Source organism: Rutidosis leptorrhynchoides, chromosome 1 (genome assembly GCF_046630445.1).
Source record: "Rutidosis leptorrhynchoides isolate AG116_Rl617_1_P2 chromosome 1, CSIRO_AGI_Rlap_v1, whole genome shotgun sequence".
In the NCBI taxonomy this organism is placed as follows: Eukaryota; Viridiplantae; Streptophyta; class Magnoliopsida; order Asterales; family Asteraceae; genus Rutidosis; species Rutidosis leptorrhynchoides.
In genome coordinates this window covers 149,127,087-149,415,444 of record NC_092333.1, presented here as the reverse complement: position 1 = coordinate 149,415,444, position 288,358 = coordinate 149,127,087, and the positions used below count along the sequence as shown (strand labels likewise).

General features: G+C 33.3%; 1 protein-coding gene and 1 non-coding gene across 2 annotated transcripts; both read right to left on the bottom strand.

Annotated features, from left to right (window-relative positions):
- Window positions 1-262,591: 262,591 nt before the first annotated feature.
- Window positions 262,592-262,698, bottom strand: LOC139886739 (small nucleolar RNA R71). Its single transcript, XR_011772608.1, has one exon. It is a non-coding gene; the product is annotated as a small nucleolar RNA R71 (small nucleolar RNA).
- Window positions 262,699-273,536: 10,838 nt separating this feature from the next.
- Window positions 273,537-274,013, bottom strand: LOC139890153 (uncharacterized). The gene has a single exon (XM_071873050.1). It carries the CDS (start codon window positions 274,011-274,013, stop codon window positions 273,537-273,539), a length of 477 nt encoding a protein of 158 aa, XP_071729151.1.
- Between the last annotated feature and the right edge of the window lie 14,345 nt (window positions 274,014-288,358).

Sequence of the window (288,358 nt, the reverse complement as noted above, 5' to 3'; positions counted from 1 at the left end):
AGTATTTAACCGTCACCAAATCGTTAAGGTGAGTGGAATAAGTATACATGTACGTATATGATGTGTTTACTTGTAGAAATGGATATGTGTTGTCCGAGTTAGTGATATATACGTTGTACACTAACAGTTTTATGAATGGATATATGTTGTCCAAATTAGTGGTATATGTGTTGTACACTAACGATTTATGCTTGGATATGCGTTTTCCAATTTAGTGTTATATGTGTTGTACACTAACAATTTTATAAACGAATATGTGTTGTCCAAGGGTTAGTGATATATGTGTTGTACACTAACGGTTGTTACGAACACCGATGGGAAATTTGAGTACCATTCCTTTTACGATTGGTTAACCATGGTTGTATGAATTGTGTATTAGCATATTTAATTATGAACTATATCCTATTGGTATTGCTAGCTCATTGTGAATTGCAGTTAATGGTATATGCATAATTTTTGCATGGTTGTTTGAATTGCTAGCTTGTGTACGGTATTGAGTAAGTGATGCAAGTAAGTAGATTATATATAATAATTGCATTCACTAAGCGTTAGCTTACCCTCTCATTGTTTACCTTTTTATGGGCACAGGTGTGGACAAGGGTAAGGGCATTGATTTGGAGTAGAGATCCCGCTTGTTGTTAGGGGACGCTTTTTGGAAGTATTATCTTTTGGAGTTTGACCGAGACTTGGGTAGTTTAACCCCAAACACCATGCTCGTAGGGTCGTTTGGCATTTAAACTTTTTGTGGTCGAAACTCATGATTTGTATGAAACACGTATTTGGGCATTGTGGGCCCCGCATTGTAAAACTCATTTTTATATTTGATTCGTGTTAGTTTTACATATATAAACATGTTGTGAAAAGCGTTTGGTCTAATTATGTCGGGAAGTGCGAGATCTTTTTACGTGTAAATATCAGTCCGGACAGAACCTGGATGGAGTTGTGTGCGCCGCGCACTACAAGGGTAGTGCGCCGCGCACTCCCCTGTACATCAATTTTTAATTTTTTTTTGGGACTGTTTTCGGTCGGTTATTGGTTGGGTTGTTACAAGTGGTATCAGAGCATGGTCTAAGGGATTTAGGCGACTTGAGATAGGTGCCTAGACTTAGACTTAATTATGTATGCACTTTGTGCGGGACTTGTAGGAGATGGGTCGGGCCGGGAGTTGATTAGTGCTTAGGTTTATGTGAACTAACCTTGCGCTAATTGTTTTGTGTTGTGTTAGCAATCATCAAGCGAGATAGACGTTGTACTAGCAAGTTAATGCGACGTGCTCGTGTAAAAATGATTAGCTACCATTGTTACGAGTTCAAATCGTGTCCAACAAGTGATGTACGACGATTGTTGAGCAAGATGGGGTAGTGTGGTGTATATGTATATACATATGTGTTAAATCCTTTCGTTTCGTTGTATAAATCTTTTCCGTCTTATAGAATGAAGATGAGAAATGGACACGACACCAATGATGGAAGTACGAGTGAGGACGTTGAGTTCACGGCCAAAGTTGAGGCCATATTTAAACGTCAAAAAGCGGAGTTTCTCGAAGATGTTAAAAAGATGTTCCTAGACACGATTGACGAGCAACTAGTCAATGTGGTAAAGGAGCAAGTTAAGGCCGTTCTTCAAGAGGATAATGTGGGGAGACGAGACTTCTTCTATAAGAATTTCAAGGACTCTCAACCTCCCACCTTCGATGGTGAACGGGACCCACTTAAGAGAGCCCGTTGGATCTCCGATATGGAGGGGGCTTTTCGTACGTGTGAATGCCCTCTTGATAAAAAGACGAGATATGGTTGTAGCATGTTAAGAGGTGATGCTAAATTGTGTTGTAGCATGGAGTTCACATGGGATGAATTCAAGTTGGAGTTTTTCGATGAATACCGAACTTCGACCGATCTTACTAGGCTTAAGGACGAGCTACGTTCCTTGAGGCAAGGGTCTATGGATTTGAACATTCTCAAATTCGTGTTTTTGTCCAAGACCCAATTTTGCCCAGAGTATGTCGGGAATGATAAAATGTTGAAAGAAGATTTCTATCGAATCTTGAATGATAACTATCAAGAGAAAATTAGTGTGAACGTGGTGAAGAGCTTTGATGAATTGTTCAATATGGCAAAGGGTTTTGAAGCGCTTGTGTTGAGAAAGAGTAGTTTTACTTTTGGTAAGAGGAAGTTCGAGAATTCGAGTCAATCGAGCTTTTTGATAATGCTAAAAACGAACATATATTTCATAGCATTATTCCTCAAGAAAGACAAGCTTTTAGTTGCAATTGTTCTATTTAAAAAGGATATTCGTTTAAATAATAAAAGGTAAAGACAAAAGACAGATTCGACGAATTGAAGACGCAAACGACCAAAAAGCTCAAAAGTACAAAATACAATCAAAGAGGTTCCAATTATTGATAAGAAACGTCTCGAAATTACAAGAGTACAAGATTCAAAACGCAAAGTACAAGATATTAAATTGTACGCAAGGATGTTCGAAAATCCGGAACCGGGACATGAGTCAACTCTCAACGCTCGACGCAACGAACTAAAAATTACAAGTCAACTATGCACATAAATATAATATAATATTTAAATAATTCTTATAATTATTTAATATATTATATTTATTTATAAAACCGTCGGTAAACAAAGAGCCAAGCTTGTGTGAGCTGTAAAAGCAAACTCCGCGACTCGCGGAGTTTGAAGGCCAAAAGGGCCGCGAGTCGCGGAGGCCCAAAGTTTGAAACTCCCTATAAAGCCAACCGAATTCTGATCATTTTTCATCCATCATATATCATTCTCTCTATCTATATACGTAAAATATATATATATAATTTATATTTTAATTTTAATTTTAATTTTAATCCTAATAATAAGGGTATGTTAGCGAATGTTGTAAGGGTGTAAGTCGAAATTCTGTCCGTGTAACGCTACGCTATTTTTAATCATTGTAAGTTATGTTCAACCTTTTTAATTTAATGTCTCGTAGCTAAGTTATTATTATGCTTATTTAATCCGAAGTAATCATGATGTTGGGCTAATTACTAAAATTGGGTAATTGGGCTTTGTACCATAATTGGGGTTTGGACAAAAGAACGACACTTGTGGAAATTAGACTATGGGCTATTAATGGGCTTTATATTTGTTTAACTAAATGACAGTTTGTTAATGTTAATATAAAAATTTACAATTGGGCGTCCCTATAAATTACCATATACACTCGATCGGACACGATGGGCGGGGTATTTATATGTACGAATAATCGTTCATTTAACCGGACACGGGAATGGATTAATAGCCACTAGAATAATTAAAATAGGGGTGAAATTATGTACAAGGACACTTGGTATAATTGATAACAAAATATTAAAACCTTGGGTTACACTCAGTCGACATCCTGGTGTAATTATTAAACAAAGTATTAAAATCTTGTTACAGTTTAAGTCCCCAATTAGTTGGAATATTTAACTTCGGGTATAAGGATAATTTGATGAGGATACTCGCACTTTATATTTATGACTGATGGACTGTTATGAACAAAAACCAGACAGACATATTAAATAATCCAGGACAAAGGACAATTAACCCATGGGCATAAAACTAAAATCAACACGTCAACAATCATGATTACAGAAGTTTAAATAAGCATAATTCTTTTATTTCATATTTAATTTCCTTTATTTTATATTTAATTGCACTTCTAATTATCGCATTTTTATTGTTATTGTATTTAATTGCACTTTTAATTATCGTACTTTTTAATTATCGCAAGTTTATTTTATCGCACTTTTATTATTCGCAATTTCATTATCGTTATTTACTTTACGCTTTAAATTAAGTCTTGTATTTTTTTATTATTTTACATTTGGTTTTAACTGCGACTAAAGTTTTAAAATCGACAAACCGGTCATTAAACGGTAAAAACCCCCCTTTATAATAATAATATTACTTATATATTTGTATTTTTATAAAAGTAAACTAATATAGCGTTAAGCTTTGTTTAAAAAGATTCCCTGTGGAACGAACCGGACTTACTAAAAACTACACTACTGTACGATTAGGTACACTGCCTATAACTGTTGTAGCAAGGTTTAAGTATATCCATTCTCTAAATAAATAAATATCTTGTGTAAAATTGTATCGTATTTAATAGTATTTCCTGATAAAATATAAGCTATTTTATATACTACTCTGCTAAAACATCAAGTATTTTTAGCGCCGCTGCCGGGGATCTCTTAAAAGCCGAAAGCGCAACGCTAAATATTTAAAAAAAAAAAAAAAGATTTTTAGTTTACTTTTATTAAAATTCGTTTTTATAAAAATACGTTTTTAATTATTCAAAAATATAAAAAGAAAAACAAAAATATAAGTATTTTTAAGATTTTGTTAAATATTTAAGTTTTATAAAGTTTCTTTATTTTTATATAAGTTTTATTTAAGTATTCTGTTTTTATTTAAAACATACATAAAAAAAAAACGTCAAGTTTTAAACTGTTCCAGAGTTGAAAACTGGAACCCCGCGACTCGCGGGGTTTGCAGCTTCGATAACCGCGACTCGCGGAGTAACTCTGACACCGACAGAAACCCTAACTGCAATTAATTACGGGTAATTAATTATTATTATTATTATTTAACCCTAATTATTATTATTATTATTATTAGTTTTATTTTAAGTTTTACTTTTTATTTAATTTGTTTTATTTAGTTAAATTAGTTTAATTAAATTATAAAATTAATAGTTTTAATAAATAAATAATATAAAAATAATATTTTTATAAAAATTGTACTTTTTACAACTTTTTGTATATTTTTATATTTTGTTTTTTTTAATCGTTTTAGCGTAAAAATTGTATTTTTAGCTCATATTTAGTTTTAAACTTAGTTTTTGCCATAGTTATTTTTACTTCTAGATTTTTAGGCCTTGCCGTAGAATTCCTTAAGTGCTTTTTCTTTAGACTAAGATTTAGGTGCTTTAGAGTTTTGCGACGCCTTTTTAAGTTTTAGTTTCTTTTTAAGTTATTTCCATTTGGGATATAGTTTTACTTGTAAGCTTTAATATTTTTAAACGCCTTTTACCTATGTATCAATTATCATTCCAATTAGTAATCTCAATTTGCGATTATAATTTTAAGTTAGTTGTAGTAATAAGGTTAGGTTAGTCAAGTGTTTTTAAGTTTTATAAGTTTCTTTTATTTTTCCGTCACCTTTTATTTTTCAACCATTTTTCTTTTTCGACCATTTTCCGACACGCTCTTTTTCTTTCTTATTTCTCGCTATTCTAGTTTTAGGACATAGATTTTTATTCTACTTCTTATCTAAATTTCTTAAAATTACGAAAATTTATTTTAAGTGGTTAAATTAATAGACATCAAAATTTTCTGGTTCGTAGTAATAGTTGGATTTGTACGTGGACCGGGTTATTGGAGCCAAACAGTCCTCAATTATATTGAGACCAAACGAATCCTGCCCCTCTGCTGCATCTTTTGGCTATTCGAAACGTGGGCAAAATCAGAAAAAGTCTATTGATTGGATAACTTATTATTATTTTTCTTTCCTTTTTAAAACTAATAGGATATTCAGTGAATGCACCGAGCAAGACGTTCACCACCTTTTGTACGTTCACCACCTGTAACTAGATCAAGACATTTAGCAAATATTACTGCCGTTGATTTTTCTTTAGAATCATCATCCAGTCGACCAAGTACTCCAGTTCAAATTTCCGATAATCCATTTTTTGAACCCGACCTCACAATTAAGAATCCGGAGAATATTCAGGAACGATTCGTAGATCCTGAACCACTAAACTTTCCTCCGGAACCACCAATCATTCAAACAGAGATTGTTGAGGAACGAACCATTAAATCAGAATCCTCTAGTGATTCCGATTCAATAAATTCAATTATGGAGAATCTGGAACCTTTAAGTATGGAAGACCGAATGAGAGCTAAACGCACTGGCCAAGGTCACGCAATTACTCATCCAGACATTAATGCGCCAGATTATGAAATCAAAGGACAAATTCTACACATGGTGACTAATCAATGCCAATTTAGTGGTGCGCCGAAGGAAGATCCAAATGAACATCTACGTACCTTTAATAGGATCTGCACACTATTTAAAATCCGAGAAGTGGAGGATGAACAGATATATCTCATGTTATTTCCCTGGACTTTAAAGGGAGAAGCCAAAGATTGGTTGGAATCGTTACCTGAAGGGGCAATTGATACATGGGACGTTTTAGTTGAAAAATTTCTTAAACAATTCTTTCCTGCATCTAAAGCCGTAAGACTTCAAGCAGAAATTGTTACGTTCACACAGAAGCCAAATGAAACTCTATATGAGGCGTGGACAAGATATGGAAATTTGTTAAGAGGATGTTCGCAACATGGTTTAGACACCTGTCAAATAGTACAAATATTCTACCAAGGATGCGACATCACTACAAGGAAAGACATAGATATAGCAGCTGGTGGTTCTATTATGAAGAAAACCGAAACTGATGCTTACAAAATTATTAATAACACTGCTTCCCACTCACATGAGTGGCACCAAGAAAAAGATATCGTTAGATCATCTAAAGCAGCTAGAGCCGATTCTAGCCATGACTTAGATTCCATTTCTGCAAAGATAGATGCTGTGGAGAGACGAATGGAAAAGATGATTAAAGATATTCACTCAATACGAATTAGTTATGAGCAGTGTGGAGGACCACATTTGACAAAAGATTGTCTCAGTATTGAATTAACAATGGAACAAAGAGAGAATATTTCATACATAAACCAAAGGCCTGGAAATAATTATCAGAAAAATTATCAACCGCCAAGACCAATTTACAATCAAAACCAGAATTATAACAGAAATATTCCATACAACAACCAACAAGGTCCTAGCAATCAACAAGTATCCAATAATACTTACAATCAGCAAAGACCTAATTTTCAAAACAAACCACCACAACAAACCGATGATAAAAAGCCGAATTTAGAAGATATGATGACGAAGCTAGTTGAAACTCAAACGCAGTTTTTCATATCTCAAAAACAAACCAATGAACAAAATGCTCAAGCATTTAGAAATCAACAAGCTTCTATTCAAAATCTGGAACAAGAAGTAAGTAACCTAGCAAGGTTAATAGGTGAAAGAAAACAGGGAAGTCTACCTAGTGATACAAATGCTAACCCCCGGAATGAAAAATCTAAAGCCATTACCACAAGAAGTGGTACAACACTTAAACCACCTGAAATACCTGTAACTTCTGATGAAGCTATTCCTACTCCACAAGAACCACAACCTAATCAAGATAAGAAAAAACAACCGGTAGTTGAAAAGGTTAATGAAGATAACACAGTTAAGGCTAAACCTTATGTTAAACCATACCAACCACCACTTCCTTACCCTAGTAAAATGAAGAAAGAGAAACTTGAAGCCGAGCAATCCAAATTCTTGGATATGTTTAAACAGATAAATGTAAATCTTCCTTTCATTGATGTGATTTCAGGAATGCCTAGATATGCTAAATTCTTGAAAGATCTAATCTCAAATAGAAAGAAAATGGAAGAACTCTCGGCTGTTACCATGAATGCTAATTGTTCAGCAGTGCTGTTGAATAAGATACCAGAAAAATTATCTGATCCAGGAAGTTTCATAATTTCATGTTTTCTGGGTAGTCTTAGTTCAATAGAAGCCTTAGCAGACTTAGGTACTAGTATAAATCTAATGCCATATTCACTATACGCTAAACTAGACATTGGAGAATTGAAACCAACCAGAATAAGCATACAACTAGCCGATAGATCAATAAAATATCCTAGAGGGATAATGGAGAACATGCTAGTTAAAGTTGGTACTTTAGTATTTCCAGTAGATTTTGTTGTTTTGGACATGGAAGAAGATTCTCAAGTTCCTCTCATATTAGGAAGACCATTCTTAAACACGGCTAAAGCAATGATAGACGTGTTCGGTAAGAAATTGACCCTAAGTATAGAGGACGAGAGTGTTACCTTTTCAGTTGATAGAGCAATGCAACAACCACAATCTGCAGATGATACATGTTATTATATTCAAACTATAGATGCACATGCAGAATTATTAGAAGAATTTCCAGAATTACAAGGAACAGGAGAATGTTCTTTAGGAGAAGGTAATGAACCAATTGATGAAGCTGAAATGTTAGCTACACTTATAGCTAATGGATATGAACCAACAACAGAAGAAATTCAAATGCTAAAAGAAGAAGACAGATATCGATACAAATCATCGATAGAAGAACCTCCGAAATTAGAGTTAAAGCCACTTCCAAACCATTTGGAATACGCTTATTTACATGGTGAATCTGAATTACCTGTAATAATATCGTCTTCTCTTACTGAAAATGAGAAATCACAACTCATTTCTGTGTTGAAAGCTCATAAACCAGCCATTGCATGGAAGATTCATGATATTAAAGGAATAAGTCCTTCGTATTGCACACATAAAATCCTTATGGAAGAAGGTCATAAAACGTATGTGCAACGCCAACGAAGACTAAATCCTAATATGCAAGATGTAGTTAAGAAAGAGATTATTAAACTGCTAGACGCATGTCTAATTTATCCAATCTCTGATAGTCCATGGGTAAGCCCAGTTCAATGCGTACCTAAGAAGGGTGGCATGACTGTCATTACAAATGAGAAAAATGAGCTTATTCCTACTAGGACTGTAACAGGATGGCGTGTATGTATTGATTATAGAAAATTAAATGACGCCACCAGAAAAGATCACTTTCCCTTACCTTTCATAGATCAAATGTTGGAAAGATTAGCCGAAAATAGTTACTATTGTTTTCTAGATGGATTTTCTGGATATTTTCAAATTCCAATAGCACCCGAAGATCAAGAGAAAACCACATTCACGTGCCCTTATGGTACTTTTGCTTACAAACACATGCCATTTGGACTTTGCAACGCCCCTGCAACCTTTCAAAGGTGTATGATGGCGATTTTTCACGACATGATAGAAGAATGCATGGAAGTTTTCATGGATGACTTTTCAGTCTTCGGTGATACATTTGAAACATGTCTAGCTAATCTTGAACGAATGCTTATTAGATGCGAACAATCAAATCTAGTACTTAATTGGGAGAAATGCCATTTCATGGTTAAAGAAGGCATCGTTCTTGGTCATAAAATTTCAAAAGAAGGAATTGAAGTGGATAGAGCTAAAGTAGATGTAATTGCTAAACTTCCGCATCCCACCAATGTTAGAGGAGTTAGGAGTTTTCTAGGGCATGCCGGTTTTTACCGACGTTTCATAAAAGATTTTTCAAAAATTGCCACTCCTATGAATAAACTCCTAGAAAAAGATGCTCCATTCATCTTTTCAGATGAATGTATCAAATCTTTTAATATTCTTAAAGAGAAACTCACTAATGCGCCGATCATGATAACACCAAATTGGAATCTACCATTTGAACTAATGTGCGATGCAAGTGATTTTGCAATGGGAGCCGTTTTAGGACAAACGATTGAAAAACGATTTCAACCTATATATTATGCTAGTAAGACGTTACAAGAAGCACAAACGAACTATATAAATACTGAAAAAGAGCTCCTTGCTATTGTCTTTGCTTTTGACAAATTTCGATCATATCTCGTTCTAGCAAAAACGGTGGTCTATACCGACCATTCTGCTCTTAGATACCTATTTTCAAAACAAGATGCTAAACCAAGATTAATCCGTTGAATCTTACTCTTACAAGAGTTTGATATTGAAATCCGAGATAAAAGAGGAGCAGAAAATCTCGCCGCTGATCATCTTTCTCGTCTTGAAAATCCCGAATTAGAAGTTCTAAATGAATCGGCTATACAAGACAACTTTCCTGATGAATATCTATTGAAGATAGATTATAATGAAATTCCATGGTTTGCAGACTATGCAAACTACTTAGTTTGTGGATTCCTTGAAAAAGGATTATCGTACCAAAGACGAAAGAAATTCTTCAGTGATATAAAACACTATTTTTGGGAAGATCCACATCTGTTTAAAAGTTGTCCCGATGGAATAATACGCCGATGTGTATTTGGAGATGAAGCTATAAAATATTAAACCATTGTCACACAGGACCAACTGGAGGGCATTATGGGCCTCAACTAACAGCAAGAAAAGTTTATGATGCTGGATTCTATTGGCCTACAATTTATAAAGACGCACACCTTCTTTGCAAATCCTGTGATGCTTGTCAAAGGGCCGGAAAAATAAGTCAACGTGATGAAATGCCACAAAATGTCATCCAAGTATGTGAAGTATTTGACATTTGGGGTATTGACTTTATGGGTCCATTTCCAAAATCTCATAATAATCTATATATACTCGTAGCCATTGATTATGTATCTAAATGGGCGGAAGCACAAGCTCTCCCAACTAACGATGCACGAGTTGTAGTCAACTTTTTAAAACGTCTTTTTGCAAGGTTTGGAACACCGAAAGCTTTAATAAGTGATCGGGGTACTCATTTCTGTAATAATCAACTTGAGAAAGTTCTTAAAAGATATGGAGTAACTCATAAAATCTCCACCGCATATCATCCACAAACAAGTGGACAAGTTGAAAATACAAACCGAGCTTTAAAACGTATTCTAGAGAAAACCGTAGGATCAAATCCGAAGGAATGGTCCATTAAATTGGAGGATGCACTCTGGGCTTTTAGAACAGCCTACAAAACTCCAATTGGAACCACACCTTTTAGACTTGTTTATAGAAAAGAATGTCATCTTCCAGTAGAAATTGAACACAAAGCATTTTGGGCTTTGAAGACATGTAATCTTGATTTACATGAAGCCGGACGTCTACGATTAAGTCAACTAAACGAATTAGAAGAATTAAGACATGAAGCATACGAAAATTCGTTAATCTATAAAGAAAGAACGAAGAAATGGCATGATAAAAGAATCAGAAGTTGAAAAGAATTTAAAGAAGGAGACAGAGTTCTTCTTTTCAATTCACGATTCAATCTATTTCCTGGAAAATTGAAATCAAGATGGTCTGGACCATTCATAGTCAAAAGAGTTTTCCCATACGGAACGATAGAATTAATAAATTCAAATGGGATTGAATTTAAAGTTAATGGTCACAGAGTTAAACACTACATAGATAGTCCGATGGAAGTCGACAACGAAGTTAATCATAATTTCGACACCACAGCTAACTAAGTGTGGGGAGAATCAAGTCTTTAAAGGATAATATGTATTTTTGTTAGAGTTAGATTATCTGTTTTCGTGTAGTTCTCGAAAATGGAACCCGAATGGTCTTTCCCTAGCAGACCCTAAAGAACTAGTCTTCTCCCCCCATTCTGAATTTTTATTTTTTTTAGGTTTTTACAAAATGAAGACTGCCGGTGAACTAAACCATGGTCTAATGCTACACGCTTTGATCACTAAACGTAATAATGACACACTACCAAGTGAAATAGTATCAGTAATCAGAGAAAGAATGGACGGAGTTAGAAAAGTATCCAGATGCGAAGATAATAAGTTACAATTTGGTAAAGGAAAATCAAAATCCGCAGCGAAAAGAAGAGCACAACACCTAGAAAGATGTCACAAATGCGGAAAATGGTCACATGGAGGTAAATGTTCAAATAATCAAACCTATTCAAATACCGAATTTGTTACTTTATTCAGAGACGGACCGTTCATATGTTTAGAAGAAAAGACACTGAATGCTCGAGGTTACGCCTATGTAGCTATGGAAAACCAATTAAACCGACTATCTTATGAATGGGATAGATCGTATAACTAAGAAATCTATTTCACAGGTATGTTTGTACAGTTTTTATTTTATTTTTTTTATTATTTTTAACCTTTTGATAATAAACGCTAATTTGTTCGCTATAAAGTATTAAATTGGTATTGAATAAAATTAGGTTTGGCGACCGAAATTATTGATATCATTCAAAAATTTATTACATCACTGCGAAATTTAACGTTTATTCTTAAGGTATAAATATCTTTAATCAATCAACCCAAAATATTTCAAAAATTCGTCATGAGTTAAATTAGGTTTTGGAACCAAAATTACTTTACCGAAAAGAGGGGCGTATATTTTTGATAATATTTGATTGATTAAAGTGGGATAAAAAGCCAAAAAGATTTTTAATTTTATTTTTACCATGTTTTTAAAATTAATATATAAATCTTAAATTAATATTGTAAACTTTGTAAAATCAATATATTTAAAATTATAAATATTTGAAAAATTAATATAAGTCTGGTATGAATTTATAATATAAATTTTTAAATTAAGTTTGGTGTGAATTTTTAATATTAATTTTGAATTTTATATTTAAATTGTGTGAATTTAAAAACAAAAATTTACTTTATCTCATTAAGTTAAAAATATGATTTTTAAAATTCGTCGTAAGTTGAAGACTAGGTCTTTGAACCGAAATTGCTTTACCCGAGGGAGGGACGAGAACTTTTATTATCATTATTTTTAATCTTATTGAATTAAAGTATGCCAAAAACATTAAAAAACCCAAAAATCTTAGCTTTTAAAACAATCGCTACAAAAAGACAAATTTTAAAATTTTATCGAAGGACGGACTAGGACATCGATCCGAAACGACCTCGTCCTAAATAACAAGGGAAACAAAATTTTAAAATTAATTACTTAATTGTTTTAATTAGTATAAGATGTTGAAAAAAAAAAAAAAAAACTCCGCTACTCGCGGAGTTTGAAGGGGAAATCTCCACGACTCGCGGAGGGACCAAAACCCAGAAAAAAAATAAAACGTAAAAAACAGATCAGTTCACTCCCCACACCAAATACTGCGAAGAACACAGCGAAAAAACTCGAAAATACACGCAAAAACACCCCCAAAATCACAATTTTTATCCGTTAATCATCAAATCTTTTACTAAAATCATGTTGAGAAGGATGCTATCAAGGAATTACTCAAGAAAAACGGTAAATTTCTACACCTAAACACCATTTAATCCGAAAATTAGTGTTCTTGAGCAATTTTTTCCCCAATTTGATTTTGATGCTTTTTAGTGTAATTATGCTTAAATTGTTTATGTATTATGCTTGTATAACCTAGATTGATGCTATTTAACATGATTAGAAGATTTAAACTTCAAATTTTGAGTAATCTAGGGTTTGTGTTCTTGAGCAAATTTGGGGCTTTTTGATATAAACAGGTTATGACCGATTTTTGTCATGAATTGTTGCTAAATTAAGTAGTGTAACATGTCTAGGTAGTTAAATGATCCAAACTTTGAGCCTAAACATGATTTTGAGAATTAAAGTGGACTTTTTCAAGTCTAAAATTCATGAACTTGATTTTTGAGAGATAATGCCATTTGAAACTTGTTTAATTGCTAGTAATGATTATTTTGACATGTTATTTGAGTTGAATGCTTATGAACTTGGCGAACATTTTCGTATATGCTTATTTGAAAAAGTGTAGATTTGATAAAAATGTGAAAATGAGCTTAAGTTTGATATAAATTGATCATGTCATTGTAATTATTTTGATTGATGATTTTGCTGACACTAATGCATATTTGGATGCACAAAAATTGTGTTTGATGTATTTTGCAGACTGAAAGGGGTGAATCTTCATCCCAAGCTCGCAATGCTCCTGCTGAGAATGCGGAACAACAGGAGGTGGATAATTACTACAAGCAGGATATACCTCATCCAGTCATGACATTTTCTGATATGCACTTGGAAGATTTGCACCCGAACCTGAGATTTGACAGACTTTGGATAGATTATCCAAAATACCAAAGGGGTTGTCATACTCTTCATTCTAAAGTTGTTGAGGTACCTAGGGTCATAGAATGGGGACCCTTAGAAGCTGTAGAATTGACCGGCCCAATTAGGGAATTACTTGCACAGAGGTATGGTAATTCTACTTTTAACGACTGGGTACGTTTATTCACCATGCGTAGACCTGTATATAAAGTATGGTGTGAAGAATTGTTGTGTAGTATAGAGTTGAATGATCGGGTAGCTAGTTTAACCGATCGATCTTTTATTAGATTTTTGTTAGGAGGTTCGATGTGCCACATGTCTTTACTAGACATGGCTCAGGCTTTACGTATATATACGCCTGAGGAGTTAGCATCTGCCGATTGTAGAGGGTTGATACTAAATGGTAGAAAGATAGATGAAAATTTTGATACACACGATGTATGGAGTCAAATGACAAGTCATCACCGATTCAAAGGGGGAAATTACTCTTATTTGGATATAGATAGAGCTGAATTAAGAGTGATTCATAGGTTTTTAGCTAATTCGATTACATAAAGAGGTAAGAACAAGGAAAAGGTAAATGAACAGGATTTGTTTTACCATATGTGTATTCGAGACCCACAAAGCGCTGTAAGTATACCTTATTGTGTGAGTTATTATTTATCAGCTATGGTTAGGGGGATGAGACCGCATAGCATAATAGGAGGTGGTATTTTTATTACTTTGATTGCTGAATATCTCGGTGTGGATATAAGTCGGGGGGGGGGGGGATTATTAGTCGAAGAACCAGAACCCCGTGATACTATAGGTTTAAATGTATACCATGGTGCGAAAGTTTTGAAGAGGCGAAATAACACCGCAGTACAATACCATGGTAGACATCCACAGGTTGAGAGAAACCAACAGCAAGGTAATGTAGGAGGGGGAAATGAGATGCAAGAAATGCAAAGGTTTATAGCTGCACAGGAGTACGAAAATGCTAGACAGAGAGCATTTGAAGATTGGCAAGTTCATCAAAACCAAATCATAGCTTATTGCCAACATATAGGTAGAAACTATATTCCTACTCCGAAACCCATATTCCCTCCCTGGTCTATAGAGATGCAACCACCGTATCCTACGTATAACCCTGCCGAAGCATTCTATAGCACCTATGGTTATGCTTGGAACCCCTATTGGTATCAGTATCATCCCTAGTCTACTTAGTTTTATTTATTTTGTAATTTGTAATGTTGATACGTGTAATACTTATGTTAATATTGTAATAGTTTTTATAATTTTCTAACTTTTATTCTTAGATTTTAATAATTTTTGAATGTGGGGTAATATACCAAACTTCAAAAATATGTATATATGTTTGCAGTTTATCTTATGTACACAACAGGGTAAAACAACGCATTTTCAAAGACTGGCATTAAGTTCAGCAAAAGCAACTAATTTTGACGACAAGATGCAAAATATATGTGAAATAACAACGAGACGGAATGAACAAATGATGTGCACCATTTATCATTCAGCAAACAAACGCCAATATATTTGGAAACTTTGGTAAAAATTTAATCATTTTCACACAAATCACCCTCAATAATTTAAACTGTTACTGATTTCTTGCAAATGAGGGCATTGCAAGATCTTAAGTGTGGGAAGGGGTTAAATTCTTTCGGATTTTAAAATTTTTACTTTATACACTTGGTTACCATTAGAAATACTAGTAAAGTAGTAGTTGTATTAGAATCTAGTGCTCTCTGATAATAAAGAACAGCCCTAGTCTTATATACTGACTACCCAATTCTAGTAAAATTTTTCAAAATTTTCAATTAAATGAACTCAAAATCATGTTTATACATATTTATGACCAATAAAACTAGGTTTTAACACCGAAATTAGTGTAACCTCGGAAAGGACATAAATTGAGAAACAAACCAAAATGTTAAAATTCATTTAAAATGAAATAGAGGACGATAAAAAGGAAAATAAAAGCCAAGTGTGGGAAAATTTACCAAGTTATCTTAAACATATGTCACATATATCTGTAACAAATAACTGAAAATACTTTTGCTTTGGACTAAACTAAACTGTTTTACCCGATGAAAGAAAAGAAGAGATGGATCTACACGATGAATCAATTCCATCATTAAAAGGAAGTAAAGTCTTCTGAAAAAGACACGCGCTTCTTGATTTAGGTCAAGAAGTTGTCGTCCAGACCAGCTGTAGGTTGACGAAAAATCTAGAAAAGTCATCACTAAAATCAGCAGGAAATCCACGGACCTCAGCATAAAACAGGGTCGCCAAGTGGTCAGATTTATCCTAACCATGAGAAGGATTTATCTCGTACAATGGGGGGGCACCATGCAAATTAGATTGATAAGACTAATGAATCAGATCCCCAGAAAGGATAATCTCCTTAAAAGATCAAAAATCACCTTTTAAGCCTGATATTACTCAATCCTTGAGATTGACCTTAAAGATTGAGAATTACAAACTCATGGAATTCAATGATATCTAAACTCGAGCTTGAACGAGAAAATATTTTGATCAAAATTACAAACCGATTTGTTTTCTAAAAACCCTATTTTCAATGCGTTCATTACCATTGAACGTAAAATCCTAGGAATTCACCTGGAATCATTAGGTCACCTGAATTAAATCGGGTGTCAACCGTAAGAACGGTGGTTGCATAGTGGTCAAAGACATGACCTTGTGCCAGACCAAAAAATTATAAGGGTGAGCTTTACTATTGCTCCTACAAAGGATAGTAATTGTTTTCGACACGTTATAGACCATAATTAAAAGCATGTCAGGGGACATTGCCTTAACAGTTGCTTGTTCAACGCTTTCCTTTACAACCGGACGGTAGTTTACTGAAAGGTAATATACGGGACAAGTAAACTGGACATGTTGCTTTCCAAATACAAGGTTAGCAAGTGGGTGACACAAAACCATAAGTTTTGAGCTAAAATTTTCAAATCTGAAACCCACCAAACCCACAAAAATATTTTGCAAACACCGGTAAAGGGTTATTCCGGAAAACTTATCTAGGGTAAAAACTAGATTTAATTTTCAAAAAAATCAAATGTTTTCATAAAGATCCAATTTCCTTAATGGATCTAAATTTTTATAGTCATGTGGGACTGTAAACCATATCGTTACTACCATTGTTTATACCACCGTATAGAAATCACTGATGTACAAAGTATGAAGAATAAAGAAGTGATTCTAGTATTTCAAGACGATATTGCTTGAGGACAAGCAACGCTCAAGTGTGGGAATATTTGATAATGCTAAAAACGAACATATATTTCATAGCATTATTCCTCAAGAAAGACAAGCTTTTAGTTGCAATTGTTCTATTTAAAAAGGATATTCGTTAAAATAATAAAAGGTAAAGACAAAAGACAGATTCGACAAATTGAAGACGCAAACGACCAAAAAGCTCAAAAGTACAAAATACAATCAAAGAGGTTCCAATTATTGATAAGAAACGTCTCGAAATTACAAGAGTACAAGATTCAAAATGCAAAGTACAAGATATTAAATTGTACGCAAGGACGTTCAAAAATCCGGAACCGAGACATGAGTCAACTCTCAACGCTCGACGCAACGAACTAAAAATTACAAGTCAACTATGCACATAAATATAATATAATATTTAAATAATTCTTATAATTATTTAATATATTATATTTATTTATAAAACCGTCGGTAAACAAAGAGCCAAGCTTGTGTGAGCTGTAAAAGCAAACTCCGCGACTCGCGGAGTTTGAAGGCCAAAAGGGCCGCGAGTCGCGGAGGCCCAAAGTTTGAAACTCCCTATAAAGCCAACCGAATTCTGATCATTTTTCATCCATCATATATCATTCTCTCTATCTAAATACGTAAAATATATATATATATATATATATATATATATATATATATATATATATATAATTTATATTTTAATTTTAATTTTAATCCTAATAATAAGGGTATGTTAGCGAATGTTGTAAGGGTGTAAGTCAAAATTCTGTCCGTGTAACGCTACGCTATTTTTAATCATTGTAAGTTATGTTCAACCTTTTTAATTTAATGTCTCGTAGCTAAGTTATTATTATGCTTATTTAATCCGAAGTAATCATGATGTTGGGCTAATTACTAAAATTGGGTAATTGGGCTTTGTACCATAATTGGGGTTTGGACAAAAGAACGACACTTGTGGAAATTAGACTATGGGCTATTAATGGGCTTTATATTTGTTTAACTAAATGATAGTTTGTTAATGTTAATATAAAGATTTACAATTGGGCGTCCCTATAAATTACCATATACACTCGATCGGACACGATGGGCGGGGTATTTATATGTACGAATAATCGTTCATTTAACCGGACACGGGAATGGATTAATAGCCACTAGAATAATTAAAACAGGGGTGAAATTATGTACAAGGACACTTGGTATAATTGATAACAAAATATTAAAACCTTGGGTTACACTCAGTCGACATCCTGGTGTAATTATTAAACAAAGTATTAAAATCTTGTTACAGTTTAAGTCCCCAATTAGTTGGAATATTTAACTTCGGGTATAAGGATAATTTGACGAGGATACTCGCACTTTATATTTATGACTGATGGACTGTTATGGACAAAAACCAGACGGACATATTAAATAATCCAGGACAAAGGACAATTAACCCATGGGCATAAAACTAAAATCAACACGTCAACCATCATGATTACGGAAGTTTAAATAAGCATAATTCTTTTATTTCATATTTAATGTCCTTTATTTTATATTTAATTGCACTTCTAATTATCGCATTTTTATTGTTATTGTATTTAATTGCACTTTTAATTATCGTACTTTTTAATTATCTCAAGTTTATTTTATCGCACTTTTATTATTCGCAATTTCATTATCGTTATTTACTTTACGCTTTAAATTAAGTCTCGTATTTATTTATTATTTTACATTTGGTTTTAACTGCGACTAAAGTTTTAAAATCGACAAACCGGTCATTAAACTGTAAAAACCCCCCTTTATAATAATAATATTACTTATATATTTGTATTTTTATAAAAGTAAACTAATATAGCGTTAAGCTTTGTTTAAAAAGATTCCCTGTGGAACGAACCGGACTTACTAAAAACTACACTACTGTACGATTAGGTACACTGCCTATAAGGGTTGTAGCAAGGTTTAAGTATATCCATTCTCTAAATAAATAAATATCTTGTGTAAAATTGTATCGTATTTAATAGTATTTCCTGATAAAATATAAGCTATTTTATATACTACTTTGCTAAAACATCACTTTTCCAACAAAAAGAACAAGAAGGGCTCCAAAAGTGTTAATAGTGTGAAGAAAAGTGGCTCCGGTAAGTGTTAATAGTGTGAAGAAAGGTGGCTCCGGTGGTCATGTACCCACTTTTCCACACCCAAATTTACTTGTTTCAATTGTGGTAAAGAAGGGCACAAGAGGCCCGAGTGTCCCGAGTTGCACAATGATAATGTTAAGCGGTTAGAAAAGGCGGCGGGTACGGCTAGGGGTCAAAATTATTTGATGACCAATGATGAAGCCAAACAATCGAACGAAGTTGTCTCAGGTACTTTCATGGTTAATGCTAATTCGGCAAGGATACTTTTTGATAGTGGTGCTAACATGTCGTTTGTGTCTCCTAAATTTGTACCTAAACTTAATAGACCGCTAGCTAAGTTAAGTCGTCCGGTAGAAGTTGAAATAGCGGACAACAAGGCAGTGCTAGTGGTTGACGTGTGTAAAAATTGATATATTGTATTTGGTGCCGAAAGTTTTAAAATCGATCTCATTTCGATGACTTTGGGTGATTTTGATATTGTCGTTGGTATGGATTGGCTCGATCGTCATAGAGCCGATATTGCATGCCATGATAAGTTTATTCGAGTAAAAACCCCAAGTGGGGGAGAGTTAATTATTCATGGTGATAAACGAAGAAGACTTATGCCGATATGTTCCTTTGCACGGGCACGTCGTTTTCTTGTTAGTGGTGGCATGGCTTTTCTTGCCCATGTTGTTGATACTCGAGATGAGCCACCATCCATTCGTGAAATTCCGGTGGTAAATGAGTTTGAAGACGTTTTTTCGGATGAGTTACTGGGTGTTCCGGTGGAAAGACAAGTTGAATTTCTCATTGAGTTAGTTCCGGGGGCTACTCCCATTGCTAAAACTCCTTATCGTTTAGCACCAACGGAAATGCAAGAGTTGTTAAATCAAACCCAAGAGTTGCTTGAAAAGGGTTTCATTCGACCGTGTGCTTCGCCATGGGGCGCTCCGATTTTATTCGTGAAGAAGAAGGATGGTAGTATGCGGATGTGCATCGATTATCGGGAGTTGAACAAAGTGACGATCAAGAATCGTTATCCTTTGCCTAGGATTGACGATTTGTTTGACCAACTCCAAGGTGCAACGTATTTCTCTAAAATCGACCTACGGTCCGGCTATCACCAAATGTGGGTCTGTGAGGAAGATATCGAGAAAATGGCCTTTCGAACACGTTATGGGCATTTTGAATTCGTAGTTATGCCTTTTGGTCTTACGAATGCACCAGCGTCATTCATGGATCTTATGAACCGAGTGTGCCAACCTATGTTGGACAAGTCGGTAATTGTGTTCATTGACGACATACTTGTCTATTCGAAGAGTATGAAGGAACATGAACATCATTTGCGAAGTGTGTTAAAGACGTTACAAAAGGAGAAGTTATATGCTAAGTTCTCCAAATGTGAATTTTGGCTAAGGGAGGTTCAATTCCTTGGCCACATTGTGAACAAAGACGGTATTCAAGTAGATCCAGGGAAGATAGAGACGATGAAGAGTTGGAGACAACCGACAACGCCTACGGAGGTCCGAAGTTTTCTCGGATTGGCCGGTTATTATCATCGGTTTATCTAAGACTTTTCTAAGATTGCTTCTTCGTTGACGAAATTGACGAGGAAGAACGCGAGATTTAATTGGGAGAACGAGCAAGAGATTGCTTTTCAATTGTTAAAAGAGAAGTTGTGTCAAGCTCCGGTGTTGGTAATGCTGGAGGGGGTGGAGGACATGACGGTTTATTATGATGCTTCGCTAAATTGGCTCGGGTGTGTTCTTATACAAAGGGGTAAAGTCATTGCTTACGCCTCTCGTCAATTAAAGGAACACAAAACGAGATATCCGACTCATGATCTTGAGTTGGCGGTGGTTGTGCATGCATTGAAAATGTTGCGCCATCACTTGTATGGTGTCAAGAGTACAATTTATTCGGATCATAAGAGTTTGAAACATCTCTTTAATCAACGAGACTTGAATTATCGTCAACGTAGGTGGATGAATGTGGTGAAAGATTATGATTGTGAAATACTTTATCATCCGGGCAAGGCGAATGTGGTCGCGGATGCGTTAAGTCGAAAGAGTCATCACCCGGCGTTACGATTGGGATTGTTACGTATGATTATTACTAACGATTTTCTTGAACAGCTTGGTGTGATTCAAATAGAGGCTTACGTTCACAACAAGCATGCGGAACGAATTGTGGGACAATCGGAGTTTATTACTATGGGCTCGAGTGGTTTGTTGTCTTTTCAAGAAAGAGTGTGGGTGCCTAAGATGGGTGATTACCGACAAGTGCTACTTGATGAAGCACATAAGTCCAAGTATTCCATTCATCCGGGCGCGATGAAAATGTATCTTGATTTAAAGAAAGATTATTGGTGACCGGGCATGAAACATGATGTTGTAAAGTATGTTGAGCAATGCGTCACGTGTTTGCAAGTTAAAGCCGAGCACCAAAATCCGTATGGTAAGTTACAACCGTTAGAAATCCCGAAATGGAAATGGGAGCACATTACCATGGATTTCATCACAAAGTTACCTAAAACGGCGAGAACACAATTTGATTCGATTTGGGTTATAGTAGATCGATTGACGAAAAGTGCTTTGTTTCTCCCCATTCGGGAAGCGATATCGTCGAAGACCTTGGCTAAGTTATTTATCAAGGAAGTCATCTCTCGACACGGTGTTCCTATATCTATTATTTCGGATCGAGATACCCATTTTACATCTCAGTTTTGGGAAAAGTTTCATGAAGATATGGGTACGCAATTGAAATTGAGAACGGCGTATCATCCTCAAACGGACGGTCAAACCGAACGTACAAATCAAACTCTAGAGGATATGTTACGGGCGTGTATTATTGATTTTGGTGGTAGTTGGGATGAGCACTTGACTTTGGTGGAATTCTCGTATAATAATAGTTATCATACTAGTATCGGGATGCCACCTTATGAGATGATTTATGGACGAAGGTGTCGAACTCCAATTTGTTGGGGTGAAGTGGGTCAAAAGGAAATCGGGAGTACCGATTTGGTTTTAGAAAAGAATAACAAGATCGATATAATTCGAGATCATTTGAAAAAGGCACAAGATAGACAAAAGTCGTATGCTGACAAGCGTAGACGAATGATTGAGTTCCAAGAGGGCGACAAAGTGATGCTTAAAGTTTCGCCATGGAAAGGTATTATTCGGTTTCAAAAACGGGGAAAGTTAGCTCCTCGGTTTATTGGGCCATTTAAGGTTTTAGCTCATGTTGGTGAAGTCGCGTATCGTTTGGAATTACCCGAAGAGCTTGCGGGGATCCATAATACATTTCATGTTTCCCATCTCCGTAAGTGTCTTGCGGATGATTCATCATGGGTGCCTTTGGATGAAATCGAGCTAAACAATAAGTTAGAGTACATTGAGGAGCCGATTGCCATACTCGATGAGAAGGTCAAAATGTTGAGACATAAAGTGGTTAGGACTTTTAAAGTTCAATGGCGTCATAGTAAGGGTTCCGAGTTTACTTGGGAGCCCGAAGAATTCGTGTTGGTTTATCTTCCCTCTTGTCATGCGATTGGATCACGAGGACGCGCTCCGATTCGAGTGGGGGAGAGTTGTAAGACTCTAATCTTCATTGTACAGCAGAGTAAATAGAGTACATAAAGTGTGGGAATGATTGTGCAGTTAAACAGAAGTCAGAGAGTGATCTGAGCTTAGTGCGTGCCGCGCACATAAAAGGGAGCGCGCCGCGCACCCTTTACTTTAGCCGGGTTCAGCCCTCTTTAATCAGATATTTTGATGGGCATTTTGGTAATTGCACTTGTGGATGAATTAAAGGTAGTTTAGTTAGTTTGTGGAGTATCATTCACTCCATTTTCAACAACCTTATCTTCTTCACTTTAATTTAGAGAGAGATTGTGATTTCTTAAGTGAGAGAGCTTAAATCCAAGAGGAAGGAGCTTGTTTCGGGATAAAGTTCAAGCATTAAAGTTGTTCATCTCATCTCTAGCTTCATTTTGGTTGTAGTGGTATGCTCTAACTTTAATTTCCTTACTTTGATTTTGTGTAAGGGTTCGGGTTTGAGTAAATGATGAACATAAAACCCATATTTAGTGATTTTGGGTGTTCTTGGGTAAAATGGAGTCATGAAGGTTAAATGGTAATTAACCTAGGGTTTCAAAGTATTAAATGATGTTTATGAACCCTAATTGGTTAGTTAATTGCTAACACACTTAGTTAATTAGTAAATGGGTGTTAGTTGGGATAATGGATGACCTGAAATGGGTGTATCAACTTTAAATTAGTCAAAGGTTTGAATATTGACCTAGTTGGGAATTATGGGTATGAAATACCCTAATTATGTCTTAGTAAGTGTTGTTGGACCTTAATCACTAGCTTCTAAGTGATTGATGATGGTCTTGACCCTTAAGGGGCGGTTTTGGTGAAAATGGGGTATTTAATGCATTTAAGTCATTAAATGCACATGAGTGAATTGTTGGCATTTAATCCAACTAGTTTTTGTGTTAATTAAGTACTTATTGCATTAGGTACCTTGCTTTGAAGCTTACGGAAGTATTTAACCGTCACCAAATCATTAAGGTGAGTGGAATAAGTATACATGTACGTATATGATGTGTTTACTTGTAGAAATGGATATGTGTTGTCCGAGTTAGTGATATATGCGTTGTACACTAACGGTTTTATGAATGGATATATGTTGTCCAAATTAGTGGTATATGTGTTGTACACTAACGATTTATGCTTGGATATGCGTTGTCCAATTTAGTGTTATATGTGTTGTACACTAACGATTTTATAAACGGATATGTGTTGTCCAAGGGTTAGTGATATATGTGTTGTACACTAACGGTTGTTACGAACACCGATGGGAAATTTGAGTACCATTCCTTTTACGATTGGTTAACCATGGTTGTATGAATTGTGTATTAGCATATTTAATTATGAACTATATGCTATTGGTATTGCTAGCTCATTGTGAATTGCGGTTAATGGTATATGCATAATTTTTGCATGGTTGTTGAATTGCTAGCTTGTGTACGGTATTGAGTAAGTGATGCAAGTAAGTAGATTATATATGTATATGTATAATTATTGCATTCACTAAGCGTTAGCTTACCCTCTCGCTGTTTACCTTTTTATAGGCACAGATGTGGACAAGGGTAAGGGCATTGTTTTGGAGTAGAGATCCCGCTTGTTGTTAGGGGATGCTTTTGGAAGTAATATCTTTTGGAGTTTGACCGAGACTTAGGTAGTTTAACCCCAAACACCATGCTCGTAGGGTCGTTTGGCATTTAAACTTTTTGTGGTCGAAACTCATGATTTGTATGAAACACGTATTTTGGGCATTGTGGGCCCCGCGTTGTAAAACTCATTTTTATGTTTGATTCGTGTTAGTTTTACATATATAAACATGTTGTGAAAAGCGTTTGGTCTAATTATGTCGGGAAGTGCGAGATCTTTTTACGTGTAAAAATCAGTCCAGACAGAACCTGGATGGAGTTGTGCGCGCCGCGCACTACAAGGGGAGCGCTCCGCGCACTCCCCTGTACAGCAGTTTTTAATTTTTTTTTTGGGACTGTTTTCGGTCGGTTATTGGTTGGGTTGTTACAAAAAGTCACATATATGCAAGTTGATTATGGTTCAAAAGAAATTGACGATGAAGTTAATCACGATTTTGACACCACAGCTACCTAAGTGTGGGGAGATTCAAATGTTCTAAGAAAAAAATGTTGTCTTGAGTTAGTTGTTTTGTTCTCGTGTAGTTCCGAGAATGGAATACGATTGGTCTTTTCCACTAGCAGACACTAAAGAACTAGTTTTCTCCCCCCATTCTGAATTTTTTTTTTGTAGGTTTTGTATAAAATTAATATGCATTTTAAATTTAAGTTTTGTGTGAATTTAAAAACAAAATTTACTTTATTTCTTTAAGTTTAAAAAATGATTTCTAAAATTCGTCGTGAGTTAAAGACTAGGTCATGGAACCGAAATTGTTTTACCGAGGGCAGGGCGAAAAATTTTATTATCATTATTTTAAGAATTTACCAAGTTCTTTAAAACATATATCACATATTTGTACAAGATTATTGCAGGTACTTTTGTTTTGGACTAAACTAAGCAGTTTTAACCGGTTTACTGTAATATATTTGAAAGAAAGATGGATATACATGGTGAATCAATTCCATCATTAAAAGGAAGTAAAGTCTTCCGAAAAAGACACGCGCTTCTTGATTTAGGTCAGGACGTTGTCGTCCAGACTAGCTGTAGGTTGATGAAAAATCTAGAAAAGTAATCTCTAAAATCAGCAGGAAATCCTCGTACCTCAGCATCAAACAGGGTCGCCATGTGGTCAGACTTATCCTAACCATGAGAGGATCTGTCTCGTAAAATGGGGAGGGCGCCATGCAAATTAGCTTGATAAGACTAATGAATCAGACCCCCAGAAAGGATAATCTCCTTAAAGATCAAAAATCAGCTTTTAAGCCTGATATTACTCAATCCTTGAGATTGACCTTAAAGATTGAGAATTACAAACTCATAGAATTCGATGATATCTAAACTCGAGCTTGACCGATAAAATATTTTGATCAAAAATAAAAACGATTTGTTTTCTGAAAACCTATTTTCAATGCGTTCATTACCATTGAACGTAAAATCCTGAGAATTCATCCGAAATTCATTAAGTCACTTGAACCAAATCGGGTGTCAACCGTAAGAACGGTGGTTGCATAGCATGGTCGAAGACAAGACCTTGTGCCAAACCGAAAAATTATAGGGTGATCTTTACTATTTCTCCTACAAAGGATAGTAATTGCATTCGACACGTTGTGGACCATGAACATCTGCATGTCATTAGACATTGCCTTAACAGTTGCTTGTTCATCGCTTTCCTTTACAACCGAACGGTAGTTTACCTAAAGGTAATATACGGAGCAAGTATACTGGATGTGTGCTTTCCTAATACAAGGTTAGCAAGTGGGTGACACAAAACCGCAAGTTTTGAGCTAAAATTTTAAAATATAAAACCCATGCAACCCACAAAAACATTTTGCAAACACCGGTGAAGGGTTATTCCGGAAAACTTGTCTAGGGTAAAATCTAGCTTGAATTTTCAAAAGATCAAAAGTTTTCATAAAGATCCAATTTTCTTAAGGATCTAAATTTTCATAGTCATATGGGACTGTAAACCACATCGTTACTATCATTGTTCATAACGCTCAAGTGTGGGGATATTTGATAGTGCTCCAAATGAACATATATTTAGGCGCAATATCATTCCAATATGTAAAGCTTTTAGTTACTATTGTTCTATTTTTATGTAATAATTGTTTAAATAAATAAGTGCGAAGACAAAAGAAGAAATTGTCGATTTGAAGACGCAAATGACCAAAAAGCTCAAATGTACAAGGTACAATCCAAGTGGTTCCATTTATTGATAAGAAACGTCTAAAAATTACAAGAGTACAAGTCACGGAACGCAAAGTACGAGATATCTACGCGTACGAAAGGACGTTCAAAAATCCGGAACCGAGACATGAACCGAGCATCAATGCACGAGTCAACGGATCTAAAATTACAAGTCAACATTGCACAAGGATATAATATAATATATATATAATTATATAAAATTATATATGTTATATATATTAAATTATTCGAGCAGCCCACGTTTAAATCAAGAGAGAGTGCTGGCCAGCCTGTCCATGCAATCGCATGGGAATAACAAAGGAATGCCATGCGATCGCATGGCTTCCAAAATCAGGACACATCTATAAAAGGCCAACGAATTCAGACGAATGATTACACCTTTACACTCTTCTTTCTTTCTATCTTTCTTTCTGTAAACTATATTTATATTTATTATTTATAATATTAAGTTTAAGTTAAGATTAATAATAATTGGGTTATTGTAAGAAATGTTTTACGGGTTTTAAAGTCGGAACTCTGTCCATGTAACGCTACGCGATTAATAATCACTGTAAGCTATGTTCTTCCTTTTTAAATTAATGTCTCGTAACTAAGTTATTATTATGCTTATTTAAGCCAAAGTAATAGTGATGTTAGACTAAATATTAAAGACGGGGTTATTGGATTTTGTACCATAATTAGGGTTTGGACAAAAGACCGACACTTGTGAACACTGGACTATTGACTATTAATAGGTGGGGGGTATTGTCTAATTGAATGACAACTCATTGGAACCTGTCGAACCTATCTTCAAATTAGTTAATCTAATAATTATTAAAATGATTACGAATGTCCTATTTAGTGACGTTTATATGACATCGTTTACAATCATTTAATTAATTAATCAATTGGATTGGATAATTGATTATTCATTTTAGCCAAGTGGATAAATTAATATATCATGAACTAATTAAAACAGGGGTGGATTACATACAAGGGTAATTGGTGTAATTGTTAACAAAGTATTAAAACCTTGGATTACACGCAGTCGATAACCTGGTGTAATTATTAACAAAGTATTAAAACCTTGTTACAGTTTAAATCCCTAATTAGTTGGAATATTTGACTTCGGGAATAAGGTTAATTTGACAAGCATTTTATAATTATGACCGATGGACTATTATGGACAAAAACCAAATAGGTATCAAATAATCCCGGACAAAGGACAATTAACCCATGGTAATAAATTAAAATCAAAACGTCAAACATCATGATTACGGAAGTTTAAATAAGCATAATATTTTTATTTCATATTTCATCGTACTTTTATTTACTGTCATTTTAATTATTGCAATTTATTTTATTGTCATTTATCTTTACGCAAAAATATAAAAATTGACAAACCGGTCATTAAATGGTAAACCCCCCTTTTATAATAATATTACTACTTATATATATTTGTATAAATGTAGTTGTTAAAAATATAGTGTAAGCAATAAGTGGATCCCTGTGGAACGAACCGTACTTACTAAAAACTATACTACTCTACGATTAGGTACACTGCCTATAAGTGTTGTAGCAAGGTTTAGGTATATCCATTCTATAAAATTAAATTAAAACTTGTGTAATTTGTATCGTATTTCGTATTAAAAATAATAGTATTTCGTATACCACCTCGCACATATCAGATACTGCCATCGCAGTTTCTTTCATCGGTAATGAACAAGTGTTGCTAATAGATGAACTCAACTTAGTTTCAAGAACTTAACTCAAATTTTTCATCACGCGCTCAAGATTTTGTATCAACACTTGTTGACTCATCAAAATTTCTTCATTAGTTCTTATTTGAGATTCCATGAATTCACTCGTCATACCCTCTTCACTAAATTTCCTTACCCCCTCTTTCTCTTTTACATCCGGTGCATACTTTTGAACCTGTTCATGGTTAGTATCCAACAAAAAACAATCCTGGACATCTGGTGTATGTAATGAATTAAAAATATTAATCCGTGATATCTTATTACCAAAAGAAATGTCCATAATCCCGGTTCTACAATTGATAAGAGCATCAATTGTGGCCAAAAATGGATGATCAAGAATGATCGTCGGTTGGATCTCCTTAAAGGTGGTCTCAATGTCCATAACAATAAAATCTACCGGGTAATAAAATCCTCAACTTTCACAATCACGTTTTCTAACATACCCCTTGGAGTTCTTATTGACCGGTCCGCAAGTTGGATGAGAATAGCAATTTGTTTTAAAGTTCCCAACTCGTACCATTCAACTAGACTCGATGGAAGTATGTTAATACTGGACCCTAAGTCCAACAAAGCCTTTTTGACGTTAACATTACCCACTGTTACTGATATTAATGGTGTCCCCGGGTCCTTAAACTTAGGTGGAAGTGAACCCGAAATTACAGCACTCACTTTTTCAGTTAATTTTACCTTTTTGGGCAATGATGCGTTGAGTTTACGCTTTTAAACACACAAATCTTTTAAAAACTTAGCATATGCAGGAATTTGTTTGATTGCATCAATAAGTGGAATATTTATTTTTACTTGTTTAAATGTTTTCCACATATCATCCATTTTCGGTCCCGTCTTCCCATAAGGGAATTCATTCGGGGACTCTAAGGCCTTGGGAAATGGAACGGTTTTTGGTCCTGTTTCCGTTTTCCCAATTTCATTAATGATTGGTTCTTTGATTTCTTCCCCATTCCCATGGTCATCACTTTCCCTTACCTCGTCTTCCTCATCGAGAATGATTGGAGACTTACCTGAGTCAAGTTAAGTTACCTCTTTCTCACCAACTTTGTTATCATACTTCTTTCCATTACGCAAAGTTCCTACCATGTTTACACTATGTCCTTTTTCGGGGGCCTTGTGATTTTGGTTTAACACCGTATAACTTGGAATAGTACTCGGTTCCCGTGATCCCTTACTTTCCGCTACATTACCAATTTCTTTAGCCAACGCACCAATAGACTTGTTTTGAACCTCCACAATTTTGTGCATCTCTGTAATAAACGCATCCATCTTTGCATCCGAGCTCAATGGTTGATTTGGTGGAGCATTGCATTGATTTTGATCTCGGTTTTGGTAATGGTTTTGGTGTTAGTTTGGTGTATTCAATGTGTTGTTGTTGTTCCAACTGAAGTTTAGATAATTCCTCCACCTTGGGTTGTATATGTTAGAATATGAATCATATTTCCGCCCTTGAACCTCATTAACTTGCTCTTCCATTATTGGTGGGTTCCATTGCTTACATTCATTTGCATAATGTGAAGCATCCCCGCATAGTGAACACACTTCCTGAACCTGCACATAATTAAAACTACCACCCTGCTTCAGGTTGTTAAACATTGGAATTAACTTCTTTATCTCATCTAATTCCTTTTCTAAATTTCTGGACGACCCTCCCGAAGTGGACACTTGGTTAACTTGGGAAGAATTGCGAGTTTTCTGTTCTACCGAAGCTTGGGTTTTTGAAGCCTTGCTCAATTGCTCGAAAGATGCCCACTCATCTTCATTACTTCGAGTCATAAACACACCACCACTAGCCGCTAATAGGAAATGTCAATTGTGTGAGTCAAGACCATCATAAAATCTTTGGCAAGTTCCTATTTCGGTATTTCATGGTGGGGACAAGATCTAAGTAATTCTTTCAGACGTTCGTATGCTTCATGAAAAAGTTCACCTAGCAATTGCCTAAAAGACTTAATTTGCATACGCATATCCGAAGTTTTACTTATCGGATAGAATTCCTCAAGGAATTTCTTTTTCATCACCGCCCAAGTAGTAATACTTTGGGCAGGCAAGGACAAAAACCATCTCTTAGCTTTATCTTTTAATGAATAAGGAAAAAGACGAAGACGTACCTCTTCATCAGTGAAGCTGTTTACCTGATTTGTAGCGCATATTTCATTGAACTCTGTTATATGCTCATATGGTTCTTCGTTAGTCATACCTTAGTAGGTAGGCAAAATAGCATTGAGTTGAGGTCGGACCTCGAATCTCCGGTTATTTCCCCCTGCTTTAGCGGGAAAAACAATAGGTGAATGATCCTCATATTCACCCAGTTGGTAATATGAGTCCACTCCACTTTCACCTTCAGCCATTATGGTTGGTTGAACAAAAATTTCCTCCTCGTCTTTGGAATCTGATTTAGGAGAATTCGGTGGGACAATTGGATGTGACTTTGGTGGAGGTTGTGTTGATGTTGAAGCCACTGTCGAGCTTTTCGAAATCCTTGTAGCTTTTCGATTAGCTTTTGTAGATTTCTCAATTTCTGGATTTAAAGGCTCAAGATTTTGATCTCCCGAACTCTGAGTTTGCATACACTAACCTGCACTTCAACAAAAATAAGAATACCGAGCGTAAAACTGACAAAAACAAAATAAAAGAAAACAATATTTTTAGATTTTTTTATGGTTTTATAATTTTTAGGATTTTTCTAATTTAACAAGAAAGCAAATAAAATAAGATCTTGCAATCAAGCGCACACTTCCCCGGCAGCGGCGTCAAAATTGGATCGGTGTCGAAGGGCCGATCAAAAATAGCCTAATTACTCTACTTTAGATAGGGTAAGCAGGATTCGTTCCACGGGAAATAGCGGTTAATAGCAAGCAATTTCAGGATTGATTTGTTTGTTTAACTAAAAACTATTAAAATTAATCAACTAAATTAAAGTTTAAAACTTAAACTAAAGTGCAATTGAAAAGATTGAAATATAAACAATTAGATTAAAAGCCTTTATCCTTTTACAATCCCAATCTAGCATGCATTCATTCAAACACGTATTATGTTTACCAAGTACTGATCAAATCTCATAGACAAGATTTCTTAAGTTCATCAATTCTACTATCTTTGGATTGAACTATGCAACCTAGACAATATGTCTTTATCCTTAATCTAATTAACACTAAGTTGGATTAAGAACATAATGTTAAATTACAATAATTCAACTTGTAATAACAAAGTCATAGAACTTGCATTGATCAATAATTGATTGGTTTACAATATCATAATTCGAAAGACATAAGTATTAAAACATCGCAAACCACATAAACTTGAATGAAATAATACATGTATAATTGTTCATGGAAAGGATAAAGATAAGAGAACTAGCCAAGCATGTTGGTGATGATGATCATGGAGATTCCTTGAAGTTTTATGATGATTTGATAAAGAATCCTGGATAGCTTGGCTTGAATCCTTGATGTTGGAGTGATTATGATGATGTTTGTGGTGTTTTTGGCTCTCAAAACTGATGAAAAAGATAAACAATTCTTAGCCTAGGGTTCACTATATATAGGGATGAAGTAGGGTGTTTCCCAAGTATCAAATCCCTCAAATCCGGCTCAAAATTATATCCAAAAATACGTCCAGCCGCAATTTACGCCCAACGGTCGCAAAAAGTGGGCGCCTACATGCTCCAGTTTACCACCTGAGGACGATTTTGAGTTGCTTCCAGGCGCAATTTGCGCCCCTAGCTGCAATTTGCGACTGGGCCCCTATTTCTTCACTTTTTCGTGTTTTAAACTCCATTTTCGCGTACAAAATGCAATAGGGTTGGTCATACTATTGAAAGATGTTTTGAAGTCGTAGGTTATCCACCTAATTGGAAGAAAAAACCCTTTGTTAACAAGTTTAATAATAATAAAAGTGTTACTAATAACAATTTTGTTAGTAGTAATTCTGATGTTTCAGGTCCTTGTAATATGAACTTAACAAATGATCAGATGATGAGACTCTCGTAATAATTCCCCGTCAGTATCCTATTCTTCATACCTATCCCTTTTTATCTTTATAGTTTGCTTTACTTTTAGTTAATCTTAATCTATCACCACTTGTCACTAGGGCTAACTATTTAGGCACTTTTATCCCACATTACTGAGCAAACATATGAAAATATGAACCTGAGTTATACTTACCACTTACTCGTTAAAAGGAATACAAGTAGATGAATTATAGCTTGGAAATCCAGCTAAATATAAAATATAAAACCATTACTCTCTTTTTATAACTGATTCTGAAATTTTGCGACCTAACGACACCGCACAAATAAAACCGCCCGTTTTGGCCATATCATAAGTAGAAGTAAAGTTTTTGGCGTTGCTGCTGAGGATCGAACTTTCTGTTTGTTGAGGTAATCGTTGATTCTGTCAGGATATATGAGATTCTTGAGTGGTTTCTAAGAAAGACAACTATACACGGACTTGGTTGTTGGATTTTTCGAACATTCTCCAATTATATTAGAACCAAAAGGATCATGCTTCTCCGTTGCCAGCCTGGCCACTCGTTTCACAGATAAATTGATAAGGAACACACATGCTTAACAAATAGAGAGTTTGTTGGTATAGGATTTAAAGTCGCCATTATAGTAAACCCTTTTAAACTATAAAAACAAAATATTAATTATGGTATTAATTTATGTAGATTCTAGTTCAAACTTAACCGATTACGAAGAAAGTGCGAAAGGCAGTTGCTCTCCCACAACTTCGGAAACCAGAGAAGTTTTTCTTTATAAACATAAAAATGAAACAAATCTAAGCCCTGATGAGTCTCGTCAAGAATTAATTCTTGATCCTTGTAGTCCAAGAAGTCGGATAATTTCATCTGACTTAGAGATTTCATTGCTTTTGGATAAGTTTCACTCAAATGAACCAGGATTCGACCCTCTTCACGATCTGAAAGGGATGTTCAGTCTTAATGAACTACTCATTATAGAAGATGAAATACGGGAAGAATACCCAATTATTATCAAATATTCGGACTTGTTTGAATATGTTCCAATAGAGAAACGACATATTGATGAGTCAAAAGCTCCTTTTACAGGAAATCTATTAAATCCTAGCAGAAGTTTAGACGTCTATAGAGAATTCGTTAGGCACCTCTATTCCTCGGATTTTTCGTTTTCGAAATTTCAAATAAATCTACTAAAAGAGCTGCGTAGTCAAGTTCGTTCTCTTCACAAACTGTTAAAGGAATGTGGGGGTGATATTTTTGTCAAGTATCGGGATGCAGAATTTGATTTAGATTCATTTGTCAGTTTTCTACCTCATATCGATGATAAGGAGTTTTCTCAAACTCATATCAACCATTATGTCGCCAGAATGATTTCTGAATTAGAATTGTGGATTGAAAGCAAAAAACCTAATCTTATTTCAAAATATGGAGATCAAGATTTCTTCTACTTTGATCCAGCCTCATTTCTCATCAAAAGATTAATCAAAGTTTTTTCGGATTCAACCGAGGAAAGAATATATCAGAATTTCTTCTCAAAAAGAAAGGAAATATATTCTGAACTTGTGTAGATCCTCACTATGTCAAAATTTCCATTTAAAACTCCGCAAAGTAAGGTCATTCGAGAAATATCTGAAAACTTTAAATTTACTATCGGTGATCCCGACTCTACGGAAGATCTTTTATTTCAAGACACAGAGTCAAAACTTCTTTTCGAACTTAATTACCGAGATACTGGACCCAGGGATGGAATTTCAAACATTAAGAAAGTTAGAAGGGCTTTGGTTAAACTTATGGACGACATCGGAGTTTTACAAAAGCGTGAGCGTAAAATGCTAAGTGATTTTGAAATATTTTCAGTACACTACGCTGATTTACTCTGGATGGTCAAAGAAGCTTTAAATTTATCTTTTTTTCCGCGTCATTTCTGGAACTTAGTTGTGGAACCTGTGTAATTTATGTTATTAATAAAATAATAATTTTTATTTTACTCTGTTCTTTTTGTCCTGTTAAATTTAGTTTAATTAAATAACTGGATTAAAATTCGAAACAAAATTTTATAAATCCTTTATTATTTTATGATAAAATTTAAAAATATAAAAAAATCGCGAGTTGGATCGGGGAAATAAGCCCGTGCGCCACACGGGCCCATTTTTCTTCTCCTTTTTCTTCTTTATTTCTTTCTTTTTCCTTTTCTTTTTCCCTTCTTCTTCCTTCTTCCCTTTGTTCGGCCGACGCATGAACACACACACACACACACACACACACCAATTCTTGACCAAATTAAACGATTCAAAGCACTAATCTAAGTCTCTCGTGCCATCTAAACTCATTCCCACTGTCAATTTCGTACGAAAGGTACTCTTTGAATGTTAAAAATCAAGTTTTTTGCTTAGGGTCAAATTTTTGACTTTTGTAAAAATTCGTGTTTTATGCTCAATTTTGATTTCCTACATGCTTAGTTAGACAATGTGATTATGTGTTAGTTTTTAGGTTCGATTGAGGTATTTTAGTTCACTTTTAGCTCACGATTCGTGAATTTGACTTTTAGGCTAGAAATTGGTGAAATTCTTGAAAATTTGGTGTTTTGCTAGCCCATTTAGGCTTAGTGATTCACTTAGTATACTTAAAACTAGTTTTGGAACAATTTAGGATTGTTTGATTTAAATTTCCGATTTTGGTAAAAATGTACGAAATGCGGCTTTCGCTTTTCCTAACGTTAAAACGTTTTTAAAACTTAGGATTACTTGAAAACTAGTCTAATTTGAGATATCATTGATTTAAGAATGAAATGGAACTTAGTCTTTGATTTTTCTTATTTTGTATGTTTTGATTAAAATGAATATTTTTCGATGAAAATGTCTTAAACATTGACTTAAGGACGTTATAGGGAAAGTTTGATGTTTAAAAATATTTAATGTAATTAAAAATGATCATTAGGATCATTGTATGCTTAAAATCATCTTACTTTGATCAAAATTGCTTATTACGACTAACTCGCTATAATTATTATTTTTAGCATTATTTGTTGCAATCACGGGTACGCTTTGAATTTTGCTTGAAAATAAGTTTATAGTTAGTTTAGATATTGTTTGCGGTAATTTTGGCTATAATTGACTATACCAGGGATATGGAAAATGCCATTTTTAAAGCCCTCATTTCGAATTTTTTTTTTTCGACAAATATAAGCATTTTTCATTTCTAAGTGTTATTATAAGTCTTATTATTTTGGAACATAACCTACATTGTTTGACTCTTGTAGATGGCAAACTATCTTCCAGACGAATACGAGTTGCCCCATTCCATTCACGGGCAAGATAACCCGGGAGAATATGAGCCATTTATGCGTAATTGGATAAATCGGCAAAAGGGTCACAACAAGTATATCAACTGGGAAATAATGAAAAAGTGCGGGTGGGCAGATGAGTTGAGAAGAATCCTAAGTTTTACCTCAAATGGAAAAACTCACAGCGCCTGACAAAAGTTGTTTAAGATTAATGAACGGGTGTATCAGGAACCGTTTGCTGAGTTTATGGCAACATGGAATTTTGAAGCAAACGTCGACCCAGAGGAATACAATAGTCGTCCTTGCATCCATTTCCGCCACCAAAACAACATGCATCACCTCACTCTTGCATAGTTCGCCATTCACCTAGAACTGTACAATAGAACTCATGTTAACCGCTCAGTGTTCAAAAAAGGATACACTATTTTGGACCCTTCGATCGATCATCAAGTCTTTTGGCAAACCTACATCACCGATCAAGAAGCCTGGAGGTCAAGTAAAAAGGCCTCCAATTTTAGTAACCCCGATCATCGCATCCTCCACCACCTCATCGTCAAGACTTTTCATCCGAAAACCCAACATAGCGGAGTTGTCACCATTGTTGACATGCGCCTTATGTAAGCCATGATCCACAAATCTGATGGACCAGGCATTCACTAACGAGAGGAACACGCCGGGTACAGTTGCACCAGTCTTGGGAGCCTTTGTCACCAGACTTCTTCGTCGGATGCATATTCTGGTTAGTATTGAGGGATTGGGTTATCGAAGGGAAACTTAATCAGAGGAGATCGGGTATAAACTGCTACATAACTGGCAGTTGATTCGGGTACAGGATCAGCATTTGATAGTTTTAGCTAATCTGGCAATTGCAGATTCGGTAGATCGGATAGTGCCTGATGTGACTATTAGGAATTTTAGACCTGACTCGAGGACAAGGGAGGGTAGGAGGCGACGAGGTTTGAAGGAGCCGAGGGATAAGGATGATCCCATAATGCATGGTGGGCCCACTGATACTGACACCCACCGACGCTCATCAGTACATCAGGAGGATCAACCACGCTTTGAGCCATATCATTATCACATGGGGGATTTTCCTGTGCAGGAGAGATGGTTTGTAGAGGTTGCTATCTTTCAGAATCTGGATCACTGCATGCATTATGCAGGCAGACAGCTTAATGTCCCACCGTATCCTTACCAGTATCCTATGATGTTCTCCCATAGAGACCCTAGAGATGCAGGGACTATCTACCAGTATCTACGACCTCAGCCTCCTCCTCAGCATCACTACACTCAGCACACAGTCATCCCATCTCCACTAAGGGAGCAGAGCACAGGGTACGAGGATTTGGCCAACAACATTTTTGGCCAGAACCGCGTCAGCACACACAGATACACATCCACCGCTCAGACTAATGCATGGGATCAGACTGCGAGCCAGAGTATGGCTGAGGATGTGACACAGGGTTTAGGAGGAATGAGGGTGCATAATGATTGTGGTCGAGATCTTCAAGAACGACAGGGTTGGCGTACAGGGCCCATGATTCATACCAGCACTTCATCGCTTACCGGACTGATTGCATGTTCGGACGAGGTCTGTTTCAGGATATCTTCAGGAGTGAACACTTCAGAATTGGCACGACAATTCGCTACCGATGAAGAGATGGCCGATGAAGTTCAATCAGACGTGAGACACCCGAGACAGCCCTGCACCAGCGTATCATACTCTCTCCCTTCGCACCAGCCAGATCAGCCATGATTCTCCCTGTCTCTATTTCATTTTATGATAACCTGTTATGCTATAATACATTATTACATTATGTCTGTATGCCCAATCTTGGGCATAACTAGTTTTTATGTTTAAATTTGTATGATATTGGTAGAATAAATTGTATGAATAAACGTCACAAAACAAATGAAGATCGAGACCGTACAAAGTGGAAGCACGACTTGGAGCAAGGACGCACTGAACGAGAATGACGCCAACACGGGATTAGAAGAAACAATAATCGACGAACCATCCAATACACGCCTTGCAACCATAGGGGAGTACTACGTCTTCACCGCTATTTCAATAGAGTATACACAATATATTAGACCACTTTAAACACTAAGTGTGGGATTGGCAAACCCACCAACATAAACTTTTAATAACAAAACGTCTATTTCAAAACCTAAGTGTGGAATAAGCCGTATCCTTAACATTGAGGACATTGTTATTATAAAGTGTGTGATAGCAATATTGCACATAATGATTCTCGCAAAATCCTCAAGTGTTTATAAAACTAAATTTTTCAAAAAATTTAAAACTTTTCGAGCCATAAAACACTTAGGATTACAAAATTCTATAAATGATCAAAAAGTTATTGTTACAAAATAGACAAAAGGTTAAAACAAGGTCAAGACTTTTTGCAAAAACCAAACTAAATTTTTCAAAAGAGCGTTGCATAACGAAAGGCGCAATTCGACCCATTATAATTGCTGTGAGGCACCCCAAATATGGCCTAAACATGCACTCATATTTAGTGCTTCACTATATTTTTGTTAAGTGCGCCGATTTTAGTATCTTCGAATCAGAACTTGCACTTGATCTACATTTCAGAATCACACCTTTTGACGAGAACTACTAAGTTAGAAACCTCGGCTATTCGTGAAGACAAAACACCCCCATCAAATACCTTCATTTCCATTTTCACTCCAAACCACCACAATTCCATCTACCGCTAACTATTCATTTCACTCATTTCATAAATAAAGAAATAAAATCCCAACGAAATCATCGCTTCCGAGAAACTCTCTATAAAACCGCATTAGAAAATGTGAGCATTTGAGTCAAGTATCAAGGAGACCGCCAATAAAAGGAGACCTCGAAGAGAAAAGCAAAAGATGCTTGCCAAAAAAATGATGAATAAAGGTTCTTAGAAAAGGAGCAAGAACAAAAAATATTCAAGGAAAGAACTCCTGGCAGTTAAAAAGAAGGATGCTCGTCCTGAAATTCCCGATAAAAAGCTGAAAGGATTATCAAAATCGTTCCTTGAAAGAAAACTCCTATCTATCCAAACTCTTTACACCCCCAAACCTCCAAATCACCATCTTTTCACGATATAAGCTGAGTCTATATCTAAAAATTATCTCAGATAAGTGATGGAGATTTGAGTCTTGATCAAGCCTATGATTAATAATGCAAACATGACTGGCTATGAGCAATTTAATTTCTTAGAACTATAGGACACCTAAACCACTTTACTGAATTGAGTGACCCGAGTGAGATAGCCTCAGTTATGTAACCTCCTCCCATGCTTGTGGAAAAAGGTTCGGGAATAACAAAAAGAGTAAAACCAAGTTTTCGCTCCTACGTCTTGCGAAACAAAGATCACTAGATCACTAAGATTAAAAATCTTCTGTGCCAAAAGCTCGAAAGTTTGCTTGAGGACAAGCAAAGTCTAAGTGAGAGATATTTGATATCGGCTAAAAAGTCACCTTTTTACCCCCGATATTGAGTCCCAAAATCATAAAGTTCCAAATTTTGTAGGCAAAATAATCGATTTTTCGGTTAAATTTGTAAATTAAGCAATTACGAAGACGACGCAAAAAGAATCAAGAGAATCGGAGCTAAAACGAAGAATCTAGAGCGAAAACGGTGAAAGACGAGAAATCAAGTCACGATCAAGGAAACCAAATTACGATATAGTAAAATCAGCATACCAAACGGCTTGCCAAATGGCCTGCCATAAGGGAAAACGGCCCAGGTAAATGGGCATTAAAAATGGCTAACCAGTGCAAACGGGCTTGTTAAACGGCCTGTCAAACGGCTTGCCAGCCGTTTGCAGGTAAAACTCAAGTCTATTTAAAGGGTCTTTGTCATCCATTTTCAACACAGCTCTCTTCACTCTCTCTCTACAATACACTTTCTCTCACTAGAGCTTTCAAGGCCTTCTCACCTTCGTGCGGGAAATTAAGTATTTGGAAGCGAATGCCAAAGATTGTACTAGGAGCAGTCTAGAGGATATCAGCACTTGTAATGGTCCGGATCTTGTCTGTAAACGGCGAACACTTTCCTTAATATAATAAAGTTATCTTGTTACTTTAAGTTGCTTCCACCTTGCATGCTTATCTATCCGTTGCAAATGTTTATATGTTGAATATTTATTTGAAAATTATGCTATTGTTATGCAGAAACCTTGACAGTTTAGAAGTCTAATTTATGGATCACCCTTTACACTTATTCACGTGACTATAACCTAGTATTAGGACCTGATTGTGACAACCCAGAAATTTTCGATTAATTTTAAACCAAACTCTCGATACGATTTAATATTTTTAACACGATAAGTAAAGTCAGTTAGGTTGAGTCTCAAAAATTTTGAACTGTTTCATATGTTCAATTGACCTTCGACCATTCCCGACGATTCACGAACAACTATTTATAAATAGATATGTGTGTATATATATAAATAATAATTAGAAATATAATTTGAAATATTATATGTTGTTGTTATTAAAAGTAATTATGTGAAATAAAAATATGATATTATGATAACCATTATTTAAGACATATCTATATATATAAATAAGTATATTAAATATATATTTTGTAATTTCGAATCTATTCTGTAAACGATAGTAACACTCAATCGCCATTCGATGGATATTAAATAAGTTTAACATGAACTTATATGATTTTAAAATAAATGGTGATCCGAAAATGAGTTGTATAAATTACAGGCTTATTAAAAATGTATTTAGGAGCTATTTGTTAAATTTTAGAACTTTTTATATTTTACCTGGGATCGGGCGTGGACAGTGAGTTAATTTTTGTTTAATATTTTTTAATAATTAATGATCAAATTTTATACCATAATGACCAAAATAAATTAATATGGTTAATTTAAAAATATGGGGATTTTTCTGAACACCTTTATCTGTCACTAATTTATCAACGGAGTACGAAATAAAATCCGTGAAAACTGTCGGTAGAATCATCCAAAAACTCAGCTGCTACACTGTTTGCAAATTCAATTGATTTGTAAATATTACTGTTTTGTTGTCCCACCATTCACATGATATGTACACATTTTTCTTTAGTTACATCAACTTGTTATATATATATATATATATATATATATATATATATATATATATATATATATATATATATATATATATATATATTAGTGTGGGATATGTAAGAAAACCATCTGACACTTATTGTTTATGCTTTCCATTGTAAACTTCCACTATCCTAACTCACCATCGACCTTTATATCACCCTTAAACCATTTGATCAACCATGTCACCTTACAATCAACCTCACACCCACCACCTCATCACCCACAAACCATCATCTCATCAACCTTCCTCTTCCTTCTTCTTCATAACCACCATCTTTATACCGAAACCTAGAAACCACCATTCAAAGATATAGATATATCCACCTTTATCTTTAAACTATCACCACTACAACCACCTTGATCACTAACCTCAACCACCATCAATTTCCGTAGTTTCTAATTCTGCTGCGTTTTGTTTAACGAGCCAAACCCAAAACTAAGAAACCCATATTGCGTGCTATTGCTTCAGTTAAAACCCGCACCCATCAACACCTTGGAACCACCATGAAATCACACAATCATTCTACCACCCTAACCTTCATTGCTTGCTGCATCTTGTTCGATCAACCATATTGTTCCTATTTTTATTCGAAAATCACAACCCACCATCAAATACTTTGGAAGCAAGTTTCTTGCTTGCTGTTTTTCTGTTATGATCGTACACCTAAGAACTACCACTATACAACTTACACTACCCCTCAATCATCCTCCATCTCTCCTTCTTCCTTGTATTCTTTTCGTTTAGATGCAAACTACCGCCAACACCTTATATTTTTTTTAGTTTCTTTTCTTTCCTGCAAAACACCACAACCACCAAGAACCCACGACACACACACACACACAACTAAACCCACACCAGCGAACATTTTGTTGTTGATGCGATTGTATTTGATTTTCTATTTTTTTTTCTACTCAGTTCACCATCAAGAACACCATTCCTTAATAACCACCACCTGCTAATCACACCTGCTCAATACTTCTTTTTAAATAGCCATCAATCTAATGCTATTATCTGTTTACTGCTATTGTTGGAATAACAACGATAATGATACCTTGAACAAGCCACGAAAATAAACCCATCTGTTATTTTTATCTTCGTTATGCTAATGTTTAAACTCTCTTTTTGATGCAGTTTTCGTTTCAATTTATAACCCAATACATCACCAAACTTCTACTGTGATAATGCTAAAAACGGACATATATTTAATAGCATTATCCCTCAAGAAAGACAAGCTTGTAGTTGCAATTGTTCTACGTACAAGTATTATTCGTTTAAATAATAAAAGGTGAAGACAAAAGACAGATTCGACGAATTGAAGACGTAAACGACCAAAAAGCTCAAAAGTACAAAATACAATCAAAGTGGTTCCAATTATTGATAAGAAACGTCTCAAAATTACAAGAGTACAAGATGCGAAACGCAAAATACAAGATATTAAATTGTACGCAAGGACGTACGAAAATCCGGAACCGGGACCCGAGTCAACTCTCAACGCTCAACGCAACGGACTAAAAATTACAAGTCAACTATGCACATAAATATAATATAATATTTAAATAATTCTTAAAATTATTTATAAATTATATATATTTATATAAATCGTCGGCAGAACGCAAACAAAGACATGTGACCTGGAAAAGCTGGCCATGCGATCGCATGGCCTGGAAGAACAAATTCCATGCGATCGCATGGCAGTAGGTGACAGGCCACACCCCTATAAATTCGCGTGTTTTGGCTCAGATCATATATCCATCCATCTCTCTATCTATCATACGTATATATATATATATATATATATATATATATATATATATATATATATATATATATATATATATATATATATATATATATATATATATATATATATATATATATATATATTAATTGTAATTTTAATTTTAATTTTAATTCTAATAATAAGGGTATGTTAGCGAATGTTGTAAGGGTATAAGTCGAAATTCTGTCCGTGTAACGCTACGCTATTTTTAATCACTGTAAGTTATGGTTAATATTATTTTTAATTTAATGTCTCGTAGCTAAGTTATTATTATGCTTATTTAATGCCGAAATAATCGTGATGTTGGGCTAAATATTAAAATTGGGTAATTGGGCTTTGTACCATAATTAAGGTTTGAATAAAAAAACGACACTTGTGGAAATTAGACTATGGGCTATTAATGGGTTTTATATTAACTAAACGATACCTCGTTAATTTAATATATAGACTTATAATTTGACGTATTTATATATAACCACATACGCTTGACTGGGCACGGTGGGCGGGATATCTATAAATACCAATAATTATTCATTTTACCGGACACGGAACTGGATTAATAGTTAATAGACTTGTTGAAACAGGGGTGGATTACACTCAAGGGTAATTGGTGTAATTGTTAACAAAGTAGTAAAACCTTGGTCTACACGCAGTCGATAACCTGGTGTATTCATTAAACAAAGTATTAAGACCTTGTTACAATTCGAATCCCCAATTAGTTGGAATATTTGACTTCGGGAATAAGAATAATTTGACGAAGACTTTTGCACTTTATGATTATGACTGATGGACTATTATGGACAAATCCGTATGGACATATCGAATAATCCAGGACAAAGGACAATTAACCCATGGTAATAAAACTAAAATCAACACGTCAAACATCATGATTACGGAAGTTTAAATAAGCATAATTTATATATTTCATATTTAATTGCACTTTTAATTATCGCACTTTTATTTATTGTCATTATATTTAATTGCACTTTTAATTATCGTACTCTTTAATTATCGCAATTTTATTTTATCGCAATTTTTATTTATCGCAATTTCATTATCGTTATTTACTTTACGCTTTAAATTAAGTCTTTTATATATTTAATTTTTTACATTAGGTTTTAACTGCGACTAAAGTTTTAAAATCGACAAACCGGTCATTAAACGGTAAAAACCCCCTTTTATAATAATAATACTACATATTTATATTTTTGTATTTTTGCAATTGTAAGTTAAAACTAATATAGCGTTGAACTAGTTTAAGTCTCCCTGTGGAACGAACCGGACTTACTAAAAACTACACTACTGTACGATTAGGTACACTGCCTATAAGTGTTGTAGCAAGGTTTAGGTATATCTATTCTATAAATAAATAAATATCTTGTGTAAAATTGTATCGTATTTAATAGTATTTCGTAGTAAAAATATAACTATTTCGTATACACCTCTACGCACATCAAGTATTTTTGGCGCCGCTGCCGGGGAAAAGTTAAACGCCGAAAGCGCAACGCTAAATATATAAAAAAAAGGATTTTTTATTAAAGTTCTTTGTATAAAAATATATATGTTTTAAATATTAAAAATACAAAAATATAAAAAGAAAAACAAAAAATATATATATTTTTAAGAGTTTGTTAAATTTAAATATAAAATTATAAAATATTTCTATTTCTATTTTTAGTTTGTAAAAATATAAGTTTTATTTAATTTATAAATACTTTTTATAAATATTAAAACAGAATTAAAAAAAAATCATTCGGCCCGATCACTGTTGCAGTCCAGGTTTTGGCCCAAATTCGTAGACCATGCGACCGCATGGTATTTCAACGGTCAGGCCATGTGATCGCATGACCTGATTTGACTCACCTGGTAACCTCAGCTGACAGTAGGGTGTAATTATTATTATTATTATTATTTAATTAAAACCCTAATTAGGGTTTAGTTATTTAATTATTTAGTTTAGTTTTTATTTAATTTGAATTATTAAGTTTAATTAGTTTAAATAAATTATAAAATTAATAGTTTTATAAAATAAATAACATAAAAATAATATTTTTATAAAAATTGTACTTTTTACAACTTTAAGTTTTATTTTTAAAATTTCGTACCCTTTTAATCGTTTTTTTTCTCGTAATATTTGTATTTTTCGTTCGTATTTAGTTTTAATTCATAGTTTTTGGCATAGTTATTTTTATTTCTAGATTTTTAGGCATTGCCGTAAAATCCCTTAAGTGCTTTTTATTTAGACTAAGATTTAGGTGCTTTAGAATTTTGCGACGCCATTTTAAAATTTTAGTACCTTTTTAAGTTATTGCCATTTGGGATATAGTATTTCTCTAAGCTTTAATATTTTTAGACGTAACTTTTAATTCTTAGTTTTTAGTTCCTTTTTAAGTTTCGACGCGCTACTTTCTTTTTATTTTTCGACCTTTTATTTTTCGACATTTTTCGACGCGCTCTTTTTCTTTCTTATTTTTCGCCGCTCTAGTTTTTAGGACTTAGAATTTTAATTTTCTATTTCTTCTCTAATAATTCAAAACGAAAAATTATTTTAAGCGGTTAAATTGATAGACATCCAAATTTTCTGCTTCGTAGTAATAGTTGGATTTGTTAGTGGCTGAGTTGTGAGCTTCCGATTTAAAGGGTTCTGGATCCCTGCTACATCTTTTGGCTATTCGAAACGTGGGCAAAAGCAGAAAAGTCTATTAATTTGATAACTTATATAATTTTTCTATCTTTTTATAACTAATAGGATATTCTGTGAATGCACCGAGCAAAACGTTCACCACCTTTCATACGTTCACCACCTGTAACTCGATCAAGACATCTAGCAAATATTGTCGCCGTTGATTTTTCTTTAGAATCGTCATCCAGTCGACCAAGTACTCCAATTCAAATTTCCGATAATCCATTTTTTGAACCCGACCTCACAATTGAGAATCCAGAGGATATTCAGGGACAATTCAGAGATCCTGAACCATTAATCTTTCCTCCAGAACCACCAATCATTCAAACAGAGATTGTAGAGAAACCAACCATTAAATCAGAATTCTTTAGTGATTCAGATTCAACAAATTCAATTATGGAGAATCTGAAACCTCTAAGTATGGAAGACCGAATGAGAACTAAACGCACTGGCCAAGGTCACGCCATTATTAAGCCAGACATTAATGCGCCAGATTATGAAATCAAAGGATAAATCCTACACATGGTAACTAATCAATGCCAATATAGTGGTACTCCAAAAGAAGATCCAAACGAACATCTTCGAACCTTTAATAGGATCTGTACTCTATTCAAAATTAGAGAAGTTGAGGATGAACAAATATATCTCATGTTGTTTCCCTGGACTTTAAAAGGAGAAGCCAAAGATTGGTTAGAATCGTTACCTGAAGGGGCGATTGATACATGGGACGTTTTGGTGAAAAAATTTCTTAAACAATTCTTTCCGGCATCTAAAGCCGTGAGACTTCAAGGAGAAATTGTTACATTCACGCAGAAGCCAAATGAAACTCTATATGAGGCGTGGACAAATAGATGCTTTTGAGAGACGAATGGAAAAGATGAATAAAGATATTCACGCAATACGAATCAGTTGTGAGCAATGCGGTGGACCACACTTAACGAAAGATTGTCACATCGAGCAAACGATGGAACAACGTGAGAATGTTTCCTACATGAACCAAAGGCCGGGAAATAATTATCAAAATAATTATCAACCGCCAAGGCCAAACTTTAATCGAAATCAAAACATTCTTTACAATCCAAATGGACCAAACAATAACTCGTATAACCAACAAGGTCCAAATAACCAACCAACTCAAAATAACACTTTCAATCAACAAAGACCTGGCTTATATAAACCACCACAACAAAATGAAGAGAAAAAGCTAAATCTGGAAGAAATGATGGCAAAGTTAATGGAATCTCAAACACAATTTATAACATCTCAAACCCAAACAAATGAGAGGTTTGATCAGTCATTAAGAACTCAACAAGCTTCCATTTTGAATCTAGAAAAATACGTAGGTACTCTTGCTAGCATGATGAGTGAGAGGGAACAAGGAAAGCTACCGAGTGATACTGAAGTAAATCCTCGAAAAGAGAATGTTAATATGGTATCAACAAATTCTGAAAAACCATCATCAGAAGATGGGAAGGTTTTATATGTGAGTAACGATGAAGAAGTTACAACACCACCACCACCACTCGAGTATGTAAAGCCAGTGGTGGCACCATACAGACCACCCGTCCCGTTTCCAAGAAAAGGAGTTGAGTATGAGCAAGTAATAGGTAATAAAGTTTGTGAAACCTCTGGAAAGAAGAAGAAAAATAAGAAGGTACAAGAAACAAAAACCGTAAAAGTAAACCCGGTGAAGACAGTTCCACCAAAACCTCCACCCAGGTTGGGTGATCCGGGTGAATTTATTGTTCCTTGTCTACTTAGTGATTGTGTCATGTATGATGCACTAGCAGATTTAGGTGCGAGTATAAGTGTTATGCCTCTTTCATTATATAAGAGATTAGGAGTAGGTGAGTTAAGTCCAATGAAAATGAGTGTTCGACTCTTTGATCAAACCATTAAGCACCTAGTTTAAATTGCTGACGACCTACCCGTTCAAGTGGGTAATTTAACCTTTCTAGTCGAATTCATTGTCATTGACATAGAAGAGGACCCAAACATTCCTCTAATTTTAGGTCGACCATTCTTAGCGTCCACCGGGGCGTTATTTGATGTAAGAAAAGGTAGAATGACACTTAGTAATGATGAAAAATCGATCACCTTTGTGAGTCGAAAGTCTAAATCTCCACCAACCAAAACCGTTGAACCAACAAAAATGATTGGTAAGAACCATGTTGTTTTACCAACTCCAACGGAAGTGCTTAACGATAATAAAACGCCTAAGTATGGGGAAGATGAAGTAAAACATAATGATGACTTGATAACAAAGAACCCCGTTGTTGATACAAAATTTAATGACTCCGTTATTAACAGTTCAATGAAGAAACTTATTAAACGGATTCACGATGCTAGAACCATGGGGAACTTTAAGTTATGTAACCGGTTAGTATCCAATCTATCACCTAAAGAAAAGACGAAACTAGTTGAATTTGTGGATATTACACAGGAATCCGACCAATGGCTTAAAGCAAAAGTCACAGATATGTAAGTTGATTATGGTCCAAATGAAATTGACGATGAAGTTAATCACAATTTCAAAACCACAGCTACCTAAGTGTGGGGAGATTCAAATGTTCTAAGAAATAATGTTGTCTAGAGTTAATTGTTCTGTTCTCGTGTAGTTCCGAGAATGGAATCCGATTGGTCTTTTCCACTAGCAGACACTAAAGAACTAGTTTTCTCCCCCCATTCTGAATTTTTATTTTGTAGGTTTTGTATGAAATTAATATGCATTTTTAAATTTAAGTTTTGTGTGAATTTAAAAACAAAAATTACTTTATTTCATTAAGTTTAAAAAATGATTTCTAAAATTCATCGTAAGTTGAAGACTAGGTCATGGAACCGAAATTGCTTTACCTGAGGGCGGGGCGACAAATTTTGTTATCATTATTTTTAATATTATTGATCTAAAGTATACCAAAAAAATTAAAAAACCCCAAAAATCTTTTCTTTTAAAACAATCGCTTTAAAAACGACAAATTTTAAATTTTGTCGAGGGACGGACTAGGTAAACATACCGAAACTACCTAAAGTAAAAGGAAACAAAATTTTAAAAATTATTCATTTAAATTGTTTTAATAAATAAAGGTTATATATATATATATATATATATATATATATATATATATATATATATATATATATATATATATATATATATATATATATATATATATATATATATATATATATATATATATATATGTTTGTAGTTTATCTTATATACAAAACATGGTAAAACGGCGCACTTTCAAAGACTGACATTAAGTTCAGCAAAATCTACTAATTTTGATGATAAGACGCAAAACATATGTGAAATTACAACAAAAGGAATGAACGATGAGGCGCGCCATCTATCATTCGACGAGCTTAGATATTTCAAACTGGGTAAAATTTAATCATTTTTCTACGCTAATCACCCTCAATAATTTAAATTGTTACTGATTTCTTGCAAATGAGGGCATTGCAAGATCTTAAGTGTGGGAAGGGGTTAAATTCTTTTGGAATTTTAAATTTTTTTTGACTTATACACTTGGTTACCATTAGAAATACTAGTAATGCAGTAGTTGTATTAGAATCTAGTGCTCTCTGATAATAAAGAACAGCACTAGTCTTATATACTGACTACCCATTTCTAGTAAAATTTTTCAAAATTTTCAGTTAAATGAACTCAAAATCATGTTTATACATATTTATGAACGATAAAACTAGGTGTTAACACCGAAATTATTGTTACCTCGGAAAGGACATAAATTGAGAAACAAACCAAAATGTTAGAATTCATTTAAAATGGAATAGAGGACAATAAAAAGGAAAATAAAATCCAAATGTGAGAAAAATTTACCAAGTTATTTAAAAACATATATCACATATTTTTGTACAAATAATTGAAGATACTTTTGTTTTGGACAATTTTATCAGTTTTACCTAATTTACTGTAATATATATTTGAAAGAAAGATGGATCTACATGATGAATCAATTTCATCATTAAAAGGAAGTAAAGTCTTCCAAAAAAGACACGCGCTTCTTGATTTAGGTCAGGAAGTTGTCGTCCAGACCAGCTGTAGGTTGACGAAAAATCTAGAAAAGTCATCTCTAAAATCAGCAGGAAATCCACGGACCTCAGCATCAAACAGGGTCGCCAAGTGGTCAGACTTATCCTAACCATGAGAGGATCTGTCTAGTAAAATGGGGAGGGCGCCGTGCAAATTAGCTTGATAAGACTAATGAATCAGACCCCCAGAAAGGATAATCTCCTTAAAGATTAAAAATCAGCTTTTAAGCCTGATATTACTCAATCCTTGAGATTGACTTTAAAGATTGAGAATTACAAACTCATGGAATTCGATGATATCTAAACTCGAGCTTGAACGAGAAAATATTTTGATAAAATTAAAACCGATTTGTTTTCTGAAAACCTATTTTCAATGCGTTCATTACCATTGAACATAAAATCCTAGGAATTCACCTGGAATTCATTAGGTCACCTGAACCAAATCGGGTGTCAATCGTAAGAACGGTGGTTGCATAGCATGGTCAAAGACAGGACCTTGTGCCAGACCGAAAAACCATAAGGGTGAGCTTTACTATTGCTCCTACCAAGGATTGTAATTGCATCCGTCACGTTATAGACCATAATTAAAAGCATGTCAGGGGACATTGCCTTAACAGTTGCTTGTTCAACGCTTTCCTTTACAACCGGACGGTAGTTTACCGAAAGGTAATATACGGAGCAAGTATACTGGACGTGTTGCTTTCCCAATACAAGGTTAGCAAGTGGGTGACACAAAACCGCAAATTTTGAGCTAAAATTTTCAAATCCGAAACCCACCAAACCCACAAAAACAATTTGCAAACACCGGTGAGGGGTTATTCCGGAAAACTTATCTAGGGTAAAAGCTAAATTTAATTTTCAAAAGATCAAATGTTTTCATAAAGATCCAATTTTCTTAAAAGATCTAAATTTTTATAGTCATGTGGGACTGTAAACCACATCGTTACTACCATTGTTTATACCGCCGTATAGAAATCACTGATGTACAAAGTGTGAAGAATAAAGAAGTGATTCTAGTATTTTTATTTCAAGACTATATTGCATTAGGACAAGCAACGCTCAAGTGTGGGAATATTTGATAATGCTAAAAACGAACATATATTTAATAGCATTATCCCTCAAGAAAGACAAGCTTGTAGTTGCAATTGTTCTACGTACAAGTAATATTCGTTTAAATAATAAAAGGTGAAGACAAAAGACAGATTCGACGAATTGAAAACGCAAACGACCAAAAAGCTCAAAAGTACAAAATACAATCAAAGTGGTTCCAATTATTGATAAGAAACGTCTCAAAATTACAAGAGTACAAGATGCGAAATGCAAAATACAAGATATTAAATTGTACGCAAGGACGTACAAAAATTCGGAACCAGGACCAGAGTCAACTCTCAACGCTCGACGCAACGGACTAAAAATTACAAGTCAACTATGCACATAAATATAATATAATATTTAAATAATTCTTAAAATTATTTATATATTATATATATTTATATAAATCGTCGGCAGAATGCAAACAAAGACATGTGACCTGGAAAAGCTGGCCATGCGATCGCATGCCCTGGAAGAACAAATTCCATGCGATCGCATGGCAGTAGGTGACAGGCCACACCCCTATAAATTCGCGTGTTTTGGCTCAGATCATATATCCATCCATCTCTCTATCTATCATACGTAAATATATATATATATATATATATATATATATATATATATATATATATATATATATATATATATATATATATATATATATATATATATATATATATATATATATATATATATATATATATATATATATATATATATATATATATATATATATATATATATATATATATATATATATTAATTATAATTATAATTTTAATTTTAATTCTAATAATAAGGGTATGTTAGCGAATGTTGTAAGGGTATAAGTCGAAATTCTGTCCGTGTAACGCTACGCTATTTTTAATCACTGTAAGTTATGGTTAATATTATTTTTAATTTAATGTCTCGTAGCTAAGTTATTATTATGCTTATTTAATGCCGAAGTAATCATGATGTTGGGCTAAATATTAAAATTGGGTAATTGGGCTTTGTACCATAATTAAGGTTTGAATAAAAGAACGACACTTGTGGAAATTAGACTATGGGCTATTAATGGGTTTTATATTAACCAAACGATACCTCGTTAATTTAATATATAGACTTATAATTTGACGTATTTATATATAACCACATACGCTTGACTGGGCACGGTGGGCGGGATATCTATAAATACCAATAATTATTCATTTTACCGGACACGGAACTGAATTAATAGTTAATAGACTTGTTGAAACAGGGGTGGATTACATTCAAGAGTAATTGGTGTAATTGTTAACAAAGTAGTAAAACCTTGGTCTACACGCAGTCGATAACCTGGTGTATTCATTAAACAAAGTATTAAGACCTTGTTACAATTCGAATCCCCAATTAGTTGGAATATTTGACTTCGGGAATAAGAATAATTTGACGAAGACTTTCGCACTTTATGATTATGACTGATGGACTATTATGGACAAATCCGTATGGACATATCGAATAATCCAGGACAAAGGACTATTAACCCATGGTAATAAAACTAAAATCAACACGTCAAACATCATGATTACGGAAGTTTAAATAAGCATAATTTATATATTTCATATTTAATTGCACTTTTAATTATCGCACTTTTATTTATTGTCATTATATTTAATTGCACTTTTAATTATCGTACTCTTTAATTATCGCAATTTTATTTTATCGCACTTTTATTTATCGCAATTTCATTATCGTTATTTACTTTACGCTTTAAATTAAGTCTTTTATATATTTAATTTTTTACATTAGGTTTTAACTGCGACTAAAGTTTTAAAATCGACAAACCGGTCATTAAACGGTAAAAACCCCCTTTTATAATAATAATACTACATATTTATATTTTTGTATTTTTGCAATTGTAAGTTAAAACTAATATAGCGTTGAACTAGTTTAAGTCTCCCTGTGGAACGAACCGGACTTACTAAAAACTACACTACTGTACGATTAGGTACACTGCCTATAAGTGTTGTAGCAAGGTTTAGGTATATCCATTCTATAAATAAATAAATATCTTGTGTAAAATTGTATCGTATTTAATAGTATTTCGTAGTAAAAATATAACTATTTCGTATACACCTCTACGCACATCAAGTATTTTTGGCGCCGCTTCCGGGGAAAAGTTAAACGCCGAAAGCGCAACGCTAAATATATAAAAAAAGGATTTTTTATTAAAGTTCTTTGTATAAAAATATATATGTTTTAAATATTAAAAATACAAAAATATAAAAAGAAAAACAAAAAATATATATATTTTTAAGAGTTTGTTAAATTTAAATATAAAATTATAAAATATTTCTATTTCTATTTTTAGTTTGTAAAAATATAAGTTTTATTTAATTTATAAATACTTTTTATAAATATTAAAACAGAATTAAAAAAAAAATCATTTGGCCCGATCACTGTTGCAGTCCAGGTTTTGGCCTAAATTCGCAGACCATGCGACCGCATGGTATTTCAACGGTCAGGCCATGTGATCGCATGACCTGATTTGACTCGCCTGGTAACCTCAGCTGACAGTAGGGTGTAATTATTATTATTATTATTATTATTTAATTAAAACCCTAATTAGGGTTTAGTTATTTAATTATTTAGTTTAGTTTTTATTTAATTTGAATTATTAAGTTTAATTAGTTTAAATAAATTATAAAATTAATATTTTTATAAAATAAATAACATAAAAATAATATTTTTATAAAAATTGTACTTTTTTACAACTTTAAGTTTTATTTTTAAAATTTCGTACCTTTTTAATCGTTTTTTTTCTCGTAATATTTGTATTTTTCGTTCGTATTTAGTTTTAATTCATAGTTTTTGCCATAGTTATTTTTATTTCTAGATTTTTAGGCCTTGCCGTAAAATCCCTTAAGTGCTTTTTCTTTAGACTAAGATTTAGGTGCTTTAGAATTTTGCGACGCCATTTTAAAATTTTAGTACCTTTTTAAGTTATTGCCATTTGGGATATAGTATTTCTCTAAGCTTTAATATTTTTAGACGTAACTTTTAATTCTTAGTTTTTAGTTCCTTTTTAAGTTTCGACGCGCTACTTTCTTTTTATTTTTCGACCTTTTATTTTTCGACATTTTTCGACGCGCTCTTTTTCTTTCTTATTTTTCGCCGCTCTAGTTTTTAGGACTTAGAATTTTAATTTTCTATTTCTTCTCTAATAATTCAAAACGAAAAATTATTTTAAGCGGTTAAATTGATAGACATCCAAATTTTCTGCTTCGTAATAATAGTTGGATTTGTTAGTGGCTGAGTTGTGAGCTTCCGATTTAAAGGGTTCTGGATCCCTGCTACATCTTTTGGCTATTCGAAACGTGGGCAAAAGCCGAAAAGTCTATTAATTTGATAACTTATATAATTTTTCTATCTTTTTATAACTAATAGGATATTCTGTGAATGCACCGAGCAAAACGTTCACCACCTTTCATACGTTCACCACCTGTAACTCGATCAAGACATCTAGCAAATATTGTCGCCGTTGATTTTTCTTTAGAATCGTCATCCAGTCGACCAAGTACTCCAATTCAAATTTCCGATAATCCATTTTTTGAACCCGACCTCACAATTGAGAATCCGGAGGATATTCAGGGACAATTCAGAGATCCTGAACCATTAATCTTTCCTCCAGAACCACCAATCATTCAAACAGAGATTGTAGAGGAACCAACCATTAAATCAGAATTCTTTAGTGATTCAGATTCAACAAATTCAATTATGGAGAATCTGAAACCTCTAAGTATGGAAGACCGAATGAGAGCTAAACGCACTGGCCAAGGTCACGCCATTATTAAGCCAGACATTAATGCGCCAGATTATGAAATCAAAGGATAAATCCTACACATGGTAACTAATCAATGCCAATATAGTGGTACTCCAAAAGAAGATCGAAACGAACATCTTCGAACCTTTAATAGGATATGTACTCTATTCAAAATTAGAGAAGTTGAGGATGAACAAATCTATCTCATGTTGTTTCTCTGGACTTTAAAAGGAGAAGCCAAAGATTGCTTAGAATCATTACCTGAAGGGGCGATTGATACATGGGACGATTTGGTGAAAAAATTTCTTAAACAATTCTTTCTGGCATCTAAAGCCGTGAGACTTCAAGGAGAAATTGTTACATTCACGCAGAAGCCAAATGAAACTCTATATGAGGCGTGGACAAGATTTGGAAAGTTGTTGAGAGGATGTCCTCAGCACGGTTTAGATATTTATCAAATAGTACAAATATTCTACCAAGGTATCGACATTACTACACGAAATGACATCGATATAGCAGCTGGTGGTTCCATTATGAAGAAAACCGCAACTGAAGCTTACAAAATCATTGATAACACAGCCTCCCACTCACATGAGTGGCATCAGGAAAAAGATATTTTTCGTTCATCAAAAGCGGCTAGAGCCGATTCTAGCCATGACTTTGATTCCGTTTCCGCAAAAATAGATGCTTTTGAGAGACGAATGGAAAAGATGAATAAAGATATTCACGCAATACGAATCAGTTGTGAGCAATGCGGTGGACCACACTTAACGAAAGATTGTCACATCGAGCAAACGATGGAACAGCGTGAGAATGTTTCCTACATGAACCAAAGGCCGGGAAATAATTATCAAAATAATTATCAACCGCCAAGGCCAAACTTTAATCGAAATCAAAACATTCTTTACAATCCAAATGGACCAAACAATAACTCGTATAACCAACAAGGTCCAAATAACCAACCAACTCAAAATAACACTTTCAATCAACAAAGACCTGGCTTATATAAACCACCACAACAAAATGAAGAGAAAAAGCCAAATCTGGAAGAAATGATGGCAAAGCTAATGGAATCTCAAACATAATTTATAACATCTCAAACCCAAACAAATGAGAGGTTTGATCAGTCATTAAGAACTCAACAAGCTTCCATTTTGAATCTAGAAAAATACGTAGGTACTCTTGCTAGCATGATGAGTGAGAGGGAACAAGGAAAGCTACCGAGTGATACTGAAGTAAATCCTCGAAAAGAGAATGTTAATATGGTATCAACAAATTCTGAAAAACCATCATCAGAAGATGGGAAGGTTTTATATGTGAGTAACGATGAAGAAGTTACAACACCACCACCACTCGAGTATGTAAAGCCAGTGGTGGCACCATACAGACCACCCGTCCCGTTTTTAAGAAAAGGAGTTGAGTATGAGCAAGTAATAGGTAATAAAGTTTGTGAAATCTCTGGAAAGAAGAAGAAAAATAAGAAGGTACAAGAAACAAAAAACGTAAAAGTAAACCCGGTGAAGACAGTTGCACCAAAACCTCCACCCAGGTTGGGTGATCCGGGTGAATTTATTGTTCCTTGTCTACTTAGTGATTGTGTCATGTATGATGCACTAGCAGATTTAGGTGCGAGTATAAGTGTTATGCCTCTTTCATTATATAAGAGATTAGGAGTAGGTGAGTTAAGTCCAATGAAAATGAGTGTTCGACTCTTTGATCAAACCATTAAGCACCCAGTTGGAATTGCTGACGACCTACCCGTTCAAGTGGGTAATTTAACCTTTCTAATCGAATTCATTGTCATTGACATAGAAGAGGACCCAAACATTCCTCTAATTTTAGGTCGACCATTCTTAGCGTCCACCGGGGCGTTATTTGATGTATGAAAAGGTAGAATGACACTTAGTAATGATGAAAAATCGATCACCTTTGTGAGTCGAAAGTCTAAATCTCCACCAACCAAAACCGTTGAACCAACAAAAATGATTGGTAAGAACCATGTTATTTTACCAACTCCAATGGTAGTGCTTAACGATAATAAAACGCCTAAGTATGGGGAAGATGAAGTAAAACATAATGATGACTTGATAACAAAGAACCCCGTTGTTGATACAAAATTTAATGACTCCGTTATTAACAGTTCAATGAAGAAACTTATTAAACGGATTCACGATGCTAGAACCATGGGGAACTTTAAGTTATGTAACCGGTTAGTATCCAATCTATCACCTAAAGAAAAGGCGAAACTAGTTGAATTTGTGGATATTACACAGGAATCCGACCAATGGCTTAAAGCAAAAGTCATAGATATGTAAGTTGATTATGGTCCAAACGAAATTGACGATGAAGTTAATCACAATTTCAAAACCACAGCTACCTAAGTGTGGGGAGATTCAAATGTTCTAAGAAATAATGTTGTCTAGAGTTAATTGTTCTGTTCTCGTGTAGTTCCGAGAATGGAATCTGATTGGTCTTTTCCACTAGCAGACACTAAAGAACTAGTTTTCTCCCCCCATTCTGAATTTTTATTTTGTAGGTTTTGTATGAAATTAATATGCATTTTTAAATTTAAGTTTTGTGTGAATTTAAAAACAAAAATTACTTTATTTCATTAAGTTTAAAAAATGATTTCTAAAATTCATCGTAAGTTGAAGACTAGGTCATGGAACCGAAATAGCTTTACCTGAGGGCGGGGCGACAAATTTTGTTATCATTATTTTTAATATTATTGATCTAAAGTATACCAAAAAAATTAAAAAACACCAAAAATCTTTTCTTTTAAAACAATCGCTTTAAAAACGACAAATTTTAAATTTTGTCGAGGGACGGACTAGGTAAACATACCGAAACTACCTAAAGTAAAAGGAAACAAAATTTTAAAAATTATTCATTTAAATTGTTTTAATAAATAAAGGTTTTATATAAAAAAAATATATTTATATATATATATATATATATATATATATATATATATATATATATATATATATATATATATATATATATATATATATATATATATATATATATTATATATGTTTGTAGTTTATCTTATATACAAAACATGGTAAAACGGCGCATTTCAAAGACTGACATTAAGTTCAGCAAAAGGTACTAATTTTGATGATAAGACGCAAAACATATGTGAAATTACAACAAAAGGAATGAACGATGAGGCGCGCCATCTATCATTCGACGAGCTTAGATATTTCAAACTGGGTAAAATTTAATCATTTTTCTACGCTAATCACCCTCAATAATTTAAATTGTTACTGATTTCTTGCAAATGAGGGCATTGCAAGATCTTAAGTGTGGGAAGGGGTTAAATTCTTTCAGAATTTTAAATTTTTTTTTACTTATACACTTGGTTACCATTAGAAATACTAGTAACGCAGTAGTTGTATTAGAATCTAGTGCTCTCTGATAATAAAGAACAGCCCTAGTCTTATATACTGACTACCCATTTCTAGTAAAATTTTTCAAAATTTTCAGTTAAATGAACTCAAAATCATGTTTATACATATTTATGAACGATAAAACTAGGTGTTAACACCGAAATTATTGTTACCTCGGAAAGGACATAAATTGAGAAACAAACTAAAATGTTAGAATTCATTTAAAATGGAATAGAGGACAATAAAATGGAAAATAAAAGCCAAATGTGAGAAAAATTTACCAAGTTATTTAAAAACATATATCACATATTTTTGTACAAATAATTGAAGATACTTTTGTTTTGGACAATTTTATCAGTTTTACCTAATTTACTGTAATATATATTTGAAAGAAAGATGGATCTACATGATGAATCAATTCCATCATTAAAAGGAAGTAAAGTCTTCCAAAAAAGACACGCGCTTCTTGATTTAGGTCAGGAAGTTGTCGTCCAGACCAGCTGTAGGTTGACGAAAAATCTAGAAAAGTCATCTCTAAAATCAGCAGGAAATCCACGGACCTCAGCATCAAACAGGGTCGCCAAGTGGTCAGACTTATCCTAACCATGAGAGGATCTGTCTAGTAAAATGGGGAGGGCGCCGTGCAAATTAGCTTGATAAGACTAATGAATCAGACCCCCAGAAAGGATAATCTCTTTAAAGATTAAAAATCAGCTTTTAAGCCTGATATTACTCAATCCTTGAGATTGACTTTAAAGATTGAGAATTACAAACTCATGGAATTCGATGATATCTAAACTCGAGCTTGAACGAGAAAATATTTTGATAAAATTAAATCCGATTTGTTTTCTGAAAACCTATTTTCAATGCGTTCATTACCATTGAACGTAAAAACCTAGGAATTCACCTGGAATTCATTAGGTCACCTGAACCAAATCGGGTGTCAATCGTAAGAACGGTGGTTGCATAGCATGGTCAAAGACAGGACCTTGTGCCAGACGGAAAAACCATAAGGGTGAGCTTTACTATTTCTCCTACCAAGGATTGTAATTGCATCCGACACGTTATAGACCATAATTAAAAGCATGTCAGGGGACATTGCCTTAATAGTTGCTTGTTCAACGCTTTCCTTTACAACCGGACGGTAGTTTACCGAAAGGTAATATACGGAGCAAGTATACTGGACGTGTTGCTTTCCCAATACAAGGTTAGCAAGTGGGTGACACAAAATCGCAAATTTTGAGCTAAAATTTTCAAATCTGAAACTCACCAAACCCACAAAAACAATTTGCAAACACCGGTGAAGGGTTATTCCGGAAAACTTATCTAGGGTAAAAGCTAAATTTAATTTTCAAAAGATCAAATGTTTTCATAAAGATCCAATTTTCTTAAAAGATCTAAATTTTTATAGTCATGTGGGACTGTAAACCACATCGTTACTACCATTGTTTATACCACCGTATAGAAATCACTGATGTACAAAGTGTGAAGAATAAAGAAGTGATTCTAGTATTTTTATTTCAAGACTATATTGCATTAGGACAAGCAATGCTCAAGTGTGGGAATATTTGATAATGCTAAAAATGAACATATATTTAATAGCATTATCCCTCAAGAAAGACAAGCTTGTAGTTGCAATTGTTCTACGTACAAGTAATATTCGTTTAAATAATAAAAGGTGAAGACAAAAGACAGATTCGACGAATTGAAAACGCAAACGACCAAAAAGCTCAAAAGTACAAAATACAATCAAAGTGGTTCCAATTATTGATAAGAAACGTCTCAAAATTACAAGAGTACAAGATGCAAAATGCAAAATACAAGATATTAAATTGTACGCAAGGACGTACAAAAATTCGGAACCAGGACCAGAGTCAACTCTCAACGCTCGACGCAACGGACCAAAAATTACAAGTCAACTATGCACATAAAAATAATATAATATTTAAATAATTCTTAAAATTATTTATATATTATATATATTTATATAAATCGTCGGCAGAATGCAAACAAAGACATGTGACCTGGAAAAGCTGGCCATGCGATCGCATGCCCTGGAAGAACAAATTCCATGCGATCGCATGGCAGTAGGTGACAGGCCACACCCCTATAAATTCGCGTGTTTTGGCTCAGATCATATATCCATCCATCTCTCTATCTATCATACGTAAATATATATATATATATATATATATATATATATATATATATATATATATATATATATATATATATATATATATATTAATTATAATTTTAATTTTAATTTTAATTCTAATAATAAGGGTATGTTAGCGAATGTTGTAAGGGTATAAGTCGAAATTCTGTCCGTGTAACGCTACGCTATTTTTAATCACTGTAAGTTATGGTTAATATTATTTTTAATTTAATGTCTCGTAGCTAAGTTATTATTATGCTTATTTAATGCCGAAGTAATCGTGATGTTGGGCTAAATATTAAAATTGGGTAATTGGGCTTTGTACCATAATTAAGGTTTGAATAAAAGAACGACACTTGTGGAAATTAGACTATGGGCTATTAATGGGTTTTATATTAACTAAACGATGCCTCGTTAATTTAATATATAGACTTATAATTTGACGTATTTATATATAACCACATACGCTTGACTGGGCACGGTGGGCGGGATATCTATAAATACCAATAATTATTCATTTTACCGGACACGGAACTGAATTAATAGTTAATAGACTTATTGAAACAGGGGTGGATTACATTCAAGAGTAATTGGTGTAATTGTTAACAAAGTAGTAAAACCTTGGTCTACACGCAGTCGATAACCTGGTGTATTCATTAAACAAAGTATTAAGACCTTGTTATAATTCGAATCCCCAATTAGTTGAAATATTTGACTTCGGGAATAAGAATAATTTGACGAAGACTTTCGCACTTTATGATTATGACTGATGGACTATTATGGACAAATCCGTATGGACATATCGAATAATCCAGGACAAAGGACTATTAACCCATGGTAATAAAACTAAAATCAACACGTTAAACATCATGATTACGGAAGTTTAAATAAGCATAATTTATATATTTCATATTTAATTGCATTTTTAATTATCGCACTTTTATTTATTGTCATTATATTTAATTGCACTTTTAATTATCGTACTCTTTAATTATCGCAATTTTATTTTATCGCACTTTTATTTATCGCAATTTCATTATCGTTATTTACTTTATGCTTTAAATTAAGTGTTTTATATATTTAATTTTTTACATTAGGTTTTAACTGCGACTAAAGTTTTAAAATCGACAAACCGGTCATTAAACGGTAAAAACCCCCTTTTATAATAATAATACTACATATTTATATTTTTTTATTTTTTCAATTATAAGTTAAAACTAATATAGCGTTGAACTAGTTTAAGTCTCCCTGTGGAACGAACCGGACTTACTAAAAACTACACTACTGTACGATTAGGTACACTGCCTATAAGTGTTGTAGCTAGGTTTAGGTATATCCATTCTATAAATAAATAAATATCTTGTGTAAAATTGTATCGTATTTAATAGTATTTCGTAGTAAAAATATAACTATTTTGTATACACCTCTACGCACATCATACTGCCACGAAGCATATGCAACCGTTTGATCTTAAACCAAAAATCGAAACTCATCAAACCCAGTTACTGTTTCTTTCGGAATACAAACTATCACCACCTCAAACACCACAAATCGCCACCTTTATCTCTTATAGAAAACTGAAACTACCACTGCGAACAAATCCTATTCGGTTGTAACTCCATGATCAAAACCCACTCGTTTTTGTTTTTATTTTGACAGCTGTTGTTACTTCATAAAGGTTTCTAGATAAATCGATATCTTTATTTGGTTAAGGAAACTTGCCTTTTTCCTGTTTTATTTTTTTTACCGAATCCTATAAATCCCTTCTGTTGGGCTGCTGCATTGTGGGCCGTTATTTTTAAACCTGTTGGACCAAGTTCTATTTAAGATGTTGGGCCAATTAAATTGTTGTTGGATCGATGAGTTGGGCCAGGACATTAAAAACCGCAGCAAATGTTATATACTTCTTTTTAACGAAGGACAATGATAAGATAAGCAAGAACGGAGGAGTGATTAGGGGAGATGTCAAGTTAACGGGAGGTCGCGGGTTGGAGCCCGGGTTGTGGCAAATGATTTTTTTTAAAAGCCTTTACTTTGAGGTAGTTATCCTATTTCTTTTATTATTATTATTATTATTATTATTATTATTATTATTATTATTATTATTATTATTATTATTATTATTATTATTATTATTATTATTATTATTATTATTATTATTATTATTATTATTATTATAAAGAATGGAGTGTTGGGAACGCTCGATAGAAAAATTGGTACTGAAAAACGGATTGAGCAAACCATGAAGGAGACTGAGGACAAATACAAGGACCAAACCCTATATTCAAAGAATCCAGATAATTCTGTATCTGATGAAATCTTTAGAGAATATCTTGCCCCGAAGTCATGTTAAAATCTTGCGGAAAACCTTTCTTCATCAACCTTCGATCTTAGAAATTTCAAAATATCATCATAAATATCTTCAATATTTCTGAGGATATTTTCATAAATATTCTTGTCCGAAATTATTTATCTCTTCGTGCTATCTATATTACATCATAAAGGAAACTATTTTAGTTTCTAAATTTCTTTAACATTCGAGATTTAATTATGAATGGTTTCTAGAGAAGTGTTGGGAATTGAAGCATGAGTTAATATAATATAATGACGCCCGACCAACTTGATTATATTACAGTAAGTCATGCTAAATTTCTAATGGAACGTGATGATGGTTCACAGTAGACCATACCCTCATCATGTGCCATGTTACATAACTCTTTCATTCTACTTAACCTCCGAACATATCAAGAAAATATACTCTTGATAGTTCTATCCTCTGTGATTCTAGTAATTTTCCAAATCAAATCGTGCTATTATGTTCCTTCCTGCTTATAACATTATAATCAATCGAAACTTCATACCTACGAATTCTAGACCATTATTCGCTTGACTTGAAGTCGAGAAGAGAAAACAAAAGCATGGAACTTTGAAACATAAGGGAAAATATAAAGCCTGATAACAACACAGAAATTACAAACCGTGTATATCAATGCGTATAGCAATATAAAGACATGAGAGAATTAAAAACACAATAACTCCAAGGTAATAGTAGAAGTAAACAGATTCCTCCGGTAGTAGTTGAAAAAGTAGGATAATTGTGGCAAAAGGCAGGATAATGTCAAGAATCAGAACATGATTGAGCATATTAATAAATCTTTTGGAAGTATGAATTGAGAAAGAAAGTATAGGAGTGGTGGAAATAATGGATCGAAAGAGATGATTTTATAACAAAATATCAGACATAGAAATCGAGGCAGATTATCGCATTTAATAGGATCATAATTTCCTTGCTTACCGAAGAATCAAATCTTATATAGATTACGAAGATTTTCATTAATTTTCTTGAATTCCGGAAATCCACCGTGACTACGTTAAAAGTTAAATCTCTATCTTTTGTGACAGCTTCACTCGTACGCTTCACATAATCAAATTGTTTTATCTGTATTAATCAATAATGATAAAACTCTATTTATCAACTCTTATTCGTCATGAAAACATTTTTATTGTTAGCCATGACGACCACACTCAAATTTCAGGACGACATTTCTTTAACGGGTAGGTACGGTGACGACCCGAAAAGTTTCGCTTAATTTTAAACCAAACTCTCGATACGATTTAATATTTTTAACACGATAAGTAAAGTCTGTTAGGTTGAGTCTCAAAAATTTTGAACTATTTCATATGTTCAATTGACCTTCGACCATTCCCGACGATTCACGAACAACTATTTGTAAATAGATATGTGTGTATATATATAAATAATAATTGGAAATATAATTTGAAATATTATATGTTGTTGTTATTAAAAGTAATTATGTGAAATAAAAATAAAAATATGATATTATGATAATTATTATTTAAGACATATCTATATATACAAATAAGTATATTAAATATATATTTTTTGTAATTTCGAATCTATTCGGTAAACGACAGTAACACTCAATCGCCATTCGATGGATATTAAATAAGTTTAACACGAACTTATATGATTTAAACATAAATGGTGATCCGAAAATGAGTTGTATAAATTACAGGCTTATTAAAAATGTATTTTGGAGCTATTTGTTAAATTTTAGAACTTTTTATATTTTACATGGGATCGGGCGTTGACAGTGAGTTAATTTTTGTTTAATATTTTTTAAATAATTAATGATCGAATTTTATACCATAATTACCAAAATAAATAAATATGGTTAATTTAAAAATATAGGGATTTTTCAGAACACTTTTATCCGTCACTAATTTATCAATGGAGTACGAAATAAAATCCTTGAAAACTGTCGGTAGAATCATCCAAAAACGCGGCTGCTACACTGTTTGCAAATTCAATTGATTTGTAAATATTACTGTTTTGTTGTCCCACCATTCACATGATATGTACACACACACATACACACACACACACACACACACATATATATATATATATATATATATATATATATATATATATATATATATATATATATATATATATATATATATATATATATATATGTATATATATATATATATATGAGTGTGGGATATGTAAGAAAACCATCTGACACTTATTGTTTATGCTTTCCATTGTAAACCACTATCCTAACTCACCATCGACCTTTATATCACCCTTAAACCATGTCACCTTACAATCAACCATGTCACCTTACAATCAACCTCACACCCACCACCTCATCACCCACAAACCATCATCTCGTCAACCTTCCTCTTCCTTCTTCTTCATAACCACCATCTTTATACCGAAACCCAGAAACCACCATTCAAAGATATAGATATATCTACCTTTATCTTTAAACTATCACCACTTCAACCACCTTGATCACTAACCTCAACCACCATCAATTTCATTAGTTTCTAATTCTGCTACATTTTGTTTAACGAGCCAAACCCAAAATTAAGAAACCCATATCGCATGCTATTGCCTCGGTCAAATCCACGCCCATCAACACCTTGGAACCACCATGAAATCACACAATCATTCTACCACCCTAACCTTCATTGCTTGCTGCATCTTGTTCGATCAACCATATTGTTCCTGTTTTTATTCGAAAATCACAACCCACCATCAAATACTTTGGAAGCAAGGATCTTGCTTACTGCTTTTCTGTTATGATCGTACACCAAAGAACCACCACTATACAATCGACACTACCCCTTAATCATCCTCCATCTCTCCATCTTCCTTGTATTCTTTTCATTTAGATGCAAACTACCACCAACACCTTATATTTTTTTAGTTTCTTTTCTTTCCTGCAAAACACCACAACCACCAACAACCCACGACACACACACAAGCTGTTTCCCTTTTTCTATCTTGTTCGGAAAGCACAACTAAAACCACACCTGCAAACATTTTGTTGTTGCTACGATTGTATTTGATTTTCTATTTTTTTTCTACTCAGTTCACCATTAAGAACACCATTCCTTAATAACCACCACCTGCGAATCACACCTACTCAATACTTCTTTTTAAACAGCCATCAATCTAATTCTATTATGTGTTTACTGCTATTGTTGGAATAACAACGATAGTGATACCTTGAACAAGGGATGAAAACAAACCCATATGTTATTTTTATCTACGTTATGCTAATGTTTAAACTCTCTTTTTGATGCAGTTTTCGTTTAAATTTATAACCCAATACATCACCAAACTGCTACTGCTACGAAGCTTATGCAACCGTTTGATCTTAAACCAAAAATCGAAACCCATCAAACCCAGTTACTATTTCTATCGAAATACAATTTATCACCACCTCAAACACCACAAAATCGCCACCTTTATCTCTTGTAGACAACCGAAACTACCACTGCAAACAAATCCTATTCGGTTGTAACTCCATGATCAAAACCCACTCGTTTTTGTTTTTATTTTGACGGCTGTTGTTACTTCATAAAGGTTTCTAGATAAATCGATTTCTTTATTTGGTTAAGGCAACTTGCCTTTTTCCTGTTTTAATTTTTTTTACCGAATCCTATAAATCCCTTCTGTTGGGCTGTTGCATTATGGGTCGTTATTTTTAAACCTGTTGGACCGAGTTCTATTTAAGATGTTGGGCCAATTAAATTGTTGTTGGATCGATGAGTTGGGCCAGGACATTAAAAACCGCAGCAAATGTTATATACTTCTTTTTAACGAAGGACAACAATAAGATAAGCAAGAACAGAGGAGTGGTTAGGGGAGATGTCAAGTTAGCGGGAGGTCGCGGGTTCGAGCCCGGGTTGTGGCAAATGTTTTTTTTAAAAGCCTTTACTTTGATTTAGTTATCCTATTTCTATTTATATTATTATTATTATTATTATTATTATTATTATTAATATTAATATTATTATTATTATTATTATTATTATTATTATTATTATTATTATTATTATTATTATTATTATTATTATTATTATTATTATTACTATTATAAGTATTATTATTATTGTTATTATTATAGTTATTATTATCATTATTAGTAGTATTAATATGATTTTAAGATTAATATTATTATTATTAACATTAGTATTATTATCATTAAGAATATTATTAGTAGTATCATTATTATAAACATTATAATTATTATTAAAATTATCATTATATATAAAAATTATCATTTCTATTATTATTATTATTATTATTATTATTATTATTATTATTATTATTATTATTATTATTATTATTATTATTATTATTATCAATATTAGAAAAATCATTATTATTATAGTTATTATAATTACTATTATTATTATAATTATTATTATTATTATTATTATTATTATTATTATCATTTTTATCAAAATTTATATTAAATTTATCATTTAGATTATTGTTAGTATTATTATTATTATAATTATTATTATAATAATAATAATAATAATAATAATTATTATTATTATTATTATTATTATTATTATTATTATTATTATTATTATTATTATTATTATTATTATTATTATTATTATTATTATTATTATTATTATTACTTTCATATTAACAATATTATTATTATTATAACAAATAAATATTTTCTATATACGAGTATATTTACTACGACTAACATAGTATTTCATATAATTATATATATTAGGATTATTTATATAAATAGTTGCATATAACAAATTATTTATTTTTAATATAATATTAATCATATGTATATACATAAAACTATATAAATATTAACTATTTTAAATATATATATAAGATATATAATTTAAGACATAATATATAAATTTGTTTGATTACGATTATATGTATTAATATATATAAATGATATAGGTTCGTGAATCCGTGGCCAACCCTGCATTGTTCAGTTCCGTCGTATGCATATTTTGCCAAAAAATATTGTATAGTGAGTTTCATTTTCTCCCCTTTTAAATGCTTTTGCAATATATATTTTGGAACTGAGAATACATGCGCTCCTTTTATAACTGTTTTACGAAATAGACACAAGTACTTAAAACTGCATTCTATGGTTGAATTATTATACCGGATATCACCCTTTTTAGCTTGGTAGCCTAAGAATTTGGGAACAGACACCCAAATTTACGCGAATCCTGAAGTTTATCTATGGATTTTGACACGTCCCATCCAGGTTATGGATGCTTTAGTACTTCGATTTTTATATGCAGATGAGTGTACCTGTATATTTGGGGATATTCTAGATTCATTTTGTTAATGTCGGTTACCAGGTGTTCACCATATGAATGATTTTTGCAGATGAGTGTTCTTGCAGTTAACTATGAAAATGAAATCGTGTGGTCTATTAAAACTATGGAATGATTGATTACGTTAAACTAATGAACTCACCAACCTTTTGGTTGACACTTTTAAGCATGTTTATTCTCAGGTATTAAAGAAACCTTCCGCTGTGCATTTGCTCATTTTAAAGATATTACTTGGAGTAATTCATGGCATATTTCAAAAGACGTTGCATTCAAGTCATTGAGTTCAATAAGACTGTTATAAAAGATTAGTCATTCATATTAGGAGAATCATATATCATTTGTATCGAAAGGTTATATTTTGAAATAAGTTGTCTTTCAACGAATGCAATGTTTGTAAAACGTATCATATAGAGGTCAATACCTCGCAATGAAATCAATTGAGATGAATCGTTTATAATCGATATGAACGGGTCGTTAAACTAATCAACCCTAGGATACGAGGTAAGTAGTTATGTGTGCTTAACGTCACAATAGGGATATACTACCAACGTACGGTTAATCACTTATCCGTCAAAGAAGAGCTACCCATTTAGGTTGTGATTAGAGTAGGCAATATAGAGTTCAGTGAACACTGGTTTGCTCAGAAGCATGATTCGCGTCAGAAGCAGCGTTCTTGAGATGTTGTAAGATGATCCGGGGTTGAGTAAGTGATCGCAAGGGAGAGACCTCTAATCCAATTAGCAGTACCTTAGAATATCTAAGATTGCACATCTGCTAATGTTAAGGCATAGCTTATTATTAAGTCGTGGAATATTGCTGTAGTTAGACCAACTAGGATTAAGAAAAGCTGAGACTTTTCTTTAGGGATATACCACTTTATTCATATACCTAGGATTCTATCTACAAGGTCGTTTAAACCCTCTGAGGTTAAGGTTGGGAGTAGGGATAAACGTCTTAGCCAGAATCTTCAAAGCCTAAACTATTAGTGACAAATCGATTAGGTTCATAGCCCAGTTGATTAAGGTTTAGTATTTATTCTAGGAAGTTAAACTCTCGTAATAATTCCCCGTCAGTATCCTATTCTTCATACCTATCCCTTTTTATCTTTATAGTTTGTATTACTTTTAGTTAATCTTAATCTATCACCACTTGTCACTTGGGTTAACTATTTAGGAACTTTTATCCCACATTACTGAGCAAACATACAAAAATATGAACCTGAGTTATACTTACCACTTACTCGTTAAAAGGAAGACAAATAGGTGAATTATAGCTAGGTTACCCAGCTAAATATAAAATATAAAACCATTACTCTCTTTTGATAACTGATTCTGACGTTTTGCGACCTAATGACACCGCACAAATAAAACCTTCCATTTTGGCCATATCATCAACCATTATAGAAGTAGATACAATATTAACTGCATGTAAAAGGAGTAACACTCAGTGACGATACAAAGAACAGTACTGTTAAATATATAAAATATTCAAACTTATTTTTGGTTTCTATTGTTTTTTAGTTCTCATTTGTGGTGTATTCTAGAATTGTGTGCATATTTGTAGCTTTTGATATCTCAAGGGGTCAATGTTGATAAGAAAAGATGTTGATGGATTGATGTGCAATTGAAGATAAGGCTCAAGGGTTGTAGCAGATATTTTGCTAATTTATATAAGATAGGAGTATTAGGGTTATATCATCGATTATCATTCTCACACAGTTGATCTCTTAATTTATGCTCTCTCAATTTTACAAATCCTAGTTCATTTGATTGTTTAAAGATCAAGTGTTTTGATCTTTGCTTTTTATTCTCAATCTTCTGACTATTTGTTCATGTTAATAGTTTAAGTCTCAAAATTTTTGAGACTACTTAGGTTTTGATCTCAGATTCGAATTATGTAATATTGGTTATTATTTGAGTAATATTGATCATTGTTGGAGATTGTTATGATCAGTGTATAAATTTCACATGGTATCAGAGCAGAATACGATCAATTTATGATTGATTTTCTCTGTTCTTCGATCTAGGGTTAAGAAAAGTTTTTTTGTGATTCGACCAATTTGGTTTCAATTCGTGGTGGTGGTGATTTCTTCAACAATTGTTGATGGATTTGTGATAGACTTCTTTAGTGGCATCAAAGAATCCTTAATTTCAAAATTAGGGTTAAGTCTTTTGATCGAGATCTGGTTTATTGTTATCTTCTAAATAATCTTCCGTTGTGCATCTTTTTCTTGTTATCTTCTTGGTTGTCTATAAAGGGAAGTCTCGAATTTATTCGTGTTATTCTTGTGTGTTTTTTTATCTTTTACCTTTTTCTAGACTGAATCAATCAGGTCTAACTCTTGATCTAATTTCTTGAAATTCACGAAGACCTGATCAAGCATGATTTTGATTCTTGACCTTTTATTTTTTTTGTTGGTGTGTTTGTATTCTTATATTTGCTATCTTATAGGTTGCTTAGCTAGTAGCCAGTTGTTATTGGAGTTATGTGAGTATTACCTGTACATTTGTCTGGTCAGCGATTGATGCTGTGAATGTGTTTTGTTTGATATATGCTTTGTTTATTGCTTTCTTCTTATTATTTTTGACTGCTACAGTTTGTGAATTGTTTGATTAATCTGTTAAAATGGGTGATGAAAATGCTCTTACTCTTATCAACAAACTTGATTTTGGTGATCCATTTTATTTGCATCCTACTGATACCACTGGTACACTACTTGTTTCTATTAAATTGAAAGGAACTGAAAATTATAATATATGGAGTAGATCTATTTTACTTGCATTAGGAACCAAAAATAAAGTTGGTTTTGTTGATGGTACATGTGTAAAAGATGAAACTAATGAGGTACTTGCTAGACAATGAGATAGGTGTAATTTTGTTGTGTTAACATGGCTTCTTGGTTCTTTAAGTGATGAGCTGTATTCTGGTTCTTTTTTCTCTATAGATGTTGCAACTGTTTGGATAGACTTAAAAGAAACTTATGATAAAATTGATAGATTTGTTATCTTCAATCTTTGTCAATATATAAATACTGTGAAACAAGGTAATAGTACATTAGCTGAATAATTATCATAAGTTGAGTTCTATGTGGGTTCCATATGATGTTATGGTTAAGCTAACTAAATGTACTTGTGATGCTGCTCAAACTAATCAAAATCATAATAACATGTTAAGGTTGATGCAATTTCTTATGGGCTTAATTGATTGTTATATGAATGTTAGAAGTAATTTACTTCTTAGAGATCCTTTACCTGATGTTAAAGTGTCTTACTCTATGATTTCTTGGAAAGAGTCTCATAGAGGTGTTATGAATGGTGAAACTAGTAAACGTCAGAATTCTGTGCTTTTATCTCAATCTGATACTAATAATGCTTCTGTTAATTTTAGTAACACTAATAGAAATAATAACTCTAACAAGGGAAACATAAACACCTTTAATAGAAATATTAACTCTAACTTAAAATGTACAAAATGCAATAGGGTTGGTCATACTATTGAAAGATGTTTTGAAGTGGTAGGTTATCCACCTAATTGGATGAAAAAACCCTTTGTTAACAAGTTTAATAATAATAAAAGTGTTACTAATAACAATGTTGTTAGTAGTAATTCTGATGTTTCAGGTCCTTGTAATATGAACTTAACAAATGATCAGATGATGAGACTCTTGTCCTTGATTAATGAGAAGAATTCAGTAAATGAAATTGCTAATGATAATATGGCAGATAGTGTATTTAATGGAAGTAAGAAATTTAATCAAACCTTTGATAAATTATTTAATGCTAATATTTGCTTAAAAGATAATAAAAGTAATGGTTGGATTGTGGATTATGGTGCAACCTAGCATCTGACTGTGTCCATTCAAGGTTTAACTAAAGTTTTTCATGTGTCTCATATAAATCTTATTGTTGGTCATCCTAATGGAACAAAACCAGTCATTAGAAAAATTGATGATTTAAATTTAACTAGAAAAATTGTTTTACATAATGTCTTAGTTATTCCTGAGTAGTGTGTGAGTTTGCTCTCTGTGGATAAATTTCTAAGGATAATGATCTATTTGTTGGTTTTGATAAGTCTAAATGTTATATTCAGGACTTGAAGCTAGGGATAATTGTATGGACTGGTGATTCGTGTGGTGGTCTCTATGTGTTTGATGTAAGCAAGTCTATGTGAATGAATGTTTGCTTATCAGATACTAAATGTTATATATCTACACACTTATGGCATTTAGACTTGGTTATCCTTCTGATCAAGTTCTAGATGTTTTAAAAAGAAAAATTGATATGTCTTGTGATAAAAGTCTGTTTGAACCTTGTGACATTTCCCATAAGGCAAAGCAAATAAGGTACTCATTTTATCTTAGTGATCACAAATCCACAAGTTTAGGTGAACTAGTTCATCTTGACTTGTAAGGACCATACAAAATTCAAAGTAGAGAAGGATTCAAATATTTTTTAACTGTGGTTGATATTTTTTCAGATGTGTTTGGATATGTCTTATTAAACATAAAGATGAAGTGATTTACCAAATCAAAAATTTTGTTTCTTTCTTAGAAACTCAAATTTTAAAACATGTTAAAGTTATAACAGATCTGATTTGTTAATAGTCAATTTAATGATTTTACAAAATCAAAAGGAATTTTACATCAAACCTTATGTGTTTATATACCTCAACAGAATGGTATTGTAAAGAGGAACATGCACTTTCTTAATGTAGCAAGAGCCCTTATGTTTCAAGGGGGATACCTCTTAATATGTGGAGTAATTGTGTTCTGACTGCTTGTTATCTAATCAACAAGACTCCTTCATCCGTGCTCTTTAGTCTGTCTCATTATGAAATTATTTTTGTAAAAACACCTAGTCTCTCTCAGTTGAGAGATTTTGGTTGTCTCTGTTATGCCATTGATGTAAACCCAAAACATAAATTTAGTAGCAGGTCTATTCAGTGTGTGTTCATTGGTTAATCAAATCAAAAGAAGGGTTATAAACTTTTTATATTGAAAATAAAATTGTTTTGTATTCTAGAGATGTTAAGTTTTATGAAAATGTTTTTTCATTCAAAGTAAAAAGATTTTCTGATGATTTTGATAATAATAAAGTTTTTACATTCAAAGTAAATAGATTTTCTGATGATTATGATATTAATAAAGATTTAAATCAAATTAATTTCTTTGATCATGTTTTTTGAGTCAACCAAATTATCTAAGACCCAATGATGAAGGGAGAGACACCAGTGATGGTGAGGGTAGTAGTGGTATTTGTCCTTCTAGTGATGAGTGTCCTACTGATGGTAATACTAGTGATACTTTTCCTTCAAGTAATAAGTGCCCTAAGATAACACCTGTGAACATTTCCACATCTCCTGAGGGCACTGGCCATTCTGAAACTGTTATGAATCAAAACTTAAGGAGGTTAATCAGAGAGACCAATGTTTCTAAGAAACTTGATGATTATGTCATAGAAGGAAAGTTAAATATGGTGTAGCAAGAGTAGTAAATTACTCTATGCTTAATTCTGATAACTGGTATTTTGTGTCTAACTTAAACAAATCTATTGAACTTAAGACTTATAAACAAACTACTGGTGATCAGAAATGGAAAGATGCTATGAACCTAGAAATGGATGCTTTAAATAGAGATAATACTTGGGTAATTACTGAATTACTTCCTAATAGGAATCATATAGGTTGCAAATGGATTTATAAAATCAAATATAAGTCTAATGGTGAAATTGAAAGATATAAAGCAAGACTTTTTGCTAAAGGTTATAGTCAACAAGAGCGCATTGACTATGAGAAAACATTCTCTCTCGTAGTGAAACATGTTACTATTAGATGCATTGTTACACTTGCTGTGATAATAATTGGCCTTTATTTCAATTAGATATCAATATGCTTTTCTTTATGGTGATTTGTGTGAAGAAGTTTATATGTCTTTGCTTGAAGGATATTTTTCTAGTAATGATAAAAGGGTATGAAAGCTTACTAAATCTATTTATGGACTTAAGCAAGCTCCTAGTCAATGGAATGAAAAATTAAATTATGCTCTTGTTAAAAATGGATTTAAACAAAGTTCATGTGACTATTCTTTGTATGTTAAGCCTTCTGATAATGTGTTTATTGCACTTTTAGTTTATGTTGTTGATATTGTTGTAACTGGTAATAATCTGGAAGAAATAGAAAAGTTTAAAAAGTTTTTGAAATCTAAGTTTCAAATAAAGGATCTTGAAAAGTTAAAATATTTTCTTGGTATTGAGGTTTTGAATAATGAAAAAGGTGTTTGTATGAATCAAATAAAATATTGTTTAGAATTACTAAATGATTATGGTATGCTTGGTTGTAAACCTGCTAATACTCCTATTGAATCAAATCTTTATGTTTCTTATGATCCAAGTGATAAAGATTCTTTATTGTCAAATATTACTAAGTATCAAAAAGTTAGTTGGTAGATTAATATACCTTACTCTCACCAGACCTGATATATCTTTTGTTGTTCAAGTTCTTAGTCAGTTCATGCATGAAATTATTTTTTTAATCTAGCATTCAGAGTTCCTAGATATCTGAAAAGTGCTCCTGGAAAAGGAATACAAATTGTTAAAGGTAATGAACTTGACTTATATGCTTATTGTCATGCGGATGGGGTAAGTGTAAGGTTCAAAGGAAATATGTGACTGGATACTTAGTATATTTTGTGGATCTTTGATATCTTGGAAAAGTAAAAAACAAACTAAAATTTCTAGGTCCTCAGCTGAACCAGAATATAGAGCCATGGCAACCACCACCTGCGTAAAAATCTTGGGTAAGTGTTTGGTTTAAAAATCTTTTTCAAGAGTTTGTTAGGGAAGGATGTTGGTTTATGCTTAATGATAATATTAATCTTAACCAATGTCAATAAGTGTTTTGATGATGACACATGCACATAACTAGAGGTTATGGTAGACATCTTGATATAAATATACAAGTTCACTAATCTATACTTACTCTAGCAAAAGACCAAAACCAAATAAACTTTAAAAGGGTAAAGATATAAATAGGCTATATACTTTCATTTTTGTTCCAATGTACGCTATATACTCAGAAAATACCAATGTAGGCTATATACTTTCAAAAAGTATACTCATGTGAACAAAAATGACTTGCTACTGGCTAAACCGGTTAAAATGATTATGTAGATTTTTTTTCTTTTAAATATGACATGGAAAAAGAAACCTGCAACTTGTTCTTCCATAAATAGGCTATATACTTTTATTTTTGTTCTAATGTAGACTATATACTACAAAAAATACCATTGTAGGCTATACACTTTCAAAAAGTGTACTCATGTCAACAAAACACAATTTTGGTGTTCTTCATGAAAACCGCGAATATTCTTCATCAAATTGTGAAATCGTTGTGGATTTTGAATCTTAATACTTCACAAAAGCTGTTAGTCACGGCTATTGGAATCATTTTCAAGTAATTTAAAGCTCCGATTAGATGATGATGTTGATACGATGAAGATGATGATGTTAGCAGGTTTCTAAGTTGTGTTGGTATACATCGATACACCTTTAAAGAGTATATAGCCTACATTGGTATTTTTTTGAGTATATATCCTATATTGGAAAAAAATGAAAATATATAGCCTATTTATGGCTTTAACCCAAGTTTAAAATGAAATATAAGCCACATCGTTTGGTCCACGGTCGAATGTAGGTCAGACCGTGGAAGCCCTGCAGCCTGGTTTATGAAACCAGGTGTACACGATCGACTCCACAGTCAACCATGGGTCGACCGCAGAATAGTCTGTCCAAACTTTTGATCAAATAAAGTTTGACCACTTCGGGGCATCTATAAATTATGAAACTTTTTTAAACATGCTTAGAATATTTGCCCCCTTCATACCCAAAAGAGTTATGGTCACTAGAATGCTAATCTTGATTAATCACTCCTACTGACACCTTAATGATGATCTAACCTTGATTAAGAATAACACATAAGTGTTACAGGAAAACATGTGTTCCTATAATGTATCTATACATACTTAAGATGGTCATCAAGTCCCAACCAAGAGTTGCTCCTTCCTTGTACATGTGTTGGACATTAATGTATACTTATTCTTTAATCTTGCAAATGCCACATTGCAAGTAAAACTTATATAGCCTTGGTTCAATGCTATGTCATCACTATGTATTTAATAATAAATTAATTAGTGATCTCTTGCTAGTCATTACATAAGTATTACTTGACTACTTGCTATTAATACATGAGTGTTATTTGACTATGTGTTACTTTATAGTAGTTACTTTATATATATAATAGTTACTTTATACATATATATATATATATATATATATATATATATATATATATATATATATATATATATATATATATATATATATATATATATATATATATATATATATATATATATATATATATATATATATATATATATTCTTGCTATGTGCTACAATTTGAAATCTGGTGGTCTTAAAAGGATAAATAATTATAAACACACATATGAAGTTTGCTTAAGTCCAGAAACAAAACAAGTTTAAGAATGGTCTAATCTTGATTAACTTAAATGTCTTGCAATATACTTAATGGATATTACTTGTTTCACATGTCAAGACATTATGAACACACTTAATTAATCCACAAACAAGCTTAAAGGTGAATATTAATGTGCTTTGTGATTAAGTGGGTTATTGTCATAAATGACATATTGACTTACCAATAGAACTTTAGTAAGTGTGTTAATTACAAATAAACGATTGTGACAAAACTGTGATTGCCTCAAATGACTATCATGACATGTATCCAAGAATGTTAGACATACCACTTTGAACATGACAAGTCACTATCAAGGCAATACATCTAAGATAAATGAACACTTGATGCATATAGTACTTGTATAGGATGTTGGGTATCTTTTGCAGGTATTAAATGAAGTAAATAGTCCAAAGATTTTTGAGTTCAAAACTGATTTAAATGGCTATACAATGGATATATGTTTTGAATTGTACCGTGTGCGATCGACCCACGGTCAACTGTGTGCTGAGCCGCAATAATGGCTAGTTTATTCTCTCTCCCTATAAATATCAAGACTTTGAGAGCTTTGAAGATTTGAGCCTCTAGCATGATTCAACTCAAAATTCATCAGAGAATCACAAAATCATAATTCATATATATTTTTGTGATTAGAAAAGAAGTTCTATGATCTCATAGATTATAGAAGGGTTGTAAACTTACTATCAAATTACTATATTTGTGAGTTTACTTAGTGTTGTATTATTGTTTGACTTGTCTTAGGATTTTCATCACTAGAAAGGGTGAGTCTTGTACTTTATAATTATAAGCATAAGCTAGCTTAGTTATCTTCTTCCTTAAAGGGAACTAGGAAGTTGATTAATTACATTGGGAATTTTTTACTTGTCGAAGGTGAAGACAAGTTGATCTAAGTTAGAGGTAATCTTTCAACGGGATAGAAGGATTAGGTTTGTTGTCTACAAAGGAGTACAAGGCGTGTAAATCGCATCTCTACCGGTTTTGGAGAATAGGCTTAGTGAAGCAAAACTCCCAAATAGTGAATCAGGGAGCGGATTAAGGTGGATTAGTTAACATCCACCCGAAACACTATAAATCCTTGTATTTATGTTCTTTACTTTACATTCCACATTAATTCAAACATAAACACTACACACATTGAGTTTGAGTTGATTAAGTTGATCCAGGATTTTACAAATCTTGTTGATCATTGAAATTTTTTTAAAATCGTATTAAGTAACTATTCACCCCCTATAGTTACTTACAGAGTTGAATATTAATCTTAATCTTCCAATTAATCTATTTTGTGATAACAATTATGCCATTTAAATGGCTGCTAATCCTGTATTTCATGAGAGAACCAAACATTTTGTAATAGATATTCACTTTATAAGGGAAAAAGTTTCAATTAGTTTAATAAAGACGGATAAGGTTCCATCTGATCTGCAATATGCAGACATTTTAACAAAAGGTTTGGGTGTTACTCAACATGGTTTTTTATCTAGCAAACCCGGTCTTTATGATATGTATCAGAAATAAGTTTGAGCGAGGTTTTAAATTTATAAAATAATCAAACTTATTTTTGGTTTCTATTATTTTTTAGTTCTCATTTGTGGTGTATTCTAGAATTGTGTGCAGATTTCTAGCTTTTCATATCTCAGCCTGACGTGTGTAAAGTGTGTGCGAAGTGTTTAGCTTTATTCTTAACTTTTTTAAATTTATATTATCTTAATTTACTTTTCACTTTAACACCCTAATGAGGAATAAAACCCAATCAAGGTAGTATAGTAATTAGCAAGTTAAGGATCGTCACAAGAGATCACGGGTAGCAGATATATGTTGTTTTTATTCCAATTATTATTTATGAATTATTATAGATTATTTTTGCTTTAACTTTAAAAGAGTATCTTAGGAAAGATAGAATATGAATTAAATTGAATTAAAATAGATTAAAAGAAAGTGGTTACTAGGATTAATTGATTATGAGACATTTAATATTGGATAATATTATTACTCATATTAATAAATAATTAAATAACAATCATAGGCCAATTATTATTCCTAAAATGTTAGCTAAATATCACATAAAATTCACAGAGAAGGACTTAATCACATGATAAATGTCTTCTTAATCTTGTGGTGTGGACTAAGGCAACATTCAACCAGGCTGACAAATAGATAAGCTGATAAACATAATCAGGTCAACTAAAGTTACTAGCTACTAATTAATCTTTTGACTAAGTTTTTATGCAATTGACAATTGAATTTACATAAGCAAGAGATCTTCGATTAAGCCTACGAATAGTGAATTTATTATAAGAGCATAATTAATGTTTATCTGATTCTTTCACTACATATATGATCTTTAGCTAAACTTCATGCTATCCAAATACTTTATTGATGTGATTAATCTCAAAAGTTAAATTTATTGAGTAAAAGAATACTTATAATTAATTACTAGTTAATCCTAGTTCATATTACCTAATCATTAAGCATGCAATTAAAGATCTAGAACATGGAAACAATAAACAGATAAAACAACAATCACAAACACATTATTATATAGTTCTAGAAAAAACCAGAAACTGTACAAATTGAAGCAGAAGCCGGAGGCTCTGAGCAACCCTGCCAGTGGCTTCATCATAAATCTAAGATAATTTCAGTTTTCGTCCCAGTAACCACTATGAATGTTTAGTTCATAATGGTAGATGAACATAAACAAAAGAAAATTAATTGAACGTAATTAAAGAGAATCATGAATAGAAAAGTAGAAGTACCTTAATTTGAATGAAATAAACTTGAATTGTATTGAAAAGATGAAGATTACAACTTGAAAAAACGACTAAAACCCTAAATATTTCGTAACTTTTCGTAGAAAACTGAATGTATATTGAAAACTGGAAAATTCAACATCTATTCATAGGACTTTAGAATATAGCCTAGTCGGCGGCAAGGATTGGTCTAGCCGACGGCTAGATAGGTCGGTTGGGTAATTTTTTACGCATTTAACTTGTCCTTCAAGCTCAAAAAACCACATTTCTGCAACTCTAATCGGCTGCTATAACTGATACAGTCTGCGGCTCTGACTCAGTAATCCGATACAGATTCGTTTTCTTATTTATCTCAGACTTGTCCTTCACGTACAAGAAACAGCTTCCCAGCCGACGGCTACAGATGTTCCAGCCCGCGGCTCTCTTGCATTTTTCTTGGGCTCCAAGTTCTTCGATTTCTGGCTTGATTTTCCGGAACTTTCTTGGATTTTGGATTCTAGCCGGCAGCTTTGATGACTCCCAGCCGGCGGCTGCACTGATTTCTTGCTTTTTTCTATTTTTATTCATGTTTAATCACATTTACTAAACAAACATATCAAAATACCTTTTTATAAGAATTATTAACTTTTTAATATAAAAGGATTAGAAATGATGTTTAAATACCAAGATAATGCCTTAAATTTCTTGTAAAATTATGTATAATTTAGGCGTTATCAAATTCCCACACTTAAACCTTACTTGTCCTAAAGTAACCAGAATTGAACTTTAAGCTTTAAGAGAAGATTAAGAGTTTGAATTTTTTTCTTTCCAAAAAGATCATTAAATTTTACTTTCACCTTTAGTAATGTATCAAAAGAAATATAAAAGTTGGACAGTTTACGCAATTGGGTTATCACGGAAGTCATGATATGGATTAGATTGGTTTTAAAACCGGTTAGGAATATTAAATCAATCAAACTTTATAAGGTTTAGTAATCATAATTTGACACCGATTCGTACAAATATAAATCTAAAATAATATTACAATTTAGGTTTTCAAGTTTAGGAGCGTCAATTATAGCTAGAATTGTATCTATATTTGTGTATTTGTCGACTTTAACTTTTCTACTAAGCCAAACTCATACCTTATCTAAGTTAGTATTAAAGTGCATAAGGATTAAGTTAAGATTAATTGACGAAGATAAAATACTTTGAGAGTGTAGCATTTAAGCGCAATGAGAACGATCTTTTTATGTCTTCAGTGGTCCATGCTTATTATGTCATATGGTAGTGGCTATAAGTCTGCAATCACAATATTTGACATTTTTTTCCGTCTCATATAAGAGTGTGATATTCTTCCAAAAAATAGTGCTGAATATCATGTTTCTTGAGATATGATCTTTAAGAAATGATCAACATGAAGTATGATGGTGATGATAATAATTATTATTATTGTTATTATTATTATTATTATTATTATTATTATTATTATTATTATTATTATTATTATTATTATTAATGAGTAAATCGTGGAATCATTGTGGAACCTTAGAAACCACTTTGGGTCAGGACTTAGTTAAAAAGCCACAAACACTAAAATATAATAGCTAATTATAACTGAAATTTCTAATTTAAACCGATTATTTCTTTGTAAAAATAAGTGTTACAACAAAAATTAAACAAGATAAAGTAAGATTAAAATATAATATTAATAACCTAAAAATAAGGGTAGGAATGAGAATTAAGTTTTGGTTTTCATCTAAAAGGCTAAGGTTTCTAAGGGTAACTATTTGAAATTTTGTTAGCACTCTATATATCTGGATATTTATTCAGGTGCTAACGACATTGGTGACTGGCTAAAATTGGTGTAAAGAACATTAAAATCCTAAATATTCCTTCACCATTTACATTAATTTACTAAGGCTTTTCACAAACTTTATCACCTTTTAAAAGTCTTTTACAAAAGTGAAAGTTTACTTAGGACAAGATTTTATCCATTTACTATTAAAAGAATTTTTATTTTCTTCAAATTTTCACATTTTTATCTCGGTATTTAACAAAGTGAATATCTTCACTTCCCTCCCTACATTTAAGATTATGCAATGTCCTCAGTTGCATAAAATCAGACTTTACTAAATAAAAGAAAGACAAAATTAATAAAGGGAGAAGAATGATATTGCTTGATTTAAGATCGCATAATTGTAGCTTTAAAGTTATAAACTTTAAGAGATATACACTTTAACGAAAATGTAAATAGCACAATATATATAAATCAAACCATAACTTTTATTAATTAAAATCAAACACAAATAAAAACATAACCATTCTATAAACATAAACGTAAACACTTAAACATCGCTTTTAAACATTTAAACACATATTCCTAAGAAAAACAGAAAAATGGATAGTTAGTTTTCATCACAGAGTCGTTTGCACTACTCATTTCCTAAATCGATTACTCGGTAGGTTCCAAGTGCTTACCAACCGCACTTCCTTCTTCCTTCTCTTTTTCAAGCAACTTAATGATCTCATCACTTTTAATGCAATCATGTTTTTCTTAAAGGACGCTTCTTCATATTCAAACTGAAGTTCACTAATCTTTTTTCTTATGTCTTCACTAACCCTATGTAATGTAACACCCCAGCTTAACATGACCACAATATTGTCCGGTTTGCCCGCAGGCGCACGACTTTTTCTTGGCGACCACATACGAGAAGCACTTTCCCAGGAGGTCACCCATCCTGGTAGTGCTCTCACCCGAGCACACTTAACCACAACATACTCGCTCACTCGCTCTGCCTATGGTCCCAAAACGCGTTGTGTCATTTAAGCGTGAGTATTACCTTATAATCCCATGATCACTCATGTCCTTGGGCGATGTGGGATTTGCCTAGGGTGTTACATTCACCCCCCTCGGGGACTCATCGTCCTCGATGAGGTTTGCCACACCACCCCCAATGGCACATGAGTGGCTCTGATACCATTCTGTAACACCCCAGCTTAACATGACCACAATATTTTCCGCTTTGCCTGCAGGCGCACGGCTTTTTCTTGGCGACCACACACGAGAAGCACTTTCCCAGGAGGTCACCCATCCTGGTAGTGCTCTCACCTGAGCACGCTTAACCACAACGTACTCGCTCACCCGCTCTGCCTGTGGTCCCAAAACGCGTTGTGTCATTTAAGCGTGAGTATTACCTTATAATCCCATGATCACTCATGTCCTTGGGCGATGTGGGATTTGCCTAGGGTGTTACATGTAATTCCTTCATAAATTTCAGCATAACTTCCTCTATGGTAAACTCTTTCTTATAAAGATAATAATACAAGTAATTAAATTTTTCATCAACTTCCTCCCCATACTTATCCCTATTCATACGACTCCGTTTCCTATGAAGAGTTTCTCTAGGAACAATTGGAATGATTTCACCTTAATTTCCTTGACGAATTACAATGGTGTCATCACAATAATCTATATTAGCGCGAATAGCTGACAAGAAAGGTGTTCCCAAAAGAAGAGGAGTGATAGTATATTCTTCTATGTCCATTACAATAGAATGAACAAGGAAACTAGCAAACCCAACTTTAACTTCAACATTTTTGCAAATACCCAGAGGTCGGTAAATTTTACTGTCAGCATATGAAATAACGGCTTTAATTGGCTCCATAGGTGGCAATCCTAAACGATAATATAATTTAAACAGCATAACATTAACACTTGAACAACTGTCTACCAAACTACGGATAGGAACTGGACCGCCAATGATACACTGATATGAAACTCCCAGGATCTGGATGAATAATAGGGAATTCAGAGTAGGAGTTTGTTGGAATTTTTCTTGAATCAAATAAATGAACATCGTTGGCTTCCAATACTTCTACCTAACTTCCTTATCCTTTCGAACTGAAACCTTATCTTCATCCTTAGCATTTTGGAATTCATCAAAAGTTATACTAAAGTCATAAGGATGAAAATAGTCTATGATCATAACCTCTTAACAATTCTAGCATCTGCGGCAAGTTCTCATCCTCTTCCTCATCAGATATTTTCTCGAATTCACTATCAAAATTATCTATTACTTCAGGTTTAACTTCCATCTTATTTATATCTATCTTATTCTCAGATTTAGAAGTTTCTCATTTCATTTCATCTATTTCTTTAGACAATTCCTCCTCAGTCATCTCATATTCCCACATCACATCATATCCTTTAGACTTTCCAAACTTACGAACTTCATCTCTACCCAATGGCTCTCTTTCAACCATTCCCTCAACAACCTTTTCATACTCAGTCATTGGCTCATCTTTCTCTACCAACTTTTTATACCATTCAAATCCATCAGCTTCACCAACTTCTTCTTCAACCACCACTTGATCATCACTACCCCATTCATCAACAAAAGTAGAAACTACATTTACCATCTCAAATTGAACATGCTTAGGCTTCTCAGTACTAGACAACCATTTTCCTCCAACCAATTGAAATAACTTAGCAACATTACTCTCTAAGTTTTGGATTGAAGCTTGATGGTTATTTTGAACTTGAGCTAATGGCGATTTGATTACCTCGTTAGTTTCATTCTGATTTTTAAATAATGTAAGTATGTTTTCTCCAAGAGGTGACCGATTTTCTTGTTGATTGGTGTATGGATGGTTTGGAATGAAGGGTGTTCTAGATGGATAAAAACTAGGTGGATTCTTAAAAGTATTCAGAAAAGGAGCTTGATAATTGTTAAATTGACGAAAGTTGGGTTCCCATTTTGAATGTTTTAACCCGCATAAGACACATTCTCAACCTGTTCCATAGTCAAACTATTAACACAATCTTTGGTTCTATGTGGACCATTGCATTTTTCACATCCCACTTTCATCACATGCATTTCCTTGTTAAGCTTCTCCATTTGCTTACTTAAGTTCCCTAACTCAGCATTCATCGCCTTCAACACACCTTCAGAATCATAGCCTATAGCACTAACAGAATGAGAAACTCTGAGATCTTGGTGCCATTCATGAGAATGAGTAGCTAGCTTATCAATTAATGTGTGTTATTCATCGACAGTCTTACTCATAATGTTACCTCCAGCTGAGGTGTCTACTTCCCTTCTAGTTGCAATATCACAATCTTTATAAAAGATAGTAACGATTTGAAAGTATTTAATGAAACGACTCCAAACTATTTAATTAAAAACCGACCATTTTTTTTTTTTAAATAGGAGCGGCACACGAAGCCCAGGTGCGGCGCTTTTGAAGACCCAATAGAGGCGCTTTTGATGCCAAAAGCGGTGCTTCTACTGACTGATCAAAAGACTACCAAAACACTGGCCAAAAGCGGCGCTTTTAGCCATAAGAGCGGTGTTCCAAGTCCTGGAAAGTGCAGTTTCCAAATTTGACTAAGTGTCAACCCAACTCAAATGCACGAACACTAGTTTAAAACACAAGACCCATACACAAGTTCATTATGACCCAAAATACACCCGTTCACACGTTTGAGTCTTACACAACCATGACCAATCATTGGTTGTAACCAAATGACCTGATACAATTAAGGTGACATTTCCGACCCAATTACACCAAAACAAAGGTTTAAGACTCGACATCCCAAAGCAATACCATGAGCATGATCCAGGGGATTGGATTTTACTAAACCCCCAACCCACATCCAAAGCCAATGCTACTCCTTCATAAGCCAACTTCTAGCAACCTAACCAAGCTACTAGAATCCTCCAATACATCAAACGGTACCTATACAAAAAGGTAAACAACGAGGGAGTAAGCAAAGCTTAGTGAATGCAATAATTATACATATACATATATAATCTACTTACTTGCAAACACTTACACAAATACTGCATACGAGCTAGCAACTCAACAATCATGCAATCACAATGCATACTAAATATCCTCAATTCACAATAAGCTAGCATTACCAAAAGCATATAGTTTACAATTTAATATGCTAATACAAAACTCACACAACCATGGTTAACCAATAGCACAAGGGAATGGTACTCGCGAAGGACCATCAGAGTTTACAACATCCACAAGTGTACTTAACACCGCGTATCACTAACCCCCGGGTGGTGTCTTAACACCGCGACTAACTCACCCATCACGACAATGTGGTATCTTAACACCGCGACTAACACACATGTCACTAACCCCGGAGTGGTGTCTTAACACCGCGACTAACCCACTCGTCACATAAAATGTGGTGTCTTAACACCGCGACTAGCCCACATTTCACGCCACACAAATAAATATATTATATACATACACGTATAATTATTCCACCCCACTTATGAACTCGGGCATTACAAACCATGCGCGAAATCTTCACCAAACGCAACCGAGTAAGCTTTTACCTATAATACGCATATAGGTATACACATAATCAACATACATTCTCCACAAGAGAATTTTACGCCAACACCCTTAACCAAGGGTTTTTGTCTAGCTCAAAACCACCCGCCCATTTAGACCCCTAAAATGGACTTTACCAACTACCACGACGGGTGGTAATTCTGACTCATTCAAACAAGCACAACTAACACTCATTGCACTTGACCTTACAAAACCAACCCATAAGTGCAACTTGACCCAAATTTCACTTAACCACTAAAACAAGTCAAGTTCGACCCATAAGCACCATTACTAGTGATTATGTCATAAAATCACCAATTTAACACTTAACACAAAAGTTTGACATCCAATTGACCAAATTAGGTTTAACTCACTTTGACTTGTCAATTTACACCCAAAACACCTACAATCACTAACTAGTGATTGTGTCTCAAAATCATCATTTGACACCAAAGATCAAGAACACTTGACCCATTTCAACACAAATCCCATTTTGACCTAAATTAGGGTTTACACTAAAAATTAAGTCAACACAACACCAAAATCACTAGTACACAACTGTTCTAAGGTTTAAACGAACACATGCAAGATCCAAACTTACAATTTTATCATTCAAAATGCTAAGTCACCAAGTTAGGCTTACTTACATGAATCTTACCCAAAAACCCCCAAAATCACAAGAAATGGACTTTATAACCCTAACTAGCTGTTAGGACCCCGAAGTTGTATAGTGTTAATGTGAAATAAGCTTAAATGATGGTTCCTTAGAAGAGGGCTATATAAGGAACCTAAGTAGTCCTAATTAGATAGCCATTGCATTGTAACTGAGTTTTAGAAGCTGTAGAATGTAAATCTTGTTGTTTCTCTCTCATACCGAGTCTCCTTTACACTTACCGAATCTCATTCTAACTTGTCTTTTCTTCTAATCTCAACATGATCTGACCTATCATTTGGTATCAGAGCTTCCAGGGAGTGATATTACATCACTAGATCTATCCAGAGATTAATGATTACAGAATCTGAGCACTCTTGGTATATTGAATCAGATTCGGTATAATTGAATCTGATAATCTGATGTTAAGATTCTTGTGATAAGTTCAGCGAAGGTGTATTAGGTTGATTAGAAAGAGTTTCAATCATCATTACAGCTTTTTAACATCAATTATGAAGAATCAAGTTAATTTTTAGAGTTCGTGGCTAAAACTATCGGTATTCATCATTTTCAGCTTGATTTTGTAGTTTAGTAAAGGTTTGAGGTTTCAGTTGTGATCGTGAGGTGTTTAATCACATTTCTGACGGTTTAATTTCATCAATTCTTCAAGTTTTGAAGATTTGATCTACATTCGGTATCGTAACTGCCATACCGAATCTGCTTCAAAGTTATTAATTCTTAATCAGTGTTACATATTGTGGTGTGTTTGTGATTCTATCACATTCGGTTTGGTCATATGCAGCTAATTGGTGTGATTTAAGAAAGGATTCATTTGAATTCTAAGTTTTCATACTTAGACTCGGTATTGTCAACTGCTATAGTTGACATTCGGTATCCTATACATTCATTATCTTTGATATTTTGTATGATACTAACTTGTTTCCTTGTACAGCAAGGTTACAGAATCTAATTCAAAGGAATTGAATTGTGTTTGAATTCAAATTCATAAATAATCTGACTACCGAGTCAGATACCGAATCAGAATCTCGGTATCACTTAATTCATTGGTTTTAAGTGTTCTCAGGCTACAAATCTTATGGTTACCGAATCTATACTGAATCTGGGTGTGTTACTTGTATTTCTGATCAGTTTCTGATACAAAATCTGGTTTACCGAATCTGCTACAGTACAGAATCTGTACCGAATCTGCTACAGTACCGAATCAGATACCGAATCTGACATTCTTGTTATATTGTTGTGATTTTTCATCCTAGATTTGTGTAATACCGAATCTTTACCGAATCTACCTCATTTTCAAGATGTGTACTCAAGATACTTTGATCATTAGATCAGATTCCTGTCCTCCAGTGTTGTTTGATGGCAAGTACACTCAGTGCCTTCACCGAATCACTCAGTACATAGACTATAAGGGTGAGAAAGCGATGTACATATGGGCTTCTCTGAGAGATGGTCCAGTTGTAGATTATCATCCGGATACTAGTATGCCAATTCCAGTCTATGAACTTTCTGGTGATAAACGTGAGAGAGCTCAGGGTGATATAGAGGCAAAGAACATTGTTATACAAGATATCCCGTATGATTTGTTTGAAAATGTTGATAGCAACACCACAGCAAAAGATATATGGGATGAGATCAAACGACAACAAGAAGGTTATGACATGTCATATGTTATTAAACTGAATAAGGCTCTGGGATTGTATGAAGATTTCAAGCAGGAACCTGTAACAACCCAACTTTTTCTGTCAAATATTTAACGACCGTTACTTGAAATCCGGGATTTTCCATGTTAAGAATCCTTGTATGAACTTATACAACATAGTATTTTAATATGTATTACATATTACGTGTTTATAAGCTTCGGTTTAGAAGTATTCAAAAATCTCAGAAAAGGCCTCAGTTAGTGAAAACCCGAAAATGTCATTTCATGACTTACAAAATATTCGACGATTAATTGAATTAATTTTATATTCATTCATATGATGACTTCAATTAATTAGAAATCCCTAGCTTAGAATCTCCCGTTGCGCTATTTTTAGCATATCTCGGTCATACGGACTCAAAATGAGGTGATTCAATAGCCCAGACGTTCGTATTCTGATATCTTACAATATTATCTAATAATAAAATAATAAAACACCTCCCTTACACCCATAGAACCGGAAACCCCTCTTCCCTAGGTGCACACTTGCACAATTTCCTTGATTAAGTCTTCTAGCATGCTTGTTTTCACTTCATTCAACACCAAACACAAACACACACATATTCTCTCTAATTTGTTTCTCAAGAATTAGTACTACTACCCCTAAAAATGTCACCATCCATCATCATCTTCAACCATCATCATCAAGATCATTACTTGCATTTTTAGTTCAAGAACACATTCATTAACTACAATCACTACTTGCATTTCTTCGAGCACACATTAAACCCTTGAACTTTTTAAGCTCCTAGGCTGTAAGTAAACTCTAATACAACTAATTTCATCATTAATTAACTTACATATATCATATTATGCTTGTAAGAGTGTTGAATTACACATGCATTGCTTGCATGTTGCTTGCTGAAAATTTCCAGCAGTGAATCTGAATTTGCAACAGCTATAATCATTTGAAAAATTAACTTTTGAGCTAAAAGCTTTTCATTATGTTAAACTACAGTTCAATACCTTTCTATCCATATAATAACCATGCATAGATGATGAGTATAAGTACCTCATCTTCTTGAAATAAAAATGCATGTCTTGCTGAAAGAATTTCTGACCTCCGAATGGTACTTGCATGTTTTCAATTTTTATGAATACTTACAGTCACATATGACTTTTTTTAGCAATATATCTCAATGAACTAATTTCTCCAACTTGAACCACCTGCATTGGTGAAAGGAGATGAGAGATATGGCTAAACGAAACTAGTAATCGTTTTGCTTGTTGCTAAAAAATTCTCAGATTTCAAGTCTGAGATATAAATAGCTATAACTACTTGAAAATTTAACTTTTGAGTATAAGGATTTTCTCCTTGTTAAATATAGTTCAATACCTTTCTTTTCATGTAAGATATATGCATGGATGATGAGTAGAAGTGTCTCATCTTGTTGACAACAATTTGCATGTTCTGCTGTTTGGATTTCTGACCATCAGCTAAAGATGGTGTACTTGACATTTTTGTGTTGTTCTTCTGACCAAACATGCATGTTAATTGGGTAGAATACTCAATGACCTAAAACTCCAACTTGAATCACCTTCAATGGTGAAATGAGGTGAGAGTTATGCCCAAAACAAAATGACATTCATGTTTGGTGTTGCTGAAATGCTGAACCAAAAATCTTATTTTTTTTAATTCTGTGTATTAGGTGACCTTAATGTCATCATTTGATGAGTTTAAAAGTTTCATAATGTCAATTTATATGTTCATCACTTCTGGAACAATCATGGTTCGTACATTTGGTATTTAAGTATGTTTCACAAAGATAGTTTAGTCAATGTGTCGGGTTTTGTTGTGCTGAAACGTTTGATGTTTCATCGCCAATAAAACATGACTAACAATCCTAATATGAGATTATTGTTCAGATGACTTTTAATGTCCACTAAATAATCTAAATCCTATAGGTGGATATGTTACATGAAGACATGAGACATGTGAGTTATGCTCTCCCGATGGCCAATCTTCGTGTTTTGATGTTTGATTTTGATTATTGAAACCATGAATGTTAAGAGTTTGCATTCTGAAACATTTGGTAAACACTTGAGTCATGTGCCTTAGATATGACTTAATTCCAAATGTTAGACAACTCTTGGCTTTGGATTTGTATGAATTAAGTTTGTCATTTGATTTTTATGTACCGAGCAAGTTGAGTTCACCAACCGTCACACATTCTGACCACTACAGAAAAGTTCACGATTTTAGGTGGCTGATGCTTGGAATTAGTGGGTGTGGCTATATGTGTTGGAAAGCTAACTCAATAAGCTACATCTCTGTTTTTGAATGATTTTCTAACTCTTAACATTCTAGGAGATTTGGCCAAAATAAAACTGACTTCCAAATCAGTCCACTTTTGAACACTTACGACTAACTACTTAATTAAAAGTAACACTCGAACATGATTATAAGCATAATGATGACACATTTACGAATTGACTTCTATATTTAAGTACTTATATAGACATTGACCGTCCTCATGTACCTTAGAACGCATACGGAACTCCCGGTATTGAAACCGGACATGTACTTGAGAACCGACCATTATTATACATTGTGAGTCTACAGTCCCGCTTTTTATATATTTTCTGGGATGAGAATACACGCTGGTTACATTACATTATTACAAATGCTTTTTATTTTGACACGAGTACTATTATACATGTCGAGTTATTGTTCACAAAGCCCTAGCTTGAATACTTTAATTACCTTCGGGTAAGCACGATTTAGATGGACGGACCCGTTAGGTTAGGCAAACCTCACCCTACTATAACTGCGGTGCATTTACTTCTAACTACAAGTACACTCGAACAAGTGTATACGATATATGGGGTAAAGGATTAGTGTAGTTGTAAACTATACACAGGTCTTTAGCTAGTATTCAAGTGCTCATGGTTGTATATACTTATGAAATCTCGTGGTCAAAAACTAATAACTACTTTTCTAAATACTGACTTTCAGACACTACTTTATGTTACTTAAACTTGTGGTTTACAAACAAGAGATATTAAACTTGACATGGTATTGTCTACAAACATTTGAAACATGACACAGTGCTTTCTACAAACTTTAAATTTGAAAGCTTTGTGGTCTCATATGTTATAATTGATTACTTAAACTGGTGTTTTACAAGCAAGGAGGAATAAAACATTTTTGAATGTCATACACAACTGAAACTTGACATTGTTGTTCACAACTAGATTAAAACTTGACAAATGCTGTCTACAAATTTTTAATATTAAACCTTGGTGATATTATGCTAATAAATTTTTTTCTGAAAATCCTTTCTTAAACATACTGTATTATTTACTTAAACCTGTAGATTCACTCAACATTATTGTTGACCCGTTTTGCGTGTTATTTCTCAGGTATTAATTGCTTCCACTGTAGAACTTTTGTGTTATATAGAAGTCAAGCCATGTGTAGGGACCAGAGTTAACATCGTCGTTAATGGATTTTGACGGAGTGTTTCAGTTGGTATCAGAGCTTTGGCTATAGGGAACTAGGATGCATTAGTGTGTCTAACCGTAGGGCGCATTAGTGGGTCTAGACTATAGCCGTATACTTAGAATGACTATCATATGCCATGCTTACACTGTTTGCTTTACTATGCTACATGTAGGGATACATATTATATCACGTACATATACACACCTATACCCATATTGATATGGACTTAGACTAAATACTGTATCACGAATCGTACATACGCACGACACAAGACCTAAACTGGATTAAGTTGATCGCGCTACCTTGAACTTGTGGAGTGATGTCAAATGGAAATATGAGTTAGGGTAATATAATGACCGGGATTATATTACGGTAACTCATATAGAAGTTCCGACATTGCAAAATAAGGAATTTGGAGCGAGTCAAGTAGTTTAATTGGATAAATACAGCTTAGAACATACGAACGATAACCTCAAGTATGAGTAGAATTGCACACTGTGAGAATTAATTTCTATTATAACCTATGGATAGCGCGTAATCACGTCACAACTCGTGACTACTCGACACTGCCTGTCACCACCATTCACTACTTGGCACTACGAAAACACTACTTTGGCGTACTCATCATCTCCAACCACTACTCTTTACTACTTATCATTGCTAAACTACTACACAACACCGCCTCTCACTGTTAGTCATGACAGATCACTACTCCTTACTACTTGTCAATGCTAGTTACTACTTAATGCTACCTATTACTACATACCACTACTAAGTGCTAAATATCACATGTCTATGATTTACTACAAGCTTCTATGCATCACAACTCATTGCTGATATATCTTAGAGAGTGAATTTCCTGTAATAGCCCGCGTAATCCGTAGTAGATATTGTCTGCTCTGACCTCCGACTCACCTATCATTCAGCTACCCGCGGTCTCACGGTTTTGATTTCTAATACATGCCTACTAGGAGAGATACCCACACCCTATCTCACAAAGGGTATTATGTTCTCCTTCCCACCGATGTGGGGCAAGTCTGATAACTCACCATGTTTTCAACATCAACTCCGATGAAGTTCATCATGAGTACGTTCTTATTCAACAAGCATAATGTTTATATACTGTCAACACCAGTGCTGATAGAAGCTTATTCGCTAGAGAATTTTGTCACAACATTTAGAATCTAATATCTTTCTTGGACAACGTGTACTCTATAGAACTATTAAACTGGGAAGTTTGGACCTCATGGTTGGAACAGACTGGCTATCTAATGACAAACCGAGGTTGTTTGCGACCAGAAGGCTATTCGAATTCCTCTTACCGATGACGAATCAATGATGGTGTACGGAGAGAAGATCAGTACACCGTTGTGTTACATTTAATTGCTCGAAGGTCCAGAAGTACACGAGATAAGGGTGTCTCGTAGTTCTGGCACATGTGAGCAAAGTTGAATCAACATTTAAGAGACCCGAAGATGTCGCAACCGTTAGAAATTTTCCTTAAGGTCCTTCCGAAAGAATTACCTAGTCTTCCACCTCACCGTGAAGATGAATTTCAGATTGATCTAGTGCCAGGAGTGACTCCAGTGGCTCTTTCACCGTATAGACTTGTACCCCCAGAGCTACAAGTGTTATTGGCTATGAACTTCAAGCTAAGGAGCAAGATGCTCACATAGAATAGGAGCTCCCCATGGTGAAGAACATCAGGGTTGTAATACTCTGATCCATGTCTAGTACAAACATATGGACTTTATGGTCGAGGAGTTCTGAGTTCAAGCTCCGGTCTTGATCGTTAAGAAGAAGAATGGATCAATGAGATTATGTATTGACTATAGAGAACTGAACAAGTTGACAATCAAGAATTGGTACCCACTGCAGAGAATTAATGATTTATTCGACCAATTACAGGTATCTAGTTATTACTCAAAAATCGATCTGAGATCAGGTTATCATCAACTGAGAGTCAAAGAAGTTGATGTTCCTAAGACGGCATTTAGAACACGCTATGGACATTATGAATTTACAGTGATGCCATTTAGACTGACGAACGTACTAGCAGTGTTCATGGACCTCATGAACCGTGTGTGTAAGCCATATCTAGATAAATTCGTCATTGTATTCAATGATGACATATTGTTGTATTCGAAGAACATAGAAGAACTCGAACAACATTTGCATTAAGTACTGGCAATGCTCAGAGAAGAGCAACTGCATGCGAAGTTCTCAAGGTGTGACTTTTGATTACAAGAAGTACAATTCCTTGGTCATGTTGTATGTGCCAACGGAATGGAAGTTGATCCGGCAAAGATTGAAACGGTTAAGAATTGGGAAACCCCAAAGATACCAACTCAGATTCGAAAATTTGTAGGTCTAGCTAGTTACTACAGGAGATTCAGTGAAGGTTTCTCTATGATTGCCCGACCATTAACCGCGTTAACTCATAAAGGCAAGAAGTATGAGCTATCAGAACCACAAGAAGCTGCATTTCGGTTGTTAAAAGAGAAGTTGATGACTACACTGATATTAACTCTACCCGGGGGGAATAAAGACTTTGTTATTTATTGTGATGCCTAGCGGAAAGGAATGGGCTACGTGCTAATGTAGCGAAACAAGTTATTGCTTATGGATCGCGGCAATTAAAGATTCACGAGCAGAACTATACTACGCACGACCTTGAACTAGGAGCTGTACTCTTTGCAATCAAAATGTGGAGACACTACCTGTATGGAACGAAGTTTACTATCTTCACTGACCATAAGAGTTTACGGCACATTTTTGATCAGAAACAGCTCAACATGAGACAACGACGTTGGATGGAGTTACTAAATGATTACGATTGTGAAATTGAATACCATCCTGGCAAAGCGAATATCGTAGCAGACGCTCTAAGTAGGAAAGAGAGAGATAAACCACTAAGGGTTAAAGCTCTTAACATAGTCGTACGTACGAACCTTACATCACAGATCCGTGATGCACAACGGGAGGTTGTGAAACAAGAGAATGTCGATGTAGAATTTATCAAGGGATTAGATAAGAAGTTCGACATAAAGGAAGATGGAACACGATACTTTGCTAACCGAATCTGGGTACCAAAATTCGGTGGATTGAGAAAACTAGTGTTGGATGAGGCACACAAATCAAGGTACTCAATTCATCCCGGTTCTGACAAAATGTACCAAGATCTGAAAGCGTTCTATTAGTGGCCGAATTTGTAAGCTGACATTGCTACCTATGTTGGGAAGTGTTTAACATGCGCTAAGATCAAGGCCGAACACCAGAGGCCATCAGGGCTGCTAACTCAACCGGAAATTCCACAATGGAAGTGGGAAAATATTACAATGGACTTCATTACTAAACTACTAAGAACTGCAGGAGGTTACGACGCTATTTGGGTTGTCATGGATCGTCTCACAAAGTTCGCAAACTTTTAACCGGTAAGAGAATCTGACGGAATGCATAAGTTAGCACAACATTACATAAAAGAAATCATCTCTAGACAAGGAGTGCCTGTATCTATCATATCCGATCACGACAGCAGATTTACTTCTAGATTCTGGCAATCATTGTAAGAGGCAATGCGGACTCATTTAACTTGAGTACAGAGTATCATCCCCAAACATACGGCTAAAGTGAACGAACAATTCAAACTCTAGAGGACATGTTGCGAGCATGTGTCATTGATTTTGTGAATGGATGGGATAAGTATCTTCCATTAGTTGAGTTCTCATACAACAATAGCTACCATACGAATATAAAGGCAGCACCTTTTGAAGCCTTTATACCTGATATTGGAGCGAAATAGGGGATAGTCATTTGACAGGTCTTGAGATTATACACAAAACAACCGAGAAAATTGTGCAATTCAGACATGATTGAAGACAGTCAAGAACATCAGAAAATCTATGCCGATGTGAGAAGCCGACCATTAGAGAATTGGACCGGTGGCTTACAGATTGAAACTGCCATAGGAACTGAGTGAAATACACGACCCTTTCCATGTGTCGAACTTGAAGAAGTGCCTGGTTGATGAAAATTTGGTGATTCCTTTAGAGGAGTTACGCATCGATGACAAACTTCATTTTATTGAAGAGCCTGTTAAAATCGTGGACCGCGAGGTCAAACAATAAAAGCAAATCAACACACCCATTGTTAAAGTTCGGCGGAACGCCCGTAGAGGACCAGAATTCACGTGGGAGCGGAAAGATCAAATGAGGCAAAAGTATCCGTAGCTGTTTCTGACAAAACGACTTCAGCGGACTAGCACTAAAATTTCGGGACGAAATTTCTTTAACGGGTAGGTAATGTAACAACCCAACTTTTTCTGTTAAATATTTAACGACCGTTACTTGAAATCCGGGGATTTTCATGTTAAGAATCCTTGTATGAACTTATACAACATAGTATTTTAATATGTATTACATATTACGTGTTTATATGCTTCGGTTTAGAAGTATTCGAAAATTTCAGAAAACGCCTCAGTTAGTGAAAACCTGAAAATGTCATTTCATGACTTACAAAATGTTCGAAGATTAATTGAATTAATTTTATATTCATTCACATGATGACTTCAATTAATTAGAAATCTCAAGCTTAGAATCTCCGGTTGCGCTATTTTTAGCATATCTCGGTAATACGGACTCGAAATGAGGTGATTCAAAAACCCAGACGTTCGTATTTTGATATCCTACAATATTATCTAATAATAAAATATAAAACACCTCCCTCCCAACCCTAGAACCGGACACCCCTCTTCCCTAGGTGCACACTTGCACAATTTCCTTGATTAAGTATTCTAGCATGCTTGTTTTCACTTCATTCAACACCAAACACAAACACACACATATTCTCTCTAATTTATCTCTCAAGAATCAGTACCACTACCCCTAAAAACGTCACCATCCATCATCATCTTCAACCATCATCATCAAGATCATTACTTGCATTTTTAGTTCAAGAACACATTCATTAACTACAATCACTACTTGCATTTCTTCGAGTACACATTAAACCCTGAACTTTTTAAGCTCCTAGGCTGTAATTAAACTCTAATACAACTATTTTCATCATTAATTAACTTACATATATCATATTATGCTTGTAAGAGTGTTGAATTACACATGCATTGCTTGCATGTTGCTTGCTGAAAATTTCCAGCAGTGAATCTGAATTTGCAACAGCTATAATCATTTGAAAAATTAACTATTGAGCTAAAATCTTTAAATTATGTTAAACTACAGTTCAATACCTTTCTATCCATATAAGAACCATGCATAGATGATGAGTATAAGTACCTCATCTTCTTGAAACAAAAATGCATGTCTTGCTGAAAGAATTTCTGACCTCCGAATGGTACTTGCATGTTTTCGATTTTTATGAATACTTACAGTCACATATGACTTTTGAACCACCTTCATTGGTGAAAGTAGATGAGAGATATGGCTAAACGAAACTAGTAATCATTTTGTTTGTTGCTAAACAATTCTTAGACTTCAAGTCTGGGATATAAATAGCTATAACTACTTGAAAATTTAACTTTTGAGTATAAGGATTTTCTCCATGTTAAAATATAGTTCAATACCTTTCTTTTCATATAAGATATATGCATAGATGATGAGTATAAGTGTCTCATCTTGTTGACAACATTTTGCATGTTCCGCTGTTTGGATTTCTGATCATCAGCTAAAGATGGTGTACTTGACATTTTTGTGTTGTTCTTCTGACCAAACATGCATGTTAATTGGGTAGAATACTCAATGAACTAAAACCTCCAACTTGAATCACCTTCAATGGTGAAATGAGGTAAGAGTTATGCCCAAAACAAAATGACATTCATGTTTGGTGTTGCTGAAATGCTGAACCAAAAATCTTATTTTTTTAATTCCGTGTATTAGGTGACCTTAATGTCATCGTTTGATGAGTTTAAAAGTTTCATAATGTCTATTTATATGTTCATCACTTCTGGAACAATCATGGTTCGTACATTTGGTATTTAAGTATGTTTCACAAAGATAGTTTAGTCAATGTGTCGGGTTTTGTTGTGCTGAAACGTTTGATGTTTCATCTCCAATAAGACATGACTAACAAGCCTAATCTGAGATTATTGTTCAAATGACTTTTAATGTCTGCTAAATAATATAAATGCCATAGGTGGATATGTTACATGAAGACATGAGACATGTGAGTTATGCTCTCCCGATGGTCAATCTTCGTGTTTTGTTGTTTGATTTTGATTATTGAAACCATGAATGTTAAGAGTTTGCATTATGAAACATTTGGTAAACACTTGAGTCATGTGCCTTGGATATGACTTAATTCCAGATGTTAGACAACTCTTGGCTTTGGATTTGTATGAATTAAGTTTGTCTTTTGATTTTTATGCAACGAGCAAGTTGAGTTCACCAACCGTCACACATTCTGACCACTACAGAAAAGTTCACGATTTTGGGTGTTTTATTCTTTTAATTAGTAGGTGTGGCTATATGTGTTGGAAAGCAAACTCAATAATCTACATCTCTGTATTCGAATGGTTTTCTAACTCTTAACATTCTAGGAGATTTGGCCAAAATAAAACTGACTTCCAATTCAGTCCACTTTTGAACACTTACGACTAACTACTTAATTAAAAGTAACACTCGAACATGATTACAAGCATAATGATGACACATTTATGAATTGACTTCTATATTTAAGTACTTATATAGACATTGACCATTCTCATTTACCTTAGGATGCATACGGAACTCCCACTATTGAAACCGGACATGAACTTGAGAACCGACCATTATTATACATTGTGAGTCTACAGTCCCGCTTTTTACATATTTTTTGGGATGAGAATACACGCTGGTTACATTACGTTATTACAAATACTTTTACTTTTGACACGAGTACTATTATACATGTTGAGTTATTATTCACAATGCCCTTAGCTTGAATACTTTAATTACCTTCGAGTAAGCACGATTTAGATGGACGGATCCGTTAGGTTAGGCAAACCTCACCCTACTATAACTACGGTGCATTTACTTCTAACTACAAGTACACTCGAACAAGTGTATATGATATATGGGGTAAAGGATCAGTGTAGTTGTAAACTATACGCAGGTCTTTAGCTAGTATTCAAGTGCTCATGGTTGTATATACTTATGAAATCTCGTGGTAAAAAACTAATAACTACTTTTCTGAATACTGACTTTCAGACACTACTTTATGTTACTTAAACCTATGGTTTACAAACAAGAGAAATTAAACTTGACATGGTATTGTCTACAAACATTTGAAACATGACACAGTGCTATCTACAAACTTTAAATATGAAACCTTTGTGGTCTCATATGTTATACAGTAATTGATTACTTTAACTGGTGTTTTACAAGCAAGGAGGAACAAAACATTTTTGAATGTCATACACAACTGAAACTTGACATTGTTGTTCACAACTAGATTAAAACTTGATAAATGCTGTCTACAAACTTTTAATATTAAAACTTGGTGATCTTATGCTAATAAACTTTTTTCTGAAAATCCTTTATTAAACATACTATATTATTTACTTAAACCTGTAGATTCACTCAGCATTATTGTTGACCTGTTTTGCATGTTATTTCTTTAGTATTAATTGCTTCCACTGTAGAACTTTTGTGTTATATAGAAGTCAAGCCATGTGCTGGGACCAGAGTTAACATCGCCGTTAATGGATTTTGACGGGGTGTTTCAGAACCCGATGAACCACTCAAGGATACCTACCGTCGTTTCAATGGTGTTCTCAATGAGTTTAAAAGGTGCAAGATCATAAAAGTAAATGCTGAAGTCAACATGAAATTTTTCAAAAAGCTCAATGTTGATTGGCTTCCTTATGGAACCATTGTTCGATCTACCAAATAGATTGACAAGTTGACTATTCATGAGCATGTTGGAGTTCTTATGCATTACCAACCTGAAGTGTCTAAACTTCAAGAAGGAAGGAAAGAGTTATCTCCAAGTGATCCTCTTGCTCTCATTGCCAAAAAGAAGAGCAAATCATTTACGACTTCCAAAAGTTTGTCCAAGAAAGTGCTTGTTGAAGAATCAACTGATTCTGAAGAGTTGAATCTTTCTGATGTTGATGATTCTCACCTTGAATTAGTCAAAATGGCAGCCATGTTCACAAAAGCCTTAAACAAACACAAGTTCAAAGGAAAATCAAGCAATCAACGCAAGAACTCATCGTCTTCCTCGTACTACAAGAAAACTGATCAATCAAAAGAACAACAACGTGCTGATGATTCCAAGAAGGATGAATCAATCTGTTTCAATTGTGGCAAAGCTGGTCATTACTCTCGTGAGTGCAAGATGCCTAAGAAGAAGGATGCAGCTTACTACAAGAAGAAAATGTTGATGGCTAAGATTGTAGAAACTGGGGGAGAGCTGAAACCGGTTGATGATACTTGGTTTAACTGGACTGATGATTCAGATTCAGAGGTAGAACATGCAAATGTTTACAAGGCGACTAAGCTCATCAAAGCTAAGGAAGCAATGGAGAATTCTGACTCAACATCTGATGATGATGAGGTACAATCATCTGAAATTCCACTTGATTTTATAAAAGTGCAAAATGACATGATGAAGAATTTGGTCTCAATGTCAAAAGAAGTCAAGGGTTTAAAATCTGAAAACAAGGTTTTAAAAGATAAAATCAAACTTTCTGAGACTAAACCATCTTCATCTAAATTACAATCGAATTTGCAAAGATTGACTGTCCAACTCAGCTCCACGCAAACTGAGTTGGAAGATCTTAAAAAATCAATTCATCCGATTAAGGTCGAAAGGACAGATTATCGTCTAAAATCGGAACGACTTGCAGAAAAAGTTCAATTTTTAGAAAAAGATCTTTCTGATTTGAAAATTCAACATGAACCCACACTTTCAAAGCTAAACAAGAAAATTATTCAATTGGAAAACACCATAATTGAAAAGAACTCTAAAATTTCTTCTTTGTCAAAAGAGTCTTTTCAAATGAAAGCATAACTTGCTCGATATGAGGAAAAACTCTATCGAACAGAGCAATCCAAAGCTATCATGAATATGGAACTTTCAAAACAAACAATTTTCATGAATAGACCAAAAACGATTCATGGTGAAAAGTGGGGGTTGGGTTATGAAGATCCTAAAATCTTAGATAATGCTTCCAAAAAAAATTCCAGGATTGTATCATTCTGATTACTTTCAAGCTGGTTTACCATCTTATTTTATGCATGCTTCTGATGCTAATTTTGATGATATTATTGTTAATCGCAAATCTAGGAAATACCATCAAATTAGCTTAATGTATGAGAAAATCAATGCTAAAATGGGTAAATCAAATCCTGATTTTTTGAAGGAACTTGTTGAAACTGAAAAGAATATGCAACGTGAAAATTATGTACCTAAGCGTAGACTAGTTTATATCCCAACACTCATGCTAGAGAAATACATTTTAATGCTTGAGAATGAAGTGTTTAACAAACCTAGTTCTAACATTATTGCCATAGATGAGGTGTTTGATGAACCAACTTTTAATGTGAAACCAATTCTACCGGCCTTACCTGCATGTTCTGATAATGTTTTCTATGAAGACCTAGCACATGAACTAACTGTCTTCTTTGAGACAGAATCCTTAGGTCAAACTGATTCAGATGTAAAGGTAGAACCTCGAGATGAACCAACTGTTGAAAACTTGACATAACAATTGATCCTTTGAATGAATTTTATTCAAACATACCTGTTGTACGAAACTTGAAACGTATATTAGGTATAGTTGAACAGAAAATGTTGATTTGAAACTTAAGTGTCAATCATTAGAATAAATGCTTGCTTTGTGTGATAAGTTGCCTCCACTTCCTAAGAAAGAATGTACTTATGATTTTAAGGAGGTTGAAGTGCTAATTACTGCAGAGGAATTAATTCTTGAGATTAAGAGTTTAAAACAAAAAATAATTCAACTGAAACAGGCTAACACACTTAAGCAATCATCTACTGTTGAAACCAATGTGCCTGAATGTGTTGGTGGGATTAATAAGAAAGGGAGGGGGATAACAACATCTACGAATGCAAAACCCATTACTATTCTTCAAAACCCACTAAGTTCTCAATTTGATAAACGTGTTTCAAAAGTTGCACCTTGAACATAATTTGTTGTCAAGAGAGTTCATTCTCAAAATGGTTCTGTGTTAACTGAAAAGATTCCTATGATTCCAATGTCAAATCAATCAAAGGAAAGTCTTTTAACGAAATCAGTCAAGTCAACACAACACACGAGTCCAAAACCTGATTTAAGTGAGTATGATGCAAAGGAACGTAAAATCAAATTAGAAATTTTGCAAAATCAATCATCTCATGTGTCAACTGAAAAGTTTGGACGTCTAACTAACAGAGGTGTTTTTCGCGTCACATGTCATAATCCAAATTTGACTTACAAGTCTGTATGGGTTCCTAAGTCCACGACTAAGAAAGTAGCAACTAAACCAAAGCAATCTGCTAGTCGACCTAGGAAATCATCTCATGTCTTTCAATTTTCGTCTGTGAACAAAACATCTGCTTGGAATAAGTTATGTGTTAAGACTTTTGATAATGATGTAAAACTTGATATTGCGTATGATGCTTCATGTAATGTGGATTTAAATGATGCTTTATTGTCTAAATTGCATGATGCTTTACGTGATTATCTTATTGTTGATCCAAAGTTTATTGTTGGTACTAATCGTAGAGGACCCAAGAAACTGTGGGTACCTAAACTCTAGGAAATTAACGTTTACAGGGTTTTGACGTCTGTGTTTGGTATATCGATTCCGGTTGTTCTCGACACATGACGGGCGATAAATCCTTGCTTGTCAATTTCGTTGAAAAATTCCTAGGAACGGTTACTTTTGGAAACGATGAGATTGCAGCAATAACGGGTTATGGAGATTTTGTGAAAATTGGCATAACGATCAAACGGGTCTCATATGTTGAGGGTTTGGGGTACAGTTTATTTAGTGTCAGCCAATTTTATGACGGAGATCTCAAGGTTTTGTTTGAACGTCGTCAATGCTCGGTGCAATCCACCGATGGAAACGATCTCCTTGTTGGTAAATGTTGTGCTTCACTTTATACTATTGACCTCAATGATGCACCATCACATGCAACCATGTGTTTGGTTACTCGTTCAACAAAGAAAAATTCATGGTTATGGCATCACCAGATGTCACACCTGAATTACAAGGGTATTAATCGACTGGTCTCTAAAGACTTAGTTGATGGTATTCCATGCTTTCAAATTGATAAGCATCATGTGTGTCCATCATGTGCGATGGGTAAGCTGAAACAGACTAATTATCCGCTTAAGCAAAACCCCAATACTTCATTGTCCTTGCAATTATTGCATATGGACTTATGTGGACCCACGCGTATTTCTAGACTTAGTGGCCGGAAACATGTGCTTGTCATTGTAGATGACTATACCCGATTTACATGGATTTTCCTTCTAAGGACTAAGTCAGAAACTCCCGCCATTATCATTGAGTTCATTAAAAAGACTCAACGCTCTTTTAACAAACATGTTAAGAGTATTCGAACTGATAACGGGACGGAATTTAAGAATGACATGCTTGATAGTTATTTGAAAGACCAAGGCATTGAACGTCAGTTCTCTCTGCTGCACGAACCCCTCAACAGAATGGAGTAGTCGAAAGACGTAATCGTACGTTGTACGAAGCAGCTCGAACGACGCTTTCTTACTCCAAACTACCTCCAAAAATGTGGGGGGAGGCCATTTCCACTGCATGATATACCCAAAATTGTGGTATCATTAATAAACGTTTTGATAAAACTCCTTATGAGTTACTATATGGTAGACGTCCGAATGTCAAATATTTCCGTGTCTTTGATAGTATATGCTATGTGCTTAACGATTTTAACAGCCTCGAAAAGTTTGATCCTCATGGCGATCATGAAATGTCCCGTTCATATTGATTATAAACGTTCCATATTAATTGATTTCGTTGCGAGGTTTTGACCTCTATATGAGACATTTTTCAAAGACTGCATTCGATTTTTAAAACAACCATAACCTTTATTTTATCGATAAAGGTTTAAAATATTACGACGATTATCAAATAATGATAATCAAAATATAGCGTTCTCACACGACCATTACATAATGATTTACAATAATATTACACAACAATAAATGTCTTCGAATGCAGTTTTCAAACAATATTATACAAGCATGGACTCCAAATCTTGTCCTTAATTTAGTATGCAACAGCGGAAGCTCTTAACAATTACCTGAGAATAAACATGCTTAAAACGTCAACAAAAATGTTGGTGAGTTATAGGTCTAACCTATATATTTATCAATCGTAATAATAGACCACAAGATTTCATATTTCCATTTTTCGTAAACATCATCCCATACATAGAGATAAAAATCATTCATATGGTGAACACCGGGTAACCGACATTAACAAGATGCATATAAGAATATCCCCATCATTCCGGGACATCCATCAGACATGACATAAAAACTCAAAGTACTAAAGCATCCGCTATAACGGATGGGGTTTGTTGGGCCCAATAGATCTATCTTTAGGATTCACGTCAATTAGTAGACTAGTTTACTAATTCTTAGGTTACCAAGCAAAAAGGGGAATATTCGGCTTCGATCATTCAACCATAGAAAGTAGTTTCACATACTTGTGTCTATTTTGTAAAGCATTTATAAAGCTACATGTATTCTCATCCTAAAAATATTAGATTTTAAAAGTGGGACTATAACTCACTTTCACAGATTTTTACTTCGTCGGGAAGTAAGACTTGGCCACGGGTTGATTCACGAACTTATAACAAATATGTACATATATATCAAAGTATGATCAAAATATATTTACAACATTTTTATTACGATTTAAAGATTTAAGTTTGTTAAGTCAGCAGTCCTCGTTAGTAACCTACAACTAGTTGTCCACAGTTAGATGTACATAAATAAAGCAATATATATTATCTCGAATCAATACACGACCCAGTGTCTACAAGTCTCATACTCGATCACAACTTAAAGTATATATATTAATTTGGAATTAACCTCAACCCTGTATAGCTAACTCCAGCATTACTGCATATAGAGTGTCTATGGTTGTTCCAAATAATATATATAGATGGGTCGATATGATATGTCAAAACATTGTATTCGTGTCTATGGTATCCCAAGATTACATAATATATGTTAGAATACATGTATAATACAATATAAGTTAGTTAAGTTATGATTTGTATAGGTTTTTTACACATTTCACGTAGCTACAACAAGCAAAATTATCCAATCTTGTTTTACCCATAACTTCTTCGTTTTAAATCCGTTTTGAGTGATTCAAGTTGCTATGGTTTCATATTGAACTTAAGTTTATGAATCTAAACAGAAAAAGTATAAGTTTATAGTCGGAAATATAGGTTACAAGTCGTTTTTGTAAAGGTAGTCATTTCAGTCGAAAGAACGACGTCTAGATGACCATTTTGGAAAACATACTTTCACTTTGAGTTTAACCATGATTTTTGGATATAGTTTTATGTTCATAATAAAAATCATTTTAAATTAACAGCCAAAACAGCCTGCGGTGTTACTAATCATTTTAAATCATTTTAAATCAAAGTTTATCATAGTTTTTAATTAACTAACCCAAAACAGCCTGCGGTGTTACTACGACGGCGTATGTCCGGTTTTACGGTGTTCTTCGTGTTTCCAGGTTTTAAATCATTAAGTTAGCATATCATATAGATATAGAATATGTGTTTAGTTGATTTTAAAAGTCAAGTTAGAAGGATTAACTTTGTTTGCGAACAAGTTTAAAATTAACTAAACTATGTTCTAGTGATTACAAGTTTAGATCTTCGAATAAGATAGTTTTATATATATGAATCGAATGATGTTATGAACATCATTACTACCTCAAGTTTTGTGGATAAACCTAATGGAAATGAGAAAAATAGATCTAGCTTCAAAGGATTCTTGGATGGCTTGAAAGTTCTTGAAGCAGAATCATGACACGAAAAGAAGTTCAAGTCAGATTACCAATTGATTTAAGATAGTTATGTTTATAGGAATTGAACTAAAGCTTATATATGTTTATTACCTTGATTTAAAATGAAAAGTTGCTGAGATAAAATGGATATTCTTGATCTTGAAAGAGTTGTTGGATTGGATTCAAAGGATTGAAAGTAATTTCTTGAAATGGATGATTATCTTGATATGTTCTTGATAGAGTTTTCTTATGGTGTTTTTAGATTTTAATGGAAACTAGTTTGGTGAGTATTTGCTGAATTGAGTTATGTTCTTGAGAGAGTTTGTGTTTAGAGATGTTTAGAATGAAGATTAAAATGAAATTGAATACATATATAAACATATACATACATACGTGATATACATATAGATATATGATATGTATTACTTTGTTTTCTTACTCATAAGTCTTACAAGTTGTTAAATAATTGTTCCACATGTTTTTGACTCTAAGATGGCTGCTAAGAATGAATGATTAAAGGTGTATATACCAATAGTAAATACATCTAGAGGATGTGTATTGTATGAGTACGAATACGGTGCATACGAGTAGAATTGTTGATGAAAATGAATGAGGATGTAATTGTAAGATTTTTGTTAAGTAGAAGTACTTTGATATGTGTCTTGAAGTTTTTCAAAAGTGTACTAATACATCTTAAAACACTACATGTATATACATTTTAACTGAGTCGTTAAGTCATCGTTAGTCGTTACATGTAAGTGTTGTTTTGAAACCTTTAAGTTAACGATCTAGTTAAATGTTGTTAACCCATTGTTTATTATATCTATTGAGATGTTAAATTATTACATTATCATGATATTATAATGTATTAATATATCTTAATATGATATATATATATATATATATATATATATATATATATATATATATATATATATATATATATATATATATATATATATATAAATGTCGTTACAACGATAATCGTTACATATATGTCTCGTTTCGAAATCCTTAAGTTAGTAGTCTTGTTTTTACATATGTAGTTCATTGTTAATACACTTAATGATATGTTTACTTAACATTTATGATGTTTAACATAGTGTATCAATATCTTAATATGATTCATATGTATTTAGTAAGACGTTGTTATAACGATAATCGTTATATATATCGTTTCGAGTTTCTTAATTCAATAAAATCATTTTTATGTACATCACTCATTGTTAATATACCTAGTAAGATACTTACTTATTATAATCTCATGTTATATATATATATATATATATATATATATATATATATATATATATATATATATATATATATATATATATATATATATATATATAACATCATGTAGTTTTTACGAATTTGTAACGTTCGTGAATCGCCGGTCAATTTGGGTGGTCAATTGTCTACATGAAACACATTTCAATTAATCAAGTCTTAACAAATTTGATTGCTTAACATGTTGGAAACATTTAATCATGCAAATATAGTTTTCAATTAATATATAATTATGGAAAAGTTCGGGTCACTACAGTACCTACCCGTTAAATAAATTTCGTCCCGAAATTTATAGCTGTTGAAGGTGTTGACGAATCTTCTGGAAATAGGTACTGGTATTTCAGTTTCATTTGATCTTCATGCTCCCAGGTGAACTCGGGTCCGCTACGAGCATTCCATCGAACCTTGATGATTGGTATCTTATTTTGCTTGAGCCTTTTAACCTCACGATCCATTATCTCTACGAGTTCTTCAATGAATTGTAGTTTTTCATTGATTTTAATTTCGTCTAAAGGAATAGTGAGATTTTCTTTAGCTAAGCACTTCTTCAGATTCGAGACGTGAAAGGTATTATGTACATTGGCGAGTTGTTGAGGTAATTCAAGTCAGTAGGCTACTGGTCCGACAAGATCTAAAATCTTGAATGGTCCAATGTATCTTGGATTTAGTTTCCCCTGTTTACCAAATCGAACAACGCCTTTCCAAGGCGAAACCTTAAGCATGACCATCTCTCTAATTTCAAATTCTATATCTTTCCTTTTAAGGTCCACGTAGCTCTTTTGTCGACTCTGAGCGGTTTTCAACCGTTGTTGAATTTGGATGATTTTATCTGTAGTTTCTTGGATTATCTCCGGACCCGTAATCTGTCTATCCCCCAATTCATTCCAACAAATTGGAGATCTGCACTTTCTACCATAAAGTGCTTTGAACGGTGCCATTTCGATACTCGAGTGGTAACTGTTGTTGTAGGAAAATTCTGCTAATGGTAGATGTCGATCCCAACCGTTTCCAAAATTAATAACACATGCTCGTAGCATGTCTTCAAGAGTCTGTATCGTCCTTTCGCTCTGCCCATCGGTTTGTGGATGATGCCAGTACTCATGTCTAGACGAGTTCACAATGCTTGTTGTAATGTTTGCCAAAACCTTGAAACAAATCTGCCATCTCTATCAGAGATAATAGAGATTGGTATTCCATGTCTAGAGACAACTTCCTTCAAGTATAATCTCGCCAACTTCTCCATTTTATCATCTTCTCTCATTGGCAGAAAGTGTGCTGACTTGGTGAGACGATCGACTATTACCTAAATAGTATCATAACCACTTGCAGTCCTTGGCAATTTAGTAATAAAATCCATGGTAACGTTTTCCCATTTCCATTCTGGGATTTCAGGTTGTTGAAGTAGACCTGATGGTTTTTGATGTTCAGCTTTGACCTTAGAACACGTCAAACATTCTCCCACATATCTATCAATATCGGCTTTCATACCCGGCCACCAAAAGTGCTTCTTGAGATCTTTGTACATCTTTCCCGCTCCGGGATATATTGAGTATCTGGTTTTATGTGCTTCCTTAAGTACCATTTCTCTCACATCTCCAAACTTTGGTACCCAAATTCTTTCAGCCCTATACCGGGTTCCGTCTTCCGAAATATTAAGATTTTCTCCGATCCTTTAGGTATTTCATTCTTCAAACTTCCCTCTTTTAAAACTCCCTATTGCGCCTCCTTTATTTGAGTAGTAAGGTTAGTATGAATAATTATATTCATAGCTTTTACTCGTATAGGTTCTCTATCCTTTCTGCTCAAGGCGTCGGCTACTACATTTTCCTTCCCCGGGTGGTAACGAATCTCAAAGTCGTAATCATTCAACAGTTCAATCCACCTACGCTGTCTTATGTTCAGTTGTTTCTGATTAAATATATGTTGGAGACTTTTGTGGTCGGTATATATAATACTTTTGACCCCATATAAGTAGTGCCTCCAAGTCTTCAATGCAAAAACAACAGCGCCCATTTCCAAATCGTGAGTCGTATAATTTTGCTCGTGAATCTTCAATTGTCTGGACGCATAAGCAATTACCTTCGTTCATTGCATTAATACATAACCGAGGCCTTGCTTTGAGGTGTCACAATATATCACAAAATCATCATTCCCTTCAGGCAATGACAATATAGGTGTCGTAGTTAACTTTTTCTTCAACAATTGAAACGCTTTCTCCTGCTCATCCTTCCATTCAAATTTCTTCCCTTTATGCGTTAATGCAGTCAAAGGTTTTGCTATTTTAGAAAAATCTTGGATGAACCTTCTGTAGTAACCAGCCAGTCCTAAAAATTGGTGTATATGCTTCGGAGTTTTTGGGGTTTTCCACTTTTCAACGGTTTCAATCTTTGCTGGATCCACCTGAATACCTTCTTTGTTCACTATGTGACCGAGGAATTGAACTTCTTCCAACCAAAATGCACACTTCGAAAACTTAGCGTACATTTTTTCTTTCCTCAACAACTCTAGCACTTTTCTCAAATGTTCTTCGTGCTCTTGATCATTCTTTGAGTAGATAAGTATGTCATCGATGAAGACAATGACAAACTTGTCAAGATATGGCCCACACACTCAGTTCATGAGGTCCATGAACACAGCTGGTGTGTTAGTTAAACCAAACGGCATAACCATAAACTCGTAATGACCGTAACACGTCCTAAAAGCAGTCTTCGGAATATCATCCTCCTTCACCTGCATTTGATGATATCCGGAACGTAAATCAATCTTCGAATAAATTGAAGAACCTTGTAGGTGATCAAATAAGTCGTCAATTCTCGGTAGTGGGTAACAGTTCTTGATGGTAAGTTTGTTCAACTCTCTGTAGTCGATACACAACCTGAATGTACCATCTTTCTTTTTGACAAACAAAACAGGGGCTCCCCATGGTGATGTGCTTGGTCGAATGAAACCACGCTCCAAAAGTTCTTGTAATTGGCTGTGTAATTCCTTCATTTCGCTGGGTGCGAGTCTGTATGGAGCACGAGCTATTGGTACAGCTCCCGGTACCAGGTCTATTTGAAATTCGACGGATCGGTGTGGAGGTAGTCCCGGTAATTCTTTCGGAAATACATCGGGAAATTCTTTTGCGACGGGAACATCATTGATGTTCTTTTCTTCGGAATTGACTTTCTCGACGTGTGCTAGCACAACATAGCAACCTTTTCTTATTAGTTTTTGTGCCTTCAGGTTACTAATAAGATTTAACTTCGTGTTGCTCTTTTCTCCGTACACCATTAAGGGTTTTCCTTTTTCTCGTATAATGCAAATTGCATTTTTGTAACAAACGATCTCTGCTTTCACTTCTTTCAACCAGTCCATACCGATTATCACATCAAAACTCCTAACTCTACTGGTATTAAGTCAATCTTAAATGTTTCTCTAACCAGTTTAATTTCTCGATTCCGACATATATTATCTGCTGTAATTAATTTACCGTTTGCTAATTCGAGTAAAAATTTATTATCCAAGGGCGTCGGTAAGCAACTTAGTTTAGCACAAAAATCTCTACTCATATAGCTTCTATCCGCACCCGAATCAAATAAAACATAAGCAGATTTATTGTCAATAAGAAACGTGCCCGTAACAAGCTTCGGGTCTTCCTATGCTACTGCCGTATTAATATTGAAAACTCTTCCGCGGCCCTGCCCATTAGTATGCCCCTGATTCGGGAAATTTCTACTAAAGTGGCCCGGATTTCCACATCCAAAACAAACTATGGCGGTGTTATTTGTTCCAACATTATTCGTTCTTTTAGTTCTGTTATGCATTGGTCCGTAAATATCGCACTTTGTCGCACTATGACCATTTCTTTTGCACCTGGTGCAAAATGTCGTGCAGAACCCCTGGTGATGCTCTTCACACCTTTGGCATGGCTGTTTTTGGTTTTTGTTGCCATTGTTGTTATTGAGATTGTTGTTGGGATTGTTATTGTTGTTATTGTTGTTGTTGTTATTGTTGTTGGGACAGTTATTGTAGTTGTTGTTGGGACGTTTATTGAAGTTGTTGTTGCGATTGATGTTGCGGTTGTTGGGGTAGTTATTGCGATTGTGGTTGTGATTATTGTTGTTGTATTGGTGACTCTTGTCACTGGTTTCTTCCCACTTTCTCTTGACTTGTTTCCTGTTAGCCTCTTCGGCTGCCTGCTCTTTAATCCTTCCTTTGATTTGATTCACTAGTTTGTGAGCCATTCGACTTGCCTTTTGTATGGAGGCGGGCTCGTGTGAACTCACATCTTCTTGAATCCTTTCCGGTAACCCTTTAACAAATGCGCCGATCTTCTCTTCTTCGTCTTCGAACGTTCTGGGACACAATAGGCACAACTCTGTGAATCGTCATTCGTATGTGGTGATATCGAAACCTTGCGTTCGTAATCCTCTAAGCTCTACCTCGTGTTTATTTACCTCGTTTCTGGGACGATACTACTCGTTCATTAATTGCCTGAATGCTGACCACGGTAGTGCATAAGCTGCATCTTGTCCTACCTGTTCGAGATATGTATTCCTCCATGTTAACGCAGTACCTGTGAAGGTATGCGTAGCATACTTTACTTTGTCTTCTTTAGTACATTTACTTATGGAAAACACCGATTCAACCTTCTCGGTCCACCATTTCAATCTGATTGGACCTTCGGTTCCATCAAATTCCAAAGGTTTGCAGGCAGTGAATTCTTTGTAGGAGCATCCTACACGATTTCTTGTGGAATTAGTTCCACTGCTAGAACCAGAGTTGTTGTTGTTATTTTGCATTGCGGCTTGTACTGCAGCTATGTTTGTAGCAAGGAAAACATGGAAGTCTTCCTCACTCATGTTCAAGTTCTAACGAATCGTCGGTGCCATTTCCTTCAAAAATAGCCAAAAGAATTGAGTTAATCATATAGAATTTAAGAGTAGTCAATAGTATTTTGTAGCATAATATGAACTTATTTATAAAAGCTTTTTCTTCATATTAGCATTTTATAGTTTTAATTCGGGTAGTACCTACCCGTTAAGTTCATACTTAGTAGGTACTATACAATTCAACTACTACGCTTCTATATGAAAAACTTATTACAATAACATTTCGCGTTCGAACTTTTATACAATATTTTACAAACATACAATACCACTATTATACATATAGGATGAAATATAGCACATAATAACTTTGCTACTCGGCAGCTATAAAGGCAATTCTAGTTAATACGCAAGTCGTTCAGTAAAAGAAATAAAGACACGTAATTCATAAGTCCAGAAACAAGTCATGCATTCAGGTTTTACTAGTATTTTTTCCCATCCTTGATCTTGTGGAAAATAGCCGTTGTGACCGTTGGCTAGGCAGCATGTTATAATGTCGTCAAAAGGACGAGGGTTACGTAATGCCCAACAGCTCCGTAACAATCTAAAAACCTTGTTTCTCACCTCAACTACCGAGTCCGTCACTTGTGGGAAGGTTTTATTTAAAAGTTGCAACCCAATGTTGTTTTTCTCAATTTGTTGAGAAGCAAACATTATTAACACGTAAGCATAACATGCTTCTTTATGTTGCATGTTAGAAGCTCTTTCTAAAGATCGGAGTCCTATGTTGGGATATGTTGAGTCAAAATAGGTTCGTAACCCGTAGCGTAAAATTGCATCTAGATTTCCCGCACTAATTGCCTTAAAGAAAACTTGGCGTAACTTAAAGTCTCCCCAATGTGATATGCCCCATCTTTCAAAAGAATGCATTTTATAAACGAAGGCATGCCTGGAATGTCTTTCAAACGTTCGACAAACTAATTTTGCTTTAAATAATTGTGCTGATGAATTCTGCCCGACTCTAGACAAGATTTCATCAATCATATCCCCTGGTAGGTATTCTAAAATTTTTGGTTATCTATCCTTAACGTCCATTTTTGTTTTTATACTGTAAAATAAACAAGGATTAGATTCGTAAAAGATAATTAACAAATAATACAAGCAATTTTTACATATATCTTAAAAGTACAAGCACACAACAATACATATATTACACAGCATGATTACAACTCTTTATTCCGACTCACTCGTTTCTTCTTCTTCGGACTTAGTTCGTTTGGCTAATTTCCTAGGGATACATGGTGATCCTCTAATACGAGCCGTCATTTTCACAAACGGTTTAGAAAAACCTGGTGGCCTAGATGTTCCCGAATTATTGTTAAAATCTAAGAAATACGGGCGTTTACGATACATATAAAGTTCATCGGGGTCAGAATCAGGTTTCTCTATTTTGATGCCCTTTCCCTTATTAATCTCTTTTGCCTTATTAAATTAAGTTGGGGTAATTTCTATAACATCATCGAAATCCTCGTCGGGATCCGATTCATCAGAAAATTGGTAATTTTCCCAATATTTTGCTTCTTTGGCAGAAACACCATTGACCATTTTTAACTTCGGTCCATTGGTTGAGGATTTTCTTTTATTTAATCGTTTTACTGTAGGTATTAATATTTCATCCTCCGAAACCTCTTCTTCTTCCGGTTCCTCCTCTTCAGGTTCCTCCTCTTCCGGTTCTTCCTCTTTCGGTTCTTCCTTGGGAATTTGTGAATCTTTCCAAAATATATTCGACTCTTCATTATTATTAGGTGAGTCGATAGGATTTTGTACTAGCGGTAGACATCTATAACACAATATCAAACATGTTAAAAGATTAATATATCACATAATATTTACATGTTAATAATATAGAGTTTCTAACAAAAAAAAAATGTAAAGCAATCGTTTTTTTTTTTTTAGAAAACACGGTCGAAGTCTAGACTCACTAATGCATCCTAACAAACTCAGTAAGACACACTAATGCAATTTTCTGGTTCTCTAAGACCAACGCTCAGATACAAAATGAAATGTCCCGTTCATATTGATTATAAACGTCCCATATTAATTGATTTCGTTACGAGGTTTTGACCTCTATATGAGACGTTTTTCAAAGACTGCATTCGATTTTTAAAACAACCATAACCTTTATTTTATCGATAAAGGTTTAAAATAATATGACGATTATCAAATAATGATAATCAAAATATAGCTTTCTCACACGACCATTACATAATGATTTACAATAATATTACACAACAATAAATGTCTTCGAATGCAGTTTTCAAACAATATTATACAAGCATGGACTCCAAATCTTGTCCTTAATTTAGTATTCAACAACGGAAGCTCTTAACAATTACCTGAGAATAAACATGCTTAAAACATCAACAAAAATGTTGGTGAGGTATAGGTTTAACATATATATTTATCAATCATAATAATAGACCACAAGATTTCAAATTTCCATTTTTCGTAAACATCATCCCATACATAGAGATAAAAATCATTCATATGGTGAACACCTGGTAACCGACATTAACAAGATGCATATAAGAATATCCCCATCATTCCGGGACATCCATCGGACATGATATAAAAACTCGAAGTACTAAAGCATCCGCTACAACGGATGAGGTTTGTTGGGCCCAATAGATCTATCTTTAGGATTCGCGTCAATTAGTAGACTGGTTTACTAATTCTTAGGTTACCAAGCAAAAAGGGGCATATTCGGCTTCGATCATTCAACCATATAAAGTAGTTTTACGTACTTGTGTCTATTTTGTAAAACATTTATAAAGCTACATGTATTCTCATCCCAAAAATATTAGATTTTAAAAGTGGGACTATAACTCACTTTCACAGATTTTTACTTCGTCGGGAAGTAAGACTTGGCCACGGGTTGATTCACGAACCTATAACAAATATGTACATATATATCAAAGTATGATCAAAATATATTTACAACATTTTTATTACGTTTTAAAGATTTGAGTTTGTTAAGTCAGCAGTCCTCGTTAGTAACCTACAACTAGTTGTCCACAGTCAGATGTACAGAAATAAAGCAATATATATTATCTCAAATCAATCCACAACCCAGTGTCTACAAGTCTCAGACTCGATCACAACTCAAAGTATATATACTAATTTGGAATCAACCTCAACCCTGTATAGCTAACTCCAGCATTACTGCATATAGAGTGTCTATGGTTGTTCCAAATAACATATATAGATGGGTCGATATGATATGTCAAAGCATTGTATTCGTGTCTATGGTATCCCAAGATTACATAATATATGTTAGAATACATGTATAATACAATATAAGTTAGTTAAGTTATGATTTGAATAGATTTGTTACACATTTCACGTAGCTACAACAAGCAAAATTATCCAATCTTGTTTTACCCATAACTTCTTCGTTTTAAATCCGTTTTGAGTGATTCAACTTGCTATGGTTTTATATTGAACTTAATTTTATGAATCTAAATAGAAAATGTATAATTTTATAGTCGAAAATACATGTAACAAGTCATTTTTGTAAAGGTAGTCACTTCAGTTGAAAGAACGACGTCTAGATGACCATTTTGGAAAACATACTTCCACTTTGAGTTTAACCATGATTTTTGGATATAGTTTCATGTTCATAAGAAAAATCATTTTCCCAGAAGAATAGATTTTAAATCAAAGATTATCATAGTTTTTAATTAACTAACCCAAAACAGCCTGCGGTGTTACTACGACGGCGTATGTCCGGTTTTACGGTGTTCTTCGTGTTTCCAGGTTTTAAATCATTAAGTTAGCATATCATATAGATATAGAACATGTGTTTAATTGATTTTAAAAGTCAAGTTAGAAGGATTAACTTTGTTTGCGAACAAGTTTAGAATTAACTAAACTATGTTCTAGTGATTACAAGTTTAGATCTTCGAATAAGATAGTTTTATATATATGAATCGAATGATGTTATGAACATCATTACTACCTCAAGTTTTGTGGATAAATCTAATGGAAATGAGAAAAATAGATCTAGCTTCAAAGGATTCTTGGATGGCTTGAAAGTTCTTGAAGTAGAATCTTGACACGAAAAGAAGTTCAAGTAAGATTACCAATTGATTTAAGATAGTTATGTTTATAGGAATTGAACTAAAGCTTATATATGTTTATTACCTTGATTTAAAATGAAAAGTTGCTGAGATAAAATGGATATTCTAGATCTTGAAAGAGTTGTTTGATTGGATTCAAAGGATTGAAAGTAATCTTCTTGAAATGGATGATTATCTTGATATGTTCTTGAAAGAGTTTTCTTATTGTATTTTTAGATTGTAATGGAAACTAGTTTGATGAGAATTTGCTGAATTAAGTTGTGTTCTTGAGAGATTGTGTATTTAGAGATGTTTAGAATGAAGATTAAAATGAAATTGAATGCATATATAAACATATACATACATACGTGATATACATATAGATATATGATATGTATTACTTTGTTTTCTTGCTCATAAGTCTTACAAGTTGTTAAATAATTGTACCACATGTTTTTGAATCTAAGATGGCTGTTAAGAATGAATGATTAAAGGTGTATATACCAATAGTAAATACATCTAGAGGCTGTGTATTGTACGAGTACGAATACGGGTGCATACGATTAGAATTGTTGATGAAAATGAATGAGGATGTAATTGTAAGCATTTTTGTTAAGTAGAAGTACTTTGATATGTGTCTTGAAGTCTTTCAAAAGTGTACTAATACATCTTAAAACACTACATGTATATACATTTTAAGTGAGTCATTAAGTCATCGTTAGTCGTTACATGTAAGTGTTGTTTTGAAACCTTTAAGTTAACGATCTAGTTAAATGTTGTTAACCCATTATTTATTATATCTAATGAGATGTTAAATTATTACATTATCATGATATTATGATGTATTAATATATCTTAATATGATATATATACATTTAAATGTCGTTACAACGATAATCGTTACATAATTCTCGTTTCGAAATCCTTAAGTTAGTAGTCTTGTTTTTACATATGTAGTTCATTGTTAATACACTTAATGATATGTTTACTTAACATTTATCATGTTTAAAATAGTGTATAAATATCTTAATATGATTCATATGTATTTAGTAAGACGTTGTTATAACGATAATCGTTATATATATCGTTTCGAGTTTCTTAATTCAATAAACTCATTTTTATGTATATCACTCATTGTTAATATACCTAGTGAGATACTTACTTATCATAATCTCATGTTAACCAAAAATGTGTCTATATATATATATATAACATCATGTAGTTTTTACGAATTTGTAACGTTCGTGAATCGCCGGTCAATTTGGGTGGTCAATTGTCTACATGAAACACATTTCAATTAATCAAGTCTTAACAAATTTGATTGTTTAACATGTTGGAAACATTTAATCATGCAAATATAGCTTTCAATTTATATATAATTATGAAAAAGTTCGGGTCACTACAGATCAGGCCATATTTCTCTGTTATTCTTCGAACAAAGTTGCCTATCGTGTCTATCACAAACGGACAAAGACGATTAAGGAAAGCATTAATGTAAGGTTCGATGAGTTATCAGGAATGGCTTTTGAAGAACTCAGTTCAAAACCCGATCCTAACCTGACTACTACTTCTTCCGCGCAAAATTCAATTTTCTTGAAGAAGGGTGTTCCTACGGTAACAACAGAGGAACTGGATATCTTGTTTGATAGCCTTTATGCTCTTCAATGGAATTCAAATGTTCAAGCCGTACCGGTTACACCATCACAGTCAACTACTGTAGAGACTCAACCAAGTCTTTTTGATGAAGATACAACACCAACTGATTCACCTGTTGCTTCTTCATCCTCCCTCCCACCTTCTGTTACTGATAATCTTGAACCTATTCAAGATTCATCAGTTGATACAACTCCAGTTGTTTCTCCAGATATTCAATTGAATCCATTAGACAGTGTTACATTAGATCAAGCGGACCAAGGCTCAATGTCAACAACGGTTGATGTTTCAATGGATACCACTGATGTACAACCTCTTCCACATAACAACCGATGGACTAAAAGTTATCCAATTGATCTTATCATTGGTGATGCATTTGCTCCAGTCTCAACTCAAAGGGAAACTTGGAATATGTGTCTATACACTGCCTTTCTTAGTAAGATTGAACCAACAACGGTTGCTCAATCTTTACTAGATCTGAACTGGGTGGTAGCAATGCAAGAAGAGATCAATCAGTTTGATCGTTTGAAAGTATGGCGATTAGTTCCAAGACCAACGGGTCAACGACCAATAGGGGTTAAGTGGATTTTTAAGAACAAGAAGGATTCTGATGGAATTGTGGTTCGAAATAAGGCACGTCTTGTAGCCAAGGGATATCGACAACAAGAGGGTATTGATTATGATGAAACGTTTGCTCCGTTTGCTAGGATTAAGGCTATTCGTCTTTTCCTTGCATTTGCTTCTCATATGAAGTTGACGGTGTTTCAAATGGATGTCAAAAATGCTTTTCTGAATGGTCATCTTCAAGAGGAAGTTTATGTTGATCAACCAGAAGGTTTTGTTGATCCCATTCATCCAAACCACGTCTACTACTTGGAGAAAGCTTTGTATGGTCTGAAGCAAGCACCGCGTACATGGTACGAGACCTTAACAAAGTATTTGCTGGAAAATGGTGTAGTGAACCGAACTTTTCCATGTTTTTATATATTAAATGAAATTGATATTTACATGATTAAGTGTTTCCAACATGTTAAGCAATCAAACTTGTAAAGACTTGATTAATTGAAATAGATTTCATGTAGACATTTGACCACCCAAGTTGACCGGTGATTCACGAACGTTAAAACTTGTAAAAACGACATGATGATATATATATATATATATATATATATATATATATATATATATATATATATATATATATATATATATATATATATATATATATATATATATATATATATATATAGTCAACATGATATATGATACGTAAGTATCTCACTAGGTATATTAAGAATGAGTTATATACATAAAAATGAGATTACTAAGTTAAGAAACATGAAACGATATATACGACGATTATCGTTATAACAACGTCTTACTAAATACATATGAATCATATTAAGATATTGATAAACTATGTTTAACATGATAAAATGATAATTAAGAGGATAATCATATTAAGATATTGATAAACTATGTTTAACATGATAAAATGATAATTAAGAAGATCATTAAGTGTGTTAACAATGAATTACATATGTAAAAACAAGGCTGCTAACTTAAGAGTTTCGAAACAATATATATATGTAACGATTATCGTTGTAATAGTATTTTAACATATATATATATATATATATATATATATATATATATATATATATATATATATATATATATATATATATATATATATATATATATATATATATATATATATATATATGTATATATATATATGATGTTAAGATATATTTTTACATCATGTTATTATATTAACATAACAATTTAACATCTCATTTAAGTATAATAACAATGGATTAGTTACATTTAACAAGATCGTTAACTTAAAGGTTTCAAAACAACACTTACATATAACAACTAACAGTGACTTAACGATTCAGTTATAATGTAAATACATGTAGTGTATTAATATGTATTAGTACACTTTTGAAAGACTTAAAGACACATATCAAAGTACTTCTACTTATCAAAAATGCTCACAATTACATTCTCATTCATTTCCATCAACATTTCTACTCATATGCACCCGTATTCGTACTCGTACAATACACAGATCCTAGATGTATGTACTATTGGTATATACACTCCAATGATCAGCTCTTAGCAGCCCATGTGAGTCACCTAACCATGTGGGAACCATCATTTGGAAACTAGCATGAATGATTACACAAAATTACAAACTAATGTGACTTTATATGGAGTACCTACATCACATTTTCAATCATCACCATAAACACTTTCATTTTTCAATTTTTGTGCATCAAACTAAACTCTCTCAAGTGTTCTTCCATTGTTCTAAGTGTTCTTCATCATTTTCATCAAAATCTAGCTCAATCTAGTTCATAAATCCATACATAAACCAAGTTATAAAACAACTACTCAAGAACACACCAACAACACTTCCAAGTTTGCTAGCTTAATTCCAATCTTGCAAATCCACTTTGAGTGATAATCCAACCTCAAGAAATCTTTCTTATTTACAGTATGATATCTTTCTAATACAAGGTAATACTCATATTCAAACTTTGATTCAATTTCTATAATTTAACAATCTTATTTCGAGTGGAAATCTTACTTGAACTTGTTTTCGTGTCATGATTCTACTTCAAGAACTTTCAAGCCATCCAAGGATCCTTTAAAGCTAGATCTATTTTTCTCATTTCCAGTAGGTTTATCCACAAAACCTGAGGTAGTAATGATGTTCATAACATCATTTGATTCATATATATAAAACTACCTTATTCGAAGGTTTAAACTTGTAATCACTAGAACATAGTTTAGTTAATTCTAAACTTGTTCGCAAACAAAAGTTAATCCTTCTAAATTGACTTTTAAAATCAACTAAACACATATTCTATATCTATATGATATGCTAACTTAATGATTTAAAACCTGAAAACACGAAAAACACCGTAAAACCGGATATACGCCGTCGTAGTAACACCGTGGGCTGTTTTGGGTTAGTTAATTAAAAAATATGATAAACTTTGATTTAAAAGTTGTTCTTATGGGAAAATGATTTTTCTTATGAACATGAAACTATATCCAAAAATCATAGCTAAACTCAAAGTGAAAGTATGTTTTTCAAAATGGTCATCTAGACGTCGTTCTTTCGATTGAAATGACTACCTTTATAAAAACGACTTTTAACCTGTATTTCCGAATATAAACTTATACTTTTTCTGTTTAGATTCATAAACTTAAGTTCAATATAAAACCATAGCAACTTGAATCACTCAAAACTGATTTAAAACGAAGAAGTTATGGGTAAAACAAGATTGGATAATTTTGCTTGCTGTAGCTACGTGAAAATTGGTAACAAATCTATATTAATCATATCCTAGCTAACTCATATTGTATTATACAAGTATTCTAATATATTATGTAATCTTGTGATACCATAGACACGTATACAAATATTTTGACATATCATATCGACCCATGTATATATATTATTTGGAACAACCATAGACACTCTATATGCAGTAATGTTTGAGTTAGCTATACAGGGTTGAGGTTGATTCCAAAAATATATATACTTTAAGTTGTGATCTAGCCTAAGACGTGTATACACTGGGTCGTTGATTGATTCAAGATAATATATATCGATTTATTTCTGTACATCTAACTGTGGACAACTAGTTGTAGGTTACTAACGAGGACAGCTGACTTAATAAACTTAAAACAGTAAAACGTATTAAAAATGTTGTAAATATATTTTGAACATACTTTGATATATATGTACATATTTGTTATAGGTTCTTGAATCGACCAGTGGCCAAGTCTTACTTCTCGACGAAGTAAAAATCTGTGAAAGTGAGTTATAGTCCCACTTTTAAAATCTAATATTTTGGGATGAGAATACATGCAGTTTTATAAATGTTTTACGAAAAAGACACAAGTAAATGAAACTACATTATATGGGTGAATAATTGAAGCTGAATATGCCCCTTTTTGCTTGGTAGCCTAAGAATTAGTAAACCGATCTACTAATTGACGCGAATCCTAAAGATAGATCTATTGGGCCTAACGAACCCCATCCAAAGTACCGGATGCTTTAGTACTTCGAATTCATTTTTATCATGTCCGTAGGATTTCCCGGAATGATAGGGGATATTCTTATATGCATCTTGTTAATGTCGGTTACCAGGTGTTCACCATATGAATGATTTTTATCTCTATGTATAGGATGTATATTGAAATATGAAATCTTGTGGTCTATTATTACGATTTAATAAATATATAGGTTAAACCTATAACTCACCAACATTTTTGTTGACGTTTAAAGCATGTTTATTCTCAGGTGATTATTAAGAGCTTCCGCTGTTGCATGCTAAAATATGGACAAGATTTGGTGTCAGCATGCTTGTATAATATTGTTTAAAACTGCATTCGAGATTTACTTTGTTGTAACATATTAATATTGTAAACCAATATGTATTGGTAGTGGTAAGTGTGATATTTTTAGATTATCATTTCTGGATAACCTAGGTGGTGTCTTTTTAACCTTGTCGATAAAATAAAGGTTATGGTTTGTTTTAAAAACGAATGCAGTCTTTGAAAAACGTCTCATATAGAGGTCAAAACCTCGCAACGAAATCAATTAATATGGAACGTTTATAATCAATATGAACGGGACATTTCAGTTGGTATCCGAGCGTTGGTCTTAGAGAACCAGAAATTTGCATTAGTGTGTCTTATCGAGTTTGTTAGGATACATTAGTGAGTCTGGACTTCGACCGTGTTTTCTTTAAAAATGATTGCTTAATACTTTTGTTGGAAACTATATATTATTAACATGTAAATATTATGTGATATATTAACCTCTTAATGTGTTTGATATTGTGTGATAGATGTCTACCACTATTACAAATCCCATCAACTCACCTAATAATAATGAAGAGTCGAATATACTTTGGGAAGATTCACAAATTCCCGAAGAAGAACCGGAAGAGGAGTAACCGGAAGAAGAGGAATCGGAAGAGGAGGAACCGAAAGAGGAAGAACCGGAAGAAGAAGAGGTTCCGGAGGAAGAAATATTGATACATACAGTAAATCGGTTAAATAAAAGAAAATCCTCAACCAACGGACCAAAGTCAATAATGGTCAATGGTGTTTCCGCCGAGGAAGCAAAATATTGGGAAGATTACCAATTTTACGATGAATTGGATCCCGATGAGGATTCCGATGATGTTATAGAAATTACCTCGACCCAATTTAATAAAGCAAAAGAAAATAATAAGGGAAAAGGTATAAAAATAGAGAAACCTGATTCCAACCCCGATGAACTTTATATGTATCGGCAACATCCGTATTTCCTAAAAGGTAACAATAACCCGGGAACCTCTAAACCACCAGGTTTTTCTAAACCATTGTGGAAAACGACGGCTCGTATTAGAGGAACACCATATATCCCTAGAAAATTAGGAAAACGAACCAAATCCGAAGAAGAAGAAACCAGTGATTCAGATTAGAGGGTTGTAATCATGTTGTGTATTATATGTATTGTAGTGTGCTGGTACTTTTATGTTCTATGTAAAAATTGCTTGTATTGTTTGTTAATTATCTTTTACGAATCTAATCCTTGTCTATTTTACAGTATAAAAACACAAAATGGACGTTAAGGGTAGACAACCGAATATTTTAGAAGACCTACCAGAGGATATGATTGAGGAAATCTTGTCTAGAGTTGGTCAGAATTTATCAGCACATTTAGTTATGGCGAAATTAACTTGTCAAACATTTGAAAGAATTTCCAGAAATGCCTTAGTTTATAAAAGGCTTTCCTTTGATAGGTGGGGTATATCACATTGGGGAGACCGTAAGTTACGCCGTGTTTTCTGTAAAGAGTTAAATGCGGGGAACCCAAACGCAATTTTACGCTATGGGTTAAGAACCTATTTTGACTCAACATATCCCAACATAGGATTTCGTGAGTTAGAAAGAGCTTCTAACATGCAACATAAAGAAGCATGTTATACTTACGGGTTAGTGATGTTCGCTTCTTACCAAAGTGAGAAAAAGAACATCAGGTTACAACTTTTAAATAAAACCTTTCCACAAGTGATAGATTCAGTAGTTGGGGTGAGAAACAAGGTTTTTAGATAATTACGGGGCTGTTGGACATTACGAAACCCTCGTCCTTTTGACGACATTACAACATTCTGCCTAGCCAATGGTCATAACGGTTACTTTCCACAAGACCAAGGATGGGAAGTCGTCTTAGTAAAACCAGAATGCATGACTTGTTTCTAGACTTATGAATTACGTGTCTTTATTTCTTTTGCTGAATGACTTACGTATTAGCTAGAATTTCCTTTATAGCTGCCGAGTAGCAAAGTTATTATGTGCTATATTTCATCCTATATGTTTAATAGTAGTATTGTAAGTTTGTAAAATATTGTATAAAATTTGAACGTGAAATATTATTATAATCAGTTTTTTCATATTGAATTGTAGTAGTTGAATTGTATATTAGCTACTAAGTATGAACTTAACGTGTAGGTACTACCCGAATTAAAACTATAAAACGCTAATATGAAGAAAAAAGCTTTAATAAATGAGTTCATACTATGCTACGAAATACTATTGACTACTCTTAAAATTCTATATGATTAACTTAATTCTTTTGGGCTATTTTTGAAGGAAATGGCACCGACGATTCGTCAGAATTTGAACATGAGCGAGGAAGACTTCCGTGTTTTCCTTGCAGCAAACATAGCCGCAGTACAAGCTGCGATGAAAAATAACAATAACTTTAGATCTAACAGTGGAACTAATTTCACAAGAAATCGTGTAGGATGCTCCTACAAAGAATTCACTGCCTGCAAACCTTTAAAATTTGATGGAACCGAAGGACCAATTGGATTGAAACGGTGGACCGAGAAGGTCGAATCGGTGTTTGCCATAAGAAGTGTACTGAAGAGGACAAAGTTAAGTACGCTACGCATACCTTCACCGGTACTGCGTTAACGTGGTGGAACACCTATCTTGAACAGGTAGGACAAAATGCTGCTTACATACTACCGTGGTTGGCATTCAAGCAATTGATGAACGAGCAGTACCGTCCTAGAAACGAAGTCAATAAGCTCAAGGTAGAGCTTAGAGAGTTACGAATACAAGGGTTCGACATTACGACGATTCACAGAGTTGTGCCTATTGTGTCCAGGAACCTTCGAAGATGAAGAAGAGAAGATCAACGCGTTTATAAAAGGGTTACCAGTAAGGATTCAAGAAGATGTGAGTTAACACGAGCCCGCTTCCATACAAAAGGCAAGTCGAATGGCTTATAAACTCATAAATCAGATTAAGGGAAGAATTAAAGAACAGGCGGCCGAAGAAGCCAACACGAAACAACTCAAGAGGAAGTAGGAGGAAAACGATGACAAGAATCACTAGTACAACAACAATAACAATTACAACCACAATCGCAACAACTATCCCAACAACCGCAACAACAATCGCAACAATAACCGTAATCCTAACAATAACTACAACTAACGTCCCAACAACAACAACAACTACAACAACCGTTCCAACAACAATAACAATCCCAACAACAACCTCAATAACAACAACGGCAACAAAAACCAAAATCAGCCATGTCATAGGTGTGAAGAAAATCACCCGAGGTTTTGCACGACATTTTGCAACAGGTGTAAAAGAAATGGTCATAGCGCGACAAAGTGTGAGATTTACGGACCAAGGTTTTACAGAACTAAAGGAACAAATAGTGTCGGAACAAGTAATGCTGGAACGAATAGTGCCAGAGCAAGTAATACCAACGTTGTTTGTTATAAATGTGGAAAACCAGACATTATTAGAAATTGCCCGAAATAAGGGAATACTAATGGGCTGGGCCGCAGAAGAGTTTTCAATATTAATCAGGAAGACCCGGAGCTTGTTACGGGTACGTTTCTTATTGACGATAAATCTGCTTATGTTTTATTTGATTCGGGTGCGGATAGAAGCTATATGAGTAGAGATTTTAGTGATAAATTATGTTGCCCATTGACGCCTTTGGATAGTAAATTTTTACTCGAATTAGCAAACGGTAAATTAATTTCAGCAGATAATATATGTCGGGATAGAGAAATTAAACGGGGGATGAAACGTTTAAAATTGATTTAATACCAGTCGAGTTAGGGAGTTTTGATGTAATAATTGGCATGGATTAGTTGAAAAAGGTGAGAGAGCAGAGGTCGTTTGTTTCAAAAATGCGATTCGTATTATGCGCGAAAAAGGAAAACCTTTAATGGTGTACGGAGAAAAGAACAACGCAAAATTAAATCTTATTAGTAGTTTGAAGGCGCAAAAACTAATAAGAAAAGGTTGTTACGTCATTCTAGCACACATCGAGGAAGTGAAACCCGAAGAAAAGAACATCAATGATGTTCCCGTCGCAAAAGAATTTCCCGATGTATTTCCGAAAGAATTACCGGGATTACCCCCACATCGATCCGTTGAATTTCAAATAGAACTTGTACCAGGAGCTGCACCAATAGCTCGTGCTCTATACAGACTCGCACCCAGCGAAATGAAATAATTACAAAGTCAGTTACAGGAACTTTTAGAGCGTGGTTTCATTCGACCAAGCACATCACCATGGGGAGCTCCTGTTTTATTTGTCAAGAAGAAGGATGGTACATTTAGGTTGTGTATCGACTACCGAGAGTTGAACAAACTTACCATCAAGAACCGCTACCCACTACCGAGAATTGACGACTTATTTGATCAACTACAAGGCTCGTCGGTTTATTCGAAGATTGATTTACGTTCTGGGTATCATCAAATGTGGGTGAAGGAGGATGATATTCCAAAGACTGCTTTTAGAACGCGTTACGGTCATTACGAGTTTATGGTTATGCCGTTTGGGTTGACTAACGCACCAACTGTGTTCATGGACCTCATGAAATGAGTGTGTGGACCATACCTTGACAAGTTTGTCATTATTTTTATCGATGACATACTTATTTACTCAAAGAATGACCAAGAGCACGAAGAACATTTGAGAAAAGTGCTAGAGTTGTTAAGGAAAGGAAAACTTTACGCTAAGTTTTCAAAGTGTGCATTTTGGTTGGAAGAAGTTCAATTCCTCGGTCATATAGTGAATAAAGAAGGTATTCAGGTGGATCCAGCAAAGATTGAAACCGTTGAAAAGTGGGAAACCCTGAAAACTCCAAAACATATACGCCAATTTTTAGGACTAGCTGGTTACTACAGAAGATTCATCCAAGATTTTTCCAAAATAGCAAAACCCTTGACTGCATTAACGCATAAAGGGAAGAAATTTGAATGGAAAGATGAACAAGAGAAAGCGTTTCAATTGTTGAAGAAAAAGTTAACTACGGCACCTATATTGTCATTACCTGAAGGGAATGATGATTTTCTGATATATTGTGACGCCTCAAAGCAAAGTTTCGGTTGAGTATTAATGCAAAGAACGAAATTAATTGCTTATGCGTCTAGACAATTGAACACTCACGAGCAGAATTATACGACGCATGATTTGGAATCAGGTGTGGTTGTTTTTGCATTAAAGACTTGGAGGCACTACTTATATGGGGTCAAAAGTATTATATATACCGACCACAAAAGTCTTCAACACATATTTAATCAGAAACAACTGAACATGAGGCAGCGCAGGTGGATTGAATTGTTGAATGATTACGACTTTGAGATTCGTTACCACCCGGAGAAGGCAAATGTAGTAGCCGACGCCTTGAGCAGAAAGGACAGAGAACCCACTCGAGTAAAAGCTATGAATATAATGATTCGCACTCACCTTACTACTCAAATAAAGGAGGCGCAACAAGGAGTTTTAAAAGAGGGAAATTTAAAGGATGAAATACCCAAAGGATCGGAGAAGCGTCTTAATATTCGGGAAGACGGAACCCAGTATAGGGCTGAAAGGATTTGGGTACCAAAATTTGGAGATATGAGAGAAATGGTACTTAGAGAAGCTCATAAACCAGATACACAATACATCCTGGAACGGGGAAGATGTACAAGGATCTCAAGAAACATTTTTGGTGGCTGGGTATGAAAGCCGATATTGCTAAATACGTAGGAGAATATTTGACGTGTTCTAAGGTTAAAGCAGAGCATCAGAAACCATCAGGTCTACTTCAACAACCCGAAATCCCGGAATGGAAATGGGAAAACATTACCATGGATTTCATCACTAAATTTCCAAGAACTGGAAGTGGTTTTGATACTATTTGGGTAATAGTTGATCGTCTCACCAAATCAGCACACTTCCTGCCAATAAGAGAAGATGAAAAGATGGAGAAGTTAGCATGACTGTATTTGAAGGAAGTCGTCTTCAGACATGGAATACCAATCTCTATTATCTCTGATAGGGATGGAAGATTTATTTCAGGATTCTGGCAGACATTACAGCAAGCATTAGGAACTCGTCTAGACATGAGTACTGCCTATCATCCACAAACTAATGGGCAGAGCAAAAGGACAATGCAAACACTTGAAGACATGCTACGAGCATGTGTTATTGATTTCGGAAACAGTTGGGATCGACACCTTCCGTTAGCAGAATTTTCCTACAACAACAGTTACCATTCAAGTATTGAGATGGCGCCGTTTGAAGCACTTTATGGTAGAAAGTTCAGGTCTCTGATTTGTTGGAGTGAAGTGGGGGATAGACAGATTACGGGTCCAGAGATAATACAAGAAACTACCGAGAAGATCATCCAAATTCAACAACGGTTGAAAACCGCCCAAAGTAGACAAAAGAGCTACGCTGACATTAAAAGAAAAGATATAGAATTTGAAATTGGAGAGATGGTCATGCTTAAAGTTGCACCTTGTAAAGGCGTTGTTCGATTTGGTAAACGAGGGAAATTAAATTCAAGGTATATTGGACCAATCAAAGTTATTGATCGTGTCGGACTAGTAGCTTACCGACTTGAGTAACCTCAACAACTCGCGGCTATACATAACACTTTCCACGTCTCGAATTTGAAGAAATGTTTTGCTAAAGAAGATCTCACTATTTCTTTAGACGAAATCCAAATCAACGAAAAACTTCAATTCATCGAAGAACCCGTCGAAATAATGGATCGTGAGGTTAAAAGACTTAAGCAAAACAAGATACCAATTGTTAAGGTTCGATGGAACGCTAGTAGAGGACCCGAGTTCACCTGGGAACGAGAAGATCAGATGAAGAAGAAATACCCGCACTTATTTCCAGAAGATACGTCAACACCTCCAACTGCTTAAAATTTCGGGATGAAATTTATTTAACGGGTAGGTACTGTAGTGACCCGAACTTTTCCATGTTTTTATATATTAAATGAAATTGATATCTACATGATTAAGTGTTTCCAACATGTTAAGAAATCAAACTTGTTAAGACTTGATTACCTGAAATAGGTTTCATGTAGACATTTGACCACCCAAGTTGACCGGTGATTCATGAATATTAATACTTGTAAAAACGACATGATATATATATATATATATATATATATATATATATATATATATATATATATATATATATATATATAGACAACATGATATATGATATTTAAGTATCTCACTAGGTATATTAACAATGAGTTATATACATAAAAATGAGATTACTAAGTTAAGAAACACGAAACGATATATACGACGATTATCGTTATAACAACGTCTTACTAAATACATATGAATCATATTAAGATATTGATACACTATGTTTAACATGATAAAATGATAATTAAGAAGATCATTAAGTGTGTTAACAATGAATTACATATGTAAAAACAAGACTGCTAACTTAAGAGTTTCGAAACAATATATATATGTAACGGTTATCGTTGTAATAGTATTTTAACATATATATATATATATATATATATATATATATATATATATATATATATATATATATATATATATATATATGATGTTAAGATATATTTTTACATCATGTTATTATATTAACATAACAATTTAACATCTCATTTAAGTATAATAACAATGGATAAGTTACATTTAACAAGATCGTTAACTTAAAGGTTTCAAAACAACACTTACATATAACGACTAACGGTGACTTAACGACTCAGTTATAATGTAAATACATGTAGTGTATTAATATGTATTAGTACACTTTTGAAAGACTTAAAGACACATATCAAAGTACTTCTACTTATCAAAAATACTCATAATTACATTCTCATTCATTTCCATCAACATTTCTACTCATATGCACCCGCATTAGTACTCGTACAATACACAGCTCCTAGATGTATGTACTATTGGTATATACACTCCAATGATCAGCTCTTAGCAGCCCATATGAGTCACCTAACCATGTGGGAACCATCATTTGGCTACTAGAATGAATGATTACACAAAATTACAAACTAATGTGACTTTATATGGAGTACCTACATCACATTTCAATCATCACCATAAACACTTTCATTTTTCAATTTTTATGCATCAAACTAAACTCTCTCAAGTGTTCTTCCATTGTTCTAAGTGTTCTTCATCATCTTCATCAAAATCTAGCTCAATCTAGTTCATAAATCCATACATAAACTAAGTTATAAAACAACTACTCAAGAACACACCAACAACACTTCCAAGTTTGCTAGCTTACTTCCAATCTTGCAAATCCACTTTGAGTGATAATCTAACCTCAAGAAATCTTTCTTATTTACAGTAAGATATCTTTCTAATACAAGGTAATACTCATATTCAAACTTTGATTCAATTTCTATAACTTTAACAATCTTATTTCCAGTGGAAATCTTACTTGAACTTGTTTTCATGTCATGATTCTACTTCAAGAACTTTCAAGCCATCCAATGATCCTTTGAGTCTAGATCTATTTTTCTCATTTCCAATAGGTTTATCCACAAAACTTTAGGTAGTAATGATGTTCATAACATCATTCGATTCATATATATAAAACTACCTTATTCGAAGGTTTAAACTTGTAATCACTAGAACATAGTTTAGTTAATTCTAAACTTGTTCGCAAACAAAAGTTAATGCTTCTAAATTGACTTTTAAAATCAACTAAACACATATTCTATATCTATATGATATGCTAACTTAATGATTTAAAACCTGAAAATATGAAAAACACCGTAAAACCGGATATACGCCGTCGTAGTAACACCGCGGGCTGTTTTGGGTTAGTTAATTAAAAACTATGATAAACTTTGATTTAAAAGTTGTTCTTCTGGGAAAATGATTTTTCTTATGAACATGAAACTATATCCAAAAATCATGGTTAAACTCAAAGTGGAAGTATGTTTTCCAAAATGGTCATCTAGACGTCGTTCTTTCGACTGAAATCACTACCTTTACAAAAATGACTTGTAACCTGTATTTCTGACTATAAACTTATACTTTTTATATTTAGATTCATATACTTAAGTTCAATATGAAACCATAGCAACTTGAATCACTCAAAACAGATTTAAAATGAAGAAGTTATGGGTAAAACAAGATTGGATAATTTTGCTTGTTGTAGCTACATGAAAATTGGTAACAAATCTATATTAATCATATCCTAGCTAACTCATATTGTATTATACATATATTCTAATATATTATGTAATCTTGGGATACCATAGACACGTATACAAATGTTTTGACGTATCATATCGACCCATGTATATATATATTATTTGGAACAACCATAGACACTCTATATGCAGTAATGTTTGAGTTAGCTATACAGGGTTGAGGTTGATTCCAAAAATATATATACTTTGAGTTGTGATCTAGCCTGAGACGTGTATACACTGGGTCGTGGATTGATTTAAGATAATATATATCGATTTATTTCTGTACATCTAACTGTGGACAACTAGTTGTAGGTTACTAACGAGGACAGCTGACTTAATAAACTTAAAACAGTAGAACGTATTAAAAATGTTATAAATATATTTTGAACATACTTTGATATATATGTACATATTTGTTATAGGTTCGTGAATTGACCAGTGGCCAAGTCTTACTTTCTGACGAAGTAAAAATCTGTGAAAGTGAGTTATAGTCCCACTTTTAAAATCTAATATTTTGGGATGAGAATACATGCAGTTTTATAAATGTTTTACAAAATAGACACAAGTAAATGAAACTACATTATATGGGTGAATGATCGAAGCCGAATATGCCCCTTTTTGCTTGGTTGCCTAAGAATTAGTAAACCGATCTACTAATTGACGCGAATCCTAAAGATAGATCTATTAGGCCTAACGAACCCCATCCAAAGTACCGGATGCTTTAGTACTTCGAATTCGTTTTTATCATGTCCGAAGGATTTCCCGGAATGATAGGGGATATTCTTATATGCAAATTGTTAATGTCGGTTACCAGGTGTTCACCATATAAATGATTTTTATCTCAATGTATGGGATGTATATTGAAATATGAAATTTTGTGGTCTATTATTACGATTTGATAAATATATAGGTTAAACCTATAACTCACCAACATTTTTGTTGACATTTAAAGCATGTTTATTCTCAGATGATTTTTAAGAGCTTCCGCAGTTGCATGCTAAAATATGGACAAAATTTGGTGTCAGCATGCTTGTATAATATTGTTTAAAACTGCATTCGAGATTTACTTTGTTGTAACATATTAATATTGTAAACCAATATGTATTGGTAGTGGTAAGTGTGATATTTTTAGATTATCATTTCTGGATAATCTAGGTGGTGTCTTTTTAACCTTGTCGATAAAATAAAGGTTATGGTTTGTTTTAAAAACGAATGCAGTCTTTGAAAAATGTCTCATATGTGATGACCCGGGAATTTTTGACCAAATTTAAACTTTAATCTTAATATGATTTCGATACGATAAGCAAAGTCTATAATGTTGAGTCTTGAAAATTTTGGAACTATGTTCAGGTATTCAATTAACCTTCGACCATTGCCTACGATTCACGAACAATTAATTACAAATAAATATATATAAATATATAAATAAGTGTGTATACATATAAATATAATGTTATATATAATAATTTGAATTAATACACCTTAATCAATTAAGAATTAGAAAATGCAAAATAATAGTTAGAATTATTAAGTTGTTATCAAAAGGAATATATAAACATACATATGTATATATATATATATATATATATATATATATATATATATATATATATATATATATATATATATATATATATATATATATATATATATATATATATATATGTATGTAAAATCCATGTTTGTGTATTAAACATTTAGTGTATATATATATATATATATATATATATATATATATATATATATATATATATATATATATTGTTAGGTTTTAACAAGTTTCATAATACTTAGAACATTTTAAGAAACAAATTAAAGCGGAAGCATGTAAGTATTACCATTTAAAACTTGTATTCCTTTAACCTTTTAAAGTTAAAACCCAATTAGGATCAAGTTGTGATATATGCTTACAAACTACAAGATAGTAAGGAGGTTATACCTATTCCAAGCTAGGTAATGAATGATGAAGATGATGATGATGAATAGAGCTCCAAAACTATGAAACCTCAAGTTGTTATACCCCAAGCTTATCACCAACACCTTGTACTTTGGTTAGGATTTATTATCACTTGAAATTAGCTTGCAAAAAAAAGTTTGAGAACCCTTTCTCCCTCACAAAACTCACGGCAGACAGCAGCTCCAAAGGAGTGTTTTGTGCAGTTTTTTTGAAGTTTACTTGGTGTGTTTGCATGTACTAGTGATTCCCTAAAAACCTTGGTACTTATGCCACATGAATATATGAAGTAACCACTCATGTGGCTAGTCAAATGCATGCTTGGATGGACTCCAATGCCACTAGTATTTTTATAAAATGGTTTTATAAAACATGACAATTTTTATAAAACTTGCTCATTTTATAAACTTGCAATTTAAATTTTATGCACATTCCATTTTATATAAAACCAATTTATATAAAAATGCAACATAAATTAATTAATCATTTAACCAATAAATAATTAAATCCATATTATATAAATTATTCCATAATTTATATATATATATATATGTACACATCAAGTAAAATTTAAGAAAACCAATTTTCTTTAAAGTTCAAGTGTCGCGTATTTGATCAATGAACCAATCGTTACAATCAAATACTAATAAGGTGTCGGTAAGCTTGTTATTAGGTATGACCCGACATGGATCACAACATATTCGCCACATTAATTTAATATGTCTCTCGGGCATACGAAAAACCTTCAATCTCCCACTTGCACGAGAAACATAAGAAATTAATGCAAGTGATGGATACAGCCTAACACACCGTCCATCACCCCTAATATGTTATGACTTTGTGCCATTCAACAACATCATCCCTTTCGAGTTCCCATCTCGAATATGAATAGGTGAATCTTTCATTATTTCCTTTCGTCCTAGATGTCATGTTAAATCCAAGAGATACAGAGTGATCACTCTCTTATAGATTTAACTTTTCAGGCCTTAGACATCTGACTCTCAATGAATAAGAGGGACAAATTCCATCTTGACTACATACGTCCTAGATATACACCTTGTAATATACCTGAGTTCTTCCTTATGTACTACCATGTTTCAGAATAGCGAAGGAAAGAATCAAGACACAATACTTGGTGAATATCCAAACCCAATATGTATCTCAGGTCAGAGGATACAATGATATTCACCTTTACTCAAGATTACATGTGATCAACCACAAAGGCTCTATACAGTAATTCTTGAGAGCGGGTCTTCCAATATTTGTTTCCCACAAATATCTATGAACCTTGGTTGCAACCTTGCCCCACATTCAACCTATGAATGTATACCAATCCGAGTTCATAATAGTCTAAACCTCACACTTGTTCCCACAAATGTGATCGACTACGGAAATTTAGAATAATTGCTTATTCATGGATGAAATATGCAAAATAGGAACATAACTCAAATAAATTAACACCATAGTTATATTAATGAGTTTGAATAATTTCGTTCCGGTATAATACATAAAATAGATCATATCCAATCACTAGAATATCGAAGCCCTAATGCACAAACATGTCCCTCATGTTTTGGCCCATGTAAAAGCTTCGTGAGTGGATCCGCAACATTATGATCTGTATGAACTTTGCGAATACATATCTTTCCTTTTTCAACTTCATCCCTTATGTAGTTGAATCTCCGCTCAATGTGACGAGTCTTTTGATGGGCACGAGGTTCCTTGATTTGAGCAATCGCACCCTCGTTGTCACAAAAGATCTCAAGAGGGTCCTGAATGGAAGGGACCACTCCTAAGTCGTCGATGAATTTCTTCATCCATGCAGCTTCCTGTGCTGCCAATGAGGCGGCAATGTACTCCGACTCTGTAGTGGATAACGCAACAACCTCCTGTTTCGAACTCTTCCAAGAGACCGCACCTCCATTTAATGTAAATACATAACCGGATTGTGATCGAGAATCATCTCAATCAGTTTATAAGCTCGCGTCCACGTAACCTTTTACAGCGAGTTCCTCCTCACCAGACCCATATATTAGAAACATATCCTTAGTCCTCCTAAGGTATTTCAATATGCTTTTAACAGCAATCCAATGACTATTTCCTGGGTTATTCTGGTATCTACTTGTCAAGCTTAGAGCGCATGACACATCCGGTCTAGTACATATCATTGCATACATGATAGACCCAATAGCAGATGCGTATGGGACTTTCTTCATTCTCTCTTGTTCATCTTTCGTGGTAGGACACTGAGATGAACTGAGAACGGTTCCCTTTTGAATAGGTACCAAACCTCTCTTAGAGTTTTCCATCTTGAACCTTTTCAAGATTTTATCAATGTATGTACTTTGACTTAAACCTATCAATCTCTTGGATCTATTCCTATAGATCCCTATTCCCAATATGTATTGTGCATCTCCAAGATCCTTAATGGAGAAGCAACTCTTTAGCCAAGTTTTGACTCCTTGCATTGTGGTAATATCATTCCCAAATAATAATATATCATCCACATATAGTACAAGGAACATGATAGTGCTCCCACTAGCTTTCTTATATACACAAGCTTCATCACCATTTTTAATGAAGCCAAATTTCTCGGCTTCCTCATTAAAACGATGATTCCACATTCTAGATGCTTGTTTCAATCCGTAGATTGACTTCTTTAACTTGCATACACTTTTAGGATATTTTGGATCAACAAAACCTTCAGGCTGGACCATATAGACATCTTCCATAAGATATCCATTTAGGAAAGCGGTTTTGACATCCATTTGCCATATTTCATAGTCGTAGTGAGCAGCAATGGCAAATAATATCCTAATAGACTTTAGCATTGCCACTGGCGAGAAAGTTTCATCATAATCAACCCCTTGAGTTTGAGTGAAACCTTTTGCTACAAGTCTAGCTTTATATGTATCCAAGTTTCCATGTATGTCGGTTTTCTTCTTGAAAAGCCATTTACAATCAACTAGCTTAGAGCTAGGAGGTTGCTCAACAAGTTCCCACACTTGGTTTTCATACATGGATTGCATCTCGGCGTTCATGGCTTCCTGCCATTTATCTTTATCAATCCTTGATAAAGCATCTTGGTAGTTTGTTGGTTCATCCAAATCAACTGTATAGCAACCATCTATGAGAAACCCATATCTCTCAGGAGGATTGCTAATCCTACCAGATCTACGAATGTCTTGTGTATTTTGATCATCCATTTGATCACTATCAACATTTTCATGTTGAGTGCTAGTGTCAACCAATTGTGTATCATCTACTTGATCTTGAACCTCTTCAAGATCTATCTTCCTTTCACTATTTCCTTCCATTAGGAACTTAGTTTCAAGGAATTCCGCCTTCCGAGCAACAAATACATTCTGCTCGGATGGATCATAGAAATAGTATCCCATATCATCCTTGGGATATCCTATGAAGATACACTTCGTGGATCGAGCATTCAACTTATTAGGGACGTAACGCTTAGGATAAGCTTCACATCCCCATACCTTTAAGTATGATAGAGATGGAGGTTTACCAAACCACATCTCGTGAGGAGTTCGTTCCACTTTCTTGGTTGGGGCCATATTTAAAATACGAGCCGCGGAGCTTAGACAATAACCCCAAAATGATAGAGGTAACGAGCTTCTTGCCATCATAGATCGAACCATATCCATTAGGGTTCGGTTTCTCCTTTCGGAAACTCCATTAAGTTGGGGTGTTCCGGGTGGAGTAAGTTGTGAGATAATCCCACAACTCCTAAGATGATCTTGGAAGGCATCGCTTAGGTATTCACCTCCTCTATCGGTACGAAGTACCTTAATTGTCCTATTGAGTTGATTTTGTACTTCGTTTTGATATTCTTTGAATGCTTCAAACGTTTCGTCCTTGTGTCTTAATAAGTAGACATATCCGAAACGACTAAAGTCATCAATGAAAGTAACAAAGTATCTTTCACCATTCCTAGTCATGGGTTTAAAGGGTCCACATACATCCGAATGTATTAATCCCAATAAATCTTTAGCCCTTTCATAGGTCCCTTTGAAAGGTGCTTTAGTCATCTTGCCTTGTAAACAAGATTCACATACTTCAAACGAATCCATTTCATTTGATTTCAAAAGTCCATTCTTTTGAAGTGTATGTATTCGGTTCTTGTTTATGTGACCAAGGCGACAATGCCATAAGTAGGAATCACTCAAATCCCTTTTGAGTTTCTTGGTGCTTGTATGGTACATTGAGCTACTAGATGATGTGTCATCATGAACCAATTCATAAATTCCATTTGAAGGTGAAGCCTTGAAATAGAATATATTATCTAAATAAATATGGATATCATCATTAACAAAATTAAGATAAAAACCACATTGTTTCAAGCGGGAAATGGAAATAATGTTTCGACATAAGTCGGGTGCATACAAAACATCATTCAAAATAAGTTCCAAACCACTTGGAAGCTTTATCACAAAGTCTCCTTGAGCCTTAACTTGCACTTTGGCTCCATTACCCATGTAGAGACTTGATGTTCCCGTTTGCTTGCTACTTCTTTTGAACCCCTGCAATGAATTGCAAATGTGAGTTCCACATCCAGTGTCTAATACCCATGTATTAGAAGAAGTAATACTAAGCTCTATATATACCATATATACATTACCTGAGGTTTGCCCTGCATCCCTCTTGTCCTTCAACTCCTTAAGATAGACCGGACAGTTTCGTTTCTAATGACCCATCTCACCGTAACCGAAACATGGGTCTTCCTTGGGGTTTGCCTTCTCGGCTACCTTTTGCTTCTTAGCCTTGTTGATGATTGGGGTAACCATCTTCCCCTTCCCTTTGCCTTGATGGGCGGGTCCTTTTCTCTTAGCCACCTTTGGCTTAGAGGTGTTACCTTTGGATCCACCTTGATCGATTGCTAACACGGGTAAAGCCCTTTTACCCATGCTAGTTTCCGCCGTTCTAAGCATACCGTGAAGCTCACCTATGCTCTTATCCATCCCATTCATATTGTAATTAATTACAAATTGATCAAACCTTTTTGATAGGGAGTTAAGGATAAGATCGGTGGCTAACTCATTAGATATGTTTAGGTTAAGACGGTTAGCACGATCGATAAGGCTTTTCATCTTAAGTACATAAGATGAAACTGATTGGGTATCGTCCATACGACAAGCATGTAGCGCCCGAACCGTTTCGAATCGCTCGACACGCGCTTGTTGAAGGAACATCTCCTTCAATTGCGTTATCATGTCATATGCACTATGATGCTCGAAATCCTTTTGGAGTTCGGGTATCATAGTCCCAAGCATTAAGCATGAGACTTGAAGGGAGTCGTGGCAATACTTATCGTAAGAGGCCATTGCCTCCCCATCATTCTCATCCGGTTGATCGGGAATGGGGTCCTCAAGCACATACATTTTATCCTCTTGTTTGAGGACAATCCGAAGATTGCGGAACCAATCCATAAAGTTTGTATGGTTGAGTTTGTCTTTCTCTAAGAGAGACCTTAATGATAGGTGGTTTAGATTAAGTGGTGCATTTGGAATGTTGTTGTTGTTATTGGCGGCCATCTACAAAATTAACAAAGTTCGTTTAAGTATCGATTTTAATTTAACATTCAATACCCTTTAAATCAAATTGAATTATTAAATTCTAGAATCCAACGGTAAACCAAATTTCGGTTAGGTGACCTTTATCCCGCAATTTGATTTAGCTAGGTAGTCAATAAATGACAATTGCAATCCATTTACAACTTCTAGAGTATGGGATCATGCAATCCTTTTGCATGGCATATTTATCCCATCAACGCCTATTTGTTCTTCATGCTTCGGTGACCCTAAGTTCATGATTCCCAAATCAAGTCGTCCTACTTGTATAGACTTGTAAATTTAACATACATGTGGTTAGGTGACCTTTATCCCACAAGCATGCGAAATTTACCTTAATCATATTAGTTTGCTCATAACGGTTAGGTGACCTTTATCCCATCATGAGTTCCCTAATACTTTTAAGTGTCACACAATAGGATGGCGTTAAACTTGTTTACCTTGTTAGTGAAAGAGATTTTGAGTTTTCGTTAATTCTAGTTTGAGAAAACTTTTGCAGCATACACCAACATGCATTTAGTGTATGGTTTATTTGAAAATCCGTTTTCATGTTATGTAATAAAGCCAATTTTATTACATTGATATAAACCATTTTATCATGTTCTTAATAACCGATTATTAATGTCCTTTTAGCCGTTTTTAATTTAACCATTTAAATTGACGTTTTGCATGTCGTTAATAATGTCAATTTTAACCAATTTAAATTGCCATTTTAGTTTGTTGTTAACTTGTGTGATTAACTTGTAGCATACAAACATACAATCCACATAATCATACAAAACAACCACGCATGCAAAATCATATGTTCACAATCAAGCCATTTTTGGTAGACATTTGTTTAGCCGAAAACAAATGCCACCGGTTAAGGGTAATAACACAAAGTAGGAGATTTTAAAATCTCCCACTTAATCTTGCATCCAAATGCTTCTTCATGTGTTTTTCAAGTCTTCATCATCTTCATCATTTTACAAAATATATCCTAATACATTTTGTCTAGAAAATGAAATACAACCTAATCTATTTTACATACCAAATATAAAATAAATTACATAACCAAATGAATATTATTACAAACCAATTGAATAATTATTACATGCCTTTTGAATGAATGATAATACATACCAAATGAATCATAAATCAACCAAACACACATGCATGCAACACAAGGTCAAGGCTAGGATTGTGAACATTACATACAACCAAAATTAGACCAAATGGAAGAACCCAAAAACCCATTTTGGGTCTCCTTAAATTCGGCCTAAATACCAAACCCACCCAAACCCTTAAATTTTTGCATTTTACTTACATGCATGTTCATAAAATGCAAAATATAGTGGGTATAACATATCATCTCGAAGCATATTTCATCAACTTCGGCTCTAGATACCATTGTTAGGTTTTAACAAGTTTCATAATACTTAGAACATTTTAAGAAACAAATTAAAGCGGAAGCATGTAAGTATTACCATTTAAAACTTGTATTCCTTTAACCTTTTAAAGTTAAAACCCAATTAGGATCAAGTTGTGATATATGCTTACAAACTACAAGATAGTAAGGAGGTTATACCTATTCCAAGCTAGGTAATGAATGATGAAGATGATGATGATGAATAGAGCTCCAAAACTATGAAACCTCAAGTTGTTATACCCCAAGCTTATCACCAACACCTTGTACTTTGGTTAGGATTTATTATCACTTGAAATTAGCTTGCAAAAAAAAGTTTGAGAACCCTTTCTCCCTCACAAAACTCACGGCAGACAGCAGCTCCAAAGGAGTGTTTTGTGCAGTTTTTTTGAAGTTTACTTGGTGTGTTTGCATGTACTAGTGATTCCCTAAAAACCTTGGTACTTATGCCACATGAATATATGAAGTAACCACTCATGTGGCTAGTCAAATGCATGCTTGGATGGACTCCAATGCCACTAGTATTTTTATAAAATGGTTTTATAAAACATGACAATTTTTATAAAACTTGCTCATTTTATAAACTTGCAATTTAAATTTTATGCACATTCCATTTTATATAAAACCAATTTATATAAAAATGCAACATAAATTAATTAATCATTTAACCAATAAATAATTAAATCCATATTATATAAATTATTCCATAATTTATATATATATATATATATGTACACATCAAGTAAAATTTAAGAAAACCAATTTTCTTTAAAGTTCAAGTGTCGCGTATTTGATCAATGAACCAATCGTTACAATCAAATACTAATAAGGTGTCGGTAAGCTTGTTATTGGGTATGACCCGACTTGGATCACAACATATTCGCCACATTAATTTAATATGTCTCTCGGGCATACGAAAAACCTTCATATATATATATATATATATATATATATATATATATATATATATATATATATATATATATATATATATATATATATATATATATCATAATTAATAACATGCAATAATAATATTTGCAATTATAAGTTAAAATATAGTTGTTATACTAATAATATTATTACTTTCAGTATTAATATTAATATTAATATTAATATTAATATTAATATTAATATTAATATTAATATCTGTATTAGTTATATTGTTAGTTTCAATATATAATATATAGATATATGAAAGTTGATGCATTTAATTTGTTATATCACTAATATTATTATTATCATAATTAGTAAAAAAAAAATATAAATTTAGTTAATATTATGATTATTATTATTTTATCATTTAAAATCATTATTAACATTATAAATATTTATATAGGAATAATACAATTTATTATTATTAATTTCAATTATAAGATTGTTATTAGTAATTATTATTATCATTGTTGTTAAGATTATTATCATTATTAATTAAATAAATTGTTATTATTTGTATTATTATTAATATACTTAATTGTTATTAATATTTATAAAGTTCAAATGAAGATAAATATGTAAATTCGTTACCCTTCGCTATCAAAATTCTTTTTACATCTCCTGTCTGTCGAATGTGTTACCAGCTATTTTTCCAACTCACAGTATAATCCAAAATGCTATTATCAATCTAATTCACCTTTTTATTTGTTTTTATTTTTCTCCTCTCTATTACTAATTGATCCTGTCGACATATTTGGATTTGAAAAAAAATCGTATAACATCACAACCCATTTTCAGTATCAATTACAAACCCTTCTAACTTCTTTTGATTGAAGGATTAAACGAAAAAATTCGGAAACAAGTCACGTACCCTGTTCTTCAATTTTTTTTAGTCATATATCGAATTCGATTCAATTTTAAAATTGTAATATTGCAGAGTTGTAAGGAATGATCCCAGGAAACTATCTGTAAGTTTTTAAATTCCAATTTCTCTTCTTGAATTCGAATTTAAAGAGTCAAATTTTATTTAAAAAAAAAGTCAACAGTTTGTTCATAGATCAAATTCGAGTTATCTGTTTTGATCTAAATTTAATTGATAATCTAGATAGTTTCTACAAGAGTTTTGCAATCTATTATATGTTGTAACATTTTACTAAAACGAACTATAATGTGAAAAACGAATTTTTTTTATCATCGAAGGCAGCAAGCTGCTGAACCTTTTTTTTTCTTTTTTTTTCGTTTCAATTAATTCCAAATAACAACTAGGTTGATTATAATTTGTTGGAAGATCTTAAAAGTCGAGTAGTTAATTAAATTGATAAGGGATTGATTTTGATTGTCCTTGTTTCCTGGTCGACTAGAAGGAGGAAGGAGAAGAGATAGGAATAAACAGAATAAGGGTTATCTGTATATGTTTTTAGTATATTTCAGAAAAAGGGCCTCAGCCCAACTGGTTTCGTCAGATGATGGGTATACGGGAGGTCTCGGGTTCGAGTCCCGTTTGGAGCATTTCTTTTTATTCAAAGATTTCATGGGTATACACAATTTCTTTTATTTCTAATATTCTTACTATGATTATTATTATTATTATTGTTATGATTATTATTATTAGTTATTAAGGTTATAAATTGTTATTGTTACTTGTGTTATTATTATTAAAAGTATTACTAATAATACTAGTATTATCATTATAATTATTAGTATCACCATTATAATTATTATAATAAGTATTATCATTTTTATTATGATTAAACATTATTATTACTATCATTAGTGTTATGAATGTTATTATCGCCACTAAAAATTAATATTAATATCATTATTACTAGTATCATAATTATTATTATTATTATTATCATCTTAATTATAAGTATCATAACCAATATTAGTATTATATTTGATATTATGGGCACTATTAATTGTTGTTATTGTTATGTTAATAATAATATTATGATTATTATTATTATTATTATTATTATTATTATTATTATCATTTTAGTTATTATTATGTAATATCACTAAGTATTAATAGTATTAGTATTATTATAATTATTATTAATAAGTAAATTATTATTATTATTAACATTAATACAAGTTATAACATTATCATTATTATGTTAGTTATTACTATTATCACTAGTAAAACATTAACATCAAAATTACCATTTTTAACAAATAAATATTTTGTACCTAAAAACACGCTTATTATATATACTATAAATATATCGATATTCCATATAACTATATGAAAAAAAACATATTATTATTATATACATGGCTACAAATAACAAATTAGGTATTTTTAATATAACACTAAATATATATAGATACTAATATAACTAAAATAATCATTTTAGATATATTTATATACAAAATAAACATATATAACACGTAAATTAAAATATAAAATAAATATATGTAAATTATTAATGGAATGCATAAATCATTTAAATAACAAATATATCACTAATAATAAGATATATAATAGTTCGATTACAAATATGTGTATTAATATATATACAAATGATATAGGTTCGTGAGTCCGAGGCCAACCCTACATTGTTCAGTTGTTCAATGTCGTCCTATGTATTTTTACTACAAAATACATTAGGTGAGTTCATTTGATTCCCTTTTACTCTTTATATTTTTAGGACTGAGAATACATGCGCTGCTTTTATAACTGTTTTACGAAATAGACACAAGTAATCGAAACTACATTATATGGTTGAATGATCGAAATCGAATATGCCCCTTTATAGTCTGGTAATCTAAGAATTAGGGAACAGACACCCTAATTGACGCGAATCCTAAAGATAGATCTATCGGGCCCAACAAGCCCCATCCAAAGTACCGGATGCTTTAGTGCTTCGAAATTTATATCATGTCCGAAGGAGGATCCCCGAATGATGGGGATATTCTTATATGCATATTGTGAATGTCGGTTACCAGGTGTTCAATCCATATGAATGATATTTTTGTCTCTATGCATGGGACGTATCTTTATGAGAAATAGAAATATGAAATCTTGTGGTCTATTAAAATGATGGAAATGATTATTTATGTTAAACTAATGAACTCACCAACCTTTTGGTTGACACTTTAAAGCATGTTTATTCTCAGGTATGAAAGAAAACTACTGCTGTGCATTTGCTCATCTTAGAGATATTACTTGGAGTCATTCATGACATGTTTCAAAAGACGTTACATTCGAGTCGTTGCGTTCATCAAGATTATTATTAAGTCAATTATAGTTAGATATATTATGAAATGGTATGCCTGCCGTCAACTTTCGATGTAATGAAAGATTGTCTTTTCAAAAATGAATGCAATGTTTATAAAATGTATCATATAGAGGTCAAGTACCTCGCGATGAAATCAACTGTTGTGAATCGTTTATAATCGATATGGACTTCGTCCGGATGGATTAGGACGGGTCTCTACAGTTGGTATCAGAGCGGTGGTCTTAGCGAACCAGGTCTTGCATTAGCGTGTCTAACTGATAGTTGTTTAGATGCATTAGTGGGTCTGGACTTCGAACGTGTCTGCATGTCAAAGGTTTTTCTTATCATTTCGTGTCGAAAACTATTTGCTTATCATCATTAAAGTCTAGACATGTCTTACTGCCTCTATTGCATAGACAGTGTATGGATAAATTCATATCTTAGCGTATCTATTATTGATACCTTTGCCTGACAGCTTCCGTAGATTCCTCCGTAGTTTATTGGATTTTAGTATTATATATACATGTGTAAATTATGTATTGCAGGGTACTAATCTACATCCTATAATCTGTTTCTTATCGAAAATCCTTCATCTGATTGTACGAGATGAATCCATCAACCAGTTTGTGTCCCTCAGATTTCGATAGCTATTCCGGTAGTTATTCCGACAGCTATTCCAACATGGATATTCACCTAAGCTCCGAAAGCAGTATGATCGAAATGGATCAACCAATCAGTCATCCCCAATTCATCTGATGGGTTCGTAGTCGACTTAACCGATGGAGACGCGAAGAAGGCGATCCTTTCCACCAACCAAATTGCTCTCTTGACGAAGAACCCGTAGCATTTACCAGCGAACCAGTCCGAAACACCATTTTCACCCTCATTTCCCGAATATCTCGCCACGATTATATTCTACCTAAAATTCTAAACCTTATTCATCCGCTCGTTCCGACCGACAATCATCCCAGAATAATGGAAGAAGTGAACGAGCTTCGAGCTCGAGTAATCAATTTGGAGAATATGGTGCAAAATTTACCAGCTTCAGCAACATCACCGACACCAACAGTACCATCAGTAACAGCACCATTACCATCAACAATCCATGCCTCAACATCTCATTCTGTACCTCAAGGATAATCATCGTTATACGTATCGTTCTACATCAATTATCTTCGTTCTTCCTGGCGATTAAGTAATCTCTAAATGTTTTAGAGATTATGTATTCCAGTTCTAACGGTAAACCAAATGAGTTTAATATCATATTAACTCAATGAATCCATAATTACATCTGAAGAAAATATATATGTATATATGTTTTCATAAAGATTGTAATTAAAAATTCTTTCATAAAAAGTGTTAATTGTGAAAATATTTTAACGGGTAGGTAATACCCGAGGAATATTCAGATTTCACATTAATAAGTTACACTGTACATTCTTCGAAGCTGATTCAACAGTCATTTACTATCCTATTTACATCCACCGATATACAAATCCGTTCACCACAGAATAACCATATTCATCCAATTTCATATTGGAATTTTGATTTATCAGAATCCAACAAGTGGCATAATGAAGAAAACATTTGACAAAATAAAATTTGTTAGAAACAAACAAATTAACTATGAGAAATTTTGTTAAGAATCCACGCTAACTGTTCCTAGCTAATTGTTCCTAGCTAACTGATTACCTTTTATTTATCGTAATTTATTTATCGCATTTATTTTATTGCAATTTTAATTCTCGCAATTTTATTTATCGTCATTTAATTTCTGTTATTTACTTTACGCACTTTATTTATCGTCATTTAATTTCTGTTATTTATTTTACGCACTTTAAATATCGGGACACGTATACAAGGTTTTGACATATCATATCGACACATCTATATATATTATTTGGAATCACCATAGACACTCTATATGCAGTAATGATCGAGTTCTCTATACAGGGTTGAGGTTGATTCTCAAATAATATATATACTTTGAGTTGTGATCGAGTCTGAGACATGTACACGGGTCACGATATGTATTAATTAATCTGAATATTATAAATTAAACTATATATGAATTATTGAATTGCTAACTGTGGACTATCAACTGAGGACTATCAACATTGGACAATTAAAATGAATTAAAATACTGATTATAACATATGAAACTAAACATTTCTTCAAGTTTGCCACATGATTTCATCCTAAACCTCATTTGTATCTTCACGATTGCATTCTGCGTTCAAACCTTTCATGATTCTTGAAAACACCCCAATCAAGAGGATGAACCAACCGCACTTCATCTACGGAAATAAAGATTTATGTATATAGTATTGCACCTGAGAAACTCTCGGCAACTGAGTCAAAGTTTAACACGTAGCCGCGTCAGATTCTCTGGCAGTTATTAGCAAAAATAACTTTACAATTCCTTTTCAAATTAGCTAATTTTATCACAGCTCCAACAAATTAACATCGACCTTTCATTCGAATAAGTCTTATTACAACATTTGTTATATAAGTCTACCTTTTGTCATCATTACCAGAAAACCGTTTATATTCCACCACATTAGCAGTAAACTTACCAGCAACATCATTACTCATTGACTTAAGTCTCTCCGAAGAACTATTATATTTGCTCATTAAAAACCCTATCTTATACCCATCCACATCTTGTAATGAGAATTGCCATACCAATTACCGGGAATCAGTAAATCTGTATTGTGAGCCTCGCAATGTTTCCACATCAACAGTTATATGTATCCATATAACATTTATCTCTTAGAACTATGATCTTCCATTCTGAAATTCTGAAAAGTACCCAGTCTACAAATCAATACCACAAATTCTGAAAAAGCTGAATACAACAGCAAAAACTGTACACGACCTTAACCGTCGAAAGTTTGATTATAAAGAATGGAGTATTGGAAACATTCAATAGAAAATTTAGTACCGAAAAGCGGATTATGCGAAACTATGAAGGAAGCCGTGGACAAATCACAAAGAATAAGTTTGACTTCAAAGAATCCAAATGATTCTGTTTCTGATGAAATCTTTAGCGAATATCTTGCTCCTTATTTATTCTAAATCCTTGCGAAAGGATTTTCTTCATCAACCTTTGATCTTAGAAATTATGGAAATATCATTATAAATATCCTCCATATTTCTGAAGATATTTTTATAACTATTCTTATCTGAAATCATTAATCTCTTCGTGCTATCAGTATTACATCATATAGAAACTGTTAGTTTCTATATTCTGTAAACTTTCGAGCTTAAAATATGAATGTTATTGAAGTAATGTTGGGAACTGATGCATGAGTTAGTATAATATAATGATACTTGATCAACGTGATTATATTACATTAAGTCATGCTGAGTTTCTAAATAGAACGTGATGATTCACAGATCATAACGTCATCATGTGCCATGTTACACGACTCTTACGTTCTGTCTAATCTATAAACATATCAAGAAAATATTTTTTCTTGATAGTCCCATCTTTCCTTGAATTCTGGTAATTTGACAAGTCAAATTGTGCTATTACCGTTTCTTTCTTAGAACATTAACAATGTTCATTCTGAAACTTATATCTACGAATTCTGGACCATTACAAGAGATGCCCAATCGTAAGAAGAAGAAATGAAGGGACAAAGCTCCGAAATAGAAATTGGCGTATAAATCGCAGCAAATAGGTGGGAGTATTAACTGGGGATGGCAATGATTATAGAAAACAGAAGCAAGGACTTCGAAGTATAAGGGAAGATATAAAGCCCGATAACAACACATAAATTACAAACCGTGTATATCAATGTTTATAGCAACATAAAGACACGGGAGGATTAAAAGCACTATAACCCCAAGGGCAAAGTAGAAATAAGCGGATTCCTCTGGTGGAAGTTGGAAAAGGAGAATGATGGTTGTGATAGTAAGGATAAGGACAAGGATCAGAACTGGATTTAGCATTTTCATAAACTTTTGAATTTGGGAATTGGGTATAGGAATGGTAAAAGTAACGGAATGGAAGAAGTTAATTTATAGTGAAATACCTGATAGAAAAATCGAGGCAGATCACCGTATTTAATTATAGAGATCTTAATCTCTTTATTCGCCGAAGAATCAAATCTCTTAGATTTCGAAGATTTTCTTTAAATCCCTGAAATTCCGGAAATCCACCGTGACTACGTCAAAAAGTTAAAGCTCTATCTCAATCTTTGTAACAGCTTCACTCGTACGCTTTACATAATCAAATCGTTTTATCTTTATTACTCAATAATGATAAAAATCTATTTATCAACTCATATTCGTAATGAAAACATTCTTATTGTTGGCCATGACGACCTCACTCAAATTTCGGGACGAAATTTCTTTAACGGGTAGGTACTGTGATGACCCGGGATTTTCCGACCAAATTTAAACTTTAATCTTAATATGATTTCGACACGATAAGCAAAGTCTATAATGTTGAGTCTTGAAAATTTTGGAACTATGTTCAGGTATTCGATTAACCTTCGACCACTGCCAACGATTCACGAACAATTAATTACAAATAAATATATATAAATATATAAATAAGTGTGTATACATATAAATATAATGGTATATATAATAATTTGAATTAATACACCTTAATCAATTAAGAATTAGAAAATGCAAAATAATAGTTAGAATTATTAAGTTGTTATCAAAAGGAATATATAAACATACATATGTGTATATATATATATATATATATATATATATATATATATATATAATCCATGTTTGTGTATTAAACATTTAGTGTATATATATATATATATGTATGTATATATATATATATATATATATATATATATATATATATATATATATATATATATATATATATATATATATATATATATATATATATATATATCATAATTAATAACATGCAATAATAATATTTGCAATTACAAGTTAAAATATAGTTGTTATACTAATAATATTATTACTTTCATTATTAATATTAATATTAATATTAATATCTGTATTAGTTATATTGTTAGTTTCAATATATAATATATAGATATATGAAAGTTGATGCATTTAATTTGTTATCTCACTAATATTATTATTATCATAATTAGTAAAAAATAAAAATAAATTTAGTTAATATTATGATTATTATTATTTTATCATTTAAAATCATTATTAATATTATAAATATTTATATAGGAATAATACAATTTATTATTATTAATATCAATTATAAGATTGTTATTAGTAATTATTATTATCATTGTTGTTAAGATTATTATCATTGTTAATTAAATAAATTGTTATTATTTGTATTATTTTTAATATACTTAATTGTTATTAATATTTATAAAGTTCAAATGAAGATAAATATGTAAATTCGTTACCCTTCGCTATCAAAATTCTTTTTACATCTCCTTTCTGTCGAATGTGTTACCAGCTATTTTTCCAACTCACAGTATAATCCAAAATGCTATTATCAATCTAATTCACCTTTTTATTTGTTTTTATTTTTCTCCTCTCTATTACTAATTGATCCTGTCGACATATTTGGATTTGAAAAAAATTGTATAACATCACAACCCATTTTCAGTATCAATTACAAACCCTTCTAACTTCTTTTGATTGAGAGATTAAACAGAAAAATTTGAAAACAAGTCACGTACCCTGTTCTTCAATTTTTTTTAGTCATATATCGAATTCGATTCAATTTTAAAAATGTAATATTGCAGAGTTGTTAGGAATGATCCCAGGAAACTATCTGTAAGTTTTTAAATTCCAATTTCTCTTCTTGAATTCGAATTTAAAGAGTCAAATTTTATAATAATAAAAAAGTAAACAGTTTGTTCATAGATCAAATTCGAGTTATCTGTTTTGATCTAAATTTAATTGATAATTTAGATAGTTTCTAAAAGAGTTTTGCAATCTATTATATGTTGTAACATTTTACTAAAATGATCTATAATGTGAAAAGCGAATATTTTTTTTATCATCGAAGGCAGCAAGCTGCTGAACCTTTTTTTTGTCTTTTATTTTCGTTTCAATTAATTCCAAATAACAACTAGGTTGATTATAATTTGTTGGAAGATCTTAAAAGTCGAGTAGTTAATTAAATTGATAAGGGATTTATTTTGATTGTCCTTGTTTCCTGGTCGACTAGAAGGAGGAAGGAGAAGAGATAGGAATAAACAGAATAAGGGTTATCTGTATATGTTTTCAGTATATTTCAGAAAAAGGGCCTCAGCCCAACTGGTTTCGTGAGATGATGGTTATACGGGAGGTCTCGGGTTCGAGTCCCGTTTGGAGCATTTCTTTTTATTCAAAGATTTCATGGGTATACACAATTTCTTTTATTTCTAATATTCTTACTATGATTATTATTATTATTATTATTGTTATGATTATTATTATTAGTTATTAAGGTTATAAATTGTTATTGTTACTTGTGTTATTATTATTAAAAGTATTACTAATAATACTAGTATTATCATTATAATTATTAGTATCACCATTATAATTATTATAATAAGTATTATCATTTTTATTATGATTAAACATTATTATTACTATCATTAGTGTTATGAATGTTATTATCGCCACTAAAAATTAATATTAATATCATTATTACTAGTATCATAATTATTATTATTATCATCTTAATTATAAGTATCATAACCAATATTAGTATTATATTTGATATTATGGGCACTATTAATTGTTGTTATTGTTATGTTAATAATAATATTATGATTATTATTATTATTATTATTATTATTATTATTATTATCATTTTAGTTATTATTATATAATATCACTAAGTATTAATAGTATTAGTATTATTATAATTATTATTAATAAGTAAATTATTATTATTATTAACATTAATACAAGTTATAACATTATCATTATTATGTTAGTTATTACTATTATCACTAGTAAAACATTAACATCAAAATTACCATTTTTAACAAATAAATATTTTGTACCTAAAAACACGCTTATTATATATACTATAAATATATCGATATTCCATATAACTATATGAAAAAAAAAACATATTATTATTATATACATGGCTACAAATAACAAATTAGGTATTTTTAATATAACACTAAATATATATAGATACTAATATAACTAAAATAATCATTTTAGATATATTTATATACAAAATAAACATATATAACACGTAAATTAAAATATAAAATAAATATATGTAAATTATTAATGGAATGCATAAATCATTTAAATAACAAATATATCACTAATAATAAAATATATAATAGTTCGATTACAAATATGTGTATTAATATATATACAAATGATATAGGTTCGTGAGTCCGAGGCCAACCCTACATTGTTCAGTTGTTCAATGTCGTCCTATGTATTTTTACTACAAAATACATTAGGGGAGTTCATTTGATTCCCTTTTACTCTTTATATTTTTGGGACTAAGAATACATGCGCTGCTTTTATAACTATTTTACGAAATAGACACAAGTAATCGAAACTACATTACATGGTTGAATGATCGAAATCGAATATGCCCCTTTATAGTCTGGTAATCTAAAAATTAGGGAACAGACACCCTAATTGACGCGAATCCTAAAGATAGATCTATCGGGCCCAACAAGCCCCATCCAAAGTACCGGATGCTTTAGTGCTTCGAAATTTATATCATGTCTGAAGGAGGATCCCGGAATGATGGGGATATTCTTATATGCATATTGTGAATGCCGGTTACCAGGTGTTCAATCCATATGAATGATATTTTTGTCTCTATGCATGGGACGTATGTTTATGAGAAATAGAAATATGAAATCTTGTGGTCTATTAAAATGATGGAAATGATTATTTATGTTAAACTAATGAACTCACCAACCTTTTGGTTGACACTTTAAAGCATGTTTATTCTCAGGTATGAAAGAAAACTTCCGCTGTGCATTTGCTCATCTTAGAGATATTACTTGGAGTCATTCATGACATGTTTCAAAAGACGTTACATTCGAGTCGTTGCGTTCATCAAGATTATTATTAAGTCAATTATAGTTAGATATATTATGAAATGGTATGCCTGCCGTCAACTTTCGATGTAATGAAAGATTGTCTTTTTAAAAATGAATGCAATGTTTGTAAAATGTATCATATAGAGGTCAAGTACCTCGCGATGAAATCAACTGTTGTGAATCGTTTATAATCGATATGGACTTCGTCCAGATGGATTAGGACGGGTCTCTACATCATATAGAGGTCAAAACCTCGCAACGAAATCAATTAATATGGAACGTTTATAATCAATATGAACGGGACATTTCAAATGGCTTCTCTCGTGGAACGATTGATACAACGTTATTCATCCGTAAAAACCACGGTCACATTCTCTTGGTTCAAATTTACGTTGATGACATTATTTTTGGTTACACGTCCCCGGCCTTATGAAAAGAATTTGGTGACCTTATGGCTAACAAATTCGAAATGAGCATGCTTGAACAGTTAAATTTCTTCTTGGGGTTACAAGTAAAACAATTACCAAATGGGATTTTTATCAGTTAAACAAAGTATATCAATGATATGCTAAAACGCTTTAAAATGATTGCTTTAATACCAATGACAACCCCAATGAGGACTTTACTGGATGCTGATGCCAATGGGGAACCCTTTGACATTACGCTTTATCGAAGCATGGTTAGTTCTTTAATGTATCTGACTGCGAGTAGACCTGACATTACACTTGCTGTAATTGTCTGTGCCCGCTTTCAGTCAAACCCTAAGAAATCCCACTCCAAAGCGGTCGTTAAGATTTATCAGTACCTTAAAGGTACACCTAACCTTGGGATCTGGTATCCTCATGGATCCGATTTCAATCTCACTGCTTACACTAATGCGGATCATGGCAGTTTCCATGTTGATCGAAAGAGCATATCTGTATCAATTCAGATGTTAGGGAATAGGCTAGTTGGTTGGTCATCCAAAAAGCAGAACTGTGTGTCTTTATCAACAGCTGAGTCTGAGTTCATTGTTGCAGCTCACTGTTGTTCACAAGTTTTGTGGATGCAAACTCAACTTTTGGACTATGGCTTTAAGATTTCTAAGACCCCAATTTACAGTGATTCACAAAGTGCTATTCCAATTACAAGCAACCCAGTCCAGCGTTCTAAGACTAAACACATTGATATTCGTTATCATTTCATTAAGGACCATGTAGAAAAAGGAGATGTAGAGTTATACTTTGTGCCTACCAAAGTGCAATTAGCTGACATGTTCACTAAGATTTAGATGAACTTAGGCTAAAGTTTTTGATCGAAGAGATTGGCATGGTAGAGTATAGTGCTTGACATTCCCTAGATCTGTTGGGACTTATACTTGGGATCTTGTGTTTAGGGGGAGTAGATACTTTATAGGGGGAGCAACTAATTTCTTATGCTTTAGTTAACATCTTTCAAGGAGGAGCCTTTTAGATTTGTGTTAACTTCCTGGGATTAAATTTCAATGGTTATGAAAGGGGGAGGTAATTCATTGATATCATATTTCAAGGGGGAGTTAATTCATTTTCTTGGGAAAATATCAAAATGGTGATTTACTTTCTTGTATATCACATTTTGAGGGGAAGAAAATGAAAAGAAAATTATTTTTCAAAAGTGAATTTCATAAATTCTTTGTTTATATCTAAAATAATTCACTAAGGCTTATATACATCTCAGTATGCAACCTGTTTTAACAATTGGTATCACTGAAGATTTGTACTTTGTACATAATTCAAAATTTCCTAAGTACAAATCTTGTTTTATAAAATTCATAAAAATTGGAAAAGATCAAATCCAAAAAGATGTGAATTTTAAATGAATAAATGCTAATTTTAGCATTATATCGAATCTGATAACCAACAGTACATATTCGGTAAGTTCAAAATTTTCAAAAATTGTCTCAGAAATGTTTTTCATCAAAAATGTGATAGTCTTGAATGATTTTTGATAAAGATTTGTCAAAATTTGAAGTGAATATGTTTAAATCTAAAATTGGACTGTATTCAGTATTTGAGGCCCATTCGGTAAAGCCCATGTCTTTAAAATATTCGGTATCTATAAATAGCAGGGTCAAAGTCAAACTTTCTCTCACTTTACTCTAATTGCATACCGAATCTGAACTAATCTACCGAGTCTACCTAATCTACCGAATCCGTCTCTCTGTATCTTCAAATCTTTGGTATATTCTTGTTTTAATCAAATTTAAGTATCACATGTTGTAGATCTAAGATGATTGAACACTTGTAAACTAGAAAATAATGCAAATAACATGATTGTGACACTTAATTTTGAAAAGTGTTGATTATACCGAATCTGAGTCGAGTTTCTTAATTCTTAGATTATACTCATCTGATTTGGTTAACTAACATGAATTCTTGTCAAATCTATGTTAAATTAGTTGATCTATCAATTGACTGAGTCTGATTACATGTTTAATTGAGTATTTGATGGATTCTGTACATACCGAATGTGTTCTTGCTACAGTACTGAGTCTGTTCAAATGATTAACATGATTTTCTGCTTTGATTGAGTTGTTAATTGATTATGATCATATTTTTGCATGATATAAGACTGAATATGCATGTTTGGGTGATTAAGTGTGATTTTTGAAGATACCGAATCTGTTCTTGGCATTTTACCGAGTCTGTAATTTGGTACTTTAAAAATAATGTGATTTTCAACTTGATAAATCTTGCATGCTTTATTTAAGTCTTTGGTATGAAAACTCAAGCTTATTTGGTTACAGAATCTCAAGTTTTCATGACTACCGAATCTGCTTGATTTGTGCTTAAATTTGACTAAGTGTTGTTCTGATTCTTTGTGTTATATAATTGGATTTGCATGATGATTTTGTACTGTAATGAATATCATATGAATGTCATGTTTGTCAATTACTTGTTCATATTTGGAATAAATAATTTTTATAAATTAGAAAAACCATAAAAATTATTAAACTTGAAAAATACAAAGGTTTCCAAAGGCAAATAAGAATAGAGATATGTTCTTTATATTAGACATCATGTGGTTTTCTATTTCTTATTTATACAGCTAAATGGAAAACAATCACTTTATCAACTCTAAAACCAACATTCTCTGCAACTACTAGACTGTAATACTAGAGAGGCATACACTGTGGCCTGCTCTAAGCTCCACTGCCAGTGTGCCTGTGACATATCTGGAGCTACTGAACAGAACCATTAGATTTGTGGAAGCTACACAACCTACTGCTGCAAATCCAGAGGGTACACAAGCTCGATTTGAATTTGAGCTAAGAGGAGTTTAAGGGATGAGGAGTATTACAAAAGCTGACTTCAGGAGGATCTTTCAGCTTTCTCTTGCACAGAATGCTCCTGCTTTCCCTGCTACTCAGTAGATGATGTCTTCAATTTTTGATCTTGGTTATGTTGGAGCTACCAATGTTCCACCGGCTAAGTTTCGGAAGAAATACCTGCACTCAAGGTGGTATGTGATCTTCTCAATCATCAACAAATGCTTGTTGATGACAAGGAGTGGATCAGATAGCTTGACGGTGCCAATACTGAGGATGTTCTACTCTTGCACAAGAGTAGAGACTCCTAACTATGCAGAGCTACTATGGGATTTGGTTCAGGCTCAAGTTGATAAGCCAAGGGGTTCATACATCCCTTGTGAAAGGTTTTTCTGTATCTTTATCCATGATGCTATAAATGCTTGCAGAAATGCAAATATATTTGTACCAGGTACACATGGATTACAGATGAAAAGATTTGGGGAGCTGAAGATGAATACCCCGATGGTATCTGACAATCAATTCACTGCGCCGATTCCAAATTGGCTTGTGGGGCTAGCTGCACCCCCAAGATGCTCGAATGCATTCATATTTTGAGGCTGTCGGAATACCTCTTCCGAACCCGGTACAACAAGAACAAGTTGAACCCGCCGCGGTTCCAGCCCCAGAGGTTGTAGAGGAACCTGTGGTATAATCACCCGGGCCAGCTAATCCTCCACTTAGGGTGAACCTCAAACGTTCTAGGGTAGCACACCAACCTCAACCCGTGAGGATCAGGGAACCTAGATCATCTAGGATTGAACCAACCCTTTCAAAAACTCCCGAAGTGAGCAGTGACACTAATTCTTCAGCAACTAAATCATCTCCTGAACATTCTCTTAAGAGAACTCGTTTTATGCCTGATGAGATGATTCAAACTTCGCAAACCCAACGAGTAACTAGATCTAGGACTTAGACACCTATCATCCGCCAAACAGTTACTCCAACCATTGGTGATACGGACCAAGACCTAGAGCAGATTAGGACACCCTCACCCATCTCTGTATCACATCCAATAATAACAGTAAGCCCTACACTAAATGAAGCGCAAGCTTCGGTAGGCAAGAGAGCTAAACGCATGGATGGTAAAAAGACCAATAAGCCCATCAAATCTAAACAGGACTTAATAATAAATCCTACATAGCAAGATACTTCGGCATCTAAGGAAGTAAAGTCTTCCTCTGCAGTAAAGTCTGAGTTGACTCAATCGATTGAGGAAACTCAATCATTGAAGTCCAGAACGGTCGAAGGGGATCTGAAAAGTCTTGAAAAGGCACCCTGCATATTGGCTGGAAATCCTCCTGTGCCTCAATGTACAACAGGGCCTCGAGGTCCGGCTTATCTTGATGAGGGAGATCTGCCGCGTCCCATGGAAACGAGTCAACATGACAATCATTCGGGATATTTATCAGACTTCCAGCAGACTGATCCCTTGGTTCATGAAAGTGATCCATTGGTTCAAACCACTTCTCTTTCGAATTCTGGATCTCAGGGTCTGGAGGAAGAGTCATTAACTGAAAGAGATGTGCCACCTCATGGTATATCAATGATTTCAGGAGTCAGAGATAGCAATATCTCTGCGAGATCTAAACTGACGGGTAGTTCTACTACTTTGTCAGAGCCCCATGAGACTAAAGTCATGGAGGCGGATGCTTTGAAAGAAACTTCGCCTACGACAACTCTAGTTGTTGCCCAACCTCCATTAGAAGGGGATATCACGAATCTTACTAGTAGTATGTACAACCCTACATATAAGAATAATACCGCATGTATATCCTTACCTGCCCTCACGGCAAATCAAACACTTCCACCGACATCGCTTCCAACCGATGCTGCTGCTCTTCCTATTGTTACATTACCACCATCACCCTCGCATTCACCAAATTTCTAAGATGCTTTGGAGCAAGAATATTTCAGTCGTATGTTTTCTCGAGTTAATCTTGATGTTCTTCGATGCACTTTGCTTCAAGCATTGTTTCGCGCTCGAGTACGATATCCACTTACTTCATGCTCTTCTCCAATAAGTCCTCACCGTGATAATGAACATGATGATTCTGATCCTCAGAATAGCCATGAGGGGGAGATAGGAGTAGATAGAGATTATCTAACGGTGATAAGGGTGGTGGTGTGAGGTCTTCATCAGCTTCTCAAACTCAACAGGTTTAGACGGAATCAGAAATGATTTCTACTCATGATGAAATTGATAATAAGGAGCCTTAGCAACTTATAATTCCAATTGTACATTCAGAGGCTGATGGTGGACCGGTAGATGAGGATTTGAACTTAAGTGATTTTTATCTTGAAGAAACAGATGATGATGGGTTTGTCATTCTAAGCAAATTATCTTCGGGATCTTCAATCCCGGAAAATGTAGAGATTGTAGATGAAGGGAATCCTAATCCAGTAACTGAAAGTGATGATGAAATGGATTCTTATGATGACGATGAATACAATCTTTATGTTAATCCAAATGATGATGATATCTTTGACCATATTGAAGATGATAATATTTCAACTGATGATGCGACAAATCCTACTGATCATTCATCGAATTCTACACCTTCATCGAGTTCAAATCCAACAAATGCTAATGAAAGCTTAACTTCTGGTACATCTACATCAAGTGAAACAGTGAATTCCAGATTCAAATACAACCATGGTATATTCTTTAAGAATCGGGAACAAAGATTGTTATTGGGAGTTGAACATGATTTCATAACTTTACAAAACACATTCATCGAGGAAAATGATTACAAGATCTTTCGCATTAACAAAACACCAAGGAGTAAAAGATTTACTTATATAGGTTCACGATTGCTTCCAGCAAGTGAAAGAAATTGGTATGAGGTTATGTGGAGGAAACATATCAACAAAGATGAAGATGATTTGTGACTTCAAATAAAATATCGTATTTCAGAAGTGTTGAATACTACTCAAGTCGGAGTAGAGATAAGTGAGAAAAGAGACCTCATCAGTCAGTTCCACGTTATTAGAGAAGATGAGAAGGAATACAAGTTCACGAAAGCAGATTTTAATAATCTAGATATGCTTGACATCATTCACATCTACAACTACCTCAGTATCATCACCATCTGACCTTTTGCTAAGGCTCAAGCTTTGGAAGCTGTGAAAAGATACATGATGGAGACAACTGAACTGATGAGACGTGAAGATTTTCAAATTGGTCTCGAAGCGAATAGGAAAAAGATTCGAATAACCTGTCCGAATCAATAAACAGAGGGACTAAAGGATATGAGAATGTTTCAAATGCAATTCGAACCCGAAGGGTTTGTATTTGTGAATTCTCAGAAAGAAGAAGTGTTTATCCGCACTAAAGAGTTGAACAAATACTCAGATGGTACGCTCAAGGCTGCACTGAAGTATCTTAAAATTTGTCAAAGCAAGTTTAATGACATTGATATGAAAATGGGTCTTGGAGAGTTTATAAAGCATATCAGAGATCGTCTGAAGCTCCGGATCCATACAAGACAGTTTAAGATTCTTCGTGGCCAGAGAAAGAGAAGATATTTCAAAGAAATGGATGAATATCCATTACATGAGGGAGATCCAAGAAAAGCGTGGGGTGTCTGGAAACCTTCTAAGCAAATTTCAGAAAATCAAGTAGAAGTTTCAAAACCAGATGGCATACAATGGAAACTAACATTTGGACCTCTTAAGATTACTCAATAGGATTATATTGTAAAGTTCACATTTAACACTATGGGGGAGATTGTTAGGACCCCGAAGTTGTATAGTGTTAATGTGAAATAAGCTTAAATGATGGTTCCTTAGAAGAGGGCTATATAAGGAACCTAAGTAGTCCTAATTAGATAGCTATTGCACTGTAACTGAGTTCTAAAAGCTATGGAATGTAAATCTTGTTGATTCTCTCTCATACCGAGTCTCCTTTACACTTACCGAATCTCATTCTAACTGGTCTTTTCTTCTAATCTCAACATGATCTGACCTATCACTAGCACAAACCCTAACCCCAAATCAAAATCAAAGTAATTAAATTGAATCTAGGGCTTACCTCAACACCAAAACTAAGCTAGTAACAAGAAATATCAAGGAGAACCAAAACCCACTTCCAATTTGGGCAAAAATTGCCATTTTCATCACCAACTCAAGCTTCCTCTCACTAGAAACTCCTCTCTCTCTAGGGTTTGGTTGGTGGAAAAGGGGATAAGAATGAGTTTGGGATCAGTTTTGGGGTATAAAACCCATCTACAAGTGAAAGGACCAAAGTGCCCTTCATTTAAATGTACAAAATACAATCAGCACCCTAACAGGTCCAAAATCAGCGCTCCTAGCCCAAGAGTGGCGCTCCTGGAGCCTTCCAGCTCACAACTTGAAATTAAAAATGTCCAGGCTCGAATTACAGTCGTCTGGGCTTTTGATTCACCTCAATCCGAGTTCGTATGAGGAAGTTATGGCCCAAACGGTGAACACGCGCATAACCTCGCAACATACACCAAATTTTTGCACATCAACCTCTTGACATTCCAAATACCAAATTTTTGGGTCGTTACAAGTCTCCCCCACTTAAACTGGATCACGTCCCCATGATCCACTCCTCATACCAAAATACACGTGCTCCAACGCTAGCACTCTTACTTACAACTAGGAACCACGCCTCACGATCCTAAGAAACACAACCAAGCCCGACACCCATAATATCTCCCGTTATTCCGAAGGTATCACCACACACTAATAACCACTAGCGTGCACTACTGCAAAAATCGATAACTCATACACTCAACGTCCAAAATTCCCACTTAGGAAATACAGAAAACACCATATATCCCTTCAAGTTCTCTCCGCTAAAACTCGCAACATGCTACATCCATAACTATATCACCTAACACGATCTACTAGGTCCACTATGCCGTGAACCAAGTCTTGCATTAATCCAAATCGAGAAGTATCCATGCCTCCGTACTTCATCTGTTCATAAACACACCACTCATTCGGTCAATCACGAATGTTCTCCGAATCAAGAACCAACTTCCCCTGTCACCACCATCGGGTTATTCCTTCAACGGAAAAAATTTTGGTATCCCCAAATAATCACACCGGGAATACAAACTTTCCCATCAATCGATCCGTACACGACCACCAGTCTCTGGATTAATTCAGGACGCAATAATACACCACGAGCTAGACAAAACATCAACACTCGACACAGGGTACCTTCCCTAAACCCTCCAACACATCCTTACAATTATGATGTCATAACCCGTCCTTAACCATAAGAACGAGTTAGATAACGTATGATTTCATTGCGAGGTATTGACCTCTATATGCGACATTTTTAAAAGAACAACTGCATTTATTTTACATTACAAACCATAACTCTTATTTTAATACAAGCTTTAGACAATAAAAAGATGACTATCGTTTAGCGATAATCTTAGACTTACAAACTTTACATGTGATGATAACAATACGATTTCTAGCATATTTTACATTACAAATCCTCCGATATGCAGTTTTATTTTTGACACAAATATGCATACTCAAGATCTTGTTTAAATTCAACATGTTGCAGCGGAAGTTTTAGTTATCGCCTGAGAATAGACATGTTTAAAACGTCAACATAAAGTTGGTGAGATATAGGTTTAATGCCGGCAGCAATATAAATATACAGACCACAAGATTTCATATATAAACATTTTAATAAAAATATTCTAAGTGGTTGAGCACTTGGTAACCATACTTAACATTTAATCACGTCGCATATTCCCTTAATTATGAAATCTTACTACACCGTACCAAGTGTAGTCACGAAACGAAGTACTGTGCAACCGTTGAATACTGGTCGTCCAGTCCGGTTGGGGTTGTCAGGCCCGATAGATCTATCAACAGGATTCGCGTTTACAATACCGCTGTAAATAACAGTTACCAAGCTACAGGGAAGTATGCCAGTGGTACAACTCAACGTAGAATATATTTTTCAGTTACTTGTGTCCATAACGTAAAACATAAAATACATGTATTCTCATCCCGAAATACTTAGAGTTTAAAAGTGGGACTATATACTCACTTTCGTCTTGAAGATATGTAATTTTGACTTGGTCTCCGATTGATATCACGAACCTATCCATATATAATATATCAATACCTTTTCTTTTTAAACAATCGTCACATATATATACTTATAATACTTTTAATACTTTTAATAATTCTTTAGTCCGTAGTTAGCAGTCCGATGTTAGTAATTCAATTTTAAATGGTTCATTTTTAGGTGTTTAATAAACCCCCAACGAAATAAATAAAACCCCCATCGTATATGTATTGGTCGAGATTAATCTTGACCCATGGTACCGGTGTTGTCAAATGACGTGTTGCGTACATAAAGTACCGGTGTTGTCAAATGACGTGTTGCGTACAATCATGGGAATCTTATGATTAATCTTCTCGTATTGTTTACGGGTGATCCTGAACCATATAAAATTAAATTATGAGTACATATATATGAAATATCATGTTATTTTAAAAATATGTGATTTATTTAATTTTCTTCAATTATTTTCGTAGCTAAACTAGTCTTAGATATCCGATCTCGTTTTGGTCATAGTTTCTTCGTTACAACTCCGTTTTCGTTGGTTCAACTTGCCACTTCCTTGGATCGAGTCCCTCTTTAAGAATATAAACTGTAAATACCTTAGTTTGTATTCGAAATCACAGGTCATAGGTCAAACTTTAGTGAAACTTATGAAGTTAATCATTTTTGTTACAAAAATATCATTTAATGACCATTTTTCTAAAAATACTTATACTTTGAATTAAATCATGAAATTTTTATGTGTTAACATATTCATAAGAAATATCATTTTTCCAGAATATAAACCTCCAATTCAAAGTTCAAGATGGTTTTTAATTATCCAACCCAAAACAGCCCCCGGTTACACTCCGACGTCGTAAATTCAGTTTTTAAGGTGTTCTTTGAAAAACCAAGTTATACCTTGTTAAATTAGCATATATTTATGTTATATTACAGGTCTTGAAGTATTTTAAAAGTTAAGTTAGAAGGATCTATTTAGTTTGCAAACAAGTTTGAAAACATTCAAACTATGTTCTTATTGTTAAAATTTTATACCACAAAATAAGATAGCTATATATATATGAATCGAATAAGGTTATGAACAAAGTTACTACCTCAAGTTACTTGGACAAGATTGCTGTAAAAGAGGAGTAAAAACCTAGAACCAAAAGAGTGATGGAATTGGATGAAAGATTGGAAGTAAACTTGTGTTCTTGGAAGGATTCTTGAAGTGTTTTTGTAAGGGTTTTCTTATGGTGATTAAGTGATGTTTTTGAAGCTAGATCTTCATGGTAACTTGCTGAGATGGTTAAGGTGTTTAAGGGTTATGGAAGTGTGTGTTTTTAACTAAGAAATGATGATAAAAATTGAATCAAAATGATGATCCCTAGCTCCCTTTAAAAACGTGATTTGAGATAAACATGACAAGATTTTTAGTTTGTTATTTTATGTAATTAGTCAACAAACTTCCAAATACCAATTACCTTATACATAAGGCATTGAACAAGGGCTGGTTGGTGGTGATTTTATGTGTATATACCAATAGTAAATACGTATAGGAGCTAGGTATGATACGAGTACATATACTCTAGATATACGTATAGAAATTTTGTGAAAAATGGAATGAGGATTCAAATATAGCTATCTTTTGTGAATACACTTATATTGTTTTATGTATTCAAGTCCTTAAAAAGTGATTAAGTACATTACTTATACGATATATGTATAAACATTATAGGTCATAAGTATTTATGTCAATTAACGTTACGTATGGTTATCATTTTGAAAACTTAAGTTAGTAGTTTCAAAATATACTTATAACTTATTGTTATTAATACAAAATAAGATATTATAACATTCTTAGATCATGTTAAATATGTATGTATACATATATATACACAAACGTATAATTATCATATATTGTATAGTTCGTGATATCATCGGTCAAACTAGACGGTCAAACGTTGTGTAAACTCTTTTCAAAAACATAAATCTCATCAATTTGGATTACTTATCATGTTGGTAAGGTTTAATTTATGTAAATATTATTCTTATAAATATAGAACGATCGAAAAAGTGCGGGTCATTACAGTACCTACCCGTTAAATAAATTTCATCCCGAAATTTTAAAATTGTACCTATTTTGCGTCATCGAGAAACAAGTGTGGATACTTTTGTTTCATCTGATCCTCTCGTTCCCAAGTAAACTCGGGACCCCTTCGAGCATTCCAACGAACCTTAACGATCGGTATGTTGCTCTGCTTGAGCTGTTTAACTTCACGGTCCATGATTTCGATTGGTTCTTCGACGAATTGTAGTTTCTCGTCGACATGGATTTCTTCAAGAGGAATGGTGAGGTCTTCCTTTGCAAGACACTTCTTAAGGTTTGAGACGTGAAAAGTATTATGTACTCCGGCGAGTTGTTGCGGTAACTCGAGTCGATAAGCTACCGGTCCAATGCGTTCGATGATCTTGAACGGGCCTACATACCTTGGGTTTAGTTTACCCCTTTTTCCAAAACGTATTACACCTTTCCAAGGTGACACCTTTAACATAACCATGTCACCGATCTGAAACTCTAATGGTTTCCTTCGGACATCGGCGTAGCTCTTTTGGCGACTACGGGCTGTTTTCAATCTCTCCTTGATTTGTACTATCTTGTCAGTAGTTTCATGTATGATCTCGGGTCCAGTTAATTGTCGATCTCCTACTTCATTCTAAAAAATAGGAGATCTACACTTCCTTCCGTACAATGCTTCGAATGGCGCAGCTTTAATGCTCGCATGATAACTATTATTATACGAGAATTCTGCTAATGGTAGATATTTATCCCATCCGTTTCCAAAATTGATCACACATGCCCTGAGCATGTCTTCAAGAGTCTGAATTGTTCTTTCACTCTGCCCGTCGGTTTGCGGATGATATGCGGTGCTCATATCCAAACGAGTTCCTAGTGCCTCCTGTAGTGATTGCCAGAACTTTGAGGTAAATCTACTATCACGATCAGATATAATGGAAATAGGTATTCCATGCCTTGAAACTATTTCCTTTATATACAATCGTAATAGTTTCTCCTTTCTATCCGTTTCCTTTATAGGCAAGAAATGTGCAGACTTGGTGAGACGATCAACAATTACCCAAATGGTGTCGTATCCCCAGGCAGTCTTTGGTAACTTCGTGATGAAATCCATGGTAATACCATCCCATTTCCATTCTGGGATTTCTGGTTGTTGAAGTAACCCTGACGGCTTCTGGTGTTCTGCTTTGACTTTGGAACAAGTTAAACACTCCCCAACATATGTTGCAACGTCTGTCTTTAAATTAGGCCACCAATAACGTGTCTTAAGATCTTGGTACATCTTTCCAACTCTAGGATGTATCGAGTATCTTGTCTTATGTGCCTCGTTCAATATCAACTTCCTTAATCCACCCAACTTCGGTACCCAAATACGATTTGCAAAATATCGAATTCCATCTTCCCGTATAACGAGTTGCTTCTCATACTTCGTCATTATTTCATTTCTTATGTTTTCTTTAGTAAGTGCTTCTCGTTGAACTTCTTTGATTTGTGAGTTGAGATTCATGCGAATTTTTATGTTCATCGCTCGTACTCGAATTGGCTCTCGTTCCTTTCTGCTTAATGCGTCAGCCACCACATTCGCTTTCCCGGGATGATAATGAATTTCACAATCATAGTCGTTTATTAACTCGACCCACCTACGTTGCCTCATGTTCAGTTGTTTCTGATCAAAAATATGTTGAAGACTTTTATGATCAGTAAACACAGTGCATTTAACCCCATACAAGTAGTGTCTCCATATCTTCAATGCAAACACGACTGCTCCCAGTTCTAGATCATGCGTCGTATAATTCCGCTCGTGAATCTTTAATTGTCGGGATGCGTATGCAATAACTTTCTTCCGTTGCATAAGAACGCAACCAAAACCTTGTCGCGAAGCGTCACAATATATTTCAAAATCATCGTTCCCTTTAGGTAACGATAAAATAGGCGCCGTAGTTAACTTCTTCTTTAGTAATTGAAATGCACTCTCCTGCTCAGAAGTCCATTCATATTTCTTCCCTTTTTGCGTTAACGCTGTCAACGGCTTAGCTATTCGGGAAAAATCTTGAATAAACCTTCTATAATAACCGGCTAAACCCAAAAATTGGCGTATCTGTGTTGGTGTCTTAGGAGTCTCCCATTTTTCAATGGCTTCAATTTTTGCTGGATCAACCTGAATTCCTTTGCTACTAACAACGTGGCCAAGAAATTGCACTTCTTTCAACCAGAAAGCACATTTAGAAAATTTAGCATATAGCTGTTCTTTTCTTAACAACTCTAATATCAACCTTAAATGCTGCTCATGCTCTTGCTCACTCTTGGAATAGATAAGAATATCATCAATGAAAACGATAACAAACTTATCTAGATATGGACTACAAACTCGATTCATGAGGTCCATGAATACAGCTGGCGCATTCGTCAATCCAAACGGCATGACCAAAAATTCGTAATGACCGTAACGTGTCCGAAAAGCAGTTTTCGGTATATCTTCTTCTTTGACACATAATTGATGATAGCCCGATCTTAGGTCAATTTTTGAGTACACACATGATCCTTGCAGTTGATCAAATAAGTCGTCAATTCTCGGTAGTGGATACCGATTCTTGATAGTTAACTTATTTAATTCACGATAATCTATACACATCCTAAAAGATCCATCTTTCTTCTTAACAAACAAAATTGGAGCTCCCCACGGTGAAGTACTTGGTCGTATGAATCCACGGTCTAGTAATTCTTTTAACTGACTCTAAAGTTCTTTTAATTCGGACGGTGTAAGTCTATATGGCGCACGAGCCACTGGTGCAGCTCCTGGTACTAAATCTATTTGAAATTCTACAGATCTAAATGGAGGTAATCCTGGCAACTCTTCCAGAAAAACTTCAGGATAATCTCTTGCCACAGGCACGTCGTTGATGCACTTCTCTTTTTCTTTCTTTTCGACTTTATTAACATGTGCTAAGATAGCATAGCACCCTTTCTTCAAGCACTTTTGAGCTTTCAAATAACTAATGAGTTTTAGCTTTGAGTTACCCTTCTCTCCATAAATCATTACTGGCGTTTTATCCTTATGAGGAATGCGAATTGCCTTCTTGGCGCACACAACTTCAGCTCCTATTTTGGACATCCAGTCCATGCCGATTATTACATCAAAACTTCCTAATTCTACGGGTATCAAATCAATCTTAAATGTTTCTCCGGCTAAATTTATTTTACAATCACGGCAAATTTTATCGGCTTTAATTAGTTTACCATTAGCTAACTCAATCATGTACTTAGCATCTAGAGGTAATGATGAACAATTCAATTTAGCGTGAAAGTCTCTACACACGTAACTTCCATCAGCACCAGTATCAAATATAATAGATGCGGATAAGTTATTAATGGTAAACGTACCCGTAACAAGCTCCGGGTCTTCACACGCCTCTCTAGCATTAATAACAAATGCTCTCCCTCGTGCAGGTCCGATATTCTTCTCTGGATTCGGGCACTGGCTCTTATAACGACCCTGTTTCCCACATCCATAACAAGTAACAGTAGCCAAAGCAGTTCTATTTGCATTAGTGGCAGGAGTCTTGGTACCATTTGTATTTGTAACGAGAGCCCTACAATCTTCAGCAAGATGACCCTTTCGATTACATTTGTTTCATACCACATTACAGTAACCAGAGTGATGTTTGTGGCATCGGTTGCATAAAGGATTTTGTCCTTTATAACCAAAGCTTAAACCACTACCCGCACCTTGCGTGATTTCTTGTTTCTTAAAAGATTGTTGTTGGTTACCTCGATCATAATTTCCATTCCACTTTCTTTTGTTACCTGATACCTTCACATCAGTATTGGATACTTTCTTATCCATGATGACCTGATCCATTAGCTCGTTTGCCATGGTTATAGCTTCATGAATTGTCTTAGGTTTCGATGCTGTAACATTTGCCTTGACCTTTTTGGGCAAACCATCTTTGTACATTTCAATTTTCCGTTCTTCGGTTGGAACCAATTCAGGACATAGCAAAACTAATTCCATGAATCGCTGATTGTAGTTGGTGATTTCAGTACCAATAACCTTCAGACTTCGTAATTCATCTTCCAACTTCCTAACCTCGTTCCTTGGACAATACTCCTTGATTAACATTGTTTTGAATTCTTCTCAAGGAGTATCATAAGCTACATCTCCTCCTACAGCCTTCACATAATTTTTCCACCACGTGAGTGCACTATCTTGTAAAGTGCACGATGCATACTTGGTCATGTCCTTTTCAACACAACCACTTATTTTAAACACAGTCTCCATCTTTTCTATCCACCGGGTTAAACCGATCGGTCCTTCTGTTCCACTGAATGATGAGGGCTTGCAAGCTTGAAAAGTTTTGTAAGTGCACCTCACACGAGGATTTGGGTTAACTGCAGCACCTCTTGCAGCCTCGACCCATAACATTCTGTCGTTCACTCGCTGATTGATGAGTTCCTGGATTTCTTGTTCCGTCATTCAGTTCAATCGCGCCATATTCTTCTATAAGAATGAAAAGAAAATAATTATTCACATGGAATATTATAGATGTAGTGTATATTTACAGTACATTATAGCTTATTAATAATATGAACTAGGTATTATTATAAAAGCCTTTTCTTCTTATTAGCGTTTTATAATTATATATAGGGTAGTACCTACCCGTTAATGTCCATACTTAATAGCTTAGTACAGAATCAATTACTACCATCTAAATAATACTTAACCATGGAAAATTATTGCATTTCACACTTCACTATTTTACATATGCTTATCTTACATCGAACATTAAGCAAACCACACTAATAATATTATACAAAACATTATATGATCCCATGGTTTAATACGGCAGCGCATCGTTTGGTCTATTTTCTAGGACGTTTAGGTTCAAAGAATCGCTTAACGCTTATCCTGGCTGTCTGCCTATATTTTGGCTGTGGGACTGAAGAACTAGATGCCGGGATAGAACGAATAGGAATAGCGGGAATAGGGGTGGTAGTGTCTAGTGGAGTTGGTGCCACATCATCCTTACTAAACTCGGGATTTGAATTTTCTAATTCATTAGCCTTTCGTTTCTTTCCTAGTTCGAACTTGTCTTTTGTAATTTCCTGTATTTCTTCCTCGGGTTCACTTTCCTCCTCGGGTTCACTTTCCTCCTCGGGTTCACTTTCCGGTTTCTCTATAGTTGGTTCATCCGGAATTTGTGAGTCTTCCCCAAAGATATTATTTTCGTCATCGGATAGGTTAATGACTGAAACACCATCTGAAGATTCTGATTCGGAGTCGCTGAATGTGATAATAAGTTTTGAGCCCGACATCTATCACACAACAACTAACCCATTAGTACTACATAATATTTACATATAAATTTTAACCAACAATGATAAGCAATGGTTTTCGAAATCAGACCCGGTCAAAGTCCAGACTTACTAATGTATCCTAACGACTTATCAGTTAGACACACTAATGCAAACCTGGTTCGCTAAGACCACCGCTCTGATACCACATGTCATAACCCGTCCTTAACCATAAGAACGAGTTAGATAACGTATGATTTCATTGCGAGGTATTGACCTCTATATGCGACATTTTTAAAAGAACAACTGCATTTATTTTACATTACAAACCATAACTCTTATTTTAATACAAGCTTTAGACAATAAAAAGATGACTATCGTTTAGCGATAATCTTAGACTTACAAACTTTACATGTGATGATAACAATACGATTTCTAGCATATTTTACATTACAAATCCTCCGATATGCAGTTTTATTTTTGACACAAATATGCATACTCAAGATCTTGTTTAAATTCAACATGTTGCAGCGGAAGCTTTTAGTTATCACCTGAGAATAGACATGTTTAAAACGTCAACATAAAGTTGGTGAGATATAGGTTTAATGCCGGCAGCAATATAAATATACAGACCACAAGATTTCATATATAAACATTTTAATAAAAATATTCTAAGTGGTTGAGCACTTGGTAACCATACTTAACATTTAATCACGTCGCATATTCCCTTTATTATGAAATCTTACTACACCGTACCAAGTGTAGTCACGAAACGAAGTACTGTGCAACCGTTGAATACTGGTCGTCCAGTCCGGTTGGGGTTGTCAGGCCTGATAGATCTATCAACAGGATTCGCGTTTACAATACCGCTGTAAATAACAGTTACCAAGCTACAGGGAAGTATGCCAGTGGTACAACTCAACGTAGAATATATTTTTCAGTTACTTGTGTCCATAACGTAAAACATAAAATACATGTATTCTCATCCCGAAATACTTAGAGTTTAAAAGTGGGACTATATACTCACTTTCGTCTTGAAGATATGTAATTTTGACTTGGTCTCCGATTGATATCACGAACCTATCCATATATAATATATCAATACCTTTTCTTTTTAAACAATCGTCACATATATATACTTATAATACTTATAATACTTTTAATACTTTTAATAATTCCTTAGTCCGTAGTTAGCAGTCCGATGTTAGTAATTCAATTTTAAATGGTTCATTTTTAGGTGTTTAATAAACCCCCAACGAAATAAATAAAACCCCCATCGTATATGTATTGGTCGAGATTAATCTTGACCCATGGTACCGGTGTTGTCAAATGACGTGTTGCGTACATAAAGTACCGGTGTTGTCAAATGACGTGTTGCGTACAATCATGGGAATCTTATGATTAATCTTCTCGTATTGTTTACGGGTGATCCTGAACCATATAAAATTAAATTATGAGTACATATATATGAAATATCATGTTATTTTAAAAATATGTGATTTATTTAATTTTCTCCAATTATTTTCGTAGCTAAACTAGTCTTAGATATCCGATCTCGTTTTGGTCATAGTTTCTTCGTTACAACTCCGTTTTCGTTGGTTCAACTTGCCACTTCCTTGGATCGAGTCCCTCTTTAAGAATATGAACTGTAAATACCTTAGTTTGTATTCGAAATCACAGGTCATAGGTCAAACTTTAGTGAAACTTATGAAGTTAATCATTTTTGTTACAAAAATATCATTTAATGACCATTTTTCTAAAAATACTTATACTTTGAATTAAATCATGAAATTTTTATGTGTTAACATATTCATAAGAAATATCATTTTTCCAGAATATAAACCTCCAATTCAAAGTTCAAGATGGTTTTTAATTATCCAACCCAAAACAGCCCCCGGTTACACTCCGACGTCGTAAATTCAGTTTTTAAGGTGTTCTTTGAAAAACCAAGTTATACCTTGTTAAATTAGCATATATTTATGTTATATTACAGGTCTTGAAGTATTTTAAAAGTTAAGTTAGAAGGATCTATTTAGTTTGCAAACAAGTTTGAAAACATTCAAACTATGTTCTTGTTGTTAAAATTTTATACCACAAAATAAGATAGCTATATATATATGAATCGAATAAGGTTATGAACAAAGTTACTACCTCAAGTTACTTGGACAAGATTGCTGTAAAAGAGGAGTAAAAACCTAGAACCAAAAGAGTGATGGAATTGGATGAAAGATTGGAAGTAAACTTGTGTTCTTGGAAGGATTCTTGAAGTGTTTTTGTAAGGGTTTTCTTATGGTGATTAAGTGATGTTTTTGAAGCTAGATCTTCATGGTAACTTGCTGAGATGGTTAAGGTGTTTAAGGGTTATGGAAGTGTGTGTTTTTAACTAAGAAATGATGATAAAAATTGAATCAAAATGATGATCCCTAGCTCCCTTTAAAAACGTGATTTGAGATAAACATGACAAGATTTTTAGTTTGTTATTTTATGTAATTAGTCAACAAACTTCCAAATACCAATTACCTTATACATAAGGCATTGAACAAGGGCTGGTTGGTGGTGATTTGATGTGTATATACCAATAGTAAATACGTATAGGAGCTAGGTATGATACGAGTACATATACTCTAGATATACGTATAGAAATTTTGTGAAAAATGGAATGAGGATTCAAATATAGCTATCTTTTGTGAATACACTTATATTGTTTTATGTATTCAAGTCCTTAAAAAGTGATTAAGTACATTACTTATACGATATATGTATAAACATTATAGGTCATAAGTATTTATGTCAATTAACGTTACGTATGGTTATCGTTTTGAAAACTTAAGTTAGTAGTTTCAAAATATACTTATAACTTATTGTTATTAATACAAAATAAGATATTATAACATTCTTAGATCATGTTAAATATGTATGTATACATATATATACACAAACGTATAATTATCATATATTGTATAGTTCGTGATATCATCGGTCAAACTAGACGGTCAAACGTTGTGTAAACTCTTTTCAAAAACATAAATCTCATCAATTTGGATTACTTATCATGTTGGTAAGGTTTAATTTATGTAAATATTATTCTTATAAGTATAGAACGATCGAAAAAGTGCGGGTCATTACATATGACTTCCTAGTACTAGCATGGAAACTATTCTTGTACTAGAATCCCGTCAACAATGAATTATCATCACAACAATTCGCAATTCATCACGCGACCCATAAAAATATCCACCAAAGCCTGGTAAATCCTCTTGCCTTGACCGTCCGTTAAGGATGGCCTCAACATTTCAATGTAACCAACGGTCGCTTCACGAGGGAACACACTCTCGTAAACAAACAACATTCGCGTGCCTCGATGTGAAACAATCAGAACCGACACTCCCCGTCTCACAATCATCCATAAAGTGGAATAACCCACTGACAATTTCCACGATCACGTTTTCCGGCAGGGAAAATACAGTATTCACCATGATATCAAACTTGTTCCCATTCAATAATACTGTCCGAGGTTCAGGACAACCCAGATTTTCACTACGAGAGCACCCGCAATGACAGCTTCATTCTCTCACTCCGGGATCTCAAACTTCACATTTGGTCTCATACCGCACATTGGTACTACACGACCACGTTACATATGAAGACTTATACTTCCTTCGATCCCATTATCACAATCTTCAAGCATAACATTCTAGAATTGTAACTCACAATCTTAATGCACGATCTGGAGTCGACATCAACACGCCGTCACTCTTCCTCGTTAGGAACTCTGAATACCTATTGAGGCTTAGTACGGTACATTCCAAAACTTCACTATACATAACACCACTGGAGCTTCCTCGAGCGGCAGTAAAAACTCCCCCACTTAGGATTCAGCTCCACATTCTCACCGCCAAGATGATAACATCCCGCGGAATTGTAATTCCATGAAACACATGACCATTCTCATCGTTGGTCATAAACACCAAATATTCACACATTCACTTCAGGATCTCAGAGTCGTCATACACAATCACTTGAGATGTCGTACACGCGACAACCCCGCACCTTCATACCACAAATTACAACTAGCAGCCCTTTATCGTTCTCAAAGTGAACTCCACCAAAGTCCTACATATGCCTCTAAGCCTAGGCATATGCCACATGGCTTAATCAATCGTGCATCTCAGTCGAGATCACCCGACCTTCCACTCAACGAACCTTTATCAACAATTGCTCACTCTCATGGAGAAGAGTGATTAATCCAACACAATAATTGCATCGACATCAATATCAACGTTTCATCATAACCTTCGGCCTAACGGACCATTAAGTCCATCATCAGCTCACCGGTCATCTTTACCTATCTATCACTTAAGAGCAACAAGATTCACTCATCCTTCACTTCATAAGAAGTATTTACCACAATGCTCTTAAACTTCGACTTTCGCAACTGTAGAAATACTATCAGCCATCGATCACTATTATAATCTTCGATGCTTTCAAGGGTATCTCACGGGCACCCTAAGCACAAAGTGATCACACCATCACCAGAGTTGAACATCACACTAGCAGGTATAAGGGGGCACCTGACGAAATGTCATGCAGACTCCCACAATAATCTGCCGAGATTTAGAAACTCGATCTTTGGGTTCCATACACCCGATGTGTAACAACCCGGATTTTTCCGATCGTTTTACACTTATAAGATTAATATTTACATAAATTAAACCTTACCAACATGATAAGCAATCTAAATTGTTGAGACTTATGTTTTTGAAAAGAGTTTTACACAACGTTTGACCGTCCAATTTGACCGATGATATCACGAACTATATAACATACGATAATTTTACGTTTGTGTATATGTATGTATTTTTATATATTTAACATGATCTAAGAATGTTTTAACATCTCATTGTGTACTAATAACATTGAGTTATAAGTATATTTTGAGAATACTAACTTAAGTTTTCAAAACGATAACTATATGTGACGTTCTTAAACTTAAATACTTAAAACTTATAATGCTTATACATGTATCGTAAAGATATGTATTTTATCACTTTTAAAGGATTTATATACATAAAACAATATAAGTATATTTACAAAAGATAGCTATATTTGAATTCTCGTTCCGTTTTCTCAAGATTATTATACGTATATCTAGGGTATATGTACCCGTATCATACCCAGCTTCTATACGTACTTACTATTGGTATATACACATCACAATCACTTTATTAGCAGCCATGAGTCAGCCAATTTTGGATCTTAGCATGCATGATTAATCAATTTGGCATATTACAAGACTTTTGCACAATATTACAAATTTATACATCTTTTCACCACCATTTATACTCCATTCCATTTTCATTTTTACTACACATTTTCTCTAACCAAAAACACACTCTTAGGAACCTTAAGTGTTCTTCACAATCTCAGCAAATAACCATGAAGATCTAGCTTCAAAAACAACCCTTAATCATCATAAGAAAATCCATTCAAGAACACTTCAAAAATCCTTTCAAGTAAACAAGTTTACTTCCAACCTTTCAATCCAACTCCACCACTCTTTTGATTCTAGGATTTTTCTCATCTCTTACAGTAACTTTGTCCAAGTAACTTGAGGTAGTAACCTTATTCATAATCTTATTCAATTCATATTCATATAGCTATCTTATTTTGTGGTATAAAATTTTAACAACAAGAACATAGTTTGAATGATTTCAAACTTGTTCGCAAACTAAATAGATCCTTCTAACTTGACTTTTAAAACACTTCAAGACCTGTAATATATCATAATGATATGCTAACTTAACAAGATATAACTTGGTTTTACAAAGAACACCTTAAAAACTGAATCTACGTCGTCGGAGTGCAACCGGGGGCTGTTTTGGGTTGGATAAATAAAAACTATCTTGAACTTTGAATTGGAAGTTCATGTTCTGGAAAAATGATATCTCTTATGAATATGTTAACACATAAAAATTTCATGGTTTAACTCAAAGTGTAAGTATTTTTAGAAAAATGATCATTAAATGTTGTTTTTATGATGGAAAATGATCACTTTCATAAGTTTCACCAAAGTTTGACCTATAACCTGTGATTTTGAATACAAACTAAGGTATTATCAGTTCATATTCTTAAAATTTGACTCGATCCAAGGAAGTGGCAAGTTGAACCAACAAAAACGGAGTTGTAATGAAGAAACTACGACTAAAACAAGATCGGGTATCCGAAGCTAGTTTAGCTACGAAAATATTTGGAGAAAAATTAAATTAATCATATATTTTCTAATTAATATGATATTTCATATATATTTACTTATGATTTGATTTTATATATTTCAGGACCACCCGTAAACAACACGAGAAGATTAATCATAAGACCTCATGATTGTACGCAACACGTCATTTGACAACACGGTACTTTATGTACGCAACACGTCACTTGACAACATGGTACCATGGGTCGAGATTAATTCTGATCAATACGAATACGATGGGGTCTTTATTTATTTTATTTAAGCAACTAATTATGGACCACTAACATCGGACTGCTAACTACGGACTAAGAAAATATTAAAAGTATTAAAAGTATATATATATATATATATATATATATATATATATATATATATATATATATATATATATATATATATATATAACGATTATTTGAAAAGAAAATATGTTAATATATTATATATATGGTTAGGTTCGTGATATCAATCGGAGACCAAGTCGTGTTATATATCTTCAAGGCAAAAGTGAGTATATAGTCCCACTTTTAAACTCTAAATATTTCGGGATGAGAATACATGCATTTTATGATTTACGTTATGGACACAAGTGATTAAAAATATATATTCTACATTGAGTTGTACCACTGGCATACTTCCCTGTAACTTGGTAACTACTATTTACATGAGGTATTGTAAACGCGAATCCTGTTGATAGATCTATCAGGCCTGACAACCCCAACCGGACTGGACGACCAGTATTCAACGGTTGCACAGTACTTCGTTTCGGTAACTACACTTGGTACGGTGTAGTAAGATTACATAATAAAGGGAATATGCGACGTTGATTAAATGTTAAGTATGGTTATCAAGTGCTCAACAACTTAGAATATTTTTATTAAAACGTTTATATATGAAATCTTGTGGTCTATATTTATAACGCTGCCGGCATTAAACCTATATCTCACCAACTTTATGTTGACGTTTTAAGCATATTTATTCTCAGGTGATAACTAAAAGCTTCCGCTGCAACATGTTGAATTTAAGCAAGATCTTGAGTATGCATATTTGTGTCAAAAATAAAACTGCATATCGGAGGATTTGTAATGTAAAATATGTTGGAAGTCATATTGTTATTATCACATGTAAAGTTTGTAAATCTAAGATTATCGCTAAACGATAATCATTATTAAGTTGTTTAAACCTGGTATTTGTAATAAAAGCTATGGTTTGTATTGTAAAAACGAATGCTGTTTTTGAAAAATGTTGCATATAGAGGTCAATACCTCGCGATGAAATCATATGTTATTGTATTCGTCCTTATGGTTAAGGTCAGGTTATGACATGTGGTATCAGAGCGTTGGTCTTAGAGAACCAGAAAATTTGCATTAGTGTGTCTTATCGAGTTTGTTAGGATGCATTAGTGAATCTGGACTTTGACCGTGTTTGATTTAGAAAACTATTGCTTATCCTTGTTGGTTAAAAATTAATATGTAAATATTATGTGGTACTAACGTGCTAGTTGTTATGTGATAGATGTCTGGCTTAGAACTTGTTATCATATTCAGCGACTCCGAATCTGAATCTTCAGATGGTGTTCCAGTCATTAACCAATCCGATGATGAAAACGACACCTTTGGGGAAGACTCACAAGTTCCGGATGATTCAATTGAAGAGGAACCGGAAAGTGATCCTGAGGAGTAAGAAATACAGGAAATTACGAAAGACAAGTTCGAACGAGGAAAGAAACGAAAGGCTACTGAAATGGAAAATCCAAATCCCGAGTCTAGAGAGGATGTTGTGGCACCAACTCCACTAGACACTTCCACCCTTATTCCCGCTATTCCTATTAGTTCTATCCCGACATCCAGTTCTTCGGTTCCTCAGCCAAAACGCAGGGAGACAACCAGGATAACCTTTAAGCGATTTCTTTGAACACAAACGCTTTGGGTTAAATGATGCGCTGTTGTTTTAAACCATGGGATCATATAATGTTTTGTATAATATTACTAGTGTGGTTTGCTTAATGTTTGATGTAAGATAAGCATATGTAAAATAGTGAAGTGTGAAATGCAATAATTTTCCATGGTCGAGTATTATTTGGGTGATAGTAATTGATTTTCGTACTAAGCTATTAAGTATGAACTTTAACTGGTAGGTACTACCCTAGGTATAATTATAAAACGCTAATAAGAAGAAAAGGCTTTTATAATAATAACTGGTTCATATTATTAATAAGCTACGATGTACTATAAATACATACTACATCTATAATATTCCATGTGAATAATTATTTTTTTTCCATTTTTATTGAAGATTATGGCGCGATTGAACCGAATGACGGAACAAGAAATCCAGGAACTCATCAATCAGCGAGTGAATGACAGAATGTTATGGGTCGAGGCTGCAAGAGGTGCTGCAGTTAACCCAAATCCTCTTGTGGGATGCACTTACAAAACTTTTCAAGGTTGCAAGCCCTCATCATTCAGTGGAACAGAAGGACCGGTCGGTTTAACTCGGTGGATCGAAAAGATTGAGTATGTGTTTAAAATCAGTGGTTGTATTGAGAAGGTCATGACCAAGTATGCATCGTGCACCTTACAAGATAGTGCACTCACGTGGTGGAAAAACTATGTGAAGGCCATAGGAGGAGATGTAGCTTATGATACTCCCTGGGAAGAATTCAAAACAATGCTAATCAACGAATATTGTCCAAGGAATGAGGTTAGGAAGTTGGAAGCTGAATTATGAAGCCTGAAAGTTGTTGGTACTGAACTCACAAACTACAATCAGCAATTCATGAAATTAGCTTTGCTATGTCCCGAATTAGTACCAACCAAAGAACGGAAGATTGAACTGTACAAAGACGGTTTGCCTAAAAAGGTCAAGGCAAATGTTACAGCATCCAAACCCAAGACTATTCATGAAGCTATCACCATGGCGAATGAGTTGATGGACCAGATTATTCTAGATAAGAACACTGATGTCAAGACATCGGAAAACAAAAGAAAGTGGAAAGGTAATCAACAATCCAACAAGAAACAAGAAACCACGCAAGGTGTGGGTAGTGGTTCAAGCTTAGGTTATAAAGGACGAAATCCTTTATGTAACAGATGCCACAAACATCACTCTGGTTATTGTAATGTGGTGTGCGATAATTGTAATCGAAGGGGTCATCTTGCTGAAGATTGTAGGATTTCTGTTACAAATACCAATGGCACCAAGACTCCTGCCACCAATGCAAATAGAACTGCCTTGGCCACTGTTACTTGTTATGGGTGTGGGAAACAGGGTCATTATAAGAGTCAGTGCCCTAATCCAGAGAAGAATAATGGATCTGCACGTGGAAGAGCATTTGTTATTAATGCTAGAGAGGCGTGCGAAGACCCGGAGCTTGTTACGGGTACGTTTACCATTAATAACTTATCCGCATCTATTATATTTGATACTGGTGCCGATAGAAGTTACGTGTGTAGAGACTTTCATGCTAAATTGAATTGTTCATCATTACCTCTAGATGCTAAGTACATGATTGAGTTAGCTAATGGTAAACTAATTAAAGCCGATAAAATTTGCCGTGATTGTAAAATAAATTTAGCCAGAGAAACATTTAAGATTGATTTTATACCCGTAGAATTAGGAAGTTTTGATATAATAGTCGGCATGGACTGGATGTCCAAAATAGGAGCTGAAGTTGTGTGCGCCAAGAAGGCAATTCGCATTCCTCGTAAGGATAAAACGCCAGTAATGATTTATGGAGAGAAGGGTAACTCAAAGCTAAAACTCATTAGTTGTTTGAAAGCTCAAAAGTGCTTGAAGAAAGGGTCCTATGCTATCTTAGCATATGTTAATAAAGTCGAAACGAAGGAAAAAGTGAAGAGCATCAACGACGTGCCTGTGGCAAGAGATTTTCCTGAAGTATTTCCGGAAGAGTTACCAGGATTACCTCCATTTAGATCTGTAGAATTTCAAATAGATCTAGTACCGGGAGCTGCACCAGTGGCTCGTGCTCCATATAGACTTGCACCATCTGAGATGAAAGAGTTATAAAGCCAGTTACAAGAATTACTGGACCGTGGTTTCATTCGACCAAGTACTTCACCGTGGGGAGCTCCAATTTTATTTGTTAAAAAGAAGGATAGATCTTTTAGGATGTGTATAGATTATCGTGAATTAAATAAGTTAACTATCAAGAATCGGTATCCACTACCGAGAATTGACGACTTATTTGACCAACTGCAAGGATCATGTGTGTACTCGAAAATCAACTTAAGATCGGGCTATCATCAACTACGTGTCAAAGAAGAAGACATTCCGAAAACTGCTTTCCGGACACGTTATGGTCATTACGAATTTTTGGTCATGCCGTTTGGGTTGACAAATGCGCCAGCTGTATTCATGGACCTCATGAATCTAGTTTGTAGTCCATATTTAGATAAGTTTGTTATCGTTTTCATTGACGATATTCTTATCTATTCCAAGAGTGAGCAAGAGCATGAGCAGCATTTAAGGTTGGTATTAGAATTGTTAAGAAAGGAACAGTTATACGCCAAATTTTCTAAGTGTGCATTTTGGTTGGAAGAAGTGCAATTTCTTGGTCACGTTGTTAGTAGCAAAGAAATTCAGGTTGATCCAGCTAAAATTGAGGCCATTGAAAAATGGGAGACTCCTAAGACACCAACGCAGATACGCCATTTTTTGGGTTTAGCCGGTTATTATAGAAGGTTTATTCAAGATTTTTCCCGAATAGCTAAACCATTAACAGCGTTAACGCAAAAAGGGAAGAAGTACGAATGGACCTCTGAGCAGGAGAGTGCATTTCAATTACTGAAGAAGAAGTTGACTACGGCGCCTATTTTATCGTTACCTGAAGGGAATGATAATTTTGAGATATATTGTGACGCTTCGCGACAAGGTTTTGGTTGCGACCTTATGCAACGAAAGAAATTTATTGCATACGCATCTCGACAATTGAAGATTCACGAGCGAAATTATACGACGCATGATCTAGAACTGGGAGCAGTAGTGTTTGCATTGAAGATATGGAGACACTACTTATATGGGGTTAAATGCACTGTGTTTACCGATCATAAAAGCCTTCAACATATCTTCGATCAAAAACAGCTGAACATGAGGCAACGTAGGTGGGTCGAGCTGATAAACGACTATGATTGTGAGATTCGCTATCATTCCGGGAAAGCGAATGTAGTGGCTGACGCTCTAAGCAGAAAGGAACGGGAACCAATTCGAGTACGAGCGATGAACATAAAAATTCGCATGAATCTCAACTTACAAATCAAAGAGGCTCAACGAGAAGCTCTTACTAAAGAAAACATAGGAAATGAAATAATGAAGAAGTATGAGAAGCAACTCGTTATGCGGGAAGACGGAATTCGATATTTTGCAAACCGTATTTGGGTACCAAAGTTGGGTGGATTAAGGATGTTGATATTGAACGAGGCACATAAGACAAGATGCTCGATACATCCTGGAGTTGGAAAGATGTATCAAGATCTTAAGACGCATTATTGGTGGCCTAATTTAAAGACAGATGTTGCAACATATGTTGGGGAATGTTTAACTTGTTCCAAAGTCAAAGCAGAACACCAGAAGCCGTCAGGGTTACTTCAACAACCAGAAATCCCAGAATGGAAATGGGATGGTATTACCATGGATTTCATCACAAAGTTACCTAAGACTGCCTGGGGTTATGACACCATTTGGGTAATAGTTGATCGTCTCACCAAATCTGCACATTTCTTGCCTATAAAGGAAATGGATAGAATGGAGAAACTATTACGATTATACATAAAGGAAATTGTTTCAAGGCACGGAATACCTATTTCCATTATATCCGATCGTGATAGTAGATTTACATCAAAGTTTTGGCAATCACTACAGGAGGCCCTGGGAACTCGTTTGGATATGAGCACCGCATATCATCCACAAACTGACGGGCAGAGTGAAAGAATAATTCAGACTCTTGAAGACATGCTCAGGGCATGTGTGATCGATTTTGGAAACGGATGGGATAAATATCTACCATTAGCAGAATTCTCGTATAATAACAGTTATCATGCGAGCATTAAAGCTGCACCATTCGAAGCATTATATGGAAGGAAGTGTAGATCCCCTATCTGTTGGAATGAAGTAGGAGATCGACAATTAACTGGTCCCGAGATCATACACGAAACGACTGAGAAAATAGTACAAATCAAGGAGAGATTGAAAACAGCCCGTATTCGCCAAAAGAGCTACGCGGATGTCTGAAGGAAACCATTAGAGTTTCAGATCGCTGACATGGTTATGTAAAAGGTGTCACCTTGGAAAGGTGTAATACGTTTCGGTAAAAGGGGTAAACTGAACCCAAGGTATGTAGGCCCGTTCAAGATCATCGAACGCATTGGACCGGTAGCTTATCGACTCGAATTACCACAACAACTCGCCGGAGTACATAATACATTTCACGTTTCAAACCTTAAGAAGTGTCTTACAAAGGAAGACCTCACCATTCCTCTTGAAGAAATCCAAGTCGACGAGAAACTACAATTCATAGAAGAACCAATCGAAATCATGGACCGTGAAGTTAAACAACTCAAGCAGAGCAACATACCAATCGTTAAGGTTCGTTGGAATGCTTGAAGAGGTCCCGAGTTTACTTGGGAACGAGAGGATCAGATGAAACAAAAGTACCCACATTTGTTTCCCGAGAACGTAAAATAGGTACAACTTTAAAATTTCGGGACGAAATTTATTTAACGGGTAGGTACTGTAACGACCCGGATTTTTCCGATCGTTTTACACTTATAAGATTAATATTTACATAAATTAAACCTTACCAACATGATTAGCAATCTAAATTGTTGAGACTTATGTTTTTGAAAAGAGTTTTACACAACGTTTGACCGTCCAATTTGACCGATGATATCACGAACTATATAACATATGATAATTATACGTTTGTGTATATGTATGTATTTTTATATATTTAACATGATCTAAGAATGTTTTAACATCTCATTGTGTACTAATAACAATGAGTTATAAGTATATTTGGAGACTACTAACTTAAGTTTTCAAAACGATAACTATATGTGACGTTCTTCGACTTAAATACTTAAAACTTATAATGCTTATACATGTATCGTATAGATATGTATTTTATCACTTTTAAAGGATTTATATACATAAAACAATATAAGTATATTTACAAAAGATAGCTATATTTGAATCCTCGTTCCGTTTTCTCAAGATTTTTATACATATATCTAGGGTATATGTACCCGTATCATACCCAGCTTCTATACATATTTACTATTGGTATATACACATCACAAATCACTTTATTAGCAGCCATGAGTCAGCCAATTTTGGATCTTAGCATGAATGATTAATCAATTTGGCATATTACAAGACTTTTGCACAATATTACAAATTTATACATCTTTTCACCACCATTCATACTCCATTCCATTTTCATTTTTACTACACATTTTCTCTAACCAAAAACACACTCTGAGGAACCTTAAGTGTTCTTCACAATCTCAGAAAATAACCATGAAGATCTAGCTTCAAAAACAACCCTTAATCATCATAAGAAAATCCATTCAAGAACACTTCAAAAATCCTTTCAAGTAAACAAGTTTACTTCCAACCTTTCAATCTAACTCCACCACTCTTTTGATTCTAGGATTTTTCTCAAAACTTACAGTAACTTTGTCCAAGTAACTTGAGGTAGTAACCTTATTCATAATCTTATTCAATTCATATTCATATAGCTATCTTATTTTGTGGTATAAAATTTTAACAACAAGAACATAGTTTGAATGATTTCAAACTTGTTCGCAAACTAAATAGATCCTTCTAACTTGACTTTTAAAACACTTCAATACCTGTAATATATCATAATGATATGCTAACTTAACAAGATATAACTTGGTTTTACAAAGAACACCTTAAAAACTGAATCTACGTCGTCGGAGTGCAACCGGGGGCTGTTTTGGGTTGGATAAATAAAAACTATGTTGAACTTTGAATTGGAAGTTCATGTTCTGTAAAAATGATATTTCTTATGAATATTTTAACACATAAAAATTTCATGGTTTAACTCAAAGTGTAAGTATTTTTAGAAAAATGATCATTAAATGTTGTTTTTATGATGGAAAATGATCACTTTCATAAGTTTCACCAAAGTTTGACCTATAACCTGTGATTTTGAATACAAACTAAGGTATTATCAGTTCATATTCTTAAAATTTGACTCGATCTAAGGAAGTGGCAAGTTGAACCAACAAAAACGGAGTTGTAATGAAGAAACTACGACTAAAACAAGATCGGGTATCCGAAGCTAGTTTAGCTACGAAAATATTTGGAGAAAAATTAAATTAATCATATATTTTCTAATTAATATGATATTTCATATATATTTACTTATGATTTAGTTTTATATATTTCAGGACCACCCGTAAACAACACGAGAAGATTAATCATAAGACCTCATGATTTTACGCAACACGTCATTTGACAACACGGTACTTTATGTACGCAACACGTCACTTGACAACATGGTACCATGGGTCGAGATTAATTCTGATCAATAAGAATACGATGGGGTCTTTATTTATTTTATTTAAGCAACTAATTGTGGACCACTAACATCGAACTGCTAACTACGGACTAAGAAAATATTAAAAGTATATATATATATATATATATATATATATATATATATATATATATATATATATATATATATATATATATATATATATATATATATATATATATATATATGTAACGATTATTTGAAAAGAAAATATGTTAATATATTATATATATGGTTAGGTTCGTGATATCAATCGGAGACCAAGTCGTGTTATATATCTTCAAGGCAAAAGTGAGTATATAGTCCCACTTTTAAACTCTAAATATTTCGGGATGAGAATACATGCATTTTATGATTTACGTTATGGACACAAGTGATTAAAAATATATATTCTACATTGAGTTGTACCACTGGCATACTTCCCTGTAACTTGGTAACTACTATTTACATGAGGTATTGTAAACGCGAATCCTGTTGATAGATCTATCAGGCCTGACAACCCCAACCGGACTGGACGACCAGTATTCAACAGTTGCACAGTACTTCGTTTCGGTAACTACACTTGGTACGGTGTAGTAAGATTTCATAATAAAGGGAATATGCGACGTTGATTAAATGTTAAGTATGGTTATCAAGTGCTCAACAACTTAGAATATTTTTATTAAAACGTTTATATATGAAATCTTGTGGTCTATATTTATAACGCTGCCGGCATTAAACCTATATCTCACCAACTTTATGTTGACGTTTTAAGCATGTTTATTCTCAGGTGATAACTAAAAGCTTCCGCTGCAACATGTTGAATTTAAGCAAGATCTTGAGTATGCATATTTGTGTCAAAAATAAAACTGCATATCGGAGGATTTGTAATGTAAAATATGTTGGAAGTCGTATTGTTATTATCACATGTAAAGTTTGTAAATCTAAGATTATCGCTAAACGATAATCATTATTAAGTTGTTTAAACCTGGTATTTGTAATAAAAGCTTTGGTTTGTATTGTAAAAACGAATGCAGTTTTTGAAAAATGTTGCATATAGAGGTCAATACCTCGCGATGAAATCATATGTTATTGTATTCGTCCTTATAGTTAAGGTCAGGTTATGACACGATGTCATCCGTCTCTTCACAATAATGACCCAAAGTCATACCTACCCCACAAAGCTTACGGTTTATTGTCTTATAAAAATTTACTAGCGATCACGCGCTACCCGCAATTCCACAAGGCCAAACGATATAGTATAATGAAGCCCTTCATCTAACACTAAGGAGATGCTCGGGAACACCAAGTCTTACACACTTCCACATATCGTAACAACCACAACTACATGGGATATTCCGTTAGGAATGTTCCCCAATAATCCACACACACTAACACACTAACGCAACCATTATCATATGGGTCCCACTCCCATGAGTTTAACGACCCGAAGACTCATCGATTTGCCAATTCCAAGGCGACCCATAACTAGAATCCTTACATGATTCTTTAACCACACACTCTACCAAGTGTAACCCAATTCTACAATCATTAGACTCGTTGCATCCCATTAAGGAATTCAAGTACTCGACGCAAACATACACACACACATTAATCGGTCATCCTAGTTATGATGGGTAACTACAACTAACGCAACCTCAATAGTGCACCCACTACTTAGGGTGACTAAGCACGCACCATACTCGTGAGTTCGCTCACTCACCTTAGCTAACCTAAACCACCGTAACACTTCCCGACTCACAATGAACCCGATGTGACAACAAGCACATCACCCGAGATAACTATATCCTAGGAACCAATAAAAGATTCCTAATTCGTACCGATTCTACCCCAGCCATGCCACGTTTCCTCCGTTCGGTACTCGTCATGTCATGCTTGGTGTCAAGATACACTTTCGTAATAATGGTGATCAGTCACTATTACAATTGCGTACCTTACCATTTTCACATGGTCATGCAAAGTACTTTACCCGGACTGACGCAACATTTACACAAAAGAACACGCAATAACTCCTAGTACCCAAATGACCAAAGTTCTTACCGTGAATTTGATCACCCAAAACCGCCAAACATCTAAATCTCTCCAATAGATTCGTCCTTAGGATACCGCACCAATAGATACCTGTATATACACCTATGTACAATATAATAATAAAAACACATAATCAAAACCGCAAAGTCATCCCACTACTTAAGGATTTATCGTCAAAGCAACCTCCTAGTCAACCTACTACTTTAGGAGACTATCTATCTAAGGTAGAGGCACAAACACCAATTGACACCTGAAGCGACCCGTCCTAATCCATAAGGATGAATACAATAACATATGATTACATCGCGAAGTATTTGACCTCTATATGATACATTTTACAAACATTGCATTCGTTTTAAAAAGACAAACTTCCATTACATCAAAAGTTGACAGATATGCATATCCTTTCATAATATATCCAAACCATGAATGACTTAATATTAATCTTGATGAACTCAACGACTCGAATGCAACATTTTTGAAATATGTCATGAATGACTCCAAGTAATATCTCTAAAATGAGCAAATGCACAGCGGAAGATTTCTTTAATACCTGAATATAAACATGCTATAAAGTGTCAACCAAGAGGTTGGTGAGTTCATTAGTTTATTATAAACAATCATTTCCATAATTTTAATAGACCACAAGATTCTCATTTTTCATAACATTACACTCGCAAGTGTAATAAAAATCATTCGTATGATGAACACCTGGTAAGCGACATTAACATAATGCATATAGAATATCCCCGCATAATCGCAAGTATGCCATAAATATTGGCAATCGCAATCACCATTTAAATCGAAGTACTAAACCATTCCAAATTCCAGAATGGGGTTTGTTAGGCCCATAGATCTATCTTTAGGATTCGCGTCAATTAGGGGCCATTACCCTAATTCTTAGGTTACCAGACTTGAAGGGGCGATATTCGGTTTAATAATCCAACCATACAATGTAGTTTTAAGTACTTGTGTCTATTTCGTAAAACAGTTATAAAAGCAGCGCATGTATTCTCAGTTCCAAAAATATATATTGCAAAAGCATTTAAAAAGGGAGCAAATGAAACTCACTATACTGTATTTTGTAGTAAAAATACATATGACAACATTGAACAATGCAGGGTTGGCCTCAGATTCACGAACCGATATCATTCGTATATATATTAAGTAAATAATCGTAATCGAATAGTTTATATATTATTATTAATGATGTAATTTTTATATCAATAACTTATTTACTTCATTATATTTTCATTTTATATATTTTAAATAAAAGTATAAATTTTGTTATGCTTATATCATTCGTTTGTTAAAACAATAATTTAGTAATACGAAATAATTTTTAAGATGATAAAATAATTATAATACCAATATTAATAATAATGATAATAGTATTAATAATTCTATTAATGATAACATTAATGATAGTTTTTAATAATAATTTCATAATAATGATTATAATAGTAGTTTTTAATAAATTGAATAATTTAATAATACTGGTAATAATTAATACTTAATACCTAATAACCATCTTATAATGATAAACTTAATAATAATAATCTTGTTAATAATAAAAATGATACGTTTAAAAAATGATTCTAATACTAAAAATGACGTTATTAATACTTAATGGTGTTGCTTAATAACAAAATGATATTAATATTAGTCATAGTACTTATGTTTACATAATAATAATGATAATAATTATAATAGTTATAATACTAACAATATTCTTAATTATAACTATAATCATAATAATAATGTTAACTAATACTTTTAGGTGACAAAATTTATAATAATAATTACATTAATAATGTTAATTATAATAATAATAATGATACTTATAATAATTACTAATAATAATAATACTAATAATAATAATAATATCAATACTTAATAATAATAATAATTATAATTATGATACATGTAATAATAACAATAATTAATAATAATAATAATAATATAAATAAAATAACAAAGTATACCCTTTTTAATATTTGAGTAAAAAGAAATGTTGCAGACGGGACTCGAACCCGAGACCTCTCGCTACCCCATAACCATACTTAACCATTGCTCCATTACTGTCTTTATGTTTAATAATACACCCGATTTAATATAACCCATACTATTTCTGTTCTAATATCTTCTTCTTTATCCTACAAAACCCAGGAACGAATCCACAATGAATCTGTTACCAAAACAAATTTTAGGTCCTCCTAACTAATTAGAAGTCATCCAAATTAATTGTTTGAAATGATAAAATAGAAAAAGAAAATAAAAATAAAAATATAAATATAAAAACAAAAGCATGCTGCTATCGCAGCTTCAATATAAAAAAAATATTATGATTTCGTTTTTGAGGTTGATATAGAATGTGGAGAATAGAATTGTTTCCTCAATAACATGAGCTGCTCGATTGTTATGTAGTGATGCCCTAGTCCGACATATAATCACGAGCAAGCAGGAGACAGAAGGAAAATTATAAAGGCTGAAAGGGATAGATAACAAATTACCCGATATTTTACAGAATCAAATGTTATTTATGATTTTAGTATTATTACATAATAAATATATTAATAATAATAATATTAATAATAATAATAATTATAATAATAATACTAATAGTTAATAATAATCCTTACAACTACTAATAATAAAAATAAGTATTACTAACACTCTTAAATATGATATTATTAATGATAAAAATAATAATTTGTATTATCTTTATTGTCGTATTTATAATATAAATAATGATTTTAATGATAAAGGTAATAATAATAAAAGTAGTAATAATAATAAATCACAATAATAAGATTTTAATGAAATTGATAATACTAATATTATTAATGATATGATAATATTACTAATTATATTAGTATTGATATTAGTATTAATAATATCAAATTTCATATTTATATATTGTAATTTTTAAAATAATGATATTAATGACACTAGTATTGATATTAATTTTTAAAAGAGATAACAATATTGTTATAACAACTAATACTGGTTTTAATATTAATAGTATTAATATTAATAAATAGTATTCTTAATGTAACAAATTTTATTTTTAGCTTGTAATTACATTTGATATGTTAATATCAAAATTATCAATTATATCATAGTTACTAATTATATTATATGTAATTGACTATTTATACTCTATACACATGTTATAAAAATCAAATATATTTATCTATAATTTTTTTTTTTAAAATACTACATAATTATTTTATAACTTATCTTACCTTTTTAATTCAAATGTTTAAATCCTATTTTATTATTTTTAACTATCATATATACTTATATATATATATATATATATATATATATATATATATATATATATATATATATATATATATGTATATATGTATATATATATATATATATATATGTATATATATTTAATTACATATTTATTTACAAATAACTTGTTCGTGAATCTTCGAGAATGGCCAAAGGTTAATTGAATGTATGATAACAGTTCAAATTTTTTGAGACTTAAGATAACAGACTTTGCTTATCGTGTCGGAAACATATAAAGATTAAGTTTAAATTTGGTCGTAAATTTTTGGGTCATCACAGTACCTACCCGTTAAAGAAATTTCGTCCCCAAAATTTGATCGCGGTTGTCATGGATAATAATTAGAATATTTTCCTGACGAATATGAGCTGATAAATAGAGTTTTATTACCATAAAGTAATATAGATAAAATGATTCGATTACTCTTAGCGTATGAGTGAAGCTATCACAAAAGAGTGGTATGATTAAATATAGGTTTGACTTAACCGGTGACGTAGTCACGGTTGATTTTCGAAATTCAAGAGATTTAGAGAAAATCTTCGTAATAAGATTTGATTCTTCGAAATTTAAGGAAATTAAGATCTCTATAATTAAATACGGTGATCTGCCTCGATTACTCTGTCTGATATTTCCATTATAAATTAAGCTCTTCTGTTCCATTATTCTCACTATTCCTGTACTTTCTTTCTTAGTTCATACATCCAAAAGATTGTGAAAATACTTAATCCCGTTCTAATCCTTGATATTTTTATCATTTCTGTCATCCTTCTTTTCAATATTCCACCAGAAAAATCTGGTTACTTCTACTATTACCATGGGGTGATACTATTCTTAATTATACCGTGTCTTTATATTGCTATTCGTATTAATATCCACTGTTTGTAACCTCCGTGTTGTTATTGAGCTTTATATTTTCTCTTATATTTTGGAGCTCTTTGCCTTTTTATTATCTTCTCGACCTCTAGTAAAGCGAGTAACGGTCTAGAATTCGTAAGTATGGAGTTTCGAATGAACTTAATGTTCTAAATAAGAAATAACGTAATAGCACGATTTGATTTGTCAAATTACCAAAATTCAAGAGAAAAGATAGAACTATCAAGAAAATATGTTCTTGATATGTTTATAGATTAGATAGAATGTAAGAGTCGTGTCACATGGCACATGATGACGTTATGATCTGTGAATCATCATGTTATATTAGAAACTCAGCATGACTTACTGTAATATAATCACGTTGATCAAGTGTCATTATATTATACTAACTCATGCTTCAATTCCCAACATTACTTCAAAAACATTCATAATTTAAACTCGAAGGTTTACGGAATATAGAAACTAAACAGTTTCCTTTATGATGTAATACAGATAACGCAAGGAGATAAATGATTTCAGATAAGAATAGTTACGAAAATATCTTCAGAAATATCGAAGATATTTATGATGATATTTTGGAATTTCTAAGATTGAAGGTTACTGAAGAAAATTCTTTCGTAAGGATTGAGAATAATTAAGGAGAAAGATATTCGCTAGAGATTTCGTCAGGTACTGAATCGTAGACTGGGTGCTTTTTAAAATTTCATAATTGAAGGTCATAATTCTAGGAGATAAATGTTAAATGTATACATATAACTGTTGATGCAGATATGCTGTGAGTTTTCAAAGTACTGATTGCTGATTCTCGATAATTGGTATGGCAGTTCTCGTTACAAGATGCAGATGAGTATATGAATAGGTTTCAATGAACAAATATAATAGTTCTTCAGAGAGACTTAAACCAATGAGTAATGAAGTTGTTGGTAAGTTTACTGCTAATATGGTGGAATATAAACGGTTCTCCGGTAACGATGACGAAAGGTAACTTATATATCAAGGTTATAATAGAGTTTATTCGAATGAAAAGTCGAAATTGATTTGCTGAAGCTGTGACAAATTTGACTACTTTGGAAAGGGATTGCAAAGTTATTTTCGGTAATAACAACGCCAAGGAGATAGCACAGATACGTGTTAAACGTTTACTCAGGTTCCGAGTGTTTTCAGGTGCATGACTATATGCATCAATATTTTCTTCCGTAGATAAAGTGTGGTTGGTTCATCCTCTCGATTGAGGTGTTTTCATGATTCATGAAAGGTTTGAACGCAGATTGTAATCGTCGAGATACAAATGAGGTTTAAAATGAAATCAAGTGGCAACTTGAAGAGATCTTTAGTTTCATATGTTATAAACAATATTTTAATTCATTTTAATTGTCCAATGTTGGTAGTCCATAGTTAGGAGTCCACAATTAGTAGTTCAACAATTCAAATATAGTTTAATATATAATATTCGAATTAATTATTACGTGTCGTCACCCGTTATATACATGTCTTAGACTCGATCACAACTCAAAGTATATATATTATTTAGAATCAACCTCAACCCTGTATAGCTAACTCCAGCATTACCGCATATAGAGTGTCTATGGTTATTCCAAATAATATATATAGATGCATCGATATGATATGTCAAAACCTTATATACGTGTCCCGATATTTAAATGCGTAAATAACAGTATTTAAATAACGATAAATAAAGTGCGTAAAATAAATAACAAAAATTAAATGACGATAAATAAAATTGCGAGATGAAAATTGCGATAAATAAAATGTAATACGGAATTAACAGTTAGCTAGGAACAGTTAGCTAGGATTCTTAACAAAATTTCTCATAGTTAATTTGTTTGTTTCTAACAAATTTTATTTTTGTCCAATGTTTTCTTCATTATGCCACTTGTTGGATTCTGATAGGTCAAAATCCAAATATGAAATTGAATGAAAATGGTTATTCTGCAGTGAATGGATTCGTATCTCTGTAGATGTAAGTAGGATAGTAAATGAATGTTGAATTAGATTTAAAGAATGTACAGTGTAACTTATTAATGTGAAATCTAAATATTCCTCGGGTATTACCTTCCCGTTAAAATATTTTCACCATTAATAGTTTGTACAAAAGAATTTTTAATTACAATTTTTATGAAAATATACATACGTATATATTTTCTTCAGATGTAATCATGGATTTAATGAGTCAATAAAATATTAAACTCATTTGATTTATCGTTAGAACTAGATTACATAATCTCTAAAACTTTAGAATTTACATAATCACCATGTCGAGCGAAGATAATCGATGTAGAACGATATGTAGAACGAAGATAAAGTAGATAGAATGATACGCAGAAGGATGATTATGCTCGAGGTACAGAATGAAATGTTGAGACATGGTTTATTGATGGTACTGGTGCTGTTACTGATGGTACTGTTGATGCCGGTGATGTTGCTGAAGCTGATAAATTTTGCACCATATTCTCCAAATTGATTACTCAAGCGCGAAGTTCGTTGACTTCTTCTATTACACCGGGGTGATTGTCAGTTCGGACGAGTGGATGAATACGATATAGAATTTGAGATAGTATATAATCGTGACGAGATACTCTGGAAATGAGAGAGAAAATAGTATCACGAACAGGTTCGCGGGTAAGTGCTTCAGGTTCTTCGCTAAGAGGTGAATTTGGTTGATGGAAAGGACCGCCTTCTTTTCATATCCATTGATTAAGTCGGATACGAACCCATCAGATGAATTGGGGATGGCTGATTGGTTGATTCATTCTAGTGATGCTTCTTCCGGAGCTTAGGTGAATATCCATGTCGGAATAGTTGTCGGAATAACTATCGGAATAGCTATCGAAATCTGAGGGACTCGAACTGGTTAAGGGATTCATCTCGTACGGTCAGATGAAGGATTTTTGATAAGAAATAGATTATAGGATGTAGATTAGTACCCTGCAATACATAATTTACATATGCATATATAATACTAAAATCCCATAAGTTACGGAGGAATCTACGGAAGCTGTCAGGCAAAGGTAACAATAACAGATACGCTAAGATATGAATTTATCTATACACTGTCTATGCAATAGAGGCAGTAAGACGTGTCTAGACCTTAAGGATGATAAGCAAATAATTTTTGACACTAAATGATAAGCAAAAGTTTTGACATGCAGACACGGTCGAAGTCCAGACTCACTAATGCATCTAAACATCTATTAGTTAGACACACTAATGCAAGACCTGGTTCGCTAAGACCACCGCTCTGATACCACATGAAGCGACCCATCCTAATCCATAAGGACGAATACAATAACATATGATTACATCGCGAGGTATTTGACCTCTATATGATACATTTTACAAACATTGCATTCGTTTTTAAAAGACAAACTTTCATTACATCGAAAGTTGACAGATATGCATATCCTTTCATAATATATCCAAACCATGAATGACTTAATATTAATCTTGATGAACTCAATGACTCGAATGCAACGTCTTTTGAAATATGTCATGAATGACTCCAAGTAATATCTCTAAAATGAGCAAATACACAGCGGAAGATTTCTTTAATACCTGAGAATAAACATGCTATAAAGTGTCAACCAAAAGGTTGGTAAGTTCATTAGTTTATCATAAACAATCATTTCCATAATTTTAATAGACCACAAGATTCTCATTTTTCATAAAATTACACTCGCAAGTGTAATAAAAATCATTCGTATGATGAACACTTGGTAACCGACATTAACATAATGCATATAGAATATCCCCGCATACTCGCAAGTATGCCATAAATATTGGCAATCGCAATCACCATTTAAATCAAAGTACTACAGCATTCCAAATTCCAACATGGGGTTTGTTAGGCCCATAGATCTATCTTTAGGATTCGCGTCAATTATTGGCCATTTCCCTAATTCTTAGGTTACCAGACTTGAAGGGGCGATATTCTGTTTAATAATCCAACCATACAATGTAGTTTTTAGTACTTGTGTCTACTTCGTAAAACAGTTATAAAAGCAGCGCATGTATTCTCAGTTCCAAAAATATATATTGCGAAAGCATTTAAAAAGGGAGCAAATGAAACTCACTATACTGTATTTTGTAGTAAAAATACATATGACGACATTGGACAATGCAGGGTTGGCCTCGGATTCACGAACCTATATCATTCGTATATATATTAAATAAATAATCGTAATTGAATAGTTTATATATTATTATTAACGAAGTAATTTTTATATCAGTAACTTATTTACTTCATTATATTTTTATTTTATATATTTTAAATAAAAGTATAAATTTTGTTATGTTATATGAAATAAATATATTTATATCATTCGTTTGTTAAAACAATAATTTAGTAATACGAAATAATATTTAAGATGATAAAATAATTATAATACCAATATTAATAATAATGATAATAGTATTAATAATTCTATTAATGATAACGTTAATGATAGTTTTTAATAATAATTTCATAATGATGATTATAATAGTAGTTTTTAATAAATTGAATAATTTAATAATACTGGTAATAATTAATACTTAATACCTAATAACCATCTTATAATGATAAACTTAATAATAATACTCTTGTTAATAATAAAAATGATACGTTTAAAAAATGATTCTAATACTAAAAGAGACGTTATTAATACTTAATGGTGTTACTTAATAACAAAATGATATTAATATTAGTCATAGTACTTATGTTTACATAATAATAATGATAATAATTATAATAGTTATAATACTAAAAATATTCTTAATTATAACTATAATCATAATAATAATGTTAACTAATACTTTTAGGTGACAAAATTTATAATAATAATTACATTAATAATGTTAATTATAATAATAATAATGATACTCATAATAATTACTAATAATAATAATACTAATAATAATAATAATACAAACACTTAATAATAATAATTATAATTATGATACATGTAATAATAACAATAATCAATAATAACAATAATAATAATAAAAATAATAATAACAATAACAATAATTATAATAATTGAAATAAAATAACAAAGTATACCATTTTTAATCTTTGAGTAAAAATAAATGTTGCAGACGGGACTCGAACCCGAGACCTATCGCTACCCCATAACCACACTTAACCATTGCTCCATTACTGTCTTTCTGTTTAATAATAGACGCGATTTAATATAACCCATACTATTTCTGTTCTAATATCTTCTTCTTTATCCTACAAAACCCAGGAACGAATCCACATTGAATCTGTTACCAAAAAAAATTTTAGGTCCTCCTAACTAATTAGAAGTCATCCAAATTAATTGTTTGAAATGATAAAATAGAAAAAGAAAATAAAAAAATAAAAACAAAAGCATGCTGCTATCGCAGCTTCAATATAAAAAAAATTATGATTTCGTTTTTGAGATTGTTTTGGACAAAACTTTCAACATGAACTATGTTCTAAATGGTTCGTAAAAACTTTCTGAATCACTAATTTCAACAAAAACGATCTACAAAACTTCAATTTGATTGAAGAACACATGTTTGACTTTTTACTTTTTAACCTTTGACTTCAAAATTCAAAATTAATAAACAAAATAGGGTAATGAAAACTTACAGATAGTTTTAATAGATAATTCCTAACACTCCAGTATTTTCAGATTGTGAGGATTCGTTCAATTCCTAGCCATTATTTGTCACAAGTCGTGGACAGGGGAACCGAGTTGTATATATATATATATATATATATATATATATATATATATATATATATATATATATATATATATATATATATATATACAAGGTAGAAGATACAAGCAGTTTAATTGATATAGAATGTGGAGAATAGAATTGTTTCCTCAATAACAAGAGTTGCTCGATTGTTATGTAGTGATGCCCTGGTCCGACATTTAATCACGAGCAAGCAGGAGACAGAAGGAAAATTATAAAGGCTGAAAGGGATAGATAACAAATTACCCGATATTTTACAGAATCAAATCTTATTTCTGATTTTAGTATTATTACATAAATATAAATAAATATATTAATAATAATAATATCAATAATAATAATAATAATAATAATAATAATAATAATAATAATAATAATTATAATAATAATACTAATAGTTAATAATAATCCTAACAACTACTAATAGTAAAAATAAGTATTAATAACACTCTTAAATATGATATTATTAATGATAATAATAATAATAATTTGTATTATCTTTATAGTAGTATTTATAATATAAATAATGATTTTAATGATAAAGGTAATAATAATAAAAGTAGTAATAATAATAAATCACAATAATAAGATTTTAATGAAATTGATAATACTAGTATTATTAATTATATGATAATATTACTAATTATATTAGTATTAATATTAGCATTAATAATATCAAATTTCATATTTATATATTGTAATTTTTAAAATAATGATATTAATGACACTAGTATTGATATTAATTTTTAAAAGAGATAACAATATTGTTATAACAACTAATACTGGTTTTAATATTAATAGTATTAATATTAATAAATAGTATTCTTAATGTAACAAATTTTATTTTTAGCTTGTAATTACATTTGATATGTTAATATCACAATTATCAATTATATCATAGTTACTAATTATATTATATGTAATTGAATATTTATACTCTAGACACATGTTATAAAAATCAAATATATTTATCTATAACTTTTTTTTTAAAATACTACATAATTATTTTATAACTTATATTACCTTTTTAATTCAAATGTTTAAATCCTATTTTATTATTTTTAACTATCATATATACTTAGAGTTATATATATATATATATATATATATATATATATATATATATATATATATATATATATATATATATATATATATATATATATATATATATATATATATATATATATATATATATAATTTCATATTTATTTACAAATAAATTGTTCGTGAATCTTCGAGAATGGACAAAGGTTAATTGAATGTATGATAACAGTTCAAACTTTTTGAGACTTAAGATAACAGACTTTGGTTATCGTGTCGGAAACATATAAAGATTAAGTTTAAATTTGATCGGAAATTTTCGGGTCGTCACAACACTCCACATATCCACATGTCCTAGTTAATGTACCTACGCTAAGGCACTATCTATTACCATCCCGACCCGTATTTCTACAAGTACGCATACAATTACACGTCGTCTAGTCTAAGTCTAGGCACCTATCACAAAGTTACCTAGATCCCTTAGACCATGCTCTGATACCACTTGAAACGACTCCAAACCGTTTAATTAAAAAATGACCAATTTTTTTTTTAAATAGGAGCGGCGCACCAAGCCTTGGTGTGGCGCTTTTGAAGACCCAAGATCAGTGCTTTTGATTCCAAAAGCGGCGCTTCTACTGACTGATCAAAATACTACCAAAACACTGGCCAAAAGTGGCGCTTTTGGCCATAGGAGTGGCGCTCCTAGTCCTGGAAAGTGCAGTTTCGAAATTTGACTAAGTGTCAACCCAACCCAAATGCACGAACACTAGTTTACAACACAAGACCCATACACAAGTTCATTATGACCCAAAATACACTCGTTCATACGTCTGAGTCTTACACAACCACGACCAATCATTGGTTGTAACCAAATGACCCGATACAATTAAGGTGACATTTCCGACCCAATTACACTAAAACAAAGATTTAAGACTCGACATCCCAACCCAATACCATGAGCATGATCCAGGGGATTGAATTTTACCAAACCCCCAACCCACATCCAAATCTAATGCTACTCCATCATAAGCCAACTTCTAGCAACCTAACCAAGCTACTTGAATCCTCCAATACATCAAAGGGTACCTATACAAAAAGGTAAACAACGAGGGAGTAAGCAAAGCTTAGTGAATGCAATAATTATACATATACATATATAATCTACTTACTTGCAAACACTTACAGAAATATCGCATACGAGTTAGCAACTCAACAATCATGCAATCACAATGCATACTAAATGAAAGGACCCGTTCATATACATTATAAACGATTCACAATAGTTGATTACATTGCGAGGTATTTGACCTCTATATGATACGTTTTACAAACATTGCATTCGTTTTTAAAAGACAAACTTTCTTTACATCTAAAATTGACGGCATGCATACCATTTCATATTACATCCAACTATAATTGACTTAATATTAATCTTGATGAACTCAACGACTCGAATGCAACGTCTTTCAAAGTATGTCATGCACAGCGGAAGATTTCTTTAATACCTGAGAATAAACATGCTTTAAGGTGTCAACCAAAAGGTTGGTGAGTTTATTAGTTTATCATAATCAATCATTTTCGTAATAGTAATAGACCACAAGATTTCTATTTATAAATATATGTACACTCGCAAGTGTATAAAAGTATTCTATAAGTTGTAGGCACCCGGTAACAAGCCTTAACGTTCATGTTTTACCCTCTGAAGTACACCAGATCAGGTGTGTTTAATATAACCTCGAAGTACTAAAGCATCCCATAGTCAGGATGGGGTTTGTCAGGCCCAATAGATCTATCTTTAGGATTCGCGCCTACCGTACATAGACAAGTAGTTTAATGTTACCAAGCTAAGGGTATATTTCTGGTTTAAACCCACGTAGAATTAGTTTTAGTACTTGTGTCTATTTCGTAAAACATTTATAAAACAGCGCATGTATTCTCAGCCCAAAAATATATATTGCAAAAGCAATTAAAAAGGGAGCAAATGAAACTCACAATACTGTATTTCGTAGCAATTATATATATGATGGCACTGAACAAGTGTAGGGGTTGTCTCGGATTCACGAACCTATATTAAGTATATATATTTATATGTTGGTCAATATCTGTCTAACAATTTAGGTCAAGTCGTAGTGTATCACAATCCTAATGCTCGAGATCGACATGCAAAAGTCAACAAAAGTCAACTTGGCCCAAAATGACTTCCAAAATCTATACATGTTTATTATATAACTTATATATAGTCGTTTTATATATTTAAATATATTTATCAGATCTTATTATACTAAATAATAGAAGTCATTTATTAATAAATAAAAATTTATATTTAAATTCATATATGATAAAAATATACTTTTATATATCTCAAGTAATAAAATTTATAAAATTCACTTAATATCATAAAAATATAGTGGTATGTATTATTAATGTAATTATATTACGTGTGGTAAAAATATCTTTGTACGCATATTTATTTGATTAAATAATATTGATAATAATAATAATGATAAAAATAATAAAATGATAGTTTCAATAAAAATATTAATTTTTAGTAATAAAGATAATTTTAGTAATAATATCAACTGATAACAATTATAATAATAATAATAATTGTTTTAATAATAATATTAAAATTTATAATAATTCAGTTGATCATATCTTTTAATCCGTTCATCGAACCCACACGATTTCTAAATGAAATGTTATTAATTTTTCTTTAGCTTTTCAACGACATGCATATCATATACCTTATCTCAGTAGCATATGTATCAAATTCGTGATTTATCATAAACTATTTAACGACAAAACTAAGCATACAAACATGCATAATCATATATACTCGAGCACTAGTTAGGGATACACTATTAATATATAAAAGATAAGATATGAATGCTCACGTATGAATATTGTGACTCAATATTGCAGGAAAGTACGTAGACGCAACGAAAATGATAAACGTTAGGTTGACCTCACGAGCAATACCCTCGAACAATACCCATAACCTCCATAGCTATAACCCATAATTTCCTTAGCTCTATCCCATTTGAAAACTTATTTTAAAATCGTCTGAATATAACTCCGTCGTAGTATTTTATGTATACTAATAATATCTTGAAATAATACTAAGTAAATATATATATGTAATTCGATTGAGAGAGTTTAGAGAAATATATTTTCAAGTTTTTATGAAATAATGAAATATATTGAATTCTATTTATAATAGATTTTTGAATTATTAAAGTGAATTATTAAAGTATGAATTATTAAAGTATGAATTATTAAAGTGAATTATTAAAGTATGAATTATTAAAGTGAATTATTAAAGTATGAATTATTAAAGTGAATTATTAAAGTGAATTATTAAAGTGAATTATTAAAGTTAAAGTAAAGTAAAAGTAAAGTAAAAGTAAAGTAAAGGTAAAGTTAAAGTATAGTAAAAGTATAAAACTATGTACGTATAATACGCGTATAAATATATTTAATATTAATTTAAATCGTTATATCATAAAACATTTTAGAAAAGTAGAATTATATATATTCATAATAGGTTTCAAGTTTTTAAATTACAGTCTGTTGGTGAAGCATGAGATAAAGTCCAAAGGTTTAATAAACGTATGAAATCATCTTAATGAAAAATGTCGAGTTACTTAACTTGTCGATATCCAACATCTAAGTTATTTACACTTCACGTTCTTACTTATAGATCACTTTACCATTTTTCGAATATTGTCAAAAAGAATAGATTTCTTAAATCACAGTGGACCTCATAACATTGGCCCGTAATCATATCATAATGTATCTGATAATTCAATCATTTGATATTATCTCTTAATTCTGTCGATAAATATATCGAAACAAATACGTTCATGTAAAGTATCATATATATCAAATACTTTGTTAATGTTTTCAGTTATTATATATTATATATACATATCTATATACACATAATTGTTCGTGAATCGTCGAACATGGTCAAAGGGTAATTGATTACATGAATGTAGTTCCAAACTTTTTGAGATTCAACATTACAAATTCTGCTTATCGTGTCAGAAACATATAAAGGTTAGGTTTAAATTTGGTCGGAAATTTCCGGGTCGTCACAGTACCTACCCGTTAAAGAAATTTCGTCCCGAAATTTGATCGAGGTCGTCATGGCTAACTTTAAAAATGTTTTCATGACGAATATGAGTTGATAAATAGAGTTTTATCATCATTGAGTAATATAGATAAAATAATTTGATTACGCGAAGAGTATAAGTGAAGCTATCGCAAGAGAGTGAAATGAGTAAACGTATATTCATTTTAACCAATGACGTAGTTATGATTGATTTCCGGAATTCATGGAATTTAAAGAAAATCTTTGCAATAAGATTTGGTTCTTCGGCGATTAAGGAAATCATGATCTTATTTGATTAAATGCGATAATCTGTCTCGATTTCTCTGTCTGATATTTTACTATAAATCCACCCCCTTCGTTTCTTTATTTCCACAACTCACACCTTCTAGTCTTTCTCCCCAATTCATACTTTAAAGAATTCGTTAATATGCTTCATCCAGTATTGATTCTTGATATACTCTTAACTTTCATATCTGTCATTCTTCTTTTTCATCTACCACCGAAGGAAGTTATTTTCTTCTACCATTACCTTGGGGTTATTGTGTTTTTCATTCTCCCGTGTCTTTATATTGCTATACGCATTGATATACAAGGTTTGTAATTTCGGGGTTGTTATCGGGCTTTATATTCTCCATTATATTTCGGAGCTTCATGCTTTCGTTTTCTCTTCCCGACCTTAAGTCAAGCGGATAATAGTCTAGAATTTGTAGATATGAATTTTTGGATGAACATAGTTAATGTTCCAAGAAGAAAATCGTAATGGCACGATCTTGATTTGGCAAATTACCAGAATATCCGAAAATATAGAGCTATCAAGATGATATGTTCTTAATATGTTTGGAAATTGGGTAGAATGTAAGAGTCGTGTAAATACTACATGATGACGGTATGTTCTGTGAATCATCACATTCCATTAGAAACTCAGTATGACTTACTGTAATATAATCACATTGATCAAGTGTCATTATATTATACTAACTCATGCTTCAGTTCCCAACACTACTTCAAAAACATTCCTATTTTAAATTCGAATTTTTTTTCTTCAGAATTTAGAAACTAACACAGTTTCTTTTTATGTTGTAACGCAGATATTGCGAATAGATAGAAGATTTCGGATAAGAATAGTTGTGAAAATATCTTCAGGAATATCGAAGATATTTATAATAAAAGATACGATGATATCTTAGAATTCTTAACATAGATGGATGATGAAGAAGATTTGTCTGTGAAGGTTTAGAATAAGAAGTAAGGTGTTTGCTAATGATTTCAGTAGACAGTGGATCATTTGGATCCTTTGAAGGCAGGTTTAGTCTTTGTGATTTGTCCACAGCCTCCTTCATGGTCTGCTCAATCCGTTTTTCAGTATCAAACCTTCTCTTTTTCTCAGCTTTACCACCATACTATTCTTTATCATCAAACTTTTGACTGTTAAAGTCGTTTACAGTTTTTGATGCTTCATCAGCATTTTTCCAATTTCGGAGAACTAGTTCATAGTTTGGGATGTTTTTCAGAAAATTCACATTCGAAGTATGTAAGTCTAGGAGATAGACGTTATATGTATACATATAACTTTTGACGTAAAATTGTCGCGAAATTCAAAATATTGATTGGTAATTCCCAGTAGTTGGTGTGACAATTATTGTTACAGGATGTAGGTGAGTACATGATGGGGTTTTAATGAATAAGTATAGTGGCTTTTCGGAGAGGCTTAACTCGAAGGTTAATGAAGTTGTTGATAAGTTTACTACTAATGTGGCGAGATATGAAAGGTTCCCAGGTAACAATGATGAAGGGATAATTGTTATAATAAGGTTTATTCGTATAAACAAATGAAGGTGATTTGTTGAAGCTATGACAAAACTGTCTATTTTGAAAAGAGATTGAAAAATTATATTTGGTAATAAATATCAAAGTACCTGACACGGATACGTGTTAAACTATAACTTTGGTTTCGAGAGCTTTTCAGGTGCATGACAGTGGGTAATGTGTGGTTAGATCATCATCTCGCATGTCTTTAAGAATTTCGAAGTGTTTGAACACATATTGTAATTGTTAATATACATATGATGTTCTAAGATTTTGAATGATACAAATATTTTTGTGAGTTCCATGAATAGAAATGAGGTTCTAGGACAGTTTTGAAGTCAAAATATAGTTTTGAAAGATGTAGAAATCTAAGAGTGATGATTTCGATTATATCTTGAATCGAATTCTGAGATTTCAAAATCAGAATATGTAATTAGATTTTGAATGAGTATGGTTGTTTTGATTTCTATAAAAGAATGTATATTGTTGTGAAAGTAGGGAGTATAATGGATGATTTGCTGAATCAGATTCGAAGAATGTAACATATTAATTGTGAATTTATATATCTCTCGGGCATTACCTACCCGTTAAAAAAATTCACAATTAATATTTTGTACAAAAGAATTTTATTACAGTCTTTATGGAAATATATATGTGTATATTTCTTCAGATGTAATATAGATTTAATGAGTTAATATTAAATTAAACTCATTTGATTTATGGTTAAGGCTAGGATAGATAATTTCTAAACTTTAGAAATTACATAATCGTCGTAGAATGTTTCCCCAATGAATTTATGAATCAATACTTCATCGTTGTGGTATTCCTTGGTATCTACATGGCGTATGACGTCGATGCTCGTGGGACAGATTGTGAAGTTGAGGTTTGCGATGCAGTTGTTGTTGGTGGTGGTAAATGTACTGTTGATGTTGTTGATGGTGGTACTGGTTATGCTGCTGGTGCTGCTGCTGGTGTTTGTAACCTTTGCACCATATTCTCCAAAGCCACTACCCGAGCGCGAAGCTCGTTGACTTCTTATATTACACCGGGGTGATTGTCGGTTCGGACAAGCGGATAGATAAGATCTAGAATTTGGTGTAGTATATAATCATGATGAGATACTCTGGAAATGAGAGAGAAAATGGTGTTTCGGACAGGTTCACCGGTAAGTGCTTCAGGTTCATTGCCAAGAGGGCAATGTGGTGGATGAAAGGGATCACCTTCTTCTTGTCTCCAATGGTTAAGTAGATTACGAACTCATCCCCAATTCATCCAAAATAGATGATGGCTAATTGGTTGATCCATTCCGGTCACGCTGCTTTCGGAGCTCATGTGGAAATCCATATCGGCATAGCTGTCGGAATCCGAGGAACTCGAACTGGTTGAGGGATCCATCTTGTATGATCAGGGAAAGAATTTTTGGTATGAAATAGATTGTAGAATTTAAATTTGGTATTCTTCAATACATAATTTACATATGTATATATAATACCAAAATCCCATAAATTACGGAGGAATCTTTGAAAGATGTCAATCAAAGTTCACAGTAACAGATATGCTAAGATAAGAATTCGTCTATACATTATTATGAAATAAATGTAGGAAAATGCGTCTAGACTTAAGAATGATAAGCAGATAATTTCCTAAGGATGGTAAGTAGATGATTTCTGACTAAAAATGATAAGCAAAACTTTTGACATGCAGACACGGTCGAAGTCCAGACTCACTAATGCATCTTTACAACTATCAGTTAGACACACTAATGCAAGACCTGGTTCACTAAGACCACCGCTCTGATACCAACTGAAAGGACCCGTTCATATACATTATAAACGATTCACAATAGTTGATTACATCGCGAGGTATTTGACCTCTATATGATACGTTTTACAAACATTGCATTCGTTTTTAAAAGACAAACTTTCTTTACATCTAAAATTGACGGCATGCATACCATTTCATATTACATCCAACTATAATTGACTTAATATTAATCTTGATGAACTCAACGACTCGAATGCAACGTCTTTCAAAGTATGTCATGCATGACTCCAAGTAATATCCTTAAAATGAGCTAATGCACAGCGGAAGATTTCTTTAATACCTGAGAATAAACATGCTTTAAAGTGTCAACCAAAAGGTTGGTGAGTTTATTAGTTTATCATAATCAATCATTTTCGTAATAGTAATAGACCACAAGATTTCTATTTATAAATATATGTACACTCGCAAGTGTATAAAAGTATTCTATAAGTTGTAGGCACCCGGTAACAAGCCTTAACGTTCATGTTTTACCCTCTGAAGTACACCAGATCAGGTGTGTTTAATATAACCTCGAAGTACTAAAGCATCCCATAGTCAGGATGGGGTTTGTCAGGCCCAATAGATCTATCTTTAGGATTCGCGCCTACCGTACATAGACAAGTAGTTTAATGTTACCAAGCTAAGGGTATATTTCTGGTTTAAACCCACGTAGAATTAGTTTTAGTACTTGTGTCTATTTCGTAAAACATTTATAAAACAGCGCATGTATTCTCAGCCCAAAAATATATATTGCAAAAGCAATTAAAAAGGGAGCAAATGAAACTCACAATACTGTATTTCGTAGCAATTATGTATATGATGGCACTGAACAAGTGCAGGGGTTGTCTCGGATTCACGAACCTATATTAAGTATATATATTTATATGTTGGTCAATATCTGTCTAACAATTTAGGTCAAGTCGTAGTGTATCACAATCCTAATGCTCGAGACCGACATGCAAAAGTCAACAAAAGTCAACTTGACCCAAAATGACTTCCAAAATCTATACATGTTTATTATATAACTTATATATAGTCGTTTTATATATTTAAATATATTTATCAGATCTTATTATACTAAATAATATAAGTCATTTATTAATAAATAAAAATTTATATTTAAATTCATATATGATAAAAATATACTTTTATATATCTCAAGTAATAAAATTTATAAAATTCACTTAATATCATAAAAATATAGTGGTATGTATTATTAATGTAATTATATTACGTGTGGTAAAAATATCTTTGTACGCATATTTATATGATTAAATAATATTGATAATAATAATAATGATAAAAATAATAAAATGATAGTTTCAATAAAAATATTAATTTTTAGTAATAAAGATAATTTTAGTAATAACATCAACTGATAACAATTATAATAATCGTTTTAATAATAATATTAAAATTTATAATAATTCAGTTGACCATATCTTTTAATCCGTTCATCGAACCCACACGATTTCTAAATGAAAAGTTATTAATTTTTCTTTAGCTTTTCAACGACATGCATATCATATACCTTATCTCAGTAGCATATGTATCAAATTCGTGATTTATCATAAACTATTTAACGACAAAACTAAGCATACAAACAAGCATAATCATATATACTCGAGCACTAGTCAGGGATACACTATTAATATATAAAAGATAAGATATGAATGCTCACGTATCAATATTGTGACTCAATATTGCAGGAAAGTACGTAGACGCAACGAAAATGATAAACGTTAGGTTGACCTCACGAGCAATACCCTCGAACAATACCCATAACCTCCACAGCTATAACCCATAATTTCCTTAGCTCTATCCCGTTTGAAAACTTATTTTGAAATCGTCTGAATATAACTCAGTCGTAGTATTTTTATGTATACTAATAATATCTTGAAATAATACTAAGTAAATATATATATGTAATTCGATTGAGAGAGTTTAGAGAAATATATTTTCAAGTTTTTATGAAATAATGAAACATATTGAATTCTATTTATAATAGATTTTTGAATTATTAAAGTGAATTATTAAAGTATGAATTATTAAAGTGAATTATTAAAGTATGAATTATTAAAGTGAATTATTAAAGTATGAATTATTAAAGTGAATTATTAAAGTATGAATTATTAAAGTGAATTATTAAAGTGAATTATTAAAGTTAAAGTTAAGTAAAAGTAAAGTAAAAGTAAAGTAAATGTAAAGTTAAAGTATAGTAAAAGTATAAAACTATGTACGTATAATACGCGTATAAATATATTTAATATTAATTTAAATCGTTATATCATAAAACATTTTAGAAAAGTAGAATTATATATATTCATAATAGGTTTCAAGTTTTTAAATTACAGTCTGTTGGTGAAGCATGGGATAAAGTCCAAAGGTTTAATAAACGTATGAAATCATCTTAATGAAAAATGTCGAGTTACTTAACTTGTCGATATCCAACATCTAAGTTATTTACACTTCACGTTCTTACTTATAGATCACTTTACCATTTTTCGAATATTGTCAAAAAGAATAGATTTATTAAATCACAGTGGACCTCATAACGTTGGCCCGTAATCATATCATAATGTATCTGATAATTCAATCATTTGATATTATCTCTTAATTCTGTCGATAAATATATCGAAACAAATACGTTCATGTAAAGTATCATATATATCAAATACTTTGTTAATGTTTTCAGTTATTATATATTATATATACATATCTATATACACATAATTGTCCGTGAATCGTCGAACACGGTCAAAGGGTAATTGATTACATGAATGTAGTTCCAAACTTTTTGAGATTCAACATTACAAATTCTGCTTATCGTGTCGGAAACATATAAAGGTTAGGTTTAAATTTGGTCGGAAATTTCCGGGTCGTCACACTAAATATCCGCAAATCACAATAAGCTAGCATCACCAAAAGTATATAGTTCACAATTTAATATGCTAATACAAAACTCACACAACCATGGTTAACCAATAGCACAAGGGAATGGTATTCGCGAAGGACCATCAGAGTTCACAACATCCATTAGTGTACTTAACAGCACGTATCACTAACCCCCAGGTGGTGTCTTAACACTGCGACTAATCCACCCATCATGACAATTTGGTGTCTTAACACAGCGACTAACCCACATGTCACAAACCCCAGAGTGGTGTCTTAACACCGCGACTAACCCACTCGTCACATAAAATATGGTGTCTTAACACCGTGACTAGCCCACATTTCACGCCACACAAATAAATACATTATATACATACACGTATAATTATTCCACTCAACCCATGAACTCGAGCATTACAAACAATGCGCGAAATCTCCACCAAACGCAGTCGAGCAAGCTTTTACCTATAATACGCATATAGGTATACACATAATCAACATACATTCTCTACAAAAGAATTTGACGCCAACACCCTTAACCAAGGGTTTTCGTCTCGCTCACAACCACCCACCCATTTAGAACCCTAAAATGGACTTTACCAATTACCACGATGGGTGGTAATTCCGACCCATTCAAACAAGCACAACTAACACTCATTGTACTTGACCTTACAAAACCAACCCATAAGTGCAACTTGACCCAAATTGTACTTAACCACTAAAACAAGTCAAGTTCGACCCGTAAGCACCATTACTAGTGATTATGTCATAAAATCACCAATTTAACACTTAACACAAAAGTTTGACTTCCAATTGACCAAATTAGGTTTAACTGACTTTGACTTGTCAATTTACACCCAAAACACCTACAATCACTAAAAACTAATGATTGTGTCTCAAAATCATCATTTGACACCAAATATTAAGAACACTTGACCCATTTCAACACAAAACCTATTTTGACCTAAATTAGGGTTTACACCAAAAATCAAGTCAACACAACACCAAAATCACTAGTACACAAGTGTTCTAAGGTATAAATCAATACATGTAAGATCCAAACTTACAATTTCATCATTCAAAATGGTAAGTCACCAATTTAGGCTTACTTACATGAATCTTACCCAAAATCACAAGAAATGGGGTTTATAACCCTAACTATCACAAACCCTAACCCCAAATCAAAATCAAAGTAATTAAATCGAATCTAGGGCTTACCTTAACATTAAAACTGAGCTAGTAACAAGAAACATCAAGGAGAACCAAAACCCGCTTTCAATTTGGGCAAAAATCGCCATCTTCATCACCAACTCAAGCTTCCTCTCACTAGAAACTCCTCTCTCTCTAGGTTTTGGTTGGTGGAAAAAGGGATAAGAATGAGTTTGAGATCAGTTTTTGGATATAAACATGTCCACAAGTGAAAGGACCAAAGTGCCCTTCATTTAAATGTATAAAAATACAATCAGCACCCTAACAGATCCGAAAATGGCGCTCCTAGCCCAAGAGCAGTGCTCCTGGAGCCTTACAGCTCACAACTTGAAATTAAAAAGTCAGGGCTCGAATTACGATCGTCTGGGTTTTTGAGTCACCTCAATCCGAGTTCGTATGAGGAAGTTATGGCCCAAACGGTGAACGCGCGCATAACCTCGCAACATGCACCAAACTTTTGCACATCAACCCCTCAACATTCCAAATACCAAATTTTTGGGTCATTACATTTAAACCATGTTTTGAAAATGCATGTTCTTAGCAATAGACCAAATCGAACTTATGCAGCCTATAACGTTTCATTAATCTTTTGTCTAATATTATCAATCTCAGATTGTAGAGTAACAGTATTAGAAGCTGGACAGAACCTAGTCAGAAATTTTTCAGCCATAGCATCTGATTTCTCGTTTCACATACATATATTTAATTTCTAAATTTATACTTAAACGTGGACTCAACTATGTGACAAGCATAAGAGAAATTATGACTCGGTAGTTGCAATTAGTAAGTTTTTCGTTTAAGGTTCGTCCCAAGAGAGCGGTAGTTGCTAGTTGAATCTATGTAAACTCATAATCATCCTAGGTTGTATTTGATTGGGGGGTTTTGAAGTTTAGATATTAAGAAGACTAATTTAATTTAAAATAAGAACTAAGTGATTAAGTAAATATCAATATTAAAAGCATGCACACTTGTTTAATCCACTTGAAGCATTCTGGTTGTTCTTTCATTCATTTAAGATCTAATTGTGCTCAAACATTAGACTAGTATCCCTACTAGATGTTATTGTGATCAAATCAATACTTGCGAAATTCCCATTAGCTTATACCAATTGATCTTAGTTGAATCATGCAATTATCACAAGTACTTAGCCTAGGTTAAAGTCCTCTAAAACCTTTTGGTGATCAAAATCCCTTAAGAAAACCAAACCTCACTATGTTGACTAAGGACCAATTGATTACCAACCCAAACCAAGACCTCAATCCCTTGAAAACCTTAATATGATTGTCTAGATCACCTAAGTGTTGAAGTACAAATTGCTTCACTAATCAAATCCCTTTGAATGCTAGACAACTCATATAATCAAAGTCAAGTCCAAAACAATCATAACAAAGGATCTTGTGACAAATTCTAGTAACAAATTACAATCATCAACTATAAATTCATCTAAACACAATCATAAATCATTAATATGAACAACCCATAGCATTCAAGATTCATAAACAAGTGCACATAATAAAATCTAGCCAATCATGGCTAGAACAAGATCAATACAAGCTAATAAAGTAAATCTAAACATGATTAAGCAATAAGCAAGTGTAAATTGTACCAAACTTAAGAAATTACAAAAGTGACAAATGAAGAAGATGAAGATGATGGAGAACGCCCTAGATCTTGATTCAATCTTTAAATCCTTGATGTAGAATGGAATGGATGATGGAAACTCGATTGAAACCTTAATAAAATAGCTATAAAACCCTAAATTTGATCAGTCACCACAAACTATTCTATTAGGTGAATGATTCATAATGAAACCCTTAATCACTTCCTTTTTATACTATTCAAAAACTGCCCAAAAAAAGCAGGTGGAACGTTATTCCTCTTTAAGGAATGTCGTTCCTTTTCTTCATGCTTGGAACGTCGTTCTGGAATTATGGAACGGCGTTCTTCAATCATGCTAGAATTCTATCTTCTTCTGTTACCATTTTCTTGTAAATTTCCCAGGTAGAACGTCGTTCCTGGCTTTAGAACGTCATTCTTGATGATGGAACGGCGTTCTTAAGTAGTAGAACGTCGATCTTGTTGTCAGGATGAGCACTTTTCAGTTTTCTTGATCATTTTGCACACTTTGGTCAATTTTACACCAAATTTATACTTAGAACTGCAATAGCAATCATAACGCGGTAAAACCTAAGATCATAGCTTTTCGAGCACTTTGGTAATGAAAACTAAGTAAAAAGAGGTAGATATTGCATGAGAAACATATCATGAATGAGCAATATCAGCATCCCAGTCAGTGATTTCCCCTTTAGGTAAAGAGTTTAACCGATCCTTAGCATTGTCGTTAAGAGACTAAGGAAAAAACCTTAAGTAGATAACCTCATCTTTAACCATATGGATTTTAAAAAATTAAAAATTTCCTTAAACTGGCATAGATGATCATTAGCATCTTCCTTTTCAATAACTTAAAACTGGTTATCCTTGATTAAATGCAAAATAGGACCCTTAATTTCAAATTGTTCTTTAATTTCTGGTTGAGTGATTGAGTGCCCTAAACCTTGACGATTAGCCTTCATCAAAGCTTCCATTAAATTGTTATTATTTTCTCCTATTTTAGAGACTGAATCAAAAAGAGTTCCCAAATGACTAGAATCAGGAGTTGGAGGAGACGAAGGTTAGAAAGAAGATTTTCCTTCCTTGAAATTTAATTTCCTTACAAGTGATTCTTTAGTTCTTTGATTAGCTATTGACACTAGTTTTTCAGGACGGACATTTTTCTCTCTAGGATAGGCTTCTTAGATCGAGTGGTCATATGTCCTATGATAAATAAAATAAATATTTAGAATAATATTTTAAGAACTGAGTTTTGAATTTTAACTCTTGAGACTTTTTAGAGTTTATTTAAGAATTAATCCATTAATTAGATTCAGATTTAAAGGATGAATTTAGAACGTGAAGTATTAGTATCGATGAAGAATTTGAAATTTGAGGATTATATAAATAAATAAGGTTAATCAATTATTTTAATTTAGCTATATAATATAATATATATGATATTTATAACAACAACTATTATCACTAACAATAAATAATCAAATGAACTTTCGATCTAACAATCTTTCAATTTGTGATGGCCAGGCAACAATAAGTACGTAGGCACGACTCTTTAAATCGAACAATCCAATAACCTAACGCCTAAGGATTCTTAGACAGCATCTGATGTGTGAAATCTAGTATATAATTTATCTCTGGAAAATGCCGGTTTAAAGATTACTACACACTAACGGGCAGTGTACCCGATCGTGCAATAGTATAAAGTTGGTAATTCCGAAATCGTTTCAAGGACAGTTTAAATGTGAGAATTAAGATTACAACTAACAAAAATTAACTAAGTTAATCTATGAAAATTGAAAGTACGAGATAATTTGTTTTGTGGCTATTTAACGATTAGCCAAATCAAGGATAGATCAAAAGTAAAAAACAATCTTTTGTGTTTTTAAAGTTTATAGAAAATAAATGCAGACTCAACGAAAAGTAAAGATATTTGAATTCAATAGATAAAAGAATGTTCGTCTAGATCTCCTATTCGTAGTGTCGGATGATTTGTTATTAAGCACTAGTTCTATTTATCAATACATGCAACTACAGAGTCGGTTTACCCAGAGTTCTCTTTTAGGAAACACGTCAAACTAGGATTTATTGGCTTAGGGTTCCCTTTCACCAAAGACCTCTTTCGTTTGTGACTTAGTAATTAACTAATTATAAGATTAAGATTCAATTGGTTACACGTTCGCTTCACACAATTCGCCCCTATTTTGTTCAATCTATGTTACCCGGTTTACCCCCTTGGTCCAGTAAGCACCCAATTGGTTAAGACAAATCAATTGGAAATTAGTTCACTACATTGAAACAGGGTTCCCTTTGTTCAAACAAGATCACTAATCAAGCCTAGTAACAATAATCAAAATGCCACAAGAGTGGTTCTTAATCAAAACTCACAATTATCATGAATTAATCAAATTAAACGTTAAAGTATCATCCAAACACATACGAATATTCAATCTAGACAAAAATTAAAGTGCTTAGCCAACAATCATGGCTAAAACCAAAATCACAAATAAACAATTAAGAGTATTCATTATGATGATAAGAATTAAACCTAATGAAAATTGTGTTCTTGAATGATGAACGGATCGAGACGCGTTTTCGGAATGATTGAGTTGATCGAATGATATTGGGGTTCCCCAAAAATCACCAAAATTCACCCAAAAGCTGTTGGAATTTATCTGGATGGAATAATGAATAATTAGGGTATTTTTCGGGCTTAAATACCTTCCAAAATTACCTGGGCCGACATACCGCCGCGCCGCGGCCCTGAAGTGTCGCGCCGCGACAATACACTTGAACTGGACCTCCTTTAAATCTGCTTCTGATCTTGAAACTAAGCAAATGCCGCGCCGCTGCTCAAATTCTCGCGCTGCGACATACAACTGATTTTGAACCCTTCTCTAAACCCTTTCCTGGTATTGAAAATAGTTAATCTCCGCACCGCGTCCAATGGCATCGCGCCGCGACATAAAGCATAAACTGACATCTCACGTTTCTTTGCACTTTTTCAACACTTTTACTAACTCAAAACCAAAATACCCAATATGTACTTAACGTTTTAAACCTCGGTGCACCAATCGATTAACAAAATGCCTCAAAAACTCCAAAGAATGCAACTCTTCTATATTTAGCTCTTCAAACTCGGACATTCTCAATATTATCAAAATAAACACCAAATCGTATCCGAATGGACTAAAATGTGATCGATATCGCTAAGGAAAACATGTATAAAATATGCGATATCAAACCACCCCACACTAGAGTTTTGCTTGTCCTGAAGAAATTAAACTCGAAAATAATCTTCTACCATATAATAACATCTTCAAAAGCGTATGTAGAACCATGCGTACAACCAACTAACCAACAACTAGCGTGGGCACGATTTTGGAGTAAATATCAACCATACCTCTCACTTGCATTCCCCCGAAATTAACTTCTCAAACCTCAAGCAATTAATATGAACAAAGTAGCTAAATATAATCTCGAATAGCGTACCATAATAATGAGGTAGAGAATCTAGAACCATAACGTAAGTCTTCAAAGGAACCGAGAATCAAGTGAGAGCCAAACACCAAAGATATGACAATCGAACGCATGTGCCAAAAAGAACGCACGGGCTACCCCGCAATTGGTCAAGCCAATGCCTCCCACAGTACCTAACATCGTGAGATGTCTGTAAGAAAATAATGTGCTTAGGAGGATACACATTACGTCCAAATATCATCGATAATCATGAGGTAATCATCTAATCCGTTAAGTCAATCATAAAGATTGAAGTTCATCAAGCTTAAAAGCTGATACCTTACCTTTCCGGAGGTTATCCAACTATGGATCTGATCAATCATAGATTTGTGTATCATGGTGTGCTCCCCATTTGACGAGAGTGATCTCTCTCATCGAGATAAATCTGGCAACCAGTTTCCCTGTTTGATGTTGAGGGCTGGTATATTTCCAGTCGATGTTAGCAATGACTTTTCAAGACTTTTCATCACCCTACAACTGGTCTGGACTACAACTTCTGAAATAAATCAGCAAGTGTGTCAATTTGGAGACTTTACTCCTAGGGTTATATAAAGTGGTCAGGTACAACATTGTCCTTGTTAGGAGAAACAATGAGGATTGCCCTATTAAAATTTTCGATCTAGCGCATGGCCCGGTTTTGACCACACGATACAATCACCATTCATACGGTTGACACTCGCCTTGGTGCAGGTGACCTACGATTGAATTCTTAAAGAATTCGTAGGATTTCACATTCAATGGTAATGAACGTGGTTGGAATTAATTCCAAGTTGCCTACTTCCCACATGACAAGCTTTTCTGCTTGTTTTAAGAAAGGTAGGAAGTAGATACTACTCTTTCGATAAATCCCAAAAACCATTGGGTGCCATAGCTTTTGGTTATGGATTGTGTTGTCTAAGCAAACACAAGCACGTAGCTATTGTTCCTAAAAAGGACAACACTGGTGAAGCTCAAGGCTCCTCTTCCCACAGTATCACACCATTAGATGATGTAATAATAAAATGGTATAGTTTTGGAAGTCTGCTCTACCAAGTAACCAAAAATTGTTTTGATCTGGAACGTGATTCGGTCACAATCACGCTATGCAATCACCCCTCTCTCACGGTTTTCACCCGTTTTAGTACATGTGACCTACTATTGAGTTCCCCGAACTCGTAGGATTTCATGTCCAAGAAAATGAACATGTGGAACACTTTTGGCTTCTTTGAAATCACGAAATATGCCATAAAATACCAAGCCAAATCAAAATCAATTTTCATAAGTAAGGTTTTGGCCGAATTTTCAATTGTTTTTCTACTTTTTTTTTTATATTTTTAAACTAACTTTTCTATTTTTTTTCCCCTAATTTTTCAATTTTCTTTTTTTACTACCAAAACCCGTGAAACGTCAAGTCTTTTTAGATTAAAACTACTATGATGATTCCATTAACAACCAACCCGAGAGATTTTACATCCCCACCCCACACTTGAGATCAAGTAATGTCCCCATCACTTGAGATAAAAAATAGATTAAAATCGAAAGTTTTATGTGAGAAAGAAAATATAAAAACTTATCGAGCTTAACCACTTATCGCGGAATGCCAGTGACAGATGGCACTGAACTGACTGCCAGCATAAGAACATCGTCCATTCCCGATCATCACATCAATATCATCAATCATGTAGTTTTGCTGAACTTAGTGCCAGACTTGAAAAATCGTTTCACCAACAAACCTAAGAAAAGAAAAACAAAAGAACTACATAAATGGACAAGGTGGCACCACCCGATGCCTAAACGCCTTGCCCCCAAAATAAGTTTTCAAAGTACATAAGCAGAATACATAATTATCTAAATACAGACCAAAGGAAAGGAAATAGTTTTAAAAAAAATTACAACATGATCAACGGGCTCGCAGGCCCTCCTCACTGAAAACCATCATACGGCCAATTTTCGTACGGGTATTGCTGTTGAAACCTCTGACGTGCATCCTCCAACGATTCTTGCTCACTATACATCGGGGCCTGCACTCGTGGCCGAACTGGACTACAATAATACACGGGTGTCTGAGAAGTAGTACCATAATAATGATCTGGGTTGAAGTAGAAAAGACGATCATTGTGCCTTTGCCAATCGTTCCCATAAGCAATCCATTGCTGGTCATGCACGGACTCGGCCAACCTTTCTTCTTGACATAACGTACTCGCCTTGACCTATTGCTGACTGTGATGATCCTTCCAAATCCCTTTGGACGAATATATCATTCATTGATTTCATATTGAGGTTTTGACCTCTATATGATATGTTTTGTAAACATTGCATTCTTTTGAAAAGGCACACCATAAATGAATATATAAATCCAAGGTTTTCGACGTCTGATGATTTCTACGTATAGACAATCACCGTATATAATAGTTTACAATACTACATCCGTTGACAATGCAGTAAAAATAAGATACATGGTGATGATTTTGTGAATGCAAAGTTTTCTTGATTAAAGCATGTATGACTCCATGCACATAGCTTGTATAACGTATAAGCAAACAGCGGAAGACTTCTAGGAACCTGAGAATAAACATGCTTAAAAGTGTCAACACAAAGGTTGGTGAGTTCATAGTTTTAATGTTACGCATAATCTGTATATAAAGGTAGATCACAAGATTTCAGTTGTTTCATCCAGAAACGTTTATCAAATTATTCTACAAGATTGAGCACCCTAGTAACTAAACTTTAACGTTATAATAAGTACCCCTGTTTTAACATACATGCAACCAACATGTACAATACACGCAAACCAACGTGTACTAAACTCAAATAGCATACGTCCGCTTTATAGTTCAGGCTAGGGTTTCTATTCCTGGAACGGACGGGGATGTCAAGTCCTATAGATCCATATACAACTACTCATGCCCACCAGTTCTTATAACCGGCAGTTACTAGTTACCAAAGCTAAGGGATTTTTGATTCAAACTCGGTGTAGAATTTAGTATGTACTTGTATCCGTTGCTTTTAAAATAAATTGCATGTATTCTCAGTCCAAAAATATAGATTGTAAAAAGAAATAAAAAAAAGGATCTATAAACTCACCTTAGCAGCACAAAAGGTCATTCACCGAAATGTGACCGAAACTCAGAAAGCAAAATAATCGAAGATCTCAACCTAAAGAACATATGTTGGTCAATACATGTCTAACAAGCTAGGTCAGGTCATAGTGTATCACAATCCTAATGCTCGAGACCGACATGCAAAAGTTAACAAAAGTCATCTCAAAAGTCAACCTGACCTAATATGATCTTTAAATCTATACATGTTTATTATCATAGTATAAGTCTTGATAATTGAATGAATTTATAGTTTATCAAACTCAAAATATTATTTATTTCACATAGTTTTCCAATACATGTAAAATCAGATTATAGTGTTTATGAAGCTTTAAAACCTGATAAGACAGTCAATTTTGACAATTGTTTACCAAAACGAGACATGCTTTATATAGAAACTCATTTACTCGATTAGTAATATCTAAAAATCCAATTTATCAATCTCATAGACAAGTTGTTTAAATATTAATTTACAATTTCAAACACAATTTCAATTAACGTCAAACATAATTCAGTTGACCATATCTTTTAATCCGTTCATCGAAATCACGCGATTTCTAAATGAAAAGTTAATAATTTTTCGCCAGCTTTCCAAAAACATGCATATCATATACTTTATATCAGTAGCATATGTATCAAATTTATAATTCATCATAAACTTTCTAACTACAAAATTAAAGTATACAAGCATGCATAAATATATATACTCGAGCACTAGACATGGATACACTATTAATATTTTAAAAGACAAGATATGAATGCTCACGTATCAATATTGTGATTCAATATTGCAGGAAAGTACGTAGACGCAACAGAGATGATAAACGCTAGGTTGACCTTTGACTCATGATCAAAACCCCCGAGCAATACCCATAACCTCCTTAGCTATAACCTGTAATTTCCTTAGCTCTAACCCGTTTGAAAACCCGTTTTGAAATCACTCGAATATAACCCCGTCGTAGTATTTTATGTATACATAACTAATATTATATAAGATTAATAATAATAATAATAATAATAATAATAATAATAATAATAATAATAATAATAATAATAATAATAATAATAATAATAATAATAATAATAATAATAATAATAATAATCTTAATAATAATAATAATCTTAATAATAATAATAATAATAATAATAATAATAATAATAATAATAATAATAATAATAATAATAATAATAATAATAATATTAAAATAATAATAATAAGAAGGATGATGATAAATATGATACTGAGTAATATCAATTCCTTTCGCAGAAACTGATCGAACATACCACATATATATATACATATCATATAATAATATAAATATAATATGAATATAATATAATAATTAGAATATAATAATATAATGAATAAAAAACGTGTTAAAACAGAGAAAAATAGTAAAGCCGCCTCAATTATGTCGATAAACATAACATTACGTGTTTCGCGTAATGATTACAATTCTGCGTAATCTTTTGAAACATTACGCATTTCGCGTAGATGGGTACGCGATCCATGTATGATGTCTTTATAAAAGTTGTAGATTTTTGAGTTACGGACATCTGGATACCGGAATCACCCTTTTTCGATTCAGTATGATTTAATTATGATTTTTCTGGTGCAAGTGTGCAGGTTTAGTGATTTCCATCATTTTAACTTGTAATCTTGAGATGAAATGTTGTAGTCTTTTAGTGCTCATTAGAAACCTTTATTTTATCTTTTTATTTTCATATCATTGAAAATCCATAAAAACATTTTATAATCAAATTCTATTATATCGAAAAAATGTTTTCGTACGTTTGAAACTAAATCAAATAATACTATAAGGTTTAGTTTTCCAAAACTACTTATATTCAAAATCATTTTATTAAAAGGTTTAAATAATAGAAATTGTTATATCATAAAACATTTTCATTTAATCAAGTAAAATCATATAATATATAAGTCATAATGGTTTCCAGTTTTTACTTATAGTTTATTCGTGAATCGTAGGGTTAAGTCCAATGGACAATTAAACGTATGAAATTGTTTTAAATCAACATATCCATTTGCTTATCTTGTCGACATCCATTTACATTTCATGTTCTTACTATTAGTTTTATGAAAGTCAAAAATTTAACTTATCAAGAGTCACGAGAAAGTTATTGTAAAGCATGCATTGAAAATTTAACAGAAATCTCCACTAACTTTTGTCTAGTTCCCGTTAATTGACACATTTGTTCTTACTTGTAAATCACTTTACCATTTTCAGAATATTGTTAAAAAGAACAGATTTCTTAAATCAAAGTGGACCTCACAACAAAGACCCGTAATCCTATCACGATGTATCTGATAATTCAATCGTTTGATATTATCATTTAATTCCATCGATAAATATATTAAACATATATTGAAACAATTATGTTCATGTAAAGTATTATAACTCTAATACTTTGTTAACGTTTTCAATTAATGTAACTATATTTTATACATATCTACATACACATAAATGTTCGTGAATCGTCGAGCACAGTAAAAAGGGTAATTAGTTACATGAATATAGTTCCAAAGTTTTTGAGACTCAACATTACAGACTTTGCTTATCATGTCGAAATCATAAAAAGATTACGTTTAAATTTGATCAAAAATTTCCGGGTCATCACAGTACCTACCCGTTAAAGAAATTTTGTCCCGAAATTTGATAGAGATTGTCATGGCTAACAATAAAAATGTTTTCATGACGAATATGAGTTGATAAATAGAGTTTCATCATTATTGACTAATATAGATAAAACGATTCGATTATGTGAAGCGTACGAGTGAAGCGATCGCAAAAGAGTGAAGATGAGTAAATACATGTTCGCCTTAACTGGTGACGTAGCCAGATTGATTTCCGGAATTAAAAGGATTTAGAGAAAATCTTCGTAATAAGATTTGGTTTTTCGGTAATTAAGGAAATTAGGATCTTCTTTGATTAAATGCGATAACCTGTCACGATTGCTCTGTCAGATTTTTCGCTATAAATCCACTCCCTTCGTTTCTTTATTTCCACAGCTCACCTTCTATTCTTCCTCCCTCAACTCATACTTTAAAGTATTCGTCAATATACTTCATCCAGTTCTGATTCTTGATATACTCCTAACTTTCATATCTATCATTCTTCTTTTTCATCTGCCGCAGGAGGAATCTATTCACTTTTACTATACTCTTGGCTTTATAGTGTTTTTAGTTCTCCCGTGTCTTTACGTTGCAATACTTATTGATATACACAGTTTGTAATTTATGTGTTGTCGTCGGGCTTTATATATTTCCTTATTTTTTAGAGTCCATGCTTCTGTCTTTCTATAATCATCGACATCCACAGTTAATGCTCTCTCCTATTTGCCGCGATTTATACCCCCATTTCTATTTTGGAGCTTCATGCTCTGTTTTCTCTTCTATCCATTAAGCACCGCATGTAATGGTCCAAAATTCACAGATATAAATTTTGGAATGAACATAGTTAATGTTCTAAGAAGAAAATTGTAATGGTACGGTCTTGTTTTGTCAAATTACCAGAATACCTCGGAAAAGGCCGAATCATCAAGAAAAATATTTTCTTGATATGTTTAGAGTTTAAGTAGAATACAAGAGTCATGTAACATGGCACATGATGACGTTATGATCTGGGAATCATCACGTTCCATTTAAAAACTCAGCATGACTTACTGTAATATAATCACGTTGATCAAGTATCATTATATTATATTAACTCATGCTTCAGTTCCCAACACTACTTCAATAACATTCATAATTTAAGTTTAAAATTTTCAGATTTTAGAAACTAAAACAATTTCATTTATGATGTAACACTGATATTGCGAAGAGATAAATGATTTCAGATAAGAATAGTTATGAAAATATCTTCAGAAATATTGAGGATATTTATAATGAAAGATACGATGATATCTTAGAATTTCTAATATCGAAAGATGATAAAGAAGATTTGTTTGTAAAGGTTTAGAGTCAGGAGCAAGGTATTCGTTAATGACTTCAGTAGATACTGAATCATTTGGATTCTTTGAAGGCATGTTTAGTCTTTGTGATTTGTCCACAGCCTCCTTCATGGTTTGCTCAATCTGTTTTCCAATTCTAAATCTGAGCTTTTTCAACACACCACTCTTTATTATAAAACTTTTGGCCATTAAGACCATTTACAGTTTTGCTGCTTCATCAGCATTTAAAGTTATCATAACCGAATCATCGGTTATCAATCCGAGGTGTTTTCAAGAGTTCGAAGGGTTTGAATGAAGATTGTAATTGTTAAGATACATATTGAAAGGACCCATTCATATACATTATAAACGATTCACAATAGTTGATTACATCGCGAGGTATTTGACCTCTATATGATACATTTTACAAACATTGCATTCGTTTTTAAAAGACAAACTTTCTTTACAATGAAAATTGACGGTATGCGCACCATTTCATAATACATTCAACTATAATTGACTTAATAATAATCTTGATGAACTCGATGACCTGAATGCAACGTCTTTCAAAATATGCCATGAATGACTCCAAGTAATATCCTTAAAATGAGCTAATGCACAGCGGAAGATTTCTTTAATACCTGAGAATAAACATGCTTTAAAGTGTCAACCAAAAGGTTGGTGAGTTCATAGGTTTATCATAGCAATCATTTCAATATATTAATAGACCACAAGATTTCTGTTTATAAATATATGTACACTCGCAAGTGTATAAAAGTATTCTATAAGTTGTAGGCACCCGGTAACAAGCCTTAACGTTCATGTTTTACCCTCTGAAGTACACCAGATCAGGTGTGTTTAAAATAACCTCGAAGTACTAAAGCATCCCATAGTCAGGATGGGGTTTGTCAGGCCCAATAGATCTATCTTTAGGATTCGCGCCTGCCGTACATAGACAAGTAGTTTAATGTTACCAAGCTAAGGGTATATTTCTGGTTTAAACCCACGTAGAATTAGTTTCAGCACTTGTGCCTATTTCGTAAAACATTTATAAAAACAGCGCATGTATTCTCAGTCCCAAAATATATATAAAAGGGAGCAAATGAAACTCACAATACTGTATTTTGTAGTAAAAATACATATGACGTCATTGAACAAGTGCAATGTTGGCCTTGAATTCACGAACATATCAATGTTGAGATTCAATATTGCAGAAAAAGTATGCAGACGCAACGGAGATGATAAACACTAGTTTGACTCACGAGCAATACTCCCGAACCATACCCATAACCTCCATAGCTTTAACCCATAATTTCCTTAGCTCTATCCCGCTCGAAAAACAATTTCAAAATCACTCGGACAGCACTCCGTCGTAATATTTTATGTATACTGATAATATCTTGAAATAATACGGAGTAAATATATATATGTAAATTGATTGAGGGAGTTTAGAGAAAATATTTTCAAGTTTCTATCAAATAATGAAACCTATTGAATTCTATTTATAACAGATTTTTGAATTATTAAAGTGAATTATTAAAGTATGAATTATTAAAGTGAATTATTAAAGTATGAATTATTAAAGTGAATTATTAAAGTATGAATTATTAAAGTGAATTATTAAAGTATGAATTATTAAAGTGAATTATTAAAGTATGAATTATTAAAGTGAATTATTAAAGTATGAATTATTAAAGTGAATTATTAAAGTATGAATTATTAAAGTGAATTATTAAAGTGAATTATTAAAGTATGAATTATTAAAGTTAAGGTAAAGTAAAAATAAAGTAAAGGTAAAGTTTAAGTATAGTAAAAGTATAAAACTATGTACGTATAATACGCGTATAAATATATATAATATTAATTTAAATTGTTATATATATTTAATAAAATAAAATATAAATATCGTTATCTTTATCATACTAGTTAAGTAATGAGTTGTTAAAAGTGGTTCTAGATATTTATAAAAGTTATATATGTTTTAATAATAAAGTTCTTTTTAAACTGAAAACGTTTTTGTACGTTTGAAACTAAATCAAATAAATATGATAATGTTGTTTTCCAAAACTAAATATATTTAAGAAGCATTTTGTTTAAAGGTTAAAATAATGGAAATCGTTATATCATAAAACGTTTTAGAAAAGTAAAATCATATATTTTCATAATAGGTTTCAAGTTTTTAAATTACAATCTGTTGGTGAAGCATGCGATAAAGTTCAAAGGTTAAATAAACGTATGAAATAATCTTAATGAAAAATATCGAGTTACTTAACTTGTCGATATCCAACATCTAAGTTATTTACACTCCACGTTCTTACTTATAAATCACTTTACCATTTTCCGAATGTCGTCAAAAAGAATAGATTTCTTAAATCACAGTGGACCTTATAACATAGACCCGTAATCATATCACAATGTATCTGATAAATCAATCATTTGATATTATCTTCTAATTCCATCGATAAACATATTGAAACAAATACGTTCATGTAAAGTATTATACGTTTAATACTTTATTAATATTTTTAAGTTATAATATATATATATACATATATATACATATTTATTTATATATAACAGTTCGTGAATTGTCAGAATTTGGTCGAGGTTATAATGAATGTATGAAAACAATTTAAAATTCTTGAGATTTAACTTAACAAACTTTGCTTATCGTGTCGGAATAATATAAAGATAAAGTTTAAATTTGATCGGAAATTTCCGGATCGTCACAGTACCTACCCGTTAAAGAAATTTCGTCCCGAAATTTGAGTAAGGTCATCATGGTTAACCATAAAACTGTTTTCATGACGAATATGAGTTGATAAATAGAGTTTCATCATTACTGAGTAATGTAGATAAAACGATTCGATTATGTGAAGCGTACGAGGGTAGCTGTCACGACAGTTTGAGATAGAAATTTAACTTTTGACGTAGTCACGGTGGATTTCTGGAATTCAAGGGATTTAAAGAAATCTTTAAAATTTGAATAAAATTTGATTCTTCGGAGATTAAGGAATAGGATCTTCTTTGGTTAAATGCGATAATCTGTTTTGATTGCTCTGTCGGATATTTCATTATAAATCCACCCTCTTTATTTCCTTTATATTTTGGAGTTCCATCATTTTGTTTTCTCTTCTCGACTTTAAGTCAGCGAATAATGGTTCAGAATTCGTAAGTATGGAGTTTCGAACGAACATGACTAATGTTCTAAGGAAGAAATTGTAATAGTACGATCTTGATTGGTTAAATTACCAGAATTCAAGAGAAAAGACAGAAAATCAAGAAATTATGTTCTTGATATGTTTAGAGATTAGATAGAATGTAAGAGTCGCGTAACATGGCACATGATGACGTTATGGTCTGTGAATCATCATGTTTCATTAGAAACTCAGCATGACTTACTGTAATATAATCACGTTGATCAAGTGTCATTATATTATACTAACTCATGCTTCAGTTCCCAACACTACTTCGAAAACATTCATACTTCAAACTTGAAGATTTCAGATTTTAGAAACTAAACAGTTTCCTTTATGATATAACACTGATATCACGAAGAGATAAATGATTTCGGACAAGAATACTTATGAAAATATCCTCAGAAATATCGAAGATATTTATGATGATATTTTTGGAATTTCTAAGATCGAAGGTTGATGAAGAAAGATTTTCCGCAAGATTTTAACATGACTTCGAAGAATGATATTCTCTAAAGATTTCATCGGATTCAGAATTACCTGGATTCTTTGAATATAGGGTTTGGTCCTTGTATTTGTCCTTGGTCTCCTTCATGGTTAGCTCAATCTGTTTTTCAGTACCAAATTTTCTATCGAGCGTTCCCAACATTCCATTCTTTATTATTAAACTTTTGGCCGTTTAGACCATCTACGATTTTGCTGTTTTCTCTGCATTTAATGCTACCATATCTGGGTCATCGGTTATCAATCCGAGGTGGTTTCAATATAATTGTGTTTATAGATGATTAAACGTTGATGGTAATATGGTGGAATATAAAAGGTTCCCCGGTAACAATAAAGAGCACGCATATATATCAAAATTATGATATGGTTGTTTCGAACGAAAAGTCGAAGTTGATTTGCTGGAGCTGCGATAAAATTTGCTACTTTGAAAAGGAATTGCAAAGTGATTTTCGGTAATAACAACGCCCAGGGAGCTAGCACAGATACGTGTTAAATGTTTACTCAGGTTCTGAGTGTTTTCAGGTGCATAACTATATGCATCGATCTTTTCTTCCGTAGATGAAGTGCGGTTGGTTTATCCTCTCGATTGAGGTGTTTTCAAGAATCATGAAAGATTTGAATGCAGATTGAAATCATCAAGATACAAATGAAGTTTAGGATGAAAACAAGTGGCAAACTTGAAGAATTGTTTAGTTTCATATGTTATAATCAATATTTTAATTCATTATAATTGTCCAATGTTATTAGTCCACAGTCGATAGTCCACAATTAACAGTCCAATAATTCATATATAGTTTAATATATAATATTCGAATTAATTAATACGAATCGTGACCCTTATACATGTCTCAGACTCGATCACAACTCAAAGTATATATATTATTGTAGAATCAACCTCAACCCTGTATAGCTAACTCCAGCATTACTGCATATAGAGTGTCTATGGTTATTCTAAATTATATATATATATATATATATATATATATATATATATATATATATATATATATATATATATATATATATATATATATATATATATATGCCTCGATATGATATGTCAAAACCTTGTATACGTGTCTCGATATTTAAAATGCGTAAAAATAAATAACAGAAATTAAATGACGATAAATAAAATTGTAAGAATATAAATTGCGATAAATAAATTGTGATAAATAAAATGTAATCAGTTAGCTAGGAACAGTTAGCTAGGAACAGTTAGCGTGAATTCTTAACAAAATTTCTCATAGTTAATTTGTTTGTTTCTAACAAATTTTATTTTGTCCAATGTTTTCGTCATTATGCCACTTGTTGGATTCTGATAGGTCAAAATCTAAATATAAAATTGGATGAAAATGATTATTCTGCGGTGAACGGATACGTATATCGGTGGTTGTAAGTAGGATAGTAAATGACTGTTGAATCAGATTCGAAAAATGTACAATGTAACTTATTAATGTGAAATCTAAATATTCCTCAGGTATTACCTACCCGTTAAAATATTTTCACCATTAACAGTTTGTACAAAAGAATTTTTAATTACAATCTTTATGAAAAAATATATATATACCTATATATTTTCTTCAGATGTAATTATGGATTTAATGAGTCAATATGATATTAAACTCATTTGATTTACCGTTAGAACAAGAATATATAATCTCTAAAACATTAGAGATTACATAATCGCTATGTCGAATGAAAATAAATAATGTAGAACGTCATGTAGAACAATGATTATACTCGAGGTACAGAATGAGATGTCGAAGCTGGTGACGCGGATGTTGTTGTTGGTGGTACTAGTGCTGTTGGTGCTGAGGCTGGTGATGTTACTGGTGTTGGTGATACTGCAGGTGCTTGCAAATTGTGTACCATGCTCTCTAAAGTTAACACTCGAGCTCCGAGTTCTTTAACTTCTTCTACTAACCCTGGTTGGTTATCGGTGTGAGGTAAAGGTCGGATATCTTATCTAGTTCCGTTAATGGTAGTCTCAAGACGAAAAATTCTTGCAAAAAGGGTATAAACGGTGTTGCGAACGGGTTCGCCGGTTAGCGGGTCAAGTACTCCAAGGTTAGGTGGTAGATTTGGTTCATGATATGGAGTACCTTCTTCCCTTCTCCATAGCGTGAGTATGTCGCGAACCCACCCCCATTTTCTCCAGTAATCACGGTAGTTGATTGGTTGGTGTGCTCCAGTCACGCTGTCTTCGGTGTCAGAGGAACTTGGTCGATTCGTAGAGGCCATCTTAAGCGATCACAGAAAAGATTTTTGGTATGAAGAGTTTAGTGACAGAAATTGATAGTTGGATGGTATTCTCAATGCATAATGTGCATAGATATATATAGTACCAGGATCCCTTAAATTACGGAGAAATTTACGAGAGATATCAGGCAAGGTCTACAGTAACAGATACGCTAAGATATGAATTTTGTCTATACACTTATTCATGCAATCAATGCAGTAAAAGGTGTCTAGACTAAGAATAATGAGCAGGTAATTTCCTAAAGATGATAAGCAGATGATTTCCGACAAAAATGATAAGCGAAACTTTTGACATGCAGACACGATCGAAGTCCAGACTCACTAATGCATCCTAACGACTATCAGTTAGACACACTAATGCAGACCTGGTTCGCTAAGACCACCGCTCTGATACCAACTGAAAGGACCCGTTCATATACATTATAAACGATTCACAATAGTTGATTACATCGCGAGGTATTTGACCTCTATATGATACATTTTACAAACATTGCATTCATTTTTAGAAGACAAACTTTCTTTACAACAAAAATTGACGGTATGCGCACCATTTCATAATACATCCAACTATAATTGACTTAATAATAATCTTGATGAACTCAATGACTTGAATGCAACGTCTTTCAAAATATGCCATGAATGACTCCAAGTAATATCCTTAAAATGAGCTAATGCACGGCGGAAGATTTCTTTAATACCTGAGAATAAACATGCTTTAAAGTGTCAACCAAAAGGTTGGTGAGTTCATAGGTTTATCATAGCAATCATTTCAATATATTAATAGACCACAAGATTTCCGTTTATAAATATATGTACACTCGCAAGTGTATAAAAGTATTCTATAAGTTGTAGGCACCTGGTAACAAGCCTTAACGTTCATGTTTTACCCTCTGAAGTACACCAGATCAGGTGTGTTTAAAATAACCTCGAAGTACTAAAGCATCCCATAGTCAGGATGGGGTTTGTCAGGCCCAATAGATCTATCTTTAGGATTCGCGCCTGCCGTACATAGACAAGTAGTTTAATGTTACCAAGCTAAGGGTATATTTCTGGTTTAAACCCACGTAGAATTAGTTTTAGCACTTGTGCCTATTTCGTAAAACATTTATAAAAACAGCGCATGTATTCTCAGTCCCAAAAATATATATAAAAGGGAGCAAATGAAACTAACAATACTGTATTTTGTAGTAAAAATACATATGACGTCATTGAACAAGTGCAATGTTGGCCTTGGATTCACGAACGTATCAATGTTGAGATTCAATATTGCAGAAAAAGTATGCAGACGCAACGGAGATGATAAACACTAGTTTGACTCACGAGCAATACTCCCGAACCATACCCATAACCTCCATAGCTTTAACCCATAATTTCCTTAGCTCTATCCCGCTCGAAAAACAATTTCGAAATTACTCGGACAGCACTCCGTCGTAATATTTTATGTATACTGATAATATCTTGAAATAATACGGAGTAAATATATATATGTAAATTGATTGAGGGAGTTTAGAGAAAATATTTTTAAGTTTCTATCAAATAATGAAACCTATTGAATTCTATTTATAACAGATTTTTGAATTATTAACGTGAATTATTAAAGTATGAATTATTAAAGTGGATTATTAAAGTATGAATTATTAAAGTGGATTATTAAAGTATGAATTATTAAAGTGAATTATTAAAGTATGAATTATTAAAGTGAATTATTAAAGTATGAATTATTAAAGTGAATTATTAAAGTATGAATTATTAAAGTGAATTATTAAAGTATGAATTATTAAAGTGAATTATTAAAGTTAATTATTAAAGTATGAATTATTAAAGTTAAGGTAAAGTAAAAATAAAATAAAGGTAAAGTTTAAGTATAGTAAAAGTATAAAACTATGTACGTATAATACGCGTATAAATATATATAATATTAATTTAAATTGTTATATATATTTAATAAAATAAAATATAAATATCGTTATCTTTATCATACTGGTTAAGTAATGAGTTGTTAAAAGTGGTTCTAGATATTTATAAAAGTTATATACGTTTTAATAATAAAGTTCTTTTTAAACTGAAAACGTTTTTGTACGTTTGAAACTAAATCAAATAAATATGATAATTTTGTTTTCCAAAACTAAATATATTTAAGAAGCATTTTGTTTAAAGGTTAAAATAATGGAAATCGTTATATCATAAAACGTTTTAGAAAAGTAAAATCATATATTTTCATAATAGGTTTCAAGTTTTTAAATTATAATCTGTTGGTGAAGCATGCGATAAAGTTCAAAGGTTAAATAAACGTATGAAATAATCTTAATGAAAAATGTCGAGTTACTTAACTTGTCGATATCCAACATCTAAGTTATTTACACTCCACGTTCTTACTTATAAATCACTTTACCATTTTCCGAATGTCGTCAAAAAGAATAGATTTCTTAAATCACAGTGGACCTTATAACATAGACCCGTAATCATATCACAATGTATCTGATAAATCAATCATTTGATATTATCTTCTAATTCCATCGATAAACATATTGAAACAAATACGTTCATGTAAAGTATTATACGTTTAATACTTTATTAATATTTTTAAGTTATAATATATATATACCTATATATACATATTTATTTATATATAACGGTTCGTGAATCGTCGGAATTTGGTCGAGGTTATAATGAATGTATGAACACAATTTAAAATTCTTGAGATTTAACTTAACAAACTTTGCTTATCGTGTCGGAATAATATAAAGATAAAGTTTAAATTTGATCGGAAATTTCCGGATCGTCACACATATGATGATCTAGAATTTTGAATGATACAAATATTTTTCTGGGTTTTATGAATAGAAGTGATGTTCTAGCATAGTTTTGAAGTCAAAGTATAACTTTGAAAGATGTAAGAATCTAAGAGTGATGTTTTCTATTAAATCTTGGCTTGGATTCTGATTTTTCAAAATCAGAATATGTAATCAAATTTGAATGCGAATGGTTTTTTTGATTTCTAGGAAAGAATGTATATCGTTGTGAAAGTAGTGAGTATAGTTGATGATTTGTTGAACCAGAATCGAAGAATGTAACATATTATTTGTGAATTTATATATTTTTTGGGTATTACCTACCCGTTAAAAGTTTCACAAATAATATTTTGTACAAGAGAATTTTATTACAATTTTTATGAAAATATTAGTATGTATATTTTCTTCAAATGTAATATAGATTTAATGAGTTAATATCATATTAAGCTCATTTGATTTTTAGCTGGAACCAGAAATGAATAATCTCTAAAACATTAAAGATTTAATAATCTTCGCGGAGTATTTCACTAATGTAATCAATACTTCGTTATTCAGTTTTATTGATATTTCCTCAGTGAATCATGTTGGTGCTTATGGAACTCTTGCTAACTTCGCAAGGTACGAATGATGTTTTCTAGAAAGTTTCGAGTACATCGAAAATGAAAGTGTAAAATCAAACATGTATTTGAATAATACACTTGATTTATTATGAAATGGAATCTATCAAGTCGAAGCAGAGAATATAGTTAACGATTGTTTAAGTCATTAACGAAGGATGTACATCATAGCATATTAATAACATGAACTAACGGAGTAGTTAAGATTCACACGTAATAGCTTAGTACGAAAAGATTTATTTTTATTTCAAAATTAAATATACATATAATTTCTTCAGGGGAAATGAGTTAATACTTCATAACTCGTTGATACAATATACGCGTTGTTGATTTGTGATGATGTTGGTGATTATGGAATTGGCAGAACTTGTAGTGCTACAGGTTTTGCCGGTGTTGGTGACACTGACGGTACAGTTGATGCTGCTGGTAAAACAAGTCTAGTTTGTAAATCGTGCACCATTCCGGTCAGGGTTTCTACTCTTCCTTCTATCGTTTCGGTCCACTCATCTGATTTACGGTTACGGCTGGAATAGATAATCTCTAAGACTTTAGAGATTACATAATCGTCGCAGAATATTTCTCCAATGAAGTTATGAATCAATACTTTATCGGTTATTGTTGTTGGTACTCCTTGGTATCTATGGTGAGTATGACGTTGATGTTCGAGGTACAGATTGTGATGTTGAGGTGTGGGATGCTGATGTTGTTGTTGGTAGTGGTAATGATACTGTTGGTGTTGATGATGGTGGTACTGTTAATGTCGGTGATGCTGCTGGTGCTTGTAATCTTTGCACTGTATTCTCCAAAGTCACTACCCGAGCGCGAAGCTCGTTGACTTCTTCTACTACACCGGGATGATTGGCGGTTCGGACGAGCGGATGAATAAGATCCAGAATTTGATATACTATATAATCATGACGAGATACTCTGGAGATGAGAGAGAAAATGGTATTACGAACAGGTTCGCCGGTAAGTGCTTCAGGTTCTTCGCCAAGAGGGGAATGTGGTGGATGGAAGGGATCACCTTCTTCTTGTCTCCAATGACTAAGTAGGCTATGAACCCATCCCCAATTCATCCAGAATAGGTGATGGCTGATTGGTTGATCCATTCCGGTTACACTGTCTTCGGAGTTCAGGTGAATATCCATATCGGAATAGCTGTCGGAGTTTACGGAATTTGAACTAGATACGGGATCCATCTTGTATAATTAGGGAGATGATTTTTGATATGAAATAGATTATAGAATTTAGATTGGTACTTTTCAATTTATAATTTACATATGTATATATAATACCAAAATTCCATAAATCACAGAGAAATTTTCGGAAGATGTCAAGCAAAGTTTAAAGTAATAGATATGCTAAGATATGAATTCGTCTGTACACAATGTATGCAATAAATGCAGGAAACGTGTCTAGACTTAAGAATGATAAGCATGTAATTTCCGATAAGAAATGATAAGTAAAACTCGGTAAAAACAGATACGGTCATAGTCCAGACTCACTAATGCATCCTAACAATTACCAGTTAAACACACTAATGCAGATTCTGGTTCTCTATGACCTCAAGCTCTGATGCCAAATGTGATGATCCTTCCAAATCCCTTTGGACGAATACATCATTCATTGATTTCATATTGAGGTTTTGACCTCTATATGATACGTTTTGTTAACATTGCATTCTTTTGAAAAGGCACACCATAAATGAATATCTAAATCTAAGGTTTTCGACGTCTGATGATTTCTACGTATAGACAATCACCATATATAGTAGTTTACAATACTACATCCGTTGACAATGCAGTAAAAATAAGATACATGGTGATGATTTTGTGAATGCAAAGTTTTCTTGATTAAAGCATGTATGACTCCATGCACATAGCTTGTATAACGTATAAGCAAACAGCGGAAGACTTCTAGGAACCTGAGAATAAACATGCTTAAAAGTGTCAACACAAAGGTTGGTGAGTTCATAGTTTTAATGTTGCGCATAATCTGTATATAAAGGTGGATCACAAGATTTCAGTTGTTTCATCCAAAAACGTTTATGAAATTATTCTACAAGATTGAGCACCCTGGTAACTAAACTTTAACGTTATAATAAGTACCCCTGTTTTAACATACATGCAACCAACATGTACAATACACGCAAACCAACGTGTACTAAACTCAAATAGCATACGTCCACTTTATAGTTCAGGCTAGGGTTTCTATACCTGGAACGGACGGGGATGTCAAGCCCTATGGATCCATATACAACTACTCGCACCCACCAGTTCTTATAACCGGCAGTTAATAGTTACCAAAGCTAAGGGATTTTTGATTCAAACTCGGTGTAGAATTTAGTATGTACTTGTATCCATTGCGTTTAAAATAAATTGCATGTATTCTCAGTCCAAAAATATAGATTGCAAAAGCAATAAAAAAAGATCTATAAACTCACCTTAGCAGCACATAAGGTCATTCACGGAAATGTGACCGAAACTCGAAAAGCAAAATAATCGTAGATCTCAACCTAGAGAACATATGTTGGTCAATACATGTCTAACAAGCTAGGTCAGTTCATAGTGTATCACAATCCTAATGCTCGAGACCGACATGCAAAAGTTAACAAACGTCATCTCAAAAGTCAGCCTGACCCAATATGATCTTTAAATCTATACATGTTTATTATCATAGTATAAGTCTTGATAATTGAACGAATTTATAGTTTATCAAACTCAAAATATTATTTATTTCACATAGTTTTCTAATACATGTAAAATCAGATTATAGTGTTTATAAAGCTTTAAAACCTGATAAGACAGTCAATTTTGACAATTGTTTACCAAAACGAGACATGCCTTATATAGAAACTCATTTACTCGATTAGTAATATCTAAAAATTCAATTTATCAATCCCATAGACAAGTTGTTTAAATATTAATTTACAATTTCAAACACAATTTCAATTAACGTCAAACATAATTCAGTTGAGCATATCTTTTAATCCGTTCATCGAAATCACGCGATTTCTAAGTGAAAAGTTAATAATTTTTCGCCAGCTTTCCAAAAACATGCATATCATATACTTTATATCAGTAGCATATGTATCAAATTCGTGATTCATCATAAACTATCTAACTACAAAATTAAAGTATACAAGCATGCATAAATATATATACTCGAGCACTAGACATAGATACACTATTAATATTTTAAAAGACAAGATATGAATGCTCACGTATCAATATTGTGATTCAATATTGCAGGAAAGTACGTAGACGCAACGGAGATGATAAATGCTAGGTTGACCTTTGACTCATGATCAAAACCCCCGAGCAATACCCATAACCTCCTTAGCTATAACCCGTAATTTCCTTAGCTCTAACCCGTTTGAAAACCCATTTTGAAATCACTCGAACATAACCTCGTCGTAGTTTTTTATGTATACATAACTAATATTATATAAGATTAATAATAATAATAATAATAATAATAATAATAATAATAATAATAATAATAATAATAATAATAATAATAATAATAATAATAATAATAATCTTAATAATATAATAATAATAATAATATTAAAATAATAATAATAAGAAGGATGATGATAAATATGATAATGAGTAATATCAATTCCTTTCGCAGAAACTGATAGAACATATCACATATATATACATATCATATATAAATAAAATAATATAAATATAATATAATAATTATAATATAATAATATAATGAATAAAAAACGTGTTAAAACAGAGAAAAACAGTAAAGCCGATTGATAAACATAACATTACGCGTTTTGCGTAATGATTACAAATTCTACGTAATCTTTTGAAACATTACGCATTTCGCATAGATGGTTACGCGATCCGCGTATGATGTCTTCAAGAAAGTTGTATATTTTTGAGTTACAGACGTCTGGACACCGGAATCACCCTTTTTCGAGTCAGTATGATTTAGTTATGATTTTTCTCGTGCAAGTGTGCAGGTTTAGTGATTTCCATCATTTTAACTTGTAATCTTGAGATGAAATGTTGTAGTCTTTCAGTGCTCATTAGAAACCATTATTTTATCTTTTTATTTTCATATCATTGAAAATCCATAAAAACATTTTATAATCAAATTCTATTATATCAAAAAAATGTTTCCATACGTTTGAAACTAAACTAACTAATACTATAAGGTTTAGTTTTCCAAAACTACTTATATTCAAAATCATTTTATTAAAAGGTTTAAATAATAGAAATTGTTATATCATAAAACATTTTCATTTAATAAAGTAAAATCATATAATATATAAATCATAATGGTTTCTAGTTTTTACTTACAGTTTATTCGTGAATCGTAGGGTAAAGTCCAATGGACAATTAAACGTATGAAATTGTTTTAAATCAACATATCCATTTGCTTATCTTGTCGACATCCATTTACATTTCATGTTCTTACTATTAGTTTTATGAAAGTCAAAAATTTAACTTGTCAAGAGTCACGAGGAAGTTATTGTAAAGCATGCATTGAAAATTTAATAGAAATCTCCACTAACTTTTGTCTAGTTCCCGTTAATTGACACATTTGTTCTTACTTGTAAATCACTTTACCATTTTCAGAATATTGTTAAAAAGAACAGATTTCTTAAATCACAGTGGACCTCACAACAGAGACCCGTAATCATATCACGATGTATCTGATAATTCAATCGTTTAATATTATCATTTAATTCCGTCGATAAATATATTAAACATATATTGAAACAATTATGTTCATGTAAAGTATTATAACTCTAATACTTTGTTAACGTTTTCAATTAATGTAACTATATTTTATACATATCTACATACACATAAATGTTCGTGAATCGTCGAGCACAGTAAAAAGGGTAATTAGTTACATGAATATAGTTCCAAAGTTTTTGAGACTCAACATTACAGACTTTGCTTATCATATTGAAATCATACAAAGATTAAGTTTAAATTTGATCGAAAATTTCCGGGTCGTCACACTGACTTTCCCACATACGATCATTATGTGATCGTTGTTCTCCCAGAAAATCATTAAAACTATTCATCACACCAATTTGCACATTATCAACCTCGAGACCAAGTTATCCCAAACTTCCTCAGAAATACCCCAAGGCTGACCCCCCCTGCAGGAACATTCGGAGCAACCGGCTCCCCATCATCACCTCCTTGATTATTACCACCAGCCTCAGGCGCTTGTGGCCGAACATACTCCACCAAGACAACTCGATTTGCATCCCACATTACAAAATTTACACTAATATAAAACCTTAAATTAAAAGGTTTCATAATCTGTAACGGGTCGGTCAATTTCGTACACCTGCTAAAATCAATGTTGAAAAACCTTGCAATTTTTGTAACAAAATGACCACCAAGAAGTGGCCTTGATGCTCTTGTTTCCCTCGCATTATTAGATAAATAAGTAGCAATCAACATACACAAATCAACATGCGCATTAGCCTGAACTCGATGCATAACCCACAACTCGGTCGAATTTACTTTATCGTTTCCATTTTGTCGACCGCAAAAAGTACACGACAACAGTTTATGAAGTAACCGAAACTGTCTGCTCCGAATATCGGACCCTTTTGACTCATTGGAAACAAACGGAGTCAAACCCTAAATTTCATACCAAAAATCTCGCTCGTTATAATCCTCCGGATGTCCTATAAATTCAGTTTCTTTTTTCAAATACCGTTTTAAAGACTTCTCATCCAATTCCTCATACAAGTTGAGTGCTTGACCCAAATCTATATGACTCATAGCGCGGTTTTCTCCCCTAGTTGAAATGTCATAAACCCTTGATCAGTCGGATCCCTTCTAGAACGCACACTTAAAGAGGAGAAGAACTCAACCACCAACTCACAATAAAGGTCCTCTCTCAAGGACATAGCACGTTCCCAAGTGCCAAGACAAACTCTGTTTCTCGCCATTGCTAACATATCAGTAATTGCATCCCTTATCTCACTAGTTGCTCTATCCAACTCATCCCAACTAAAATACCAGGTTGCTTGTATACTCCGAACTGAAATAAATTCAAAATATTGGGAGTAGTTTTCTCCAACTTTTTGCAACCAAAATTCTGGGTTCGTTCTTCTCTCTTCATCCCTTCTCGATTGAGCCGTAGAGGACGAAGGGACATCAACTCTGCTTCTCTTCACAAATGAAACAAAACCAAACCAAACACCAAACCTTGAAAAATTAGCGTTAGGACAATAATAATAATCAAACCAACATGTTCTACATACTTGCATCAACTACCATTAATACTCGTTTCAACTTCAATTAGGCATTTAAACAAAAGCAAGTATTTACAACATGTGTTTTTGTTCCATGGTACCAAATTTAAACAAATTTCTCAAAACAACTATACCACATAAGTGCCCCATTAAACAATCACCACTTAACTCAATTTCACAAACTCGTCTAATTAATTAACCAACCTACGATAAATCATTCTTATAATCACGAGTTGACTTCTAAACTTGCAAGAAGATGAAACAATTCCAACTAAACAAATAAATATCTCACCAATTACAAAAATCATCATGCTTCACTAATCACCAAAGTCACATATGACCCGCCTATATCACCCCACACTATCTTAAAACATGTATCTAGTAGCAAACATCTCCCTCACAAACAAAATCCCCAAACATTCAACATCAAATTCGGATTTATCACTACCCTAATCTCAAGAATCAATATTATGCATAAACTACACAAATATTCATGAAGAAAACACAATAATATCAAATTCATAAACAATTCATCACATATTAAGGCATAAAAATCTCAATTAAACAAACCCCACAAAATTTCAAACATGAACCCTAGAATTAACAAAATTAATCAAAGAAACATGAGAGAAAAAGATAGAGAATAGCAAAATCGGACCTTAACTGGCATGATCGAACAAGGAATTGAAGAAATCAGTTAAGAATTAGAGGTAATTGAAATTACGGTTTGAAAGCTCTAAGTGTGCTTGAGAGGTAGGTATAAGAATAATGGGTGAAAACAGATCCAAAAACACCTAAAAAGAGTGAGATTCCCATCGGGTTACATATTGGGTCGGGTTGACCCACCTGATTTAAAACATTGACCGTCGGGTATGAATCTGTGCGGCAGGAATGTCACGCCGCGACATTAGTCGCCGCGCCGCGGCGATATGCTGTACCAGATACTAATTATTTTCTAATTAGGCCACCTCGAAACATTGAAAACTCGCGCCGCGACACCAAATCCTCATGACGCGACAATAGACGTGGTCAGGCACCAATTTAAAATGCTGACTGTTCATGAAAACCTTGTAATCTCACGCCGCGGCCATATGTGTCGCGCCTTGGCAATGGGCATGACCTGATACTTCTACGTTTTATACTAATTCAGCAACAACTATTCTCTTTAAAGGACCAAACAACCAATAAAACAACAAGTAAATGTCCACAATCAATCAAATAGCATTTAAGACTCAGCAAACCCGTGATCAAACCTACACATACAAACTATACAACAATGTGAACCATATTTAACGAGTCGTTCACACGACTCGTCCCCAACTACAAGTGACGTTGGGATTGGGTTCAACGTGAACCCCGTCATCAATCTCAAACGGACCATCGAAATATTTCTTAACTCGATGTCCGTTAACCTTAAAGGTAGTACCACTCGCATTTTTCAACTCAATCGTACCGTATGGGTACACCTTAACAACCTCAAATGGTCCCGTCCACTGGGACTTAAGTTTTCCCGGTAAACGCTTTAATCAAGAGTTAAACAAAAGCCCTCGATCACCCTCATTAAACTCTTTCGAAACCTTTAACCTTCTATCATGCCATTGCTTGGTTTTCTCCTTATAAATCAACGAATTTTCATACGCATCAAGCGTAATTAACCAAGCTTATTCAACTGCCCCGCCCTTAAGCGTCCGGCTTCCTTTAAATCCAAATTGCACTTTTTAAGTGCCCACATCGCCATATGCTCAATCTCTAACGGGAGATGGCTCGCTTTTCCATAAACCAACCGATAAGGAGTGGTACCGATCGGTGTTTTGTAGGCAGTTCTAAACGTCCACAAAGCTTCATCGAGCTTATTCACCCACTCCTTCGGATTCGACCCCATAGTTTTCTCAAGAATTCCTTTAAGAGCTCGATTGGTATTCTCAACTTTCCCGCTCGTTTGGGGATGGTATGAAGTAGAAACTTTATGGAGAACTCCATATCGCTTCAATACCTTATCCATTTGAGCGTTACAAAAATGAGTACCCCTATCGCTAATTAATGCTTTAGGAGTTCCAAATCGAGAGAATAAATGCTGAAGGAAAGAAATCACAACTCGTGCATCGTTTGTGACTAAAGCTTGCGCTTCGGCCCATTTAGACACGTAGTCAATGGCAACGAGTATGTAACTATAATTATGAGATTTCGGAAATGGCCCCATAAAGTCAATTCCCTAAACATCGAATACCTCGCATACTTGGAAGCTTTGTTGAGGCATCTCATCCCGTTTGGTGACTTTACCGGCCCTTTGACAAGAATCGCACGATTTACAAATCAGGTGGGCATCTTTGAAGATTGTAGGACAAAAGAAGCCGACATCATAGACCTTACGCCCCGTGATTTGGGGTCCAAAATGCCCACTGGTAGGCCCACTATGGCACTCGGTTAAAATTCACATACACTCTTCACCGGAAACACACCGGCGGATAACCCCATCGGGACAACAACGAAAAAGATAGGGATCCTCCCAGAAATAGTACTTAAGGTCACTAAAGAATTTCTTCCTCTTTTGATGTGACCACCCTTTTTCCAAGAATTTTCCCACGAGATAATTAGCAATGTCCACATACCATGGCTCATCCACCTTGTCCATCTTCATGAGATACTCATTGGGAAAATCGTCATGGATACTCGACTTATGAAGGACTTCAAGATTTGGATTCTCGAGTCTAGACAAGTGGTCGGCCGTGAGATTTTCAGCACCCTTCTTATCTCGGATCTCGATATCGAATTCTTGAAAAAGAAAGATCTATCTAAGCAGTCGAGGTTTGGCATCCGATTTGGTGAAAAGGTACTTTAGAGCAGAATGGTCCGTAAAGAAATAGTCTTAGATAAGACTAAGTAGGACCGGAACTTATCAAACGAAAAGTCCACCGCAAGGAGCTCTTTTTCAGTGGTAGTATAATTCAACTGTGCTCCTTGAAAGGTCTTGCTTACATAATAGATGGGTCGGAAATGTTTCTCGACCCTTTGGCCCAAAACAGAGCCAACAACAAAATCGGATGCATCACACATAAGCTCGACCGGAAGGGAACAATTCGGAGCGATTATGATAGGTGCATTGATGAGTTTCTCCTTAAGAAGTTCGAATGCTATTTGGCACTCCTTGAAGAAGTTCCAAGGCGTGTCCTTTTTGAGGAGTTTGTTCATCGGGCTAGCGATTTTGAAAAAATTCTTAATGAACCGCCGATAAAAACTGGTGTGCCCGAGAAAACTCCGAACACCCTTAACATCGGTGGGAGGTGGAAGGTTCTTAATAGCAGTTACCTTTGCAGGATCCACCTCAATACAGTTCCTAGAAATCTTATGCCCGAGAACTATGCCCCCTTGTACCATGAAATGGCACTTTTCCTAGTTGAGCACGAGATTAGATTTCTCACACCTTACCAACATCCGCTCTAAATTAAGAAGGCATGAATCGAAAGTGTCACCGAAGACCGAAAAGTCATCCATGAACACCTCCGTGCAATCTTCTATCATATCATGGAATATGGCCATCATGCACCTTTGAAAAGCGGCCGGAGCGTTACAAAGGCCAAAGGGCATGCAACGGTATGAGAATGTGTCATATGGGCACGTGAAAGTGGTTTTCTTTTGGTCCTCGGGCGAGATAGGAATTTGAAAATAGCCCGAAAATCCATCAAGAAAACAATAAAAGCTGTTTCCCGCTAACCTCTATAGCATTTGATCCATGAAAGGTAACGGGAAGTGGTCTTTCCGTGTGGCATCGTTCAACTTACGATAGTCAATACAAATACGCCACCCCGTGACAGTCCGAGTGGAAATTAACTAGTTTTTATCATTGGTGGTAACAGTCATACCACCTTTATTAGGTACACAGTGTACCGGGCTAATCCACGGACTGTCAGAAATTGGGTAAATCAGACCTGCATCGAGGAGCTTAATGATCTCTTTCTTCACGACATCTTTCATGTGCGGGTTCAACCTCCTTTGACGTTGCACCGCAGGTTTGGAGTTATCCTCCATTAGTATTTTGTGGGTGCAATAGGAGGGACTAATACCCTTGAGGTCATGAATTTTCCACGCAATGGCCGGTTTATGGGCCTTTAGCATGGTCACAAGTTCAGTTTTCTGACATGTAGTAAGAGAAGAAGAAATAATTACCAGGAGCTTAGATTCCTCCTGCAAATAAGCGTACTCCAAATGATCTGGAAGTGGCTTCAATTCTAAATCGGGAGGTTCTTCAATTGAAGACTTGCTCTGTAATCAGCATCGTTCCTTGAACTCCTCAGTCGGCTCATAGCCGTTTTCCATCAAGGCGGTTAAAATATCCACCTCCTCAACCTGCAACTCTTCATCAATTTTAACCAATGAGCATTCTCCTGAACCCTGTAACTCTGGGAATTCCTGTAAAAACTCAGACTGGACATCTACAGTGTTAAGAAAATAACATATATCATCAGTGTAGGCAGGGTACTTTAAAGCATGGTCGATTGAGAATGTTGCACTCAAATCATCTATCCTAAGGGTCAACTTTTGGACATAAACATCGATGATACACCTAGCAGTATTCAAAAATGGCCGACCCAAAATAAGTGGAATCCTTTCATCCACTTCTATATCCAAAACCACGAAATCAGCCGGGAAAACCAAGGACCCGGTCTTAACTAGCAAATTCTCTATAATTCCACGAGGGAATTTAATAAAGCAGTCAACTAGCTGAATAGCCATACGCGTGGGTTTCAACTCCCCGGGGTCTAGCTGTAAATAAATAGAATAAGGTATTAAATTTATGCTAGCCCCCAAATCCGCCAACACCATCACACAGTCCAAATTACCAAGAAAACAAGGAATGGTGAAACTCCAAGGATCCTCAAGCTTCTCGGGAAGCTTGTTTGCAACTACCGCTGAGCATGCGGTATTCAACCTGACTAAAGACACATTCTCCAGCTTCTTTCTGTTAGTTAGCAAGTCCTTAAGAAAACTTACATACTTTAGCATACCTGCAATCACATCAATAAAAGGCATATTTATGTTAACTTTTTTAATCAAGTCCATGAACTTAGACTTCTCTGCCTCGACCTTCTCCAATCTCTGCTTCCTCGGAATGAGAGTGTGGTTGATACTCTTTAACTACTGGTTTAGTAGCAACGGTTTTTGGTACCCTTACAACTTTCTCAATCACCTGTTCCGACTCCTTTTCCCCCTCCGGTTCTCTAACAATAACCGGTTCACTATTCTTGACTAACGGCACTCGCAAATCATACTCATCGGGCTTCCTCGGTGGATCATATGCAAAACCACTTCGGGTAGTGATAGCATTAACGTGCCCATTCTTCGGATTATTATCTGTTTTACTCGGTAATTCCGTTTCCTCTCATTACTCTGATTAGCAAGTTGACCAATTTGTTTCTCCAGATTCTGAATAGCCGCTTGTTGATTTCGAAACATTTGATCATTCTTCTCATTGTTTTGGGTGACAGTGGTAACAAGCTGAGTTTGAGACATCACAAGCTTTTCGATCATCGCTTCAAGGTTGGACTTTTTCTCTTCGGCTTGGGGTTTCTGAAAATATCTGGGAGCTTGCTGTTGATCACCTCCCCTAAATCCTGGCTGGAACCTCGAAACTTGATTACCTTGAGGGTTATAGGGATTGTTGAAATTCCTATTAAACTTAGCACGTCTCTGAAACTGATTGTTGTTCTGTTGACTAATAAAAGAGATCTCTTCTTTCTGATTCATAGTCAAACCCGCATCACAATCCTTTGCTAAATGAAGTCCCCCACAATATTCACAACCAACCTTTATACCATGAATATCCTTATCCAACTTCTCTAAATGCCTACCAAATTTGTCTAACTTAGCATTTATAGACCCATAATCATCATACGCACCAGTGGTTTTGGTTCTCTTAACCGAATCTGAACGGTATGACTCATGATCTTGATGCCATTCGTGAGTGTAGGTAGCTTGCTTTTCAATTATCTTTAACGCCTCTTCTTCTATTTTATCCATTAAAGTACCACCTGCTGCTTGATCAATACTCTGACGAGTTGGTATGTCACAACCTTTGTAGAAAATCTGGACCTTTTGTAAGTCATTCAACCTGTGTTGCGGACACGAGCGTAACATATTAAAATAACGGTCTCAAGCATCAAATAATGTCTCACTGCTCTTTTGTCTGAATTGCGAAATATCTGCTTGAAGTCTAGCAGCTCGAGACGCGGGGAAAAACTTTGCTAAAAATTTATCTACCAAAACTTCCCAAGAGGTAATCGCTCCCTCTGGTTGCTTATCTAACTATCTCTTAGCTTCTCCCTTAAGAGTCTAGGGAAAACCCCTTATCTTGATCGAAATATCGGCAACCTCATGCAGCTTGAATAGGTTGCAAACATCATTGAAAATACGAAGATGCTCATTAGCATCCTCACTATCCTTGCCATGAAATTGGCAATCAGAAGAAATCAAACTCAGAATTGGTCCTATGATTTGGAAAGGCTGAGTGATGTTTGGTTGAGTAATCGAATTTCCTTAGCCAGCTCGGGTGGCCTTCAACTTTTGTGCCATAGTCTGAGGACAAGGTGGTTGATCAGCCATCTCTTCAGTCTCGAAAGTATCTAATGAAACGTAAGAGTCTTCTTCTTCTCTGATTTCAGGTGGTGTATCGGGCACCACAGTCTCAGAACTACTTCCCAAATTAATTATATTATCACTAGAAGAAGCCGATGAATCCACTGTAGACTGTTTCTCTTGACTTAACACTCTAAATAACTCTCTTTCGGGTTCGTCAAATGGTTGAAGAACAGGAAAATCTAAAGAACGCGTAGGTGGCATGCACTACCTGTTATCTGCGAAATCACAACTAACAACTGATTAAATGCACTGATTCAACTGAGAATAAACGAAAAGTAATAATAAACTATAATTAAAACTAAACTAAGAACAATTAGATAACAATCTTAATTTTCGACACAACTGTCCCCTACAGCGGTGCCAAAAACTTGATGTGTGAAATCTAGTATATAATTTATCTCTGGAAAATGCCGGTTTAAAGATTACTACACACTAATGGGCAGTGTACCCGATCGTGCAATAGTATAAAGTTGGTAATTCCGAAATCATTCCAAGGACAGTTTAAACGTGAGAATTAAGATTACAACTAACGAAAATAAACTAAGTTAATCTATAAAAATTGAAAGTAGGAGATAATTTGTTTTGTGGCTATTTAACGATTAGCCAAATTAAGGATAGATCAAAAGTAAAAGACAATATTTTTGTGTTTTTAAAGTTTATAGAAATTAATGCAGACTCAACGAAAAGTAAAGATATTTGAATTCAATAGATAAAAGAATGTTCGCCTAGATCTCCTATTCGTAGTGTCGGATGATTTGTTATTAAGCACTAGTTCTATTTATCAATACATGTAACTACATAGTCGGTTTACCCAGAGTTCTCTTTTAGCAAACACGTCAAACTAGGATTTATTGGCTTAGGGTTCCCTTTCACCAAAGACCTCTTTCGTTTGTGACTTAGTAATTAACTAATTATAAGATTGCACTTTTAATTATCGTACTTTTAACATTTTATTTAATTGCACTTTTAATTATCGTACTTTTTAATTATCGCAATTTTATTTATTGTCATTTTATTTATCGCACTTTAATTTATCACACTTTAATTATTGTCATTTATTTTACGCTTTAAATTAAGTTATTTTTATTTTTAATATTTTACATTAGGTTTTAACTGCGACTTAAGACATAAAATCGACAAACCGGTCATTAAACGGTAAAAACCCCCTTTTATAATAATAATAATAATACTACTTATATTTATATATATATTTATACAAATATAGTTTTTAAAAATATAGCGTTAAACTTGGCTAGTTCCCTGTGGACGAGCCGGACTTACTATAAACTACACTACTGTACGATTAGGTATACTGCATATAAATGTTGTAGCAAGGTTTAGATATTTCCACTCTATAAATAAATAAATAACTTGTGTAAAATTGTATCGTATTTAATAGTATTTCGCAACAAAAATATAACTATTTCGTATACACCTCTACGCACATCAAGTATTTTTGGGACCGCTGCCGGGGATAAACAACGCCGAAAGCGAAACGCTATATAAAAAAAGGATTTTTATTAAGCTTTAATTCATTTTTATAAAAATACGTTTTATATAATAGAATTAAAAATATAAAAGAAAAAGAAAAATATATATATCTATATTTTTAAGTTTAGTTAAATTTAAAAAAGTTTATATTTATTGTGAAAAGTTATAAAAAACTAATAAGTAAATTTTTTTTATAAGTTTTATATAAATATTTTATAAAAATATAAAACAGAAAAAAAATAAATAAATAAAATCGGGCCAAGGTACTGTAGCAGCCCATAATCTGGCCTGGAACCCTACTTCATGCGATCGCATGGCCTGGCAACGTATATCTCATGCGGTCGCATGACGTGAAAAGACAGGTCTGGTACCTAGTACGTACGATTAGGTTTAGGGTTTATTAATTATTATTATTATTAATTAATTCTAATTAGGGTTAAGTATAATAATATTTAGTTTAGTTTTATTTATTTTGTATTTTTAGTTTTAATTAGTTTTATTAATTATAAACTAATACCTTTATAAAATAAATAATATAAAAATAATAATTTTATAAAAATTATATTTTTATAACTTTAAGCTTATTTTTATTTTTGTATCTTTTTAATCGTTTAATTCGTAATTTGTAATTTATCGTTCGTAATTAGTTTTAAGTATAGTATTTTGCCGTAGTTATTTTTATTTCTAGATTTTTAGGATTTGCCGTAAAATCCCTTAAGTACTTTTTCTTTAGACTAAGATTTAGGTGCTTTAGAATTTTGCGACGCCCTTTTAAGTTTTAGTGCCTTTTTAAGTTATTGCCGTTTTGGTTATAGAATTCCTTTTAAGCTTTAATACCTTTAGACGTAAGTTTTAAATTTTAGTTTTTAGACTTTTAAGTTTCGACGCTGCATTTTATTATTTTTCGACGCTTATTTTTTGACCTTTTATTTTTCGGCGTTTTTCGAGACACTCTTTTTCTTTCTTATTTTTCGACGCTCTAGTTTTTAGGATATATATTTTTATTTCAAAACTTCAATGAAAAATTATTTTAATTGGTTAAATTGATAGACATCCAAAATTTTCTGGTTCGTAGTAATAGTTGGATTTGTTAGTGGCGAGTTGTGGGCTACCGATTGAAAGGGTCCTGGCTACCTGTTGCATCTATTGGCTATTCGAAACGTGGGCAAAATTAGAAAACTCTATTAATTTGATAACTTATATAATTTTTATCTTTTATAACTAATAGGATATTGATAATGCTAAAAACGAACATATATTTCATAGCATTATTCCTCAAGAAAGACAAGCTTTTAGTTGCAATTGTTCTATTTACAAGTTATATTCGTTTAAATAATAAAAGGTGAAGACAAAAGACAGATTCGACGAATTGAAGACACAAACGACCAAAAAGCTCAAAAGTACAAAATACAATCAAAGAGGTTCTAATTATTGATAAGAAACGTCTCGAAATTACAAGAGTACAAGATTCAAAACGCAAAGTACAAGATATTAAATTATACGCAAGGACGTTCGAAAATCCGGAACCGGGACATGAGTCAACTCTCAACGCTCGACACAACGGACTAAAAATTACAAGTCAACTATGAACATAAATATAATATAATATTTAAATAATTCTTATAATTATTTAATATATTATATTATTTATAAAACCGTCGGCAGAAGAAAACAACCAAAAATGAGCCTCCCCAGCTGGCCATGCGATCGCATGGCCTGGAAGGCATAAATCCATGCGATCGCATGAGCCCCAGTTCCAGCCCACATGCCTATAAAAATCGAGCTTTGGTGCAAAAAAAATAATAATCCATCTTTCTCTTTTCTCATACGTAAAACATATATATATATATTTATAATTTATATTTTAATTTTAATTTTAATTATATTTCTAATAATAAGGGTATGTTAGCGAATATTGTAAGGGTGTAAGTCGAAATTCTGTCCGTGTAACGCTACGCTATTTTTAATCATTGTAAGTTATGTTCAACCTTTTTACATTAATGTCTCGTAGCTAAGTTATAATTATGCTTATTTAATCCGAAGTAATCATGATGTTGGGCTAATTACTAAAATTGGATAATTGGGCTTTGTACCATAATTGGGGTTTGGACAAAAGAACGACACTTGTGGAAATTAGACTATGAGCTATTAATGGGCTTTATATTTGTTTAACTAAATGATAGTTTGTTAATGTTAATATAAAGATTTACAATTGGGCGTCCCTATAAATTACCATATACACTCAATCGGACACGATGGGCGGGGTATTTATATGTACGAATAATCGTTCATTTAACCGGACACGGGAATGGATTAATAGCCACTAGAATAATTAAAACAGGGGTGAAATTATGTACAAAGGACACTTGGTATAATTGATAACAAAATATTAAAACCTTGGGTTACACTCAGTCGACATCCTGGTGTAATTATTAAACAAAGTATTAAAATCTTGTTACAGTTTAAATCCCCAATTAGTTGGAATATTTAACTTCGGGTATAAGAATAATTTGACGAGGACACTCGCACTTTATATTTATGACTAATGGACTGTTATGGACAAAAACCAGATGGACATATTAAATAATCCAGGACAAAGGACAATTAACCCATGGGCATAAAACTAAAATCAACACGTCAAACATCATGATTACGGAAGTTTAAATAAGCATAATTCTTTTATTTCATATTTAATTTCCTTTATTTTATATTTAATTGCACTTCTAATTATCGCACTTTTATTTATTGTTATTTAATTGCACTTTTAATTATCGTCCTTTTTAATTATCGCAAGTTTATTTTATCGCACTTTTATTATTCGCAATTTCATTATCGTTATTTACTTTATGCTTTAATTTAAGTCTTGTATTTATTTTTAATATTTTACATTTGGTTTTAACTGCGACTAAAGTTTTAAAATTGACAAACCGGTCATTAAACGGTAAAAACCCCCCTTTATAATAATAATATTACTTATATATATGTTTGTATTTTTATAAAAGTAAACTAATATAGCGTTGAGCTTTGTTTAAAAAAGATTCCCTGTGGAACGAACCGGACTTACTAAAAACTACACTACTGTACGATTAGGTACACTGCCTATAAGTGTTGTAGCAAGGTTTAAGTATATCCATTCTATAAATAAATAAATATCTTGTGTAAAATTGTATCGTATTTAATAGTATTTCCTGCAAAAATTTAATAGTATTTTATACCACTCCGCTACGCAATCAAGTATTTTTGGCGCCGCTGCCGGGGACATCATTCTAGCTTAAAAGCCGGAAGCGCAACGCTAATAATAATAATAATAAAAAAAAAAATTTATTTTTAGTACGCTTTTGTAAAAATACGTTTTAAATATTCAAAAATAAAAAAGAGAAAAACAAAAATATAAATATTTTTTCTTAAGAGTTTGGTAAATATTTAAGTTTTATAAAGTTTCTTTATTTCTATTTTTTTTATTTTGTAAAAATATAAGTTTTTATTTAATTAATAAATATATTTTATATTTTACAGCAAAAACAGAAAAAAAAAAAAAAAAAAAAAATTTTAATCGGCCTGTACTGTAGCAGCCCAACTCTGGCCCGAAACCCTAGCCCATGCGATCGCATGGCTGGGTAACTTAGAACTCATGCGATCGCATGAGCGTATCTGACAGGCCATCATCGTACAGCAATTAATGCGATTAGGGTTTTAATTAATTATTAATTTTATTATTAACCCTAATTAAGTTTTATTATTTAATTAGTTATTAGTTTAAGTTTAATTTGTATTTTTAGTTTAATTAGTTTAATTTAAATTGTAAAATTAATAGTTTTATAAAATAAATAATATAAAAATAATATTTTTATAAAAATTGTACTTTTTACAACTTTTTATATATTTTTATATTTTTTTTTTCTTTTTAATCGTTTTAGCGTAACTTTTGTATTTTTAGCTCATATTTAGTTTTAATTCATAGTTTTTGCCATAGTTATTTTTACTTCTAGATTTTTAGGCTTTGCCGTAAAATCCCTTAAGTGCTTTTTCTTTAGACTAAGATTTAGGTACTCTAGAATTTTGCGACGCCTTTTTAAGTTTTAGTTTCTTTTTAAGATATTTCCATTTTGGATTTAGTTTTTCCTGTAAGCTTTAATATTTTTAGACGACTTTTACCTATGTATCAATTATCATTCCAATTAGTAATTTCAATTTGCGATTATAATTTTAAGTTAGTTGTAGTAATAAGGTTAGGTTAGTCAAGTATTTTTAAGTTTTATAAGTTTCTTTTATTTTTCTGTCACCTTTTATTTTTCAACCATTTTTCTTTTTCGACCTTTTCGACGAACTCTTTTTCTTTCTTATTTCTCGCTATTCTAGTTTTAGGACATAGATTTTTATTCTACTTCTTATCTAAATTTCTTAAAATTACGAAAATTTATTTTGAGTGGTTAAATTGATAGACATCAAAATTTTATGGTTCGTAGTAATAGTTGGATTTGTACGTGGACCGGGTTATTGGAGCCAAACAGTCCTCAATTATATTGAGACCAAACGAATCCTGCCCCTCTGCTGCATCTTTTGGCTATTCGAAACGTGGGCAAAATCAGAAAAGTCTATTGATTGGATAACTTATTATAATTTTTCTTTCCTTTTAAAAACTAATAGGATATTCAGTGAATGCACCGAGCAAGACGTTCACCACCTTTTGTACGTTCACCACCTGTAACTAGATCAAGACATTTAGCAAATATAACCGCCGTTGATTTTTCTTTAGAATCGTCATCCAGTCGACCAAGTACTTCAGTTCAAATTTCCGATAATCCATTTTTTGAACCCGACCTCACAATTGAGAATCCGAAGAATATTCAGGAACGATTCGTAGATCCTGAACCACTAAACTTTCCTCCGGAACCACCAATCATTCAAACAGAGATTGTTGAGGAACGAACCATTAAATCAGAATCCTCTAGTGATTCCGATTCAACAAATTCAATTATGGAGAATCTGGAACCTTTAAGTATGGAAGACCGAATGAGAGCTAAACGCACTGGCCAAGGTCACGCAATTACTCATCCAGACATTAATGCGCCAGATTATGAAATCAAAGGACAAATTCTACACATGGTGACTAATCAATGCCAATTTAGTGGTGCGCCGAAGGAAGATCCAAATGAACATTTACGTACCTTTAATAGGATCTGCACACTATTTAAAATCCGAGAAGTGGAGGATGAATAGATATATCTCATGTTATTTCCCTGGACTTTAAAGGGAGAAGCCAAAGATTGGTTGGAATCATTACCTGAATTGGCGATTGATACATGGGATGTTTTAGTTGACAAATTTCTTAAACAATTCTTTCCTGCATCTAAAGCCGTAAGACTTCAAGCAGAAATTGTTACGTTTACACAAAAGCCAAATGAAACTCTATATGAGGCATGGACAAGATATGGAAAGTTGTTAAGAGGATGTCCGCAACATGGTTTAGACACCTGTCAAATAGTACAAATATTCTACCAAGGATGCAACATCACTACAAGGAAAGACATAGATATAGCAGCTGGTGGTTCTATTATGAAGAAAACCAAAACTGATGCTTACAAAATTATTGATAACACTGCTTCCCACTCACATGAGTGGCACCAAGAAAAAGATATCATTAGATCATCTAAAGCAGCTAGAGCCGATTCTAGCCATGACTTAGATTCCATTTCCGCAAAGATAGATGCTGTGGAAAGACGATTGGAAAAGATGACTAAAGATATTCACTCAATACGAATTAGTTGTGAGCAGTGTGGAGGACCACATTTGACAAAAGATTGTCTCAGTATTGAATTAACAATGGAACAAAGAGAGAATATTTCATACATAAACCAAAGGCCTGGAAATAATTATCAGAATAATTATCAACCGCCAAGACCGATTTACAATCAAAACCAGAATTATAACCGAAATATTCCATACAACAACCAACAAGGTCCTAGCAATCAACAAGTATCCAATAATAATTACAATCAGCAAAGACCGAATTTTCAAAACAAACCACCACAACAAACCGATGATAAAAAGCCGAATTTAGAAGATATGATGACGAAGCTAGTTGAAACTCAAACGCAGTTTTTCACCTCTCAGAAACAAACCAATGAACAAAATGCTCAAGCATTTAGAAATCAACAAGCTTCTATTCAAAATCTGGAACAAGAAGTAAGTAACCTAGCAAGGTTAATAGGTGAAAGAAAACCGGGAAGTCTACCTAGTGATACAAATGCTAACCCCCGGAATGAAACAGCTAAAGCCATTACCACAAGAAGTGGTACAACGCTTAAACCACCGGAAATACCTGTAACTTCTGATGAAGCTATTCCTACTCCACAAGAACCACAACCTAATCAAGATAAGGAAAAAGAACCGGTAGTTGAAAAGGTTAATGAAGATAACACAGCTAAGGATAAACCTTATGTTAAACCATACCAACCACCACTTCCTTACCCGAGTAAAATGACGAAAGAGAAACTTGAAGCCGAGCAATCCAAATTTTTGGATATGTTTAAACAGATAAATGTAAATCTTCCTTTCATTGATGTGATTTCAGGAATGCCTAGATATGCTAAATTCTTGAAAGATCTAATCTCAAATAGAAAGAAAATGGAAGAACTCTCGGCTGTTACTATGAATGCTAATTGTTCAGCAGTGCTGTTGAATAAGATACCAGAAAAATTATCTGATCCAGGAAGTTTCACAATTCCATGTTTTCTGGGTAGTCTTAGTTCAATAGAAGCATTGGCAGACTTAGGTGCTAGTATAAATCTAATGCCGTATTCACTATACACTAAACTAGACCTTGGAGAATTGAAACCAACCAGAATAAGCATACAACTAGCCGATAGATCAATAAAATATCCTAGAGGGATAATGGAGAACATGCTAGTTAAAGTTGGTACTTTAGTATTTCCAGTAGATTTTGTTGTTTTGGACATGGAAGAAGATTCTCAAGTTCCTCTCATATTAGTAAGACCATTCTTAAACACGGCTAAAGCAATGATAGACGTGTTCGGTAAGAAACTGACCCTAAGTATAGAGGATGAGAGTGTTACCTTTTCAGTTGATAGAGCAATGCAACAACCACAATCTGCAGATGATACATGTTATTATATTCAAACTATAGATGCACATGCAGAATTATTAGAAGAATTTCCAGAATTACAAGGAACAGGAGAATGTTCTTTAGGAGAAGGTAATGAACCAATTGATGAAGCTGAAATGTTAGCTACACTTATAGCTAATGGATATGAACCAACAATAGAAGAAATTCAAATGCTAAAAGAAGAAGACAGATATCGATATAAATCATCGATAGAAGAACCTCCGAAATTAGAATTAAAGCCACTTCCAAACCATTTGGAATACGCTTATTTACATGGTGAATCTGAATTACCTGTAATAATATCGTCTTCTCTTACTGAAAATGAGAAATCACAACTCATTTCTGTGTTGAAAGCTCATAAACCAGCCATTGCATGGAAGATTCATGATATTAAAGGAATAAGTCCTTCGTATTGCACACACATAAAATCCTTATGGAAGAAGGTCATAAAACGTATGTGCAACACCAACGAAGACTAAATCCTAATATGCAAGATGTAGTTAAGAAAGAGATTATTAAACTGCTAGATGCAGGTCTAATTTATCCAATCTCTGATAGTCCATGGGTAAGCCCAGTTCAATGCGTGCCTAAGAAGGGTGGCATGACTGTCATTACAAATGAGAAAAATGAGCTTATTCCTACTAGGACTGTAACAGGATGGCGTGTGTGTATTGATTATAGAAAATTAAACGACGCCACCAGAAAAGATCACTTTCCCTTACCTTTCATAGATCAAATGTTGGAAAGATTAGCCGGAAATAGTTACTATTGTTTTTTAGATGGATTTTCTGGATATTTTCAAATTCCAATAGCACCTGAGGACCAAGAGAAAACCACATTCACGTGCCCTTATGGTACTTTTGCTTACAAACGCATGCCATTTGGACTTTGTAACGCCCCTGCAACCTTTCAAAGGTGTATGATGGAGATTTTTCACGACATGATAGAAGAATGCATGGAAGTTTTCATGGATGACTTTTCAGTCTTCGGTGATACATTTGAATCATGTCTAGTTAATCTGGAACGAATGCTTCTTAGATGCGAACAATCAAATCTAGTACTTAATTGGGAGAAATGCCATTTCATGGTTAAAGAAGGAATCGTTCTTGGACATAAAATTTCAAAAGAAGGAATTGAAGTGGATAGAGCTAAAGTAGATGTAATTGCTAAACTTCCACATCCCACCAATGTTAGAGGAATTAGGAGTTTTCTAGGGCATGCCGGTTTTTACCGACGTTTCATAAAAGATTTTTCTAAAATTGCCACTCCTATGAATAAACTCCTAGAAAAGGATGCTCCATTCATCTTTTCAGATGAGTGTATCAAATCATTTAATATTCTTAAAGAAAAACTCACTAATGCGCCGATCATGATAACACCAAATTAGAATCTACCATTTGAACTAATGTGCGATGCAAGTGATTTTGCAATAGGAGCCGTTTTAGGACAAAGAATTGAAAAACGATTTCAACCTATATATTATGCTAGTAAGACATTACAAGGAGCACAAACGAACTATACAACTACTGAAAAAGAACTCCTTGCTATTGTCTTTGCTTTTGACAAATTTCGATCATATCTCGTTCTAGCAAAAACGGTGGTCTATACCGACCATTCTGCTCTTAGATACCTATTTTCAAAACAAGATGCTAAACCAAGATTAATCCGTTGGATCTTACTCTTACAAGAGTTTGATATTGAAATCCGAGATAAAAGAGGAGCAGAAAATCTCGCCGCTGATCATCTTTCTCGTCTTGAAAATCCCGAATTAGAAGTTCTAAATGAATCAGCCATACAAGACAACTTTCCTGATGAATATCTATTGAAGATAGATTATAAAGAAATCCCATGGTTTGCAGACTATGCAAACTATTTAGTATGTGGATTCCTTGAAAAAGGATTATCGTACCAAAGACGAAAGAAATTCTTCAGTGATATAAAACACTATTTTTGGGAAGATCCACATCTGTTTAAAAGTTGTCCCGATGGAATAATACGCCGATGTGTATTTGGAGATGAAGCTAGTAAAATATTAAACCATTGTCACACAGGACCAACAGGAGGGCATTATGGGCCTCAACTAACAGCAAGAAAAGTTTATGATGCTGGACTCTATTGGCCTACAATTTACAAAGATGCACACCTTCTTTGCAAATCCTGTGATGCGTGTCAAAGGGCCGGAAAAATAAGTCAACGTGATGAAATGCCACAAAATGTCATCCAAGTATGTGAAGTATTTGACATTTGGGGTATTGACTTTATGGGTCCATTTCCAAAATCTCATAATAATCTATATATACTCGTAGCCATTGATTATGTATCTAAATGGGCGGAAGCACAAGCTCTCCCAACTAACGATGCACGAGTTGTAGTCAACTTTTTAAAACGTCTTTTTGCAAGGTTTGGAACACCGAAAGCTTTAATAAGTGATCGGGGTACTCATTTCTGTAATAATCAACTTCAGAAAGTTCTTAAAAGATATGGAGTAACTCATAAAATCTCCACCGCATATCATCCACAAACAAGTGGACAAGTTCGAAATACCAACCGAGCTTTAAAACGTATTCTAGAGAAAACCGTAGGATCAAATCCGAAGGAATGGTCCATTAAATTGGAGGATGCACTCTGGGCTTTTAGAACAGCCTACAAAACTCCAATTGGAACCACACCTTTTAGACTTGTTTATGGAAAAGCATGTCATCTTCCAGTAGAAATTGAACACAAAGCATTTTGGGCTTTGAAGACATGTAATCTTGATTTACATGAAGCCAGACGTCTACGATTAAGTCAACTAAACGAATTAGAAGAATTAAGACATGAAGCATACGAAAATTCGTTAATATATAAGGAAAGAACGAAGAAATGGCATGATAAAAGAATCAGAAGTTCAAAAGAATTTAAAGAAGGAGACAGAGTTCTTCTTTTCAATTCAAGATTCAAGCTATTTCCTGGAAAATTGAAATCAAGATGGTCTGGACCATTCATAGTCAAAAGAGTTTTCCCATACGGAACGATAGAATTAATAAATTCAAATGGGATGTAATTTAAAGTTAATGGTCACAGAGTTAAACATTACATACATGGTCCGATGGAAGTCGACAACGAAGTTAATCACAATTTCGACACCACAGCTAACTAAGTATGGGTAGAATCAAGTCTTTAAAGGATAATATGTATTTCTGTTAGAGTTAGATTGTCTGTTTTCGTGTAGTTCTCGAAAATGGAACCCAAATGGTCTTTCCCTAGCAGACCCTAAAGAACTAGTCTTCTCCCCCCATTCTGAATTTTTATTTTTTTTTAGGTTTTTACGAAATGAAGACTGCCTGTGAACTAAACCATGGTCTAATGCTACACGCTTTGATCACTAAACGTAATAATGACATACTACCGAGTGAATTAGTATCAGTAATCAGAGAAAGAATGGACGGAGTTAGAAAAGAATCCAGATGCGAAGATAATAAATTACAATTTGGTAAAGGAAAATCAAAATCCGCAGCGAAAAGAAGAGCACGACACCTAGAAAGATGTCACAAATGCGGAAAATGGTCACATGGAGGTAAATGTTCAAATAATCAAACCTATTCAAATACCGAATTTGTTACTTTATGCAGAGACGGACCGTTCATATGTTTAGAAGAAAAGACACTGAATGCTCGAGGTTACGCCTATGTAGCCATGGAAAACCAATTAAACCGACTATCTTATGAATGGGATAGATCATATAACTAAGAAATCTATTTCACAGGTATGTCTGTACAGTTTTTATTTTTATTTTTATTTTTTAACCTTTTGATAATAAACGCTAATTTGTTCGCTAAAAAGTATTAAATTGGTATTGAATAAAATTAGGTTTGGCGACCGAAATTATTGATATCATTCAAAAATTTATTACATCACTGCGAAATTTAATGTTTATTCTTAAGGTATAAATATCTTTAATCAATCAACCCAAAATATTTCAAAAATTCGTCATGAGTTAAATTAGGTCTTGGAACCGAAATTACTTTACCGAAAAGAGGGGCGCATATTTTTGATAATATTTGATTGATTAAAGTGGGATAAAAAGCCAAAAAGATTTTTAATTTTATTTTTACCATGTTTTTAAAATTAATATTTAAATCTTAAATTAATATTGTAAACTTTGTAAAAACAATATTTTTAAAATTGTAAATATTTAAATTTTTAAATTAAGTTTGGTGTGAATTTTTAATTTTTAAAATATGAATTTTTAATTTTATGCATTTCAAATTTTAAGTTTGGTGTGAATTTTTAATATTAATTTTGAATTTTATATTTAAGTTGTGTGAATTTAAAAACAAAAATTTACTTTATCTCATTAAGTTAAAAATATGATTTTTAAAATTCGTCGTAAGTTGAAGACTAGGTCTTTGAACCGAAATTGCTTTACCCGAGGGAGGGACGAGAACTTTTATTATTATTATTTTTAATCTTATTGAATTAAAGTATGCCAAAAACATTAAAAAACCCAAAATTCTTTACTTTTAAAAACCGCGCTTTGATTTGACAAATTTTAAAATTTTGTCGAGGGACAGACTAGGACAACGATCCGAAACGCCCTCGATCCTAAAGGAAAACAAAATTTTTAAAATTTAATTAATTATAAGTTTTATAAAGCATAAGGTTAAAAAAAAAAAAAAAAAAAAAAAAAAAAAAACCTGAAAACACTGTAGCCGGCACCCCATGCGATCGCATGGGGTTTGCACTTGGAACCCATGCGATCGCATGGGGACCAAATGCAGGTCAGAAACAAATAACAGCAGAGGGTCTGTTCTTCACCACAACACACACACATACACCCGAAACTCACCCAAAAATTCACCAATTTTCGCCATTTTTCCACCGTAATTCGTCATTTTTCTTGCTCTAATCATGCCTAGATTCTCATTCTTCAGCAAATTGGTAAAAATTACACCCCTAAACTCTATAAATTCCTAGTTTTTGTGATAATTACCTATTTTTTACCTTATGCAATTTTGTTAATTTCTAGTGTAATTAGTGATAAATTGTTAGTATTTTATGCATGTATAACCTAGATTGATGCTATTTAACATGATTTGAAGCCAAAAACTTCAAAATTTTTAGAAATCTAGGGTTTGTGTTCTTGAGCAATTTGGGGCTTTTTGATATAAACAGGTTATGGCCAATTTTTGTCATGAATTATTGCTAAATTGAGTAGTGTAACATGTTTAGATAGTTAAATGATCCAAACAATGATCCTAAACATGATTTTTGGAGATTAAAGTGGACTTTTTAAGTCCAAAATTCATGAACTTGATTAAGTTGATATATTTGCCATTTGAGACTTGTTTAATTATTAATAATGAATATTTTGACATGTTATTTGAGTTAAATGCTTATGAATTCTGTATACATTTTCATATGTGCTTATTTGAAAAGTGTAGAATTGTGAAAAATTGTGAAAATATGTATAAGTTTAATTTTGATTTAACATGTTATAGTGATTGTTTTAAGTTGTTATTTTGCTAACAATAATGCATATTTGGATGCACAATTTTTATGTTTAATGTGTTTTACAGAGAGCCGATACTGGAGGTTCAGGAGCATCATCATCTAGACGACCAGCACCAGCACAAGAACCACAGCCAGAAATGCAACACGAACAAGAACCACAACAGGAACAACAACAGCCTGATCAGCACATACCTTATTATGATCCAGTACAGTTTGTTGATGAATTCATAGTATTCCCAATGAGGCCGCCAGTAGAATTCCCAACGATTCCTGAGCACACTCTACATCCTAATCTGAGATTTGATAGAAGATGGAGAGATTACGAGACATATCAAAGGAACAAATTCAAATTGGTAACAAAAAATGTAGAGGTGCCAAGGGTAATTGATTGGGCCCCTTTGAAAACGGTCCATCTAGCTGACCGTGTTAGACAGCTTTTAGTTCAAAGGTATGGCAGTTCTTCTTTTACAGATTGGGAACGTCTTTTCACCATTCGTAGACCTGTATATAAGGAATGGTGTGTTGAGTTGATGAGTACTGTATCACTTGATACAAATATAGTTAGGATAGATGATAGAAGATTTCTTAGGTTTATCCTTGGCGGTAGGATGTACAGAATGTCCATGCTGGACATGGCCAGGGCCTTACAGATATATACTCCTGGTGAGTTGCTATTACCCGATTGTACAAACTTGATTCATTATGGTGAATGGGTAGATAGTAACTTTGACGCTGACGCCATTTGGAGGCGTATGTCACATTTTGATGTTTTTACACGAGTAGGAGGACACTCCTATACACATATTGACAGAGCCGAGCTTCGTATTATTCATAGATTTTTGGCTAACTCGATTACACAAAGAGGTCATAATAAAGAAAAAATTACCTTATATGATTTATTCTACCTAAAGTGTATTCGGGATCCTAGAAGCTTTGTCAATATCCCTTACTGTGTTGCTTTTTATTTATCTAAAATGGTAGAGGGAATGCAGGACGGGAGTATAATAGGAGGAGGTATTTTTGTTACTCTCATTGGAGAGTATTTAGGTGTTGATAGGAACCAAGGGGGTCCATTACAGATTTGTAGAGAACAGGTTGAGCCCTTAGGATTGAAAGTTTATGTGGGTGCTAAGGTATTGAAAAGTAGACGTAACCAGGCAGTACCCTATGAGGGATCTCATCCTCAGGTAGAGAGAGGCTCAGACGAGGAAATGGAGGAGGCGGAAGACATTAGGGATGTCTTTCGAGATGCTATTCTTGACGTCCACGTTCGTATAGATGAGGAAGCAATGACGAACGCGGCAAGACATAGTATGTATGAGTAGTGGAACTCCGAGCGAGTATACGAGGATTATAGGCGACGCCAACACGATATCTGGTTAGTTCATCAGCACCAAATCATGAGCCAGCTATCATATCAGGTACCAAATAACTATGTACCTACTCGACCTGCTCATTTTCCGCCACATAGCCCCGATATCCGACCACCCTTTAACCGGTATGACTATGACCAAGCCTATCAGAACACCTATAACCAACAATGGAACCCACCTGATGAGATGAACTGGAACCCCTATCCAGACTGATTTAGTTCCATTTGGTTATTTTTATGATTTTTATGTTTTTATCTTTTGACTTTTTCATGTTTAAACTTATGTATTGGATAAATTTGTGTAATTTTTATTATTTTATTATTATTGTGTACTAATATTTCATATTTAGAATTTGAAAGTGGGATATTAAGTCCCATTTCAAATTGCCATGCATGATTATACTTGTATGTATGTATATTGTCGATTGTTCAAAACAGGGTAAAACAGCGCATTTTCAAAGACTGGCATTAAGTTCAGCAAAAGCTACTAATTTTGACGACAAGATGACAAATAAATGTGATGTAACAACAGACGAAATGAACAAATGCTATGCACCATTTATCATTCAGCAAACAAACGCCAATATATTTGGAAACTTTGGTAAAATTTAATCATTTCTACGCTAATCACCCTCAATAATTTAAATTGTACTGATTTCTTGCAAATGAGGGCATTGCAAGATCTTAAGTGTGGGAAGGGGTTAAATTCTTTCGGATTTTTAAAATTTTTATCTTTATACACTTGGTTACCATTAAAAATACTAGTAACGTAGTAGTTGTATTAGAATCTAGTGCTCTCTGATAATAAAGAACAGCCCTAGTCTTATATACTGACTACCCAATTCTAGTAAAATTTTTCAAAATTTTCAATTAAATGAACTCAAAATCATGTTTATACATATTTATGAACGATAAAACTAGGTGTTAAACACCGAAATTATTGTAACCTCGGAAAGGACATAAATTGAGAAACAAACCAAAATGTTGAAATTCATTTAAAATGGAATAGAGGACGATAAAAAGGAAAATAAAAGCCAAGTGTGGGAAAATTTACCAAGTTATCTTAAACATATGTCACATATATCTGTAACAAATAACTGAAAATACTTTTGCTTTGGACTAAACTAAACCAATTTACCCGATGAAAGAAAAGAAGAGATGGATTTACACGATGAATCAATTCCATCATTAAAAGGAAGTAAAGTCTTCCGAAAAAGAAACGCGCTTCTTGATTTAGGTCATGAAGTTGTCGTCCAGACCAGCTATAGGTTGACGAAAAATCTAGAAAAGTCATCTCTAAAATCAGCAGGAAATCCACGGACCTCAGCATTAAACATGGTCGCCAAGTGGTCAGACGTACAATGGGGGGGGGCACCGTGCAAATTAGCTTGATAAGACTAATGAATCAGACCCCCAGAAAGGATAATCTCCTTAAAGATTAAAAATCAGCTTTTAAGACTGATATTACTCAATCCATGAGATTGACTTTAAAGATTGAGAATTACAAACTCATGAAATTCGATGATATCTAAACTCGAGCTTGAACAAGAAAATATTTTGATCAAATTAAAACCGATTTGTTTTCTGAAAACCCATTTTCAATGCATTCATTACCATTGAACGTAAAATCCTAGGAATTCACCTGGAATTCATTAGGTCACCTGAACCAAATCGGGTGTCAACCGTAAGAACGGTGGTTGCATAGTGGTCAAAGACAGGACCTTGTGCCAGACCAAAAAATCATAAGGGTGAGCTTTACTATTGCTCCTACCAAGGATAGTAATTGCATCCGACACGTTATAGACCATAATTAAAAGCATGTCAGGGGACATTGCCTTAACAGTTGCTTGTTCAACGCTTTCCTTTACAACCGGACGGTAGTTTATCGAAAGGTAATATACGGGACAAGTAAACTGGACGTGTTGCTTTCCAAATACAAGGTTAGCAAGTGGGTGACACAAAACCGCAAGTTTTGAGCTAAAATTTTCAAATCTGAAACCCACCAAACCCACAAAAATATTTTGCAAACACCGGTGAAGGGTTATTCCGGAAAACTTATCTAGGGTAAAAGCTAGATTGAATTTTCAAAAGATCAAATATTTTCATAAAGATCCAATTTCCTTAAGGATCTACATTTTCATAGTCATGTGGGACTGTAAACCACCTTTCAAATGTGCACTTTGCTTTGGAAATCGAAAGTAAATCGGCTATTTGATTGCAAGTGTCGTTGACCTAAACCCGAGGCAACTGTGGATGACACACCCACCTTTAACCATGGTTCTATCGTTACTATCATTGTTTATACCGCCGTATAGAAATCACTGATGTACAAAGTGTGAAGAATAAAGAAGTGATTCTAGTATTTCAAGACGATATTGCTTGAGGACAAGCAACGCTCAAGTGTGGGAATATTTGATAATGCTAAAAACGAACATATATTTCATAGCATTATTCCTCAAGAAAGACAAGCTTTTAGTTGCAATTGTTCTATTTACAAGTGATATTCGTTTAAATAATAAAAGGTGAAGACAAAAGACAGATTCGACGAATTGAAGACGCAAACGACCAAAAAGCTCAAAAGTACAAAATACAATCAAAGAGGTTCTAATTATTGATAAGAAACGTCTCAAAATTACAAGAGTACAAGATTCAAAACGCAAAGTACAAGATATTAAATTATACGCAAGGACGTTCGAAAATCCGGAACCGGGACATGAGTCAACTCTCAACGCTCGACGCAACGGACTAAAAATTACAAGTCAACTATGCACATAAATATAATATAATATTTAAATAATTCTTATAATTATTTAATATATTATATTATTTATAAAACCGTCGGCAGAAGAAAACAACCAAAAATGAGCCTCCCCAGCTGGCCATGCGATCGCATGGCCTGGAAGGCATAAATCCATGCGATCGCATGAGCCCCAGTTCCAGCCCACATGCCTATAAAAATTGAGCTTTGGTGCAAAAAAAATAATAATCCATCTTTCTCTTTTCTCATACGTAAAACATATATATATATTTATAATTTATATTTTAATTTTAATTTTAATTATATTTCTAATAATAAGGGTATGTTAGCGAATATTGTAAGGGTGTAAGTCGAAATTCTGTCAGTGTAACGCTACGCTATTTTTAATCATTGTAAGTTATGTTCAACCTTTTTACATTAATGTCTCGTAGCTAAGTTATAATTATGCTTATTTAATCCGAAGTAATCATGATGTTGGGCTAATTACTAAAATTTGATAATTGGGCTTTGTACCATAATTGGGGTTTGGACAAAAGAACGACACTTGTGGAAATTAGACTATGAGCTATTAATGGGCTTTATATTTGTTTAACTAAATGATAGTTTGTTAATGTTAATATAAAGATTTACAATTGGGCGTCCCTATAAATTACCATATACACTCAATCGGACACGATGGGCGGGGTATTTATATGTACGAATAATCGTTCATTTAACCTGACACGGGAATGGATTAATAGCCACTAGAATAATTAAAACAGGGGTGAAATTATGTACAAAGGACACTTGGTATAATTGATAACAAAATATTAAAACCTTGGGTTACACTCAGTCGACATCCTGGTGTAATTATTAAACAAAGTATTAAAATCTTGTTACAGTTTAAATCCCCAATTAGTTGGAATATTTAACTTCGGGTATAAGAATAATTTGACGAGGACACTCGCACTTTATATTTATGACTAATGGACTGTTATGGACAAAAACCAGACGGACATATTAAATAATCCAGGACAAAGGACAATTAACCCATGGGCATAAAACTAAAATCAACACGTCAAACATCATGATTACGGAAGTTTAAATAAGCATAATTCTTTTATTTCATATTTAATTTCCTTTATTTTATATTTAATTGCACTTCTAATTATCGCACTTTTATTTATTGTTATTTAATTGCACTTTTAATTATCGTCCTTTTTAATTATCGCAAGTTTATTTTATCGCACTTTTATTATTCGCAATTTCATTATCATTATTTACTTTATGCTTTAATTTAAGTCTTGTATTTATTTTTAATATTTTACATTTGGTTTTAACTGCGACTAAAGTTTTAAAATCGACAAACCGGTCATTAAACGGTAAAAACCCCCCTTTATAATAATAATATTACTTATATATATGTTTGTATTTTTATAAAAGTAAACTAATATAGCGTTGAGCTTTGTTTAAAAAAGATTCCCTGTGGAACGAACCGGACTTACTAAAAACTACACTACTGTACGATTAGGTACACTGCCTATAAGTGTTGTAGCAAGGTTTAAGTATATCCATTCTATAAATAAATAAATATCTTGTGTAAAATTGTATCGTATTTAATAGTATTTCCTGCAAAAATTTAATAGTATTTTATACCACTCCGCTACGCAATCAGATATTCAGTGAATGCACTGAGCAAAACGTTCACCACCTTTTATACGTTCACCACCTGTAACTTGATCAAGACATCTAGCCAATATTGTCGCTGTTGATTTTTATTTAGAATCGTCATCCATTCAACCAAGTACTCCAATTCAAATTTCCGATAATCCATTTTTTGAACCCGACCTCACAATTGAGAATCCGGAGGATATTCAGGGACAATTCAGAGATCCTGAACCACTAATCATTCCTCATGAATCACAATTCACTCATCCAGAGATTGTCGAGGAAGGAACCATTAAATCAGAATCCTCTAGTGATTCAGATTCAACAAATTCAATCATGGAGAATCTGGAACCTCTAAGTATGGAAGACCGAATGAGAGCTAAACGCACTGGCCAAGGTCATGCAATTACTCAACCAGACATTAATGCGCCAGATTATGAAATCAAAGGACAAATCGTACACATGGTAACTAATCAATGTCAATTTAGTGGTGTGCCGATGGAAGATCCAAATGAACATCTTCATACCTTTAATAGGATCTGTACTCTATTTAAAATCAGAGAAGTGGAGGATGAACAGATCTATCTCATGTTATTTCCCTGAACTTTAAAGGGAGAAGCCAAAGATTGGTTAGAATCATTACCTGAAGGGGCGATTGATACATGGGATGTCTTAGTTGAAAATTTTCTTAAACAATTCTTTCCGGCATCTAAAGCCGTGAGACTTCAAGGAGAAATTTTTACGTTCACACAGAAGCCAAATGAAACTTTATATGAAGCATGGACAAGATTTGGAAAATTGTTGAGAGGATGTCCGCAACATGGTTTAGACACTTATCAAATAGTACAAATATTCTACCAAGGATGCGACATCACTATAAGAAAAGACATCGATATAGCAGGTGGTGGTTCCATTATGAAAAAAAAAATCGCAACTGAAGCTTACAAAATTATTGATAACACTGCTTCCCACTCACATGAGTGGCACAAAGAAAAAGATATCGTTAGATCATCTAAAGCAGCTAGAGCCGATTCTAGCCATGACTTTGATTCCATTTTCGCAATAATAGATGCTGTCGAGAGATGAATGGAAAAGATGACTAAAGATATTCACTCAATACGAATTAGTTGTGAGCAGTGTGGAGGACCACATTTGACAAAAGATTGTCTCAGTATTGAACAAACAATGGAACAAAGAGAGAATATTTCATACATGAACCAAAGGCCTGGAAATAATTATCAGAATAATTATCAACCGTCAAGACCAATCTACAATCAAAATCATAATTATAACCGAAATGTTCCATACAACAACCAACAAGGTCCTAGCAATCAACAAGTATCCAACAATACTTACAATCAGCAAAGACCTATTTTTTAAAATAAACCACCACCAACCGATGATAAAAAGCCAAATTTAGAAGATATGATGTCGAAGCTAGTTGAATCTCAAACGCAGTTTTTCACATCTTAGAAATAAATGAATGAACAAAATGCTCAAGAATTTAGATATCAACAAGCTTCTATTCAAAATCTGGAACAAGAAGTGAGCAACCTAGCAAGGTTAATAGGTGAAAGAAAACCGGGAAGTCTACCTAGCGATACAAATGCTAACCCCCGGAATGAAACAGCTAAAGCCATTACCACTAGAAGTGGTATTACACTTAAACCACCTGAAATGCCAGTAATTTCTGATAACGCTATTCCTACTCCACAAGAACCAAAACCTGAACAAGATAAGGAAACAGAATCGGTAGTTGAAAAGGTTAATGAAGATAACACAGTTAAGGCTAAACCTTATGTTAAACCATATCAACCACCACTTCCTTACCGAGTAAAATGAGAAAAGAAAGACTTGAAGCCGAGCAATCCAAATTCTTAGATATGTTTAAACAAATAAATGTCAACCTTCCTTTCATTGATGTAATTTCAGGAATGCCTAGATATGCTAAATTTCTGAAAGATCTAATCACAAATAGAAAGAAAATGGAAGAACTCTCGGCTGTTACTATGAATGCAAATTGTTCCCCAGTACTGTTGGATAAGATACCAGAAAAATTATCAGATCCAGGAAGTTTCACAATTCCATTTTTTCTGGGTAGTCTTAGTTCAATAGAAGTATTGGCAGACTTAGGTGCTAGTATAAATTTAATGCCGTATTCACTATACGCTAAACTAGATCTTGGAGAATTGAAACCAACACGAATAATTATACAACTAGCCGATCGATCAGTAAAATATCCTAGAGGGATAATGGAGAACATGCTAGTTAAAGTTGGTACTTTAGTATTTCCAGTAGACTTTGTTATTCTGGACATGGAAGAAGATTCTCGAGTTCCTCTCATACCATTCTTAAACACGGCTAAAGCAATAATAGACGTGTTCGGTAAGAAACTGACCCTAAGTATAGAGGACGAGAGTGTTACTTTTTCTGTTGATAGAGCCATGCAATAACCACAATCTGCAGATGATACATGTTATTATATTCAAACTATAGATTTACATGCAGAATTGTTAGAAGAATTTCCAGAATTACAAGGAACATGAGAATGTTCTTTAGGAGAAGGAACTGAACCAATTGATGAAGCTGAAATGTTAGCTACACTTATGGCCAATGATTACGAACCAACAATAGAAGAACTTCAAATGCTAAAAGAAGAAGACAGATATCGATATAAATCATCGATAGAAGAACCACCAACATTAGAGTTAAAGCCACTTCCAAACCATTTGAAATACGCTTATTTACAAGGTGAATCTGAATTACCTGTAATGATATCGTCTTCTCTTACGGAAAATGAAAAATCTCAACTCATTTCTGTGCTAAAAACTCATAAACCAGCTATTGTATGGAAGATTCATGACATTAAAGGCATAAGTCCTTCGTATTACACACATAAAATCCTTATGGAAGAAGGTCATAAAATGTATGTGCAACGCCAATGAAGACTAAATCCTAATATGCAAGATGTTGTTAAGAAAGAAATTATTAAACTGCTAGATGCAGGTTTAATTTATCCAATCTCCGATAGTCCATGGGTAAGCCCAGTTCAATGCGTACCTAAGAAGGGTGGCATGACTGTCATCACAAATGAAAAAAATGAGCTTATTCCTACTAGGACTGTAACAGGATGGCGTGTTTGTATTGATTATAGAAAATTAAATGACGCCACCAGAAAAGATCACTTTCCCTTACCTTTCATTGATCAAATGTTGGAAAGATTAGCCATAAATAGTTACTATTGTTTTCTTGACGGTTTTTCGAATATTTTCAAATTCCAATAGCACCTGAGGACCAAGAGAAAACCACATTCACGTGCCCTTATGGTACTTTTACGTACAAACGTATGCCATTTGGACTTTGCAACACCCCTGCAACCTTTCAAAGGTGCATGATGGCGATTTTTCACGACATGATAGAAGAATGCATGTAAGTTTTCATGGATGACTTTTCAGTCTTCGGTGATACATTTGAAACATGTCTAGTTAATCTTGAACGAATGCTTATTAGATGCGTGCAATCAAATCTAGTTCTTAATTGGGAGAAATGCCATTTCATGGTTAGAGAAGGCATCGTTCTTGGTCATAAAATTTCAAAGGAAGGAATTGAAGTGGATAGAGCTAAAGTAGATGTAATTGCTAAACTTCCACATCCCACCAATGTTAGAGGAGTTAAGAGTTTTCTAGGGCATGCCGGTTTTTACCGACGTTTCATAAAAGATTTTTCTAAAATTGCCACTCCTATGAATAAACTCCTTGAAAAGGATGCTCCATTCATCTTTTCAGATGAATGCATCAAATCTTTTAATATTCTTAAAGAAAAACTCACTAATGCGCCGATCATAATAACTCCAAATTGGAATTTACCATTTGAACTCATGTGCGATGCAAGTGATTTTGCAATGGGAGCCGTTTTAGGACAAAAGATTGAAAAACGATTTCAACCTATTTATTATGCTAGTAAGACGTTACAAGGAGCACAAACAAATTACATAACTACTGAAAAAGAAATCCTTGCTATTGTCTTTGCTTTTGACAAATTTCGTTCATATCTCGTTCTAGCTAAAACGGTAGTCTATACTGACCATTCTGCTCTTAGATACTTATTTTCAAAACAAGATGCCAAACCACAATTAATCCGTTGGATCTTACTCTTACAAGAGTTCGATGTTGAAATCCGAGACAAAAAGGGAGCAGAAAATCTCGCCGCTGATCATCTTTCTCGTCTTGAAAATCCTGAATTAGAAGTTCTAAATGAATCGGCCATACAAGATAACTTTCCTGATGAATATCTATTGAAGATAGATTATAGTGAAATTCCATGGTTTGCAGACTATGCAAACTACTTAGTATGTGGATTCCTTGAAAAAGGGTTGTCGTACCAAAAATGAAAGAAATTCTTTAGTGATATAAAACACTATTTCTGGGAAGATCCACATTTGTTTAAAAGTTATCCCGATGGAATAATATGCCGATGTATATTCGGAGATGAAGCTAGTCAAATCTTAAACCATTGTCACACAGGACCAATAGGAGGGCATTATGGGCCTCAACTCACAGCAAGAAAAGTCTACGATGCTGGATTCTATTGGCCTACAATTTTCAAAGAAGCACACCTTCTTTGCAAATCATGTGATGCATGTCAAAGGGCCGGAAAAATAAGTCAACGTGATGAAATGCCACAAAATGTCATTCAAGTATGTGAAGTATTTGACATTTGGGGTATTGACTTTATAGGTCCATTTCCAAAATCTCATAATAATCTCTACATTCTCGTTGTCATTAATTATGTATCTAAATGGGCGGAAGCACAAGCTCTCCCGACTAACGATGCACGAGTTGTAGTCAACTTCTTAAAACGTCTTTTTGCTAGGTTCGGAACACCGAAAGCTTTAATAAGTGATCGGGGTACTCATTTTTGTAATAATCAACTTGAGAAAGTTCTCAAAAGATATGGAGTAACTCATAAAATCTCAACCGCTTATCATCCACAAACAAGTGGACAAGTTGAAAATACGAACCGAGCTTTAAAACGTATTCTAGAGAAAACTGTAGGATCAAATCCAAAGAATGGTCCATGAAATTGGAGGATGTGCTCTGGGCTTTTAGAACAGCCTACAAAACTCCAATTGGAACCACACCTTTTAAACTCGTTTACGGAAAAGCATGTCACCTTCCAGTATAAATTGAGCACAAAGCATTTTGGGCTTTGAAGACATGTAATCTTGATTTACATGAAGCCGGACGTCTACGGTTAAGTCAATTAAATGAATTAGAAGAATTAAGACATGAAGCATACGAAAATTCGTTAATCTATAAAGAAAGAACGAAGAAATGGCATGATAAAAGAATCAGAAGTTCAAAAGAATTTAAAGAAGGAGACAGAGTTCTTCTTTTCAATTCACGATTCAAGCTATTTCCTGGAAAATTGAAATCAAGATGGTCTGAACCATTCATAGTCAAAAGAGTTTTCCCATACGGAACAATAGAGTTAATAAATTCAAATGGGATTGAATTTAAAGTTAATGGTCACAGAGTTAAACATTACATACAAGATCCAATGGAAGTTGACAACGAAGTTAATCACAATTTTGACACCACAGCTAACTAAGTGTGGGGAGAATCAAGTCTTTTAAGGATAATATTTATTTTTGTTGGAGTTAGATATTCTGTTTTCTTGTAGTTTTCGAGAATGGAATCCGAATGATCTTTCCCTAGCAGACCCTAAAGAACTAGTCTTCTCCCTCCATTCTAAATTTTTATTTTTTTTAGGTTTTACGAGATGAAGAATTCCTTTGATTTGAACCATGGTCTAATGCTACACGCTTTGATTACTAAACGTAATAATGACACACTCTCGAGTGACCTGGTGTCAGTAATAAGAGGCAGATGTGACGAAGTAAGGAAAGAACTCAGGAAAAATCATCATAAGACACATTTTGGTAACGGAAAATCAAAATCCGCAATAAAAAGAAGAGCACGACACCTTGAAAGATGTCATAAATGCGGAAAATTGTCACACGAAGGTAAATGTTCAAATAATCAAATATATTCAAATACCGAGTTTGTTACTCTATGCAGAGAAGGACTGTTTATATGTTTAGAAGAAAAGATATTGAAAAATCGAGGTTATGCTTGTGCAGCTATGGAAAACCAAATCACACGACTCTCCTATGAGTCGGCTAAAGCAGGTCTCTGAGAATTCTATCTCACAGGTAAGTATGTACAGTTTTTATTTTTTTTATTTATTGCTTTTAACCTTTTGATAATAAACACTGAATCGTTCACTATAAAGTATTAAATTGGTATTCAATAAAATTAGGTATGCGTAACCGAAATTATTGATATCATACAAAAATTTATTACATCACTGCGAAATTTACCGTTTATTCTTAAGGTATAAATATCTTTAATCAATCAACCCAAAATATTTCAAAAATTTGTCAGGAGTAAAACTAGGTTATGGAACCAAAATTACTTTACCGAAAAGAGGGGCGTATATTTTTGATAATATTTGATTGATTAAAGTGGGATAAAAGACCAAAAAGATTTTTAATTTTAATTTTTACCTTGTTTTTAATATATAAATATTAAATTAATATTGTAAACTTTTTAAAATCAATATATTTAAGTTTGTAAATATTTGAAAAATTAATATTTTTAATATAAGTTTATATGTGTAAAAACAAAAATATAATATAAATTTGGTGTGAATTTTTAATTTTAATAATATGAATTTTTAATTTTATGCATTTTAAATATAAGTTTGGTGTAAATTTAAAAACAAAAATTTAATTTATTTCATTAAGTTAAAAATTTTATATTTAAAATTCGTCGTGAGTTGAAGACTAGGTCATTGAACCGAAATTGCTTTACCCAAGGGAGGGACGAGAAATTTTATTATCATTATTTTTAATCTTATTGAATTAAAGTATGTCAAAAACATTAAAAAACCCAAAAATCTTTGCTTTTAAAACAACGCTTAAAAAGTAACAAATTTTAAAACTTTGTTGAGAGACGGACTAGGACAACGATCCGAAACGCCCTCATTCTTAAAAAGAAACAAATTTCTAAAATTTATTAATTAATGTTTTATTAGTTAAAGGTTTTTATAAAAAAAAAAAAAAAAATCTGACCCCATGCGATCGCATGGGGTTTCCTCTTCAAATTTATGCGGTCACATGGAGGCCAAAATTTGGTCAGGAACAAAAGAGCAGCTCGCTGTTCTGTCTCAACACAAAAACACACACATACACACGAACAACCACCAAAAACACCCCTAAAATCATCAAATTTTCACCAAATTCAACCAAATCTCTTACTATAATCCGCTTTAATCATGAATTTGTTAAGAAGTTTTTCAAGAAAGGTAAAGATTTCACCCCTAAACTCTTTAAATTTTTAGTTTTAGTGTTCTTGAGCTAATTTTTACCTAATTTAATTTTGTTAATTTCTAGTGTAATTAGAGTTAAGTTGTTAGTATATTATGCATGTATAACCTAGATTGATGCTATTTAACATGATTTGAAGCCAAAAACTTCAAAAATTTTAGAAATCTAGGGTTTGTGTTCTTGAGCAATTTGGAGCTTTTTGATATAAACAGGTTATGACCGATTTTTGTCATGAATTATTGCTAAATTAAGTAGTGTAACATGTTTAGGTAGCTAAATGATCCAAACTATGATCCTAAACATGATTTTTAAGAATTAAAGTAGACTTTTTAGGTCTAAAATTCATGAACTTGATTAAATTGATGTAAATGCCATTTGAAACTTGTTTAATTGCTAGTAATGTTTATTTTAACATGTTATTTGAGTTGAATGCTTATGAACTTTGTAAACATTTTTATATATGCTTATTTGAAAAAGTATAGAATTGTTAAAATTGTGAAAATGTGTATAAGTTTAATTTTGATTAAACATGTTATTATAATTGTTTCAAGTTATTGTTTTGCTAACACTAATGCATATTTGGATGCACAAATTTTGTGTTTAATATGTTTTGCAGAGAAATACCGATACTGATGGTGCATCATCATCATCTAGGCAACCTGCTCCTGAACCACAACCAGAAATGCAATATGAGCCACAATATGAACCAGAACCTGAACAGGAACAACAACAGGAACAACAATATCATAATGATCAACACATACCATATTATGATCCGTAGCAAGAATATGTTAATGCCTACGTACAATTTCCGATTCATCCGATAATAGAACACCCAACGATTCATGAAGAACAGTTGCACCCCAATTTGAGATTTGATGGAAGTTGGAGAGATTACCCGACGTATCAAATTAACAAATTTAAACTGGTAACGAAAAATGTAGAAGTACCGAGGGTAATTGATTGGGAACCTTTGAAAAGGGTCCAACTAGTTAACTAAGTTAGACAGCATCTGATCCAAAGGTATGAGAACTCTTCTTTTCCCGATTGGGAACGTTTATTCACCATTCGTAGGCCTGTATATAAGGAATGGTGTGTTGAGCTTATGAGTACTATAGCGTTAAATACGGATGTAGTTAGGTTAGATGATAGAAATTTTCTTAGATTTTTACTTGGCCGTAGGATGTAAAGGATGTCCATGCTGGACATGGCCAGGGCTTTACAGATTTGCACTCCTGGTGAATTACTACTACCTGATTGTACAAATTTGATTTATCATGGTGAAAGGGTAGATAGGAATTTTGACGCGGACGCCGTCTAGAGGCGTATGTCAAATTATAATGTTTTTACGCTGGGAGGAAGACACTCCTATTTAGATATTAACAAAGCAAAGGTTCGTATTATACATAGATTTTTAGCTAATTTGATTACACAAGGAGGTAAAAACAAGGAGAAGATGACCTTACACGATTTATTTTACCTTAAGTGTATTCGAAACACTAGAAGCTTTGTTAATATCCCCTACTGTGTTGGTTTTTATCTGTCCAAAATGGTAGCAGGAATACAGGATGGGGGAATAATAGGAGGAGGTATTTTTGTTACTCTCATTGGAGAGTATTTGGGTGTAGATAGGGATCAAGGGTGTCACGACCCCCATCTCGATTTCCCAAGACGTGGTGTGAACTTTAACATAGTGTCCCAGGTTATAGTCAACGTAGCAGCGGAAACATAAATATTATTACATCACGGTCTCTATTTTTAGTTTTGGTACATCGTGGTTGCAAAATACAAGTACAGATGTAGTACAAATACCAATATATCATAATCTAGCCTATCAATACTAGATTTAACAAAAGACATTTTTAAACTTCCACGATGCCCGACCAGAAAATGCTCCAAAAGCTAAGTACCTGAGATAAATACTTAAAATGTCAATATAAATATTGGTGAGTTCATAGGTTTAGTTACAATGCATATTTAATGGACATCAAGATTTCATGTACAAAACAGTTGAAAAGTTATTCTAGTTCATGAGCTTTCGATATCGAACGTTAACGTAAAAGTACCCGAAAACAAGCGTCACTTAAGGTCTAAGTGCAAGTGGTCGAAGGTTATGCATCCGATAGCCTATTAGGCCTATCCTGATGTGAGGAGTCATCCTCAAATAGATCTATTCATAATATTCGCGTTTACCAAACCGGTAATTAACGATATCAAAATCGGGATTTATAAATTGACCTTTGTTACTTAACATAGAATATAGTTGCAAGTACTTGATTCCAATATGTAAAACAGTAAACAAGTATTATCTCATCCCATAAGTATAAAAGATTGATTAAAATGGGACTACGAACTCACTTGATGCGGTGTAAGGTATACACGGTAGTCGGTTTAAATAGTGTGCGGTGATCCGGGCTTGAGACCTAATGAATATTATGAGGTCAGAGGTCATACTATCCCATATAGTATTTAGAATGAGTCTGAGATCAGTCCCCAAGTATTCTTACATGTCCATTTCGATTTTTGATTGGAAACATTATATAATTCGTAGTTTTAAGTTTCAGCAATTCTGTCCAGTTTTACCTTCACATTATATTATGTGTTTCTACCAATCTAGATATCCATTTAAGGTGAGATTACCACCTCTGGAAAGGTTATTGAGTCCCTAATCCAACCATGTAAGGTTAGCTTCTGGATTCAAAGTATAAATTGGTCAAATTTATGATTTCCTACAAGTGTGCAATTCTGTCCAGATTTATACTATAAGCTTCCATGCATACTTATAATTAGTAAATCACCTTTGTTTGACTTGTGGCTTTTACAAAACACTAAAAAGATATAAAATAACACGTGGTAAAAAGGATTAACTTCCAGCTATTCATTTGGTTAGTTTTTCAAGACCATACTTTAGACCAAAATCAGACTACAATAGTTTTCTTTATTAAATCTATATAGTCTTTTTTCCTAAACTACTACATGGATTTTAGTGAATCAAGTCTTGTTTTGTTCCTCTATTAGTACCCTTTTAAGTATAGAAGGATATATCTTAATAAACTATATAGTTTTTGATTTATTCAAGTCACACTAGACTTAGGTCAGATTCAAGAAAGTCTAGACACTTAGTGAGTAAATAAAAATAAAAAATACCTTTTACTTTAGGTAAAATCATGGAAAATTTACAGGAAGCTTACAACATATATGTGGACATGTGGTTAATTTATTAGGTTCAAATTCAGAGTCTAAGTAACTTTTTAACCTACGAACATTTCAGGGCTGTTTTGGACAGAATCCTGATGAAACTGTTTAGTGTATTTTAGTCAACAAAATTCATGTTTAAAGTTCATTTTAAAACATATGACATGTAGGAAACTTAAGGTTACTCATCCATAATCAAGATCATGGTTAGCTATATAGTCATCATTGAGTGATTAAACACTCTAGATCAAGCAATTACACCATGAATACTCTTGAATATAGCTAGACAAGATGAATAGAATTAAGTAGTTTGTTATACCTTGAAGAGATTTGATATTATAGCTTCAAGAGAATGATAAAGAGAGTGTTTTAGATCTGGAACTTTAAGTGTATGTGAGTGAAAGAGATGGTCAAATGACTAGAGATGAACTAGAGAGGGTTTATATAGGAAAGGTGGTGGCTAGGTGTCACATGGAGAAGAAAAGGGAGGTGGTGACTAATCTTAAGATCATGCATGATGTAGACAAGTGTTAAGGCAATTTTACGACTAAGCATGAACTTATGCATGGTTTAGACATGTGTCCATGCATGTTTGCATGCAATTAAGGGGTAATTATATGTGATAATTAGTATTATCTTAATGATTAATCCTAGGTTAGTTTTAGTTTAAGTGTATGGTTTAGTGTACATGATCTTGATTAAGGTTTAATTAGTATTTAATCTTGTATTAGTTTAGTTCTTATATTGATTAAGGATGGTTTCTTAATCCTAATACTTGATCATTTTATGTTTTTTTTTACTTTTATAAGTGAAATTTCCAAGTCTTAGAATTTATGGTGATAAACTTGAGTTTCTAGAAATTATGTAGTTTCGTAATATTCCTAGGTCAATCAAGACATAAATCATTAAGTTTACTCGTCAAGTCGGAAATTGAAATTTTTAAAGAAGTCAAACTAGATATCCTAAGTCGAAAAGCTAGGGTTATGACATTACCTACCCGTTAAGAAAAATTTCGTCCTCGAAATTTAAGAAGTACTTCGATTATCGAATAGATGAGGATATTTCTGCCTTATACAGTCCTCACGTGAACTCTGGACGTCTATGTGCATTCCAACGGACTTTAACAATCGGAATCCTACTATGCTTCAACTTTTTCACTTCACGATCCATCACTTCTATTGGTTCCTTGACAAAATGAAATTTGTCATCGATTCTTAGTTCCTCTAAAGGAATTGCTAAATTCACATCTATTAAACACTTCTTCAAGTTCGAAACATGAAATGCATTATGAATACCACTAAGCTCCGGTGGTAGTTTTAATTTATATACAACTGGACCAATTTTCTTAGTAATCACAAAAGGTCCTATGTATCTCGGGCTTAGTTTTCCTCGCTTCCAAATTCGTATTACTCCCTTCCATGGAGATACTTTGAGCATGACTTTATCGCCCTCTTGAAATTCCAAGGGTTTCCTTCGAATATCCGCATAGCTCTTTTGTCTACTTCTTGCAGTCTTCAACCTTTCTTTGATCTGAAAGATTTTTTTCGATTGTTTCATGTATGATCTCTGGGCCTGTCAATTGTGTATCACCAACCTCACTCCAACAAAGTGGTGATCTACACTTTTTTTTTCGTATAGGGCCTTAAATGGTGCGGCTCCTGGAACTAAATTAATCTGAAATTCGACTTGCCTATATGGAGGTAGACTTGGCAAATTTTCTGGGAATACTTGTGGAAAATTTCGGACAATTGGAACGTCTTCTAACCGAATTTCTTTAGTTTTAAGTTCATTTACATGTGCGAAAATAGCTAGATATCCCTTCATTAGATATTTTCTAGCTTTCATGCAAGAAATGATATTGAGATTCGTCTTAACTCTATCTCCTTGGATCATTAATACCTCACCACTCTCGAGAGGTATACGGATAGACTTTTCCTTACAATTAATGTCCGCACAATTCTTGGACAACCAACCCATACCAATGACAACATCGAAACTTCCTAACTCTAAGGGCATTAAATAAACTTCAAACATATTGTTTGACAGATTCAAAACACAACCTCTCATAATCTTATCTGCTTTTATTAACTTACCGTTTGCCAATTCTATAGCATATCTGGTGTCTAAGGCGGTTAAAGGCCTATTATATGCAACACTAAAATATTTGGCTATAAAACTTTTATCAGCACCGGTATCGAATAAAATAGATGCTAAACGATTATCAAGAAGGAACGTACCCGTGACTAACTCTGGGTCCTCACGAGCTTCTTTAGTGGAGATTTGAAAAGCTCGACCCTTAGCCACTTCTCCCTTCTTCGCCTTAGGACAGTCTTTCTAGAAATGCCCTGCTTGCCCATAATTGAAGCAACCACTCTGCTTCCCCTTTTCATTATTATCATTTCCTAACAAATGAACTCTAAAATCCTTCACGAGATACCCTTGCTTCTTACATCGTTGGCAGACTACAGTACACGTACTAAAATGATGTCGCGTACATCTATTGCAATATGGTTTCTTCCCTTCATAACAATTGCTTGAACTCCTAACTTTGTTGTTTCCTTGCTTCTTGGAAATTCCTTCTTGATTCCCGTTCGACTTATGCTTCTCAGTCGTGATCTTCACATCCATTTTGACATTGATTGGCTAACGTTGCACTACTTGCGCCATTAAATCATGTAGCATACGGATTGCACTCTGGATTGTCTCTGGCTTTGATGATTGAACATTCCCTCGAATGTCTTCTGACAAACCCTAAATATACCTCTCAACTTTCTTATATTCAGGGGTAACCATAGTTGGGCACATTAAAGCTAATTCCAGGAATCTACTAGTATATCTTACGATATCAGCTCCTTCAAGTTTTAAGTTCCACAACTCGGTTTCTAGCCTTTGAATTTTGTTCTGTGGACAATACTCATTGATCATTATCTTCTTAAATTCCTCCCAAGGGGTAGCATATGCTTCATAAATGCCCTTTGATTTGGAAAAGGAATTTCACCAACTTAAGGCTCCATCTAAGAGAGTACATGATATGAACTTCACTCGATCATTGTCTGCGTACTCAGTAATTCTAAATACCGATTCTAGTTTTTCAAGCCACCTTATTAACCCTACGGGTCCTTCTGTTCCTAAAAAACTCTGAGGCTTGCAACCCATAAATGCCTTGTAATTGCATTTCTGCTGGACATTTGCCACTTCGAGTCTCCTTCCATTCGCGGAATTTGCTACACTCCCAGCTTCAGCATTAGAAAGGGCTTCAGCTACTCTTTGAGCTACCATTTCCTCATTCTGAGTGGCACTCATTCCTCTGGAGATAAGAATAGCATAGTGGTAAATGTACATCATACAAGTGCTATAAAAATGAACTAGATACTTATAATAGATAAAAGTCGATTAAAACTTTTAATCATTAAAAAATTTGGGTATTCACCTAGCCGTTAGTTCACACACGTAATATACATAAACTATTATCACACTATATGGCATATCTGATAATTGATCCTAACACAACCGATTACTGATCCTAGCACACACAAGCTACCTTTCCTATCATATCCGTTATACATGCATACTATTAAGAGTGTAGGCAAGAAAATTAACACTCCTAGTTACTAACGGTAGATCTAAAGTGGCACAATGGTGTTAACCACCATAACCATCTCGTGCAGCTGGGTTTCCAAACTCGCTACTTTTGTTACAAGTTCTTGATTCCTTGCTGACAAGTCATCCACACGGTACTTCAACAACTCGATCTCCTCCTGTTGCGTATACTGAACACCCTCGATTTCATTAAAACGAGAATAATTACCATCCTAATTCTCTTGGACATACAAATAGTCAACAGTTCCTTGAAGTCGTTCAATACGACCCTCATGCCTAAAAATTCTAGCTAACAAAGTGTAAATCGTGTCCTGTTGTGATTGATTAATCCGTCCCTTCCATTAATGGTCGGAGGTACATTACGTTCATGGTACGGGGTTCCCTCTTGATGATTCCATCTACCTAAAAGGTCGCGAACCCACATCCATCGTTGCCAGGATGATTGGTACGCTGCGAACTCATTCATGTCAGAGTCGTTGTCCGGATTAATCTCTATAGGTACGGTAGAGTTGGATCCTGTGGAGCCAGTAAAGCTATACGAGGCCATCTTAACATACACAACATATAAAGGTTAGCCTATAGAATTTCTGACGAGTAAAAATAATAATATATGACTCGAAAAATAGTAGAGACCGGAAAATTTTGACTCGGTCATAGGTGGGACACACTAATGCAATCCTAGTTGGTTAGGTCTAGACACACTAATGCCGTCCACATTCCCTATAACCCAGGCTCTGATACCATGTCGGTCACGACCTCCGTCTCGATTTCCCAAGACGTGGTGTGAACTTTAACATAGTGTCCCAGGTTATAGTCAACGTAGCAGCGGAAACATAAATATTATTACATCACGGTCTCTGTTTTTAGTTTTGGTACATCGTGGTTGCAAAATACAAGTACAGACGTAGTACAAATACCAATATATCATAATCTAGCCTATCAATACTAGATTTAACAAAAGACATTTTTAAACTTCCACGATGCCCGACATGAAAATTCTCCAAAAGCTAAGTACCTGAGATAAATACTTAAAACGTCAATATAAATATTGGTGAGTTCATAGGTTTAGTTACAATGCATATTTAATGGACATCAAGATTTCATGTACAAAACAGTTGAAAAGTTATTCTAGTTCATGAGCTTTCGATATCGGACGTTAACGTAAAAGTACTCGAAAACAAGCGTCACTTAAGGTCTAAGTGCAAGTGGTCGAAGGTTATGCATCCGATAGCCTATTAGGCCTATCCTGATGTGAGGAGTCATCCTCAAATAGATCTATTCATAATATTCGCGTTTACCAAACCGGAAATTAACGATATCAAAATCGGGATTTATAAATTGACCTTTGTTACTCAACATAGAATATAGTTGCAAGTACTTGATTCCAATATGTAAAACAGTAAACAAGTATTATCTCATCCCATAAGTATAAAAGATTGATTAAAAATGGGACTACGAACTCACTTGATGCGGTGTAAGGTATACACGGTAGTCGGTTTAAATAGTGTGCGGTGATCCGGGCTTGAGACCTAATGAATATTATGAGGTCAGAGGTCATACTATCCCATATAGTATTTAGAATGAGTCTAAGATCAGTCCCCAAGTATTCTTACATGTCCATTTCGATTTTTGATTGGAAACATTATATAATTCGTAGTTTTAAGTTTCAGCAATTCTGTCCAATTTTACCTTCACATTATATTATGTTTTTCTACCAATCTAGATATCCATTTAAGGTGATATTACCACCTATGGAAAGGTTATTGAGTACCTAATCCAACCATGTAAGGTTAGCTTCTGGATTCAAAGTATAAATTGGTCAAATTTATGATTTCCTACAAGTGTGCAATTCTGTCCAGATTTATACTATAAGCTTCCATGCATACTTATAATTAGTAAATCAACTTTGTTTGACTTGTGGCTTTCAAAAAACACTAAAAAGATATAAAATAACATGTGGTAAAAAGGATTAACTTCAAGCTATTCATTTGGTTAGTTTTTCAAGACCATACTTTAGACCAAAATCATACTACAACAGTTTTCTTTATTAAATCTATATAGCCTTTTCTCCTAAACTACTACATGGATTTTAGTGAATCAAGTCTTGTTTTGTTCCTCTATTAGTACCCTTTTAAGTATAGAAGGATATAACTTAATAAACTATATAGTTTTTGATTTATTCAAGTCACACTAGACTTAGGTCAGATTCAAGAAAGTCTAGACACTTAGTGAGTAAATAAAAATAAAAAATACCTTTTACTTTAGGTAAACTCATGGAAAATTTACAGGAAGCTTAAAACATATATGTGGACATGTGGTTAATTTATTAGGTTCAAATTCAGAGTCTAAGTAACTTTTTAACCTACGAACATTTCAGGGCTGTTTTGGACAGAATCCTGATGAAACTGTTTTGTGTATTTTAGTCAACAAAATTCATGTTTAAAGTTCATTTTAAAACATAGGACATGTAGGAAACTTAAGGTTCCTCATCCATAATCAAGATCATGGTTAGCTATATAGTCATCATTGAGTGATTAAACACTCTAGATCAAGCAATTACACCATGAATACTCTTGAATATAGCTAGACAAGATGAATAGAATTAAGTAGTTTGTTATACCTTGAAGAGATTTGATATTATAGCTTCAAGAGAATGATAAAGAGAGTGTTTTAGATATGGAACTTTAAGTGTATGTGAGTGAAAGAGATGGTCAAATGACTAGAGATGAACTAGAGAGGGTTTATATAGGAAAGGTGGTGGCTAGGTGTCACATGGAGAAGAAAAGGGAGGTGGTGACTAATCTTAAGATCATGCATGATGTAGACAAGTGTTAAGGCAATTTGATGACTAAGCATGAACTTATGCATGGTTTAGACATGTGTCCATGCATGTTTGCAAGCAATTATGGGTTCATTATATGTAATAATTAGTATTATCTTAATGATTAATCCTAGGTTAGTTTTAGTTTAAGTGTATGGTTTAGTGTACATGATCTTGATTAAGGTTTAATTAGTATTTAATCTTGTATTAGTTTAGTTCTTATATTGATTAAGGATGGTTTCTTAATCCTAATACTTGATCATTTTATGTTTTTTTTACTTTTATAAGTGAAATTTCCAAGTCTTAGAATTTATGGTGATAAACTTGAGTTTCTAGAAATTATGTAGTTTCGTGATATTCCTAGGTCAATCAAGACATAAATCATTAAGTTTACTCGTCAAGTCGGAAATTGAAATTTTTAAAGAAGTCAAACTAGATATCCTAAGTCAAAAAGCTAGGGTTATGACAAAGGGGGTCCACTGATGGTGTGTAGGGAACATGTTGATACTTTAGGATTGAAGGTCTATCAGGGTGCAAAGGTATTAGAGAGCAGACGCAATCAGACAGTACCAAATGATGGTCGTCATCCACAGGTAGAGAGAGGTTCAGATGAGGAAATGGAGGAACCGGATGACATTAGGGATGTCATTAGGGAGGCTATTACTGACGTCTACCAGCGTATAGATGAGGTAGAAATGACAAACGAGGCTAGACATAGTCAGTTCGAGCAGTGGCACGCCGAGAATGTGTACGAGCATTCCAGGCAACGACAGCATAATAGATGGCACTATCATCAGCATCAGATCATGAGCCAGCTATCACCTCAGGTACCAAATAACTACGTACCAACCCGACCTGCTTACTATCCTCCACACCAGCTCGATATGCGACCACCATTTACTCTCTACGACCCCAACCAGGCCTATCAGTACACCTATAACCAACCATGGAACCCGCCCGACGACATGAACTGGAACCCTTATCCAGATTGATACAGTTTTCGTTGGTGATTTTTATCTTTTATTATTTTTATTTACTTATGTTTAAAACATATAATATTGTGATACTTTTATGTAAGTTTTAACATTTTTATTATGTTGTACTAATATTTCATATTTGATTTGAAAATGGGATGTTAAGTCCAATTTCAAATTACCATGCATGTTATTATTTGTATGTATGTATATTGTCAATTGTACAAAACAGGGTAAAACATCAAACTTTCAAAGACTGGCATTAAGTTCAGCAAAAGCTACTAATTTTGACGAAAAAATGAAAAACAAATGTGATGTAACAACAAGACAGAATGAACAAATGATGTGCACCATTTATCATTCAACAAACAAAAGCCAATATGTTTGGAAACTTTGGTAAAATTTAATCATTTTTTTACGCTAATCACCCTCAATAATTTAAATTTTACTGATTTCTTGCAAATGAGGGCATTGCAAGATCTTAAGTGTGGGAAGAGGTTAAATTCTTTCGGATTTTTAAAATTTTAAATTTAAACACTTGGTTACCATTAAAAAAACTAGTAACGCAGTAGTTGTATTAGAATCTGGTGCTCTCTGATAATAAAGAACAGCCCTAGTCTTATATACTGACTACCCAATTCTAGTAAAATTTTTCAAAATTTTCAAATAAATGAACTCAAAATCATGTTTATACATATTTATGAACGATAAAACTAGGTGTTAACACCGAAATTATTGTTACCTCGAAAAGGATATAAATTGAGAAACAACCTAAAATGTTAGAATTAATTTAAAATGGAATAGAGGAAAATAAAAAGGCAAAGAAAGAAAAATAAAAGTCAAGTGTGAGAAAAATTTACCAAGTTATTTAAAACATATATCACATATGTTTGTACAAATAATTAAAGATACTTTTGTTTTAGACAATATTAATCAGTTTTACCTAGTTTATTGTAATATAAATGAAATTTAAAAGGAAGTAAAGTATTTCGAGAAAAAGATATGTGCTTCTTGATTTAGGTCAGGAAGTTTTCGTCCAGACCAGTTGTAGAGTCTACGAAAAACCTTGAAAAGTTTTCTCAAAAATCAGCTGCAAATCCACGGACCTCAGCATCAAACAGGGTCGCCAAGTGGTCAGACTTATCCTAACCATGAGAGGATCTGTCTCGTACAATGGGGGGCACTGTGCAAATTAGCTTATAAGACTAATGAATCAGATCCCCAGAAAGGATAATCTTCTTAAAGATCAAAAATCAGCTTTTAAGACTGATATTACTCAATCCTTGGGACCTTAAAGATTGAGAATTCAAACTCATGGAATTCGATGATATCTAAACTCAAGCTTGAACGAGAAAATATTTTGATCAAAATTACAAACCGATTTGTTTTCTGAAAACCCATTTTTAATGCGTTCATTACCATTGAACGTAAAATCCTAGGAATTCACCTGGAATTCAATAGGTCACCTGAACCAAATCGGGTGTCAACTGTAAGAACGGTGGTTGCATAGCATGGTCGAAGACAGGACCTTGTGCCAGACCGAAAAACTATAGGGTGATCTTTACAATTGCTCCTACAAAGGATAGTAATTGCATCCGACACGATATAGACCAGAATTATCAGCATGTCACGGGACATTTCCTCAACAGTTGCTTGTTCAATGCTTTCCTTTACAATCGGACGGTAGTTTACCGAAAGGTAATATACAGAGCAAGTAAACTGGACGTGTTGCTTTCCCAATACAAGGTTAGCAAGTGGGTGACACAAAACCGCAAGTTTTGAGCTAAAATTTTCAAATCTGAAACCCACAAAACCCACAAAAACAATTTGCAAACATCGGTGAAGGGTTATTCCAGAAAACTTATTTAGGGTAAAAGCTAGATTTAATTTTCAAAAGATCAAATGTTTTCATAAAGATCCAATTTCCTTAAGGATCTAAATTTTTATAGTCATGTGGGACTGTAAACCACAACGTTACTATCATTGTTCATACCTACAAATCGAAATCACTGATGTACAAAGTGTGAAGAATAAAGAAGTGATTCTAGTATTTTTATTTCAAGACTATATTGTTAGAGGACAAGCAACGCTCAAGTGTGGGAATATTTGATAATGCTAAAAACGAACATATATTTCATAGCATTATCCCTCAAGAAAGACAAGCTTTTAGTTGCAATTGTTCTATTTACAAGTGATATTCGTTTAAATAATAAAAGGTGAAGACAAAAGACAGATTCGACGAATTGAAGACGCAAACGACCAAAAAGCTAAAAAGTACAAAGTACAATCAAAGTGGTTCAAATTATTGATGAGAAATGTCTAAAAGTTACAAGAGTACGAGCCGCGAAACGCAAAGTACAAGATATTAAATAGTACGAAAGGACGTTCGAAAATCTGGAATCGAGACATAAACCGAGAAGAAACGCGCGACGCAACGTAGCTAAAATTACAAGTCAACGGATACAAGAATATAATATAATATATATATATATAATTATATATAATATATATATATATTATATTATATATATAATCAAAGCCGCCCACGTTTTTGGATCCAATATGAGCTGTCACAGCTGGCCATGCGATCGCATAGCCAGGAAGAAGGTTTTTCATGCGATCGCATGGGAGCAAAGGTCTGGCCACATCTATAAATTGGAACGAGTTCTGGCCGAATTTTACATATAACAATTCAATCTCTCTCTCTCACGATATATATATATATATATATATATATATATATATATATATATATATATATATATATATATATATATATATATATATATATATATATAATTTATAATTTTAATTTTAATTTAAGATTAATAATAATAAGGGTATGTTAGCGAATGTTGTAAGTGTGTAAGTCGAAATTCTGTCTGTGTAACGCTACGCTATTATTAATTATTGTAAGTTATGTTCAACCTTTTTAAATTAATGTCTCGTAGCTAAGTTATTATTATGCTTATTTAATGCCGAAGTAATCGTGATGTTGGGCTAAATATTAAGATTGGGTAATTGGGCTTTGGACCATAATTGGGGTTTGGATAAAAGAACGACACTTGTGGAAATTAGACTATGAGTTATTAATGGGCTTTATATTAACTAAATGATACCTAGTTAATTTAATATATAGACTTACAATTTGATGTATTTATATATAACCACATACGCTTAATCGGGTACGGTGGGCGGGATATCTATAAATACCAATAATTGTTCATTTTACCGGACACGGGAATGGATTAATAGTTAATGGACTCATTAAAATAGGGGTGGATTACATTCAAGGGTAATTGGTGTAATTGTTAATAAAGTAGTAAAACCTTGGATTACACACAGTCGATAACCTGGTGTATTCATTAAACAAAGTATTAAGACCTTGTTACAATTCGAATCCCCAATTAGTTGGAATATTTGACTTCGGGTATAAGGATAAATTGATGAAGACTCTCGCACTTTATATTTATGACTAATGGACTATTATGGACAAAACCGTATGGACATATCGAACATTCCAGGACAAAGGAGAATTAACCCATGGTAATAAATTAAAATCAACACGCCAAACATCATGATTACGGAAGTTTAAATAAGCATAATTCCTTTATTTCATATTTCATCGGACTTTTATTTACTGTCATTTTATTTAATTGCACTTTTAATTATCGTACTTTTTAATTATCGCAATTTTATTTATTGTCATTTAATTTATCGCACTTTAATTATTGTCATTTATTTTACGCTTTAAATTAAGTTATTTTTATTTTTAATATTTTACATTAGGTTTTAACTGCGACTTAAGACATAAAATCGACAAACCGGTCATTAAACGGTAAAAACCCCTTTTATAATAATAATAATACTGCTTATATTTATATATATATTTATACAAATATAGTTTTTAAAAATATAGCGTTAAACTTGGCTAGTTCCCTGTGGACGAACCGGACTTACTAAAAACTACACTATTGTACGATTAGGTACATAGCCTATAAGTGTTGTAGCAAGGTTTAGGCATTTCCAATCTATAAATAAATAAATAACTTGTGTAAAATTATATCGTATTTAATAATATTTCGCAACAAAAATATAACTATTTCGTATACACCTCTACGCACATCACGTTCTTAATCAAAACTCACAATTATCATGAATTAATCAAATTAAACGTTAAAGTATCATCCAAACACATACGAATATTCAATCTAGACAAACATTAAAGTTCTTAGCCAACAATCATGGCTAAAACTAAAATCACAAATAAAAAATTAAGTGTATTCATTATGATGATAAGAATTAAACCTAATGAAAATTGTGTTCTTGAATGATGAACGGATCGAGACGCGTTTTCGGAAAGATTGAGTTGATCAAATGATATTGGGGTTCCCTAAAAATCACCAAAATTCGCCCAAAAGCTGCTGGAATTCGTCCGGATGGAATAATGAATAATTAGGGTATTTTTCGGGCTTAAATACCTTCCAAAATTACGTGGGCCGACATACCGCCACGTCGCGGCCCTGAAGTGTCGCGTCGCGACAATACACATGAACTGGACCTCCTTTAAATCTGCTTCTGATCTTGAAACTAAGCAAATGCCGCGCCGCTGCTCAGATTCTCGCGCCGCGACATACAACTGATTTTGAACCCTTCTCTAAACCCTTTCCTGATATTGAAAATAGTTAATCTCCGCGCCGCGGCCAATGGCATCGCGCCGCGACATAAATCATAAACTGACATCTCATGTTTCTTTGCACTTTGTCAACACGTTTACTAACTCAAAACCAAAATACCCGATATGTACTTAACGTTTTAAACCTCGGTACACCAATCGATTAACAAAATGCCGCAAAAACTCCAAAGAATGCAACTCTTGTATATTTAGCTCTTCAAACTCGGACATTCACAATATTGTCAAAAAAAAACCAAATCGTATCCGAACGGACTAAAATGTGATCGATATCGCTACGGAAAATGTGTATAAAATATGCGATATCAGCATCCGTCAAGAAACATCGATAAACCAAAAAATAAATTCAATATATTTATTTTTACTGCAATTCTCGGCTGCGGTGCCAAAAGTTGACTTGTGTAAAGTGTGTACGAAGTGCTTAGCTTTATTCTCAACTTTTAAATTTATATTATCTTAATATACTTTTCACTTTAACATCCTTGTAACATCCCGCGTTTTTCCGTTAAATTTATTTTAACGCCGTCTTTTTTTTAAATAATATTTTTCGTTATTTAAATTCGTAGTTTCCGTTGACTAACGTTCATAATATCCCCATCATTTAATTATAACATCACTCGTTTACTCGAGCGTTTTTAAAATATTCGTTTGGTTAATTCACGCACCCGCTTTCAAACTCGAGGGACCGAAGTTGCCAAGGGGCCAAACTAGTTGACTAGGTCAACTAGTCAACCCCATCTCATCCATTCAATTCATTCCATCACCTCCCAATTCATCCTCATACTTTCATTTTTGATCTAAAACTCCAAATTCACAAATTCATCATCTAAATCAATTCAAGCAAGCAAACAACAAAACAAATTACATATTCGTGACCATCTCTTCATCCTCTACATTTTGGTACCAATTTCACTACTTGGGGTAAGATTTCTAAAAACTCTAGATTTCTAAAATTCATTTTATGAACTTGAAATGGTGTTAGTTAGTGTCTATGGCTCGTGTCTAGCATGAATATATGTTTTGTTTGCTCGATTTGTTGTTTTGAGTAACTAGCATGAACATTTGAAATGGGTGTGCTTAATCCTTGCTTTTGGTTGATTAAATGTTGTTTAAATGTTAAAGTTCATGTATTAAATGTGTTACTAGCATCATTAGCTTCATTTTGATGTGTAGGTTGATTTAGAAAAGCTTCATTTATAAAATGGTTGAATTCATGATTTTGATTAGGGTTTGATGAACTCTAAAACGAACTTTTAATGTTTTGAATTCCATGAAATGTTATTATCAAGTGTTTAGTTGTAATGTATGTTTCAATACCTTCAAAACGGCATGTCATATGTGTGAATTGGATTCCCGAGTCAAGAAATGCGTTTTATGAACTTGAAACGTTGATTTTGAACGTTTAATGATCATTTATTGAGGTTTTATTTGTTGTTAATGATGGAATTGATTGATGAAATTTATTTAGTTGTATGCCTCTTTAAATTACCTTTCCAACGATATAAGATACATGTTTTGAATGTTAACGAGTCAAAAGTTATGATTGTTTGAAGTTGAAATCGTCTAAGTGATAAACTGCCCCAAAATGGCTGATGCAGGTGCAGATGCGGCGCATCTGCCTTAGATGCGGCGCATCTGAGGCAGACTGCCCAAAAACGTCAATTTTCGCTTAATTCTAAGTATGCTACGCACCCCCGATCAACATGAAACTTGGACAACATGCTTATACATGACTTCTAAGCTCAGGAAAATAGTTCGGGACCCGACCCGACCCCGTTGACTTTTTCGTTGACTTTGACCAAGTTTGACTTTAGTCAAACTTAACCAAACACTTATGCAATCATTCTAACGTGCTTTTATACTTGATTCTTGCATGAAACTTGACAACGTGATTCACTTGCTATACTAATCGAGTCGTAACGAGCCATAGGACTAATTGAACACATTTCGCTCGACCTTGTGTCGTAACCGGTTAATTGATACAACTTACTTGTTTAGGTCAAGGGTAAACAACTTTCATGCACACGTTTACTTTGTGAAGTACCTTTATACTCGTGCACTCGAGGTGAGATCATAGTCCCACCTTTTCAAATACTTTTATACTTTTAAATTGTGGGCTGAGAAACATATACATTACATACTTATATACATTTCATTTGTATACATTCTTTTCATACTTTTATACTTTGAACAAATACGAATACAAGAGCAAAGATACCTACGAGTTAGAATAAAAATCCTCAAGTCCAATTACCATTAGTTACACTTGTAGGGTGTGAGCGAGAAATTATTTTGTGTGGCCATACGGGTTTGACGAACCCTCATCTGACGGATGAAACGTATTTTTAGTGTATAGTGTAGGTTCTAACACTATTATGTAGAGGTAGGATTCAGTTAAGTTTTGGTAATTGGGTACTCGTGATACATACAACATCCTTTGGGATGTATACGCTTGATATTCACTTTATACTAAATCTTGTGGTTTACAAACAATATCTTTTGAGATGTATACGCTTTAATACAAACACATCTTTTGAGATCTATACGATTTGATACTAAACCTTGTGGTTCAAAAACATACTTTTACAAATACACTTATGATCTCACCAACGTTTTTCGTTGACAGTTTTCTACATGTTTTCTCAGGTTCATATTTGGCTATTTGATACATGCTTCCGCATACATTCATACTTGCATGGGGTCGAGCATACATGCATACACTCTGATTACTTGCTTGGAGTCAAGCATGCATACATACTTACGCTATTTATAGCAACTGTGATTTTCAACTTATATTATGTGGCAAGTTATTTCATTTATACTTTATACTTTTGTAAGCTTAAACTTGTTTTCCATTTGTTTTGTAAACTAAACTTTGCAAGTCTTGTACTTTTCAAATGAATACGATATAATTTTGGTCAAACGAGTCTCAGATAGGGACTACGACCCCGTAACGGGGCCTAAGTTAGCGGCGCCGTCAATGAAAATTTTGTTGGGTTGCTACAGATGGTATCAGAGCATTGGTTGTAGGGAACTAGGATGTGCATTAGTGTGTCTGACAGAGTCGTTAGGACGCATTAGTGAATCTAGACTACAACCGGATAGTAAATCATTGCATTCTGACATACATTTGCTATAGATAGCACTTACTTGACTACTTGTGCATTATACTTGAATCATTCTTATGCAAACTTCTTAATGGTACCAAGTTTTCATCATACGAACTCGTATTCTGCAACTTTCTGGTAACACGCGTAAATTCAAGATTCATACGCGTAAGGATGACGACGACTTCATTAGTCACACTAGTTCGGGAACTCTGTCTCCCACGTTATTATTCGCCAACCGTCTTAACTTACTATCGGTGTCACACCGGTGTTCCTTACTATCTACCATTTCGTGTTACTACCACCACTACTCTAGGTGAGTCTCGTCATCACTATTTATCACTGCGGTTGCGTACTATTCGTTATCATGATTCGTTACACTTCTCGTACCGGAATACATTATTGTTTGACTTGAACCACATTGACGTGACAATCATTTATACATTTCCCTCAAGGAATGCTTCTTTACAGTTGCACTAATTCTTTCGATTCAATACGAGTCACGTTAGAGACGTCGTTACACTTTATTCATTTTAAATTTTCACGATTACACGAACTTGAATCTATGGAGTGATGTGGGAATGGAGGTATGAGATAGCGTAATATAACGACACTCGATCAACGTGGTTATATTACGGTAATTCATACCAAAGTTCTAATGACACGTGATGGTGGTTGGACTCGATCAACCTAATCACCACCATGTG

Excerpts from the sequence above, each read along its gene's own strand:
- LOC139890153 (XM_071873050.1), bottom strand. The coding sequence starts at position 274,013 with ATGAAACAATCGAAAAAAATCTTTCAGATCAAAGAAAGGTTGAAGACT.